Source organism: Labeo rohita, chromosome 11 (genome assembly GCF_022985175.1).
Source record: "Labeo rohita strain BAU-BD-2019 chromosome 11, IGBB_LRoh.1.0, whole genome shotgun sequence".
NCBI lineage: Eukaryota > Metazoa > Chordata > Actinopteri > Cypriniformes > Cyprinidae > Labeo > Labeo rohita.
Genome location: NC_066879.1, coordinates 4,427,461 through 4,715,818, shown reverse-complemented (window position 1 = coordinate 4,715,818; position 288,358 = coordinate 4,427,461). Strand labels below are relative to the sequence as shown.

The window sequence follows — 288,358 nt, the reverse complement described above, 5'->3', positions numbered from 1 at the left end:
TTTGTAAAGTACATTTTTCGCAATGATTATATAGAGCCAGGACAGACGGAAATAAGAGAAATTCATGTGCTGCAGTAATTCTGAAATTCATCATCGGTTTCCGGCATGTATAATGGACTATAAAATATTCTTAAAACATAATTATAGTATTTTATTATATAACCCACATAGGCCATTAGCCCATACTCCTACATTTATAACCACATGAATAATTAATTATTAGCCCTTTTATCCCAGCCGAAGTTGTTTTTCCCCCAGCGTGCAAATTTCGCTGGATTTCAACAAAAGGAGCCAAACAGAAGCCAGGTTGATCTTACATGTCTAGATCTCATGCAAATGGCCTAAACTGACTCTTATGCAGGGATGCAGTTACCAGACAGGCCTACAGGTGCACCCCAGGCTGAGAGCTCGGATCACGGGCAGGGAGAATGGACATGCCCAGGGCTGTGTTGTGAAGGACTCATCTTTGGAGGTAAGTATCAAGCATTGCAGCCCAGCCGTGACCCATGAATGCATGATGAGCATTCTTCAAGAAGAGTGGTGGAAGATAAATTAAAGGAACAGGAAACTATGCAGTCCATGATGTAAATCAGGGACCATTAGGAATTTATTAAACACTCTTCAGAATATAGAGCTGAAATATGACTCCATGCATGAGAGGGTACTAAAAGAAAGTTCATGGGCAGTATAAAAGATAGCAGTGGGCAAAAGGTCGAGCAGTTAAACTAAATTAGAGGAATCAGAGGGAGGGATGCATGGATGAACGGATGGACAGATGAAAGTTGGGAGAGTAAATACTGTTAGATATTGATTTTTATTTATGCTATTAAGAGCACATGTATTTGAATAAGCAATTATGGAATTAAAAAAGGTCATTGTGACATTTTATCTGACAATTCTGCCCTTTTTTCTCAGAATTGCGTGATATAGAATTGCAAGATATAAACTCACAGTTCTGACTTTTTTTCACAGTTGAGAGTAATAAAATTACGTGATATAAACTCAAAATTTTTAGAATTGCAAGATATAAACTCAAAATTCTGAGAAATAAAAACACAATTCTGATAAATAAAGTCAGAATTGCGAGATATAAACTCTTAGTTTATATGCAGTTGCGAGTTAAGTCAGAATTGTGAGATACAAACTCGCAATTCTGTGAACATATCAGTATTTTGTCCCCTCAGAATTTGACTTAACTCACAATTTCAAGTTTATATCTCACAATTCTGAGAAAAAAGGTCAAAATTGCGAGTTTTTATCTTGCAGTTCTGACTTTATTTCTCTGAATTGCAAGTTTATATCTCACAATTTGACTTAACTCGCAATTGCATCTTATAAAGTCAGAATTGCATGATCTAAATTCTGAGAAATAAAGTCACAATTGCAAGATATAAACTCTGAGATTATATCGCAAATGTGAATTTTTTTCAGGATTGCATGTTTATATCTCTTCTGAGAAAAAAAGTCACAATTGCGATATAAACTCAGAATGTAAATCTCACAATTCTAAGGAAAAAAAGTAAGAACTGTGAGATAAAACATGCAATTACCTTTTTTTTGCTTTTTTATTCAGTGGCAGAACAGGTTTCCATCAGTAATTACATTGTGCTTGCTAAAAAAATGTATATGTATTAAAAACATAAAACATATATCTTTATATACTATACTTCATATATAGTATGAATGTGTGTTAAATTAAAATAATCCAGATGTACTATATATGCTATGTTGTCATTGTCATGTGACCTAGAAGCATCAGTTGTGTTGCTTCACTGCCATTTACATCTCCTCTCCAATGGCCTCTTAGGATAATAAAGTATACATTGGATGCACACTCCAGAATCTCAACCCTGGAAGTAGGGTACTTTTCAGATGGGTACCCCTTTTTTCCCTACATATATAGCTATATATAGAGAAATATGCAATTTCAAATGCTTCATGACCAAGTCATTAAATCATTTACTTGCTTCAGATGTTTTTCAGCTGCTTTATGAGTGAGTCATTGAACCATTAACTATTTCAAACAAACAATGATTCATTTGAGTGAGTCATTGAATCATCTAATTAACTGTTTAATTCAAAAACTGATTCATTCAGTAACAAAAGAAAGTTGTTTTGCTCGTTTGACACTTGAAAATAAATAATATAGTACTGTGTAAACAAATGTGACAATATATTTCATTTTCATGGAAATTTGAGCCTTTTTTTAAGTTTTGTCCCTTACTGTGTCCCCTCCTCTGCTCTGCTGTCACTATTTCAGACAAGCTTTCTTCCAGTTGCACCATACAGCACAGTCCGGATTCTGCAAATTGAATTCCAGTGCAGCTCCATTATTTTGAGCTGTTTATTTGTGCATGTCTGTTCGCATGTGAAGCACTGCCTGAGCTGCGCTCAGATAGATATCAACCTTGCCATTCAGCTCAATGTGTTTCTGCAAGTGTGACTACACTGTGATTCTCTTTGTTCATTGTGGTCTACGTCTTATGGTTTTCTCAATAAGCTTTTGCTAAAATCAAACCAGTGACCAAGACCACTCTAAAAACCTCATCATATTGTAATTCATTTTAGACAATTGCAACTCATAGACTGAATACATGATTACAGTGACTGATGTTATTTCATAGGAGATGCTAGGGTCCATCCATAGATAGATAGATAGATAGATAGATAGGTATTTGCATATTCGTATATACAGTATAACTATTTTTGTGTCAATTTGTCATCTTAATTAAAAGTTAATTATTTTACCACATTTTTATTTTTTATAATTTCAGTGTCTGACAATGTTTTTAATTTTATTATTAAGCATAATCCTGACATGAGGATTCTGTAACTGTTGGAAACACCTGTCTAAATGAATTATCGCGTGATATGCAAATATAGTCGGAGGCTAACCAATTAATTAAGCCTAAACATAATTGAAAAAAATAAATGAATACATAAAAATGCTAAAAATCTCCCTCTTCGACTCTTACCTTTGTATTCTCATCTAAACCAACGGGTTTATTTTACTTACACCGCATTTAATGAGCTCTGGCTTTGGTATTCTGAGCAGTCCTAGATGCACTTTTGTGTGTTTTGATGATAAGAAAAGTTCTAGAAATAGCTCCACTATATCAAACGGAGGGGAATAAAGCCGCCGCGACGTTCTTTGGCCGAGAGGTCTGCTGCTTTCGAAGGAAAACCGCGGACGTGATCGTGAATCGGCCTATTGTTTTTTGAAATGAAAGCGGACACATCCAAAGCTCCGGTGCTCGAGCAAAACAAGCCGGTGTGCGTACACGAGTCTTCTTCACCTTCGACTCTCCCCCTCAGATGTGGAGTGGCGTATGTCGCTGGCGCCCTTTCACCTAAGAAAACAGAGAGGGATGTCACAACCTGAAAAGAACGAGAGCGGAAGAGAGAAGGAGAGAGAAAAGGCCTTGATAATTAAGACACCAGCTGTCAAGGTTTGTTCTGGAACCCACCAAGGTGGTGTTTAATGTGACAGAGGATTGACGTGCGGCTCCGGTGAGCCCACACTGGCCGCTGAGCGCTGAGTGGTGAGTGGGTGTAGTATGCGCTAAGATCCAGCTGAGTATATGTTCTTGATGCTATCATTATGTTACCAAAGAACATTCTTGGAGGTGTTGTTGTTATTAAACAACAACAAAAAAACATATAAAAAAAAAAAATCTGTTTTTTGAACCTTTGAGATAACAAGCACATTAGTAGAGGAGCATCGCACCTCTCAGGCATCCCATAGTATAATTCCTTGAAATATAGCATCTGCATTTCTCCAGAGCAGATTTTCCTCATTGAAATTCTTCATGTGTCACACAGCATTTAATGGGAGTCTTGATGATTACAGATCGGAGGCTGGGAGTTCCCCAGGTGTGTAATTGCACTTCTTCTTTTCTTTGCTCTACTGTGGAGGAGTTTGAATTAAAACAGAATCCATTAAAAAATAAGGGCGAAAGCCTTTTTGTTTAATCATTTTTTATTATTTCCAGCCCGCTCCTATGGAGCCTTCTCTGACCGTGTGCTTTTTCCAAGCCTGATTTTTTTCTTTGTTTATATATTTGTAGATTTAAGGGATTTGGCTGAACTGGTCAGAAGAATATGGTGCTGTTCCCTCCCACTGTTTATGACAGGTATTCCCAGAGGACCGCAACTCATTTTTGGAAGCATGTAGTGTAGAGATGGGGCCATCTCATCTCAGTCTGCAGAAACTCCTCTGGGGCTAAAGACATTGTCAGGTACCCTCCAGCTGACCTTCCCCTGGTCTCTGTGTACACGGCTCTACTCTCCTCCTTTAGCGCGGCAAGCGTGAACTTCCATCGGGAATCCTGAGAGTGGGCTAGAAAATTCAGTCAGGTTCTGACCTCGGTGCCAAAATAGACACTGGGACATACAAATGCTTTATGACAATAATTATTTTTGATTTCATTACATTTGTTCAGTTTTATATATATGTAATCACTATTCTGTTTATTAATGCCAAGTATTAATCTCATTAAGTGGTTTTAAGCATTTTACATATATTCCAAAATTATGACTTAAAGCAGCAACAATTTAAACAATTTTATTTGTGAACATATGTTCAGCTTTTCTTCTTAATAGCTGACTTTTTTCGAATAATCAGTCATTAGAGCTTGGTAAATATTGATAATGAAGATGGAGATTTACTTTAAATATCACCAAGCTCATTACTCACTAAAAACACCCACAGATCACGTTTTCATGCTACCTGAAGTACTGTTTTGACATAAAGTGGTTATATCTATATGTGTAAGTTGTTTACTTTCTTTTTCAATTAGTCTTCCCATTAACTGTTCACCATTATATTGTTCTACAGACTGCTCCTGAAGGAAAAACCATGCATTAAGAGTCGGGGGATGAAAACTTTTGAACAGAATGAAGATGTGTACATTTTTCTTATTTTGCCCAAATATCATATTTTTTTATTTAATACTGCCCTTTAGAGGCTACAGAAGATAGTTACAGGTTTCCCAGAAGACAAAATAATCCATTTACCCTGCTCATCAAATTCAAAAAGTTTTCACCCCCCCGGCTCTTAATGCATTGTGTTTCCTTCTGGAGCATCAGTGAGTGTTTGAACCTTCTGTAATAGTTGCATATAAGTCCCTCAGTTGTCCTCAGTGTGAAAAGACAGATCTCATAATCATACAGTAGCTGTTGGAAAGAGTTCAAATACACAAAAATGCTGGAAAACCTAAGAATTTGTGGGACCTAAAGGACAATGGGACTCATGAACAACTATCACTAAACAAACAAACAAAAGAAAAACACAGCTGTGGATCATTCACAGTTTTAAGAATCAAGGGGATGTAAACTTTTGAACCGAGTCATTTTTATAAATTCAACCATTATTTTCTCTTGTGGACTGTATGTAAACATCTTTTTTGTGAAATATTCAGGTCAGTACCAAATAAACAATAACATGCATTTTGTACAATCTTATTTTGGTAAATGAATTAACATTTTGACCTCAACTGTAACAAATACATTAAAATCTCAATCTCATTCTAGCAATGGCAAATCTGTACATGCATTTACAGATATTTTTGAAATGTGTAACTAAATTCAGCACGGTCTAACATTTCCACAATAAGGTTTTGAGGTCGGAACTTGTTTCGCTACAATCGATGCCTTGTTCAGTCTTAACTGACAGGGTCTCTGATTGGGTTCAAAGCTAACGCAACTTCGTTCTCTTTTCAATCAGTGAGTCTGACAACCAAACAAACCTTGCAACTAAAATCTTTTTGTCTTTTCTTTCAATGCTTTTTTAAATTTCAGTTCAACCTTATTTTTAATTATCATGAAATAAGTACTTTTAAACATAACTATTCTAACAAATAACCTATATTTTTGTATGAAACCTCTGACAGCTTAATTCTACTTTATGCACATATGCATTTATTATATATTTTTATATATATTTATTATTAGGTCCCTTACACACTTAAGAAATCTAAGTGTTTTCTTTTTCTTTTTAGAGTACAGCTGAAGCCAAGAACATCTGTGTCCAGGTGATATCCACCCTGCTGCTTTTCTCACACACTCTTTACCAAAGACGAGGCAAAGGAGTCTCTTATCTGCAGGCCATTTGCAGCAGAGGACTCAGGTGCTCATGAACAGTACACTATAGATTTTCATCATCTCTGTAGGCAGACCTCAGGCCGTGCCCATTTAAAGGGCATTCTGGTGGGCAGACATTCTGGAGGAAACTAGTAACAGCATGTCTCCTCCATATTGTTCTTTGACCATGAAAAGTAAAAGACCGCTTGATCATTTCCAGTGTGACAAATGACGCAATCACAGGAGGGAATTTCTATTTTGATTTAACTGGAGTGTTAAAATTTAAATAACAAACGCAATATTTTCTTTTACACCTACTCTGGTTCCTACCGTGATCTGTATTTCCTTTCAAAGTTTTCAATAGAAAAGAGCCAATAGAATGACCACTTCAGTATAGACCTCATCTCGTATCTCTGGGATTAGCACAGCAGCAAGCACCAGGAATCTTTTAGTACATGGATTAGCCTAGTCTTTACTGGCAGACTTTAGCTTGGTATCCTGAAGATAACCAAGATTTGTCATCTTGAGTACGTGAGGAAATCTATGTGGAAGCATGTGCAGTACTAAGGCCTGGGATAAGCTGCTAAGCTAAGTGAGATAAGCAAGCAGTGTCTTATTGAAGCTAATTTAATTCCTAGCATATTGTCTGATTCCTTACTTTCTGCCTTTTGTCTTTGATGAAAGTAGCTGATATAGTCATCAAAGAACATGTCTGAATATTAGGCTTTTAGAATATTACAGAGTAACGGCCTTCAAATATTGCAAAATTTTTCCACGCACTAGTAAACATAGACAGGTTTTTTAATAGACTGGTCTCGTAGACAGAATGAAAATCATTTGCTCAAACTGTATGACTTCTGTGGAACACAAAATGAGTTATTTATAGCAGTCCAAGCTGCTTTTTTGAATACAATGAAAGTGAATGGCTGTCAAGCAAGATTTACAGTAGTTAATTAGATTTCAGGCTGATGCTTTTTATGTTCTGTTTCCCCTGGTCTTCACTTTCAGTGTATAGAAAAGAACAGTTTGAGCTTGGAAAACAGCTAGGCTACTGGTATGGAATGACATGAAGGTGATTAGCTGTCTATGAGGATTGATCTTTGTTGGTCTTCCGGTCTGGTTATTCTGGCTGGGCTGGAAGACTCAAATCTAGAAATCTTAAACCTGGGTTAAGACCAGCAATCCAGTTTAGCCTGCTTTAAGCATTTTTTTCCCCAGCAGGGATGAATTTAAAATGTTTAACCTTATTAACTGTGATTGATTTGGCATTAAAACATGTGATCAGCTCCATAAACTGTACACAAATTCGTGATCACCTTTAAATTTCATAAAGGCAGCAGACTTCAGCTCCTCCCTGTCTTTCAACATGTTCTTCAATTAGCAAACCGCGGAGGTGCAGAGTGCAAAACAGAGGACAAGGCGTGTGTGTTTATCAATAGATTGTTATAATATCTGCATCTGTGCAGTTTTTTTTGTCATAAATATCATGGGGAAGCAATCGTTTTCACTGTGTTCACCCCTTGTCACACCACAGCTGTTTCCTCCAGCGAAAATAAAGCACTTAACACATATGAATGCATACTTTATAAAACAATCATGTTGCTATTTTCATTTGAAAATGTAATTTTCAATATATACATATTACAGTGCATGTTGCAAAGAGGTTTGCGTATTTGAGCTAGAAAGAGGGTTGTACTAGAAATGCAAACAGTAAAATTTTGTATGTACTACAGTAAACAGGTGTGAATATGTCTGTGTGAAATCAGAAAGACTTGTATTTGGCTTATTCGGTACTTAAATGTTATACCTATCTATGCGGTGTATAGTGGACTACTGCAGTACGTTTAGTAAACCACCTCTATTAGTCAATATATATTTATTTTTTTTATTTATATATTTATTATTATAAATAATTATAAATATATAAATATTATTAATTGGGGGCTCAGCCCCACTAAAATGAAAATTCTAGAATCGCCCCTATTCTGCTGGCAGAAAAATGTTATATAATGAAAAGTCATTCTCCTATAAATGTATTTGTTTTTTCCTACAGAGAGAGAAAAAAAGATAGGAGGAAAAAAAATCTATTTCAGTGTTTTTATATTCAGTTGCAAAAGTATTGCATTTCCCTGAGAAACTGTGTGGAAAACGTTTGCAATGGAAATAACAAATAAATCAGAGGTTATTGATTTATGTTTTAAAAGAAAAAAACTATTTCATTTTTTCTACTTTAAAATGTCAGTGTTACTTGCCATTTCTTTGCAATTATTTTTGAAAAATGTTTTTTTTTTTTTCATTATGGGAGGAAAAACTTTATTTTAGTGCTTTTATGAGTAAACGCAAACTTTCGCAAGAAAAGCAATATGTTTGTGAGAGAACTTTGCGTTCTCTTGCAAAACATTTGTGTTCTGTCACAGAAGTATGACGTTCCTCTGAGAAACTTCACGTTTTGTCACAAAACATTTGCGTTTCCTGGAGAAACATTTGTTGTTGCAAAAGTATTACGTTCCTGAGAAGTAAACATTACGTTTCCCCAAGAAACTTTACGTTCTGTCGCAAAACATTTGCGTTCAAACACAAAATTTCTCAGGGACGTAATACTTTCGCGACAGAATGCAAATGTTTTGCAAGAGATCGCAAAGTTTCTCAGGGAATTGCAATACTTTTGCAAGATAACGTAAATGTTTTGCGACAATGCAAAATTTCTCAGGGACGTAATACTTTTGTGACAGAACGCAAATGTTTTGGAAGAGAATGCAATGTTTCTCGGGGATGTGATACTTTCGTCACAGAATGCAAATACTTTGTAAGAAAACACAAAATTTCTTGGGGCAACACGTTTTGCGAGAGAACGCAAATGTTTTGTGACAGAACACAAATGTTTTGTAAGAGAATGCAAGGTTTCGTGCTTGTGATACTTTTGCAACAGAACTCAAATGTTTTGCAAGAGAACGCAAAATTTCTCAGGGGATTGCAATACTTTTGCAAGATAACACAAGTGTTTTGCGAGAGAATGCAAATGTTTTGCAACAGAATGCAAAGTTTCTTAGGGGATTGCAATACTTTTGCAAGATAACACAAATGTTTTGCGACAATGCAAAATTTCTTAGGGATGTAATACTTTTGCGACAGAACGCAAATGTTTCTCAGGGGATTGCAATACTTTTGCAAGATAACGTAAATGTTTTGCGACAATGCAAAATTTCTCAGGGACGTAATACTTTTGTGACAGAACGCAAATGTTTTGGAAGAGAATCTAATGTTTCTCGGGGTTTTGTGATACTTTCGTCACAGAATGCAAATACTTTGTAAGAAAACGCAAAATTTCTTGGGGCAACACGTTTTGCGAGAGAACGCAAATGTTTTGTAAGAGAATGCAAGGTTTCGTGCTTGTGATACTTTTGCAACAGAACTCAAATGTTTTGCAAGAGAACGCAAAATTTCTCAGGGGATTGCAATACTTTTGCAAGATAACACAAGTGTTTTGCGAGAGAATGCAAATGTTTTGCAACAGAATGCAAAGTTTCTTAGGGGATTGCAATACTTTTGCAAGATAACACAAATGTTTTGCGACAATGCAAAATTTCTTAGGGATGTAATACTTTTGCGACAGAACGCAAATGTTTCTCAGGGGATTGCAATACTTTTGCAAGATTACACAACTGTTTTACGACAACGCAAAATTTCTCAGGGAAACATAATACTTTTGTGACAGAACACAAATGTTTTGTAAGAGAATGCAAAGTTTCTCAGGGACTTGATACTTTTGCAACAGAACGCAAATGTTTTGCAAGAGAATGCAAAATTTCTCGGGATTGCAATACTTTTGCAAGATAACGTAAATGTTTTGCGACAATGCAAAATTTCTCAGGGACATAACACTTTCGTGACAGAACGCAAATGTTTTGCAAGAGAATGTAAGGTTTCTTGGGGATGTGATACTTTCACCACAGAACACTAATGTTTTGCAAGGGAACGCAAAATTTCTCAGGGGATTGCAATACTTTTGCAAGATAACGTAAATGTTTTGCGACAAGGCAAAATTTCTCAGGGAAACGTAATACTTTTGTGACAGAACGCAAATGTTTTGTTAGAGAATGCAAAGTTTCTCAGGGACGTGATACTTTTGCAACAAGGCAAATGTTTTGCAAGAAAACGCAAAATTTCTCAGGGGATTACAATACTTTTGCAAGATAACACAAATGTTTTGCAACAGAACACAAAGTTTCTCAAGCCAACGCAAATGTTTTGCGAGAGAATGCAACTGTTTTGCACCAGAACGCAAACTTTCTCAGGGGATTGCAATACTTTTGCAAGAGAACCTAAATGTTTTGCAACAGAATGCAAAGTTTCTCATGGGAATTGTAGTACTTTTGCAAGAGAACACAAATGTTTTGCAACAGAATGCAAAATGTCTCTGGGCAACGGAAATGTTTTGTGAGAAAACGCAAATGTACACAAAGGTTTCTCATGGGAACTGCAATACTTTTGCAGGAGAAAGCAAATGTTTTGTACCAGAACGCAAAGTTTCATGCTGATTTAAAGGAGTTTTAAGGTGATTTTCAATAAAGTAAGATCCAACAGGCTTTGTGCTTTATTTTTGGCGGACTGTAACACTTCCAAAAACAGTGTTGATGGTCACTGAGGGAAACCGCTAAATGAATCTAGAGTCAATGGCAGATGCTCCATAATGCCGGCCAAATGTGAGTGTGACCGTTGGGAGACTGACCACGCAGACCTGATGTGTAGAAGCTGCTAGCCGTTTACCTTCAGTCTGTTTTTGCCGGAGATGGCAGTTTGTCTGACCTGGTCATGGGGAAAAGTATGAGTCAATCTTTGCAATAGCTGTAACGATGAATAAAGGTGAACCACGTCTCTTTATTCGTCTAACCTGATTACACCGTTTCCCCATGCCGACAGACACTCGGCGTAATCTAAAAGCAACACCTGTGCCTTGCTGCAATGCAAATAAATGGAGCACTAAAGAGCTGGAGACGGACCAATAGGATTTGAGGAGGCTACTTGCTCAAAGGTGACCTCTAGGGATTCCAGAACACAGCTCCGTTCGGCCAACAATGGCTTCAAAGGCGGTTTCGTCACCGGATTCTCTCGGAATGTTGACTTTGTCTTAATCTGTGTGCTGTGAAGGTGATGAAGACGAGGATGAATTTTGTAGACATAAAAGCAAGAACAACAAAGCAAAACATCACACGGGCATGATGATCAGTACTCACAGTCTTCCTACACATCTGAGAAACCCGTTATTGAGCGAGAGGCGCCTGTTGCCTCCAGAGAGACTGTTAGATCAGGTACCAGGGGTCCCAGTCATGGCCATTTGATCCTGTCTAGTCTAGGCTAATTTCTGGCTCTGCGTAGCCAACTAACTAGCCCTGGGTAGAGAGACAAAGATCTATGGTAGTCACGATGAGTTTAAAGAGCCTTGCCCTACCTGATCACGGTCCTCTGAGCTGTCTGAGCACAAGATTAACACTCTGTCTAGGATAAGTGCACTTTGTCACAGGGCTGAAAAGAGGAAAAGGAAGGCAGGCAGCAGTACGCTATAAACATGTTTTATTGCATCGCACAGAGGCACATCTACAGACTGCATAGTTTTAATTAATGGCCACTGTGCTGGCACTCATACTGAGCATTGGAAGTAAGGCTGTTGCACTGTAGGCCAGTTTGTTCAGTAGCAATAGATTTTTACTTGCAGTGTTGCATTTGGGTTAACATTGTATTGGTTTGGTTAAAAAAAAAAAAATATTAAAGCTGAATTTTCGGCAGCCATTATTTCAGACTTCTACTGAGCCCTTCACATGACATACAGGAAAAAAAAGTTAACTGTGCACACAATATACTAAATCATTTCCTCAGTTTACTTAATCATGCACACAATTTACTAACTTGTTCTCTCGTTTTTAAGAAAATATGATAATTTGTTTCGATTTAGTAAAACTAGGGAACGAATTAGTAAATTGTGCGTATGATTTTGTTAAAACGAGAGAACGAATTAGTCATTTGTGTGCACGATTTACTTAAAATGAGGAAATGAATTAGTAAATTGTATGCACCATTTAGTAAAACAAGGAAATGAATTAGTAAATTCTGCACACGTTTTGTAAAAGGAGGGAACAAATCGTGAACGTGATTTAGTATAACGAGGGAACGAGTTATTAAATTGTGCGCACAGTTTAGTCAAACGAGGGAATGAATTAGTAAATTGTGCATACAATTTAGTAAAATGCCAAACTAATTATTACACTGTGTGCACAAATTTTTAAAACGAGGAAACATATTAGTAAATCATGTGCAAGATTTAGTAAAATGAGGACACTACTTATTAAATCATTCGCACAATTTAGTAAAAGGAGGGAACAAATTTGTAAATTGTGCACACGATTTATTAAAATGAGGGCACAAATGAGTAAATCATACACACGATTTAGTAAAAGGTAATTAGTAAATTGTGTGCATGATTTTGTAAAACAAGGGAACTAATTAGTAAATTGTGTGCACAATTTATTAAAATGAGGGCACAAATTATTAAACTGTGTAAAACAGAAAAACGAAAGAACAAATTAGTAAATCAAGGCCATAGTAAATTGTGCACACAATTTAGAAAAAAAAAATGTAAATTGTGTGCACAGAAAAACGAGGGAACAAATTAGTAAATCATGTGCAAGATTTAGTAAAACGAGGGAAAAATTGTAAATTGTGTGCACAATTTAGTAAAAGGAGGCCACAAATGAGTAAACTATGCACACAATTTAGAAAAAGGAAGGAACAAATTAGTAAATCATGTGCAAGATTTAGTAAAATGAGGGCACAAATTATGAAATCATGTGCACAATTTAGTAAAACGAGGGAAAAAAATGTAAATTGTGTGCACAATTTAGTAAAACGAATGATTTAGTAAAATGAGGGAATAAATTATACTGAGTGCATAATTTACTTAATGAGGAAACGAATTAGTAAACTGTGCGCACAATTTACCAAAAAGAGGACACAAATTAGTAAAACCTGTGCACGATTTAATAGAACGAGTGAACAAATTAGTAAATTGTGTGCGCAATTTATTAAATGGGGGCACAAATTATTAAATTGTGTGCACAGTTTAGTAAAACGAGGGAACAAATGAATAAATCCTGTGCACATTTTCCTGCATGTCAAGTGCGGAGCTCCACAGATTTCAGTTTCACATGGTCAAATCATTCTAGACATCATTCTAATATGCTGATTTGGTGCTTAAGAAACATCCCTCATTATGAAAAACAGTTGCTGCTCTAATATTTTTGTGGATTTTACATCTATACATTGCCTTATGTTTTCATACACGCTATACTTTATATATTGACTGTGACAGAAAAACAGAGCAACGTTTATTTTGTGTGATAAATGGCTGTAGCAGAGGGCAGGAAACAGTGAGATGATATAATGGAAAAGCATCTGTAAAAGTCAGGGTTTAGGATACAATGAAAAATACATATCAAGTCAGGTAGAGGATACACTTCAAAGTCTCCTCAAAGGCAGGAGGATGGCAGCACATAAAACTTTCATAAGCACTTTAAAACTTAGATTAAAAAAAGGCCAGCAAAACAAAAACGAAGCTCTTAGATGGATAACTTGTCATATGTAACTTAAACCACATTTTTCCAGCAAATCCCTGAAATATGTATAGTTGGATCAGAGTCCGATGCCACCCCATGTCCATCTCTTTCTGGGGTTGGCACATTTCGATAGCATCTCATGAATTATAAAACAGTGGCACGAAGAAATTGAAAGGCAATAGTTTTGCTCTGTGTTTTATTAATTCTCAAATCTCTGACCGTGTTCAATAGCCCGGGATCTATTCCGTAGGTGCGACTTTGAAAGAAAAGTGTGGGTAAAAGGAAAGAAGCTCTTGAATCCTGCCTGAGGGGTGCAGGAATACGTCAGGGATATTTTTGTGGCTGCGTTCTGTCAAAGCCAATAGATTTGCACCTGTAACTGCTGCTGCAAGAGCCTCTGGAACAATTAGAGCACAGCAACATTGATTGGGATTGAGGGAGCCTGGGAGTCTGTTGATCACACCTGTAATTGCTGCAAGGGGGCTTTTATTAAACTGTTCAGACATTTCGGTGCCAAGAGTCAAAACCATTAGTTTGCAATGAAACCTACACCCTTCCCCAAATCCCACTGAGAACCAAAAGCTGTGTAGCTGTGTAGAAGAATGTAAGAATAGTTGCATAAGTTTAATAATAATAAATTCATTAATAGATAATAACTATTTAATTATTTCATTTTTTATTATTATTTATAATTTTTATTTTTAAAAAAAGATATTTTCATCTTAATTTATTGTTAATCTGCATAAATACATAAATAAAAAGATTTTATTGTGCAATGTGTGAGTAAATGACAAAAAAAAATACATTTGATTGTAATTCAAATTCATCTCTAGTCTCAAATCTTGTGCATATTTGGACTCTGAATTATGGATGTTTCCAATGCACAATTTATTCAATTGCAAATTGAGCCTCTGATTGAAAAGTTGAAAGTCTGAGCATAATAAATATCCAATTAGAGTGAGTTGGTGTAAAATGTCCAATATCTCATGTATATGCAAATCCTGTCTGTGGAAAGCTTATTTCTGTTGATGACAGCATATTTAAATTTATTTGTGGACAAAAGAAAAAAGAAATAACAGAGAGGGTCAGCTTTCGAAAACTCTAAAGCCCATCATATCATGCATTTTTAATGAGTTAGTGATACGATTAGAATTTCACAGGGCAGAACATCTTGCACATGTTTTATTTTGACTGACAGCTACAAATGTACCAAACAACTGATTCAGGTAGTGAGGGCAACAAACCTGAGATCGCACTCTCTGTTGCTAGTGTAACTGTAGTAGGAGTGTGGCAAAGTAAGTAAGTAGTAAATAAATAAATAAATAAATAAATAAATAAATAAGAGGCCATATTTACTGCCTGGAATTATAAGTCTTAAAACTACAGAGGTTATTGATTTTAATTTTATTCTTTGGTTAACAGGCATCACAGCAGCTGGTTATTAGGATATTTTGGCTGAAGAGCTGTCGCTGCTGAACTTGATGCAGATCTGACACTGCTTTAAATGTGACTCATAAATAATAACATGCACAGTTTTAAGACAGCTTTAATCCCCTTTTTTGTAATTTCATGACTTAACGACTTAAGTACGACATTGCGTATTTGTAGTTTCATTTGGGTTTGAATATGATACAGCACTTTAATATAGCCTAATACATATACATTCATAATAAAACATTAGTTTCAATGTCTGCTAAGAAAATATCTTTGTCGTACTATTTTTTCATCTGTTAAGGATGATTTCTGATGAGAGCACTGTTCAGTACATTTGTTGACTGTGTCTTACAAGGTGTTGTTGAAAGTAAAAATAACTGCCTTGTTTACAACCCTGCTTCAGTCTCTTTCAACATAAAAGTCATTACTGCTGACTCACTTATAAAGACAGTCTCTTCTCGCCATCTAGTGGCTGAATAATGTGACTAAAATTACCATCATGAACACACACCGTTTCTCAATACTAAATACTATTTTTAGATTCAGCTATTCTTCATATGAAATGTTATTTATTAATAAACAACAACAGCCATCATAAAAGTACAAAGTAAGTCGAAAGCACAAAGGCAGTGCTCTGATTTACAGCATTAACATAAAATATAACTTGATGAGATTTTGCCCTCAGCCAAAACTATCTGCTCTGGAACAAATAATAGATTAATGAGACCAAAGACCGCCCGTTAGATTTACCCAAAACTAATTATTTATTGCGTTTAATCAGCGGCAAATTCCAGAAGATCTGGCTGAGGTGAGGCTGCTCTCGGCAGGTTCATGAGGGCTAAACAGCAACTGACACCCTGGAGCTCACATCTCCGAAAACAGTGATGCAATTTTCCTTATCGCTGATCTATAATAGAGAACTGGATTGCTCATAACGTCATAAAAGTGAAGCCACCACGCTGCCATATTAGTATTCCCTAGTATTCCCATACATTCTATTGAACGAATAGGAAATTATAAAACCTCACATAACAAGTCAGTGTTTTTATATCCGAAGTCTCACTGTACATTTTCACAATGCAAAAATATCAGGAGTTAATTTTTAAGCAGGTAATGATTTGTTCATTAAATTAATAATTAATTTAACATATACACGTAACATTTTACTCAATGGCAATGTTAGTAAATCATTACAGAATTTGCTTTGTATTGTATTATTTATTGTATATTCTAATCAATTTCAGATACTAATACCAGATATATGGTCATGTTTAATTATTGCCTGCATGATTACATACAGAAATATATTTTGTGTTGGATCAGTTACCTGTATCTACAAGTGCGCAGCTGACACACCCACCTAAACGATTTCAATATATCGCTTATCCTGCCCCAAAAAATCATAAACATACCAGATAACATCTTAAGTAAAAATTATTTTACATACACATATCCTAAAAACTAATAAAGTGTGAATGATACGCTTAAAATCGGGTGATTTTAGGTCAGTGGGTTGCATGTGAGTCAATGGTGCTCTCTGCCGGTAGGGAATAGTAAGATGGCAGATCGAACACTTCCGGTGGCTTCACTCCCTAACGCAATGAGCGATCCAATCATTATATAGATCAGTGGACCTTATCTTTATTAACATACCTCAGATTTGGAATCTAAACAAATGCAATCTTGCCTACATTCTCGCCTAAACTCCTAACTCCTAAGGGGCCGTTCACATGTCGCGCCTAAAAACGCATGGAAAAGGCTAGGCGTGCCGCGTTCTCCTACTTTCCAAAGTGCTCTGTAGCATGCGCTCCCGTGGCATCTGTTGTTGCTAAGCAACCATGACCTGCGCTCTCAATGAAGACGCGGAAGTTTCAGCAAAGGACAAACGTATTTCCAGCACTAAAAATTACTTGATGTAGCTCTGCTATTAAATGTATGTTAATATGGCTATTTTGAAACATCTAAAAACATTTGAAATAACGAACTTGAGCGTGCAAAAGACGCCATATGTGAACGGCCCCTAAAACAATATTCTGTGACACAAAAACAGTATTATTTATAAAATTGAAGTGGATCTGGACATCTGCCATATAGATTCCACAAACAGTGAAACGGTTGGAGTAATGATATCACTAGAATATTGCACTCTTCTCAGCCAATCAGATTCAAAGACATGAAAGAACTGTGTTTAAAGGGGTCATCGGATGCCCATTTTCCACAAGTTGATATGATTCTTAAGGGTCTTTACGAAAAGTCTCTAATATACTTTGATTAAAAATTCTCAATGGTTTTGTAAAACAACACCCTTTTTACCCTGTCAAAATGAGCTCTGCAAAAATTATCTCATTCTAAGGGGTTGTTCCTTTAAATGCAAATGAGCTCTGCTCACAGCATGTGTAGCACTATAAGCAAACACAGACAGAGCCTTATCCACCAGAATACTAGAGAAAGAGTTCGAAATCAGCCTGGAGGAGGATAAAAACAATTTGTTTGCTGTGGTGGCTGTCACTAACTTCGCTCCTATCTCACTGTTTTATTGCAGGTTATGCAGAAGAGTGATTTGCCTGCTTCCTTCTTGGATGTCCGCCAGTCTCTTTTTCCCTCTTTTCCCGTAAGTTCACAACAATTAAACTTGTCCCCAACTAGATTCTCTATTTAGGAAGAAAATACTTCTGTTTGTCCTCTCTCAAGGCCTTTCAAAATGCCTGTTTTTTTCTAGATTTGTACTAGCGTGTCATTCTGTACTCCCCTCTATGGTAATGAAACATTTCATCAGGCCCAGGTCCAAGATTCCATGTGAAATGGAAACAAACAGCTTTGCAATTTACAATGCTCTATTTTAAACTGAACAGTTCTTCATCAGACTCTGAACGTTTATATTATAAATTCTGATCCTGCACAGACAGCATTTTTTTTAAATTTTAAACACACGCACACAAACACAGAAACACACAGAGACACACATAGAAATGAACTGATAAAAATGCAGCAGAGCAAATTTAGAGAATATGTGAAAAAATGAATAAATGAAAAAATACAAAAGAGTCTCTCTCACAGACACACACACTCAGAAATTAACTGGTAAGACTGCAGCAGAGCAAATTTTGAGAATATGTGAGATGGGGAGAGCAATTTTCTTGTAAAATAATTACAGTTTATATGTTAATAGTTACAATAATATTTATTTATGGTTATTTAGAATTTTTTTTTACCTCTTTATCTTTAATTTACTTGATTTTGCTCTTATTTTAGCAGATGTTCCTTATACATGAGTAACAGTAATGCTTCCCATGTGTTCCCTTTTTGACAAAATTTAATGTTTTATTGTAATCATAATGCAACCTGATATTTATCTAACCAAAAATATCTAAACCTTGGCAAAAAGTAGTCTTTTAGAATGTCTAAATGTACATCTTAAAAGCAAAACCTAATAAAATATGTCAAAAAAACAATGGTAATCCAAAAGCCTATATACATATATAATAAGTATATAAGGTACTATACAGGAGCTTACATGACATTACATAAGTTTTTATTTTTTAATGACACCAAATGGCACAATTCTCACTTCAAAAAAATGGATTTTAAATGCGTTCACTTTGTTTTAATGTGAAATGTTGCATTTATTGAAAAATAATTAAAAATAATTATGTAAATAAATATATATTAATTCTAATTGGAAAAAGTAGCTCATTAAAATTGTATAAATATTGCATATTGTCATAAAATCCCTTCAAATTTTTAAATAATAATCAAAAAATATTATTGAACAAAAATATTTTGCAATGATTTTCCTGAAAAAACAAAAAGTTACATTTCAAGGCTTCGGCACTTTTGACCGCGAAGGAGCCGAGGGTGACTCCTAAACGAAGAGAAAGGCAAAGAAAACAAAAATAATGACTTTGTTCAACAATGACCCACATACTACGATGCATGCATGTAGTGCTGCTGACGCAGGAGCTGGTGCTCTGACGTATAACAAGCTAGAATTTCAACATCCCTACTTCAAATGTGGGCTTTTTTTGAACTATATTGACCAAAACATGGGGTGTTGTGTTTTGTTTTTGGAGGGGGTGGATGTGCCGGGGCACGTGCCCCAAATGACCGGTCGGTAACCCTGCCCTGCATTTCCTTGGTTTTAATGATTGCTTCTTGGACAAGTAAACAATGCTTCTCTAAGGGAATGGAAAGGATTGTGAGCGGCCGAGATCAAAGCGCGATGGGCGGCGTGTGGTTTGGGTAGCTGTGAGTCACTGATGGAGATGTTGAGTGTTGTCCATTTCGATGAGATTTATGTAAAGCAATATGTCTAATAGGCTGCTCCACACTCGTCCTCTCTCCGAAACTCGCTTTCATCTTGTTGTATGATTAATCAAATAATGTTTGTATGTGCAGCCTCTTAAATGGAGTGAGGGTCATTGCGTGTGTGAGTGTGTGTGTGTGTGTGTTGTATATTCTCTAAACACATAGATAAAGACAGAGCACACATCTATGTGTGTGTACGTCCATGTGTCTCTCAGTAAGGGGTGACTATAACAAGCATCCAACAGTCTTTCCACTCTTGTGAAGCCAAGATCACAGACGTGTGTGTAGCCACTGGTGGCCCCTTAATCCAGGAGAGTCTCTGCAGATGGGCCTGAAAACACTGTTTACCTGTGTTCTTTGTCTTTTTCCCTTTGTCCCTCAGGTCCGAGATGTATCTCATTGTGCGTATTTATAAAGGAGTATTCAAAAAGGATATATGGAAAACACCATTTGCTTGCTCCTCTCCAGTTCATCCAGAAATTTAATGGAAATTGAGGTACAAAAATTGTAATGGTTTTAACACACACACACACACACACACATATATATATATATATATATAAAAAAAAAAAAAAAAAAAAATAAGACCATAAATATTTTATTTACGCATTTATTTATTTAGTTAGTTAAAACTGAAATAAAATAGTAATGCATATAACATTAATTTAAAAAAAAATGACACTAAAAAAAAAAATGACACTTTTATAAAAATATATACTATATTTTGCAAAAAAATATTATAGTTTACAATTAATAAAACAGTGATGCATACATATATTGTTAATAAAAATAATCTATGCAAAAAGAATTACACTTTAAAAAAAAAAAAAGTATTTATTTAGTTATTTAGTATTAGTTAGTTAGTTAGCTGACATTTTAAAAAAAGTTCCCATAAAAAAATCTGTTGAAATGCTTTGAAGGCTGTAAATGAAAAAAATTGACAAATTGATAAAATAACATGCATAAGTATATCATTAATGCAAAAATTTTATTTAGTTAGTTAATTAGTTAGTTTACATTTAACTACCACAAAAAAATGACCTCAAATAAATCAATAGAAATGCTTTAAAGTCTGTAAATGTAAAAAAAAAAATAAATTCAGTTTTTAAATAAATATTTAAATTTACATTTATTTTATATTACCATAAAATAGTGATGCATAGATATATTATTAATAACCGCAAATATTACCTCAGTTAAATCAATAGAAATGCTGTAAAGATTATAGTTTAAATGTCTTTTTGGTTAAATTGCTAATAAATTAGTAATAAAATAATCATGCATAGATATGTCATTAATAAAAAAAAAAAATTGCCAAAAATTACACTCATTTTTAACACAATATGATTTAAGTAGATTTAAACATTGCTTGCAAAATAATTTGAATAAAGTTTAATTAAGAAAGATGCTTTACATAATATGCGTATGCATACAAAGGATGCTTATGGTAGCCAATCATTAAATAGGCTATTTAATAAAAGACTTAAAGGTATGGTTCCAAAAACTGCCAATTTGTTTTCCAATAGTCTGAGAGTGAGTGGAAAAATGATCTAAAACTAAAGTATGACAACAAGCCAAATCTAATATTCTAAATGCTACAAAAGAGGCCCAACTTATTTTACGCTTTCTAACAAAAGCAGATGTTATCATTCATAACACTGTGTGAATGGGTCCATTTCTCAAAGTGTGTGTGATATTAATCTTGTGTACAAAATTTAATCTGCATATGTCACAGATTAATTATTTTGTAATTAAAAAGAAATACGGCAAAACCTGTGTTAATCAATACTAGTCATCTTAGTCATCTCTCTCTCATGACTAATAATTCCCGATTGTCCTCAGCACACCTACACTATAGCTCTGGCAATGAGCTTGTCAGAGGCAAAGTCATGAGGAACAAAGTACACCAGACAAACTCGCAATGCTCCAGGCAACAGCTGTGAGCTTAATTGGGTTTAATTTGTCGTTCGCTCAACAGAGGGAAAACAGCGCAAAGCGCCGTTTCGAAAGAACTGAGGAAAACCAACACACTGACGCTCTTTGACAGGCAGGTTCGCTGGGACTGATCGCACGTTCACGATGCCTGCAAAACACATTTACACTTCAAAGAAACACTGAATATTTGTTTAAAATATTTCGCTTTTTCTTCCTCTTTTGTGTGTATTTCTAGAAAGGTGACAAAAAGAAACATCAAATCGTTAAAGACTGAGAGAAATTCGTTGAGATGGGTGTAAACAGAAGCAGACAGAAGTAAAAAAAAAATAAAAAATCTCCTCTCAGACCGAACCTTTACAAAGCCCTTCGCTTGCATGTTCACGATAACTACACTTAGATTTTCAGGTAGACTGAAGAGGATTGTGGGAAGCCATTTCATTCAACAAAAACATATTTTTCATGTTTCTTTCTAAACATTAGCTATTAGAGACAATTTTGAATGGTGCTCTAGAATAAAAAGACTCCAAAACATCACAAAACTATTTCAAAAACCACCAAATTATGCCAGTGAAAACATCTCAAGCCATATTCTTCATTTTTCCAAGTCTGAACAAACATCTTATCTCACATGAACATCCACAGAAGCTTTTCTATCTACTATTCTTCACTATGTTAGTCGGCAGAAGAGCCAGTCATTTCTGACGTTCATCCGTTTGCCGTTTTCACAGCGGCCTCGTAAAGCACCAGAACTGACGTTATGCGGCATCCCATAATACCCTGGTCACGCATCCATAAGTTGTGTAAGACGGGGGGAAATCGTTATGATTAACTTCTTATTTCTTCAAGTTATTTATGCATGCCCATTACAGGAAAACACGCCTAGAGAGGCACATTGATCCCATCCTTCCGGAGTAAAAATGTCTTTATTGTATTTCAGCTAAGCAGCTCCTTTATCTTGCTTACAGTATCGACATCAAAGGGAGGCTGTTTGCAGGACGAGAGCTGGTCCACATTGATGACTTTGATGGGACACGGAGCTGCGAGGGTTTTCTTGTGATCTGCATGCGTGTGCAGGCTTCTTCTTCAATGGATTTAATGGGAAAGTTCACCCAAAAATGACAATTCTGTCATCATTTACATGCCCTCAGGTTGTTTCAAACCTGTATGAATGATGATTTTGTTTTTAACACAAAAGAAGATATTTAGACGAACAGTTGCTGTTCCCCACTGACTTCCATAGTATGGAACAAATACTGCCACTTAATAAAAAATAGATTATTGCAACTTTTTCTCTCAGAATTCTCAGATTTGTGATACAAACTCAGAATTTTGAGATATAAACTCGCAATTGCGAGAAATAAACTCCAAATTGTGAGATAAAATTCACAATTCTGACTTTTTTCTCACAAATGCAAGTTTGTATCTTGCAATTCTGACTTTTTTCTCTGAATTGCATGATATAAACTTGCAATTACAAGTTATAAAGTCAGCATTGTGAGATATAAACTTACATTTCTGTCTAAAGTTTGTATCTCATAATTCTGACTTTTTTCATGCAGTTCTGACTTTTTTCTCAGAATTGTAAGATTAAGTTCGCAGTTGTGAGTTACAAAGTCCACTTTTAAGGGGGAACATTTTTTTTCTCATAATTACGAGTTTATATCACAATTCTGACACAATAACTCACAATTGCATGGTATAAAGTAAGAATTGCAAGATGTAAAATCACAATTCTAAGAAAAAAATCACAATTGCAAGAAAAATTCAAAACGTTTATATCCCACAATTCTGACTTTTTCATGCAATTCTGACTATTTTCCTCAAAACTGTAAGATATAAACTGCAATTGTGAGTTATGAAGTCCAGTTTTGAGGGGAAAAATTATATTTTCTCAGAATTGCAAATTTATATCTCACAATTCTGACTTAACTCGCAACTGTGTGGTATAAACTCACAATTTTGAGAAAAAACTGACTTTATTTCTCAGAATTACAAGTTTGTCTCGCAATTCTGACTTTATAACTTGCAACTATGAGTTAATATCACACAATTCTGAGAAAAAAGTAAGATTTGCAAGTTTAAATCTCGCAATTCTGAGAAAAAAGTAAGATTTCCAGGTTAAAATCTCACACAGTTTATATCTTACAATTCTGAGAAAAAAAAAATCGCAATTACCCTTTTTTATTTTTTATTTAGTGACGGAAACAGGCTAATAGGGACCACTGTGTTCAGCAACAGAAATAAATTCATACAGGTTTGGAACAACCTGAGGGTGACAAAATGAAGATAAAATTATAATTTTCAGGTGAACTATCTCTTCAATTCACTAGATATTATTTGAGAAAACCAAGAGTGAGAAATTTGAGATAAATGTGAAAAAGGAAGGTCAGTCGTGTTTTACTTTAGTGTAACTGAAACTCAGTTTGCATTTACTTTAGACAAGAAAGGTTATTGTTAATAATATTTAAATGAAAAAAAAAAAAAACATAAATGTTACATGTTAGCTGCTATACTGTGTGTGTGAGATGAACTGTTTTCAGTTTACTAAGAGTCAGAGCTCTCTACAGCTCAATGGAAATTAAATTGCTGTTTATTGACAAATCTGAGGAGGTCAATAATAAACCTGGAGAACAGTATCTGGTGGCAAAACATGGCAACCCATACGCAAATGTAATATATGTACATATATTAAATTTCCATGTATGAAATGTCATATGAAATAAAAACATATATGAAACATTAGAAATTGGAACAAGTTTTAGCCCATAAAAATATGTATGGTTTTGTATGTGTAATACATTTTTATATGTGTATATCATCCTAAAACACATCAATATATGTTGATATTATCTAAACATAAACGATAGACATATATTTAAATATGTATTACAAAAACATTGTTCCAAAAAAGGTTTATATATATATATATAAATATATATATATTGTTTTAAATAAGTTGCATATATAATATTTTAATATAGGGGTTTTATATATGTTATATACTGTACTTATATCTGCATCTACCCAAAGAATGTACACATGTGAAAATTATACATCAGCTTATGGGTAATATATATGGTGTTTATAGGGCTTATATATTACATTTCCGTGTGGGTGCTTTTTAACAGATGTCAATGCAGAAAGATGCTTTTTGGAGGCAGATGGTGTACCAGTAAAGGCTAATGGGACCATGCTAACCAGCTAAACCCAGTGTAGACACTGGCTGTAATGGGATCAGTCTGGCTTGTCACTTATATATAGCTAATGAGATGCACAAAATGTTTAAATTAAATGAACACTTAAAGGGATAGTTCACCCCAAAATTAAAATTACCCCATGTTTTACTCACCCTCAAGCCATCATAAGTGTATATGAGTTTTTTTTTTTTTTTCAGATGAATACAATCAGAGTTACATTAAAAAATATCCTTGCTCATCCAAGCTTTATAATGCCAGTGAATGGCTGTTGAGATTTTAAAATCCAATCAAGTGCATCCATCCATCCTAAAAAGTGCTCCACACTGCTCCAGGGGTTAATAAAGGCCTTCTGAAGTGAATCAATGCATTTGTCTAAGAAAAAATAGCCTTATTTAAAAATTAATAAATCATCATTTCTGTAGCATCTGCTAACTATCGTACGTGCGTTCACTAGAGTGGTGTTCCAGTCAATAATGTAGGATGTAGGCATAGCGTAAGCTCCAGTGAGAGTACGCTAGTCTCAAGAAAACCCATTTTTGTTTACAGCACAGGAAAACCAGTCTCCTCTTGGCTTATACCGAAATCCTCTGACATTTTTCTTTACAAATCCTCGCTTCTGTGTTCGTCATGCCATAAATGCATAATTCGCTACAGTAGCCCTTTATAAATCCACCAGAGTTGTGTGGAGTACATTTTATGATGGATAGAAGCACTTTGGACTTCAAAATCTCAACAGCCATTCACTGCCATTATAAAGCCTGGAAGAGCCAGAACATTTTTTAACATAACTCCAACTATATTCGTCTTAAAGAAGAAAGTCATATACACCTAGTTTGTCTTGAGGGTGAGTAAATCATGGGGTAATTTTAAAGCCGAAATTGCAGCCTTTGAGAGCTGAGACTTTACAACTTAATTTTACTTACTCACCACTTTTACTTACTTTATTTGTGAGTGTTAATTTTGAACTCTGGATGGGACAGAAAGAGGGGGGAGAGAATAACCACACTGTGGCTATTCCACTCCCACAAAATCAAATATAACACAGTTTGCTTTGCCAAACAAGAGGACCTATTTATGTAGTGTGGGTTTGTGCCTCCTACATACAGATGGAATGACCAGAATCTGCATTTCTAAAAAAGCTTTCATCCTGCAATCAACCACCTGACATGCTCTGCCAAACAAAGCCATCAATACACACGTCACACACACATTTTACCTGGTTAGTGCAGAATACTCTGACACACACTTTATGTGAACACCATTTCATCTCTCTGCTCTTTCATGTGGATAGCTTGCCATGTTGCTAAGCAGACTTATTGCTTGACCACTGTCGACTGGTTGGGAAAAAAAAGCTAATAGGATCTCCGGCATGATTTACGGCACATCCGAAATGTTGTGTGATAAAGGAAGCTTAATATCACTGGTCATCCATCTTCAGATTTGTGATGCAGTGCTGCAACATATAAAGGGGGTTCATAACTATAACAGCACATACGGTATCACGACATGATTTCTCTGGAACAGATTAAATCATATCTTACAGTGAGACCTTCTTCTCTCACAAAGCTCAAACCAAATATGATTCACATCAAGCCCCGCGGCTTTATATTTTGCTGACAGATACTGGATAACAGGAATTGCAGGGCTAAAATGAGATAGTTTTGCATTGGCTGACTTCATTCTGTTTAAATAGGCTGGATCATTTTAGGTTATCATATCTATTTTCTGTCCATGTTGGCCTAAAATCCTGACTTTTTTTGAAAATATCAAGAATCTGGAAGTCGACATCACCTTGGCAGCATTTAGTCCAAACTATATTGTCAGTATGACATACTACAACTACCAGCTCTGCTACGTAAAGCAGCCGCTAACAGAGATTGATGTAGATGAGACCTCAGAGCTGTTCAGATTCTCCTACTTACATTGAGAAATCAGTATTTGCTGTGAATTTCTTAAAGCTTGTGTACTGTTAATGATATTACATCAGTCAAATTAATGGTGTTAAATGTAGCGATGTGATACTGTACGGTTATGGATATATGGTCATTGATGGTACTGAATGGCTGATGGCAATATAATGGTTAGCCATAGATAATTAAATTAAATGCATATGTAATTCAGCATGTAATTTTCACTCCTAGAGGGCGCATATTCAAAAAAAAAGAAATAAAGGCACAGTTCGATACTAAGAAATGTGCATTGTGCACATGTATAGCACTCCAAATTAAGTTTAATTACACTTTTTATATCAGTAAATCTCAAGCAATATGTAATTAATCATGTTAATAGATTATAGATTATATAGATTATATAGAATAGAAATAGAATCTATTACTTTTTTACTAGGGAAAGGATAAACCACTAGTTAAATTGGCTTATTTCACTGGATTTAAACATTCTTGGAAACATTTGGGATAATGTAAGTACACAAGTCAGCAAAATATATAACACTGTTCTTTTGTTTTTTTGGACATCTTAAAGGGGTCATCGGATGCCCATTTTCCACAAGTTGATATGATTCTTTAGGGTCTTAATGAAAAGTCTATAATATACTTTGGTTGGTTGTGTAAAACAACACTCTTTTTATCTTGTCAAAATGAGCTCTGCAAATCATCCCATTCTGAGGGATTGTTCCTTTAAATGCAAATGAGCTCTGCTCGCCCCGCCCCTCTCTTCTCTCTGTGGAGCTGCTCTGAGAGATTGTTTACTTTAGCCACATTTAGCGCATTTAGCCGCAAAACATGCTAACTAGCACATTATTAGGAAAGGTGATTGAAGAGATTCATAAAAAACCCCTTATACTCACTTCTGCTGTAGGTAAAGCTGGATCACGAATGATTTGCACAAACAAACGTAATCCACTGCATCTTCAGCGGCTCAGATGTCGGGAGTAAATGACGACCACTATGTTCATTATTACATCAGCAACACAACACCTCAATCGCTCAATCGGTGATATTCTTGTCTAACTTACATCCTTGCTCCGGCATCGAAACAGTGGAGGTTGGACTGTTACAGCTGATCTGAGGTAAGATGCTCATGTCAATCAACTACTGTGGGAGCGGCCTCTGTCGGTGTGATGGAACAACGACAGGCATCTGAGAATGGCTCGATTTGAAAAAGGGGATATTATTTTCACAGATTACTTAAAAACCACTGCATGGGATTTTTATCATTAGATTTGTTCATACACTGCCAACACATATTAATATTTAAACAACATGTAAAAGTGAACTTTGCATCCGATGACCCCTTTAATAAAAAATCTTACATACTGTACCTTTAAATGCATTTGTTACTTTTTATCATTTATAATGTGAATAAAAATATTTATTTCTTACACCCAACTTTTAAACTGTATGTACCCATTCAAAATATACACTACCAATCAAAAAATTTTTAATAAAAGATTTTTAATGTTTTTTTTTAAAAAAAAAGAAGTCTCTTCTGCTCACCAAGCCTGCATTTATTTGATCCAAAGTACAGCAAAAACAGTAACATTTTGAAATATTATTACTGTTTTACTGAAGCAGTTTTCTATTTGAATATATTTTAAAATTTTATTTATTCCTGTGATTTCAAAGCTGAATTTTTAGCATCATCACTCCAGTCACATGATCCTTCAGAAATCATTCTTATATTCTGATTTGCTGCTCAGAAAACATTTATTATTATTATTATGTTGAAAACTGCTAAGTTTTTTTTTCATGTTTCTTTGATGAATACAAAGTTCAGAAGAACAGCATTTATCTGAAATAGAAATCTTTTGTAACATTATAAATGCCTTCAAAGTGTCCTTATAAAAAATTGTACTCAACTGTTTTAAATATTGATAATAATAATATTAAAAAAAAGTTTCTTGAACAGCAAATCAGCATATTAGAATGATTTCTGAAGGATCATGTAACAGTAATGATGTTGAAAATGTAGATTTGATCACAGGAATAAATAAAATTTTAAAATATATTCAAATAGAAAGCAGTTATTTTAAATAGTAAAAATATTTCACAATTTTACAGTTTTTGCTATACGTTGGATCAAATAAATGCAGGCTTGGTGAGCAGAAGAAACGTCTTTAAAAACATTAAAAATCTTACTGTTCAAAACTTTTGACTGGTAGTCTATATACACACACATTCAGAAAAAAGTGTCTTTACAGACAAATATTGGCTTAGATATGCTGTATTTCTGCCACATTCCTCAGTCTGTGAAAAACCCCAAGATCCAGCTGAGATGAGTTTGAATGCATTCTATTGATTCACCACGTCAAAAGGTCAAAACAAGAAGTCCAATGTCTTCTCACATGGAGAGAGAGCTGAGAAACCCCGCTGTGAGATTTGGCTCTGGTGTTTGTGCCATTGTGTACGCAAGACCAAACAAGCCCTTACAAATGTCATCTCTCCTTTATTCCCAATAAAAGACCAAATGCTCTCACACAAGAGGGCCACCAGGGAAAGCCACACACACATTTTGCCACCTATAAAGAAGATGAGGACAGATCTTCATCTCTAGAGATTCACACATATTAATTGTGCACCCGTGAACCTTCACTCATCTAACTTTTTTGTAGATGTTCAGGTGTTGATGTTGTATTACAATGTTGCCTCTCACATCTAGAACATGCCTCTGAGTTATTAATCACATATATTAATAGAATAGTTCATCAAAAAAAAAATGCCATTTTGCCATTTACCAGCAATGCATGTCATACAAAATTGATTATGACATTTTGAATGCAAATTTCAATTTTGGGGCTGAATACGTAAAAGCCTCAGTCCTTCATTTAAATCAAATGCATGGTCCTTTAAGTGCAAGGCAATGAGTGCATTGCACATTTGTATGTTTTTCTAACAAAACATACATAACAAGCAATCATCTACATGAACACAATAGCACATAATGGTACATAATACATTCATCCAGTTACTGGAGACAAGAGTCAACATCTCTGTTGACTGAGGTATTGTTCTTCTACATTCAAATTGAAATGTTCTAACAGGTCAAATGAGAACATGAAGGAAATCAGGCCGAGACAACATAGAGAAAGAGAAAAAGAGAGGAGGAAAGAGAGGTGCAACTAGCATTCAATTACATTATGGCAATTGTTTTTTATCTTTGACGCAGGTTAATGAAACTAATTAGTCTTCACTGCGCAGAAGCTTCTGGCGCCTCAGATAATTGCTATTCGCTGAGATAGCAAAAGTCAATTTTACCTCACGCAGCGTCTGGGAAAATAAACACTGAAGCTTATCACTTCTGAAGCCACTACATGAGAGGTTTTACATCAACATGGCACACTCTTTCAGTCTTATTGGTGGCTCCCAAGAAGCCTGTAACCTTAAAGTGTGCACTTGACAGGGATGCTTGCAAGTTTACAAACAGCAACCAGAATTGTAGTTTTTTTTTTAAAGAGAATCTGATTAAACAAATAACAGAGACAAAAAAACTCTTTTATGTCTTCATCTCAAACAGGAAGGACTCTAACCATACCGTAGAGATGTGCCCGAATATTCAGAAAGGCACGAATAGCTAACACGTTCTACGAAGCCACTAAAAGGACATGGTTAGCTGCTTGATAGTGATAGCCTGTTACAGTACATTGCAGTACATACATTTCAACAAACAGAGTAAGCAGAGATGACTGATAGGACGATGGTGAATGATTTGCAGATCCTGAGCACCACTGACAAATATCTAATCTTGTAAAATATGTTGTAAGTTCTGCCACTCCTCAGTAAACACAGAATAGCCTATGTGTGATTACGAATTTTGAAAATGAAAGTAAAAAGCGAACGAGCATTTAAAAGTGATTTCTATGCCCCGCATATTAATAGCAGCTCACTGATGCCCGCAATTTATATACCGTGTAATTACCCAACAATACAACAATTGCATGAGAAAGCACTTCAATATATATTTTCCTCCCATCTTGTATTTATTCCCGTTTATGTTCCATAGTACAGGTCACTTCCTTTCTGAACATGATATTTGGATTCAGGCAGATCCCTAAATGTCACTTAAATGTTGCAAAAAATAATTCATAAAACAAACATAAGTTTAATGATTTATTTTATTTATTGAAAAATGTTCATTATTTATTTAATTTTAATTAACATCTGTCTTACATAAGATAATATGGCTATTTTTATGGTGATTTTCGAAATTATATTCTGATTAATTTTAAGTGACTAGAAATTCCTGTTATGTTTTCTATACATTCTAAAAAATGCTGGGTTATTTTTTTAACCCAAATGCTGGGGTCGACCCGGTGGCTCATTTTATTGGGTTATTTTTAATATTTTTATATTTTTTACCTAGGTGCTGGGCAACTGTAAGTTGCTGCGTCATTTTAAATGCTGGGTCATTTTTTTTCTACCCAACAGTTGGGTTGAGCCTGTCTCTGACGAAACAACCCAGCTGCTGAGTTACAGTCAGAGCGCAAGCTTTTTGAGTCTTCTACATTAAGAGACTCAGCGCAGCTGATTTGGTGCACTTCTTTAGTGAAATAAATGTCTGTATACATTTTATTTCATTTCATTTTTCATTTTATTTCACTGTGCTGTAAATTGTTTCGTGCAACGAAACATAAAGATGAGATGTCAGTCAGCTGTATCACTTTGCATGATGGAAACGCCTTTTGCCTTGCATAAAATTAACTGAGTTTTATTTGTTATAGTACTAAGTTTACTTTAAATTTGATGTTAAAATATGTTTTCTAATGTCAGTATAGTTTGTTTATGGGCAGGTTTTGGAGTCAGTTATGGCTTCTTTCAGCTATGAGTGAAATGCAAGGCTGCGGTCTAAAGTTCACAGTTACCCCCGCAAACAGCAGCCCTCCACCGGCTCAGATTTCAGCGACACACCAGCACAAGAATTAGCGCTATTTCAGTAAAAAGCAATTACAGGAATGGCTGAATACACTAAAATTAACATGGTACTTTTAAATTTTACATTTTTTATGTCTAAAATTGTTAAACGAGTTTAAATGTTTGTAATATTGTAAACTATGCTGTATTCACCCAAATAAGAGAGAAGAGAGGGGCGGGGCGAGGACAGCTCATTTGCATTTAAAGGAACAATCCATCAGAACAGGATGATTATTGCTCATTTTGACAAGGTAAAACAGGTGTTGTTTTACACAACCATTGAGAATTTTTAACCAAAGTATATTATAGACTTTTCATTAAAACCCTAAAGAATCATATCAATGGGCATCCGATGACCCCTTTAACAAAAACATGAGTTTCCATTATAAAATTAGTTTTTCCTATATATATACATAATTTACTTTCTGTTTTTTTGTTTTTTTTTCTCAAAGAATAAATATTATATTATCTGCTATGAATTTCTATGATTAAAAAATAAAATATTTTTAGGGAACACAATTGGTAAAGCAATAACAATAATAATGAACTTAATAAAAAACAGTTTAACAAACTGACAAATGCCACAAACTAATATTGTCCAATTTCTAACAATAAAAAAATAATTGAAATATTTATGGGGAATACAGTCTGCATAATAATAATAATTATTACTATTATTATTGTTATAAAACTTAATAAAAATACTTTAACAAGTTGACAAATGCCACAAACTAATTTGATATCAACTTTTTGAAAAAGCTTTGGAAATCAGATTTGAAAAGGTCCACAGCCTGATGGCTTTAGGAATGAAAAGCTTGTCTCTAAATGGCTGCTGCTGTTCAGGATTTAGATTGTTAACATATTGATCTAAAAGTGCCTCACCTTGCTTTGCCTGTTTTTTAATGGCATCCATCGATAGTGTGACCTTCATGTATACAAATGGCTCAGGTTTGGAGAGGGGAGAGAATGGATTATTTCCACTTATAACTATAAATCCAACCTAACCTCGGCCTTTAGATGTCAATCAGTGCGCCAAAACTCAAGCTAAGACTCTTCGATCGACATCTGAAAAAATAACCAGCCATATAAAGCGAGTGGGCCAGAGGAACTAAAATGAAATTAGCAGAAGAAGAAAAAAAACTGCAGAAGCTATTTAATCACTTTCATTTGATACAATAGTAGATTCCTGCATTCGCATCTATGGAAGCTTCTTACAGTTTGAAAGAGCTGAGAGTTCAATTTTTTATTTGCATCGCAACAATGCAATTGTTTCATAAGCCAGGCCTGATAATAATATAAGGAAGCAGAGTGTTTCAAACAAATGCCTTAACTGCGCACTATGAAAAATGAGTGCAGGTCGAAAGATGTCAGTAAGATTTAGTGTGTAAAGTTTGGGAGAGTGCCGCATCCGGATCAGAACCGGGAAGAGGAACGAGTCAGGAGTTGGTGGTGAGCTGCAAAGCTGCAAGTAGGTCAGGACTATTCCTGGTCTCCCGCCATATGTTAAGAGATGTGCAGAGAAATAGAAAGAGAAAGAGAGAGAGACTGATAGACAGACAGAGAAAGAAGGAGAAGAAAGAAAGACTGCAGAAGACAGACAGTAAGAGAGGTACAGGAAGAGAAAGAACTTTGAAGTAAATGATGGCAGGGGATCAACCTGTAAATGCACCAGCTGGCATTGCAAACCAGCCAAACTCCTGCCGTGAAGTTCGACCAGAATGGACCAAAATCTTTGGCCCACCTGCTAAATGCTTTCCACTCAAAAAAAGAAAACAAAACAAACAAAAAAGCAGTGTTTGCCCAGTTTAAATGAGCTAATGCAATATAACTTTTACATTTTTTTACCATTTAAATTTGTCAGAATAATTACGCTTTTAATAGTAAGATTAATATTTAAAATATTCTAGAATTCAATTAATAATAAATTAGTCATTTTTTGTTGGAACTGTAAATTAATCAATGGAATAATAAACCATTAAATCAAACAATTTTGTAATTACAGTACTAACATGAATAATAATCATTATAATATAAGAATTTTATTTACAACATTTAACTAATACTAAAATTAATAGCTATAAGATTTATATAAAATGCAATAAGTTGGTCAATTTGTGTTGGAACTGTGCATTTTGTAAAAGTAAAACAAATTATTGCTGTATTAACATTAAAATAATTATTATAATATAAGAATAGTACATAATTTAATAATATATTTAATATCCATTTGTGTTGGAACTATCCATTTAATTTTGTAAAAATTAAATACAATATGAGCATTAATATTATTATAATATAAGCATTTTATTGACAATTTAACTAAATGTATTTTTAATAAAATAATAAAAAAAACCCCAATAAAGTATGACAAGAATGTTAATTAACTTATCTTACATAAGCATAATTTTTATGGTCTTTTTTTTTTTTTTTTTTTTTACATCATATTTTATTTATTTATTTACTTAGGAATGTATCATCCTGTTATATTTTCTGTATTGTTATGTCCTATATATATTTATTATTATAAGAATGGTATTTACAGAATTACAAAAATATATTTATATAACAGTAAATTAATCCATTTGTGTTGGAACTATCCATTTATTTTGCTAAAATAAAACAAAAATGATTACAATATGAACATTAATATTAATCATTATAATACAAAAATATTATTGACTAAATGTGTTTTTAATATAATAATGAATTAATCTTGTTGGCGTGAAACTGATAAAAACTGAAAAAAAAAATATTGTTCATATATTATTATAATAAATAGATTCATTTGTGTTGAAACTACATTAATAATGTATGCATAGTATCCTCATTTATGCGAAGATGCAACTGAAAATATAATTCCATACATAATATAACTCCAAATATAATAAAATATAACTCCACAGAAATATAACTGAATAAAAATATTATTCATTGAACTACGAATTATTTGAAAACTTTTGAGTGTTTTTGGTTAAACCAAAACTTGCCTTAAGATTTCACTTGGGATAGTGCTGAAATCAGGAAGATGGTAGTAGATCAGCTTAAATGTCCCACTAGGATCAAGTATGAGATGAAACCATTAATGTATGAGCCCCTCTGTCTGTAAGCCACCTACTGCTCTGGTCACCTCCAGTAGTAATTGCATGTAGGGGATTTAAAAAATCCAATAAAGAATGACAAGGAACTGTGTGATCGCTTTAGAGGGAAAAGGTGGGACCGATGGGGATACTGAGAATAGGTGTGCATGGGCGGTACACCCACTGTTAATCCACCGCCAGAGATAGAGAGTGATTCAATTAAACAGCACAGTCATAGACATCTGTGTGGGGAAAACCACTTGAGGGATCCCACCGAAAACAAATGAAATATCGATGGCTACAATGACTTTGGCGTTATTTGATGGAGTGGAGATGAAATATTGTCTTGATTGGATTTTTTAATCAAATCAGAGTTCAGATTTTGGACTAGCGTGGTGCTCACAAGGGTGAGTCATGTATGAAAGGGTTTCTGGAGCTAGATAATGTGTCCGTTGACAGCTCGCAGCATCAGCTGAAATCTGGGGGAACCGGAAATACACTTTTAGCTACAGTGAGTCATTTTTGGAGTTTTAAAAGTGTTTCTCTCTGGACCCAGGTGCTTTCACAAAGTAATCAAGAGAAGGCCTCTTTCGCCCTATGATAAGCTGATCATGCTGTCAGTGGTATAAAGGCCACCTATGATGTTCGTAATGTGTGTAAATTAGCCTAAATGCGCCAAACTGGTTTAAATGGATGGACTAATTATGAAGTACACAACTCAGTACTCATTCAATTAACTGACTGATGTCAAATAATCAACAAAAGAACAAGGTGACTAATTTTTTCTTGCTGAGCAATCTTTTCTGTAATGGGCGAACATTTTGGCCACAAACAAAAAAGTGAATCAAATATTTATCAGGTTTATGCACTGTAAGAAAAAAAAAAAAAAAAAAAGTTGTTTCAACTTAAAAAAGTAAGTGTTTGTGCTGCCTTAAAATGTTAAGTTTACTCAACTCAAATATCACATAGTACAACATAAAATTTCACGTTAACTAAATGTAAAATTTTAAGGCAGCACGAACACTTACTTTTTGAAACAACTTTTTTTAGTGTAATATAACATAAATTAAAATATTAATATATATATATATATATAAACAAACTGAAGCATTTAAATTGAGATCTGTAAGCTAAATATTAAAAAAAAAAGAATTCTTGTATATAACTGTCCCTATATAGTAAACTGCATTCACCAGTTCAAACAAAATAGTAACACCAACTCTATATCATTAGAATTATTATCTAGCATTTACTGGAATTCGATGGCTTTCCCAGCTCATTTTTATGGAAGTCCATTTATACCACTGAATAAAAAATAAAAAGGTAATTGTGAATTTTTATCTCACAATTCTGATAAATACAAAATGGTATTTATTGTTTGAATTTCTTAAAAAATGACAACATTTTAAACTCCCAATTCTGAGAACATATAAGTCAGTCATATCATATCATATCATATCATATCAGATCATATCAGATCAAAATTAGACTTTTTTACTCATAATTGCAAGTTTATGTCTCACAATTCTGAGAATAAAAGTTGTGAGGAAAACAAGTCAGAATTCTGAGATACAGTGCAAACTCGCATTTGCAAGAAAAAAAAAGACTTTATTTCCCGCAATTGTGCATTTATGTTATGCAATTTTGAGAAGAATGTCAGGACTGTGACTTTATATCTCACAATTCTGACTTTAGGCCTATAACTTGAAATTGCGTGTTTATATCACGCAATTCTGACTTCATTTCTCAGAATTGCAAGTTTATAGTTTGCAGTTTTGACTTTATATCTCACAATTCTGAGGTAAAAAGTCAGAAATGCAGTATGTATCATGCAATTCTTAAAAAACAAAGAATAAAAAGTCGCAAAGATAAAAAGTCGCAATAACTAAATAAATTTGTTTATTTTTTATTCAGTGGTGGAAATAGTTTTGCAGAAAATTCTGCTTTGCTATCACAAGAATAGATCACATTTTAAAATACATTAAAATAAAAAAAAAAACTGCTTTGAATTGTAACAATATTACTATTTTTTTTTTTTTTTTTTTTACTGTATTTTTGATCAAATAAATTATATTGACCCAAAAGTTTGAACAGTAGTTTACATATAAACTACATATAAACTATACTATTCTGTTTACTTTTGGCAGTTTAAGTTAACAGTTTTTTTGTTTGTTTGTTTTTTGAAAGCTTTACCCAGAAACCACATGAATTTAGAGTACTGAACAACAACAACAACATAATCATCATCATCATCATCATCATCATCATCATCATTCCAAAAGGGACAGGAATAGAAGAATGTTTGGAAAACCTGTTTGGAAAAACAACAACAAAAACAACATTATAGTTTCACATTTGTGGTTGGTGCAGAAATTCCACACTGTACCTTTAGAATTCAGAAATACTTTGAGCTTTATAGTTCCTCCTCCATGTTTGTCTTTGTCACAGCTATCTACTGTAAAGCTCTGTATTTATGAACTGTTCATTGTACTGTTTTGCATTAACAGCAGGTGAAGCAGGTTTCTCCACAGGATGTTGCTTTCATTCCTCTCAGCTCGCAGGGAGTAATTAAAGCTCCAGAGACGGGAGGTATATTAGTGTCATGGCATTTTGGCTCAAATGATACAGAAATGATGAGTGACCATATACACAGAATCCATTAGCAACGCAACAGTAGGTCAGAGGAGGTTCTGGGAGCCCAGGGGACCTGGAAAAAGCTCTTTTTTAGACATATTTGGAGTATAGTTGGTGAAATCGTCCCATCGAGTTTGTTGTGGCATGAAGACCAGCAGCTTTTTCATTTTTTACAAAAAAATAAACAGAACTTATGTAACAAATGCAACTTGGCACTTCGAAACCACAGTTGTGCAAAATTAAAGGGAACTTGGGAAGAGTAAAATGTTCACATCAGAGTTGGATCAATATCAAAATTTTGGCTTCGGTCCGATACCAGCCTCTGGTATCTTGGTATCGGTTCCTTAGCCAACAAAAAACAGCCTCAGTAGACTGTTGAAATGAAACTAAAGCTGTAAATAGATTTAATAATTCAATGTCAATGTGTTGGGTTCAACAAAAGTGCATTTTGCGCAGCAGCGCCCACAAAAGTTCTATTATTCTCAAACTACATTAAAATGTAATAAACTCTGCAATATATATAGACATATAAAGTGTGTGATGTGTGATCTTTGATCTGTGAAAAGTACTTATAAAGCATGTTTAATGAATCTCATGCATCATAACTTTCTGGTTTATTACCTTGATCAAAGCACATTGTTGCTGGGTCATGTAAAAAAAAAAAAAAAAAAAAAAAAAAAAAAATCATCAATGTTATTGTATTGTGGTAAATTTTTGATGCCAAAGTATAGCAACAATGTACACAAAACACAAGAACTCATTTCCCTGAAGAATAAAGGTAATATGAAGGTAAACAATAAAAAAAATGAAGAAAAAAGAGAGGATAAATTATTCAAGATACTTGGTGGTATTTCATACATTCTTTAAGCACCTAAAAAGTCCAGCAGCTACTGCCTTTGAGAAACTTTGCAGGTATATATCAAAGCATAAGACATTTTCTTTCTTTCTGTGACCTGCTTTGTCAGTAGATGTTAGAAGGTGAAAAAAAGACAAAAGGATATGAAAGAAAAACATTGGAAATCCTTATCCTGAGCCATACAGTACGTACATTTAATAGGCTGTTATGGAGCCCCACTTGTGAAGGTGTAATCCTTAATTACACTGCTTGACTGCTTCTAGAACAACCACTTCACCCTTCACAGTCCATATGGATGGGTCCATGTGAAACACGAGTGGTGATTTTAATCTCTACATTTGAAGCAGACTCACAAATGTATTACTATGAAAGAGCACGGATCACAGCTCTCATTAAAAACCAGAGGTGATTTGAGTCTATTGTAGAAAGGAGCATTTAGATGAATATCTTTACATTATCACCTACGGCACTGATTAAATCTAATTCATCTTTCAATTATTTTCATTCAAAGGTTATGTGCTTTCTGATAAATTAGGGTTGTAGCCTATAATAAAAAAAGAATTGGGTATCTTAGATAGATAGATAGAATACAAAGATCCACATTTTATTGAGCGTTTTCTGGCATGCACCAGCTGAACTTCGAAACTAAGAGCAATGCTGAAGTCTCACAGTTATATAGAGGATAGCTGTGTGTGTGTGTGTGTTTTTGAGAGACAGAGAGTGAGAGGATGGGAAAGTGAATAAGAAAGCCTGAGGGAGATATAGAAAGGTATAGAAAGAGAGAGAACAGAAACCATGCAGGATGTTGTTAGTTATTTCCTCAACAACTACTGCAGAAGATTTCAGAGAAAGTTGCTGAACTGTACAGATAGGAGTGCTAGGGTTCCCCACACCTTTCTTGAACTTCTGTTTAGCTATAATTTGGCATAGTTTGAGAATCTGGCAACAAGAGATCTTTACATCATCACCCACGGCACTAATTAAATCTAATTCATCTTTCTGTTATTTTTAGTCAAAGGTTATGTGCTGTCTGATAAATTGGTGGTATATAGCTAATAAAAAAAAATGGGTATCTAAGATTGACAAATAGATGGAGAATATCTCACAATTTTGAATTGTAAAACACACACCTGAATTGTGAGACATAAACTTGCAATTGCAAGAAAAAAGTCAGATAAAAAGTCACAATTACTGTTATTATTTTTTTATTCTGAGGCGTAATAAAAAAGTCACAATTGCAAGCCGTGGTGAAAAAAGCAGCATATGTTGGTAGGTATGTTTTGATGCTGGTTTAAGATGGTCCTTAGCTGGTTTATGCTGTTTTTTTTTTCAGCGATCACGTCGCGTTTCTGTTATTTATTATTTATTTACTTATTTATTTGTTTGTTTGTTTCGTTTTATTTTTTATCAGTTGTTAAGAATCAGAACAATGGACCATTTCCGGGTTTCTCATAGCGGAAATCGTCATAGTTGGATAAAATCCGAGAGCAGTGAATGGTGAATGGAATGAGTACCACAAATATATTTTTTGCATTCACATTTGCTCAAATAGCAAAAGAAAAACTACGCGATAGTGTTTTCACGACTTTCAATCAAAGGAAAAAAATTGAGAGGAACTGATATCGGCAGTCAGAAGAGAGAACAATGTCAAATTTACCGTCCAGAAACACTCTTGCATAGCGTTAAGTAGTTTTTTGTAACTTGATGAAAAGGTGGTATAATACAAAATCTAGTGTTATAAATGCACATACATATTTTTAAAAATCAAAATATAACAAAGTTTAAAGGATTTATGATGATGATGACCGTTAAAACGCGTCATCACAGGCTTGTGAAAAGGGTCCATAAATCAATCTACTGAGTCATTTATTTTGTGTGAATCGCTTCATTCGATAGTCTGAATCAGTTAGCCATTCAGTCAGCGAAAGCACAAGACTGTTTGCAGCAGGTTTTCTGTCAGTTGAACCGTGACGCGAAAACATCGGTGAACGACGTTGATATTCATCTACAATCAATGGAAACAGCCATCGAAATCATCCTGTCGATAAACAAGATCTTCATTACTTTGAACACCTGCACTTGGAGCCTGTGAACGACTCTGTGGAACCTGTCAGGCAGGCCTAAAGATATTAATTCTACTACAAGAGTATTAGTACGCGAAAACAATGCGACAATGTCTGAATGTGTACTCATTTAAATACAATGAATATGGGAGTCAGTCAGCTACATGGTATCAATATGTGACTAAACCAGTGTAGGCTACTGTTTTGAAAGGTAATCACCCTTTCAGTTAACTAGCTAGTTTGTTATGAATGGCATGGCATTATGCCAGTGGTAAATTGATGTGATAAGTCTACAAGGCCAAACAACTCAAGCATATCTTCACATGGGATACATTTACAAATCTGTTCGACTATAGCAAATGATTGATTCATGAATATTAATTAGTTACGCTGTAGAAAAATTGGCTGTGAGCCGTGACCTTCTGTTCCTGTCCAAAATGTTTATTGTAATATCATATTTGTAGCCTATGGTGTGTGTGAATAATACCTAAACACTTATTAGGCTCTGACAGTGTAATATTCACGTACAATTCAGAAATATGATTTTTATATTGAATAATTCAGAATAAATATTGTATGTCGGAAATAATAACATGAAAAAAAGTATCAAAGTAGCTTAATGTTTACTATCAACGTCAGCATCACCTTATGTTTTGTAGCTCGTTCTACTTAAGAACTTATTTTGCTGTTTCTGCCTACAGGTAAAGAAAAAAGAAAGAAAACTGTACATTGGACAACAGCATTAAACCATATGCCAGAGATGATCGTTTGTATTTAAAACATAACCAGAGGCTTGTTTTAATTGATATTAATTAGCAATGTTTTTCAAATGGGATCAATAATACAAAAGTGAATGCTGAAAATGAACAGAAACTGGAGTAGCACAAATCAGTAGCGCTGTACAGCAGTAATCCAAAAATATTCAGACTGAGCTGCTTATAGAACCGTTCCACTCATTTTTTCATTTTTGTGTAATTAATTATGCAGATAAATTGCTGTGCATTGTTTGCCGTATTGTGCGAAATGCCACGGAACATGGGAGCCACATTCCGTTTCTGCGTGTCTTCGGTAATGCGACTAAGATTGGAATACTGCATATCTTAATTTGATTATTCCTATTCTGAATTTGACCTTATTAGGTTGAGGGTAATTAGAAAATGCTGTTTAAATGGAAAATCCTCATTCTTTATGAGACCAGTAGTCACATTATTGCAGCTCATACAAATGTAGTCAGCTGTTTAAAAATTCAGCATTTAAATGCTCTGTATAACAGAATCCTAGAAACAATTTTCCTTAAGCTTTTACAGCACTTGATGAAACTACAAGTGTAACATATGACTCCACATCTGGTGCTTTAAGAAACACCAATTATATCAAGTTAAGTGTGCATTTATGTATCAGATGTGGCCTTCCAATTTTGAGTTTTGACAACTGATCATCCGTTTAAAAATATCCATACATTCTATATTTGAGTCTGTATTAAGTTACAGGTCATAAATTCAGACATACGTACTTACACTTTTACTTTCCAGTGAGCAGTCCAAAGCCATTGAGATCATTCAGCTAAGGATAAGGATTGACTGACAGTGTAGCCATGAAAGTGAAAGCGAGAACACTTTGAATACACTTTTCTTCCAGTCTGCGACATGGACATGATATCGTTTCCCCCATCTTCTGATGAGGGCTGCCATTCCCTCCATTTACTGTGACCTGCCAAGCACATCTGAAAGGCTTTTCACACAATAGAAAGGCTCTTTTCTAAAAGAACAATGTATAACCTATTATTGAAACCCCTGAGAGTGCGGGTCACGCAGACACACTGTAGTTTATGATGGTGATAAATGTCAAAAGCATTGTGTGATCACACACGAAACAGAAGTCAGCCGTAATGGAATTGTCTAGACGTTATTTCCCTCTTTTACAGTTTTACTTATACAATATGTAGCTCACTCTCATTACTGTACATGTGTTAGACAGAAATATGAGAAACTGCGCAATCTGTTATGTGTATATGGTGACGCACAAATGTTAAAGCTAGTTGTTGACTTGTTATTTTGTTTGGTACAATCTAATACGTTGAGGGGAAAAAGATTTTCATTTATTTAAAAATGTAAGAAAAAAACTTAAATTTTAGGAAATGGTTTGTGCTTGCTAAATTTAATTTGTAGCGGATACAGAAGGGTATTATTATTTAAAAAACTGAAACTAATTGTGCAAATCAAATCAATTATGGATGTTTAAACAGCATGAATTTCCAGGGCCTGTTTTAATTCGCGCCTCAGTCAGCAAAAAGATTTGCATCAAATTCAGCATTCACCTTTCCTTTCTTATGCTAAATTTATACCAAAATTGACCCCTTCATACAATTCTGTATTAGGAAACACACAAAAGGACCCGGTGCTGTCTTCTGTAAGAATAATTTAATAATCTTTTTTTTTTCTTCTGTTGATAGTTTTTTGCACAAAGACATAATTTGGTCTTGTTTAAGGCTGTTATTTGCAAAGCTAAAGTTATTTGCAATTTTACTCTCTGAAGTGTTCAGCTTCCCAGTAGGGGTGTGCAATAATAACAAAAAATGAAATCTCAGAATTTTCTGAGATTTTTTCAATAGCGATAATTAGGTGATATTTTGCTGTTATTGTGCTGGAGAGGTTCAGGACTGCTGTGGACAGCTGGCTCCCAAAGCTTTTGATACTCTTCATATTCTAAGCGGTGACAGAAATTTGAATTTGATAAACGATAACCAGAGTTCGATAAATGTTTGATATAACAAAAGAGCGCTAGTCAAAGCACGCCACTCGGACCGTTTATCCGCTCGGATCAGTTCAAACGGCGGCACGGCGTGAACTAAAGATGCGTTCATTTGCTCAGGAGTCTCGGCCTCTGAACAATGCCAATGTGAAGCGCTTGAATTCAGTGAAGAACACAAATGACTCGGTTTAAAACCAGATGAAACAGTGCTGACAAACAGGAGAAACACTGTGCCCAATAAGACAGTCAAAAGGCTTTTTAATCTACAAATCGCCATCATTTACCATAGATTTACTGTAGTAGCAATAACTGCACAGTAGTCAGAAATGTGGGTATATTTGTGTTGAATTTTATTATATTATTAATGTAGACATACACTATAGTTTGGGGTCAGTAAGACTTGTAATAGTCTTTAAAGTAGTCTCTTATGCTCATCAAGGCTGCATTTATTTGATTAAAAAAACAAACAAAAAAAAAAAAAAAAAGTAATATTGCAAAATGTTTTTACAATATAAAATAATGTTTTTTTATTTTAACATACTTTAAAATAGAATTTATTCCTGTGATGAAAAGCTGAATTTTTATCAGCTGTTACTCCAGTCTTAAGTGTCACATGATCCTTCAGAAATCATTCTAATATGCGGATTTATTATTAGAATGATCAATGTTGGATAATATCAACAGCTGTGCTGCCAAATATTTTTGGAACCTGTAATTTTTTTTTTTCAGGATTCTTTCATGAATAACAAGTTTAAAAAGTACAGTGTTTATTCAAAATATAAATATTTTATAACAATGTAAATTATTTATTATTAACTTTTAATAAACTTTTAATTATTAACTTAATACATCCTTGGTGAATAAAAGTATTAATTTCTTAAAAAAAAAAAAAAAAAAAGAAGAAACAATAAAAATGTACTGACCCCAAACTTTTGAACGGTAGTGTATATTAAATGTATTGAAGGAGGAGTAATGGAATATAATCACACTTTTTTTGTGATTAAGCTATAGCGTTTATGCATTTATACTAAGTGTATTTAGACTACTGTTTTTCATACAAATACTTAGGAACCCTATTACATTTTTACCATGCTATTAAGGTGCTGTATTTGTGGTTTTAACTGTTATTATGATCTATGGATAATACTATAGAAAAATAGTTAATTAAAAAAAAAAAAAAACTCAGACAGTCAGAATAATTAAATTTCACCATATAAAAATGAGGTTGTTGCAATTTTTACTGATATTACTGATTTTGATCATGAACATAAATCTACATCTGCATCCGAGCTCAAGCTAATTTCAAATGTATATTTCTAAGAGACAAAAAATGTTATATTATTATTATTATTAATTTTATCAGGTGACAAACCTGTTTCTTGATTTGAAACAATATTACTCGATAAAGCATGCAAAACTAAGAAATATATATATATTTTTTTATTAAGATATTTATTTTGTTAAGGAAAAATGACCTGGAAAAAGTGTAAAGAATTTAAAAAACATGAAGTGTTTGTCATGTTCTGACCATAAAGAATATTTTAAAGCCACTTTTAACCGTCTGGTTTTTACAACTTTCACATTGTAGCAAAAATCTGCCTTTACACTTGAAAGAAATCAAAACTTGACATTTATTGTGATAATTCTCTATATCGACTGAAATTAAAAAAAAAAAGGATCGTGATAATTTTTTTGACCATATCGCCCAGCCCTAGAGCTGTTCATCAAATCAAACATTTGCAATAGTGCTGATATTTGGAGAAAAACGTCACTCTTTGTGTAATATTAACTATACCAGAAAATACTAATTTAAAATATAAAAGTCATATGGGGTCATATTTGCCTCCTTATTTTAATTTTGGGGGAATTCTAAATGTATTTTAATAGATTAAATCACAGTAAAAGCGTGAACTATAAATGCGCTTGCGCAGTACTCTAACCTACGTCATATAGTGTATACGTGCACTCTCTGGGTGTGTACATTTTGTGATATACTTGATAATGTCCCAACAATTACGATATTCTCGTAGGCGATGTATATCGCACACCCCTGCTTCCTAGTACTATCCACACCAGAGCTGCGTTTGAAATTGAACACTGTGTGATTACTAGTTGCTACATTTGATAAAACTTTGCAACTGTTTAAAAAGTATATAGTATGACGGTGTGTCGTATAAATGAAATCTAGACGGTCTACATAACATTCACAACTTCTCTTCCATCGTGGCCTTGTGGGATAGTAAAGTTTCCATTTCAGGTATGTGTGGCATGTTGTATGGCAAAACAGTAGCTTTAATCGTTCAAAGGAATATGTTACCCAAAAATAAATTCTGTATTTATTCACTTATGTTTTTACAAACCTGCAAGTCTTTCTTCTGTGGAACAAAAATTGTTAGTTTTTTTTCTCCATACAATAGAAGCCAGTGGTCGCTAAAATAGGTTGATTGCCTAAATTTGAAATATCTTCTTTTGTGTACTACAAAAGAAAATCATTCATGTTTGAAATGACAAGACTATAAGATTTACTTGCTTTAGCACCATCTGTGGACACTGAAGCTGCAGCGATTTCATTAGGGAGTTCCTACTGTACCTACTGTACATGTCACATTAGAGACAGGAAGCTTTTGATTTATCTCCAGTCCTTCGTTTGTTGAGTTTAAGACAGTGATGGCTGTAAGTTGTTTCGTTCTTGACCTATTTTCTACCGTAAGTTTTCAAGAGTTATAATGACCAAGTTTGTACTGTGTTGGTGTTTAATGTGGTTAGCGTTAAACATTTGCACATTTGAAGAACTGATGTGTTCCTTAAAGGATTAGTTCACTTTCTAGAATAAAAATTTCCTGACAATTTACCCTGCATCGTAATGCTATAGTGCAAGACAAGCATTTGTGGTCAAAAAGTATATACTTTTTTTTTTTTTTTTTTTTTTTTAGAAAATGATAGTTTCGCTAGATACAGCCCTTATTCCTCAGCTGGGATCTTGTATAGCCCTTTGAAACTGCAGTTTGGACCTTCAGCCCACTGGCTCCCATTGACGTCTACTATATGGAGAAAATACCATAAATGTTTATCTCAAAAACTTCTTTTTGACTGAAGAAAGAAAGACGTGAACATCTTGGATCACATGGTTACACAATGTGAAGTCATTGAGTCATCAACAATTTAGTTAAACATTATGATTGCATAGTAAAACAACTGATCTGGAAGCACTTTATACTTGAAATCTTCAGCGTGATCTGCGGTGGTGGAGTAGCACAGGCCTGAGAGTGCTTGTCAGCATGCGTTGGCCGGGATTAAGTTGAAAGCAGTGAGGCGTGGAAAGATAGTGGGTTTTGTGGTAGTGGGAATGTAATTAATTAAAATGCTTGTAATGGCTGCACTGCCGATTATAATGGCAACACTGATATTCAGCCAGCAGTAATCTGAAGGGAACATCGTCTGGAAAACCACAGCATGGATTTGTGTGTATATGACCTACTTGTGCATGCACACCTCTAATTGTGTGTTTCCTGTGCCTTGGATCCAATTAATGGCTGTAAACCATTTAAGATTCACTCTGTTTGAGTCTTGTGTCGATTTAGCAGCTAATGCATTAGCGGATGAGTAAGAGAGAGTGAAGTTTTAGGAACAGATTAAAGAGATTACAGGCTTGTCCTGTCCATTAACATCTCAGACTTTTAATGAAACCAAAACAGCATTCTAACTTTTACTTGAACGAAGATGCAGTAAACACAATCATGGGAAAATCTACTAAAAAAGGAAAATTAACCAAACAAATGTAAATAGACAGTTTCTGTTTTCTAGAATAGAACTACAATAATTTTATTGGATTTGACAAAATTGTCAATTAAATAATTAATTTTTAAATGATTAATGTTAATTATGTATTAGATTTAAAACAAACAAACAAACTGGACAAAAATGTGTGTAGTGCTGAAGGAGTCATGAGAAAGATTTTAAGTTAATGTATATTAGGGGTCGACCAATAAGTGTTTTTCAGGGCTGATGCCGATACCGATTATTACAGACCAATATGTGACCCTGGACCACAGAACCTTAAGTCTTAAGTCGCTGGGCTTTGTAGCAATAGCCAAAAATACATTGTATAGGTCAAAATTATTGATTTTTCTTTTATGGCAAAAATCATTAGTAAATTAAGTAAAGATCATGTTACATGAAGATAATTTGTAAAATTCCTACTGTAAATATATGTAAACTTAATTTTTTTATGAGTAATATACATTGTTAAGAACTTTATTTGGACAACTTTAAAGGCAATTTTCTCAATATTTTGATTTGTTTGGACCCTCAGATTCCAGGTTTTAAAATAGTTGTATCCCAACCAAATATTGTCCTATCGCACCAAACCATACATCAATGGAAAGCTTATTTATTCAGACTTCGGATGATGTATAAATCTCAATTTTGGAAAATTGACCCTTATGACTGGTTTTGTGATCCATGGTCACATATTGGTTATTATGATAACCAATATTTTGAACCGATATGTCTGCAGTAAAAATGAAAATTAATGGCAAAATTAGGAATAACAAGGGCTCTGACAAAAGCTTTCTTTAAATGCTTAAATTGTTACAATAATTGTTAAAATAACTGATACAATAAAAAATGCTTAATATCAGCACCAATAATCGGTCGACCCCTAATGTATATTATGTATAAGTTAGCTTAATCTAAAGCAATATCTTAATATAATACAATAGCTTTTTTAATAATATTTTTTGTGTCTTTTGCTCACCAGTGCTGCAATTATTTGATAGGGAAAAAAAAAAAAAAAAAAAAAAAATATATATATATATATATATATATTATTAATATTATTCTGTTGCTATACTATTTTACTATATAAAATAGCTGTTTCTGTTTATATATATTTTAAAGTGCAATTTATTCCTGTGAAAGCAAAGAAAAAAATCATTCAAATATAATGATTTGATGTTCAAAGAAATATATTATTTTTAAAGCTCAAAAACTGAAATAATGTTTTTTTTTTTTCAGGATTTTTGATTAATAGAACGTTGAAAAGAACATCATTTGAAATATACATTTGTAACATTATAAATGCCTTTACTGTCGCTTTCAATGAAATTAATGTCCTTGTCAGTGTGTGTTTTGGCATGGTAGCATAATGGTTAAGAAGATGGGCTGCTAACCAAGAAATTGCGTATTCCATCCAGCCTTATCAGCATTTTGACCTTGAAGTGAGCACTAGCTTCAGGGCTACTGTCCCAGCAATTAATGTACTGTAAGTCACTTTGATTAAAAAGCAGCTGCTAAATGGCACGTAACTACAAATGACATTTGAAGAGACTCATAAACTCGCTCTGTCCTTCCACCACAAGCTGTAGACCTTTTTTAAGCTAGACATAAGCAGCACTCACATGACTGCAACAAAGTCAATGAAAACAGTATTTATTTGACGATAACACGTAAGGTATCATACCGACCAGTTTTGCCATTGCTTTCAAGGGAGTGAGAAGGTGAGAGTTCTGGCAGAGGACAGCCATCCCAGATTGACAACTTACTTTATCGTGGGCTCCATGTGCGACCGTTTCATCAGTCATCGAGATTTTTGGCTCCTACCTGACAAGGGTCGAGGAGGACTGATGTAGAATTTGTGTCACCTGTGCGTCTGTGTGTGTATGTATGTGACGGCCACAGAGGACACATCTCACAGTCTGTGCATCTGACAGGGTTGTTCAGGTTCACTTGAGTTACACTAGTCCGCTTGATTTTTGATTCATCGGAGAGCGCTCTGAGCATTCCCAGGGACTACTATCCTTAGACACAGAACAAACATGCTTTGCTGGTTGAGAGAAAGTTCATCTCAGGCATTTTTGAGTACATTTATTTGCATGGAAAGGAAAAGTTCATCCAAAAATAGACATTATTTCATTATTTTCTCATGTTGTTCTAAACCATAAAGTAGTCCATACTGTATGACTCATGCAATATATATTTCATGTTTTCTGAAACCGGTTTATGAGGAGAAAGTGTGAATCATACAGACAGATTACAGGATCGACTGATTTATTGGACAGATTTTACTGTTTCTCAGACTTCTCTGCTTCTCTGATGAACTATCATGAATGTGGAAGGGAGAGCGTACATTTTTTGTCTGTTCCAGAAGACTTGTAATATAAGGTATGAGTCAAATAGACTGGGGTCCAGTGACCTCCACAGGGTTAAAGGGGGTCCATACTCTAGGAAAAAAACTACTACTACTACAAAAAAAAAAGAATAAGTACCAAATGTATTTAGGTGTGTCAAAGCACTACACAAATACAATTGAATTTAGTTTATATTATATGAGGGAATTTCAAATGTATACTTTTATACTTTTTATACTTATACTTAAAAAAAATATATATAGTGTTTAGTATGTTAATATGTATAGTAATATAAAATAATTTAATTTAGCAAATGTTGCCTTTATAATTTCACAGATATTCTCGCACATTATTATTTATTTTTTTATATTAAAATGCAATACAATCATCTTTATATTTTACAAAGAGGATCCATTGCATGCATTGTGATTTATTTCTTTTTTTTTTATTTATTTATTTATTTATTTTTTGGTGACAATTTTGTTGCTTTGGTTTTTTTGGTTGGACTACCTCTTTAAAAAGAACCTCAGGTATTAAGACTTGTATTGCTTATTGTGACATAAATGATGTCTCCTACTGAAATATGTAGTAGAAAACCCATAAAAGATTTACAGTGTTTTAAGAATTCACATTGTTTTATACAATGGGGGACGCCATTATTTAGATGACTTAAAAAAAAGTTGCACTCTGCATGTTGGCATGTTTACATCCTGACAGGATGGCATCTAGCGTTTCTTGTTTCTGCCATTTGTAAGCTCTTTTAGTAGCTGTGGTCTACTAAAAACCTCAAAGGGATCAGGGCTAAAGCGGACAGAACAAAGACGCAGGTCTTTAGCAAGTTTTATTCGTCCACAGGCATCTTCCCATTCTTTTCTCCTCTTCTTATCACTAGGAAAGCAGTGAAAACGTACATCGCTTCTCTTGTTGCTCTTCGATTTGAAAATTGCAACCAAAAGCCACACAATGTGGCATTGTATCATTTTATTTTCCAAGTCACTTATTCTGAGTTGTGTTGCGGTAAAAATAGCAACAGGTAGTGGTAATAGCTCAACGAGTGCAACCATTTCACATCATCAAAATAGTGGCACCCCTCATAGTCCAAAATATTGAAATTTTTTAAATAACATAAATCTTTCATACGTTTTCTACTGCATATTTCTGTAAGAGAATTTTGTTGTATTAAACCATAGGAGTTAAAAAGTTAATAGGAGTTTAAAGTCAATAATCTAGAAGTGAAAATGTTTTGTAATCTAAATTATAAACAATCATGCAAGGGTTTATAATAAAGATAAAACAAAAAACAGCATGATGCAAAATTTGATGTGTAACATACAAGTGGCATCACTCAGAGTGAGTCTGAATAATCTGTTGTTTAATTCCAGCTTTGTGTTATGAAAACATATTCATAGCTTGCCAGAGAGCCCTGGGCCACAGTTGCAATCTATGCTAGACCCATTAAGGCTGCATTAAAGGAGCAAAATGTATTTTGCCTAATTTCTCATCTTCACTGTAATAACCTATATTAAGCTCAAGCTGAGAAGAAAAGAGCAAGAAGAAAAACTGAAACATAAAAAAGGTAAAGACACTTCCTCTTATATTTCAAGCTGCTTTTAATCAGAACATTGGTGCGTCGATACTTGTGCGCTCAAACACGTCCCTGAAGAGAGTCTATTTCAGGGACTCGGTGAATAGGACATCAGGTCGGAAAGCAAACGGAGGACATTGGCGAGCCGGCCACATGTTTGCATTCACAACTCGAGGACATCGACAGACCAGGTTTTCATGCACTTTGCAATCACTCCATTACTTTTGGACACTTACCCACAAGGTTTCAACTGGGTTCCTGGATTTCTGGATGTTGCTGTCGTGTATGTGGCGCCATTGACTTCGAAATCCAGTTTCAAGTCTATTTGGAGTAGTTTATGCTATTTAAATTGAGTTTTCTTTAAGGGCAAATGTAGAAATCACATCAGGCTGGGGCCCTAAAGAATTAAAGTCTCTACTGATTTAGCGGTGTGGTATTTAAAAGGACCTTCATGGTCATTTGATCATGTAGAGAGGATATTGATGTCTTCATCAAGACTTCATTAGATGACATCAGTCAAATGTGTTTTTGTTCTGTTTGATGCTTGAAGAAGTACTGCAGATCATTAAGACCAGCTGTCCACTGTGCACCGTTCCTAGTCTTCTTTGTAAGTCTGGCTGTAATTGTGGATTTTTGCTTTCACAGTGTTGGGCAACAAGGGTTTGTGGCTGTGGGCATATGCTGCAGTGTCGAGATAAAGAGAGAGAGGAACTTCTTTCTGTTCGATCGCTATGCCGCATTTAATAGTCGCTCAGCCTCTGTCCTTGTTCTGCACAGCAAAAGAATGAACACTTCTTACTCTAGAGACGCTCTCCTCTCCTTCACGAGAGATACTCCAGCTGATTCTTCTCATCCTTGAGCAGAATTTTTATACCTCTCAGATACCCCAGATGGTCATGCACGGTGCCTCAGGGACTGGGAAGGCTCACGTGGACACATAGACTCTAATCCACATGTGACCTTTCTCTTTCAGACTTAGAATTTTTACCTTGTGCTGCTAAAACAAGCCCATAGACTTAAGTGAAAGCAGGATCCAATTCTAGGTACCTGGATGGCATTGAGAAAATTCGACAAGCTCTTGGGCGGCAGCAAGTTTTTTTTACAGGAAAGAACTGCTCAGTTTCTTCAGAAAATGTTCAGTTCTAGCTTTTATATGTGCACATCTGGTATTTCTTTTGCTACATTCTTAATAAATTCTTAAAAACAAAGGGCAAACTAAATTTGCACATCCTAGGTGTATACAGTTTTATGCAAAAGTTTGGGAACCCCTTGCAGAATTTGTGAAAATGTGAATAATTTTAACAAAATAAAAGAGGTCATACAAAATGCATGGTATTTTTTATTTAGTACTGTCCTGAGTAAGATATTTTACATAAAAGATGTTTACATATAGTCCACAAGACAAAAAAATAGCTTAAAGTATTAAAATAACCCTCTGCAAAAGTGCAAAAATCAGGTTCTGCCTCCACAAGGACACACAATGCAGTAAGAGCCGGGGGATGAAAACTTTTGAACAGGATGAAGATATCCTTATTTTGTTGAAATATCATTTTATTTCCATTTAGTACTGCTCTTCGGAAGCAACAGAAGACGCTTGCATGTTTCCTGGAAGACAAATTAAGTACAATTTACCTCGATCTTCAAATTCAAAAAGTCCCCCCCCAGCTCCTTATGCATTGTTTTCTTTTAGAGCATCAGTGAATGTTTGAACCTTTTTTAATAGTTGTGTTTGAGTCCCTCAATTGTCCTCAGTGTGAAAAGATGGATCTCAAAATCATACAGTCACTGCTGGAAAGGGTTCAAATATGCAAAAGATGCTGGAAAACTGAAGAATGAAGGATAGTAGTAAATGCAAATAAAATAACATGCATTTTGTATGATCTCTCTTATTTTGTTAAAATTTTTCACATTTTCACAGATTCTGCATGGGGTTCCCAAACTTTTACATAAAACTGTATAATTTTTTAATTTGAGATGAATACAATTGAAGTTATATTAAAAAAATATCCTGGCTCTTCTAAGTTTTTAAAATGACAGTGAATGGGTGTTGATATGGGTGTTGAAGGAAAATAAAGTGCATTCATCAATCATAAAAAGTGCTCCACACAACTCTGACTCTTAATAAAGGATTGCTGAAGTGAATCGATGTGTTTGTGTACTTTATAAAGCTTCTGTTAACTGTCGTGTGTGTGTACATGAAAGCGATGTAGGCAAACACGATGACGAATGCGGACGCATAGAGGAGAGAGCAAAACAAAACACCAGTCACGAATTAGAAGTACAAATTGAGGATTTGTAAAGAAAAATGTTAGAAGATTTTGGTACAAGCCAAGAGAAGACTGGTTTTCTATTGCTGTAAACAAAACTTGGTTTTTGAGAAACTAGCGTATTCTCACCGAAGCTTACGCTACGCCTATGTCCTGTGTCATCCACTGGACGCCACTCTCTCATGAACATGCGTATGATGATTAGTGGAAGCTAGGGTTTATAAAGTTGAAAATATGCATGTTTTTATTACACAAATGCATTGATTTGGTTCAGAAAACCTTTATTAAACCCATGGAGCTGTGTGGAGTTCTTTTTTTTTGATAGATGGATGCAGTTTATTGGGACTTCAAAATCTCAGCAGTCATTCACTGCCATTATAAAGCTTGGAAGAGTCAGGACCTCTTTTTCAAATAACTCCAATTGTATTTGTCTGAAAGAAGAAAGTCATACGCACCTAGGATGGCTTGAGGGTGAGTAAATCATGGAGTAATTTTCATTTTTGGGTGAACTATCCTTTTAATGTTTCAACTTTCATTCTTTTTTTTTGTTGAGAATGTTTTCTTGCTTTACCAGGTGCTTCATACAGATGTGTTCTTCTTTGTTCAGATGTGTTCTTCTTTGTTCTTACTGTTGCTTTAGGGTAGTAGCACCACTGAGGAGTTAACGTGAAAAGATCCTTGACCTGAGTAAGCAGAAACCCTTCATGTGAAGAGAGGCCAACCTGAAGTAGCTGTTGAAAGTAAGGCCAGTTTTAAAAAATGAGAATGGATTACCTGCTTTTTCTCAACGTACTTTCTTAAAGGTCAGTTAGAACAAGGTTCGGAAAGGCTTACAACTCAGACAGGGTTCACATCTGCTAAAGGCATATTCAATTTTTATAGGTACTAGCAGTTTTGACTTATAAATTCAGCCTCATTTGATATCCTGATATCTGTCAGAAATTTTCCTGGATTTAAGACCTGTAGGATTTTACTGTACCATGTGCTCTGGTTAGATATGCCAGGATCACTGTAGTGCCCTTGATCTCAGGTTATCTTTGGGTGGACTTGTGTGTCAAATTGAAAGGGCAAAATCACTCCATGAATTGCACCTTAAAAGGGTCATATGATGTTGCTAAAACAAACATTATTTTGTGTATTTGGTGCAATGCAATGTGTTTACGTGGTTTGAGGTTCAAAACACACATTATTTTCCACATACTGTACATTATTGTTGCTCCTCTCTGCCCCGCCTTTCTGAAACACGTCGATTTTTTTTTTTTTTTTACAAAGCTAAAACAATAAAACCCATTTTAAATTTGTTTCATCCAGTGAGGACATAATTATTTATTATAATGACTTATATGGTCTTTTTATGCGTTGTGTTGTGTCGCGTAGGGATGAGCGATATGGGCTTAAAAACGTATCACGATAATTTCTGGTATTAATTGCAATAATGATATCAGTGACGATAAGTCAGGGAAATCCTGTTTCTTTAGAGAAAAGTATCTTTTCTATTTTTACCCAAAATAGGGTGTTAAGCATTACTGAGTACACTGTTTAATTCACTGGAATGTGAATTAAATTGTTTGTACTTTCTGTACTGGAAACTCCTAAATTCTACGAATTCCTTGTGTGTGAAACACACTTGGTAATAAAGGTCTTTCTGATTCGGAAGCCGTAGGGCGCCCTTGTGCAGAAACTCCACATATGTTTTATAGTAGAAGTAGTAGTACTGACGACACTTCAGGAATCTCTAATCCAGTTATTGCTGTAGCTGAATAAAACACAGATTTTAACTGAGGAAACTTCAAGACTATTATTATCGCGGGAAGACTAATTCTTAGTTGCAGAAGATTTTTACCAGTATATCGCAAACGATAAGATATCGCCCATCCCTAGCGTCATGCCACGTAAACATAACGCGTCTGCATTTGTGATTGTAGAAACGAGAAACAACAAGCACTACTCTACTCTGCACAAAACTCACTTTTGGCTAGCCAATAGCAAACTCTTTAAATATGAAACATACTTACAGGCTGTGAGTCAGAAGTGCCAGACTGTCCTTGCAAAGTTGGAATTGCCCCACTCTATAGTGCTCACAGCATTGTAGCACAGCATTGCGCATTGTAAGCTACTCTCCCAGGTTTAGGAAACAGACCTCCATAAAATGCACTGCACACACTAGAATATTGTTGTAAATATAACTTAACCACTGATTTCTAGTTGTGTACTCTTTTGGAAGGCCAAACAAAGTACACACAGTATCTCCACAATATAGTGGCAGCTGCAACAATACTACAGCAAGAATAAAAGTTACACCTTCTTTCCTTGCGTATACATTTGGGCGGTGTTATGTTAATTTTCCCACACCGTGGCGTAGATGTGGGGGCGTGTTTGAATGAGACCCTTTAGGAAGCTGTGGCTTAGCTTTTATAAAGAATATCTCTTTGGATTTGAGACTTTAATCTTTGTAACTTTACAGCACAAACAGCTTGTAACACTCCAAAGACAAAAGAAAACATGGAATCGTATCATATGACCCCTTTAAAAGAATTGTTCACCCAAAAATGAAAATTCTGTCATTAATTACTCACCCTTATGTCATTCCAAACTCGTAAGACTTTCGTTCATCTTCAGAACACAAATTAAGATTGATGAAATCCGAGAGCTTTCTGACCCTGCATAGAAATGTATTTTTGTTTTCTTTGCGCACAAAAAGTATTCTTGTAGGTTTATAAAATTATGGTTGAACCACTGATGTCACATAGACTATTTTAAAATGTCTTTACTACCTTGGATTTCATCAAAAATACCTTCATTTGTGTTCTGAAGATGAATGAAGGTCTTACGAGTTTGGAATGACATGAGGGTGAGTAATTAACGACAGAATTTTCATTTTTGGGTGAACAATCTCTCTAATTCTTCATTTAGATTATTGCAATTATGTGTCTTTGTATGGTATTGCTGTTCTTGTTTTACCAGACTTAACTTTAATATGCCAAAATGCAAATCAGGGAATTGTTGCAGGGAACTGAAATTTAATATATCACCCTCTTCCATTCTTAATAAATGGGTCTTAAAAGACCCACAAGTGAAGAGTGGTGAAATATCCGCGAAAACAGTTGGGAGTTGTCTACTTCCATTATTGAGTTGGTAATTGGAATGTTGGCTTAAAGGGATAATTTACCAAAATATGAAAATTATACTCGCCCTCATGTTGTTCCAAAGCTATTTGAATTTCTTCTTTGGAACATAATAGAAGATTTTTTGAAGAAAGCTATATTGGACCACACTGACTTTTGAGTGGACGAAAACCTAAGAACAATCATATACATACAGGTTTAGAACAGCATGACGATAAATAAATGATGACAAAGTTGTTATATTTGGGTTTATGAACCCTTTAAGATATTTCTTAAAGTGATAGTTCACCCAAAAATGAAAATTCTGTCATTAATTACTTACCCTCATGTCATTCCAAACCCGTAAGACCTTCAATCATCTTCGGAACACAAATTAAGAGATTTTTGATGAAATCCAAGCACTACCACATTCAAAGCTCAGGTCTTACTGGATTGGAACGACATGAAGATGAGTAATTAATGACAGAATTTTCATTTTTGGGTGAACTATGCCTTTAAGCTGAATTTACCCATTTTCCTTCAAGTTAGCGACAAAGTCAGCTAACTAACACTGGCTTTAGTGAGTCTTAGCTCCAGTGGATTCAACCATGTACAACTTATGCTCTCACAGGAAATGAAGAACCTTCAAGTCATAGACAAAGCAATAGAAACCTTAAATAGGACCAAGATCTGTGAGTGCCCTCGACCTTTGCTCTCTGCAGCCTTTTTGAAAGCGAATGTCTTTTTTGAAACGCTAGTCTATCAGAGAAAGAAAAAGCCCTTTATGAAAGGTCATGGTGAGGGCGTATTGAAGATGGATGCAAGATGGTAATCATTTGCATTAGAAATGTGACTTGCACTGTATTCTGAAGCCTTTCCGACCGTAATGCCAATATTATTTACCTCAGACTATCCCAGTGTTTTTTTTTTTTTTAAATGCAAATGGACTCCTTGATCAAACAGATTTTCAAGGAAGATGTTTGTTTTGCTGCAGTTTATGTTTTTATAAAGGTTAATGTATTTCGGATGACTTTGGGCTGCTGCAGACATGCATTTCATCCCTTCTGATAGACCTTAGACATTATTCTGATAAACTTTAAACTGTTTTTGATTGTTCTTGTTGTTGCTATAGCTAAAAAAATATGTAAATAACTGACTAATCTCACATCATTCTTTGTAGACATTCCCTGGCTGTTTGCACTATAGAAAACACATCCACAATGTAATTCCCGTTTGCAGTTTTCAACAAATGACCTCTATTTTCTTGTGTTGACTCTGGACCCTTTAGCATTAAAGTAGCTCAGCTGAAAATATGCCTCTGTGTAAGTTCATCAGAGACCAGTGAGAGGTCACTGATATCTTCTTTTGTTTCTGTACGTGGCCAAAGCTGCAATCAATTGCTGGGATCTTATCACAAACAGCTGAATTAGCAAGACAATGTCTGCTTGTTTAATACACAGGACAGTAAACTCCGATAATCGCTTTTCCAATAATTCGTGCATGACTATCATATTAGCAAAGGTCATATGGTGAACAGCCATGCTTCCTTGCCTTGAGTTATTGGTCAGTTGAAAGATCCAAGCTTGAATTTCCATGTTGCTTCATGCAGGGTTATTGTAGTATAATTATTAAAGGGGTGCTATTATGCTTTTCACTTTTTGAATTTTAATCAGCGTGTGGTGTGTATCTTTGGGCATAAAAAAGATCTACAAAGTTACAAATCTCAAAGTCCACTCCAAAGGGAGATATTTAGTTTTTAAAAAATCTCTTTTCAAGAACTACAACGAATGGCTCCTTTGGACTACAGCGTTTGTTTTCCACATGCAATGATGTCACAATGCAGTCTATTAGAATATCATTAATTTAAATCCCGCCTACGGAAATTCAAATTGGGGGTGGGTAGGGACAAGGTGGGGGATAAGCCTTATTTTAGCGATGCAGCGCGGAGAACCTCTTCAGCGAGTGGCAGCGTGGCGGGTATAAACACAAGCATTGACTAGAGAGGCCGCTTCAGAGCAGTAACGTGCCACAGACGTGTGCAGTACAGGGGGTCGAAACACATGCCGAGACTGCGATCTACTCCAATTGCCACGTCAGAGCCATAACGCCCCGCAGACGCGTGCAGTGTTTGGTAAGAGATTTACTCATCATAGAGTGTAGATAGCTTCACTTATAACGCAAGTGCTTTTTAAATGCATAAACTTGCACAAGGCCAGTGATTTTCAAACCGGTCCTGCGAGCACCCCCAACACTACACATTTTCTGTGTCTCCCTCATCTATCACACCTGATTCAACTCATCATCTAATTAGTAGAGACAGCAAGACCTGAAATGGGTGTGTCAGATATGAGAGACCTACAAAATGTGCAGCGTTGGGGGTGCTCAGAGGACCGGTTTCAAAACCACTGGGCTAGGCTAATCAGTGATGATGTTCTTTGATAATGTTAGGCTGCTTTTAGCCTTATGCTGGAGCTGGTTTCAGGCATTTAAAATAAGTATGTAAATAATTAAATAAATTAGCATAATAATATCATGTTTTGGCTAACTTGCAGGTTGACGATAAAACCCAGCACTACTGTAGCATATTATTTACTCACCCTCCATGCATCCTAGGTGTATATGACTTCCTTCTTTCAGACAAATGCAGTCAGAGTTATATTAAAATTTATCCTGGCACTCCCAAGCTTTAGAATGGTGTAGACAGGTGTTTCTCTTCATCAGTCCAAAACAAGTCCAATAATGTGCATCCATCCATTATAAAAAGTGCCTCACACAGCTCTGGGGGTTAATAAAGCCCCCCTGTAGCGAATTGATGCGTTTTTGTAAGAAAAATATCCATATTTAAAACGTAAGAATCACTTTAATCTAGCTTGTCCTAACAGTTCTTCTCACTTCTTTGACAAGGGGTGTGGCAGTACGGAAACACCGCCTAAGCTGTTAGCCAATCGCAACGCAGTGGGACAGCTAAACAATCACAACATATTTCGGAAGGCAGGCCTTCATTAAACTCGGAACTAATCCAGCCATTTGTCCCAGGCTGGGAGACATGTATTGTAATAATGTAAATTGTTAACAATAATGTGTTTTTTTTTTCGAACCACCAAGCATGAAAGCATGTTCTAGTAAACCCCTAAAACAAAATCAACACTTTGTAAAAGATCATAATAGGACCCCTTTAATTTAGATTTCATTGTCACTGTTTTTTACTTGCTAGTTTTTAGTATGCATTTTTTCTGTTTAAGTGCTATAATCCGGTCCCCAGTGCATCTACCAACCCAGAAAATGTGAAAAAGGACAACCCAGTAACGTTTTAGCTATAAGAGTAATTCACCCCAAACTGAGATTTCTTGCATTAAAGAGCTCAAAAATGACAAAAGGCACCATAAAAGTGTCAAAAATGTGGTCTATGTGACAGGAACTTTATTCCAACTCTTTTGAAGCCTTAAGATAGAAGTAGATTTGTGAGAAGAACAGACTGAAATTACCTGTCATGCATAGCTCCTGCTGATATGTCGATAAACTTTCCCCAAAAGCTGACGTTTATCTTGAGTAAAGCCACGATATGAATAAAAGGGTCACAAGTGAGCTTTTGGAGTAAGTGACAGTTTTTGTATTATTTCATGTCTTTTTTCAATGGCGTTAAATATTGAGGAGGAAGGTGGAGGTGCTTTGATCAATGGCGACATGGTGCTTGGCAATTACGAATGATGAATAGGCGTGCTCTCTGACATGAATTTGAGATCTTGAATAATTGATTTAAGAAAGAAACATCAGATGTAGGAATCCAAAAGTCGGGCCATCAGTGTCAGTGGGTGATGTATGGAGAGCAGACTAAGAGTCCATTTCCCTCAGGTCCTCTGGGAGGCTGTGAGATGAACGGCAAGCAAAGAGTGGACGATAAAAGGGTAAGAAAGGGGCTGGGACAACTAGAGGTCTTTGCTTTTGTCTCATCTTGCCATGTCCATTATGGATCCAGTTTTATGTTTCTCTTTTGTATTACTTAAAAGAGACTCTTTAAAAATTAATTTTTATTGTCACATTATATAAAGAGGACAACGGATGCAAAATTCACTTTTACATGGTGTTTGCATATAAATGTGTCTAAGCAGTGTGTGGACACATCCACCCTACAATGATAAAAAATCCATGTGTTCTTTTTTTTAAGCCGTTTTGATTTTCTGGGCAGTATGACATCACACTGCACAGGCCCCGCCCACAACCGCTGACGGACTGTCCTGTAGTAGCATATTTCCACCCTCAGTCGGTTTGTATGCTGTCTGCCATTTTCTCTGCGCTCAAGCAGCTGTAGCGACAACTGTTCGTTTTGTTTTTGATGGTAACGTGCCACAGAATACCCAAAAAAACTATAACTATAACTATAACTAATTTTAACTAAATTATTTCATGAAGACCCTAAAGAATCATAGCAACTTGTGGAAAATGGGCATCCGATGTCTGCTTTAAAAAAATCATTCACCCAAAAATGAAAATTTGCTGAAACTTCACTCACCCTCAGGCCGTCCAAGATTTAATTGAGTTTGTTTCTTCATCATAACAGATTTGGAGAAAACTTAGCATTATGTCACTTTCTCACCAATGCATTGAATGGATGCCGTCAGAATGAGAGTTCAAACAGCTGATAAAAAATATAAAAATAATGCACAACATGACTTTAGTCCAACAGCTTATGTGGCAAAAAGCTGTGTGTTTGTAAGAAACAGCTCCATCAAGATTATTTTAATTTCAAACCATTGCTTGCAGCTAAAATACAAGTCCTCTATCCATAATATTGCTTTCTTCAGTGAAAAAGTAATCTCCTCTGAAACAAGAGAGAAATATGCACAGTACAAGCACAGTTTACAAGTGAAAACAGTCCGTTGCAGTTCTTCAGTGCCTTAAAGTAGTAGTTCACTTCTGGAACGGAAATGTATAGATAATGTACTCACCCCTTTGTCATCCAAGATGTTCATGCCTTTCTTTCTTCAGTCATAAAGAAATTATGTTTTTTGAGGAAAACATTTCAGGAATTATCTCCATGTAGTGGACTTCAATGTTGCCTGTGAGTTTGAACGTCTTTTTTTTTTTTCTTTTTTTTTTTTTTTTTTACCTTTTTTTGACCTTCTTTGCATGTTCACTTTGCAAACACTGGGTTGGTACTATTACAGCAGTGTAGGACGTTTTTAAAGTTGAAGGAGAAAATGAGATGGGTAGTTTTTCATCATACCCTAACTGTATTGACCCGAATTACACAGAGTACGCATGCGTATGGCAGAGCTAGACAAGACGAGCATTTGAGGTTAAAAAGTATATACATATTAATTTTCTTTAGAAAATAACCAATCGTGTCGCTAGAAAAGTCAAGTCAAGTCGAGCTTTATTTTCATTCCGCTACATGTGTGGACATACAGTGGAACGAAATGTCATGTCTCGCAGGACCACGGTGCTACAGAAATAAACATAAATATTAACATACACTAGATGTTGAAACTATTTTTTAAACCTATACATCTAACTATACATATACTATAGATAACTGACTATACAAGTACTTTACATAATAACTGTGCATGATAATGTGCAGAAGAGGTATTTAAAGGTTAAGAAGCAAATAGTGCAATATGATTTGTGGTACACTGACAAGCAAGCATTTGTTAAGTCCTTATTAGGTCCTTGTAACATGGAGTGTTAATAAGAAAGTGTCTGGTGCATATAGAGAGAAAAGAGTGTGTTTCTACAGGTGGTTTGTCTAGCCCACTCACCTGTTTGTAGCATACTCAGAGGTGCACAATGTTTTCTGTGTAACCCTTCTTTCTCGACTGGGATCGTTTAGAGCCCTTTGAAGCTGCATTTAAACTGCATTTTGGACGTTCAAGCTCACAGGCACCATTGAAGTCCACTATATGGGGATAATTCCTGAAATGTTTTCCTCAAAAAAACATAATTTCTTTATGATTGAAGAAAGGCTTGAACATCTTGAATGACAACGGGTTGAGTACATTATCTGTAATTTTTTTTTTTTTGTTTGTTTGTTTGTTCTGGAAGTGAACTACTGTACTCCTGTAATGATTGATTTGTTTCTTGCAAACACAACTTTTCACTTTTTGATTATTGTGGTGTTTTTATCAGTCATTTGAACTCTCATTCTAACGGCACCCACTCACTGCTGAAGACCTATTGGTGAGCAAGCAGTGCCAAATTTTCAGCTAATTTTCATTTTTGGGTGAACTGTTGCTTTAAAGAATAGAAAAAATTCCACATGCTTTGTTGATGTTGTTTATTTTTGACAGGATCCATGTACAGAGTAATCAGTTTATGGGACGGGACTCTGTTTACTCGTTCCTAGATGTGTCAGAGTCACATAGACAGGGAACTATTCAAACAGCAATTTGCAGAAGTTCGGAATGCTGTTTTCGAAGGATGGTTACAGCATTTAAACTGTGTTGTTTTATCACACTGGATTTTTTAACAAAATGACCCAACTGCAATTCCCACGTGCCCTTCACTATCTACTTTGATAGACACTTGATGATGGCTGTCACTCAATATTATGGCTAGAAGAAAAGCCAGAGGTCAGATCCCTTAATAATCACTTTATGAAACACTAAAGCAGCTGATGGCCGCAGAAGGTCAGCGCCTGCACGCCATAGTCTGCCAAAGAGGCCCCAGATCAGTCGCAATCTGCACTCCATTCAGAAAATTACCTTGAAAACCAAATAGTGTTGCTCTAGAGTTGGTTAGACACAATGGAGGTAATGAAAAGAGTGAATGGGCCTTTTAAATCAATGCTTTTTTTTTCTCTCTTCTCCATTTCTCTACCTTAAACTTCAGCTATCATTTCAAGGGTCTTGGACCTGTTTTTTTTTTTAAATCAAATCCTTACAGTCCCTCAAATATCACTTTGTTTATAACAGCAGTCATGTCGTGTTCGTTCTCTAGCACGCTGAGCCTTTCCCACACCTGTTCTTTCTCTCAATTGTTTTGTGAAAATACTAGTGACTAAATGTTTGAAAAGTGGACAAATTGCACTGTAACTGCTAGTATATTATTGTACAAGTATTTGTAGCTGCAGGGAAAAGCATGTGAATCATTTTTGTGTTTAAAATGGATTTCAAACTTCCTTGCAAAATGGGCTTGGAAATGTTCTCTTATTTTAAGTTACAACAAACCATGACACACAAGATGAGGTAAATACATAGATTTATTTCCGATTTATCTTTTTTAATAACTAAAATATTGATGTTTAATATTTGTTTTATTGATTGTAATGCAATAAAAAGACTGTGTACTGCAAAACATTTTTCCTGTAGACTTGTTTTGACAGACTGTACACAATCAGTGTAGCCTGATTCATGAACTAATTATTTTTAATGAACCAGTTCTTTTAATGAAAAGTTTAAAAAGAGAGTTGCCAAATCAAACAGGGAAATACCCATATGCTAAGTATTTATTGAACATAAAGTGTATTGAACATAAATTAGTAGTGCTCAGTGGAAAAATTGTGCTAACCCTAAGTACAGTATATTAAAGATACATTTTTATGACCAGTGTATTTTAGAAATCCATAGTAAATGCTATAGCTCACAACTTTTTACTGCCGCTGCAGTTTTTCAGCTTGCCCACAGCAGGGTAGCTTTTTTGGTTCTCCTTCTCAACACTCGGTGAGCTTTTTTCTTGATAGTGTATCCATTGTGCTTGAATATCAGAAATTGCATTGGTTTTGAAGAAAATATTGTATAATGCTGTATTAGAATTACAAACTGATGAAATATGTCTGTCTTGTAAGGCTGAAAAAAAGAGGCCTTGATTATTTGCATGAACTATATCTCATTCTAGGGCCCTATAATTTCCGGTATGCATAAAACGCCGACTGAATCGCAAAATCCAGTCATAAAAATAGAAATGACCGTATAACACTGTAAAAAACAATTTGTTGAATCAACTTAAAATAATTTGTAACCTGGCTGCCTTAAAATTATAAGTTCAGTCAACTCAAAAAAAGTTTATTCAACTTGAAAGTGTATAATTAGTGTATAATAGTACTATAGATATTTGAGTTGAATCAACATAAAATGTGAAGGCAGCTGGGTTACTTACCCATCTGTTAAGTTTAGCAAACACAAATATCTAAGTTGTTACTTAGTACAACTTAACATTTCAAGTTGAATAAACTAATTTTAAGGCAGCAGGGTAACAAATTATTTTAAGCTAACTCAACAAATTGTGCTTTTTATTTTTTACAGTGAACGCGGAATTTTATGGAATTTAACCAATTTTTAATGAATAAATCAAAAATAGGTCAGCACACTTACATCAGAACTTGATATAGACTATTGTCTGTGAATTTTAAACTGCAAAAATACTATTAAAGTATGAAACCTGCATGTTCTGCATGTTTCTGTGTGAATGCATACTAAAGACATACTGAAGCGTGTGTGAAAAACGCAATGTTTTCAGCTTTAACATGAACATAATCTCTAAAACTGCCCTAAGAGTCACTTCATGCACATTTTACCATATCTTTTGAGAAAAGATTTGAGTCATTATAACAATATATAAACAGAAACTTCAAGGTCTTTACAGCAACCTGTCAAAATAAAAGTTCGGCTTAACTTGAAGAAACTGTGACAATATATGACTTAATGTAATTATAGTTCTACTAGTAATAATAATATTATTATTAAAACATTATTTTTTAAAGGCTGGGACACACCAAGCCCACTTCAAAGAACTAGCGGCGACAAAAATTGTGCTGTAATTCTCTGGCCAACCATCGGCTTTGGGAATATTTACCAGAAAAGTTATTTACCAGAAATTATTTCCCGGAAAAATGTAAATACACAACACAGTATTTCTTAAAAATAAATAAATAAATAAATAAATAATAATAATAATAATAATAATAATAATAATGATAATAATAATTTGTTTATAATATAATCAATAATTGTTTTAAACAAAATCAGTCAACTTAAGATGCTGATTATTAAAATTTAGTAAAACCATTTAAATGGAACCCATAAAATTAATGGAAAACAGAGTTTGGTAAAAAAAAAAAAATTCTGAGTTTGATTTTTTTTTTTTTTAAATTGTAATAAATTGCTGTTAAATTGTGTACGTTTCATGCTTTCAGTTAATTTAACATGCTTTTTTGAATTTAATCATTAAAACAGAGTCTAAAAAAATTGGGAGAAAAAAAAGCAGAATCCGAAAAAATTAAAAAATTAAAAACAGATTTTGGGAAAAATTTAGTCTCATTCCTCTCATGATAGAGTAGATACACAACTCATTTGCTTGTTTCTTTGAGCTGTAGTTTTTTTTTCATTCATGAAAGTCAAAGACGTCTATGCTCGGCCTTTTCTTATTCTAAAAAAACACATAACAGTGAACGAGTCATCAAGGTCTGGTCAACTCTAATCTATCTGCTTGTCTGTTCTTATTCAATCAGTGTCTGCTTCTTTCTTGAGGCTGTTGAGTAATATGTTCTTCCTCAGGATAAAAATGAAATTTTTATTTACTCACCCTCGTGTTGTTCCAAACCCTTTATTTATTTAATATGAAATATTACAGAAAATTATTTAAATATATGATGGCTGTTACATATAAATCTTTAAAAAATGCAGCTGTTTCCACTAAAAAATATTAAGCAGCACAACTGTTCTCAATGTTGAAACGCTGAGCAGCAAAATCAGCAAATTAGATGATTTCTGAATGATCGTGTGACACTGAAGACTGGCTGCTGAAAATCCAGCTTTACCATTACAGTAATGAATTGCTTTTTAAAATGTATTAAACAGAAAGCCTTTTTATAGTAATATTTCACACTTTTTGTTTACTGTGTTTTAGATCTAAATGCAGCCTTGGTGAGCATACGTGACTCTAAATTTTTTTTCACTTTTGGATGAACTACCCCTTTAAACTGTTTCTTTAAATGTATTCCTTTAAGCAGAAATCCATGCAGGCTTTGATTTGAATCAGGTACAGTATGTTACCATGGCAGATATCTTAAAAAGGAAAAAAAGTATTGCAATATCACTCAATTATTTTGCTCCTTGTGAGAAGGCTGGAAGAAATCTCCTGCTGAGGCCTCGCAGGTCCCCGCACTTTACCGACACAACATCTCTGACCTACTTCAAACATCTTGTGCGAGAGGGAGAAGAGAATACAACACAAAACAAACACCCAAGCTCCTCTCAGTATCTTCTCTAACCGCTAATAGATGGTTTATTCCACGGGGAGCGCGAGAAGCCACCAATCTGCTCTCTTTCTTCTGCACGTAAACACCTCAGAGACAAATATAAAGTCTCAGTCTGTCTTATCCCACATCCTTCTTCAAACCAGCCTCTTTGAAAAATGCACAAACACCCTGTTTTATACCGCTTTCTTTGCCGTGCACCTGAGGGAGATTTTACACTGTGTCAATTAGAGAGCGTAGGCTTGTGTGTTCCTTCTTCTTTACCATGAGGGAATAATTAAGACAAGCCTTCAATACGCAACGTTCCACATCATTCTCGGTCCTGAAGCTATCATAAATATTGATTTTGAGGAAAACTGCAGAAATCCTGTCTCTCAAAATGCTGGAGGAGAATGAAGCGACAAGCGTATTCATGTAGTTTCTTTTATTTGTTAACCGCTAATTAAGGCCTAATAATTGTGCAAATAGAAACATGCTGTGATTTTAAATACACTTTGGGGCAGATTCGCTAACCAGTTGCACCGTAGTGTATTTTATCACAAAAACATCAACAATGCGGTCCACCTTTTAAGTTGAGTATGCCTAGGACCCCAAGACAAACTTTTTTTGTCTGCCAAACCCCGAACATGAAGTACTCCCAGATATTTTAGGTTAATAATTAAATAATTTAACAACACATCCACATGTTTGCAGTTCTGATTTCGGTTTCAGCAAGTGTTTCTGATTTCACTTGTTTTTATGTTAAAATTAATTTATTTTTTGGTAAGGTTACCCTTACCAAAAGGTAGTATACTTCAAGTTTATTTAAGTATACTTAAGTAAAGTTCAAGTATATTTTAGTATACTTTACGTAGTAAGTATACAAATATCAGTGTACTAGTAGTATACTTGTAAGTATACTATTTCAATACTCCTTGGGACTAAATTGGCCTACTTTTTAGTTTATAAAAATATTTATACAAGTATAACAGTAGTAAACTTTGAGTGTACTGCAACTATACTAAAAGTGAACTTGTAGGTATATACTGATAGTTTACTAATTAAATACTTGTAATATCATTTTTAGTACACTTTGAAGTATAGTCTCAGTAAGCTACTTGTTTAGTAGTTTTATACTGCAAGTATACTCGTAAGTGAACTTTACATTATACCTTAAGATAACTATGTCCCTATTTAGGTATTAATTTGTATATATTTTGTTATATGAATACCTGAACATTTTTATTCTAGGTTCATGCATTCTTTTTTTTAACACATGAATGTGGGTAAGGTTCAGAAATAAAAAATAAAGAAATAACATTTTGAACAAACAGCTGAAAGAAAGACTGTGAATTGGATTCAGAATGATAATCAAAACATAGATGAGAGTTGAACAACACCCCAAAGCTTCACAGTCATTATTACTTATTCATTGGTCAACATTTTATTCCACAATGTTACACAGTTTTGATGCTATTTTATGTTTGATGAGCCTGTTAGATTACATGTGGAAGCATGTGTTGTCTCAGTTTCTTTTTCACTTGTGTTTTTTGGAAATTCTGTACAGATGTGTAATAGCGCCCCCTATACGGATTCTAGCTAAGTATAGCTCAAATATATTTAGACTTTTTCTAAGTATAAGTCTTAAATGTACTTAAAAGTACTTAAATGTCATCAGTATATTTCTGAGAAGTACATAAAAAGTAGACTAGCAGTATACTTTCCTATTTTTTTAGTTTAAAAGAAGTAAACTCATAGCACCCTTGAATATACTTTTTTTCGTAAAGGTAGAGTACAGATTAAAAGTTCTTTCAGCCATTAAAAATCATTTTGGGGTCCTAGACAGACTAAACAAATTGTTCATGACATTGGCACAAAATGCATTGTACTCTTTTTAAAATGAAGTCATTATTATTCATTATCATGAACTAGCCTATTCTAATTACGTCTGAGGTTTTATTTGCCCTGTGCCTAAAAATTGGGCAGTGAAACAAAGCAGACACCGCATGCAAATACACTGGTATTTGTACCCCGTTTAGGTGAATTTGGTTTAACTCACGGGCCATGTGCAGCACAAGCATTGAAATTCAAATGAGGAGACAGGAACATAATATTTACTGTGGAGTTTTAATCAGGTCAGTACAACAGACAAACAACTTCATAACACTGCAGTCAGGCAAATCAATTTCACATTTTACCCGAACACTAGCACAAGTTCCCTTGAGGTGACTAATAAAGTTACAAACGTAATGTTAGGGTGACATATTGGGTTTTTCAAAAAAGAGGACACCGGCGGGTAGGATAGTGTCTTGGGGCCTAATGCTTTTTATTCGTAAAAAGTAAAACAAAGTGGCTAGCATTATTTAATATAATGCTAATGTGTTATATAATACATTAGGAGTATTTTATCTAGGTACACTCTCAGGAAAAAAGGATATAAAAGCTGTCACTGAGACGGTACAAATATGCACAATTTAGGTGCTAATATATACATTTTAGGTATTAAAGGCCTACTGAAGTGCTTTAAAACACACAGCGTTATTCTATGTGTTGACGTAATTTCTGAAACAGGAATATAGGGCGGGGCATATCAAGCAGTCCCACCCTCTTTTTTAAATAGCCAATAGGGTTTAATTTATATTACTACTTGACCCAATTTTTTGTAGTAATAAATATAGACCTAAGTAAACAATAGCCTTTAAAATACATGTGTAATAGCAATGAGGTAATAATAATTAGTATCAAAAGCAAGAAATCATACAGTTTTATTGAACAAAACTGTTCAAATGCATAATGTATTATAAGCAACAGAGCTAATGTACATTGTGCATTATAACAAATGCCTGCAGAGGGCATCAACGGCCTGACGATTGTTTTTACACTTTACGACATCCATGTTGACTCAACATTTAATTCAAATGCCCACTTAATCTTTAATATTTGACAATTTCTTTAAGATAGAAAAGCTACAGACACTGCATTTGATTGGACAGAAAGTTTGATGAAAAGCTGAAGTGCAGGGTGATGTCATCAAAACGGTTGCCCCATATTGGCGGAGGTTAGAAACTGTAAGTTTTGAATGCTTATATCTTGTAAATGTGAATTTCGTCATTGTTTTGGAGCACATTAGCTTATAGATAACCTTAAGTCTAACATATTCATACTAAAAGCCAAAAAACTTCAAATGTGATTTCATTGGGACTTTAATATGTGCCTTTAATGTGGATATGCGTGTCCTTTAGGGGTAAATTAAGGTGTATAAAGGTGTGACTTTTGAAAAGTTACCAATAGTTACCAGCCCCAGTGGCAGTTTTTGTATTTTTTAAACGTATTGTTTATGCAACTTGTTAAATGTTAAAAACAGTATTTTATGCAGTTATATATTATAAATGTATAAAATAAATACTGTTTATGAGCTAATCAGCTAATGACCCTTATTGTGAAGTGTTCATTTCAGTTAATTTAGCTTACAAACTCATTCCTTTGGTTATTTTTTATTAATTTATTTGTTCGTATGTAATATGTGCTTCTAATTGGTTTCCTTAATTTGCTACTGACACACATTAGCTTTGCAGGCGATCCTGCTCGGGATAAAAGCACAGGATTCTTTGTGTAATTCTTCCAGAAACATATATTTTCATCTATGTATGGAAGTTATACTCCCCGCTATTTTACTTGAAGCTGCACAAAGCTTTTTATGCTGTTTCGATGAATGCGATGCAACATGATGGTTCACGCTCTCAGTGTGAATGCTTTAATCTTTTAATTGTATGTGAATCGGGTGTTACCTATACTGAAGGTAGTGATTTAAAAAGTACTTAGCACGCAGGCATTGTATATAATCAACTATTTATGCTATGCGGGAAGTTGGGATCTGTAGAGAACAGTCAAAGCAGTGCAGATACGTGTATATTGGACATTACAGAGTGCCAAACATTTGTAGTATTTAAAGGGATAGTTCATCCAAAAAAGCTACAATGATACTGACGTAAGATCAAATGTGAGACCTCACAAATTTACCTTTAAGTTAAAGGTATATTTTATAAAGAAAATTGTGTCATTATTACTTGCCCTCATGTCGTTCCGAACCTGTTAGACCTTTGTTCATCTTTGGAACACAAATTAAGATATTTTTGATGAAATCCAAGAGCTTTCTGACCCTGCATAGACGGCAACACAACTGACACGTTCAAGGCCCAGAAAGGTAGTAGGGACATCGTTAAAATAGTCGACCGTAATTTTATGTAGCTACGTGAATACTTTTTGTGTTCAAAGAAAAGTCTTCAATGCGGGTTGATGAAAGTACGACACGTGTGTGGTGCTGATGTAGAACCCAGATGCGATGCGGTATTCTCATGAACACGTTGAAGCCTGACACGGAAGAGGAGAAATTGTTGAATGAAGTTATTGTTTTTGTATTTTTTGCGCACAAAAGGATTCTCGTAGCTTCATAAAATTAATGTTGAACCACTGATCATTGTCACATGGACTATTTTAGCCTGTTTTGTCCTTACTAGCTTTCTGGACCTTGAACGGATCAGTTGCGTTGCTGTCTATGCAGGGTAGGAAAGCTATTGGATTTCATCCAAAATATCTTAATTTGTGTTTGTAACACAGTTCGTAGAATGGGAAGAAGGAGGCGGGAACCAGCAAACATTTAAGAACTTTAATAATAAAATAAACAAACACAAAAGTAAAGCGGCAGCCCCAAAATAAAGTCCAGGCCTGGTCCTCTCTCGTCTTCTACTGTCGTCGCTCCTCCTTTTATCCTTCCGGAGCTCCTCCGTGGGACTCGAGACCGGTGAGTGGCGCAGGTGTCGCTCATTATCATTATACCCCACCCGCCTCGCTCCGTTCCCACGGCTCTTGGCCCTGCCCCACACGTTACAGTGTTCTGAAGTAGTAGTCATATGGATGAGGATGAGTAATTAACGACAAAATTTACATTTTTGGATGAACTATCACTTTAATTTCAATGTAAATTTGTGGGGTCTCACATGTGATTTTGCGTCAGTATCATTTTAACATTTTCAGGGTGGGATCTTCCTCCCCTATCTGATGATTCAAGATTCAGAACATTTTTACTTTGATTTTAGCTAAAGGTTGATCAAGGACAAGTCAGCATTTTCTGTTTGAGAACCAGAGAGCTCCGTGCGATGAATGCTCTCTTTGTCTGCATCACGCAAAACTTTTTTTTCTCTTTTGTAATTCATTTCCAGGCCCTTTTGGCCTTGAGGCACCTCCGAGCGAAGCAGGATTGTTTCATACGTGCTTCAGACACTCACCCCACTAAGTTTATGAATCATTGAGTGCACTTCCTCTTTTCGCTTTGGAGTGTCTCACTCTGAAGACATCTTGTGTTGTAAAACATGCACTCTGCAAAGTACGCCCCAGTAAGCCTCATAACTATCCAAGTGGTTGTTGTATTCTATATAACCTTGGATACTAACAAAAAAAAAAAAAATCAAGAAAATGTTGTTGTCCCCAATGGACCCCTTTGACTTCCATTGTACAGATGAATAAAAACTAGATGCTTTGGTGTTTCACAGAAGGAATAAACTATACTGGTTTGGAATGACATGAGGGTGAGTAAACTGCTTGAACTGTCCCTTTAAGCCATTTTTCAACTAATGTGCAACATGAAGAAATCGTGGGTAGCGGCAGCACCAGACCAGCATTTATCTGTGGTGCTTGGATGCAAACAGCTGGCTCCTGGTGTTTGGACTGGTCTAGCCCAGCTTGGCATGGACAGCGGCGACAGATGCTTGGAAATATTAGGAGCCCAAGAGATGAGAGACTAAAAGAAGGGTAGAGATTGAAAGCTACAGTAACGCTAAAGCCAGCAGCGTCCCAGAACGCAAGCCTCACGACGTGAAAAAATATAGTCATAAATGAGAAAGCCAAACCCCAGATGACAAAACAATGAGACGCGGAACGGCATCGCTGTCGTAAACATACATAATCGCCGTGAGAAACGGCTAATTGGATGATTTTTCTTTTAAGTCGTCCTTGGAGGCATATAAAGATGTTTCGAGAAAGACCGCGTTTCAAGTTTTAGTGGCGCACATCATTGACGGAACACAAATGTGATTTTGAAGCGCCTAAAATAAACACGAGCCGTATTCATAAGCCATACATTTTCATGAAGTCAGCCAGCACAAAAGGAGTTTTAAAAACACAGCTAGTCAAATGCTAATGCATTCATCTAAGCTAATTCAGGTCTTTTTTTTTTTTACCCTGCTGCCTTAATTCCACCTTCTCCCCCCCTTCATTGTGCTTTTGTGGTAGTGCATTAGTTACAAATTATACTCATTTTGTCACATTCTGTGCTTCACGTCCGTGCCATTAAGTCCTTCATCTTTAGCGGCTGTATTTTGCTGAGTCACGGCCATTACATTATGGCACTAACGCTCTGATGAAAGCACTGGTCAACAGGGCGGCCATAATAAAATTCAAGGTCTGTGTTCAAAGTTCACAGGGACTCATAAACTTTTTCCTCATTACTCACGGTTTCCTTTTTCCTCACTCCATGTCAGCCTTTCAAAACTTGATTGTTCCCATTATAATCAATGGAGCTGTCAAGACTGGAAGTCACATGACATAATGTTCCTACTTTTCTGTTCCTGTTTAGCCATGTTATAGATGCTTTTCTCTTTAAAAGGATAGTTCACTTAAAAATGAAAATTCTGTCATTAATTACTCACCCTAATGTCATTCCAAACCTTTTGTTGATCTTCAGAACACAATTTAAGGGATTTTTGATGAAATCCAAGAGCTTTCTGACCCTGCATAGACAGCAACGCAACTTACACGTATAAGACCCAGAAAGGTAGTCAGGACATCATTAAAATAGTCCATGTGACATCAGTGCTTCAACCGTAATTTTATTACGCTACAAGAATACTTTGTGTGCAAAGTAAACACAAATAACTACTTTATTCTTTATTCTTCGATGTGCGTTTACAAGAGTACATGTCATTTATTTTGAGTGAAATATCCCTTTAAGTTTTTTTTTTGTTTGTTTGTAGACATTCTCAATGCGATACGAAAGAAATAACTGATGACGGCCGTTGAATTCTATAATGCACATCCGGTGGTGATGCGGCCACGGCGCGACCTCCAGTGTGCATTGTTTTTCGAAGAATTCAACAGACCAAAGTCAATTATTCCGCTTATACTGTGGTTACCACACCTCAAGACTTTGATCATTTGATGTATTTTAAAGCATTCGTCCAGTTTTTGTCCTTAAAACACTATTGTGAGTAGGATTAATTTCTTACACATCTCATCCAAAGCCTCCATTGCTAATGCAAAACGTCATTTTAAACCTAGTAACGATGCTTGAGTCGTTGATAGCCGACTAATGCAGTTAATAATGAAGTTTAGACGGACAGAAAGAGAAAAGAGAGAGAGAGAGAGAGCTCCTGAATTACCTTTCTGAGTCTGTGCGTGTCTTAAAAGTGATCAGCAGCTGCGTCTAATAATAGTGAAACTTTTATTCAGGAACAGCTGTTGGATACATGCCATGGATACATGCGCGCACCCTAAGTGACGTCATTCGATCACAAACTCATTTGATTGGCTTTTACACTTTTATTTTGCGCTGCATAACAGTCTTAAATGCAATAACTAAAAAAAAATAATAATAATTTTCCTAAATAACTTCTCTTGTCAGCTTACCAACAGCAATATTAAAAAAGTAAGAACTGATTTATTTGTCTTACCTGTGTTATTTTCCACTTTCTTCTATTCTTTCTATTCTTCATGTTTTCCTTGGCTGCATTCATCACTCTTCAGGGATTCAACCTTATTTTATTTATGTATGGGGAATACATAGGGCCTAATTGTAGCCTAGGTTCAATTACATTATTGAAGTGTATCTTGTTTTTGATGTCGAAATGCTGAAACAGACTCGTGATTTGATGACATCTTTAATTACAGAAGTTACTTTTTCTTTTGCATAAATGAAAGTAATTTATTTTACAATTAATTAAAATATATAGTTTATACTATAGTATAATAATAATAAAAATGGAATTTTCATTCCATTATTACAGTTAAAAAAGGGATTGTTTTAAGGAATAATACCCTTTAAAATCCAGTATGGGTTTATTTTTATTTTTATTTATTTGTCTTTAATTTAATGAAGTCTGAGTTGCAAGGTGTCAGGTAAAGTCCAAGCATGGGCGACTGGATTTTCAAGTGTTCTTATGGAAATGGCAGATGAGGGACGAAACAGGGATGTTCGCAAACTGGTTCGGGCGAATGTCCTCTGAATGTCCGCCAGCGAACGTCAAAAAGAGAACCAAATGCGTACGTAAGTGAACGTCCTCAGAACGTCCGTTAGAAAACGTTACAAAGCGGACCAAATCCGGACGTCATCAGAACGTTTGACAGCGAACGTTATAAAGCGGACCAAATGCCGACGTCCTCAAACGTTCGACAGTGAACGTTACAAATCGGACCAAATACCGACGTTCTCCAAACGTCCGCCAGCGAACGTTACAAAGCGGACGTACTGCGGACCTAAACGGACGTTTGCAACGTCCGGGGGACGTCCCCTGTTTGCTGGGAGCGCACTGTATGTGTGCGTCTGTAGGGGAGAGAGAGTGGGAAAAATAGAGTATGTGCTTTCCGTTCATAATAAAACGTAATTTTGTGGCAAAACCCTGGAAATAATCTGTCGTTTTTATCCTACTGTCTACTGTATTTATTTATTTGGCCAGTGTGGTTGTGGGTTTTGGTTAATTGTACTCTTTTAGGCTGTATGGACCTTTGAAATAACTGAAATCATGTGGCGAAGTGATATACACGTGATGTGGTCAAGAACTGCGTGGAACTACGTTTGCCATGCCTTTCCCTGAAAATAATGAGGGACCTAACCCTAACCTTCATAACGTTCGTCAGCCAATCAGATTCAAGCATTCAACGGCCGTAGTATAAAGTGTAACGCATCATTGGCCACTCGTGTACATGCAGAAAAGCCTCGTTAACACTTACAAATACACAGGTGCAAATTACCTCAGCAGGTAAGCAGTCACTTGGTCTCTTTAGGGCTTCCTACTGAGAGAGTAATAAATATGTACCTTTCACTGTTTCGTTACACTGTATTTTTTTCCTTTAGCCTTTAACAACAGTTGCTCCAGTCCAGCCTGTGATTCTAGTCTTGGCAGTCTTGCGCGTGGAGACCATTGAGCGTCTCAGACAACAGCAGGATGAGAAACACCCTTTGGCTAGGCTCACTGTCTGCTCTCAAGTAGAACCGTGTTCCTACCATCAGAAATGAATCTCCGATTTAAGCATCAGTTGGAGAAGTCAAGTGCTTTATCTGTCCGATCTTGATTCGTTCATCTCCACTCGCACACGCGTTCTCACACACGTTCCTCAGCCTTTAGATATTCATGTGACGACGGCGTGTGCAGGTTCTCCGCTCCAGCTGCTCTATGCAGCATTTGTCAGCTTTACTGTCACTGAAATGTCACAATGTAGTCAGTTGTGTCAAGAAAGAAGGAATAGATCTTGACACGACTGTCTCAGTATACGCCTGTAAAATTTCAAGAGATTTGGTTTGCCTACATTTCATATCCCAGTTGGCCACAGAGAGGTTTCTGTTGCTAATACAGTATAGATTTGGTTAAAAAAGTAATATGAAAAGGCATAAATAAATATTTATAAGTGTGTGTGTGTGAGTGTGTGTGTGTGTGTGTGTGTGTGTGAATTATTTTGCCTTTCCATATTACTTAATAAGCTCTATACACTATACACTTTATTATTAGTTATGTTATACCTTTCTATCCACATCTATTCTGTATAAGGGATGTATGGGGCAGAGGTAAACTCTCAATTTCAATTTCAATCATTTTGAACAATAGGGCCCTATTTCTTTTTTTCTTTTCTTTCTTTTCTTTTTTTTTTTTTTTTAGAAATTTTTGTGTTTTAATTTGTCTGATATTCAAATGAAGGCATTAAACATTTATTTATTTTTAATCAAATGAAAATTAAACCCTTTTTTTTGGCAAACAAACAGAGGTTTGCTGTTAAATTTAATACATGGAAGAAGATTTGTGTGAATATTCTGTTTTAAAAGTTTTAATAATAATTGTAGATTTTTTTTTTTTCTACAACTAAGTGGTTAATCTGGTTGTAATATTTATTTTTATCATATGTAACCCTGGACCACAAAACCAGTCATAAGGGTCAGTTTTTCAAAATTGAGATTTATACATCATATTAAAAGCTGAATAAATAAGCTTTTCATTGATGTATGGTTTGCTATGATAGAACAATATTTGGCCGAGATGCAACTATTTAAACTCTGGAATCTGAGGGTGCAAAAAAATCAAAATATTGAGAAAATCACCTTTAAAGTTGTCCAAATGAAGTTCTTAACGATGCACATTACTAATCAAAAATTAAGTTTTGATATGGTATTTACAGTAGGAAATTTACATAATTTCTTCATGGAACATGATCTTTACTTCTATTGATTTCTAATATTCTAATGATTTTTGGCATAAAAGAAAAATCAATAATTTTGACCCATACAATGTATTTTTGGCTATTGCTACAAGTATACCCCAGCGACTTAAGACTTGTGGTCCAGGGTCACATATAATTGTTTCATTTAAATTGCCCACGTTAAACCATACTTTTATTTTGACAGGTTGCTGTGAAGTGTTTATACAGTATGATATGATGCTAGTTTGCTAGAAAAATTGTAGATGCACGTCCATGTAGAGACAGAAATGAAATGCCGTTATGCAAATAAGATAAATAACATAAGACCATTTAATTTGTTTAGTAAAAGAACAAGGTATTGACCATGAAAAGTACTCTTAAATGAATTTTATTGTGATCTGGGGGGGGTGTCGTTGGGGGGTGGGCCGCCCCCCTAATATAATTGCAGGGGAAACACTGGTGTAAACATTTTATTTTTAATATAATTTGCTCCTGTATAACAAATTCTATATATATAAACAATATTTGTATATATATATATATATATATATATATATATACAGCAAGTGTCATGGCTTTATAAATTATACTGTTTATGTGTCACGAAATTTAGTTTTAAGACGTTTGCAGGCTAGGATGTTCCTGTTTATAGTTCAGTTATGCCGTTTGTTAATAAAGATAACGTCTATTTGAAAATTTGTGACGCCGTTTTCGGACATGTAAGCTCCAGGGCATCAGTGACCGTTCAGTGTTCATGAATCCACCCGAGAGCAGGCTCTCCTCGGTCAGATCTTCTGGAATTGACCACTGACGCTGATGTTTATGTAGTGGTTAAACATGAAATGTAATTCATTTTGTGTAAATCTAATGGGTAGTCTTTGGTCTCCTTAAACTATTATTTGTTCCAGAGAAGATAGTTTTGGCAAATTCGCATTATGTTTATGAAAATTAAATGATGTATTTTGACTGATTTGCCAAAATTTTAAATTTGCTATGTTATATAAATAATAGTAGTATTGAAGTGTTTAGTACATTGTTCTGCCATTAGATGGCGAAAAGAGACTGTTTTTAACAGTCAGCAGTAAAGACATTTATACTGAAAAATAAATGCGGTTTGAAACGGAAGTTATTGTTAGCTTCAACAGCTTGAAGCAGCTAGCAAATGCATTGTGCAGCGCTGTCTTCAAAAATTAGCCTTAACAGATGCATCTAATCACGATCGCTCAGTCCATCTCTCTCTCATAATATGCTACCACACATAATACAGTGAGCTTTTAATGCAGCAATACAGTAAGTTTTTAATGAAGCAACTCAATGTTCCTTCGTTACTAGTTTTGTCATTAGTAACAAAGGCTTTGGCTCAGCTGTTAAACTGTCAACTTTAGATCTGAATTTGTGGCGGAAGGATATACTGCACAAGAGACACGCCGTTGTTGTGTCTTCTGTATTTACACACTCGTACCTTCGAACTGTTGTATAAATGCAGTATTACACGAGTAGATGTGAGATATGGCTGAATATTGGCACGCTGTCATTACCTATGGCCCGAATCACAGCAGTGCTGATATACAGCCATATCTTGCGTCTACTTGTGTGATATCATTCATATATATATGTATGTATATATATATATATATATATATATACACTGTATATATAAATCTCTCTCTCTCTCTCTCTCTCTCTCTATATATATATATATATATAATTTAATTGTTTATTTATAGTCATTATCCAAAAATCATCTTGGATCATAAAAACCACTGAATTCCCACAACAGCGTCAGCACACATAAAGGGCACGACTGTTTCTGTGTGCCAGGCGTGCCAGCTGCAACTTTATTCTGGCAACACTCAACAACCAGCGAGAGCGGCGCGCAACACAAAGAGCCATTTAGATTGTACAAACAGGCAAAGAAACACAGCAGCAATCTCAGGATAATGAGATGATTGCAAACGCAGCTGCGGACACCCTTCTATTAAAAGCGTGTTGCTCTGAGCATATTTCAGTCTCTTTGTTCAAACCCTCCAAAATCTGAAAAATTGAGGAAGCATATTGTGAAATTAAACTATCCTTTCTCTCTTCTTTCCAGGCTGCAGTTGCACAGAGGAAACACACGCGTACAAGGTTACATCAACTGTATAGGTGCCTTTCTGTTCGGCTACAGTGGGCAGTCTTGCTTTAAGACGTCTGATGCGTCTCGCTCTCCCACTCGCGAGGCGGTATTGTCATACACACAAGCACGCCTGCACTCACACATGCGTGTGCACACCAATCAGTACACTGGGAAGAGGAGAGACTCGTACTGAGTGGCTTCTCAATGGGAGAGAAGAGCTGAGAGGAGAGAGGGACGGAGAGAGCGAACGCACGAGAGAGAGAAAGAGAGAGAGATAAGTGCCGTCGCATGTGCAGGACCAAAAAGTGAAGAGGCAAATTAGCTTGTTATCCCCCAAAGAAGCTTCACCTTCACAGAGAAGCGTGAGGAGGCTAAGAAACAGGAGGAAGACGTTGCTTCTCTGGTGATTTAAAGGTGACATGACAAGCCTCTCGTCCCTCAAATCCCAGCTAGTTTCTGACAGCGTTTCACAGCTGTGACGGGAGTTCCTGCTGTCGGGTGCCTGACTGTGTTCGCTCGTGGATTGCAGCCAGAAGGACTTACAACAGAAGAGGGGATCAAGGGCAGGAGCGGGAACAAAAGTCTCCTCATCCCCCCTCTGACCCGCAGATCCGAACAGGAACTTTTGCTGGGAAGCTCTGAGCATGGATGGATTTATGACTATGTGCTGAGGATATTGGACCAACAATTGACGCCACGTTTCTTGAACGTTCTCCTCACCGTATCTCACAGGTAAGATTAGGTGGGATCGTTCTGGCATGGTCTGTAGGAAGTCAGTTTGCATAAATGACGAGAAAGTCTCTAGGTGTGTGCATTTTTTGAAACAGAAAACTTGACTAGCCACTTTTAAGCATGCATTCTGAGTCATTGATCATTTCCTACGTGCTTATCAAAGATGCTAAGAGTTGGCAGTTTCAATACGGTGCAAATCAGATGAGCTTATAGGATTTTCCTGCCAATCCTCTCTAATGTCAGTGCTGGTGCTGTGACAGAAATAAACATATGACGGTCAATATTGACAATGCAATGATGCATTTTGAAATAATAACATCTGCAATACAATGCAAGAACAAATATAGAGTATATAGATAGTATTTCTTACTTTTTTCTGAGAACAGTGTGTGAAACCACACAGAAATTGTATAATAATAAGTATAATAATAATAATTATTATTATACAAATTAAAATCAATTATTAAAATTTATTTTGTATTGATTTATTTTGTATTATTTATTTCTGCCCTCAAAAATGTCTAGGCACGTCATCTCAAGTGTGCAGAGTATAGAATATCTTGCATCGTGTGCAGGTGTGTCCGAGGATGGAGATGAGCATGCGGACCATAAAGTAAAACATGTAAAAGCATTCAACCAGATGATTTATCAGATCAATGCATTAATTATACAGTAGCTGCGAGCACCGACTCCCAAAGCTGCCTCACTAACCTGCCTGAATCTCAGACAGCACAGTGTCTCATAGAAAAGTGACTTGTATTACCTGGAAAATGACAGATATGCAACAGAATACACTGCGTAGGTGTTAAGGTTTAGGCGACCTTCTAAAATCCAAGGTTGGTCATTTTGCTTAAAGATCTATTGCATGTTAAAAGACTTGATTGCATGTGTTAAATCTTCTTTTAGACAAGACAAGTTGAAGTTTTTATGGCAGTTTGCCAGCCGGGAGAGAATAGCGCTCCTTTGGGAACAGTTCACATTTCCACAAAACTGTGGATTAAGGAGGCTTTAGTGGAGCAAAGGGGATTACAATGTGCTGTTAATAATTATATGCTTAATTTTGGGGCTTGATGAATATTCATTGGAAATTTCAATGTCATTTGAGGGTACACTGAGTGATGCTCCTGCCTGTCAGCTTCAAGAGCGCAGGAGAACTGTGCCATGTGCCATCCATTAATTAAACACTGTTTGCCATTTAAAGTGATGGAGATTTTTTTGAAGTTAGAAAATGAGCCGAGAAGTAATTTGAAAGTGTTACAGATGTCAGCCTTTGGCTTACAAATGTAAAGTTGGGGAAAACTTGAAGTTTGTGTATTTGAGTTTTTAGGCTTATCGCTGCACCTTCGTCCGGCACAGTTTTGGTTGATATTAGTGGATTATCACGTTTTGACTTACTATATAATAAGGGATCTCATTTGGTTTGTGTTCTTGTCCGCAGTGCTCATCAATTCAAGGTTATGTGCTAATTATGAAAGGACTAAAGTAAATTTGCAAACAAATAACAAGGTTGTTCCCATAAGATTATCTAACGATGTGGTCATAATCTACTTTACCTGTTGATTTAAAACTGCACTGTCATTTTTAAATAATATTGACTTTGAGTTACAGTATGAAATAATGCTTGTTAGCGCCGCAGTATTCAATAATGCTGAGGGCTGAAATAGTACGTGCATGTAGGTGTCTGTCAGATAGAATAAACATTCTGCTTTTATCTTCTGTCTTTGATGTCTTTTCTCTTCAGCCGGTGCTCCTGCCATGTCCTGGCTCCTGTGTCTGTGGATAAGTGTTAGCTGCTTATTGCTGTGCCACGCCACTTTGTACGAGACCATCCAGCAGCATCATGTGACCCGGCCGGGCCGCAACACCATACAGATTCTGGGTCAGTGTCACGTTTAAACCAAATTATGTTCTTGAAGTGTTTGACTCTGCTGGTTGTGGGAAGTCCATGCGTTTGGGAATGCTCTTGTTTACATCAGACTTGCATAAAAGTGAGCTCAAATTCGTAAAAAGCTCATTGCAGGGCTTTTGAAACTTTGCGGTAGGTGTGTTATCCCCACCTCAGTCGTGAAATCCAGCTCAAGACGCTTTGTTCTGGCTTTCAACGAGTGGCTTGTAAGGGGTTTTGCATTGTGAGTTATCCAAACTGCAGCGGTGGAAATCTTCCGTGTGCGTATGTGTGTGCGCAAGACGGGCTTGAGGCTAAACCCTCCTATCAGCATGCTGTGAATACGAGCAGCTTTGATCACAGAGGCTCTGGTGGAAATGACAATTTACGTCTATCGCCCGCTCTATGGAAGTATTTGGCAATTAAGTAGTGTTCTGCTACGAGGGCCGACGGGAAGAGAGACAGCAAGGTGGGTCTCTCTTCAACACTAAGTATGCAAATGGAAGCGATTGTGGCATACTTTCAACGGCTACAAAGAACTCCAAAGCAATTTAACGCCGCGCGAGTTAGATCACTGCATGCTCATTAAATATTTGCAATGTCTTGTCCATGTAGATTATGTAGTAAATGTGTTCGTTACTTCATTACTATCGATTTTGCATCCCGGGTAGAAAGAAGGAGCACACCAGGAGTCCAAGTATAGCATAGTCTGAGTTATTGCAAACTTTAGTCATTTATTTTTAATGATTACCATCTTATAAGACGGTATACATATGTGAGAGAGAAAAGCACTTCAAACTCATTAATCCAGTACAAGGAGAGAAAAGTGTGATGGGCGTCAGAAAGACCCGGATGAATTTTTAACACCGTGCTTCCAGGTTTTTATCCGGCCCAGCAGAGCACGATGCCAGAGATGTACAAAGACGAGCTTGCCCCATAGTAAGCGTTCCCTGAATTATTAAAGGAGTCGGCTGAACAACAAAAAGAAATCATCCCCCACCCCTCTCCGCTGTATATAGAAGTTAGACAAAAAAATGTGTGTGAGAAATCACATCTCTGGTGTTGGGAAGGTCAAGAAGGGCTCGGCAATGGAGGGTTGTAGCTTTTAAACACACTCCCACGCTGGCACGCATCCATAAGATCTTGTTATGCTAAAGTGCTCATGGTTTGCCACATGTTTGTTTAGGAAAAACTAAGACGTTCTGAGAGGTTTCTGACCTGATGGAGTAACGGATTCAATTTTTAGTTTCTGGCTGAATTGTAATTCAGAGTATGAGATCTTTGTCTACGGTTCTGTGGTGTAATACTGCATCTGTTAGATGAACCAGGCTTAATAGAGTCTTTTTATGTAATTCCTTTATAATGGCAAAGGTGCAAAGACATGGAACGGGCTAATTAGATGTCACCAAGCTTCTCAAGCTTTCCCACAAAGGCTTTGTTTTGTCAGTAACTGAATCAACAAACACCTAAAGCTGGGTGTATCGGCAGTATTGTTAATGAGCTTTCTTGATGTCAGGTCTGCAGACATTATTGGATACCCTTCAGTATTAACTGCTGGCTTCTTCCATCTCAGCTGACTTTTAAATGGTATGCTTTGCATGTTAGAGAATATCTTAAAGGGATAGCTCAACCAAAAAAATGAAAATTCAGTGTCGTTCCAAACCCATAAGACCTTCGTTCATCTTCAGAACACAAATTATTTTTGATGAAATCTGAGAGCTTTCTCGGTACTCGTGTGAAAGCGTGTCGACTGATGCAGAAGAGAATAAATTGTTGAATAAAGTTGTTGTTTTTGTTTTCCCGTAGTGTCATGAAATTAAGGTTAAAGAGGTCCACTTCCAGAACAAAAAATTTACAGATAATGTAAATCCAAGATGTCTTTCTTTCTTCAGTCATAAAGAAATTGTTTTTTGAGGAAAACATTTCAGGATCTTTCTACTTACAATGGACTGCTATGGTGCCCTGAGTTTGAACTTCCAAAATGCAGTTTAAATGCAGCTTCAAACAATCCCCAATGCGGTTGTAAACAATCCCACCTGAGGAAGAAGGGTCTTATCTATGCAAAGAAGATCAAGGTAAAACAGCGATATAGGGTGATTTTGAAGTTGAGGGAGAACGTGAGATGGGAGTTTTGGGAGAGTAAGACAATACGAGCGTTTGACATTAAAAAGTGCATAGATTGTATTATTTTTATGAAAATATCCAATGGTTTTGCTAGATAGGACTCTTCTTCCTCGGCTGGGATCATTTACAACCGCATTTGGGATCATTTGAAGCCGCATTTAAACTGCATTTTGGAAGTTCAAACTCGGGGCACCATAGAAGTTCACTATATGGAGAAAAATGATTAAATGTTTTCCTCAAAAACATAATTTCTTTACGACTGAAGAAAAAAGACATGAACATCTTGGATGACAAGGGGGTGACTACATTATCTGTCAATTTTTGTTGTGGAAGTGGACTTCTCCTTTAAATTACTGATGTCACATGGACTAATTTATTGATGTCCTTACTACCTTTCTGGTTCTTGAACGTGGTAATTACAGTACATAGCTGTCTGTGGAGTGTCAGAAAGCAAAAAAATGAATAAAAAATATCTCAATTTGTGTTCTGAAGATGAAGAAAGTAGGTTTGGAAGGTTGAGGGTGAGTAATTAATGACATAATTTCCATTTTTGGTTGAACTATCAATTTAAATTGCAGTAACTTTTTGTATGGAGAGTTTTGATGGAATTTTTTTTTTTTTTTTACGACATCGGCTTGGCTTTACAAATGTAAAGCACAGACATTTGACAAGCAAAATTAATTCCTTTTACTTTTTATATGTTTGAAAAATCTTTCATTTCATTATTATTTATTTTCTTATTTTGTTTTGCGGTTCTTTCTTACAACTTTCGATCTTTGATTGAGGTTCTCCATCCACAACTTCTTACATTTTTTGAAAATGAAACAAGTGCCTACACTTAAGATTTTGAGATTACACCGCATGGCTCCTCATTGAAATAATCACTTGGACAGCAGCAATTTTCTGGGAATTAAAAAAACTATGATTAATACCTGAATTAAAATTGATTTTGTAATTCTAAAACCATCTCTAGTTTCATTAAGAAGACCTTTTAATATAAATAGATTTCCATTGCCTGGAGAGAGATCTAACATTTTGAAATGTTTTTTTTCCTTGCTGCTCTTTTTATCCATGGCACTATTATCCGGCAATCAAAGCCTATTAAAAAAAAAAGTATCCAAGATTAAAAATGAGTCTGAGTAAAGGAAAGCAGAGCATGATTCATTTTGAAAAGCTGTCATCATTTATTTAACTGTGAAACACCCCCACCGATGATATTCGAGGACAAACACTTTATATCAATGCCAAAAATGCTTCAAAATCCAGATAGGAAAGAACAGCACCATTACTCTGTGGGTTAGACAAACGTGTGTCAGTGTAACCAGGAGCAATTGTATTTCCATAATCAAGGTGGAAGTTTAAGTGCCTGAGCCAAAATCTTTCATAAATGATGAAATGCAGGCTGATGTCCTTGATGCCGTGAAGATGTTTAAGGCAGAAGTTTATCTGTCTATGTTCGGTGTTAATGTTAATGCAGTTATTATTATTATAGACAAACGCAAGATTGTAGCTGTTGTGCTGAATAATGGACAGTGTTTTCTATTCCAGGAAGAATTTAGTTTATGTTCAATTCAGTTTAGTTATATTATAGCAGAACATTGGTTTCTAATTGTTTGATTTGTGATGCTTAGGTAGGCAATGTGGATTCAAGTCTGGCATGTTGTAACACTTGTAACACATCCTGAACACAGTCCAGTTTTTTTCACTCATATAGAAAATGCTTCCAAATAGACGGAAAAAAACAACAACAGAAAACAAAAAACAAAACATGGTTCTCATGTGGGCAATGCAGGTTCGAATCCAGCCTCAAACACATACTGATATGTTTTCTCTTTTTAAAAGCACAATATTTACCCATGCCCATGCCAGATTCTGAATGTTGAGTTTTGGTGCTTAAGTGGGTAATGCAGGTTCTATTCCAGCATGCAGCACATCCAGATATCTTTTTATTATTATTATTATTATTATTATTGGCATTAAATCACTTATTTTAAGTTATTGAGCATTTTTTGCAAAGTACTGCCTCTTTTAGCTCACCCATTTATCAAGTACACAAGGCTACAAGTAATCAGATTCTGAATGTTGAGTTTTGGTGCTTAAGTGGGTAATGCAGGTTCGATTCCAACCTGCAACATGTTCTGATATTGTTATTATTTTTTTTTTCTTGTATTATTTTTGGCATTAAATCACTCAGTTTAAGGTATTGAGCATTTGTTGCAAAGTACTTTTAGCTCAGCCAATGATTAATCAGCCAAGGCTACAAGTAATCAGATTCTGAATGTTGAGTTTTGGTGCTTAAGTGGTTAATGCAGCTTTTTTTTTTTTTTTTGGCCATAAATCACTCAGTTTAAATTAAGACCATTTAAGACCATTTGTTGCAAAGTACTGCCCCTTTTAGCCCACCTAAAAATCAAGTAGACAAGGCTACAAGTAATCAGATTCTGAATGTTGAGTTTTGGTGCTTAAGTGGGTAAAGCAGGTTCTATTCCAGCTTGCAACACGTCCTACAATCATATTTTTGTGCGTGTGTGTTATTTGGGCATTAAATCACTCGGTTTAAGCTACTGAGCATTTGTTGCAGAGTAACAATGATTAATCAGATAAGGCTACAGGTACTTGTTGAGTTTTGGTGCTTAAGTGGGTAATGCAGCTTCGATTCCGGCCTGCAACATGTCCTGATATCTTTTTTATGTGTTACTTTTAGCACTGAATCACTCAGTTTAAGTTATTGACCATTTGTTGCAAAGTACTGCCCTTTTTAGGTTACCCAATGATCTAGTAGACAAGGCTACAATAGAGTACAAGTAATCAGATTCTGAATGTTGAGTTTTGGTGCATAAGTGGGTAATGCAAGTTCGATTCCAGCCTGCAACATCTCCTGGTACCATTTCCCTTTACTCTCTTTTTTTAATATAGAGGCAAAAAAGTATTTAAAACAAATATGTTCATGCAGAGAAAGCAGAACTCATGCAGTCGGGTAGCTTTAGCTGCACAGTTAGCAGAATCATTATTTGTCTGAGAATGATGAATACAGTAGTTGTCAGGTCAGAGGTGTCTCTGTACAAGTGTAATCCTCCATGCAGTTCAGGCATTTCACAATACTGCAGAAATCGGCTTACCTCCTATAACAGGAGCTTGACATGAATACCAAAACGGATTTGGTTGCTTTTGAATTCTCTCTCTGTCCCCCAAAAACCCCTCTTTTTCTTTTGAGAAACGACCAAAAAAAAATAAACCCCGTCACAGCTGAGGCTTATATTGAGTAACGAGTTGAGTCGCTCCACTGCTCCATCACCTGTTCAGGCACCGGCTCCAAGCTGTCCGCATCCCATGAGCCCATGCAGGACGGGCTCCCGCCCGCGTTCCACTCTCAGCCGAGATTGATGGCGGTCCGATTCTGGGCAGCCAATTCTGGTCTCTCAAGAAATAATCCACTACATTGACAGATGAGCAGAATGTGACATGACACAATCCCAAGCTGCAGTGTTTCTCTTCCTCCTTTCTCCTTACCAAATGAAGGCCCCGGCCGCTCTGGTTTTGGCCGGATACACCGACCGCTGCTGAATATTTTCCTGATCGGCTGCTGTTGTAGCCCAGCAACAGAGAAACTAACCCCATCACTTTTTGCGTTTATTTCCTTGCCTCCAGAATGCTCATGAGAATGCGAATTACCAATATAGGTGCATGTTGGGTCATAGTTTGGTTTAACCTCACAATTGTCTCCTGTTATACAACCAGTGACGACAGCGGGTTATGAATCACAAATGCTCTCGCTTTTATCAAATTATGTTAACTAGAGTTTCTAATACAATCTGATTAAAATCATGCATTTACGTCAATGGTAGCTGGTGTTTCTCAAGAGCTGGGAAGCACAGATGTTGTAGGTGTCTATTTGGATATAAAAAAAATGTATATGTATGGACTTGAAACTGTGTTCCCCACATGAGCACAAAAAATTAAGCATTTGTTAAGGATAGATAGATAGATAGATAGATAGATAGATAGATAGATAGATAGATAGATAGATTCTTTAAAGAACCATCTCTTTCTTACCTTTCCATAATCTGAAGAACCTTTTTTTGCCATAAAGAACCTTTTGTGAAACAGATGTTAAAGGTTCTTTATGGAACCATTTAGATAAGAAAGGTTCTTCTATGGCATCGTGAAGCACCTTTATTTTTAAGAGTGCATACATCTATTTTTTTTCAAAGAGCAGTATTGTTGTCTCTTTAAGTCACAATAATGATGTCCAAATGAATGCAAAGAATAATAGTTGCTGAAGATGTTTGTGTGGCTGTTTTATTGTGAATTAATCAGATTAATTTCACACCTACTTTTAATTGTGGCAAACTAATTAGAAGGGGGAATAGATGACATAAAACCAAATTCAATTATATGCAGCTCACTGGAATGGCGTAGTAATCTGATTTCTTAGCAAATTGGATGAAGGAGAGGTTTGATTGGGCTAGCTGGGATGATTCACATACACATGCTCAAACTACTGCACCACAACAAACCCCATTTCACCTCATCAGGATCTTCATGTGACTCAGTGTAACTAAACTTTCTTATGTTAAACAGTAAGCCTCATGGCTGAACCACATATAATGTTTAAGATCTTTTACATGTTACTGGTATGATTGTAATCTGTAGTTTGTAGATTTGGAATGATTTATCTGGGTGGCATTAAAGTTGTCTTGAGATGTCTTTGGTGCTCTACACTTTTTTACACTTAGTGTTATGACCTTCCAGAGCTTCGGGGAATCACAGTCGACGCGTGTTTAATATACTCCGTTATTTATTAGAAATAGTTTGTTAATACAGCATTATTGTTAATACCACGAGACTCAACACAGCTCCCCACACGGTCTCAAAACTGTGTCCCTTTCCCCATAGGCCACACCCCTCCCCCGTGACCAAACGACTAAAAACACCAATACAGCAGGTACAACCCCCTCATTAACCAATCTGAGAAAACAATACAACACATAAAACATACAAATGCGCAAACATAAAACATTATCTCACAGGCTCGTACACTTAGTTGTTAACTTTTTTTTTTCTCTTTCTGTTTTCGTTGATTCAAAGTTTTTGCATTGTTTTTTTTTTCTGTATATCACACTTTTGTCTTCTTGCTTTGTGCTTTCTGTGGTCTTTTACTTTTTTTTTGTTTTTTCTTTCTTTCTCACTTTCTTTCACACTTTCTGTATTTCATGCTTTCTTGCCTCCTTGCTTTGCACTTTGTCTTTTGTTTTCTTTACGCTTTTTCACGCTTAGTTTTGTGCTTACCTTCTTTCATTCTTCTTTCTCTTTGTTTTCTGTGATTCAAACGTTTTCTGTCTTTTGTGCTTTCTTTTACTCATTCTGGTTCTCACTGTGGTTTTGCATTCTTTCGTTCTTTTTTTTTTCTGGTGCGTTTTCTGTAATTCTAGTTTTTTGCCTTTTCTTACGATTGTTGTATTTTACACTTTTACTTTTTCTTTATTTTTCACTTTCTGTATTTCATACTTTTTGCATAGTTTTTTGTGTATTTCACACTTTTTTGCCTTCTTGCTTTGTGCATTTTCTGTAATTCTAGCTTTTTTGCCTTCTTTTTACAAGTTTTACTTTAGACTATTTCTTTTGCACTTTATGTGTTTCAAGCTTTCTTGCCTTCTTGTATTCTAAAAAACAAAAAACACAATTTGTTTAGTCAGCTTAAAATAATTTGTTACCCTGCTGCCTTAAAATTTTAAGTTCAGTCAACTCAAATAAGTTAAGTCAACTTGAAATGTTAAGTTGTACTAAGTAACAACTTAGATATTTGTGTTTGTTAAACTTAACAGATGGGTAAGTAACCCAGCTGCCTTAAAATTTTAAGGTGCGTCTACTCAAATATCTAAGTTGTCACTTAGTATAACTTAACATTTCAAGTTGAATAAACTTTTTTTGAGTTGACTGAACTTATAATTTTAAGGTAGCCTGGTAACAAATTATATTAAGTTGTCTTAACAAATTGTTTTTTACAGTGTGCTTCGCTTTCTTTTTGCTTTATTTTACACTTTCACACTTAGCTTTGATTACTTTTATTTTTTTCTCTTTCTTTTTTCTGTAACTTTTTTGGCATTGTTTCTTTTTTCATGCTTTCTGTGCTTTCCTTATTGTTTGCTTGTTTTCATGCTTTCTGTATTTCACACTTTCTTGCCTTCTTGTTTGCGTTTTGTCTTTTGCACTTTTTTTTCTTTCTTTTTCTTTCTTTTTCTTTCTTTCTTTCACACTTTCTTGTTTCGCACTTTCTCTCTCTCTTTCTCTCTCTCTGTCAGATGTCTCTCTCGAGCTGCTCCTAATGCCCTTCCCCCTTCCGTCTTTTTCTCGGCCTCCTTTTTTCTCTCAATTTCCTCATCTCTATCTGGCCTTCAGACGATTTGTCATGGATCAGATGAGACAATTTGTCATGGATTAGTGCTCTTAACTGTGTGTGTGATAGTGAAGGCAGTCACTGGAAAAGCTGAAGAATCCTATTACAGTTCTTTTTATGGTAGTGTGTATGTGTGCGCGTGCACATACGTACACATGTGCGCCCTTTGGAGTAGAATTCAGATTGCGCACGAACCTTTTGCAGATCTATCAGATACAATACGGTACAGACGAATCATGTGCAACCATATGTGGTGTGATGTTTTATCAGCATATTTGGTGTAAAAGACCATTGTTCTGGTACCTGGTACAAAATGCGCCACCGTATCAAGGTTCCTCAGATCTCCTGAGTAGCTTTACCCATGCAGAACATTCCGAAAGTGCACTGAGCGTTTTGTTCGGATTTCTGCTCTTTAATAATGGAAATATTTACTGATATTATAGAGATTGCAGTAAGAGATATTCTTAATCTTTTTTTTTTTCCTGGTGAGCACATGCAGCTCAGCAAAAGCAAGATACGGAGATTATTCATATTTACAAAGCAAAACTGTCATTCAGAAGACAGAGCACGTTGTGTGCATTAAAGGATTTTCTTTGCCAAGTGCAATGAGACGGAACAGGATTAGAGACCTGTTCTCTTATCGCAGCCTCCGTCTGAAAATAAGGTGGGCATCAAAGCTTTTTCCATCACCATGGGCTTATTCATTACGACTGTACGCATCTCGAGAACGTCCATCGCGGAAGAGGGTATTCTAATTCACGTCAGAGCCTTGATAGCATTTGCATTTGAGAATTTAGATCTAATTACATGCGCTAATTACAGCTGCATCTGACTCACGTCTTTGTTTGTCCCTGCGGTTGAGTTCTTAGAAGCGTCTCTTTCTGTCAGTCAATTTAGGCAGAGGAGTTTCAAGCGAGAAGCGGAGATGTGGAACCGCGGGCCAGCCCGACCAGTGGTCAATGCTTCCGTTAAGTGAAATGATCCCAGACACCGAATTCCCCATCTGGCTGACTGCAATGCAGGCGGAGTACATGAGCCATGTAAAATGAATTCCAGCCCACAAATCATTGCGACTGTTTTGTGCCTCTCATTCAAAGCGCTATGAATTCTTATTCTGCTATTTGAAATCACAAGCAGGGTATTGATATAAAGCTGTGGTGCTTCTCTTTCTTTTTTTGGCTCTTGCAGGGGATGCTGCTGCTGCAGATGGCTTGGACTGGTTTGCACCTTAATATCTAATTTGTTTAGTGACAGTCAGGATTTATAATCCTTAATGTGCCATTTCCTAGACTGTAAACAATCTGTACTGCTCCGAGTGTCAGGATGATATTTGGGAATCTCTGGCTACAGTTATATAATTTTCAAAGACGAGGGCCAAATTTCCGCTATTGATCTCAGTTGATTAAACTTAAGGTTGGAGAGCAATTTTCAATTTTATTCTGCTTGTTCTTTCTTTTCATTTCTTTCTTTCTTTTTTCTTTTCCATAAGCCTCACCCTTCAGGGGTGTAAGTTTGACTAGAGATGCAGTTATTGACTGGGTCGTTCAAAGTGTGATTCAGGTGTAGATCAATCGCACCATGTTGCCACAGGTCATGTTTTTCCTCTGGAGCTGTTATTTTTCTTCATTTCAACAACTTTGTTTTCCCTTTTCAAGAAATTCATAAGTCTGTTTGAATCACTGAATCAATATTTATTTTCACTCTTACCTGTACATTTATTAACACTTCTGTTCATTAAATTTTGCCAATATATGCATACAGTAGAACAACAGAAATAATAAATAATAATAAAATATTAAATAATTAACAAGAATTACGTTCTATATGTATATAGAATTTAGAAATAATTGTGTGTGTGTGTGTGTATATATATATATATATATATATATATATATACACACACACATATATATGCTGATAAATTCAAGAAAAGATGAGAGGTAAACACACAACAGTATGATTGAAATGTGAAAGTGAATAAATAAATAAATAAAGCACATTTATTCTGTGGCACCTAAAAATAATAGCGCCTAAGTTTGTTTCTGATAGCAGCCAATGGCTGGAGCCCTGCCCTCATGTCGTTTCAAACCTGTAAAGCCTTTGTTCATCTTAGGAAAACAAATTAAGATTTTTTTGATGAAATCCAAGAGCTTTCTGACCCTGCATAGACAGCAATACAGCTGACAAGTTCAAGGCCCAGAAAGGTAGTAAGGACACTAAAATAAAGACTTTATTTAACAATTTCTTCTCTTCCGTGTCACATGCGTCGTGATACTCTTGTGAATGCACGGCGGGGACTGACCCGGAAGAAAAGAAATTGTTAAATAAAGTTGTTCTTTTTGTTTTCTTTGCACACATAAAGTATTCTTGTAGTGTCATAAAATTACAGTTGAACCACTGATGTCACATGGACTATTTTAACGATGTCCTTACAACCTTTCTGGGCCTTGAACATGATAGTTATGTTTCTGTATATGCAGGGCCAGAAAGCTCTCAGATTTCATCAGCAATATCTTCATTTGTGTTCTAAGGATGAACAAAGATCTTACAGGTTTGGAATGTCACAAGGGTGAGTACTCAATGTTGTATTCATCCCTTTAATATCCCTGTTTTTTTCCTGTTTGATTTGGTTTCATTGTGTTAGTTGTATGTGGGATAAGAAGAAGCGAGACTTGATTTTTGTCCTTCGCTAAATGACCTAGTCAACAAACACACCCTTCACCTAAGGGCCCCAGTGGTCATTACCTTCCGGAAAGCTTTTCCCCAGCCTCTATCCCTATTGTTTTACATCCATGACTTGCATGCATCACTGTCTAGTTTTTTGCTGCCGGATCACAGAAACACAGCTCTGAGATTACTATGTGTGTTCATGGCCGATTTAGCAAAGCTCACTGTGGGTATTTAGAAGAAGCATTATTTATTAGAGCTGCCTCATACTGACACTGAGAGGCTTGTGCCGATCCACTTTTCTTTGATCACTTTCTATAGTGACCTCCTCCAGAAATGTCCGTGACATCCTTCTTTTAAAACACACTGCAAGAATATACAGTTTTACCACACTGACTCTCTTCAACAGCCGAAGCTAGCCAAAACTGGTTTGCCAGGGCTTATTCTGGGTTCAAACAACACACTCTCACAAAGTGATTTATCACCAAGGCCAATATATCAGCTGATATTTGACATTTAACTGTCATACAAATTTGTGAATTTGCCACCTCATAAAGTGACTGACTAGCTAAAGCAGCTTGGACAGGCAAATAAACTAAACTATAAGCACAACAAATGAATGAATTGCTCACAGTGTCTTGTTTCAAAATGAAAAGCATTTTCCCCTCCATCTCTATTTCCTAGAAGTCTGCGTTTATGGCATTACATTATATCAGAGCAGTGGGCGTCACAGTGGAAGGGAGTGTATAATATCTTCCCTGTGGATGGAAAGGGCGCAGAGAGCATTGATTACCACACCGGCAGGAAAGAAATATATACAGGCCCTGTACTCTTATAAGCTGAAAACTCTCAAATGCGTATGTGACTCATGGTATATATCTTCCCTTTCAGCGCCTGTCACTTCCGCCGTATTGTTCGTCCGTTCCGCCGAAGCGAGGATGAAGCAATTATAGTTTTTTACTCTTCGCTGGAGAGGGCAAAACAGGATGGCAGTTTGCGATCTCTCTCCAACTTTTCTGGAATACATTTGAATTGTCACGCCGAATCCGAAAGCCACGAAGGCTGGAGAGGGTACCGGGGCCGGACGTGACAGTCGATTGTGATGTGTTTATGTGTGTGTGGGTTCAGTACGGATAGTTGTGGAGGAGGCAGGGAGGAGTTCTCATTAAGGTGGTGTGTGTTTGTGTTGCATGACAGGTCCTTGCCTGTGCCTGACACTGTGACACTTTCTGTGACATGGAGGACAGAGAGGAAGGCAAAGAGAGGGAGGTAAAGAGAGAACGAGAGAGAAGGTAGCAGCTGCGGATGTTGGTAATATGCCTCGGAGTGGCGTTCTCAGAATTTTGTTGTCACGCACAAAGGTGCCATTTTGACGTCAAGCATCATGCTTGAAGAATGGCTCTGTAGGGGTCTGCAGCTGGGTCTTAAAGACACAAGCAAGTTTTAACATCATATGACATCATTACACCCTTTTTTCTCCATGTTCTTGATTGGTAAGTCCACATATAATATTATTTGTCCATGTCATGACAGTTCAACACAGTTGAGTTGCCATACAGTGAGAACCAAAAATCAAGTGAAGGCGGCTGTTGAAAATGCTTCTGTTTTGTCTTTTTTCTCATTTAAATATATAAATTAAAAAAATCTCTAATTTAAAAATATAAATTATAATATCTGGGTTAGCACGATGGTTATTTTGTCTTTTAGATCTGTTAAATTATTCAAAAATAAGTTAAAAGTGTAATTTATATTTAACGTAATTGTTGATTATATTTAAGGTAACTTTTTATATTTTATACTTTTTATACTTTTTATATTTTTAGACAAGCAGATGTCCTGATATCACAATCAAAAGAAAATCTTTACTAGTTTTGCATATTTAATTGTTTTTTTTTTACTTTTAGATCTATTTATTCATTCAAAAATACATAAATTAATATTGCAATTTATACTTAGTAGTCCATTTTTATTTATTAATTAAGTTATCTTTTTATTTTTAGACAAGCAAATATCCTAATTTTGCAATCTAAAGAAAATCTTTAGTAGTTGTTGTTGTTATTATTGATTTAATATTATTTATTAAATATATTTAGAAAATATATGTTTTATTTAAATATATAATAAAATTTAACAATAGCCTTACTGCTTTACTGGGTTTTAGCAAAAATATGTAAAAAAAATATCTGTATATAATAATAATAATAATAATAATAATAATTAATAATAATAATAATAATAATACTAATAAAAAAAACCTGTGATGCAGTTGAGACAACATGCAAAAACATAGATTTACTGTTTACTGTTAAGATCTGTAATTTGAATAAAATATTAAATAATTTGACCTATGTATGTTGTGCATGTTCCAGAATGAATGAATGAATGAATAAATAAGTAAATAAGTAAGTAAATAAATAAATAATTCTATATAACTAGTTATATGTATTAATTGTATATTACTTTTTGGAATATTTGTTTAAAAGTAATTAATTTGTTTTGGGTTTTTTTTTTTTTTGTGAATGAATGAATGAATGAATGAATGAATGAATGAATGAATAGATAAGTAAACAAATAAAATTTTCCACATTTTAAATTTTAATATTTTTAGACTTTTGGATTCTACTGTATATCACTATCAAACTGTTCCAATATTTTTTTTTTCTCTTAAATTTAACCTGTCCAGCACTCTTAACTCCTTTGAGATGTTCTCCATTACATTAAGAAAATCTCCCCCTTGTCTTGGTGCATTACTGAGACACCTGAACGCTGCCAGTTACGGCCCCTTACTCTCGTCCATGGCTGCTCGAACGCAGGGGTGTGAAGAATTACTGTTCCGCTGGAATTAGCCTGAGCACCACTTCAAGTCCGAATCAATGAACGAGATTTAAATTACACTTAACAGATGAAAGCCCCTTCACCTCTGATAGCGCACTCTACCCAACGACTACGTAATGGGCAAACGCTCTGAGAAGAGGCGCACTAGTCGAGTAAGAGCCCATTCCCTGGTTACTGATCACAGTTTTTTGCTCCTGCATCAAGATCTTCTTTGGTTCTTCCTGTGTGGCTGTGAATGTGTGACATTATGTCTGTGAGAGAGCACATGTAGACTCCTTTTATATGTTATCACTGATGCACTCAGAACGAGGGAATTTTATTAGATTGCTCAGATTTGGCTCTTCCATAGCTTTTAGCATAGGAGGTTTGCTGTTCTATCGTTCTATCTATCTATCTATCTATCTATCTATCTATCTATCTATCTATCTATCTATCTATTTATCTGTCTATCTGTCTATCTGTCTATCTATCTATATCGTTTGTTTGATCGTTCGTTCATTCATTTGTTTGTTCAATCTGTTGTTCTATCTATCTATCTATCTATCTATCTATCTATCTATCTATCTATCTATCTATCTATCTATCTATCGTTTGCTTGATCGTTCGTTCATTCGTTTGTTCAATTCTATCTATCTATCAATCAGTCTATCTATCTATCTATCTATCTATCTATCTATCTATCTATCTATCTATCTATCGTTTGTTTGATCGTTTGTTCATTTGTTTGTTCAGTCTGTTGTTCTATCTATCTATCTCTATCATTTGTTCATTTGTTCATTCATTCTTTCGTTCGTTCATTCATTGTCTGTATTGTTTGTTTGCTCGTTCTATTGTTTATTGTCGTTCTATCTGTCGTTCTGTCTATAATTGTTCTGTTGTTCTGTATATCAGTCGTTCGTTCATTGTCTGTATTGTTCTGTTGTTCTATCTATCTATCTATCTATCTATCTATCGTTTGCTTGATCGTTCGTTCATTCGTTTGTTCAATTCTATCTATCTATCAATCAGTCTATCTATCTATCTATCTATCTATCTATCTATCGTTTGTTTGATCGTTTGTTCGTTCATTTGTTTGTTTGTTCAATCTGTTGTTCTATCTATCTATCTATCTATCTATCTATCTATCTATCTATCTATCTATCTATCTATCTATCTATCTATCGTTTGTTTGATCGTTTGTTCATTTGTTTGTTCAATCTGTTGTTCTATCTATCTATCTCTATCATTTGTTCATTTGTTCATTCATTCTTTCGTTCATTGTCTGTATTGTTTGTTTGCTCGTTCTATTGTTTATTGTCGTTCTATCTGTCGTTCTGTCTATAATTGTTCTGTTGTTCTGTATATCAGTCGTTCGTTCATTGTCTGTATTGTTCTGTTGTTCTATCTATCTATCTATCTATCTATCTATCTATCTGTCTGTCTGTCTGTCTGTCTGTCTGTCTGTCTGTCTATCTATCTATCTAACTCTCTATCTATCTTTTGTTAGTTCGTTTGTTCGTTCATTGTATTGTTTGTTTGCTTGTTCGTTTGTTCTGTTTATTCTGTCATTCTGTCTATTGTTCTGTCTGTATACTAATCTGTTGTTCTAACTATCGTTCATTCGTTTGTTCGTTCATTGTCTGTATTGTTTGTTTGCTTGTTCTATTGTTTATTCTGTCGTTCTGTCTGTATTGCTATTTTGTTCTATCTATCTATCTGTCTGTCTGTCTGTCTATCTATCTATCTGTCTATCTATCATTTGTTCATTCGTTCATTGTCAGTACTGTTTGTTTGCTCGTCCGCTTGTTCTATTGTTTTATTGTGTTGGTCTATCTATTGTTATGTCTATCGTTGGTTCTGTCAGTTTTATTGCTCTATCGGACATTCTGTCTATCGTTCTGTCATTCTCTCTCTTGTTCTATCTATCTGTTGGTCTATTTTCCAGCTATTCATTCACCGAAATTCAAATGGCAATTCTGCAACCCTTCTGCTACACCAATTAAAAATTAGGAAATGAATTGGAATTTAAAAGCAATTCTCAAATCAGTTCTGAATGGCACACAACCCTCCTTTGGGCTTGAAAGGATTTGGTTCTTTAGTCATATGAAGGAAATTCTACATGAATCGGGTCACGGCGAGTAAAACGATATCAAAGAAACCGACCCAGATTAATTGGTTTTAAGGCTGCGCTGACGCTTACATCGTTTAATCCCAAAATGGCCCTCATAAAACGATGCCCTAGTCGGTATAGAATTACACCTTTCGTCCAGTCTAGTTTTAGAGGAAACATAAGCTCAGATGAGTTGCAGTTTCGGCCTGAAATGCTAGCCGATATTTATTATTCAGGATCGAGCACGATAGCCGCGGGGCCGAAGCAGAGAGTGCTCGGAGGCTGCAGCCGGCACAGGCTCAGAGACGATGCACAGGATCAATCCCTGAAAAATGACCAGCATCTATCATTATTTGCAGATGCGGCTCTTGGGAGACGCAGAGACTCATCATCGAGGGCCGTGCTGTTCGGGCATTTACATCTGTCTGCGTACGTGTGTGTGTGTTTGTGTCGCTATGCAGACAGATGGTCTCCATTTGATCAGGGAGGGGTAGTAATGGCAGAGGAGATGGTCTAAACGAGTACCTGTCACCAGGACTCATGAGCTGGCCATCATCTCAGCTTCCCCCTCCATAAATATGTTAACATTGTTAAATGGGCCACGGTCTGCAGCTGCCCAGCTGAGGGTTGCGCTGCCAGGCACATTGGGCGCATTGCCATCGGCACATTTTAGAGTGGGCTCGTGTCAAAATTTAACACCTGAGGGTCTCTTAAAGCAATTATATATGTAGACGATGTGTCATAAAGCTTGTTTGTCAAATATACACTCTTTTGGTTTCACAGCTATGCCAAAAAACATTTTCAGTTTGCCTTTCAGTGAACTGTTCTTAAAAAACCAACTACACTCTTAGAAACAAAGATTCTGAAGTGTGTTTTTGCAGCAGCAATGCCATAGAAGAATTTTTTTGGATTCCCCAAAGAACCCTTCAGTGGTCATACTCTTAAAGGAATTAAGTTGGAAGTTCACTTCCAGAACAAAAATTTCCTGCTCATTTTCTCACCCCCAAGTCATCCAAGATGTTCATGTCTTTCTTTCTTCAGTCGAAAAGAAATGAAGGTTTTTCAATGGTGGCCAGTGGGTTGAAGGTCCAAACTGCTCTACACAATCTCAGGAATTAGGGTCTTACCTAGCGAAATGATTCCCATTCCCATTGAAGTCCCATGGAATGTTTTTCTCAAAAACCTTAATTTATTCTCGATTGTAGAAAGACATCAACATCTTAGATGACATGGAGGTGAGTAAATTATCAGGAAAATTTTATTCTGGAAGTGAAAGAATCCTTAAAAATAATGTTTTTTTATTAGCATTGATGGTTCCACGAAGAACCTTTAACATCCATGCACTCCAAAAGAGCAATTTTGCAGTGATGCCATAGAAGAACCATTTTTGGTTCCCCGAAGAACCTTCCAGTGAACAGTTCTTAAAAGAATCATTTTGTAAAACATTTTAAAAATCTAAGGAACCTTTTTCGACTATAAAGAACCTTTTCTGCATTTGAAAGGTTCCATGGACGTTCAAGGTTCTTTATGGAACCATTAATGCCAATAAAAAAAGTGTAGAACCTTTCTGTTCCACAAAAGGTTCTTCATGGCAGAAAAAGGTTCTTAAGATTATTCAGGTTATTCTATGGCATAGCTGCAAAAACACCGTTTTTGGAGTTCTTAGAACCATTATTTTCTTGGTCTGAAGAACATTTTAGTGATCTAAAGAACCTTTTTCCACTATAAAGAACTGTTTGTGTAATGGAAAGTTTCCATGGATGTTAAAGGTTCCTTATGAAACCAGAGATGGCAATAAAGGACCTTTATATTTAAGAGTGTAGAAGGTGAAACCTTTCAGTGTAATAACAGCAAATCCAGCCTGTTGCCTGACTCTCCAGACATTCTTCCGTTCAGCACGTACCACGGATTATATCACATGCGAGGCAATCATATTCCAATAGCATGTAAACAAACACCAATGTCACAAATGGCAGTCTTATTAAAACCGTTGTTATTGCACATTTAGCCGTTTAGGCGATGCGGCAGAGTTTATATTCACGGCTTATCTTGACACACCCGCAAATCCATTTTTGAAGGTTAGATTTTAAAGGCAAGAAAAATTCGCCTCTTATCGCCCTTTTTCTTGGTCTTATGAGATGTTAGATTACACGTTTTACCCTGAGCGATAGACAGAAACTAATCTGCGCAGCTTGTAAAAAACGCACTCGGGCCATAAAGGCGACAGCTCCGTGGGCTTAAATCATGATATTAGTTCCTTAATGGCCCGATATAAAGCTGTGTATCGGATAGATGCCGCCCGGCCCCGACGACAACGCTTTGAGATCATTGCGAGAGAGCTCACCCGTGACACATTGAAGGAGACCTGTCAGTTTTGGAATCCTGCAGCATTTTTATCTCAGCAGATGAGTCTCGTGTTTGCCTCCTAACTGAGGCACTTTCAGGTTAACTGGAGGCTTAGTTGCGGAATGCATATTTATCAATATTGCGAAGACAAATAGGTGAGCGGAACTGCTGTCTATGCAGTTATGAAACGCTTCTTCATTAATCTTATGGACTAAGGTTATCTTTTAGCCCTGTGTGTGTGCGTGTGTGTGTGATTTCCGTCTGTGCGGCTCTGCATGGATGTCACAGGCGGCTTTTGTCTTTCAGCCAGCTTGAAGAGGAGCACTATTATACTCTATAAATAACTGTGCAATTAGCATTTGAATGGTAAAAGAATTCATTTTCAATGCTTTCAAATCACACACTGACAAATTAGCAGTCATTATATGTCACTGAATCCTAATTGACTGAATCCATTGATGAAACCAGCATATTTAAAGGGACAGTTTATCCACAGAATATTTCGGCAGTTAGATGCTGGCTTCAAGGTCATGGATGATATCTTCAGTGCATTAAATTAGAAGTCTTCAGTCATTGTAAGCCATAGAGCTATCATAAGTAATATTCATAGTGGTGGTATTAAGAGGTGATGCACATGTGGTCAGTCATTATAGCAAAAAAACAACAAATAAATAAATTAAAATAACTAATAATTAGCAATAATAATTATTAATACTATATAATAATAATAATAATAATAATTAATATTATTATTATTATTATTATTATTATTATTATTACTATTACTATTTTACTCATCCTTAATAAATTAAGAAATGTTCATAAAATATAGATTGGAGTATAAATTTGCCTACTTGTGCTAAAATGTCCTGGGCAAAATTTAGCTTCAAATTATTAAAAGAACAGGCTGTGCATGGTTAGCACTGTTAAAGCACATAATTCATCAAAATTTGAAGATCCAACTTATTACAAAAATTATTTGTAAATTAATCAAAATGTAATTTGAAAATGAAATCAGACCCAGTGCAGTCTGTTGAGATGCTGAGACAAGATTTAGTATCGGTTTTAGATTAAATCACAGTGAAAAGTCTGTTGTCCATTTCACAAAACATTATCATAAAAATAAATTGCATTTTGTGGATTGAGGGAAATGGGAAATTATATTCATTTGTCTCTCTCTCCCTCATCTGCTTATAAGCTCCTATTGTGTTCAATCTGACAGCCACCTCCAACTCGTATTGAGTTCTCATCATCCAAAGCCTCTTTTGATGACAACCACACACAAATGCATCATCCATTACATAAAAATTGCATGTTTAAAACAATAGCTAGTTGAGACTCATCCCTGTCAAGCAAGTGACATTGTTTTTTTTTTTTTTTTTACCAAAAAAAAAAAAAAAAAAAAACAATGTATATTTTATTGTTTTCTTTTTTTTTCTTCTTCTTCTTCTTTTGTTGCCTGAGCAAAACCTTCCAGATCATTTCAGCTCCTGGCTCATCTCTTCTAAACAAACTCCAACTGCTGTCCAAACCGAGATGAGGAAAAGCAGAAAAAACCTGCAAAGAGTGTCCTGCATAAACAGTTTCTTTTTCCAAAAAGCTGAGACCCAGGCCTGTCTGCCTGCTTCTGTTTTTAGGCCTGATCGAGGACTCTGCCACCCTCCGTATGATAATTGTCTTACTGCTCTAGCCGTTGCAGCCAGCACAAGCGTTTCTCAGCCAAGAGAATGTGTCAAGCATTGTATTTAGCCACTCATTCGCACTGCTTCTCTGGTCTAAATCCAATTTATCAGCCGTAATGGACTACAGAAATTGTCTCTTTAAACAGCCGCCTGACAGCCGGCGTCCTAAAGCAGGAATAGTGCCGAATCATATGGTTCTTATAGAAGAGACGAAAGAAGAGAGGATCAGATTTAGGTTGGTAGAGAAAGCATCAAAACTTTCTGAGCCAGAAAGTAGGTCCAAAAAATGACACTCAGTGTGATTTCACAAGTGGGTTCTGGGTGAGCAGCTTTTGCTGCTTCTGGAACAACAGTCCTATTAACCAGTCAAAGCTCTAACCCTACAGTCAGGTCATTCCTGTAGTACGGTGTCTTCTGAACTCTTGCGTTGTAATTTAAGAAAGCATTTCTGTAAAAGGGTATATCAGACCATGAAAGAAATAATAGAATGGAATCTTGCAGCTAATGCTGCAATCCACTTGTACTCCCAGTGGGACCCCAGAATGGAACACCCTCCCAAGTTGCAACAATTCCAACTTCAGAATCCAATATGGCTGCTCATTGCATCAACAGAAGAGAAACAGTACTAATATATTATTATATCGTATACACTGCATAGTCCTATTTAAAGTTATCCTAACAGGAGTAGAAGGGCAGTTTTTAAGCATATTTCATAAATTAATTGTATTCTGAAGCACGGTGTAAAAAAACTTAGAGAACACCTAGAGATACCTCCAAGTTATTGGTGTTAATCTGGCACCTGGTGCTAATTTGACAAACCTAATTTAACTGGTATCTTTTCTCCAATTTTCACTGAGATGGCAAGATGGCGGGCTGCTCTAAGGTGACCGAAACCCTGCGACAGGAGGTTGTCCAAATGAAGGCCAAACTGCTTCTATTGCAAGAGAAGCTGGTCATTCCAAATCTTTGATTTCTCAAATTTTGCAGATTCGCAATGACACTAATTCTTTCAGGTCCCCCAAAAAGGCTGGGCGTCCATGTAAGACAAATGCACAAGAAGACAGGATAATGCAGAGACTCTCAATTGGGAATCGGTTCAGCACTGCAGCTGGAATTGCTTTTCATTTCAGGCTGAACATTGTACGGATCTGTCTCGGCATGTTTAAGAGAAGCCAGATTGAAAGGGCACTCTGCAGTGACCAAGAAGAGAGAGGATAACTGGTCCAAAATTCACTTTAGCGATGATTTTAATTTATTTGGGTCTGATGGAAACGTGTTTGGAGAAAAGACTGAAGCCGAAGTGCGAAGGGCATATTGGCACAAGAGCAATATTGCTCAGGAGCAACACAATATTTTGATTCAGGAACATGTCCTACTTGTATAATCCAACCCGATCTCATGACAAAAATGTACCTGCGGCAGGGCTGTACAAAAATCAGGTCTGATGGACACTTCAAAGGCGGATTTAAAATGTCAACAAGAAACAGTGTGTACAGTATACTGTAGTGCATGTTTTCATGTCATTACTAAGCAATGAATTTGTTGACTAGATGCTGCATTAGTGGAGAAAGGACAGCAGTATACTTTTGCCCGTTTAGTGATCAAATAAAGTCTTGCAGACCGCCACTTCAATTGAGTGCTACGGGTCCAGTGTGTGTGATACCGGATAGCTGCGAGTTCTTCTAGACACGGGGTTGTACTTTTGCTCGTTGTGTGACTAACATATTTTAATATTTTTAGTAGATAACCACAAATGTTCTAGAATAGAAGCAGTTCAATTGTGAAAGTACACAATATCCATACGTATGCAATTTCAGACCTGTGGCCTTTGTGTAGATATTTGAAGATGACTATCTTTAGCTTGATTGTTGATGTAATGGTAACACTTTACAATATGAGTCCATGTGCAACATTAAGATTGATAAAAGTTGTAGAATAGAAGTATTGTTCCTTGTTAGAGTGTGTTCATTTCAGCATTTACCGATATGTTTTAAAAATTTTAGTTGCTTTTGTTAACATTAATGAACAATGAACTAACTGTAATGATCAATATACAGTCAATATTTATATTTTTATTCATTTACAAAGTGTGGTTCAGTAGGCTACTTTTTTTTTCGGCCAGTGCGGTCGAACCTAATTATCGGTATCGGTAAAATCCAATATCGATTACAAGTGCTTGCTGTTTTACTGCCTCTAGTGTTCATTTCTGTTGGAGATTGAGATACCACAGATGTTTGTACTTATTTTTGAGATTAGATATGTTGTGAAATGGTCTTGCAGAGCTGGTCCACTTTTCTGCTTATTCTAGCCAAGAAACGCCCACTTAAACAGGACGACTCTCTCAGGCCATCATGCAAAGTTTGCCAAATCGAGCATCTCGTTTTGGAAGTGCTTGTTGTAGCAGCCTGGTGTCTTGTAAACATGACTTTATGACTTTCAATTATGGCATGACTCTCTGGACCAATAAAATCCGATTTAGATGTATGATTCAGAGCCCTTTTAGAGCGCAATATACATTCATGGACGTCACGAAGTGAAGAAACTGGCAGAGTTTGGCTAAGCAGTGAGTAGGGGAAGAAGTAGACATTATTCCTTATAGTACAAGATTTCCCTTCTCCTCTGCCAGCTCTGCCAGGGCTGTTCAGCAGCGTGTGTGTGTGTGTGTTTGTTTCCAGATCTGCATAACAGAGCTGGTTATTGTCACATACTGTGGATACCTGCAGTCTCTGAGGGCAATGCTGTGCCCGTGATGACAGTGTGTGTGTGTTTGTCAGATGGAGGGCTGCAGCTGTCAGTTGTCAGCTTCTGTTGTGATGAAAAGGGATTGAAAGAGCAGCAGTCTCTCTCTCCTCTCTCTATCTGCTCACTATGTGCAGCTCCAAATGACTTTTTAAGGTTGACTTGTTGGCACTGAAGACTTTTAATCTTTTCATTGTTGTTGAACATCTTGAATGGGAAAAAGGCAAGACTTTAAAGTTAACAACATTCTGATTAAGGGCTGACGTCGCTCGGCTGATTATGAAAGCATGTTTTATACAGTACATGCGGCGGTTTGGCTCATGATGCCCTTTGAGTGTCCTTAAGGTGTTACTGTGTGTGGTGAGTATCCGTTGAAAGGAATCTATGTTTCTTCTCTAGAATACAGATGGCAGGATGAGCCCTGTGAAGTCAATAGATAGATCTGCATGAGAGAGAGGAGGGGACGTGTGACGGTAGTCAATGCTGGAGCGGCAAAACCTCTTTGAACAGTGGATGTGTGTGAATGTTGTTCGCAGCAGTGGGATCAAGTTTTGTTTTATTTATTTATTTTTATTTCATTTTGCCCCAAAAATGTGGTGTGTTTGTAAGTAATATTGTTTAATAATAAAAATGAATTTTATTTTAGCAACTAAATTATTATATCTTATATTAAAATGTTATTATAATGCATGCATCGATTTGTTTATTAAGTTTAATTAGGTGAAATTAATAAGAATTAAGTGAAATAAGTGAAACATTACAATTAATAGAAATGCCCCAAAAATGTGGTATGTGAGTAACGTTTTAATAATACTTTTTATTATTTTATTTTATTTTATTTTTATATATTATTTTATTTTTGCTACTGAATTATTATATTTATTATACTCAAATATTATTTAGAATTTTATTTTAATTTTGTTTTGTTTTATTTTATTTTAGCTACTGAATTATTATATGTATTAAATTATATTAGAATATGGTTATAATACGTCTTTATTTGTTTTAATAAATGATACATTATATATAAATAATAAACATTTAATACATTTTATAAATGTATAGCATTACACAAATTACTAATATAAACGAATAAAAATGCCCCAAAAATGTGGTGTGTTTGTAAGTAATATTATTTAATAAAAATGTATTTTATTTTAGCAGCTAAATTGTTATATATTATATTAGAACGTTATTATAATGCATGTATCAATTTGTTTAATAAATGAATACATTTAATTTAATGAAATTTATAAAGTATAAGTTTATTGCATTTAAAACGTTACATATAGAACTAATAGAAATGCCCCAAAATGTGGTGAGTAATGTTTTAATAATACTTTTTATTTTATTTTTACATTTTATTTTATTTTTACATATTATTGCATTTTTGCTACTGAATTATTATATTATATTAAAATATTATTTAGAATTTTATTGTATTTTTTAGTTTAGTTTTATTTTATTTTAGCTACTGAATTATTATATTATATTATATTATATTATATTATATTATATTATATTATATTATATTATATTATATTATTATTTTTAATATAATAAATGTTTAATAAACTATAAATTATATATAAGTAATAAACATTTAATAAATTGTATAAGTGTAAAGCATTTAAAACACATAAACAACTAATAAAAATGCCCCAAAAATGTGGTGTGTTTGTAAGTAATAAAATTTAATAATACAAATGTATTTACTTTTATTTTCACAAGTAAATTGTTATTAGAATATATTACAATATGTGTATTGATTTAGTTTAATAAATAAATGATATATTAATAATGCATTTTAAATTTATAAGTATAAATGTATTGCATTTAAAACATTACAACTAATAAAAATTACCCAAAAATGTAATAATAATACGACTTATAATAATACTTATTTTATTAAATTATTTTTATTTTACAAAACAACATTTCAACCAAACAGCACATGTCCAAGTAAATTCAGGATCTTTAATGCAGTAAAATTTTAGTTTAAAAATAATATGGATGTTTTTGAACATGATCACAATACAACTTTTTCATTTATGAGCCTCTGTAACAATATACAGTGATCGAACAATCATATGTGCCCACATATATGTTTTTATAAAATCATTTTACTAAATCATTTAACTTTGAGTCTATTCAATGAAATGATTCACAGAAATGATTAAATCCTAGTCCAACAGCAGAATTCAGTCTAATCACATTGCTCACATTATTAGACAAATTTTCCCCCAGTTATTATCACTTCTTTTCTTTGAATTGATAGTATGTGAATGTTAAGATGCCTCTCTGATTTTAATTTTACCAGACAAAATGTTATTAGAGCTAAATTTGAATCAGTCAATCCAATTAAATGACTCATTAATTCATGTTCGTGTTTTTAACTTCAACAATCAAATCAAGGTAAAATATTGCTGTTTACTACTATTTGTTTTTATACTGGTGTATGTAAATTATCAAATATAATTTATTTGAAAATAGTGGAAAAGATTATTATTTTTAACTTGATTTTTCACTGCATTTTACTACCTGGATTAAACATTGTGAATATAATTGACTTCAGTGGCTGTTTGCATGATATTTGCATATTTCCTCTAATTTAAAACATGTTTCAGAGCACATATATAAGCATCAAGATGTAGCCTATATCAAATGTCTTTAGAAGGCTGAAAAATATCAAGATTTTATTTTTTATTTTTTATTTTTTTCGGTTGGGTTGCTCAGCTGTAGCATGAAGAAGCAGTCATGGATTTCAGAGCTGATGAATGCCGTGTCCTCTCTTGCTTTGTCACATAGAAGACTTTCTTTCTCTCTCTGTCTTTTTCTCTTTCTCTCTCGCTGTCTTTTGCTCCAGGGAGTAATGTGCCATTATCTTTTAATCAGGTCCCGTGTCTCAGGACTCAGGCTGATATGAAATGCATTTGGTGGATCAATGTTTTCAGACCTCACATCTTGTTTTAATCAGGCTATCATCTCTTCTCACCCTCTCCAGCAGACAGAGCATCTGAGTGTCTGAGTGTTTTTTTTTTTTTTTTTTCTCAGGGTTACACACACACAAGGCAAAACCTGAAGATGGATCCTATTCTCAGCTTGTGACTTGCTCTTTGAGTGGTAAAGGCGATAGATTAATATTTTGAAGTGACACTTGTGGGATTTTGAAGTGCGGTTGAATCAGCTGAGGTTAGATTACTTGTACACAATATGGGGGAGCGTTACTTTTTAAAGTAACGTTACGTTATTGCATTACTTTTACTCAAGGGATCACTGATTTCTGGAATGGTAGCAACATGCTTGGCTTACTTTTTTAATTCAGTTGCTGGAATATTTTTGTACTCCTCGACATACTTTCCATGCAACAATTATACCCCTCTATAGATATTTTGCAGCTTGCAGTCTAGACAGTTTCATTGATTCACATTTAATAAGAGCAGTTGCACTGCTCACTTGTGGAGTATATGTGGTGTACTTCACAGTGCTTATGCCAATGTGACTGAAGGGCATACGGGGTAATATCAATAAATAAATTAAATATTTGCATGTTATTTATTTGATAAAGGTAGTATGTATTCTGGTGTAAATTCCAATTCTAATTTAAATCAACAGTTTACTCAAAAAATAAATCTGATTACATAATGTGATATTTTTGTAGCATTAACTGTCAACAAACCACATGGAAATATGGTGTAGAAACAGCTTTTACTCAGAAATTGCTAGTAAATTTCTCAATTACAAAAAAAAACAAAAAACAAAAAACAAACAAACAAACAAACAAAAAAGAAAACCGCAAGCAACACACTCTCTATTCTATTTCTATTCTATCTACTTTTTTCTTTTTAATTGTTTAAAAACAAACTTGACCTTCTAACACTAGCACTCTCTTTTAAATTTCGATTCTATCTACTTGTTTTCTGTTTATTAAAAAACAATGAAAAAACAAAACCTTGAATAACACTACCACTCTCTATTATATTTCCATTCTATCTACTTGTTTTGTTTTCTTTTTAATCAAAAAATTGATTAAAATCTAACACTAGCGCTCTCTGTTCTATTTCTATTCTACTTGTTTTCTTTTTATTTCTTAAAAAACGTGACCCTCTAACACTAGCACACTCCATTCTATTTCTATTCTACTTGTTTCTACTTGTTTATTAAAAAAACAATGAAAAAACTTGACCTTCTAACACTAGCACACTCTATAATTTCGATTCTATCTACTTTTCTTTTTATTTATTAAAAAAAAAATAAAAAAAATTGACAACACTAGCATTCTCTGTTCTAGTTCCATTTTATCTACTTATTTTGTTTCCATTTTAATTAAAAAATTGACCCTCTAACACTAGCACACTCTATTCTATTTCTATTCTACTTGTTTTCATTTTAAAAAAAAAACGCGACCCTCTAACACTAGCACACTCTATTCTATTTCTGTTTTACTTGTTTTCTTTTTATTTCTTAAAAAATGTGACCCTCTAACACTAGCACTTGCTGTTCTATTTCAATTCTATCTACTTGTTTTGTTTTCTTTTAATTAATAAAAAATTGACCTTCTAACACTAGCACACTCTATTTCTATTCTAGTTGTTTTCTTTTTTATTTATTAAAAAACAATGAAAAAACTTGAACCTCTAACACTAGCACTCTGCTCTACTTCTATCTATTTGTTTTCTTTTTATTTATTAAAAAAACAAAGGATAGAAAAACACATACTAGCACTGTCTATTCTATTTCTATTCTATCTACTTGTTTTCTTTTTATTTATTAAAAAAACAAAGAGAAAAACTTGACCATCTAACACTAGCACTCTCTATTCTATTTACATTTTGTCTACTTGTTTTTTTCTTTTTAATTATTGAAAAACGTGACCCTTTAACACTAACACACTCTATTCTATTTCTATTCTACTCATTTTTTTTATTTATTAAAAAATGACCCTCTAACACTAGCACTCTCTATTCAATTTCTTTTTATTAAAAAAAACATGACCGTCTAGCACTAGCACTTTCTATTCTATTTCTATTCTGTCTGCTTGTTTTCTTTTTGTTTATTATAAAAAATAATAACTTGATCCTCTAACAATAGCTCTGTCTATTTATTTTAATTTTATCTACTTTTTTAAATTCTTTTTTATTATGAAAAAACAAAATATAAAGCTGGAATTTCAGCCTTTTCATCACAGAAATAAATTACATTTTAAAATATATTAAAATAGAAAACTTTTACAATATTACACTCTCAGAAAAAAGGTACAGTTCTGTCACTGGGGTGGTACCTTAAGGTACAAAAGTAAAAAGGTACAAATATATACTTTTTTATGTACCAATATATGCCTTTAAGGTACCGATATGTAGTTTCAAAGTAATAAAAAGTACCTTTAAGGTATTATATGTACCGTTTAGAGGTAGGTAAGGTACAACATGTACCTTTTCACTTTTGTACAATGTTGTACTGTTTTAAATAAATCAAGTAATCAAATAAATGCAGCCTTGCTGATCATCAGGGATTTCTTTCAAAAGCAGTAATATCTCACCTTTCTCTAATTTTTTTCATTTGTAGTGTACACTGACATTAAAAACTCTAGAAAACCTGTTTTATGCAATAAGTAAAAACACTGAGTGTACCTTTAAGTATTAAAAGCATGAAAACATTTGGGTTTAATAGCTTTGCAAGTGGCATTGAGTAGTAACGGCACACATTTGTACACATCCACCAAACAATTTTGAGATGAAGGAAAATACAGTGATCCAAAAATGTTAGAAGTACGTATGCTGCAAGAAACGGACAAAAATAATGGAAAAAATACACCTGGCATTTTGCCAGTCTGATAAATAAACAACGTCTCTTACTGCATCTTCCCTCCAGTTAGTCAGGAAATGTTTTCTAAACCACAGCCTGCAGCAATAACAACTCAAACAATATATACAGCATATACAGTAGTTGTCATGTCTTGACAAACATTTGTAAAATCTGCCATGTCAGTGTAAAAATAACACAGGGTGACAGAAATACACTGAGCATATTATTACAAAGCCATGAGATCCTGGGATGAATCTTCCATTAGCATTGATCAAACAAGTTCAACTGAGCACGCTCTGAGTCCGGTGTATAAGTGAACCCTGGATAGAAAGGTCAGCGCGGCCCTGTGCATTATTCATGACGGAGAGAGGGAGAACACTGAGCAGTGTCTCAAGGGGTCTCACCTCTGTTGCACTTTTGCCCCACCAGCACCCTGCAGTATGTCTTCCTCCGTAAGCCAACCGGATCCAACCACCCTTTTAATAGCAGCAGAATCACTGCGGCTTGCGGGAATGCTGGCAGACCCCACTTTACCTCCTCCGGGGCTTTAACATAACTTTGATCTTCGGTACAATGCCCATGTGAGATTCCCCTCCCTCTTCATGCCTTTGATTTGGTTTCAGGCTTTTAGCAGATGATTAGGAGACAGAAGCTATGGAGGGTTAAAGTAATGGCACAGCTGAAAATCTGAGAATGTTTATTTTTTAAGTTTTACAAAAGTTTATAATATAATAAAATGTAATAAATACAGTTTTTTGTCAAATTTATTTATATATAATTATATAATATATATAATTTATTTTATATTTATATACAGTATGTATATATATATATATATATGTGTGTGTGTGTGTGTGTATATATATATATATATATATATATATGTATGTGTGTGTGTGTGTATATATTTTCTTTTGCATTTCTGTTTCTTTTCTTTTTCTTTTGCAAATGAGTAATGAACTAATAAAAAAGCCCAAAATGTTTCGTTTATAATGTCAAAATATAAGTACTATATTAAATTATATATTTATTACATAATAAGGTTATATATTTATTAATTTTTATATTTATTAAATTTAAGTACTATAATAAATTATTTCTTTGTTAGATAATTATATATTTATACACACACATAATTATAATACTTAAACTTTTTTCACATTTTAAAGTTATTACATTAGTGTATAATGTTAATTGTTAGTTTGTTTCATAAAATGTTAAAATAAAATGTAATAAGTAATATAATAAATTACAGTAAAAACTGAATGAATGTTCATTCATATCTATTATTCATTTTTAAATAAATGCAATTATTTAGTTGATTATATTAGTAAATAGTAAATTAAATAAACTACATAATTGAATTACTACACACACACACCAGTTATACTACTTATTTTTTAATTTGAAAGTTAATGTTACATTAGTCAGATTATTTATATAACTATATTATTTATGTTAATATGACATTGGTGTAATAATTGTATTAATTATATTATTAAATAATTAATTTTATACAATTTAAAATTAAAATGAAAAATATAATAAATTACACACAGTGTGAATTATATAATTTATCAAATCTTAAGTAAATTGTGAATTAAATTATTTGAATAATTAAACTGTGAATTTTATATATATATATATATATATATATATATACATACACACACACACACACACAATTCTATAATTATAATTATACAATTAAAAAATAAAATTAATATAATACATTTTATAGATATAAATTTAACATTGAAGTTAATGTTACATTAGTGTAATTATTTTATTCATTATATTAGTAATTAATTTAATGCATTTTTAAATAAAACTAAAATTTATAAATGACACTATATATTATATAATCTGATAAATTTTAATTAATATAATTAATATGTATTTTTTTCATTAAGTATATGTGTCAATAAATGACATTAATAAACATTTTATATATATACTAATATACTACATACTAATCCACTTGACTCAAAAATCAGTTTAAATAGGCACTTTGTGTTAATGTGAGTGAGTTTGCAGGTATGCGTGTAAATATATTATCATCCTGGGACTTATCCAACGGGGATTGGCATGCACGTCTGTCACCCCACAGACATTTAAAATGCTTCCAGAAGGAATATACGTGTGTGTGTGTGTGTGTGTGCGCATGGTCACATATGCTTCTGTAGCCCTGTGCACGTGTTTATAGAATTCTCCCCAGCAATTGTTGGTGTAATAAGACTGATGAAATATTAATGTGGTCCTCTGGTTTAATGACTCATAAATTGAATTTGGATATTCAGCAGTCTTGCCTTCTCATAACTGGCTCGTGGACTTGTTAAAGGGGAAGAGAGAAAGGGAGACAACAAGATAAAAAACAATATCTCCTAATTTAAAGCTCATAGAGGCAGTGGGAGATTTTGATGCAAGAAATAATGTATTTTAGTGAGAGAAAAAAAGATTTAATTTGAAAATATTAGAGTGCACTTCAAGTGTAAAAAAAAAGTGTACAAAATGACTTTTCGAAGCTGCAAATAAAGATTATTGGAGTACATTTTACATAAATACTTTTTCAGTCTTCCTAAAAAATGTACTGCAATTATTTCTAAAATTTAGTAGCAATTTTTGAGAGTGAAAATTGTTTCCACAGCATATCTGAGCGTTATTCATTCCGATACGATGGCAAATAGGCAATAAGGTCATCAAATATTTTTGATATTCACAATTTTTTTTTTTTTACTGTCTTCATTTGTGCCCTTTAAAAAACTAAATCATTATCCAGTCATGTACATAATAAAAATGCAATTTCGGGGTTTGTATTAGCATGTTTAATACATCTGCAGTACTCAGCAGCGACCTGATTTAATGTTACGTTATTTGGATGCACTAACTCTAATGCATTTAATTAGCTGCTAATGTTATGTGGCTGAATAAAGTGTTTGCTGAGTGTGTGCATGTGTATACAGAGACCATTGTTATGTGAGTGATTTGGTTAAGCCAGTGTAATCTCTCATTAGCACTGATGTGTTTGAGCTGTGCGCCGCTGTCTCTGTGAGGGGGATTGAACTCGTGCCGCTGCGACATGCTATTTTAAACGTGGTGAGTAGGGTTAGGCGCTAACGTGTAGTCGAACGCACACACTTAAATGTGCACTTACAGAGACTGAAGTGGTGGTTTGAACCTCAAAATAGGTGTTGGAGTATATAGTTTATGTCACTTATGTCACTCCCGCTGCGCTGACAGACCCCCTTTTAACTCGCAATCTTAAGGTTGAATCCACCACACTGACATCCGACCTGCACATTTCCTCTTCCTTCCTTGGTCGCTTTGAGTCAGGCAATAAATCATCTTTGGAGAACAATTGGATTGAAAATGTTTTCTACTGTACTTTTTGGAAGGGTTCTGTATTGGGTTTGATGTGCTTTTGAAAATGCATGCAGGAGAAATAGCAGTTTTGTTAGTAGCAGTTGCTCGCTCTCAGTGCCGCTAATTCTCACTGGCTCAGGGCAGAAATACAATACACCCACTCACACATTAACACACACACACTCATTGAGATGGACACATGCAGAGATGTCTGGGATTTTGTCAGTGGGCCCAATTCTATTCCCCAACCCACAAAATTAGCTACTAGCGCTAATGGAAGTGGTTTATTATGAGGATTTGATCTGGTAGTGAGGCCCGGTCTTGGTGGAAAATGGAAAAGACTGAATGTAAGACATTCACACAATCAATCTGAGTCATATTAAGAAAGTCAATTGAAATTGAAAACTTCTTTTTGTTCGAATTTTGTCGAGCGAATATAATGGCTCATTTGCTTTGCCATACAGCTGTGTGGGAGTTACTGTACCACATATACTGTATGCATTATAAAAATGTATTATTATGAGATAGATGGATATATAGTAGAGGTATAATAATGTAATCATATATAATAGTATTGTAAATATGTTTATTTATATTTTTTATTTATTTTCATGTATTTTATTTTATAATTATAATTAATAGTATTGTGAATATATTACAATAATTAGATGGAGATAGATAGACAGACAGACAGACAGACAGACAGATAGATAGATAGATAGATAGATAGATAAAACATAATAAATAATAAGAAAAAACAAATATCTAAATTATGTAATGTATTGTTATTATATATTTTATATATTTATATCAATATAAATATAATTTATGTTTTATAAATAATTGATAGTTGTATTAATAATAATAATAGTAATAATAATGATTTTATGTATACACACACACACACACACACACACTATAAAAATGTATTTGTAATATAATAAAAATATGATTATGGATAGATAGTAAAACATAATAAAAAATAAAATAAATATCTACCTTATTTATATAATAGATTATATATATATATATATATATATATATATATATAAAGATAAATATAATTTATATATTTTATAAATAATTGATATAGTTTTATTATAGTTTATATAATAAATAATAATAATAATAATTTTATGTGTATATATACAGTACACACACACAGTATAAAAAATATTTTTTTAAATATATATTTTAATATAAAAATGATAGATAGATAGATAAAAAAACATAATAAATAATAAAAAAATAAAACAAATATCTAAATTATTTGTAACATTGTTACTATATATTTTATATATTTAAATTAATATAAATATGCTTTTTATATTTTGTAAACGATTGTTTTATGTTAGTTTAATAATAATAATTTTATGTATACTTATACACACACTACAAAAATGTATTTGTAATATAAACGTGATAATATTAATAGAATAATAAAAATGTTTCTATCAATAAACATTTCAGTAATCATTGATGTGTGTGTATGTGCATATATATACTATAAAATGTATTACAATAATTATATAATAAATGGATAGAATACAATATATAATAAGAAAATATTAGTATTTGTGTTTGTATACGTCACTGTTGGAAATTTAATGTATGTAAATATAATCTTGCCATTGTATTAAAGCAAGCACTGCTCCTCATCCTCACTCATATTCATTCTTCAAAAGGAATTTGTGTAGCAAATAGTTGCCTTATTGCCTGATGAAGCACATCATCCCTCATCTTTAGTCGCATCTACAACTCATGGCCTTCATTGGAAAAAAAAAAAAAAGGTTATCTGCCTGCACACAGTCCTTGCACTTTAATAGACTTACATAAGCATTATTTCCCTCTGGCAACTTTTTTTATTATTATTTAGATAGATCTTGCATACGTTCCCTAATGTCACCTCTGTGCACTTATAATCATCCTGCCCACCTCCTGTCCCGTTCTCTCTCTTTCACACTGGGAATGCTGGCTTATGGGGAGCGACACGTCGCCAGGCCCCTGGGCTCCTGCACATCTGGAGCCTGCCATAAACACTCAACAGCACTGCTCCAGCAAACCCACACATCAACCACCCAAGGCCCTTTTGTTGCTCTCTCTCTTTTTGTCCTGCCTGTGCAGTGTTTCTCAGCATGTTGCTGGCATTTCAATATAATTTCATGAATTCGCCTGCCCATTCAATCCTGATGGTTAATTGTAAACGAACTTGGCTTGTTGTCCTCAAAGGAGGCTCGAACCCGAGGCTCGGCTTGAGCACTGAATTCAACCCCCTATTGCAGTACTACCTAGAATAACAGAAATAGAGGAGGAGATGGGGAGGTGGAGGGATCCCGAAGGAATTGACGCTTCGACAGTGCAAGGTGTGCTGCTTATATAGGCTTGTAATGATGATTTACGGGACTAAATGATTAGGCTCCTTCTGAACATATGTTTGAAACGTCATATCATGGCCATGGAGTTTGAGAACTGAGTCTTCCTAAACTTGACTCATTAGAGTAAAAAGGGTTGTAGGGTTGAATGAAGCAATCATGCCAGGAAAAAATGGACTCTAGAGTCAGAAAAAAAAACAAAATCATAAGCATCTTGGGATAAGAGAGGCAACATGGTGAGTCCTGGGTGCTGCTGGCTGATGATCGTTTCAGTTTGTGAAGGGAGGCTGAGAGTGCTAATGGGCCAGAGTGCCCAGTTTGATTGGCGACTCTTGAGACACAGTGCTCCATCTCACTTATCCTCCGTTTGCTCAATTTCCTGTGTGGAAGATGGCACACCTGGGGTCCCACTCCATCTCAAGCTCAAACCAATCGCTGTGTCACACTATCAGTCTCTATCTATCTGTCTATCTATCTATCTATCTATGTATCTATCACTGAGAAGGAAATTTAAAATACCTGATTCAGTCAGGCCTAAACAGAATCATGTTGTAAATTTATTGCTCAAATACTAAATGTTCTATTTTGATTGTGACTTGCTTGTATTTTCAGTGTACATGCCCTGCAAATGCTAAAAGCCCTTCAGGAAGCAGACAGATTATAAATTCAACCCAATTCGGTTAAGTGGAGGCTTTTTGCTCAGGTCTGCAATGGTAAAGAAAAAATTTCCAGACTTTTGTACTCCAACAGAAATAAGTAAACAGTGCTTTCAGTGATAACAACACTGCTTTGCTTTTAGCTTAGCCATTGTCTAAAAAAAGCAAAACAGAGTGAAGCAGACTGTATTGGTAATGCAGAGTACATGTAGGTTAGATTCTACCACTGAGGACATGAAAAGGATCCATTTTCATCCATCAGCAATTGCAGTGTTTCGACAACAGAGAGTATCAGCTTAAGCGTTTGTGTCGGCTTATGCACAGTCATCTTTGGCTCATGGCGGTGGGCCGTTTCAGTGTCACAAGTGTGCCATCATTTTCACGCTCTCAGTCTAAACTGTGTGTGTAAGCGTCCACTCTTGAGTAGCGCTAGACTGTGGATGTCTCAAGAGCTTTAGACTTTCTGGTCAGGCAGGAAAGGAACCAAGGGAATCATTAGGTAAACCGAACCCTTAAACTTGAGCTGAAATCAATGAACAATGCTGCCTGAGAGGAACAAGATGCATAGACGGCCTCGGGCAGACACGAGACTTCACCATCACGCCACTACTAACACAAAAGCTCATTTCAGTGCCATCAATCTAAAGGAGCATAAACAAACATTGCCTCTAAAGTTAAAGACATATCTATAAATCTGTCATCTGTCTGTCCACCTATCCATCCATCAGTCCGTTCGTCTGTCCATCTCTCTGACTGTTCACTCCTCCATTTGTCCATCTGTCTCTGTCCACCATCCATCCATCCATCCATCCATCCATTTGTCCATCTGCCTAACTGTCCACTCCTCTATCCATCTGTCTGCCTCTGTCTATCCATCCATCCGTCCATCCATTCGTCCATCTGTCCCTCTGACTGTTCACTCCTCCACTTGTCCGTCTGTCTGTCTATGTCCACCTATCTATCCATTCATCCATCCATTCATCTGACTGTCCACTCCTCTATCTGTCTGTCTGTCTGTCTGTCTATGCCCACCTATCCATCCATCCATTTGTCTGTCCACCTATCCATCCATCCATTCATCCATCTGTCTGTCTGACTGTCCACTCCTCTCTGTCCATGTGTCAGTCTCTGTCCATTTATCCATCCATCCGTCTATCTATCCATCCAACCAACCATTTGTCTGACTGTCCACTCCACTATCTGTCTGTCTGTCTCTGTCCACTTATCCATCCATCCATCTGTCTGTCCACTCCTCCATCCGTCCATCTGTCTATTCATCTGTGTATGTCCTTCCATTCCATCTGTCTCTGTCCATTTATCCATCCATCTGTCTACCTATCCATCCAACCATTTGTCTGCCTGTCTGCCTGTCCACTCCACTATCTGTCTGTCTGTCTCTGTCCATTTATACATCCATCCATCTATCTATCATCCAACCAACCATTTGTCTGACTGTCCACTCCACTATCTGTCTGTCTCTGTCCACTTATCCATCCATCCATCCGTCTGTCCACTCCTCCATTCATCCGTCTGTCTATTCATCTGTGTCTGTCTGTCCATCTGTCCGTCCATTCATCCGTTTGTCCATCTAAAATTTCTAAACCTACATAAGATTAAAAATCTTTATGAATATTGATTGATACTTTAGTATTTGTGATCATTAAGATAAAAAATGGCCTTAATATACAACAAAAACATAACATAAAATTATTGTATAAGTTTTCACTGGTATTTGTGTGATGTTGTTTGAAACGTCACAATCCATATAATTGCTTTTTGTGGGAAACAGACCCAGATTCAACAATCTTCATATCCATCCTCAAAATCAACCATAATAGTATAATCCCTCACTCTCTACAAATTTACACTTTGGTTTGTGATATCAAATGCTTGTTGGCAATCATTAATGTCTGTCTGTCAGTCTCTGTTGTTCTATTTTTGTATCATCCATCCATCCATCCATCCATCATATTTCTTTCTGATGTCTAGTCTAACCATCGTCATGAACGCTTACAAGCTGAAGTAACATAACCTCCTCTGTTCTCCCTCCTCATTTCTCTTCTTCACACCATCTCACTTTCTTTCTTTTACACATGCCCTGCCAAAACAAGCACTAATATATTTTGGGCTAATAGAGCTTTTACATTCTTGAGCATCTCGGCTTTTACTGTAAGTGCTACATCAATGCTAACTGTGTTCATCATTCGCAGACGGAGCATATTTCATCCCATTATGACAGACTATTGAAAGCATGCCTGTTAACGCTGCTCAAGATTTCCTCTTGAAAGGTGTCGTAAGGTTACATCCAACGGGCTCACCACACTTCCAATAAACACAAATTTGAAACAGGAGAAAGAGCACGTTTAGAAATGTCAGCTACGTCCTGTTCCATTAAAAGAGCTTGCATGCTCTTGTTACCCTTGTTTAAAGGATCTATTTCTACATGATACAACCTTTAAGATGTTTTAATTTATCGGAATGTGGTCAGATGAAATAATATTTTTTTAACTTAAACTATATATCACATTTTACAGTGAGTAGCTTTGTATACTTCAGTTGTATTTCTTGGAGGTTTGCGGTCTAATTCTTACAGAGAAGAAGATGCTACACCCTTTTGTAACACCAGTGTCTTGCACGCATAAATTAAAGTGCACATTTTCCTTAATGTGGCAGAGAATTAGTGCTCAAGTTGAGTTATTGCATCTTGGCAGTGTTTGTGTAGAGTTATGTTTGTGGATTTGATAGTGGTGTTTGTGTGCGTGTGTGTTTGCGATTGGTCCCATGGGAGAGATCATTACCAGTGTGAGGCTGGGTTTTGAGTAGCTCACTGAATCAGACATAAAAATCAACTTCTGGAACAGCTGTGCAGAGCATTGTTTACACAGCCCTCATTGTGGACACATTAATCACAACAGCACATTACCCACAAAACCACCAGCTGTGGTGTGTGTGTGTTTGTCACCCATTTGTGACGAAGGTGCAGGCAGTGTCCGAGGAAAGTCACAGCAATAAGCTCACACTTTATAAATCACTGCTGTCAGTTTGATCCTCATTATCCTCTTTCTTTTCCTCTCTCTCTCTTTTTTCCCATCTATCTCAGTTCTTTTTTTTTTCTTTCACAGACAGCGTTTTTTTGCATTTAAAACTTGCTTGGCAATGGTGGCACCAGACTTTTAACACTGTAAACACACATCTGCAATTACACAAAGCCTGCGTCACTACTGGGGACAAATATGTTCAGTATTTTATTTAACTGTCTGTAGGTGTGCTTGTGTAGATTTTTTTTTTTTTCCAATTGAGGATGTCACTCAATGGAGGATTTGTGAAATGTAGCTACCTTCGTGCCAAGACATTAAATTAAATTTGACAACAATGTCCCCGTGGACACCCAGGGATGTCCACAATATACCACTGAAAAGATGGAAAAATTTATCAGCATTTGATATGTTATGACATTCATGGCATTCTGATGTTAATGACATTCTGTTTTTCATTGTCTTTTGATATTCTTCCATTCTGTTTAGTATTATCAAAAAGAAGCTCTCGAATTGAGTGCTCATGAACAGCGCAAGTTTGAAACATGCAGGCAGTGTAAAAGCTTAAATTCACAAGGCTTGGGAAAAAGTTTTTTTAGTTGCAGTTCTGCACATAGATTTTGTTCTTAGAGCTATGGTCGAGCATTTCAAACCAACAGAGTATTTAATAAATGATGAGCCTAACTCTGTGGAACAGCAACATTTGTATTCAACATCCTTATAAGCCACTTAAATTCAATTCAGGATATCATAAATCTTAGCAAATGAGCTTTAATGCATTATGATTGCACAACACCATCATTCGGGCTACAAATTGCATTAGGTCTGCTTACAAACCCTACACATACACAACACTCATCCAACTCTGTGAACCCCCTTGTGTGCAAATTTATTGGCCGTGTTGGGTCTTGATACCCACACATTCACGTTCTCTCTATCTGCACCCCAGCAGAGATTCATTTTCAAAGCTGTGCTGTATAAATCCAACAGTGGTTGGAGGTGGTGATTTTTCTCTCAAGCTGACGCTTTAACAGGAGGGGGAAATGGTGGGAGCTCATTTGATAGCGAGGTGATGATATAGCTGGCAGCCCTCAGTAGAGCTGAATGCTGTAGTTTATAAGAGAGGATGTAGCTGTCGCCGAGACAAGCCGCTGCTCATAAACCAACTTTTCCTTGATCAGCCATGGGGGAAAAGTACAAGACAAGTTTGAGGAAACCTCAAGAGTAGAACTCGAGAAATGTCTTGAGTATGAGGATCCAAATGGAGAAAAATTCTTTCTATCTGCAGTATCTGTCTATCGTTCTAACATTCTATCCATCATTCTGTCTATTAGGGGTGTAGTGGTAAATGTAATCGTAGGATGAATTTTCAGACCTTACTAAAAGATACGTTTTGCTAAAATATTTTGCATCAACATAAGATGGCAGAACTTCACATTTTAGCAAAGTGTGAAGAGTGTGTTGCAGCCGGTTGCAGCAGTACGGTATTTAAAACCATACTTTTGTCTATCTATCTATATTTATCTATCTATCAGTTGGGGGTGTAACGGTACACAGGCGTCATGGTACCTTAGTTTTGGGTCACGGTTCAATACGAGTTCAGTACAACAGGAGAAGTATTTTATCATTTATTTTAAACAGTCAGTAGTGCTACATGCATGAGCAGTTGTTTATGATTTGATTTAGATTGTATAATTACAAGATTTAAGGCAAAAACAGAATGTCTGACTTTCGATTTGTGAAATTATGCTACATAAGACACCTGTACAAAAAAAAAAAACTGCAGGTGGCGCTTTTGGAACAGCAGCAAAATAGAGTTTTCTTAGTTACAGCTGTAAACAAAGCAGCTGCGCTTATAAACACCACTTTAATATGCAATATATGGAGGTATTAGGGGTAAAGATAATGTGATCAAAACAATTCTGAAGATGGTCAGTTCCTCTCAGAGGTACATTTATATAAACTCCGATTTATAGCAGGCTGACCGGTGCATCTCTAAAACTCAAACCTTTCTCACACTGCTGATTTAAAATGAGGGGTCAACCGATTATAGGCCTGGCCGATATTAAAGAAGTTCACTTCCAAAACAAAAATGTATAGATAATGTAGTCACCCCCTTGTCATCCAAAACGTTCATGTCTTTCTTTCTTCAGTCGTAAAGAAATTATGTTTTTTAAGGAAAACATTCCAAAATACAGTTTAAATGCAGCTTTAAAGGGCTTCTCAGTCAAGGAAGAGGGGTCTTATCTAGCATATACCTATCTAGCATACCGTTCGTTTCGTAGAGAAGATTGTTTAGAGCCCATTGAAGCTGCATTTAAACTGCATTTTGGAAGTTCAAACTCAGGGGCACCAAAGAAGTCCACTATATGGAGAGTAATCCTCAAAAAACATAATTTCTATACGACCGAAGAAAGAAAGACATGAACATCTTGGATGACAAGAAGGTGAGTAAATTATCTATAAATTTTTGCTCTGGAAGTGAACTTTAAGCATTTTTATACTTATCGGTCATTTTAAAAATGTGCCGATAAAATAATTTAAAAGCATTTAAAGAAAGTTTTTGTCAGAGCCCTTGTTATTCTTAATTTTGACATCAATTTTCATTTATACACCAGATGTATATTGGTTCAAAATAATGGTTTTCGGTCTACTTGATCTGTAATTATCGGTAGCAGCATCGGCCCTGAAAAACACATATCGGTCGACCCCTAGCGTAGATAGTCTCTTCTACTCTTTCTTGTTGTGACGGTTAGCGTTGCATTACCTTGCATGTCCCCTTCTATCTATCTATCTGACTATTTATCTATCTATCTATCTATCTATCTATCTGCTTGTCTGTCTGCCAGTTGTCAGAGCTAAATCAGTATAAACTACAGTGATATTTGTCTAATAAGTATATCCACTGTAGGAAGATATCACTTTAGTTTATAAGATTATAAAAAAAGACAATTTGACCCAAGTATTGACTCTGGCGCAAAAACAAGACTTTGAGAAATTGAGAAATTGATCGGATTACGTGATTCATCATGCTCATTATGATTCTGTACAGAGCATGGATAAGAAATGAATTTGTTACAGCACTTTTTCTAGCATTTTTCACACCTTTTTAAGTCTTGAATGCTGTAATTAGCCGCATACTTGAATGAACGCTCTGTGATGTGGTTGCTTTCACAGGCCCATGCATTGTAGAGCTGGTTTCTAAAGCTTTCAGGGTGTTATTTAACTTGTCCACAAAGTTATTCATAGTGAGAACCTTTCTCCCTGCTCTCCCTTAGAGACCCAGAGCCAAAGAAAGCTGGATTTATCTATCCATCAGGTCATATTTCCACACCTAACTTTCTGTTGTTCCATCTTATTCGGTCTTCCTCTTCTCTCAACTTCTAAAACACACTTGAATAGCACAGAGCATTGTCTAGCACTTGCAATTACATCACTTATTTATAACAAAAAGAGTGAGGGAGAGATGTTCCCTAAAGAAAGGAAGATACATAAGGCTTGCCTAAAGACGAAAGGACGACTCCTGGGTACCATGGTAACAAGCAGTCGGTCGTTGCTCACCTTGCTGTTATGCCTGGTCGGGTGACGGTAACTCCATCCGACACGGCAGAGGATATTCATGTTCTGGGGCGAATACAACGAGGCCAGTGAGGACACTGTCAGTCAAACTATAGTAGGGCTTCTCCTGTAGATGTGACGCCATCAACACACACATATACTCAATGGAATGAATATGTTGTCTTAGTGCAGTGCTGGAAAGAATGCATTTACTGTGACCTTTTGAGTCCACCTGCAGCCTCCCAGCGCTCACATAAGCTTTTTACACAGAGCAAACACACATACACACACATTCCCACCAGATCTGCCCAGCATGGCCTGTACTGCTCCTAAAAGCTGCTGCTGTACCTGTAAATGTACATTTGGAGTGCATAATAAAATGGAAATGCATCAACTCTGTTTGATCCTACGGAGTGTTTATAAAGAACTCCATTACCTCTCTCTGTCCAAGGTAACACTCTGAACTCATAGTTCAATCAAAATGAAAACTGTCACCTTTTAAAGTCAAGAGTGGGTTATTACTGATGTATTTTAATAAAATGTATTAGAATAAAATGTGAAAATGTCTTGTTAACCACATACCTTATATCAGGCATTTAAAGGATTAGTTCACTCTTAAATTAAAATCTCTTGATAATTTACTCACCCCCATCTCATCCGAGATGTTCATGTCTTTCTTTTTTGTAGTCGAAAAGAGGAAAAAGATTCCAAGATTTTTCTCCAAATAATTTACTTCAATGGGAGCCAACGGGTTAAAGGTCCAAATTGCAGTTTCAATGCAGCTTCAAAGGGCTCTACATGATCCCACCCAAGGAATAAGGGTCTTAACTAGCAAGACACCCAGTCGTTTTCTAAAAAAAAATACAACTTTAGATACTTTGTAACCACAAATGCTCATCTTGCACTAGCTCTGCAATACCCGTCTGTGTGGAAAGGACACACGTGGTTAGCTCTTCGTCTGTGTACCTTGGTTCCAAAATGTAAGGAAAAACGAAAAACTTAATGTCATTTTCTCCTCCAACTTCAAAATCGTTTGACATCCAGTGATGTGAATTTTTTCAGTAATGAGTATTCAAACTAATTACTGTTTCCCCATTACAACACCATTACCGTTACTGACAATAAAATGTGCCGTTACTATAATTTATTATAATATTATTATAATTGTATTTTTCAGTTCATCTGAATGGATGCACAGCGTACCTGTTTTTGACAAACTGTAAACTCTAGTGTGAAGGCACACGATTAGCCGTCTCTTTGTCTCACACACACGCAAAGAAAGATACAGAGCGCGAGAGACTTACATACCATGCAGAATTGACGCGCTACATATAAACAATATTCTTTGCTGTATTTTCTTGTCAAAGTAACAGTGCCCCTCTGGATTTCTTCAGCTTTTAAGAACTGCTGGTTTCTTCGGTAGCAGGCGGAACTAATGCGCAAACCAGTTATCTTCCCTGTTTTGATTTCAGCAAATCAGCGAAATTCAAGTGAACGCAGACACCATGATTATTATTCATGAACCAAGCAGCTCATAGTAGTTTTGTTATCTAAATTATCATAATGTCATATTATAATGCTTGACCGACTGATGCTAAGTGTACTTTCAAATATTTAAAAAACTGTGCTATTAAGCTTTATATATGTATAGTAGTCAACATTTAAAATGGATCAAAACCTTTCATCAAACCTTTTTGATCTACGTCAAATATGATATTTAATATTAGCCTGGTGAGTAAACTAAATATTTCATTCATTTAACATATTTAATATTGGGGGCATCCAAGTTATTTGACACATTTCAACGTTTTTTTTTTAAAAAGTAACACAGTAGTTACTTTCCCTGGTTATTAGTTACTTATAATGATGTAACCCAGTTACTAACTCGGTTACTATTTGTAAGAAGTAACTAGAAACTAGAAACTATAACTATAACTTTTTTAAAGTAACATGACCAATACTGCTGACATCATTGTTTTACCTTTTTGTAAAGGGCATTTTGAATTTCTTTGCATGTTCGCTTTGTAAACACTGGGTTGGTACTTTTGCCAATGTGATTACATAATGCGTGAAGTCCAGCTAGTGCAAGATGAGCATTTGTGGTTAAAAAGTATATATGTTTTCACTCGATAAGAGCCTTATTCCTTGGCTGGGATCGTGTAGAGCCCCTTGAAGCTGCATTGAAACTGCAATTTGGACATTCAACCCACTGGCTCCTATTGAAGTCCACCATATGAAGAAAAAATCCTGGAATGTTTTCCTCAAAAACCTTAATTTCTTTAAATTATTTGATTGTTTTATCAGTTGCAGATGGGACTTATTGATGAGATGTTAAGATGACATTCAAATAACTTTCTAGTGAGCATTTTATTGGATGAAAATGTGCATGTGACCCAGCTTGGAAAGGATGAGTCGTCATTATTTTTTGTAGAGAAAGTCTATATTTTAAACGTCTGCTAAAAGTTTAGTTTTCTTCAAGGCCTCAGGGATAACCAATGTGGACTAAAAGCTGCAAAACTCCTTGGGAGTTATATAGGGTCTTTACAGCACTGTCAACAGATTACTTTGGGGCGAATGTACTGTATATGGAAGATATGGCTTTGGAGAACAGGACAGAGAAAAGGAGAGAGACGACGAGAGAGAGAGAAAATGAGAGATCTTTCGGCTCAATCTGTTCTCCCTGGTGACTGATAGCGGATTCTGTTTGAGCGCCGTGTTGGGGTATTAAGTCATCTGCTCATTCCAAAGATCAGCAATGTCTATGATGAAAGGGCAGATACTTGCCACACACACACATCCAGCTTCCTCTTTGCAGCACACAGCACAGACCTGCCGACTACGTTTCTTGGAGAAATGTCATCTCTCATTTTAACATGCAAAACTGACTGATCATTTGAACTTCTCTCACTCTCCGTGACAGCTATTATGCTACTGATTGCTTCCAGAAGATCCCTTTGTGTTTAGATGTGCACACCATGCCTCCTATGATCAGATATTTCATCATTCAAGTGATGTTTTTGGCACTTAAGCCCACACTGGAGGAAAAAAAAGACTTTTTCTTTCTAATTTCTGTGCCCCTAGGGCCATCAAACAGAAGTGCAAAAATATCGTTTTCAAACCACTTTTTCTCATTCCATCTTCCATTGGGCATTCACATAGACAGCCCTGCCTCACACTCACACCACTGGTTAAGCCAATGTTGTTATTTAAATAGCATGTGAAGTTTTTTTTTTTTTTTCTTTAAGAAAGGATGCATTAAATTTATCAAAGTGAGAGTAAATTTTTAATATTACAAAAGATATATATATATATATATATATATATATATATATATATATATGGAGAGAGAAAATGTTTATTTTATTTAATTTTATTTATTTTATTTTGTTTTAAGAAATTATTTTTTCCAAGAAAACAATGCATTACATTGATCAAACTCGACAGTAATGACATTTATAATTCCAAAAGATATATATTCTTTAGAATTTTTTTTATTAATCAAAGAATTCTAAAAAAGAGCCATGAGACATTTAATTTAATTTAATTTAATTTTATTTTATTTAATTTAATTTTATTTTATTTTATTTTATTTTATTTTATTTTATTTTATTTTATTTTTATTTTTATTATTTTAGCATTTTTTCCAAGAATTGATCAAAAGTGACAGTAAAGACATTTATAATGTTACAAAAGATAGTGATAGAGAGACAACATTAAATTTTATAAATTATTTTATTTTAAGAAATAATCCAAATAATTCCAAAAGATATATATTCTTTAGAACTTTTTTTTTATTATTATTATTCAAAGAATTCTAAAAAAAAAACAGCCTTGAAACATTTTATCTCCCTGTGTGTATATATATATATATATATATATTTAAGATGCTACAAAAGATAGGGATAGAGAGAGACAAATTTTAATTGTATAAATTATTTTATTTTATTTTATTTTAAGAAATATTTTTTCCGAGAAAAGAATAATGACAGTAATTAAAAGAAAAGTGACAGTAATGACATTTATAATCTGTTTTTTCCAAGAAAGGATGCATTAAATTAAGCAGAACAACTGATAATAATAAGAATAATAAGAATAAGAATATAATGATAATACGAATAACTGATTAAAATTCAGTTTTGCTACCAAATCAATAAATTATATTTTCAAAAATATTAAATAAAAACAGTGAATTTAAATTGGTATAAATTTCATAATTTTACTTTACCTTTTTTACTGCATTTTTTATCAAATAAATGCAGCCTTGGTGAGCATAAGACTTATTTCAAAAACATTAAAAAATCTTACTGACCCCAAACTTTTTAACAGGACTGTGTAACAGCTAATATTTTACCAGCAAAAATATAACACCACTTTTAAGAACACTTAACTCTGTTTATTATGTTTATTATGTTCTTTTTCTGCCTGCCTGAGCAATGTCCTTAATGTCCTCAGAAACATCCAACATCTGTTTTTTTTTTCTCATGGGACCGCTGAGCTTAGAGTGCCCACATCACTGAAGCATGTTGAGACGTGACGCTGTGCTCTATGGGGGAAATATGACCACAGCAGAGAAACACGGGGTTATGGTGCCACGGCTTAGATGAACCGAACTCATCCGAGAGGAGGAGGAAGAAAGGCAGGATGTGGGTCAGGGGCCAAAGAGAGCCAAGGGAATGGGTCAGTGGTTACAGTAAAAGACAATGTTCTTTATCGATCCAAACACACACACACATTCTCAGTTTCCCACCGTCAACTTCCTCAATCGTTCCCATTTCCTGCGTAATAGATTGTGAGGATGATTAATGAGATATCAGTTAAAATTCCCTGACCAGACAGCACCCGTCTGACTTCAGATGACAACGTCTCATTGTTAATTATTTAAATAGGAGTTACAAGGAATTGGCAGAGACAATCAGTAACACACATCACCACTGTAATTAAAAACCGTACTGATGGCGTACGAGGCTAAACTGATGTGATGCTGATGAGAATAGAGTACATCACGCCGATTTGGAGGCTGCGAGAAAGCTGATCACACGACCATATGTCAGACTAGGTCAGGTCCTTGCGGTTGCGATGGCTGGAGGTGGACGTTATGTGGAGTGCTCTTTGCAGGGGTTAACATACTTCTCCTAGCAGCTTCTGAGTGAAAGTAGATGACTCCGAGAGCTTTCTGTATATTCCTTACGCTCGTGTTTGCCCAGATTTGCTGTATTTGATATTCCTCAAACATTCTAGTTACGGTTTGTTCTAAATGAGTATTAAGCTTCTAGAATTAAAGGGATAGTTCACCCAAAAATGAAGATTCTGTCAGTAATTACTCACCCTCACGTTGTTCCAAACCCGTAAGACCTTTGTTCATCTTCAGAACACAAATTACAATATTTTTGAAATCCGACAGCTTTCTGATGCGTTCAAGGCCCTGAAAGATAGTAAGGACATGGTTAAAATAGTCCATGTGACACCAGTGGTTCAACCTTGATTTTATGAAGCTACAAGAATACATTTTCAAGGCAAAATTTAGACTGTAGAAGTTGATTCTCATGCACAGCTTACTGAAAACAAGACGTGTGTTCATTAACATTTCTAACATTAGGGTTTTTAAATATACTTTTATATTTGAATAAATTCACATTTAATCTTTAATTTAAACAACATAAAGCTATTTTTTATATATATTTGTTTAATGACTGAAGGTGAGTATCACTGATGCAATACTACTGATGTCTCTAGGAAATTATTCTTTTATTCCTAATGTTTAACCATTGACTACAGCCATTCAACATTACAGTATAATTGAGAGATATCAATTTTAACATTTATTAGACTAAAAAATAACAACTTCCAATTTGTGTGAACTTAAAACAATCTTCACATAAACCCATTATTTAACTGTGCCCTTCAGCAAGTGGGAAATACACAAAAACTGAATAAAGTTATCAAATACTAAATGCTAAATTAAATATAGATGAATTCTTAAAGCTACAAAAGTCATTGATTTCCCCTATTTTGCTTGAGAAAGCCAACTTACTGAAATGCTATTTGAACTTATTATTGTTCTTCTGAGACTAAGCCATTGACTGTAACTACTCCTAGAGCTTTAACTCTACAAACTCAGCCCAGATCTTCAGACTGATCAGAAGTTAGTTGCTATATCTTTTCTAACTGATCCGACTTATGGTTTTTCTAAAAATGATGATTAAATCCCATAGACTTGCATTTACGGAATGCTCAGATGAGCCAAGACAAGCTAGCAACACAATAATCATGCTAGCAATGTGCTAAATCATGCTAACAATATGCTATCAATATGCTAATCATGTTAAAAACAAGCTAGCAACATGCTAATTACATGCTGATCATGGTAGAATCATGGTAATCATGTTAAAAACATGCTACTAACATGCTAACTACATGGTAATTGTGCTAATCATTCTAGCAACATTTTAGTAACTTGTTAATCATGTTAACAACATGATATGCTAGAAGCATGTTACAAACATGCTAATCATGCTAGCAACTTGCTAGTAACTTATTAATCATTCGAGAAACATGCTAATAAAATGCTAATCATGCTAGCAGCACATTAATAACATGTGAATCATGTTAGTAACATGCTAGCAAGATCCTAGTAACTTGCTTATCATTCTAGAAACATGTTAGCAAAATGCTAATCATGCTAAAACATGCTAGTGACATGTTAATCATGCTAGCAACATGTTAGTAACATGTGAATCATGTTAGTAACATGCTAGCAAGATCCTAGTAACTTGCTTATCATTCTAAAAATATGTTAACAAAATGCTAATCATGCTAAAACATGCTAGTGACATGCTAATCATGCTGGAAACGTGTTTGAAATGTGACAACGTTAATCATGCTAACAACATGCTAGCAACATGTTAATCATGCTAGCAACATGTTAGTAAAATGCTAATCATTCTAGAAACATGCTAAGAACATGCTAATCATGTTAAAACATATTGACAACATGTTAACAACATGCTAGTAACATGCTAATCATTTTAGAAAAATGCTAACAACATGCTAATCATGTTAAACCATTCTAGTGGCATGCTAGTCATGTTAGAAACATGTTAGAAACATCTTAATAATGTTAATAACATGTTAGTAACTTGCTAATCATTCTAGAAACATGCTAAGAACATGCTAATCATGTTAAAACATTGACAACATGTTAACAACATGCTAGTAACATGCTAATCATTTAAAAAATGCTAGAAACATGCTAATCATGTTAAAACATGCTAGTGGCATGCTAGTCATGTTAGAAACATGTTAGAAACATCTTAATAATGTTAATAACATGTTAGTAACTTGCTAATCATTCTAGAAACATGCTAAGAACATGCTAATCATGTTAAAACATTGACAACATGTTAACAACATGCTAGTAACATGCTAATCATTTAAAAAAATGCTAGAAACATGCTAATCATGTTAAAACATGCTAGTGGCATGCTAGTCATGTTAGAAACATGTTAGAAACATCTTAATAATGTTAATAACATGTTAGTAACTTGCTAATCATTCTAGAAACATGCTAACAACATGCTAATCATGTTAAAACATTGACAACATGTTAACAACATGCTAGTAACATGCTAATCATTTTAAAAAATGCTAGAAACATGCTAATCATGTTAAAACATGCTAGTGGCATGCTAGTCATGTTAGAAACATGTTAGAAACATCTTAATAATGTTAATAACATGTTAGTAACTTGCAATTGCTAATCATTCTAGAAACATGCTAAGCACATGCTAATCATGTTAAAACATTGACAACATGTTAACAACATGCTAGTAACATGCTAATCATTTTAGAAAAACGTTAACAACATGCCAGTCATGTTAAAACATGCTAGTGGCATGCTAGTCATGTTAGCAACATATTAGAAACATCTTAATCATGTTAATAACATGTTAGTAACTTGCTAATCATTCTAGAAACATGCTAACAACATGCTAATCATGTTAAAACATGCTAGTGGCATGCTAGTCATGTTTAAACATGTTAACAACATGCTAGTAACTCGTTAATCATGCTAACAACATGCTAGCAATATAATCCTGTTAAAACGTTAGCAACATGTTAATCATGTTAAAAAAAAACATGCTAATGACATGTTAATCATTGTAGAAACATGTTAACAACATGCTAGTAATTTGCTAATCATGTTAGCAACAAGTCTCCCGTTTGATGTGGTTATAAAGCCGTAAATAAACAATTCTTGTCAAGAAAAAAGAGACAAAAACAGCAGTTAAGAGTTGGGTGGCCAACCCTAGCCCCACCCCCTGCGTTAACTCTGTTTAATATTTAAAACGTTAAACTGAAAAATTAATTTTGAGAGCACTACCTGAAACTTTATTCTTTTTTCTGCTTTGCAAGCACTGGTATGTCCTTCTGGGAATGCAAATCTAATTTAAAATCTTGATCTGTTCCCTTTTTCTTTTTTTTCTGTATTTTTTCTTGCCCTTTACTGCATCTGTTTCCTAGATAGTTGAGGAAGAGGAGAAGTGTGCGGATAGTGAGGAAGAATCCTGCATTCTCTGCCTCAGTAGCCGTTGTAACCTTGACTTCATGACCTGGGCGTCTACATTGCCATTAGCTATAATCGGTGGATGCCAAAACTCTCACTGCAGTTGCACCAGGAAGTGCAATTCATGCATTACAGTGTTTATCTGGAGTGTAGACCGCAGACAGGTGTGCTCATAGAGGGGTCTGCTGTTATTTCAGCACTAGCTGGAGGTGGGCTAAGTGCAGGCTGGGTGAGCAGTAACCCGCTGATGATGGGGAGATGTAGTAGTCATGCCGCCAACAGAGAAAGCTGGGGTCTCTCAGCACTCTGAGCCACACTGAAGCCCTGACAGGGGCAGCGCTTATGTCTTGCTGTGAACAACATGTTGCCAACTGGAAAATATTTACATGTCGCTGGAGGATATGTTTGAATGTTTGCCCTTTTTTTTTTTTTTGAGTTTCAGGTTTCTTTAGTGCTAAACGTTGGTGTGAACAGAGTAAATATGACAGCAGCATTTTAAAAATAAATCAAAAATAAATGTGTTTTTTCCTAACGTCCAAGCAAGGAGAATGTGTACTTTCAACAAATCTACAAAGCAAACTAGGGCCTGAAACTATTAAATCATTTGTTTTATTTTATTTTATTTTATTTTATTTTATTTTATTTTATTTTATTTTATTTTATTGGTCAGTTAAAAGAACAAAATTGTTGATCACATCATCTTTTTTAAAAAATAATAATAATAATAATAATAATAATACATTAAAAATGCAATTGTGGAAAAAAATCAAATGACAAAGTTATAAAATTAATTAATAATTATTATAATTAAGTATAAAAAAAACTTTTGTAAACTAAGTTGTCTAAGTTGCAGCAGGAGCAGCAGCAACAACAACAATAATAATAATAATAAATTAAAAATTGAAATTGTGAAAAGAATCAAATGACAATATTATAAAATGTATTAATTATAAAAAATAAACTTTTGTAAACTAAGCTGTCACTTGTTATGAAATAGCAACAGCAACAACAACAATAATAATAATAATAATAATAAATAAATAAATTAAAAAGTGGAATTGTGAAAAAAATCAAATGACAATATTATAAAATTAATTAATAATTATAATTAATAACTACTTACAAAATAACTTGTGTAAACTAAGCTGTCACTCGTTATGGAATAAATCATATTATTATTATTATTATTATTATTATTATTATTATTAATAATAAATTAAAAAGTGCAGTTGTGAAAAAAAATCAAATGACAGTTATAAAATTTATTTATTATTATAAGAAACTTTCAAGCTAAGCTGTCACTTATTAGTGAATCTGTAATAATAATAATAATAATAATAATAATAACAACAGCAATAATAATCAAAATAATAACAATAATAATAAAAACGGAATTGTGAAAAATCTAATGTCAAAGTTATAACATTAATTGATATAATAAATAATAATTAATTACAAAAAAAGAATCTCTTGTGTAAACTAAGCTCTCACTTGTTATGGAACATATAATAATGATAATAATAATAATAATAATAATAATAATAATAATAAAAAAGGTGGAATTGTGAAGAAATCAAAAGTCAAAATAATACAATAATTGTTAATTATATAATAATAAATAATTAATAATAAGAATAAACTTTTGTGTAAACAAAGCTGTCACTCTTACAAAACTAACAAGACACCAAAGTGTACCTTATTTGTAGTCAGTGCCAGCAATCACTTTTTTTGTTTGTTTTTTTTGTGTGTGTGTGTGTGTGTGTGTGTGTGTGTATGTGTGTGATTAAGACCGAATGAAAGACAGAGGGAGACTATAAATAGCAGCTGCACACTTCTGAGTTTCTTTTCATCAACACACGGGCACCTGCCCGGAATAACGTCACCCATCATCCCATTTGGCAGGAGGTTTGGACTTCATCATTAGAGTCTTTTTTCTTCCCTGACTGAGAGCTCTGTGCTGAGACGAGGGAAAATAGATAGATGCAGAGAGGGACATAGCGCTACAGAGAGTGAGAGAAAAAAAGAGATAGATTGAGGTCGGCGGGAGGAATGAACGAGTGTCCGAGTCTTCATTTTAATCTTGTTCTCTCCTACGTAGACCCACTGCAGATATTTGGACCGACTTGCGTCAGTGAATTACTGTTAGTGTGAATGGATGGCATGAATAATATGACCTGATCCTCCTAGCATTTTTAAGACATTTGCACAGTGCTACCAAAAAAAAAGGCTAAATATTTTATCATTTGAGTTGATGAAATGCATCATAACTATAGGGAACACAAGCATGTAGGACATAATTATACCGAGATTATGATGACACATAATCGGTTGAGTTTGTGATGAAAATAAACTTCAGACCCTGTTATTTTCTCCTGCCATTCTTGCTGTGGTTTATATAATGCTTACCTGTATATAATGCAAATTATTTTTTAAATATTATCTATCTATCTATATCTATATATATCTATATTTATATCTCTATCTATCTATCTATCTATCTATATATATATATATATATATATATATATATATATATATATATAGATAGATATAGATATAGATATATAGATATATAGATATATATGAAATGGTTAAAAAACAACATGCAAATATAAAGAAACATTATTATTATATTATGTTTTATACATTAATTCTATTAATTATAATTCTATTAATGATAAATATATATTCATTATTAATATTATTGTTATTGTGTGTGTGTGTGTGTGTGTGTGTGTGTATTATAAAGAAATATTATTACACTGTAAAAGAGCTGTTTATTTTTTAATTAATAATTTTTTTATTTTTTATATATTTTTTAGATATCAAAAATAGTTAAAAAATAAAGAAATATTATCACTATAATATTACTGTAAATGTTATTATATATTCATTATAATAAATATATAGCAAATATTATAAAGAAATATTATTACACTAAAAGAATACTTTATTTTAATTAATTAATTTATTTATTTTTTATATTTTTTATTTTATTTTTTATATTTTAATATATATATTAACAATTGAGTAAAAATCTAAAAATAAATAGAGTAAAAACAAGATCTAGCACTATAATCTTGTAAACAAATATTATTATTATTATTATTATTATTATTATTATTATTATTGTTATTATTATATTACAAACATCATAAAGAAATATTATTACACTGTAAAATAAGATTTTATATTTTTTATTAGAAAGAGAGGGAGAATAAAATAGAAACAAAACATTATCACTATAATATTATTGTAAATAAATATTATATTATTATATAAATTATCATAAATATATTACAAACATGATAAAATAACTGTTTTTTATTTATTGAATTAATTAATTTTATATTTTATGATTTATTTTTATTCTTTTTATAAACAGAGCAAAAATATAAAGAAATATTATCACCATAATGTATATATTATTATAACAAATATTATAAAGAAATATTACACTGTAAAAGAGCTGTTATTTATTAAAAATAAAAATAAGGAAATATGATCACTGTAATATTATTGTAAATAAATATTATTATATGTATTATATGAATATATTACAAATTATATTACAAAATATATAAAGAAATGCTACATTCTAAAATAACTTTTTTTATTATCAGTGATGATTTTTTTTGTGTGATTTTTCAGGAATCATTGATGAACAGAATGTTAAAAAGAGTTTTTTTTTTTAAAAAAAAAAGAGTAATTTTTATTTAACATCGTTACATTCTTTACTATCACTTTTGATTAATTTAATGTCTCTTGGCTGAATAAAATAGGCCTAATTAATTTAAAAATAGACTGTATAATCTAAAAAAAATTCTAAATTAAAATGTATCTAATAACGAATCCCAAACTTTTAAATGGTAGTCTTATATACTTATATAGCCATTATATAAGTTCAGTTTCAACACTTAAAAAAACAGCTAAAGAGAGAGAAAGAGTCATTAGCATTCACCAGTCTAACTGCACCTGTGCTGTCGCTGTCATTTAAGGTAATGAGTCTGCACACTAGCAGTGATTTAAGAACACACTCGCCTCATTCACAGTCAAAACACTTGTCTCACTCGCCTGTCTTCGCTTACACACACGCAGCCTCATTACCCATGTGTCTCCACACCAGTCACTGTGTAGCTCACCACATTTTACAAACCTAAGTAAAACACAATGGCCAAAAGTTGCCTTTCTTATGCTGCAAAGAACAGCAACATAAATGTTTCCGAGTGATTACAGTTATCTCTCTAACTCAATCTAAGTGCTTCAGATACACGGAGATACCAGCACTGAACAGAAAATCGAGTTAGAGTGTGCCTGGTCAAAAATCACTTGCTTGAGGTGCAGGAACATGAAACCTGGTGCTAATAACTGCTGTAAATCTGCCCTGCTACCCACTGACATTGACATTACAGGGTTTTTTTTAGATTTTTAGCGAGCGAATGCTAGCCTAACACAAACCATATCTGACTGATTTTCAGCTTGTGGGCTTTTTATTTAGTTCCAGTGGGAGACTTGCAGCTACAGTCACACTGCAGATATCATCTGTTTGCATGGCATTGAATCTGTATTGGAATTAAACAGATGAACATTTCCATGGAATCTAATATGAAGCTCTGCTATAGCTGGCCGCTTTTACTTTTTCTGGTCATATGGACTTTACATAAGGCTTGGTATCTGCATTGCTAAACTCAGCTGGCAGTTTTCTTTTTATCAAATCTTAGGTATTACCTAAGATTATGGGCAAATCTCAATGTCATTTTTAATCAAAAGTGATTGTGGTAAAGGTGATGACCTTCAGCTTGCAGTTCAGTGAGGATTTTTCTCAACAATACTGTCAAAGCTTTTTAAAGAAACCACAAGGTAAAGTTGCAGCCAGAGACAAAAAATTATGCTTATACTGGTACTCGTACTTATGAAATAGTGTGGCAATATTAACGGCATACCATTCATTTAAAAGATCATGTTTTGCTCTTTCAGTGTGGATTAATTTTTTCAATTAAAAAGCATTTATGTTGTCTTAATGCACATGCAATGGCTCATTGCTATATGCAGTGCTATGTTAAAAACATATCTAGTATGCATGTATTTCATTTCAAGGAAGTGTCTTATAGCTTGATTATGTACAAAATGACAGAAATTACAAGGTTAGGGCTCTCACTAACAAATATTTTGGTAGTCAGTAATCAGTCGATTACTCTGACGGTTAATAGAGTAAACGGATATTTATAATTCATTTTTTGAGGTAATAAAAATAGACCTAAGCTAATACCATTAAAATGACTTAAAATACATATTTATAATAGCAATGAGGCAATCATTTATTCAAGTACAGCATCTGAAGCAAGTAATCATATGGTTTTACTGAACAAAACTCTGAAAATATATTATGTATTATAACCAATTAAACTAACATGCATTATGGATTATATCAGATGCTTGCAGAGGGCGCCAACGGCCTGATGATTGTTTTTACACTTTACCGCACAATCTAATCCTTATTTAATATTGACCAAACAACATTTATTATAAATGTCCACTTGATCTTTAATATTCGGCCATTTCTTTACCACAAAAATGCTACAGCCACTGTAATTTCTTGAATGTGTGGACATCAAAACATGTAAACATGTATGTAGCGTATGGACCTTTCTCACATTTCCAGGCTTCTCATAGTGAATGGGAGAGTACCACAAATATACTTTTTGCATTTCTATTCGCTCAAACAGCAAAAGTGTGTAATAGACAGCTAAACCGTCGTCATTCAGGAATAAGATCTCGTGGGTCTTTGAATGGAGATCTCGATATTTTAAGGATTAATCGTGCAGTTCTAATGTAAACACAGCAAAATGTTTTATGGGGATATCTTGCGAGATCCAACTGGTCCCGCGAGACACATCTGATCACATCCCTATGATTTATTATATCATGCTGCCTTGGAAAACGGTCTAATAATACATTTCATGGATTCTCGTCTATGGAATGTACCCCTTCCGGTATTTTGCTGGTTACCCGACAAGGCCAAATTGCAGTCGAGGATTTTTTAAAATTGAATACTCGAACTGAATCGAGGAATTGTGAGATTTAGCTAGCTATTTTATTTAATTTATGTGGTTAGTAGTATAATGGTAGTAGTATATAATATATTAAAAAAAAAAAAAAAAATCCAAAAAACAAAATCTTACTGACCCCAAAATTTTGAAAGGTAGCATATATCCAGACAAATATAATGGGGGCATGAAAATACCCCACATTGCAGTAATGACCCACATAGTATATATAGTATATTTACAAGCAGCTTGCTAAAGTATGGCAGCCTGAACAAAGAAGGTCTCCACGGTGCTGTCATCTATTTCCCCAGTCTCACTTTTGGCTTTGACAGTGGCTTTTCTAAACACTATCTCAATTTCAGCATCTGTACTGTGGTTATACTTTTAACTCTGACAGGACTGGCTAATCGCGCCTCTGTGCCCTCCAATGTAATTGCATCTGATTGCCCATCACTCCCCTACCTGCTCATCTTTTGAGCACTCAGAGCTTGATAGAAACACTAGAGAGCTTTGAGTGTCAATATTTTTGTTGTGTTTTCCCCTTCAGAGGACGAAAAGGGTGTTAAGTTAAATCCAGCTACTTTGCATGCTCTCAGTTCTCTCCTTTTCATGTTTATCAGTTCTTTGTGTTAGCATGTGTACTTACAAGGATTCACAGCAGATACATTTCTGTAGGACAGTAAGATCCAGCTAACTACTTTAGCCAACCTAGGCTCGTTGGAAAAAAATGCAAACATTTAACGCAATTATGGGGCAGAATATAAATTAATGAATAGTTGAGGTCAAAAGTTTACATCCCCCTTTCAGAATCTGCAAAATGTGAACTAGTTTACCAAAAAATGAGGGATCCATACAAAATGCATGTTATTGTTTATTTAGTGCTGTACAGAATAAGATATTTTAAAATAAAAGATGTTTACATATAGTATACAAGAGAAAATAATAGCTGAGTTTATAAAAAATGACCCTGTTCAAAAGTTTACATCCCCTTGATTCTTAATACTGTGTTGTTACCTGAATGATCCACAGCTGTGTTTTTGTTTGTTTGTTTAGTGATACTTTGCCCTTGTTTGCCCTGAACAGTTAAACTGCCTGCTGTTCTTCCGAAAAATCCTTCAGAACCCAAATGTGTTGGTTTACCAGCATTTTTGTGTATTTTATACAGCGATGACAACTGGGGGACTCATGCAACTATTACAGAAGGTTCACGCATTGAATTTGAAGATCAGGGTAAATTTAACTTATTTTATCTTAGGGGAAACATGTAAGTGTCTTCTGTAGCCTTTAAAGGGCAGTACTAAATGAAAAATAAAAAAAGATATTTAGGCAAAATAAGAAAAATGTACACATCTCCATTCTGTTCAAAAGTTTTCACCCCCCTATTAATGCATGGTTTTTCCTTCTGGAGCATCAGTGAACATTGAACCTTCTGTAATAGTTGCATATGAGTCCCTCAGTGCGGAAAGATGGATCTCAAAACTTTTGAACAAGGTCATTTTTATAAATTCAACTATTATTTTCTCTTGTGGACTATATGTAAACATCTTTTATATGAAATATCGTATTAAGGTTAGTACTAAACAATAACATACATTTTGTATAATACCTCTTTTTTTGGTAAATTAATCAACATATTGCAGATTCTGAAAGGGGGATGTAAACTTTTGACCTCAACTGTATACACACCTACAATGTAAAAAAAAAAAGCTGTAAATAATTTGTTACCTGGCTGCCTTAAAATTTTAAGTTCAGTCAACTCAAACAAGTTTAGTCAACTTGAAATGTTAAGTTGTACTAAGTGACAGCTTAGATATTTGAGTTGATTCAACTGCAATGTTAAGCCAGCTGGGTAACAAATTATTTTACTTTGACTCAACAAATATATATATATATATTTTTTTACAGCGTACAAAGAAGAAATAACAGCGTAAAATACAAAAAAAAACAACAACAAACAAATACATTGGACCTCATTAATGAAACATGACCAGAACAAATTTTTGTGTAAATCGGTCATAAAGCCGTTCTGACGTAAACTTTCGAATTTATGAAAATGTTTATATTTTGAAAGTGTCAGTTGGTATGAAATAAATATAGAGATGTAGATTAAGAATTGTTTTGGAATCAGATCGTGACTCTCGGAATCGGATGGGATCGTGAAGTGCCTGAAGATTCCCACCCCTAGTTACCATGCACTGCAGCACTATAACTTGCCAACTTCCTTATGGATATGCATATATATCCCACAAACTGCACTTTTTTTCCCCTAGAATAATTTTCTCCCTCATGTCCAGACCCCCAGTCTAGTTAGGCTCGCATTCAGGGGTCTACAAGAGCTCATGCATTTTCAGCACCCGCGCTCTCAAACGAAGAATGATGCTAATTAGGAATGGAACAAAGGAGCTCCCACTCTGATCTTCCACTGCAGACTGCTGACTGTCAGCCTTTTTTAATACTATAATTACCTTCGCCAATTACACCCAGAAAAATAACTGATTCAATAATAAATTATTGAACTTTTTCTCGACTTTTTTGCAATGTCAGGTCCTCGGAAAATGCGAAGACTTCATATCGGAGGTGACCGGAGATGTAATGTTTCATTGGTTTCTTATTTCCTTTCATACAGCAAGTGAAGTTTGAGGTCTCGTGAAGTAGTATAAAATATGTCATTGAGGGATTTATAAAGAACATTTTACTGGGGCACAGCTGTTTTGCCAGCGCTCGTGCCTCTCAGAAAGGGTCCTAAAAAAGGGTCTTATTTTTTTTTTAATGGATCTTTAAAAGATATATTTTAATTCATATTAGATAGGGTTTCCATGGCTGCATTTGTTTCTGTACACAGCACCAATTTGCTTTGTAATGAACATGGAAAAGACAGCTCTTCAGATCTTAAGAGTGAGTCGAGTTCGTTGTGTCTTTTTATTGCTTCCAAATGGAATTTAAATTGAGTTCCAATAAAGTTTCAAAGAGAAGTATTCCGTTCCATTCTCTATTCATAAAGACCGATGGATGGATGGATAGATTTTTTGATGCCATATCTTATGTGTTCTTGTCCCTGCTAAAGTGTTGATTGAAATGCCAGCGTGATTTTGAACGATTCCATTTCAGAAATTGCCTATAATTTCACCTTCACTGCCCAATTTAACACACTGATCAAACAATTATCCTTTATTAGACGAAATGTTGCAATTCACTGGATTTATAACTGGTCCATTGCTTTCACACGGTTTCCAGAAACCTCTATGTTATATGAATTGGACTTTTCTTCTCCTAATATCAATTAGAGACACTGATTAGAGTAGAAGAAAACAGACAATTACAGTCGTGGCCTTTTTGTGTCAGAGATGACACGTAGGACAGGGCCTTAGATTGATGCCGGCTGATACTGACTGAATGAATTGGCTTTGAAAGAGCATTGTGTGGAACAGAATGAAAATTAAAGTTCACATCCAATTGAAATTCAGTCCAGCTGAGGCCATTCAGATCTGAGAAATACTTTCAACATTTCTAGTTTTGCATGAATGGCAATGAAGATTAAAAAAGGAAGGCACGTTTGTTCAGAAAGGGCACCGTGCGAAGCATTGACACACTTGAGTATTTAGGATGTAAGTCTCATGCTTTAGTGCCTAATCTTAAAATCTCAGTAATTTTCAAAAAACTCTCACTTCTGAATGGTTCATTCATTTTAATTGTAAAGTGAAGTATCTCTGCATGTCTTTCTTTGCATTTCTACAGCAGAATAATAAGGTGTTCGCTGTAATGGGGTCAATGACTTATACTTATTAAAAAAAAAGATAATCTATTAATGAGGCTTTTTTTTCTTTAGCATGGTATAAAAAAAGTAAGAATGTTAATGCAAAAATTAAATTAATAAATATGACTACAGTTACTGATATTTTTAATAGCAAGTTGTCTGTGTATGTCCTTAGTCTAAGTCTTTAGTTAAAATAGTTTTCCGTTCATTTGAGAAAAAGAGAAACACAAGTCAGTGAGTGAGCTTCACAGTTATCCTCCAGCCTCCCAATAAATGGACTTTAATTCAGCGTCACAGCTAGACAGTTATTGCATCTAAAATAAACCATGTGGGCTTTACATTTATTTGACGTTTGCCGTCAGTGACCCCTGAGGACGTACACAAAAATATGTGTATTATTTTTTCCGATTCGGCGGCGGCAGAAGCATGATTCCATTCAGCACTTTCACACAGCGCCGATAGGATGAGAGGAGCCGTTGCTAGCACACCATTTCTTAAGCTAATCCAATTTACCATGGACAGACAGAGGCGGAAACTTACCACAACATTATCTACGGGGTCCAGAATTTCCTTCGACTTCAATTATGCTCTCCCAGTCAGGAAATAAGTGAAATTCTTTCATCTTGTCCACGATTGCTTTACTTTATTGAGGACATGGATTATCCCCTGATATTTTCCAAAGAGTATTATATATCCCAAATGCAACTTAGGTTTAACAGCTAACTTCGAGCTTTTCCAGGGGGAGGTTTTTAATACACTGCAGTCTGGGGTTGCAGAGTTAAAAGCTGCACCTCAGAAGGATTTTTCTCAGATCTGCGTGTGGAACAACATAATACAATAGCTCTCCCAAACTGTACTTCTACATCTGTTTACCTCTGATCTATGTGCAGTACACCAGCCTACTTCCTCTCTGGTTGATTTCCTGTAAATCTATGCAAAAACTAGGTGAGTTGGTAACTCTACAGAACCACGTAATTTCCCAGGCCATGTGCGGGCTAATACAGAGAGCTCTGGGAGCAGCATTCGCCACAGCCTGCTGTGCGTTATAAATATTCACAGCCTAAACACTCAGTGGGCATCTTTTGCAGTGTGCAACGTGATGGATTGCAGTTTGATTTTATAAAGGTGTTGATTGTAGGTCTAAGATAGCCGTAGATTAGGTCTAAGTTGTTCTTTTGTTGCAGGTATGTTATTTGGTATATTTTCTGGTGTGCTGAGCACATCCCTATGGGACACTGAGGGGCCGCTCTGTTGGTTATTGATACGTGTGCAGCAGACCAAATACGTGAAGTGCTGATTGACGTGAAGCTGAAGAGAGGAGATCAGTCAGACTGCTTTTTTTTTTTTTTTTGTGATGTGAAGGAACGTTTTTAGAATCACAGAAACCAATTTATAATATGGTAAAATTTTGACCAGTTCAGGTTCTTCAAAATTTTTGTGAAAACTGATGCCAAGGTCATTGGATGCCAAGCTCACTTTTACATGTTGTTTGAACATAAATGTGTGTTGGCATTGTGTGTACACAACCAAACTATAATGATAAATATCCACCCAGTGGTATTTTTTTAAATCTTTATAAGTAATATCCCCTTTTTCAAATCAGGCCATTCGCAGCTTCTTGTTGGTGTGACATCACACCGACCAAGGCCGCTCCCATGATAGTTGATTGACATCACTGTCTTACCTTAGACCCGCCCTGAATAAGCTGCGTGAGCTGAGAACAGTCCGTCCGCCATTGTGTTGACTCCCATGCAGGGAAAGACGAGAATGTCTCTGATTGAGCGATTGAGGTGTTTTGTTGTTGGATGTAATAATGAACATAGCAGTCGTCATTTACTCCCGACATCTGAGCCGCTGAACATGCAGAGGATTAACTTTCTTTTTGAAGGAAATGCGCCCAACGATCTACATAAATGCGTCAGTGTTCGCGCAAATCATTCGTGATCCAGCTTCACCTACAGCAGAAGTGAGTATAAGTGTTTTTATGCATCTTTGCAAATCGCCGTTCTTAATAATGTGCTAGTTAACAAGTTTCGTGGTTAAATGCGGCTAAAATAAACATAATGGCTCGTCATCCCACAGAGGGGGGCAGGGAAAGCAGAGCTCATTAGCATTTAAAGGGACATGCAACAGCAAGGTGTTTTTTACACTAACACTGAGAAATTTAAACCACAGTATGTTATAGACTTAGCATTAAGACCCTAAAGAATCATACCAACTTGTGGAAAATGGGCATCCGTTGACCCCTTTAAAAATTATTATTTTTTGTAATAAATGTCTTTAGTGTCACTTTTCCTCAATTTAATTCAGTTTATGCATCATTTGAAGGGATAGTTCACCCAAAAATGAAAATTCTGTCATTAATTACTTGTTGTTTCAAACCTGCATGACCTTCGTTCATCTTCAGAACACAAATTAAATTGTACAAGGAACACAAAAATAACGACTTTATTCAAGTCAGTCTTCAATGCTTGTTCTATAACACATGCCTTCTCATAGCTTCATTAACATTAAAGTTGAATCACTGATGTCACACGGACTATTTTAACAATGTCGTTACTGCCTTTGTGAGCCTTGAAACTGTCAGTTGCGTTGCTGTCTATGCAGGATCAGAAAGCTCTCAGATTTCATTCAAAATATCTTAAAGGGGTCATCGGATGCCCATTTTCCCCAAGTTGATATGATTCTTTAACGTCTTAAAGAAAAGTCTATAACATGCTTTGGTTAAAATTTCTCGATGGTAGTGTAAAAAACACCAAAATCAGCTCTGCAAAAATCAACCTGTTCTGGTCGATGTTGCTTTAAATGTTAATCTCTGCTCACCCCGCCCCTCTCTTCTCTCTGAAACTTGCTAACTAGCATATTATTAGGAAAGGCGATTGCAAAGATAAAAAAAAAAAAAAACCTTATACTCACTTCTGCTACAAGTGAAGCTGAATCGCAAATGATTCGCACAAACATAGACGGATATATGTGGATCAGGAGCCACATTCCCTTCACAAACAAATGTAATCTACTGTATCTTCAGCGGCTCAGATGTCGGGAGTAAATCACGACTACTAAGTTTATTATTACATCCAACAACAGAACACCTCAATCGCTTAGGAGACATTCTTGTCTACATCCCTGTTCCAGCATCGAAACAATGGCGATCGGACCATTACTGCTCATTCAGGGCGGGTCTAAGGTAAGACAGCCGTATCGTGGGAGCAGCCTCTGTCGGTGTGTCGTCACACAGACAAGATGCTGAGAATGGCTTGATTTGGAAAAAGGGGAAATTAATTTTACAGATTAAATAAAAACCACTGGGTGGATTTTTATCATTGTAGGGTGGTTGTGTACACACACTGCCAACACACATTTATGTTCAAACAACATGTAAAAGTGAACTTTGCATCCGATGACCCCTTTAATTTGTGTTCTGAAGATGAATGAAGTGTCTTACAGGTTTGGAAATAAAAAGAACTAAAAGTTATGTAACTATTTGAAATTCTATTCTTGATACTAAGCTTATGGTACATGTAGACCAGCTTTTATCCTCCAGAAAGATTAGTTTGAAGTACAGGGTGTGTGGATGTTGATCCTACTAACCTCAGAAACACCCATTTACTCCCATATGCCTTGATTTGTCTAAATTTCCGTTCTGTTAAAAAAAAAAATAGTGCTTTTTAACACGATCTTGTTAGCAGGTAATAAATATTTTATTTTAAGATAATCTGATTCACTGCCAAAGTGTTGGAAATCTCCAGACACATTAACACAACACACACACGTGTTGCCCAGTTTCAATGGATGAGCCGAGCAACACAGAGGTTAATGAGTGATAATCGGACTCTATTAATTAGTTCTGGATGATGTCTCCAGCTTTCATAATTGGTTCTAAGTGCGTGTGTGCATATGTGCGTAAAGCCGTTTGCAGTGTTGTGGCAACAGATAATGAAGTTAAAGGTGTATGTTATTGCAGAAGCAGACACATCAGCGCAGCCTGTTATAGCCGTTAATGCCATCCCTGGTGTGCGTCTCAACACTGTGCATATTAATACTCAGCTCCGTCTCCTTCGCTCTCCCTCTCGGTGACTTTTTGTTGTCTGTAAGCCGGCGGTTTGTGGATTTCACCACACGCAGCAAGTCTAATAAGCCTCTTACTGTCGGACAAAGTCGGTTGATTAGTAGATGGGTGTTTCGATAAGATCAGACCTTTGTGTGTTCGCAGCATGTGCGGCTTGAAACGGGGAGACGTTCGTCTCGAATAAACTTCCCAAAGACGGGCATGAAAACAAACAAGCGTTGCCTGGGAGATAAAGTTGCGATGGCTCTGCTAATGAAAGTGTTATCTGAGTGACAGCTAGGCGGTGTGTCGCATCTTCACCTTTCGCTTATAAACAGAGCGAGTTGTGATTTATTCCTCTGCAGCGAATGCCGCATTTGCCCTGGGCAGATCCATCAAGCGTAGATGGATAAACAACGTAGATCAAAGGTCAATGAGTGTGCAAAGCGCATCACAGGAAACAATGGCTTCTGAATTATTGAGCGCTTCCTTTTAGAAGAGCCTCATCCCCTGCTCCTAATGGACGCCTCGCTAAAAGGCAGAATGAAAGTAAAAACGTAAATTATTTCTGAGTTAAAGAAGTAAAGAGCCTCCTGTCAACTTTCAAAACAGACTAGGAGATGCTGCGTTTGAATTATGTGCGGATGTTTCCTCTCGACTCAGTCCTACCTAATACACACACACACACACACACATATTTAGTTTTAAAAAATCAATTTGTGTACAGACATAGACATTAAAATCTTGACCACAAATTGTTTTCAAATATTTTCACCATTATTTTTCAGCAAAATAAAAATACATTTTGTCATACTAAGTGCGATTAGTTGGAACTGGCCATAAAAACCGTATTATGGGTATTTCGGCTAAATATAAACAGAAAAACAACTGTGGAACGATTAATAAAAACAACATCATGAAGATGCAACAAAAAAAGAAGCATTTGTTTGTTTGTTTATTAATATATTCATGTATTAGAATAAATTAATATCAAATAAACATTTATTTAATTGCATTTATTTGTTTATTTAAATGTGTTTATTAATTTAAGTTATATATGTAAGTCATATATTAATAAGCCATTGTGTATTTTAGCATTTAAAATACTACAAATGTTTGTATTATATATAATACATATAAAATATCAAATAAAGTGAATTGTATAAATTGTAGCATTTAAAAAATCATAAATGTGTGTATTTTAGCTAAATTTATTTATTTATTTAAACGTGTTTATTAATTTCATAAGTTACATGGTAGTTATAAGTTATAAGGTATTGTGTATTTTTGCATTCAAAACACTACAGATGTTTGTATTTTAGCTAAATCTAAAAAGAAAAATTATTGTGAAGCAATTATTGGAACAGCTTGTTTGTTTAAATATATTTATAAGTTATATCTGTTTTATTTAATTACATTTTACATTTGATATAAAACAGAATAAAAATATAAAAATATAGTGAATTGTACATATTGTAGCATTTAAAAAAAATCATAAATGTGTGTATTTCAGCTAAATGTAAACAACTGTTAAACAATAAAAAACAAAAAATGGTAAAGACAACAGAACACATGCTAAAACTAAATGCATTTGCCAAATAAATAGCTTATATGTATTTATTCAAATCATTTTATTTATTCATTCATTTATTTAAATGTTTGTTAATTTAATAAGTTAAATATTAAAAAGTTATTGTGTATTTTAGCATTCAGAATGCTACAAATGTTTGTATTTTAGCAAAATCTAAAAATAATAAAAGTAATAGGTATTAGCAAAAATAAGTATTAATTCATTCATTTATATCTATTTTTATTTCACTGCGTTTTATATTTTACATAAAATATAATAATATACAGATATAATGAATTGTAAAGATAGTAGCTAAATAGAAAAAGAAAAATGGTTGTGAAACAATTATTGAAACAGGAAAAAAATATAAAGACAACAAAAATTAAGTTATTTATTTATGTGTTTATTTATTTACACATAATCGTGTATTTTAAATAATAAGGTATGTAATAGATTGTATACATTTATGTAATTTACAACTCAAGTGAATGAATAAAAATGGAACAACCGTTTTGGAACAACCACAATATATGCAGAAGTCAACATTTAAAGTGAATCAAAAACTTTCGTTGAAGTTGTCCTAAAACCAAAACAAAATCTGTTCTTGTCTTTGGACAACTTTTATTGACTTTTTTTGATCCACTTCAGATGTTGACTACTGTATATGTATGTATGTATATTTATGTGTGTGTATATATTTCCACAGTGAACAAGGACAGACTCTTCTTCTGTGCCCTTTTACTCTCTTTCTCTTGCTTACATCTTTCTTTCTGAATGTGTTTTCTTTCAGCCATCTGCACTGAGCTGTAAGCTTTTAATAGATGTCCCCCCATGTTGTCATTTATTAAGAGCATGTGTGTTGTTCCCGCTCTGCCAGGTGGCCGTTAGTAGTCTGTCAGGGGTCCTTTAACTTACAGAGAAGTAAAGGAAGGATAAACAAGATCTCTAGGAGGTAAATCAATACATGTGTCACGTCACTCTCGAAATGGAGTTGCTTTCAGTGGTCTGTCTTTGTAACAATCAAGTAAATAAATTAAAAATAAATGCGGTGGAATGAGTCACGCAATGAGGTGGACGCGCGCTCTAAATTATGCACATTAGCTCTTACTTAAAATGTCACCTTGACACATCTTAGGCAATACAAACTGTTACAGTTAGGGTTTTTCATTTTAGTCCTTTGAAGACGGAAAAGGTGATTTTCTATGCTCTGCGAAATAATATCTGCTGTCTAAGTATCTGTTTGGGACAAAAAAATGTCAAGATGACATCGGGAGCCATAATCCTCTAAGGCAGAATATGCAGCATGGATTACCAAAGATGGAATCGCACGCTGCCTCAGACTTCTCATTACTGTCAGTTTTGGGCCACACAAGAGCACTGAAACCTCTTACCTTGCTCACTGGCCCTGTCCTGTCAGCTTCCTGTCTTTTACCCATAATTCCCTTCGCTTCTGTCTGTGTGGTTAAAGTTGCTGTCCTCTGACGCGTGAAGAGTTGGTGGTTGCAATACATAAGTACATATGGTGTTAATAGGCATGTACAGACCTAGTCAGTGGGTACTCGACTAGCTGATTAATCCACTTTAGTAAGTGTAATACCTTGATGTTAATTGGGCCTTTTTTTAATATACTTCTTAAAGGTCGACCGATGTATTGGTTTTGCCAATAGTTGATTGGAAGAACTATCGGTTATCGGCAAAAATCCATGCCGATAGTTTTTTCCGGGTTGAGTCCGTTGCTGGAGCGGCTGAGAAGGTCGTCATTATACAGCAAAGTCCCTACCAAGCGGCAACCTCTCGGTCTTCCTCTTGAAGCCAACACGGAAGTGACTAAAACTGCAATTCATCGACTGGCCACTAGAGACTGGCTGCAAAAGGGAATCATTCCCATAGACTCCCCATGTTAAAATGCCCAACTTTACAGCAGAAAAAAAAAATGTTTACAGCCTGGTACAAAAAATGGTTTTGGTCTATATAGCTAATTTTGCCCTTCATGTCAACTGTGATGGGGGCGAATTTTTTTATAACTCATCCGTTTAAATTATATTAAGCCTTAAAGTTCTGCATAATTTAGGGCGTGGACACTTAAATGACAGGTGGATTGCCGCCTCTTTTTCGATTATCCGGGAGTGACATACATTGACGTGATTCCGCCTCCTTCCCACCAAGAGCTTCAAAAATGCTCTTCACAAACCTACGGGTGACGTCACGGACACTACGTCCATATTTTTTACAGTCTATGGTCCCTACTGTCTTTGTTATACAGCAGGAGAGCGGCCTCTGGTGGTGGAAATCACTGACAGCACGTGCCGTTTGTTTAGTCACGTGACACTGTGCGCTGCACAGAGTGCGACACTTCAAAGGCGGATTTAAAACATCGACAACGAAACGGTGTGTACAGTATACTGCAGTACGTTTTCATGTCATTACTAAGCTATGAATTTGTTGACTAGATGCTGCATTAGTGGAGAAAGGACAGCAGTATACTGTTGCCCGTTTGGTGATCAAATAAAGTCTTGTAGACCGCCGCTTGAAATGAACGCAACGCGTCCAGTGTGTGTGATACCGGATAGCTGCGAGTTCTTCTATACTGCTGAACTTTTGCTCGTTGTGTGACTAACATATTTTAATATTTTGATTAGATAACCAGAAATGTTCTAGAATAGAAGCAGTTAAATTGTGAAAGTAAACAATATTTCAATACTGTGGCCTTTGTGTAGATATTTAAAGATGGCCATCTTTAGCTTGATTGTTGATGTAATGGTAGCACTTTACAATATCCATTTGTAACATTAAGATAAAAGCTGTAGAACAGAAGTATTGTTCCTTGTTAGAGTGTGTTAATTTCAGCATTTACTGATATATGTTAAAAATTTTAGTTGCTTTCTAGATTTTAAAATAAATATTTTAATAATTAAGTATCACATTTGCATGTTCATTGGTTCTCTGATGTTGGTTATGGTCACATGACATGGAGGTAAACAAATATATATATTTTTTTTTATTTATTTATTTCAAAATTATTTATTTTAATTTACTTTTTTTGTATGATTTAATTAATTATTAGCTTTTTTATTAAACCCACAAACCCCTGCAGTTCCTTCACAAACACCGGTTTTAGAAACCTTGATTAATATAATGTAATATATGTTTAATGCACTTCATGTCGTTAATAACAACAAATGGAATATATTTTCTTACTCTTTGTAAAGTATTCTGATTATGGATTACATAATGGATTACAATACTAGCTACAGTTTTTGTCATCAGTAACGGATTACAATTTGTAAGTAATCTACCCAGCTCTGTATATATAACAGTTTCCACAAAAATATTAAGCAGCACAACTGTTTTCAGCATTGATAAAATTTCTTGAGCAGCGAATCAACATATTAGAATGATTTCTGAAAGACACATTTCTCAGAGGAATTGGAGGTTATATTTAGGAGTGTTAGTTCTAGACAGAGGAAATGATGAGAAGTGAAGGCTGTTTTGTGCCCGTGCCTCTTTAACTCATTAACAGTGAAAGTGATGATATTGTATCTTGTTGATGTTTTGGAATAAATATTAACTCTATAATTTGACACCATACTTTGCACTTGTGACCTTGCATCCTTGTTAATATAGTTTGAATTCATGACTATAGCTCACAAATGTGTATACATATCTGTCAGGAAGATATTTGTGAGCACCTCTTCTTGTTTGTGGCTTGACAAGCACAATATCAAAATTATTTATAGAAGTGTCAGAAACGCGTCAAAAGTTGCGGCTCTGTCAGCTGTGTGTTAATGTGCTGTCGCACTAGTTGGTTCACTCACTCAATAAATGCTTACGTTGACATTCGGATACATGGACAATATGAGATACGCAGAGAAATTTCAGAAACTTTACAATACGGTGCAGAAATCACATTAGGTGACAAGAATAAAGACACCACAAATAGGGTACTTAGTACTTACTTACATTAGAAGCGTCTGTCTAATTTATGGAAAATATTATTTTAATTTTAAAATTTAAATTATTTAATTTTGTTTAATGTTATATTGTTAGAAAATGACAGAATCACACAAACTAGAATTTTAAATTGCATTTGGACTTGTCCCAAAAATGTCAAACCTCATATAAAATGAACTGAATATAAAACAGTATGACCTTGTTATGACCTTACAAAATTACCAATTTACTTCTGAAGGTTAAGAACTTCTTTTCACTGACCATTTGTGGGGAAAAAAGGTTCTTCAGACTCTGTTATACACCTATTCATGGAAAAGACTGACTGTTGAATGAATGAAATAAATGTAAAGGACATAAGGTTTATGACACTTGCTGCTAAGAAAGAAACAACTTTTGTGAATACTACCAACATTAAACAAATGAGCATCAAATAAAGTAAAAATGCAATATATAGCTAGGAAGCAGATTCTATAAATAAGTGGGAAAACAGAAATTATGACTGCAAGCATAACACGCAAACTTGTGTTTTATAATAGCTTATACATAAAGATGTAGGTTTATATACATCAACAGCATTTTCATCTACTCTCAGACCTTGAAGCCTCCACACAGAGCTTTCCACACTGAAACCTGAACTTGAAAGAAAGCATGAATAACAAATTCAGATGTGCAGACTGTCTACCAAAGTCAGACATATATTTTTGATCTCTGTGTTTCAATCAAGTACTCTTGAATCAAATAGCATAGGACTATAGTGTGTTTGATTGAGAGGTTGGCAGTAATCATTACAATTTATAAAATGCCCTGGTTTGTTTTGTTTGTTTTATTTTGCTTTTTTTCTGTCAGTTTTGTCTTTGTGTTCTGATTCATGTACAGAATTTTGTTTCATTTTTTGTTTTATTTCTTCTTTTTTTTGTTTTTGTTTTTTTTGTTTTTTCCAATTTCATCAGTTTTGTGTTGGTGCTCTGATTCATCCCTGTCAAAAAAGGTAGGTTCTGATGCTGGTTAGGTGGGTTTTGATGCTGGTTTAAGCTGGTCCTTCTCTGGTTTATGCTGGTCCTTGACCAGCAACAATACCAGCTAAGGACAGGCATTTTTGTTTCTTTTTTTTTAGTTTTGTCAGTTTAAGGTTGCTGTTCTAATTCAGTGTTTGCTTCATTCTTTGTTTCTATGTCTGTTGTTTACATTGTTACTTGATGCTAGGAAGGATTATTTCATTTTCTACCTATTTCTAGTTTGGTAGTTTCATTCTAAATCGTTGTTTTGATTGCACTTATTTGTAATTAGAATAATAGTTGTCGGATGTCATTTTGTATTGTTTTGATTTGTTTTTTGTTTTGTTTTTTTGCTCTTTGTTTTTTTTTTTTTTTAGTTTAATCAGTTTTGTTTTGATTCATATACAGCATTTTGTTTTTTGTTTTCTTTGTTTTTTTGTTTTGTTTTGTTTTGTTTTGCTTTGTTTTTTGTTTCTTTTTCAGTTTTGTCAGTTTTTTGTTGGTTATGATTCATACAGAGTTTTTGTTTTTTTGTTTTATTTGATTTGTTTTTTGTTTTGTCTTTTGCTTTGTTTGTTTCTTTTTGTTTTTTAGTTTCATCAGTTTTATGTTGGTTCTGATGCATATACAGTATTTTGTTTTGTTTTTATTTGATTTGTTTTTTTGGTTTGTCTTTTGCTTTGTTTTGCTTTGTTCTTTGTTTTGTTGTTGGTGTTCATATACAGCATTTTGTTTTGTTTTTTATTTGTTTTGTTTGTTTTTGCTTTGACTTTTGTTTTGTTCTTTGTTTTGTGTTTTAATTTCATCAGTTTTGTGTCTGTTCTGATTAATATACAGCATATTATTTTGTGTTTTGTTTTGCTTCATTTTTTCAGTTTCAGCAGTTTTGTATTGGCTTTATGATTCATATACAGCATTTTGTTTTTTGCTTTTTGTTTTGCTTTGTTGTTTTTTTTTTTCAGTTTTGTCAGATTCGTGTTGGTTATGATTCATACAGTATTTGTTTAGTTTTTTTGTTTTATTTGATTTGTCTTTTGGCTTTGTTTCTTTTTGTTTTTTAGTTTCATCAGTTTTATGTTGGTTCTCATGCATATACAGTGTTTTGTTTTGTTTTGCCTTGTTCTTTGTTTTGTTGTTGGTGTTCATATACAGAATTTTGTTTTGTTTTGTTTGTTGTTTTTGTTTTTTGCTTTGTCTTTTGTCTTTTGTTTTGTTTCTTAGTTTCATCAGTTTTGTGTTGGTTTTATGATTTATATACAGCATTTTGTTTTTGTTTTGTGCAATGTTCTGTGAAAACATATCTATCTATTTATCTATCTATCTATCTATCTATCTATCTACCTATCTATCTATCTATATATCTATCTGTCTGTCTCTGTTGCCCTTTTTTTGTAAAAGAAACCAACCTTTTGCAATGTAGAGACGGTTTTACTAGGAAAGGGAAACACGACTCTAGAAAGAGCAAAAGACAAACAACAAAACTCTACAGAATCTCTCCGATGCATTATTTACACGTCGCTAAACTGTGAAATTGTATTTCTTTTAAACATATCTCCGTAACATTAGAGAGGAATTACACCGCCTATTGAGTTAGCAAGGCGCCAGTATTTCGCTTTCCATTATCTGGGCTGTGATCCACTGAAGCCCAAATAATTAAGCCACCCATGTGGATAAGCGTCACATTAAATGTTGCGCTGGATGAAGTTACTGGGATTAATGCAAAAGTGCGTCTTTGGCAAACTTCAAACACACATTTTTCCCCCCGTGGAGCAGCTACGACCTGACAAAGTCTAAAATGGCACACGTGTAGAGCCGAGGCCTGAACACTTAGTTCACACGTGCGCACACTCTAGTCACAACTCCTGTACAGCTTTCCGCACACATGTGGAACTGTCAGTTCATTTAGCACCAACACTTCCTTACACACTATACTTGGTGACACTGCTTTTCACAGTTACTGAGAGAGACCCAGAGAAGAAGATAGAGAGCTTAACCTTAGCTCAAACTGTGATGCATGTCATCATAATGTCTTAGCAAGTATCATCCAGATATCAAAATTCAAAATTGAATCTCATATAATGTGGAATATTGCCCAGTGGACTCTTATATACAGTTCACAATGGGCTCATAAGCTGTTTTAATGACTTCCTGGCCATCTGTAGAAATGTCATCACGTATGTCCGTTCAAGCTGTTTTAAACTCATAAAAAGTGAACTGCTGTGGATGACACATGCGTATTTGCATACTGTTACACTTGTTAGAGTATAGTGCATTTCTCATTTTATTTTATTTTTAAGAAAAAAGACTGATTAACATTCACTGTAGAAAATTCTTTGCTGGTTTCCAAAAAACACAATTTCAGTCAAAATATAAGTGTGTCAGCAGCTGTCGCTGGTGCTCGTACCGTGGTTTTGTCTCAAAAGTACAACGTGAAAATAGACCTGCGGGGGCAGAGGGTGGAATCGAATTCGGGTTCAAATCAAGCAATCGAACGAATGTGAAAGCAGCCCTAAAAAGAGTGTGGGAGGTTCAGCACAGATTTGTAATCTAATAACGTGACCTTTAAATGAGCAAAATAATTGCAGGCGGTTTGATGGCACTTCATGAATACATTCCCGCTCATCCAGCTGGAAAAACAGATGCTGCGTTAGAGAGAGGGAGAGGGAGAGAGTGTATTTCTCTCATTCTCTCTAATCTCATATTTGCATTGGAGAGAGATCGGGGAGATGACACTGTATCAACTTGGCCAGTGCTAATCTTACAGTAATACCACTTGCAAGTGAACCACATTCGGTCAATTTTAATGTCATTAGTTCGAGCTACAGAGGATGAGCTTGTCAACGGGAGAGTAATTGCATCCTTGTGCTTCTACGGTGCCCGTTTCGAAGATGTGATTACATTCAGGAATAGTATTAAACACGCTTGGCCTCAGGAATACTTTGCATGCTCAGACTAATGAATGCGCACATAGTTTATATATATATAAAGAGATACATAAAACGATGTTGCTTGTTCGTGTACCCTCTGATTTCTCGAATAAAATCCTGTAGTTTAAAAGCAAAGCTTTTTTTTTTAAAGCAAAGTTAGATATTCCTCTCTCCTCTCAACTCTGTTTGTCATGCACAGCGGCATGTGAGAGATACTGATAAGATAGAGCTCTGCAACAATACAATCACACTGATCTTGGACATGTTGAGCTGTTGAGCTCCAAGAGAAAAGGCATTGATAGATAAGGGATAGCTGAAAAGAGCCTATAAAGTAATAGAACTTCCTCTTGCTGACCAGGCACGTGCAGTCGGGCCTTTCATAAGTCGATTCGTTGCTGCACTGACAGATTCTGCCCTCTATCTGAATACTAGAGTAGGTGGGTCAATGACATATAAGAAGGTCCAAGATAAAGAAAAAAATCAAATTAAAAATTTAAAATCAGACAAGTGCAATCGGAGTGTTATTAAAAAATGGCTCTTCCAAGCTTTAGAATGGCAGTAAATGGGGAGATTGTGTCGAGATTGTGAAAATAAAAGGTAAAGTGCATCCATCCAGCATAAAAGTACTCCACGCATCTCTGGGAGGTTAATAAAGGCCTTCTGAAGTGAATCGATGTGTTTGCATATGAAAAATGTCCATATTTAATATCCATATCCTGTGAGAATATGCTAGTCTCGCAAGAATAAGACGCTACGTCTACGTCCTACTTCATCCGCTGGACTGCCACTCTCTCGTAAACTTGCATACCACAGTTAGCAGAAATGATGTTTGATAACAAAGTTCGGGAGGAGCATGATCAGATAATCAACTAATTTGGCACAGGTGCAACTCGTCTAGCTAACACAAGTCATATATAAGCACACAGCCGACTTATCTCCATCATTCGACTGTTTTTTCGGCATCCCCCCTCCACCCCAACTCCTCACTCTTAATCTATCCTTATCCTATACTTGGGATGGGGGGAGTTCTCTGGGTTCGGGCCATATTCCGGGCTTGGAGCCCTCCCCCAGGACAGCACGCCAAAATATGCTTACTGTTTACTCAACCAGATTAGATGTGAGGGTGAACTCGTGAAACTAGAGATTATAGTTTTATAAAGTTTTAAATATGGGTTTCTTACACAAATGCATCGATTTGCTTCAGAAGGCCTTTTTTAACCTTCTGGAGCTGTGTGGAGTACTTTTGATGATGGATGGATGCACTTTATTGGACTTCAAAATCTCAACTCCCATTCACTGCCATTGTAAAGCTTAATGTCTTTTCACGCAATTCAAAAAACAAGATACTTTTTTTTTTCATTTAAAAAAAACCCTAATCAAACAAAACTAGCGAGCTAAGCCAGCAGTAGTACTAACAATGGCTGAACGTGATTAATCAAATCAACTGAGTGAGTCATTTATGCTGGAACCGCTCTGATTGAAACTTGAAACTTGTAACTTTAATCATTTATTTCAAGTGATTCACTAGAGCCAGTCATATTTGAATTTCGACTGCTTGTAAAGATTTTAAAAAGCACCTAGTGATGGGTGAGATTTTCGAATCTCCGAATCAGTTAAACCATTGTGTCACAAAGTGATTCACCAGTTCGAAGCGATCCAGTTGGATTGCGTATCGTGACTCATTTGATTTGATTTGGGACTTCAGATCTCATATCACAAATCATTTGATTTAGATCGGGACTTTGAAGTGGGTTCGCAAGTCATTTAGTTTAGATGGGAACTTTGCATATCGGAAATCATTTAATTTAGATTTAGATTGTTTGCTTCACATCAGAACTTGAGCGTGGATTGTGAATCATTTGATTCAGATTGAAACTTCGGTGCAGGTTCGTGAATCATTTGATTCGGTCCGGGACTTCGGAGTGCATATCGCAAATCATTCGATTTAGATAGGAACTTCAGAGCAGGTTAATGAATCTTTTGCTTCACATCGGAACTTTGGAGCGCATATCGCAAATCATTTGATTCAGATTGGATCTTCGGAGCAGGTTCGCAAATCATTTGATTCACATCGGAGCTTTGGAGCGTGGATTGCAAATCATTTGATTCAGATTGAGACTTCGGTGCAGGTTTGCGAATCATTTTATTAAGTTTGGGACTTCAGAGCACGTATCATGAATCATTTGTTTCAGATCTGGATTTCGGAGTGGTTTCACAAATCTTGTTTTTATTATTAAACAGTAGAAAACATCAAATCATTAAGGCAGTACAGTTATAAAAACAAAATGAAGAAAAAAGAAAAAGAAAGTATGCACAAATACAAATCCCTTAAGAAAATTAACTGTGGTTTTAGTTTGATAAGTGAGATCTCTGATTGAGGTCTTTGAAAATCAAATAAATAAAGCTTGAAAAGTTCTTGGAAGTCCTGGAATTTAATTTTACAGTATCTGTTCGAACCCAGTTTCTGAGATATAATTCCTTCATTTTTTGTTTCCAAACTATTTATTTTGTTTCCTTTCAAGAATTGAATTCCTTAAAATTAGTCTTTTCTCTTCACTTTATCAAGACACTTGTATCACCCTAGCATTTCTGATTTCATATCCTACCCAAAATATCAATTTGATTCCAAATACAGAATTAATACATTTGTGCAGAAGGATCAGCAATAACTCTGTGCCGTGTAAATGCATGCTGAAGTGTTCAAATCACTTAAGAGTTGATATAGTCACTAGATTTAGACAGAGGAGAAAGATATGAGAGGAGAAAATCAACAAACATCCTTCCTTTTCGGTCTGACAAAACATGGTGCTGCAAAGAGAAAAAGGGATAAATAAAGATGTTTACTTGCCAGACAAAAGAGGTCAAGATAAGTTGCCAAGAGAGAAACAAGAGTACCGCCTTCAATGCCAAGTCAAATGCAAAGCTTTTCTCTCTCTCTCTCTCTCTTTCTCTTTCTGTTGCTCTCTCATGCTGAGTTATTATGTATATGCGTCTTTTATTATTGAACTTTGGATTACTGCCCAGCCATGGATTTTAGGACATTGCCCATAACAGTACTCTTAATTCTGATCCCGGACCTGTTCTGTCATTTCCATCATGATGGCTAAGATTAGATTCAGAGTAAAAGGACTAAGTCCTGGATCACGGTCTAGCTGGAAGAGCTAAATGGATAAATAATGAAAGTAAGAATGTGGTTGAAGATTATGCGTGGCAGCCTCAGGCAGGCTGTAGGCCAGTGTCAAACTGTAGTGTGTGGTTCTCCAGGCCTGAACCGCATCTAGTTCAGACTGTACACACACCAGAAGTGTCTCATTTATAATGCAAAGATGTTTAACAAGTAATGAGGATTCCAAGGATAGTTTCAGAAGCGCATATTTAGTGGTCTGAGACCAAACAAGTGATAAAATATAGTTTGCATAGCCCACCGTGGACGCTGGCTACGCTTATGGTCTTGGAAAGCGTGTTTGTCATTGACACGTCTTGGAAAATGGTCATTTGGGAGTTCTTGCTCCTAGCTTGATGCTCATTATGAGAGTCGTTCAGACATTATGCTATATATCTGTCTGAATGTCTAATATCTTGCACACCATATGGCCAAAAGTATGTAGAGACACAAGTTTTTCGGCACTTTTGGACATTTACTAAACAATTAACTTTTAGTTTTAAAATAGTTTTGAATAGTTTCAAAACAGTCCTCATCTCCAACAGCTTGTCCCGTTGCTCTACTGATGGTGAGTGCTTTTTTAGTTCACTGCAATTGTAGATTTGCTCTTATTCCTGAAGGCTTCATGACATTTCAGAGTCATGTTGACTTTGTCCACACGTGAGCAGAGGTCACCAAGCGGACTGTGTGTAAACTTAACGGAAGGCATCTGCTTTAGTTTTTCTTTCCTCTCCTCAGCAAGCCCTCCACTCTTAATCCGTCGCTCCTGCTGACCGCACAGAATCAGTGTTTCCATCTCTCAGCAGAGCCCATGTTTATCATGTCAGTCATAGAGTCGAGAGGAGGAAGCCACCTACTAGAAGCCACTTGCAGATACAATTAATTTGCTGTAAATCTTAGTAGACATCCTGTGAGCAACGTGAAATTGGACACACCTGCTCATTCTACACTAGTTTGAAAAGTTGGGATTGGTAAAAAATTTTTTTTTTTATATATATACATATTTTTTTAAAGGGATAGTTCACCCAAAAATTTAAAACTCACCTTTGTGTCGTTCCAAACCTGTTAAGACCTTCATTCATCTTCTGAAAACAAATTAAGATGTTTTTGATGTAATCCGAGAGCTTTCTGACCCTGCATAGATAGCAATGCAAATGACACAGTTAAGTTCCAGAAAGGTAGTAAGGGTACCATTAAAATAGTCAACCATAGTAGTTCGACCGTATGAATTCGAACAAATCAACTGAATGAATGATTCAGTAATTAAATCGGTGACTTGCTGCCACCTACTGGCAGATTTAGTTTCATTTTTAAAGCATCTTCTTAGTTATTTAAATCAATTAATATTTCTGTATTCCAAATTTTAGATTTACAACATTAATCTCAACATGAATTTATGACTTTGCACTCATGCCACCTCTGAGCCTCATTAAACATGAAAATACACCTACAAGCCACTTTTGTGTTTTTCTGTGCCACCTCTGTAGTATTAATACTGATTTCATTTGATTGGTAACTCATTCTACTTGTTCTTATTCTGTTGTTTTAATTAGAAAAAAAAATTGACATAAAAGATGACATACTTTGAATAAAGTTAGAAAAATGGAGAAAAACTAGAAAGGAACAAAATTCTCCTGTAAATCACTTTAAGGAGTCAAATATCACCTCGTAATGGAAAGGCTAATTTTTGATCAGATTTTTTGATTATTGATTAGAAGGTGCTCCTAATGTTTTTGTTAAGTAAGCATAGAGCCCTGCAGTACTGTATTCATTAGTTTAAAGTCCCAATGAAATCAAAATTGAAGTTTTTTTGGCTTTTAGTATGAATATGTTAGCATTAAGGTTATCTATATGCTAGTGTGTTTCAAAACAAGGATAAAAGTCACATTTACAAGATATATGCATTCAAAACTTACACTCTCTTACTTCCGCCAGTTTGGAGCAATGATTTTGATGACATCACCCTGCACTTCATCTTCTCATCAAACTTTCTGTCCAAACAAATGCTCTCTAGAATCCACAGTGTCCCGCCCCTACACTATAAATACACGCTGAAGCTGTGGCTGAAACTGGCCGCTTGTTTTCAGAATTAGTATTTTCTATATGGTGAATGGCACGTAGTGCACTATATAGGGGACAGGGAACGATTCAGACAGTCTAAATATGCTTTCCATTGTGGGGGAAGAAGTCTGGTTTCGCACTGTGTCACAGGAACTGCCGCAGCGCACACACAGTCTGCTTCAGTGGTGTGGAGTGGACCATATGCGTAAGTCGGTGCAGGCCATAAAACGTATGGGACCTATTTGAATTCTACACATAATGGTATATTTTATAGCGGTGGATTATATGGATGAGATTGTGGCTGTCATACATTGTCAAATGTGGCTTTACTGAGCTCAACGGCTCTGGCCCAAGCTGTGATATAAACAAAACGCTGTTGGCTATTTTAAAAAAAGGGGGTGGGGCTTCTTCATATGTCCCGCCCTGCCTTCCTGTTTCAGTTGAATTTACATCAACACATAGAATAACATAGGGCCCTATGAAATCTGTTTTATTTTTTCCCAAATTCCTTTTTTCCGTTTTAATTTTTCTAAACTCCTTTTTAATGGTTAAATTACATTTTATTAAAAAGCATGTCTAATTAATTAAAATCATTATACATATACAATTTCACATCAGTTTATTAAAAGTTTAACCAAAATTACATCTTTAGGGCTCTATGAAATGTTTTGTTTTCTCACCATATTATTATTATCAAATTCTGTGTTTTAGCATGGCTAATTATTTGAATGCATACTTAATTGATCCAAAAAAAAAAAATAGCCTTATGAATTGTTTTTTCCCCTCAGAAATGCTGTGTTGTGTATTTAAAATATTCTGGTTATCAAATGAAGGCATAAAACATGAATTCTATTTATCTTTTAATTATTGAAAATGAAGCGAACATTACTTTTTGGGAAAAAAAGGGGATTTACAATTAAAATTAAAACATGAATGAAAAGTTGAGTGTTAATACCCTAAAAATAATGTTTGTTTCATTTTAGTAGTAGTGTAGTAGTTGTCTACTGAACAATAGTAATGTTCAAGTTAAACCGGAATATTTTGACGGGTCAACATGAATACCTTTACAGTTCTGTGTGTATATAATATGAGGCTAGTTTTACTCAAATGAAACTGTGAAATGCTCATAAAGTGACTCCCATATTTATATTTACAGATACTAGTCCATATCACGGTTTGATTTAAGTGCATGTTTCAAAGAACTTCATTGGAGCTTTAAGCACTTGTTTCACGGTTTTTACTGTATTTATTACAGTATTGACATTATGCTATGCTGTACTCTCAAATGACACAAAACCTCATGATGGTGTCATATCCTCCCCGATCACACGTTTCAATAACATTACACTGGATATATATTACACTTACTTTTATACTTTTAAATATTTAGCTACTATACAACATATTGTTAGGATTACTTGAAATCCACAGTGGGGTTTGAAAATGAAACACTTTTGAAAATGATACCAAAGTATTAAAAAAACTGCAGTCATGAATGATTGACATTGAATTATTGGATATTGACAGCCTTAGGCTGTTCATCTGTTGCCTAAGGCTAAGATCATACCAAAGTCAAAAATTTAGTATCGATCCAACCCTATGCTGTACCGTAATGGACATGCCCTTTAAAAGAACACACTTTCAATTGACACAGAGGCCCGGCACCCTCCGTTCCACCAACTCATCTGCATACATTATAAAATTTGAAGAACAGAAATGCCAGTTGTTGATGGGGGATTTTTTTTTTACCATCCACAATTACAGCAGCGTTCTTGTTTTGGAGGCAAAACCCTGCGTGAGACTAAAATCTGGACAAGGCAGAGGAGATTATGGCACCAAATCACGTCTCTCACTGCAGACCCCAGCCAGCCTGCTCATTTATAAATGATCTGAAGGGTTTGATTCCGTCATACAAGAACACTCAGGCTGTTGGAATGCATCTCATGCTGCTGTGGCTCATCACGTGGGGAAGTGAACTTCAGATGTGAAGACTGTTATTGCATCATAGAGACCGCTGTGCTGTTGTTGCCCTCAACCGTCAATCCAAACCATATGCACTGTCATTTTGCAAGTAATATAATCGGACAGCGTCATCAACTTCTAGTAAAGCTACATCAGTTGATATAGTAATGGCTTGAGCGTCAACACAATGCTGAGAGACTGCTGTGAAAAGAGAGAATGAAAAACTGGAAATATTGCCCGAGATCACATTCATTCAGTAGTGTATCAGAGGCATTACTTTATTTGCTATATTCACTGTCTATACAGTCTGCTGTTATATAATGTCTGAAACCGTTTACTCATTCACCATTCACAGTGGTGTAGACACTGCCGAATAACAGAAAAAAAAAAAAACAGATTTGACCATTAAGATTGAAATGCATTTTAAAAATACTATTTCAAAATTTGAAATTCAAAGTCACTTTTATGAGAAATGAAGTTGCAGCTGTAAGATACAAAGTTGTGAAATATGAATTATTTATGAGAAAGTCACATTGTGTTACGTTTTTTACGCAGATAATGGAAATAAGCCCCCATACTGACTATATATGATTTCAGTTTGTGAATGTCTATATATAATTTATTTTCTATATATATATATATATATATATATATATATATATATATATATATATATAATTTTTTTTGGCCTGTTTTGTTTCATCTCATTATATTTTGTATGATTTGGTTATGGTTTGCTTTGCTGTGCTTTGCATAATTCATGCCCAAAAAAATTCTGAAAGCAAGCTTTAATAACAAGTTATTTGTTTTGTTTCATCTCATTTAGTGTTTTGTTTTGTTGGGTTTGGTTAGGTTAGGTTTTTTGTGGTTTTGTTTGGTTTGCTTTATTTTGCTTTGCTTTGCTTTGTTTGCATAATTCATGCCAAATTTTCTGAAAACAAGCTTTGTTTTGTTTCATCCCATTTTGTGTTTTGTTTGGTTTGGTTTGGTTTGGTTTGGTTTGCTTTGCTTTGCTTTGTTTGCAAATTTCCTGAAAACAAGCTTTAATAAAAGTTCTTTGTTTCACTTCATCCAATTTTTTTGTTTGGTTTTGTTTGATTTGGCGTGTTTTGCTTTTCTGAAATTTTCTGAAAACAAGCTTTAATGTTCATTCTTTTTAAATTTGTATTATTTTGTGTTTCGTCTGGTGAAAACAAGTTCTTTTTGCTTCATCTCATTTTTTGTTTTGTTTTGTTTTGTTTTGTTTGCTTTGTTTTCAGATGTTCTGTAAACAAGCTTTACTATAAAGTTCTTTGTTTCGTTTCATCTCATTTTGTGTTTTTTGTGTTGTTTTGTTTGCATAATTCATGCCAAATTATCTAAAAAAAAAAGATTTATAGAAAGTTATTGCTTTTTTTTTTTAGGTTTTGTTTGCTTTGCTTTTGCAAATATTCTGAAAATAAGCTTTAGTTCTTCAATAAAAAGTTCTTTGTTTTGTTTCATCTCATTTTGTGTTTTGTTTGGTTTGGTTTTAGTAGGTTTGCTTTGTTTGCAAATTTTCTTAAAACAAGCTTTAATAGAAAGTTCTTTGTTTCATCTCATTTTGTGCTTTGTTTTTGTTTGCTTTGCTTTGTTTGCAGATTTTCTGAAAATAAGCTTTAATAAAAAGGTACCTGTTTCATTCTGTACCATTTTGTGTTTTTTCTGTTTTGTTGGCATAATTCATGCTATATTTTATGAAAACAAATTTAATATCTTATGGATTTTTGTGTAAAATGTAACGGAAAATGATATTTTAGTGGAAAACAAGACTAAGAAATCACTTTAGTTAGTTAGTTTATTTATTTATTTATTTTGTTATTTATTTAGCAGTGTGTGCACATTTAAAATAACTGAATTAATTTGAATTGAATACACAAATTTCATACCTGTTTATCTTGATTACCTACTCCAAAGCATGTCCTTAAGCACTGTACTGCAGAATATAATACTTAGTCATATATGGTCTGGCTTCACGTAGACACTAAATCAAATTAGCTAATTTCCCACACTTTTCACACCGCAGGTGTCAGAGTATCATTTTAGAGGTAGCTTAATTGCAAACTACTTCAAAAGGGACGGCTTTCAATGATTCATTGCCGTCCTTAATAAAAGGTTATTGAAATCATTAGAAGAAGCCCGAGGGTCTGTTAGACACTCTGTGTATATGCGTCTAAAGATATCCACGCGTACACACAAACACTGTGCTTGTCTGTCATCGCAAGATACAGATGGATGAATATTTCAACAGAGCAGAAAAACGTCCCCTCAAATGGCCGTGACCCCACAACAAACAACAGGGCTCACGTACGGCGTGCCCAGGTTTACGGATGGTTTCCTTCCAGGCGTTTGATAGAGCTGCACTTCATTGTTGATGTGGGCTGAAAAGACACATGATATGCACCATTAATGGGTTTATTAATAACTGAGATATCGACATTGACTGGATCTCAAGGTGCTGATGGAGAACGGGTACAGTGTGCACTCAGTGCTCCAACTTTGTCTCCCTATAGAGGATGTTCAGCTTTTAACAAGCCAGATGGAGCTGGAGCAGCCACTGATTTAATGGAGCCGCCACAGTAGCATGCAGCAGATCAGGATGCGGTCAGTCGCAAACACCCATAGGGAGAGATGGACACGAGGGCAGGCAGGAATTCCCACACACATTCACTTGTACAAGTGCTCTCATATCATTTTTATAGTTCCCACTCCACAACATACTGAATTCATACATTTATTTACGTTTCTGTTCACTCATAGCACATGTGCGCAAGGCAGGTTTGATTGACAGGCCAAGGATTTCCTTACCTTCCTTACCTCACTTTTGAGATTTCTTTAACCAGACCTAACATGATTTTTATATTAATGGTCAGAATAGCTCTGCTCATATTTCTGGAATAGTCCAGCTCGTACTGTACCAGCTTTTATGCTTCTTCCATTGATTTGGAATACAGATACAGAGGTCAGTGTTCTGAGAAAATTAACTTGCATTTTTATTTTGTGTGCAACACAGTACTCTCTACGGTTCAGTAAATAATCTTATACATCCATGAAACCTTTCCACTGCACAAAAGGTTATTTACAGGTTATTTTTTAAAATATTCTTCACACTTAGAAAAAAAAATTACTGAAAAGTACTTTGAAGAACTAAAATGGTTATTCTATATTATTATTTGTGCAGAAACCTTTATTTTCAGAAATGTAAGCAACACTGTACAGACTGTTCCAGGTTCATCTGAGTTTCCTGCTGCAAGAGATAAATGCATCATATATATATATATATATATATATATATATATATAGGTAGCTTGGTAGAAATGGAAAAGGATACTATGCCTATTTTTTGCTTTGCCTATTAGCATCTGACAAACAACTCTAATAGCAATTATTCTAGGAAAATTCCAATTAGATATCAGATCAACTGACCTGAACAACCATGAAAATGGCTTTTGTTTGTGAAGCGCTTTAGAGACAACAGTAACAGAGGCACTAAAGATAAAATAAAAGTTCATGGCAAAGACTTATGAATATAATTAGGCATGGTCAGAAGAGTTTTATTTTTAAAAGAATGCTTTTTTAAAGCTTCACAGCTTACCCAAGTCTGTTTAACATAAAAAATAGCTGACTGTGCAAGATAGATTGGCACTTTGACATTTCCTTTTGGTTTTTTACGCTTTTGCTTAGTCTGATATTTTGAGCGTTGGGAACATTATCTCGGCTTGCTGGGCTATTATATGGTAATGGCTAATTACTTGTCCAGTGTACTATTACAATTATAATTATATTTTTTTATTTAATAATTTACTCAGAAAAAAAAATATTATTTCAGATTTTCATTATTAATATGCATAATTTATCACTGTCTAGTAGATGTATGTTAATTAAAAAAAAAAATGGCATTAATGTTTCATAAAAACAATTTTAAAAGCCATATAACGGGGAAATTATTCCTTCAAAGAAGGGTTAAGTTTGGAAAATGATACAACCTTTCTGACATTGACATATCCGTGACATATTGTGAGATGCTGCATAATTATTAGAGGTTTGATTAATGGTAATATCACACTCAATCAGAAGATAATGTTTATAAATGCTCCACTTACTTACTCATTTGTGTAATTCCAGACGTAATTATCTTAAAGAGGTCGTATTGTAATTTAGTTCGGGTTTTTTTCCCCTGAGGCCCACATTTGTGCAACAAAAAAAAAAAAAATTGATGCACATGACCACTTTTGCACCTCTCTGTAACTATATGAGCCTTTTGTGCCATTGTACCTTTAAGAATACAATTTAAAATTCTATCTTCTTCTGCCAGGAACAGCATATCTTACTCCTTATACCTTATTGTCATTAGTTAGTTACACACTTATAGTTAAGACACTTTTTTGAAAAGAAATGTATAGTTTTGATTGGTAAGGATGCATTAATTTGGACTGAGAAGAACGTTTTTAGCTCTGAAACCCCTTCTAAACACAGGCCTGCTTCAGGTGTGTATGCGCCAGTAGACTTTGTTGAAATAGGTTGGCATTCCCTCTACCCGTTGTGACAGATCTTTGGCCTGAGCTCAGAGGTGGATTAGTGGTCAACTACCTCTGGCCCAGTAATTCCAACAGTCGTTGTGATTACCCAGTGGTAAACGTGTGCGCGGGACCCCATCTGTGTTCTCTGGGCAACACGAGCCTCATAAGTCACTTTCCATGTAAATTAGACCTGTCAGCTTCCACAGATGAGACAGACAGTCATACTGGCCAATCATAAGCTTTGCTGCAGATACATTGAGAAGTGGTGAGGTGTGTTTTTATAATGTCCATTTCATTCAAGGTGACCTGGAGGCGGATTCCTGCTCCCATTTTCCTTGCAAACTGGCTGCACTTGCTCTCGACAGGCTGCGCCAGAGCAGAGGATGCTGGGTAATGAGACAGCATGATTGATCAGATGTCTGCTCACTGGCCGCCTGCCAGACCTGTGCCGCCCGCTTGTGTAATGTCCAATGACTGGCTTCGGCAAGCTCCAAATGCAAGGAGAGAGAAAAACTCTTGCTGTTACTCACTTCAGACATGACAGGATGATTAACCCTTGCGCAGCACTGTATGTTTCCTTGATGAAACTGAGCAAGAGGTTCGCTCAGCATTTATTCAGACACGCTCATTCTCAACTAGTTCAAAGTACAATCAGACAGCTGGTAGCTGTAGAACATTTCAAACTGTTTATTAGCTGGTAGCTTGATAGCGACTAGTGGAATATGGCCATTAGCTGGTCTGAGATAATGATGTTTAAAATGGTCTTATATGGTTATGAGCTAGTCTAAGAGGGTCTAAGATGGACATTAGCTGGTAGCCAGATGGTTACTGGTCTAATATGGATATTGGCTGGTTTAAGATGGTTATAAACAGGTCTAAGGTGGTCATTAATTGGTCTAAAATTTCTCAAATCATTATTAACTAGTCTAAGGGAGGTTAAAATGGTCAATAGATGGTCTTAGATGGGTATTACCTAGTCTAAGATGATTATTATCTAGTGTAAGGTTGTCAAAGATGGTCAGTAGATGGTTTTAGATGGTTATTAGCTAGCCTAAGATGGTCAGTCTAAGCGAAAACCTGTCAATGACCAGCTTAGACCAGCTAATGTTTATCTTTAAACAGTTACCATCCAGCTTCCCGCTAATGATTACCATAGATCAGCTAATGACCATCTTAGAATAGCTAATAACCATCAAAGACCATTTATTGATCATTTTAGTCCCCCTTACACTAGTTGACACTAGTTACACAGTTTGATTACGCTAGTAAAAACTACCTGAGACCAGCTTAGACTGGCTAATGACCATCTTAGACCTGTCAATGACTAGCTTAGACCAGCTAATGTTCCATTTTAGAACAGTTACCATCCACTTCTAGCTAATGATCACTTTAAATTAGTTAATGACCATCTTAGACTAGCTAATAACCATCAAACACCATTTATTGACCTTTTTAGACCCCCTTACACTAGTTGACACTAGTTGCAATGTACGATTATACTAGTAATAACTATCCGAGACCAGCTTAGACTGGCTAATGACCATCTTAGAACAGTTACCATCCAGTTTCTAGCTAATGATCACTTCAGATCATCTAATGACCATCTTAGACTAGCTAATAACCAACTAAAACCATCTGTTGACCATCTTTGACTACCATCTTTTTATACTAGTTTTATACTAGTTTGTTGACCATCTTTATACTAGGTAATAACCAATTTAGCCTAGGTAATACTCATCTAAGGCCACCTATTGACAATTTTAGACTTTACATTTTACACTTTACAAGTTTACACCAATTACTAACGATCTGAGACCAGCTTAGACTGGCTAATTATTATCTTAGACCAGATGTTAGATGTTCATTTTTAAACAATTACCTTCTGGGTTCTAGCTAATGATCACTTTAAATCAGTTAATGACCATCTTAGACTAGCTAACAACCGTCAAAGATGGTTATTCATAACCATCTTATACCAGGCAACAGAATCTTACATCTGGCTACCAGCTAATTTCTATCTTAGACCTTCTTAGACTAGCTAATAACTATATAAAATCATTATAGACCACCTTACACAAATTGACTCTAGTGGTTACACTATAACTATCTGAGACCAGCTTAGACTAGCTAATGACCATCTTAGACCTGTCAATGACTAGCTTAGACCAGCTAATGTCCATCTTAGACCAGTTACCATCCAGCTTCTAGCTAATGATCACCTTAGATCAGCTAATCACCATCTAAGATTAGCTCATAACCATCTAGGACCTTCTATTGACCATCTTTGACCATCTTGCACTAGGTAGTAACCGTCTTAGACTAAGTAATACCCATGTACTGAACAGTCTCAGGTAGCTATTACTAGTGTGTTCATACTGTTTAACTATGTCTCAACTAGTGTAAGGGTGTCTAAAATGGTAAGTGGTCTAAGATGGTCATTAATTGATTAAAGTTGGTCATTAGCTAGAAACTGGATGGTAACTGCTCTAAGATGAACAAGGTCAAAGATAGTCAGACAGACAAATAGACTAGTGCGATTATACTATGTAACTAGTGTCAACTAGTGTAAGGGAGTCTAAAATTATCAGTAAATGGTCTTAGATTATAATTAACTAGTCTAAGATAATCATTAGCTGGTCTAAGCTGGACATTAACTAGTCTAAGATGGTCATTATCTTGGTCTCAGATGGTTATTTCCAGTGAAAGGTGGTCTAAGATTGACAATAGTAATGTTTATTAGTTGATCTAAGATTAGTCATTAGTTTGTCTATGATTGTGCATGCTGGTCATAAAGTTGTTAAGACTGGAACTGATTATTAACCAGTTCAAGGTGGCCTTGCAGCTTGGACTAACTAGAAACCAGCTACAGTACCATGATCTAAAACACAGCGAGAATATTAATCTGGATTTTCCAGCAGCTTTCAGTTGTCCAAAAGATTTTTTTGTGACTTGGAGCCTTTCCAGGCCTTTTATCGGCACACTGACACTAAAATGCTTTTCCGAGCAGAATCTTTAGGGTGTGGATAAAAGGTAGTCACAGTGGCGTCTTCTCACTTCAGCCGCTCACTCTCCTGCCAGCTTTTAAGACGAGATGTGCCCCAAGGAAAGCTGTTCACCAATCAGAAAGGCAGGTGCAGCAGTTACGAGGGTGCCTGCGCATATAAATTCAGACCGTCAAGAGAAGCATGAAGCAAGTGAGCTCGGAAAAAAGTTCCCAGGATGGACACAGCAGAGCAGAACAGCTGGGCTATTGCTGCATGCACACCTCTCGAGGGCTGATGTTTTATTTATAAACCAAACCCTGAAGTTTTATCCTAAACCTAAATTCCAGCCCTTGTATGCACCTTGACCTTGAACCCTGACTCCAAAACATCTGTTTTTGGTCTCTCAAAGCTCAGCATGTATACTGAAGCAGAGTTTCTGTATAAATAAATATGTCGTTTTTATTATTTAAATATTGGTCACAGACACAGAGATTTACTATAAATTTCACCAAGCTGATTACTCTAAAAACTCCCACAGATCATGTTTTCAGGCTATTTTAAGTCTTATTTTGACATATCTAAGTGTCGTTTACTTTTTTTAAATTAGTCTTCCCATTCATGCCATCATATTGTTTATTCAGACTGCAGATGCGGAACGAGCACAAACACAAGAGGCGGGATTTGTCGCATATTTATTCTCCCCGCACGCTTTAGGGTGTCCATTAAAACTCAATGGGCTCAGGCGAGGCGAGAGAGATGTGGACTCCTGCTGTAATTTTACCTGCTGGTGTGGCCGTTGTACAGTTTTACTTTAAAAAACAAGTGATTTATATACTTTTCAATGTCACATTTTGTAATATTGGCATTGTTTTATTTTTGTACTACAATTTTTTTAGCATCCAATATTTTAAGGAGACTTTCCCCCGTTGTCTCCTCAGAGGAAACGCCCCTGATGGGTGTTAAGCGTGAAATATGTCACGATATGCTTTACTGTTAATTATGAAAGTCTATAAGTGGCTGAGAAGGAGAAAAAAGAGAATGCGTTTGTAAAGTGTGAACAGAAGGTGTGTTTGTCCATGTGATAAAGAGCGAATGTGTGGAATAAGATCTAGTTGCTTACAGTTTTGTCCATGTGATTCTAAAAGGGTCGTCGCCTCACAAAAGTCTCACTGAGCTTTTGAGGATCCTTCATCAAAACCCATCAATTACTCTCTTTCTCCATCTTCTACCCTGAATAGCATCTCTTCAAAATAAGGACATCAACAAAGCTCAATTTTCTGCAGTCATCTGCAGGGTTCATTTTTCCTTTTCTCTGCTCTCACAATACATCTCTGTGCAATTTTTCCCTCTTCTTTGGGGGTTAATTGAGTCTTTTGACCCTATTGTCAACAGAGACTGTTTGTGGTTGGAGGGGAAATGAGTTTGTTTCTCTGGCTAAACACAATAGGAAGAATTGAAGTCAATCGGATATTAGCAAGATGATGTGTCATCCGTTTCGGAGAATGCCCTATCCCCTTGTGTTTTATGAGCATATTGGCATGCCAAACTGGGAAGCTTTAGCTCAAATGTATGCCAAACACACAATGGTAAAAACTTGGACTGAGTCTTTTTTGTTGATTTGGCAGATGGACATATTCAGCATCCACTTTCCTACACAATGTACAGTACTCTGAGGTATTTCATCAGTCAGAAAATTAGTGCTGTATGTTGTTCAACATTGTTTTGAGCCTCATGTCAACCTGGACAATGTGATTAGCTGTGTGGTAAATTAGCCTGGGGCTAATAACTCAATCACACGATTGACCTAAACAGAGTCTTCTGAGGTGCTACTGATGTAGTAGTATAATGTTGATGTCATTTAATCTAATTAAATGTGTCTGAGGAGCTGTACATCTGATAACTCGTACTGAAGAATTAAATTTTAGCTTTTAAAATGAACATGAAATCAATACAGATTAATTTCCGGGTCTTATTGTGAACCGCCAATTTAGGTGTAATAACTTGCTTCTCCTCCAAAAGGATTTTCTGCTTAGCCACACATGCCATTAACAGCCAAATAGTTTTTTTAAACAGTGGTTTAGCAGTTAAAATGGTTCCATTATGTAGCATGGGTTGTAAACACCAATTACTTAGAGTGAGTCCATCTTTGAGTGGGCAGTTTTACTGGACAATATATTAGCCAAATACACAGATTTCAAAAAAACAAATATTTGTGATAATAAGAAAGATTTTCGAGCATCAAGTCAGCATATTAGAATGATTTCTCGTAAAAAACTATATTTTTACTGTATTTTTGATCTTGATGAGCGTAATAGCCTTCTTTAAACATTAAAAAATCATACCAACCTCAAACATTTTAATGGTATTGTAGCTATTTGGTAATTTTTTTAGCATTTGATCTGGCTTTTCACTTTTCCATTCAGATCTATGTTAATAACTGCAAGGCCTGCACTGCGTTTTTCTCCTTGTTTCACTCGCAGATGTGTCTGATTACAGATGGTTGTGATTTCCAGGGTTTTGAGAGATACACAGGACCAAACACCTGGGTTAATATTGGCCCCGTGCAATACAGATCGCCCCATAGGATGTGGCTGAGCTGTATTACTTTACAGTTTACATGCAGTGTCTTGGGTGTGCGTTCATACATCTGAGAGGGACGCGAGAGGAAGAAGGTCAGGGCTTCTGGGTTTATCATGCATTTTTTGTTACATTCTCTTCTGTGTTGTCCGTTACTTTCCACTGGCTGTATTCTAGCAGGCAGCACTCTACCATGTCAATCAGTCATCTGTGCACTTGTCTAGTCCTACAGCACAGCCTTAACTTTTACCTCTAAATTAACTCCCCAGAGGGGAACTGAAGATACCCCTGGCCTGAGGAGTGCTCAGCTGATGTTTCAGTGTGCTATTGGCTTCTTCTCTCACTATACCTGTACGTAGGACCACTATCACATGTTTTATCAAATTAAAATATACTACTTAGTAATTCAGACTTCTGGGACTCAGATAACAGATAACTATAGGTCTGTTGTGTCTATTAGTCTATTATGAATGACAAGCACATTCATGTCATGAGATTTTTTTTTTATGTTTTGTCTATCTATTAAGTGTGTTTAAAACTGAAATTGAAACATACAGCAGCTTTAATACACTTTCTTGTGTTCTTGTGACAAGAATGTTTTCAGTTTATGTATTAGAATTAATTTATCATAAATTTATCATAAAAGAGTAATCAATCATATATGTGACCCTGCTTTGAGTAGCACGGTATATTTGTAGCAATAGCCAAAAATACATTGCATGGGCCAAAATTATCAAATTTTATGCCAAAAATCATTAGGATGTTAAGTAAAGATCATGTTCCATGAAGATATTTTCTAAATTTCCTACCGTAAATATATCAAAACTTAATTTTTGACTAGTAATATGCATTAGTAATATTGTCTCAATATTTAGATTTGTTTGCACCCTCAGATTCCAGATTTTCAAAGAGCTGAAAAAAATGGACCCTTATGACTGGTTTTGTGATCCAGGGTCACATATATGCTAAATATGAAATAATATTTATGAGAAATCATTTTGTCACATTTTATTTTGAAATAACATGATAATTTCAGATAATTCGTTTTTTTTTTTTTTTTATCTAAAATGTCATGTTTTTAAATTCAGAATTCAAAATACAAAAATATAACTTATTTCTGTCATGTAAAGCTGAATTTTCATCAGCCATTACTCCAGTGTCATGTGATCCTTCAGAAATCCTTCTAATATGCTGATTTATTACCAATGTTGGAAACAGTTGTGCTGCTTAATATTTTTTTGGAACCTGTGATACTTTTTTACAGGATTCTTTGATATTTTGAAAAAATATTAAGGAGCACAACATTGATAAAAAATCAGCATACTAGATTTCTGAAGGATCATGTGACACTGAAGACTGGAGTAATGATGCTGAAAATTCAGCTTTGATGACAGGAATAAATTATATTTTAAAGTATATTAAAAGAGAGAACCACTATGTTAAATTGCAATAATATTTCACAGTATTACTTTTTTTCCCTGTATTTCTAATCAAATTAATGCAGCCTTGATGAACAGAAAAGACTTCTTTAAAAAACATTAAAAAATCGTACTTGAACGCCAGTGTATATGTATAATTAAGTGATTAAAATGTGTTAGAGGCGCACGGAAAATGTGAACTTCACTTTAACAACCTGCTATGTGTATTTTTAACTAGACATTTAAAAGACTTTTTCTTTTCTTTCTCATAGACACTTTTATTTGTCATTGACCTGCCTGTATTCCGGTAATTAATGAAAGTGGTTTGCAGAGAAGAGAGGAAATTGATTCATTTGTTGTTTTAGAATGACATATTATTTTAACTTGTATTTTTCAAGCTTCCTCGGGGTGCATGCGAGACTGTATTAAAGGAACAACAGATACTTTATAATGAAATACAAAATGACTTTGAATATAGCTCTGAGCATTAATTCTTAATGGAGGCCTATGCTGAATATTTTCTGCTGTGAAACCTCAATGGACTCTATGTACACACATAAACACACATATATATTAGCGTGCCCGTCACGTTGATAATCCAGGAAGTGAGCGATGTTTATTTTTATAGCACACTAGAAGAAGAAAAGGGTTGAATCTTTGCTCTGTGTATTTGAACAATGAAAAAGACATTAGAGTTGGACACCCCGGGCCCGCCATTTGTTTGTTTCAAGCCGACTGAATGAAAGTCGATTCACAGCGGCTGTTCCGAAGCGCAATGTCCATGCAGCCGTGGTGACCTTTCGAGACCCCGACGGCGGACAGAGAGACTGAGTGCTCAGAACTGCTTGAAATATTGCTTCTCGTCCGCCAGCGAGTGGTGGCTCCATGCCACAACTATCCAGTCGAACTCTCTCTTTTTCAAGAGGGCAGACTGAGAGTCACCAAACCATAATATGACTGAGTTCCCCTGCTGCCCCAGGCCGTGGTGGTCAGCTGATGAGGTCTGTCAAAGACACTGAGGTTTTTAGTTCATGCTACTTCTGTTGACTTTGACCAAGTCAGTGGTGTTCATCAACTACACCAAAAAAGATCTGAGAGCTAGAGCTGGAGATTGTTACTTTTAGTGTGAATGTGTTAGAATATTGTGTTACTACGTTGCTTAGACCTTAATACTGGGGCTGGGTAAAAATATTTATTTCTCTATTTTAGATTTAAATTTAAGCTTTTGTGTACAAATCAGGTCATTTTAACCTTTATTATTATAGTAAATTAGTACCAACTGACATGTATATTTTAATGCATTAGTTGAAAGGTTTTACTTTTCCTTGAGAAAACCTGATATTTGTCCAAAATAATCAATAATCGAATCAAAACAGAAATCAAATCATGCAGTGTTTTTCATTTTACTTTTTTACTGCGTTTATTGTGTTTGATTTGTGTATTTAAAGTGAATTTAGGCCTAATTTAGATTTTAAAATGATAAAATTGCATAAAACAAATATGGCAAACTATCTTGTAATAATTATTTTTATATACCTTTTATGATATTATAATATGATAATATAAGATATATTATAATATATTAATTATATGCTAATTGTTACGACAAAGTTTATGACTTGTAATCTCACCCAAATTCTGATTTTTTTGTCTACTACAAATAATGAGCACAACCTGATTCCACTGAATCATTTATTTTATTTATATATATATTTTTTTTACTATTATATTTTTTTGCTTTATTAATTTATTTAGTTAAATGTTCTTATTTATTTATTAATTTAGTTTTAGTTTTGTTTTATATAATTATTTACTTATTTATCTGCAGTATTTTGAAGGTAAAACCCCAAAAGGGTAGACTAACAGAAAGATTAGGCTTGTCTCAAGGTTACACATATATGTGCCATCGCTGAGAGAATCAAGCAGATGCCCTCAATTCTGATGAAATGTTTGAAGACAGAAAATGGAAGAAGGATGTAGGTTGATGTAACTGCCATGGTTTAACATGCAAGTGTGCTAAATCCATTCTGATAAGTACAAAAATGTTTGCTTCTGTTCTTGATGCCTAATCCACTTTATCAAATAGCGACAAGCTATTGGATAGAGATTATTAGGAAGAAAGAAGGGCAATGTTTCTAACGTAAAAAGCAAGAATCTAAATTTTGTCAGCTACCACTAAAACATTTGCTGTCTTTTTTTTTCTGTTGTGGCAATTTAATCTTAGAATTGTTTTTTCTCTCTTTGTTTGATCAACACACTGTCCTCAGCAAAGCTAAAACTATTATGACAGCTTATTTACATTGTACTTTCTCACATTACTTTTCTTTAACGTGCATTATGACAAGTGTTGTCGGCACCACTGCTCTGATTCCACTTCCTTTTTGCACATGAAAAAGATGCACTTGTCAAACAAACAGACCCAAAAATGACTACATATTTCTAATTTTAGTGCCAACTGTTTTTCTGCCTGATTTCTAAATTAATAAAATCTGTCACTTGTGTACCATTAGTGTACTGTTCTAGCTGAGAAAGAGGTGTATTATCCATGAGATCATGCATTATACAGACTCTGGTAATGCACTAAAACAGGCCTGATGCAATTTGCATGAGGTTGTTTGTTTTAATAAGATTCACAAGATCAAGAATCATGTCTTTGTGGCCCTAATTTCCCCTTAGCCTGATTGTAGTATGAATCCATTACCGTGCTATCAGGCATACACTGTCTTCAGTGTATTTTCACTGGTTCTAAGTGTAAACAAGTAAAAAAAAAAAAAAAATGCCTATTATATAACACATTCATATTATACTTTTTCAAACAATCTTAAATTTAGGGATATTCAGATGTGTTTTTACTAGAAAAAAAAAGACAAAAAGAAAATGGCTTTCACTGAGAAAGTTATTAGTCTACATCTGGAAACTAGTGTCTGCTTATATAGATGGGAGTGAGAGGATCCCTCATGATTTCTGTTCACGTAAATAGTTATCCACCTACTGTACAGTATGTTACATCATGGTTGGTCATGAATGGTTTGTTTGTTTTGTGCTGTTGTACCTTTAAGACTTGCATTCCGCTATGTTTTTGTAGGTTTTTTTGTGTTTTTTTGTGACACACTGCAGTTCTGGTGAAATGTATGGAAGCCAGTAAATTCAAAATTGTACGATATAAACTTGCAGTTGCGAGTTATAGTCCGGACTGTGTGATATAAACTCATAATTCTAACTTTTTTAGTCAGAATTGCAAGAAAAAAAGTCAGAATTGTGAGATGTAAACTCGGAATTGCGAGAAAAAAGTCTGAATTGTGAAAAAAGAGTCAAGATATAGTCAAGATATAATCTCAGAATTGTGATTAAAAAGTAAAAGAACCGTGAGATATGAACTCTGAATTGCAAGGAAAAAGTCAGAATTCCGAGATTTAAACTCGGAATTGTGATAAAAAATAAAAGAATTGCGAGATATAAACTCGGAATTGCAAGAAAAAAAGTCACAACTGCGAGACACAAACTTGGAATTGTAAGAAAAAAGGTCAGAATTCCGAGATATAAAATTGGAATTGTGAGGAAAAAATGTCAGAATTCTGAGACACAAATTTTGAATTGTAAGAAAAACACAATTGAAAGATACAAACTCATATTTGTGAGGATAAAAAAGTCAGTATTCCAAGATATAAACTCAAAATTGCGAGAAAAATGGCAGAATTGCGAGACACAAACTCGGAATTGCAAGAAAAAATTCTGAATTCCGATATACAAACTCGTATTTGTGAGAAAAAAGTCAGAATTGCAAGATGTAAACTCGGAATTGCGAGGAAAAAGTCAGAATTCCAAGATACACACTTGAGATTGTGAGGGCAAAAAAAGGTCAGAGTTGCGAGATATAAACTCGGAATTGTGATAAAAAATAAAATAATTGTGAGATATAAACTTAGAATTGTAAGGAAAAAAGTCACAATTGTGAGACACAAACTTGGAATTGCAAAAAAAAAAAAAAATTCAGAATTCCGAGATACACACTCATATTTGCGAGGAAAGAATGTCAGAATTCTGAGACACAAATTTGGAATTGCAAGAAAAAAAGTCAGAATTCCAAGATACAAACTAATATGTGTGAGAATTGCGATATATATACTCAGTATTGCAAAAAAATAAAAAATAAAGTCAGAATTCTGAGATACAAATTCATATTTGTGAAGTCAGAATTGCAAGCTTTTATCTTACTATGACATATTGTACAAAACAAGCTATTTTTAATCGTTTGTCTGTTTGTTTGTTTGTTTTGGTAAATGCAAAAGGTTTAACTTCACTTATCTTTTGTATTTATTTTGCAAATATGTATATTCATCTATAATTTTAGAAAAGGATTTTTGGTGTTCTATGTGAGAACAGAGCAAGTGAGAAAGAGAAGCGTAACTTTGATAATGACTTTTTCTGCCTGTTATTAACACTCTTAAATTCTCTGAATTCCATTTAAGTTACATGATTCTTTAGGATTCATAACACTTCTAATCAAAGTTTCTTTCTCCGTACCACCTTTCTTTCTCTCCTGGTCACAGTTCAATGAAGGTATGAACACCTCCGAGTGCCTCGCATTCTCCCAGAATTCCCTGCTCATTGGGTTCAGGGCTGTGGGAGTTTCACAGCTTGTCAGCTAACAGAACAGCACATGTTATATTGATAAATCTCTCCTCCCCATAAACAGGGGTGAGAGAGACTGTCACAGCAGATATTCCCTGTGTACACGGCATCAATAAGATGGATTTGTTTGGTTTGTCCTTTTAGTTGATGCTTTTCCCAAGGAAATTTTGGGCAAGGATGATTGTGATGTAAGAGGTGAAAAGAAAGAAAAAGCATCACAGATGCACATCTGCTCTTTGAACAAGTCCTTTCGCCAGCGTCTGTTCTTCTCTCCGGCACTCATCCCTTGGAGTTTCCCCACAAATAGAGGATTAATATTGAATGCACATGTCCAGCCTCTATTCCCACCGCAGGCAAATTCTCTCTCCTTGAATTTCATATTTAGCTTTCACACAACTTATGCAACATTCATTACTCAGGTATGTGGTCTTAAAAACAATGAGAACTTGGCTGGAAGCGTCTTGCATCAATCATGACAGGAGAAGCCGAGCGTAAGATACCCTTGAAAAAGCGATTTTTGTTGCGCGTCGGGAAGCGCATATGGAGAAGTCTGTATGGTGGAGAGGGCAGAACACGCTTTGCATTCTTAGAGACCACCTCTGTTTTGGGGTGCTGTGACTAGACTATATTACTGGGAGTTAATTTGAGATATGGAGGCACTCTCTCTCTTTCTCCCTCTCTTTCTGTATTTACTGACCTGTAAGCAAAGAGGTTTTTGTACTGACTTTCAGCTGTAGGTCTGAAAATCCGAAGGCCGCAGGAACTTGAAAGGACAGAGGAGAGTCTATCAAACTATCCCTGAAAAGAAAGGCTAATGGGTGATTTCTTCTAAACCTGTCTAGGGTTGGGTATCGTTAGAATATTATCAATTCCGATTCTGCTTATCGATTCCGATTCTTTTCGATTCCAATGTAAATAAAAAATGATATCAAGCATATTTATTCAGTTTCTTTTTTTGCTAAACATTTAATTGCAGCTGAATACCATGAACAGTAATCAACAGGCTACAAAAAAACAAAATTCACTTAAGAGCTGTTTCCAAAATAGAGCTGCGTGATTCTGGATAAATTAGGTTGTTGTTGTTTTGTTTAAAATGGTAGTTGTGGTTCTCTTACGATTCTGAAGAAAAAAAACATTTGACAACTGAACAAAATCACACGTAGGCCTAATTTATAAATAAATGATTCAGTGATTCACTCAAGATTTACTTGGTTCATTACTGGATGAATCAGTGTTTTTGAATGAATAATCAAAGACAAATACATTATTAACAGCCCACTTTCGCCATGTACTGGCATAACAACGTAATCGAGAAATCTTTAACATTATTTGGAATGTCAAATTAACTTTGAAACGGATGATTTACTCTGTTTTGATCTCTACCATTTATATCCAGATTATGCACTTTTATCCCAGTACTTCTGTGATTATTTTCATGTTTGTAACACAAATAATGAACTATGTGGTTGAAAAGACTGTGAAACTGTTTCATTCATATACATGACAGTGGCTCTCTTTAGGTCAGCGGCAGCACAATCGCAGATTCAAATGTTCAAATCACACTGGTCGTACGCTGCATGGAAGAAAGGTTGAGGAATCAAACAGATGAATCATTGTAATTTAGGAACAGAATCAAGATTGGAATTAGAATCGTGTTTGTGATCTTTAACGATGTTAAATTAAAATGCTTTGTCATTTTGGTGGTGACACATCTATTGCAACATGTTTAGCTTATCACAAATATTATAGGCTACTTTGCTTTTTCAACTTCTAATCGCCAGTGTAGCCATTCTGTGGAGCGCTATGCGCTTAGATTAGCGAGCAAGGTACTGGCAGATCGCTAGGTCGGGTCCTCGCAGATGAAAAAAAAAAGAACCGCATATAGGAATCGATAGGCGGAATTGAAATTTTAATTTCACCAGAAGTATCCGATTCTGGAATCGGAATCGATTTTCGATACCCAACCCTAGACCTGTCAGATATTTACTTTCAGTTGAGCTGTTAATTCTGCCATCAGGGTTGGTGATACAAAATAGTCTTTCTATGCTGGTTATATTTGAGTAACATGAATACTTAAAGGGATAGTTTACCCAAAAATGAATATTACCCCATGATTTACTCACCCTCAAGCCAAGCTTTATTATGGCAGTGAATGGGTGTCGAGATTTTGAAGCAAAATAAAGGGCATCCATTCATCATAAAAAGTGCTCCACGACTCTGGAGGGTTAATAAAGGCCGATGCCGATTTCAGTTTTGGGTGAACTACTTCTTTAAATGTAACTAGGCTGTACATGTACATCTGGTTTGTATGAGTACAGCAGGATATCACAATGGTTGTAAGTGCTGTCCATCTTCCTGATATAAACAAAGACATTTAGGCTCCCAGTCCTCTGTAAGGAAGGGTAAAACTGTGGCTTATTGGAACAGCTTTTCAATGTCTGTGCCAGCCGAGAGGACTCTGAAATATTTACAGCACCTGCCACATATCTTCTGCTGTTTCTCAGCATGGTTGATTTCTTTTCTGTTTTTGTGCAGGGAGGGAGACGGACAAAGAAAGGTTTATTTAAAATATTGACACAATATCTAGGAATGAATTAATATTCTCAGTGCTGCTTGGAAATAATAACTGCAAACGCTTGTTGTCAAGCCCCTTGAAACAGCTCCCAAAACAATGGAACTTGGAGACAGATGGAAAGAAATGAATAATAATCAAGCAGCGGTCACTTGCCTTAGGGAACAGGTCCAATTTAATGGTATTTATTTTTATTTTTTTAGTATTTACAGCATAAAAGTCTAAAAAAAAACACCTGTAACAGTCTTCATGTGGTAGATATATTAAAGCGGCATTTTTATAACATTTTTAGAGATGGATGCTGTGAATTTTGAACACAACACTGATTAGCACCTATTTTTTTTAGAATCCAGATATAACGTGGCTGGTTTCAAATGCATTCATGCTCTTTAAAACATGATGAGTATGTGTTAAAACACTTTGTGACAGTGCTTTAGATTTATTTGGGTACCCAGTAGAGTTTAAATTCATTCATTTCCCCTGTAGGGATAAAGAAAATGTGCATATTTCTTGGGTTTATACCACGGTGCGATCGCTTCACCGCCTCCACGACTTTGCGGGTTGTTTGGCTGGATTGGCATGACGAGTAGCGCTGGAGTGAGACACACTGAAGTGCCATTGTGGGGCTGATCAGTGTCATAACATCCACACTAGTGACAGGCTGAGAAAGAGAGAGAGAGAGTGATGGAATTGATAGTGCGTTTGCTGTATATTGCACAAATAATTGGAAATTATGGTCTTGACAAGCTAGAATTTGATTTGCCAGCTTAAATAGGCATCTGTGGGAAAATCTGTATATTCTGTTTTTCACAGTCTACAAGATTGAACATATTTTTAACTGTCATGATTTTTAAAATCATGAATTAAACTACATTGAATTGAATTATTAAATTATATTAAAGCAGTTCTGATGAAAAATATATATATATAATTTTTAGATATAAACTCAAAATTGAGAGATTTTTAGAGTTTATTGCAATTCTGATTAAAAAAAATATGTAATTTTAGACATAAACGCTGCAGAGTTGAGGGATGAGAATTTATTGCGATTCTGATGAGAAAAAATATACAATTTTAGATATAAACCCTGCAGAGTTGAAGGGGATTAGAGTAGGAAAAAAGTAAATTTTAGATATAAACTCAGAACTAAGAGATTTAGAATTTATTGCAATTCTGATGAGAAAAAAATATCATTTTTAGATGTACACTCAGAACTGAGAGATTCTGAGTTTTTTGCAGTTATAAGAAAAAAAAATTAAACAGAGTTCATTACAATTCTGATGAGAAAAAATATTAAATAAAAAAGTCAAATGTATAAAATGTATACATGTATAAAAAGTGTATTTAAAAAGTTAAAATTAAGAGATATACACTCAGAATTGAGAGTTTCTGAGTTTGAGCTAAAATGTCACAATTACCTTTTTTATACTTCTATACTTTTTTCTGCAAAATATAAACTCACAACTGTGAGATGTAAACTTGAAATTGTGAAAAAAAAAAGTTTGAATTCTCTCTTCTCCTAGATTGTGTGTTTATGTTTCACAATTCTGTTTATACCTCACAATTCTGACTTTTATTGTCAGAATTGCCAGAAACAAAGTCTGGATTGTGAGATATAAACAAAATTTCTTTCTATTCTGTGGTGGAAACAGGCTTCCATAATCATCAGCTAAACCAGCCCTAAACAGCACATAAACACAGAACGAGTTGTGCATGGTGGCATTTACATGATTTTGTCTTGTCCAGGTAAGCAGTTCTTGGCCAGAGTTAGTTGCAGTGTGGACTGGACTTCATGCCGAATGCTCTCTATCTCTCATTGTCTTTCTCTCCCCCTCTGGCAGGTGTTTGCGTTGATAAATGAGGCAAGTCGTCTGTAAATACAGATTGCGGTGTAAAGAAAATGAGAGTCTGGAGTGCAAAGTAGCATTTTTCTACCTCTGTTCTTTCTTGCACTCTCTCTCTCCCACTTTTTCAATGACACTGTCTCATTTCATGCGTCGATGCTTTCCGAAATCTGTCAGGCTGCAATTCATAACACAACATGAGTAGTCTATAGTAGACATTATGGTAAACTGTCTTCTTCAAGGTCAGTTACAAACATGGAATGACAGAGTTTTCATTTTTGGGTGAACTATCCCTTTAAAAGCAAACATGTGTTCAGTGGAACCGACAGCTTGCAGTGCATTGGTGAGAATCCACATCAACTTTTGCATAACAGTAATGTCTTTATGGGTTAACTTTTGACTGAACTAGGCTAAGAGAAATTCACGAATGCTCAATACATGCTTCTGGCAGATGTGACAAGGTTTAAATTGAAAAATCACCAATTTGGATCACACATCCCATGGAGCGGAGGAAATGTCTGGGGGTGCATGTATCTTTCTGTGCTGCCTTCAACCTGGAAGGTTTTAGAGTGTGTGCTAGAGTGAATGAAAGCGAGTAAGATAAATCTAAAGGACAGTGGTCAGCCCATTTCATGCCCCAGAGGGAGCAAAAGACTGTCCTGCTGCTGGGACTCAGCAGCTCCAAACTGTCTGATGGAAAACTGCCCAACAGGCCCTCAGCATCCCACTGTGAAGATTTATGTGGACAAGAATGCACTATTTACATAATTTCTTTACATATGCACAAGGTGAACTCATCGCTTGCTGTTTCGATGAAGGTCAGCACTGCTGCTTCGTGGTGTGCTAAGTCTTGATATGATTAGCATGTCACATCCAAGATATTTCTGGCTTGGCGCTAATGGAATGTTCTGAACTTTGTTCTAAAATAGCTTTGATGCACGAATACACCTGTACTGTATATTTAAATTTAAAAATTTTAAATTCTCCACCAGTGCTATTATTAGCAATGCTAATTTTAGCAAGGCTTGTGGATCCAAGCTAACAAGGAACATTCTTACAACTTTCACTAATGTTTTTTTAAAAGTTAGCCTACATGAATGTTAATGGATTAGTTACAGATAATGTACTCAGCCGCTTGTCATCCAAAATGTTCATGTCTTTCTTTCTTCAGTCGTAAAGAAATTATGTTTTTTAAGGAAAACATTTCAGGATTTCTTTCCATGTAATGGACTTCTATGGTGCCTCCAAATTTGAACTTCCAAAACGCAGTTTAAATGCAGCTTCAAAGGCCCCCAAACAATCCCAGCCAAGGAAAAAGGGTCTTATCTAGTGAAACGATCAGTTATTGTTTTTTTTAAATTACAGTTTATATGCTTTTTAACCTCAAATGCTTGTCTCGTCTAGCTCTGTGTGAACTTTTTTTCTCTGGTCATGACAGTTAGGGTACATCTAAAAACTCCCATCTCATTTTCTCCTCCAACTTCAAAACCAGCCTACATCGCTGCAGAAGTACCAACCCAGAGTTGACAAAATGAGCATGCAAAGAAAATCAAACTCCCTTTACAAAAAGGTAAAAACAATGATGTAGGACGATTTTGAAGATGGAGGAGAAAATGAGATGGGAGTTTTTAGACGTACCCTAATTGTCATGACTGGAAAAAAAACAGTTCACACAGAGCTAGACAAGATGAGCATTTGAGGTTAAAAAGTATATAAATTATTATTATTATTTTTTTTTAGAAAATAACGTTTAGACCCCTTGGAAGCTGCATTTAAACTGCATTTTGGAATTCAAATTTGGGGGCACCATAGAAGTCTGTTACATGGAGAGACATCCTGAAATGTTTTTCTCAAAAAACATAATAAACATAAAAAACATAAAGGGAGTGAGTACATTATCTGTAGATTTTTGTTCTGGAAGTGAACTAATTCTTTAAGACCATGGCTGTAGCCAGCTATGAAGTCACCTCTGTAAATTAAACCAAAAAAATAAATAAATAAAATTTGTTCTCTGAATGACTAATCTGCTGTTTAAAGCTCCTCATTTGAGTGTCTGCATGTGGGCTATAATTGAGTTTAGACAGTTTGCAAAAATGTGTAGCGTTGGTGGTATGATCGCTGATCGCTGTGAGGCGCTGGCGGAGAGAATGAGGCTTGAGAGAGTTCTGAGTGAGGGTGTGGGCACGTGTTGCCAGATCAAGCTATTATAAGCATCGTTCAACTTGTCTTTTCCACTTAAAGAAGTTGTTCACTTCCAGAACAAAAATTTACAGATAATTTATTCACCCTCTTGTCATCCAAGATGTCATGTCTTCTTTCTTCAGTCACAAAGAAATTGTTTCTTGAGGAAAACTTTACAGGATTTTTCTCCTTATAGTGGACTTCTATGGTGTCCGTGAGTTTGAACTTCCAAAATGCAGTTTATATGCAGCTTCAAAGGGCTCAAATGATCTCAGCCGAGGAACAAGAGTCTTATCTAGTGAAAAAATTGGTTATTTTCTAGAAAAAAATTACAATTTATACACTTTTTAACCTCAAATGCTCATCTTGTCTAGTTCTGCGATTTGCATGTGTACTCTGTGTAATCCAGGTCAAGACAGTTAGGGTAGGTCGAAAAACTCCCATCTCATTTTCTCCTACAACCTCAAAATCATCCTAGTTGGAGGAGAAAATTAAGTTGGAGGAGAAAATGAGATGGGAGTTTTTCATCCTAGTTGGAGGAGAAAATTAAGTTGGAGGAGAAAATGAGATACAAATTGTATACAAATTGTGAATTTTTTTAGAAAATAACCAATCGTTCCGCTATACAAGACTCTTCTTCCTCGGCTGGGATCGTTTAGAGCCTTTTGAAGCTGTATTGAAACTGTATTTTGGAAGTTCAAATTTGCGGGCACCATTGAAGTCCACTATATGAAGAACATTCCTGAAGTGTTTTCCTCAAGAAACATAATTTCATTACGACTGAAGAAAGAAAGACATGAACATCTTGGATAACAAGGAGGTGAGTAAATTATCTGTAAGTTTTTGTTCTCCTTTAATTTGACACTTTAGAAAGTTTTTATTTGTTTTGATGATAATATCTGGCAACACTGCTTCTGACACTTAAACTGACAGTGATCAAAAAAGCCTACGGACAGGTTATTGCTGACAGGATACCACATTGGGCAAGACAACCAAAAAAAAACATAATGATATTATCTGTCAGAAACATTATCAAAAAACAGTGGCATGTTTAATAAAATATGCAAAAACTAGTCATGAAGCAGTCTGTGCCGTGTCATTCAGTATAGTAGTTAAATTTTCACAAAGTCATGCTAAAAACATCCATAAAAGCACTAGGCAAAGATATCATCTACATAGCAATGGTTATTAATGAAAACTATAACAGTAATATGTATTGTTGCATGAATAATAAAGAACTCATAATAAAGTATTAACAAATGCAATACAAAAAGTATAATTTAACAACATTTATCCCTCCAAAACAGAGAAAATGTGACAATAACATTTAATTCAAATTATTAGTAATACGAAAATAACACTGTTTCCAGGAAGAACTAATAATTTAAGACTCTTTGTCTGCATGGCACCAGCAGGTTGATCATCTGTAGGTGCGAATTTCCTATCAAGCACCGCAGGTTAATGGTTGTCATTTCACTCTAAGGCCATCATTAACCAGACAGTCAGTAGTGGACATCAGTGGGTGGCCGTGATGACTATTAGTTTGCTGACCAGCAGTGGACCTTCTTTATGGACCATTAGGGGCCTACTCAAAATGTTAATATATTTGTTTTGTCCTATTTATCATGCCTTTTCTTTTTGGATTGTACACAGGCCGTGACCTTCCCAAGCCGATCGCTCTTACAAAGATGGTGTGTTTAGCACAGCTTTAATTATCACTCTGCCTATGAAGCAGGTGACAATGTGTTTGAAATATGAGAGCGAGGCGGTAGGAGCCGTCCTCCGTGTGTCCTTCCTCGAGATGGGCTCCCCCGCGGCATCATAATTGAAAATTACGAATGTTCGGGGCCGTGATTAATTTGTGACCTTTGACCCCTGTGGAAGCCAAGCCTGCATATCAACTTAGGCTGGGGTCAAGAGATCCATCTGTGGGAAGACACACGCAAACACACACATCCATTCGCGAGCAGACCTGATAATGTAATGCGCCCTGACAGCTTTTTAATTATCACCCTATCCCAGGTCGTTAAAGGATGCCTCCAATATCCTGGTCATGTTTCAGCAGCAGTTAAGTCAAAGGAGTATCTCATTTGTTTTTAATTAATTATCAGATAAAGTCATAAGGAGAGGGTGGCAGGCTCCACCATGACTAGTTTAAACGCTCATTTATGAACTTTGTTCTTCATGCAAAAAATAATTAAGCGAGTTATTACTCTTGTTTTAATGGGTGTACATGGTAGAAAAAGCGGGGAGGGGAGGGAGAGACAGTTTAACACGCTTCGTACTAGTTTCTTTAGAGAGGAACTGACATTTATGGAAACAAATCAATAGACTGGTGCACTAAACATCTAAAATGGCTGAGATTGGATTTGATGCAAATGCTGAACAGTTTATGCACAGCGAGTCAAAGTAATTTATTGGAATTCTTCCACAGGAAGCCTCAACAGCTATTCTGTTCAGTAAAACATCACAGGCAAACTAACTTGCAAACATCTTGCAGGTGGAATTAAATTGTCAATGTGTAATTTGATTTACTTTTATAATCTTTTAAACTGAATAATCAAGATCTCATAAAGACAAGTACTTTAAAAGAGTGAATTACAGTGACTTATATAATTGTTTCTCAACTAAGTGCAAATACTATGCCATGTAAGTGCCAGATAATTTGTAAAATGGAAAATGAGCTTAGTTCAAACATTAAAACAAGTGCATGCAAACTGACTCACTTATAATAACAATTAAAGGAAAAGTTCACTCCAGAATTTAAAATTTCCTGATGTCATTCAAGATGTTCATGTCTTTCTTTCTTCAGCTGAAAAGCAGTTGAGGTTTTTGAGGGAAACATTCCAGGATTTTTCTCCATATAGTGGACTTCAATGGGGATCAGTGGGTTGACAGTCCAAACTGCAGTTTTAATGCAGCTTCAATGCAGGGTCTTATCTAGTGAAATTATTGGTCATTTTCTAAGAAAAATTGTAAATTATATATTTTTACACCACAAATGCTCATCTTGCACTACCTCGATTCCACGCATTACGTAGTCGCATTGGAAAGGTAATGCAACACAGTACCAACACAGTGTTTACAAAGTGAACATGCATAGAAAGTCAAATGCTCATTACAAAAAAAATGGTAAAACAACGATTTTAAAAAACAAGGTTTTTTGCCCTACCCTACTTTTGTAAACTAGAGTATACGGATGAAAAACTAGTGCAAGGCGAGCATTTGTGGTTAAAAAGTGTATGCATTTTTATTACTTTAAGAATATGACCAATCCTTTTGCTAGATAAGACCCTTATTTCTTGGCTGGGATCGTGTAGAGCCCTTTGAAACTGCACTTTGGACCTTCAACCCGCTGATCCCCACTGAAGTCCACTATATGGAGAAAAATCCTGGGATGTTTTCCTCAAAAACTTCTTTTCGACTGATAAAAGAAAGACATGAACATCTTGGAGTAATTATCAGGGAACTTTAATTCTGGAGTGAACTAATCCTTTAAGTGATTGATACCTTTTTCAAAACAGGAGCAATGGCAGACTTGTTTGTGCATTTAGTATACTGTATGATAAGTAGTTTTTTCAAGTCTGAACAACTTAAAGTTTGGAATATGAGCAAAACAAACCCGCTGCAGATGAGCAGTTGAGCATATCATCAGTCCCTGCTCTCATGAACTATTTAACTAATTTAGCAAAACATTTCGTATGAATGGCCCTTCAGCAAGGCTAGAACTTGGAATCAGATCACATTACAGGTTCATGGTGAAAAATATGGAACAGTGTATTAACAAATTTAACAGAGAAATGAAAAATTAAGTGAAAATGTAAAAACCTTAAAGATAAAAAAAAAATAAAGGTGTATTTCAAGGGTATCTTAAAGTTCTGGTTAAAGTGTTTAAACTCCAGATTTCACATTGCATGTTGAGTGGCAACCCAGCAGTATGAAATTATTGTATTACATGTACAATTATATGTGCAATATGTGAATTTCATTGGCTCATCAATACACAATGTTAAAATGATAAGCTGAATAAGAAATAGACAAATTACTGTAGGTTTTTAAAAGTGTCTTGAATTTCGATGATTTTAAAACTTTACAATATGGTTCAATTTGTTAACATTAAAAATTGAAAAATACTTCTGCATTGTTTATAAATCTTGATTCATGTTTATTTCTACATATACTAATACATTTTAACATTTTGAGTTAGACATTTTTCTTTAATATATTATAACCAAACACAAATTAACTATTTATAATGTGATGTAAGTTTAATCAAATCTGTAAAAATTTGTTTACGGTTAGGTTATTAAACCTGATGCATTGACTAATGTTCACAAATTGAACCTTGTTGTTCACAGTCTTAGCCAATAATTAACTGGACATATCATATGTATGCTTATTGCAATTAAACATCCATATTGTCTGCGTACTGTGTGCTCCCCTTTGTCACAGCCCACGACTATCTTAAAGTATTTTTATAATCTAAAGTATAATCTAAATGAGCCGTTCAAAGTAAAATTAATCGAGATATGGAATAATCTAGAAGTAATGAAGACCCTTAAAACATCTCTTAGCCCGTCTGATACTCTGCATGGTCTCGGGCGAATGTATCACACAACTTCATCATTGCATTCCAAGCCTCGATATCTTCAAGCCCCTCTGAAATGCATTCGTTCTGCCACGCCACAGCAATTTAAAAATGAGTCAGTGGAGCGTGCAGTGTATTACACTTCTGTTCCACCACACCGAATCACATTCTGTCCATGATCATTACTTTTTGCATGTGCAGGAGACAGGCGGCTCTTGGTCTGAGCCTCTACCTCCAAATAAAGGGATTCATCATAATGACAGTAAGCCGGAGCGTTATGTTAGTTGTGATTTATCTGCAAGCCATGATTGATTCATTAGCATGGACATTATGCTGCTTTTCTTTAGTCTCAGTAAAGAGCAGAGTGTAAGGGAGAGGCGACGCTTGGCCCGGTCCCTCGTTTCGCTCTAGCCTAAAACTCGTTGCAGCTCATTAGCTGCCAAATGTATTAGCTTGGAGCTAATGCCCTGTGGCTGAGAACACAGAGATCTTAATGAGAACATACATATGCCTGTATCCTGTACAACCCAAATGAATTATGGCAGCGCGAACGGCCTACAGTGTGCCTGAAACCTCCAACTAGATACATACTGTTCTTGCGAGCTTTGATTTATTTCTGTGTCCATCAGTCTTTTAGTACACTTATTAAAAATGCATCGCTTCAAAACCATCAGATGACCTTTCAAGTGTTTTAACCAGTCAATAGTCTGATCAAGAGTAGCACTTACTACAAAATCACTGACTGCGGGAGTCACAACCGGTAAGTTAAACTAGATATTGTTGGCATTTTCTGAAGCAAATACGAACGGTTAGTGTGTGTGCAAAACTCGCCGTCATATTGATAAGGAGTTAAGTGCATTGTTGCGATCCAGTTGATAAAATGTTCAGGTGGTGGTTGCTGTTGCTGTTGCTAGGGTGCTGGCTTGTTGCTAGGTGTTGCTGTTGCTGGATGGTTGCAAGGAGGTTATTATGGGGTTTCTTGGGCATTCTGGGTGCTTATTAGGTGGTTTCTAGGCTCTGCAGGGTGGTGAAATTAAATGATATTGGTATAACTTGGCTCATACTAAAAAAGTACAAGTGTTTTTTCTATTAAAATCATGGATTTCTTATCATTTTGCCATCTAATATGAATTATTACTCCTTATACAGTAGTACTGGTTTGGAACAATACAATAGTGTTTGCGTGTTTTAACCAATCAATAAAATAAACACTCATTACAAACAGGAGTCACAACCAGTGTTGGGAAGTTACCCTATTCAAAAAGTAGTGTAACTATTTCAGTTACTTTATAACATAGATGCAAACTCATCATGGGTGGAAAAAAAAAAATACCTCTGGCTGGCCATTGCTTTCAACAGAGATGCCTGTGGTTGTCTACATGGCAAAAACATGTAAATAAACTTGGTTTTGTAATTCGAAACCAAAGCATGCAAACAAAAACACACAAGAGCGTTTAAAGGCTGTTGACTACAAGTGGGTACAGAATTGAATTGGTACTAATGGTACTGTAAAAAGACCTCTACTCCCCTCAAAAACACCTTCTCATCAGATCTTCACAAATCTTGTAAGTGACCTATTTTGATCTCAAAAAGGTGAGTTCTCACCGAAAGGTGAGAAGTTGGCATTTGTTATTAAAGTAATGTAACTGATTGCATTTGATTACTTTTTGATTGTTTTTCTAATTTTACATTTAGTCATTTACCAGACGCTTTTATCCAAAGCGACTTGCAAATGACAATAAAAGCAATCAAACCAACTTTCAAAATCCTTCATCTCTTTAATTAAGATTATAATAATTTCATTTTAAAACACAGCCACCACAAAATAATTCTGAGTTCATTCTGAGGTTAAATTCAGATTTAAATCTAGTAAATATTAGTACAGCAAGTACTCAGATGTGCCCCCCTTTGTAATTGTTAAAGGAGAAGTCCGCTTCCAAAACAAAGATTCACATATAATCTACTCACCCCCTTGTCATCCAAGATGTTCATGTTCATTCTTTCTTCAGTCGTAAAGAAATTATGTTTTTTGAGGAAAACATTTCAGGATTTTTCTCCATATAATGGACTGATATGGTGCCCCGATTTTGAACTGATTCCAAAATGCAGTTTAAATGCGGCTTCAGACGATCCCAAATGCGGTTGTAAATGATCCCAGCCAAGGAAGAAGGGTCTTATCTAGCGAAACAATTGGTTATTTTCATGAAAAAAATTTTTTTTTTATACTTTTTAATCTCAAATGCTCGTCTTGCCTTTCTCTCCCTGAACTCTGTGTATTCTGACTCAAGACAGTTAAAGTACGTCGAAAAACTCCAATCGTATTTTCTCCCTCAACTTCAAAAGTCATTTCAAAATCATCCTACATCACTGCAGACGTTCAGACCCAGTCTTTGCAAAGTGAACATGCAAAGAAGATCAAACACCCTTAACAAAAAAGGTAAAACAGTGATATAAGATGGTTTCGAAGTTGAGGGAGAACATGAGATGGGAGTTTTTCGACATACCCTAACTGTCATGAACCGGAACAAGAACAGTCCAGGCAGAGTAAGACAAGACGAGCATTTGGCATTAAAGGAATATAAATTGTATTATTGTTATTAAAATAACCAATGTTTCGCTAGATAAGACCCTTCTTTCTCGGCTGGGATCATTTACAACCGCATTTGGGTTCGTCTGAAGCCGCATTTAAACTGTATGTTGGAAATTCAAAATCGGGGCACCATATCAGTCCATTATATATGGAGAAAAATGCCTAAATGTTTTCCTCAAAAAATATAATTTCTTTACGACTGAAGAAAGAAAGACATGAACATCTTGGATGACAAGTGGGTGAGTACATTATATGTGAATCTTTGTTTTGGAAGTGGACTTCTCCTTTAACATTTTCATAGAACTGTCATTTAATTACTTTTTTTTCAGTAACTGTAACAGATTACAGTTACATTTATTTTGTAATTAAACACTGTTACATGTAACTAGTTTCTCCCCAACGCTAGTTGCAACCAGTTAGTAAGTAAAACTAGATTTTTACATTTGCAAATACAAATGGTCAGTGTGTACACAAAGCTTGCCCCTACAATGAATTATATTAGTACGGCTTTTTTCTCTCTTTGTTACAATCATGCTTAGGTTTAAAGTTGGGTTGTATGATTTCAGAAGATTTCACCATCTGAATATGAATTATTACTTATGTGACGTGCCTTAATAATCACTACCAATAATGTACACATGAAATCAAAGCAGTACATGTGCAATAGTTGTATGGATAGTAATAAAAAGAATGATTCTCTTTAATGTAGCTTAATTAAGAAAATCCCTAAGGGTCTCTTCATGTCTTGCTGCTTCAGTTTAATTAAAGTTTTCCAATATCTGAAGCCTCACTATTGTCTATCTGTCTGTCTATCTATCTGTCTGTCTATCGTTTTAGCCATTATTCTATCAATCTATTGTTTGTCAGTCTAAATATCTACAAGCTACTGTAGATATTTGTCAGATTTCACTTCAGTTCACATTATTGTGACAAGGTGACGATTTGACCTAGAGTATTGACCGGGTCTCAAAAACAAGACTCGAAATTAAACGACTCTGTCTTTCTGTATATCTGTCTCTCCATTCTATTCCCATATTCTTCTTAAGACACTGTTTTTCAGTATAGTATAGTTTCAGGCCCCCTGCGGCATTAGCTGTAGTGTAGTGTCAGATACCCTGCTGGTTCACTTTACCGTAGTTTCAGATACCCTGCTGCTTCAGTATAGTATAATTTCAGCTTGAATGTTGCTAAGTTGCCGATGTCAGAATCACTGAACTGTCATCCTGTTCAGGGCTCTGCCAGATCCCTAATTTTGTTTTCATACTCTCTATGGCATTGTTAATGTGGGAATCATAGTGTTACACATCCGTATGGTAAACAAGAGGCAGATACTTGTGTGTGCGTACGCACTGGAGTGTTTTAGCAACTGTATACTTGCGTAAGTACTGACTAAACCAGTGATGGTGGTTTGTGTTGATGGGGTCACTGCAGGGCGATAACCCTACATGCACTCCCCTAAATGTTTTTTCCCATATGACAGCCTCCCCCAGAGCATCAAGTGCTGCGGAAGGAGAGACACTGAAAAGTGCACAACAAAGAAAGTGAGGGGGGAAAAAAAGCAAAGGCAGGGACACCCAGCGAGAACGTGCTGTGTTTTGAGAGAAAGGACAGGAGGTTGATTAATTAAATTTCTGAAAGGCTCGACATTTGGGCTGAAAAAGACTCAGACGCCTGTTGTCGCACGAGCAAGGACAACAGTGACAATAACAGCAGTCTGAATGTGAGTGATATGAGGTCGTTCGCTGGTTCGATTAGCGACATTTAAAAACTGGAGAAATTGACTTGTCTCCAGACGCATTACTCTCTTTTTTTTCTCTACTTCTAATGCTTTCAGCAAATGAAAAACTCTAGTGAACGCAGACAGGAAAAATGCATGTCGAGTGTCAAGCATTTAAACTACCCACAATGCCATCTGTCCCAAATCCGCCCGTTTTGAGAGTGCAAGTCTAAATGAAATTACATGTCCCTAGCAGCTGGCAAGTTAATAACGTTATTATATTTCCTGCTAATTAGTTTGTATAGATGTTGACAAATCAATGTAATGATGGAAATATAAATGCCCAAATTACTCCATAATGAGATAAATCGTGTGATTCTGAACATCTCCGGCGATGCTGGAGAGAAGACAATTACTGATATGAAGTGAATCATAACCATTGCTTTATTTCCCTTGATTGCTTTTAAAGTATTTGTGAAGCAGACAAATTCACTAATATTTTATAGCCTTGATCTGATGTATTACTTTCTTGCATTGACATGTTTATAATTAGTGCTTTGAAGATATAATACGGTAGCTATATTATAGATGATAGATAGATAGATAGATAGATAGATAAACAGATAGATAAACAGACAGATAATAATAAATAATTTTATATTTGTTTTCTCATTTTGAAAGATATATTGCATACATTTTATATATACACGCTTACATATACACTTATATATACACTTTATACACTATATATATATGCTTAAAAATGCTGATTTATAGTAATTTTGTCAAAGTGAATTGCAAAAATTAACATATTTCATTTCTACACCATGTATCCTTCAACAAACTGAACTGAAAAATAATTTTTCTTAAACAGAATTTTTTTTTTCCCAAACACATCCTCCATCTGCCATTGGTCAAATAAACTGATAGTTTACATTTTATTTTCTGACATGCTTATACCCAACATGTCAAGTACTCGTGACCTTGGATGTTTGCCAGTTCAGAGGCATCATTGTGTAGGCGCTTTGCTTCTGTCCTCAGACCAGTGCTAAGGGTTTCTGTGGACCCTGACCTTGAGTAATGAGAGCCCATCTCTAGAATGATCCGGCCTGCTTTGACATGACAGGGTTCAGGCCGGTCACTCTTCCCTTGCCCCGCTCTCTCCGGCTCTGCTCACTCTAATGAGAGAAAGAAGAGAGTCCCACTAACAAGCGACTTCATCAACGTGAGCAATGAGCTGACAGAAAGGATCTCTCTTTTGACCTACCTACAAAAAGAGAGAAAAAAGAGAGCGACCAAATAGAGAACAGCCAAATGAGGACCCGCTGAGGAAGAGACCATCCCAAACCTGCCAGAAGCGAGCAGCGCTCTTTGTGCCGACACAAAGTAACAATATGCTTCTGGTCTTTCCAGAATAAAGTCATTATCATTTTACACAGAGGAACCAGACGACAAATATATTTTCTTTTCTTTTGGCTTAGGTGCTGTTATATACTGTACTATTAGACACAGTACTACAGCTACTAGAGATAAAGACATAAATGCATACACACAGCCAGTCAAACGTTTGTGTGTGTGTGTGGTCTAGGTAAACCTTATGTTGCGGATAGGAAAACCTGAGATATTTGACCTTGGGAAGACTTTTTTTTTCTGTCTCCATGAGAAAATCAGCTTATATTATAGTAATTGACTTTGATTTTGTTGTTGTTCTTTGGAAAATGTACAAATGCATTTTCTGTTAGGTTTATGGGATGGAATATACTGTTTGTACAGTATAAAACTCTATTGAAAAGTCCCCATAAAGCTTTAAAACATAATGTGTACACTACCAGTCAAAAGTTTTTGAACAGTAAGATTTTAGCCTGCATTTATTTGATCCGAAGTACAGCAAAAACAGTACAATTTTGAAATATTTTCACTATTTAAAGTAACTGTTTTCTATTTGAATATATTTTAAAATGTAATTAATTTCTGTGATTTCAAAGCTGAATTTTTAGCATCATTACTCCAGTCACATGATTATACAGAAATCATTCTAATATTCTAATTTGCTGCTCAAAAAACATTTATTATTAGTTTATTAGTATTATTATTAGTATTATTATGTTGAAAACAGCTGAGTAGAATCTTTAAAGGTTTCTTTGATGAATAGAAAGTTCAGAACAGCAGCATTTATCTGAAATATAAATATTTTTAAACATTAAATGTCTTTATCATCACTTTTAATAAATTTAAAGCATCTTTGCTAAAAAAAAAAAAGTATTAATTTATGTTTTTTTTTTCAGACAAATGCTGATCTTTCGATCTTTGTATTCATTAAAGAATCCTGAAAAAATGTACTCAACTGTTTTAAATATTGATAATAATAATAAAAATGTTTCTTAGACAGCAAGTCAGCATATTAAAATGATTTCTGAAGGATCATGTGACACTGAAGGCTGGAGTAATGATGCTGAAAATTTAGCTTTGATCACAGGAATAAAATACATTTTAAAATATATTCAAATAGAAAGCAGTTTTTTAAATAGTAAAAATGTTTCACAGTATTACTGATTTTGGGTCAAATACCTGTAAATGCAGGCTTGGTGAGCAGATAAGACTTCTTATAAAAAACATTAAATATCTTACTGTTCAGAAACATTTAACTGGTAGTGTAGTTTTGAGAAATTCATACATTATCCAGGCACAAATTATATTTGTGTACATAATATTCTTTTATACATTAAAGCATAAAATTAATTGCATTTTAATATTTTTTTTTTTTTAAATATTTTTGTTTAGTAGTTACATTGTTACAATGTACAATATATCATAAATTTTAGCATTTAAAAAAATACACCATTAAATTGACATTATTTCATTTAGCAAGAATGCATAAAACGAAAAAAGTTTTTCTGTCAATTAAATGCAGATCTTTTGATCTTTCTCTTTTTCAAAAAATCCTGAAAAATGTATCAAGGTTTCCAGTAGTTCTCCTGAAAATGTAGCTTTGTCATCACCCACATTACGTTTTAAAATATTTTACTGTATTTAGAATAAAATAATGCAGTGAGAGATTTTTGTTAAACACATGAACAAATCCTACCCCTTAATTTTTAACTTTTGAATGGTAGAATATATATAAATGCTGAATTACCTACTCCTTTTGCAATCCATACATATAAGAAAATGAAGAAAGTAAAGAATTGTATTTTTTTTCTAAAAGTGTACCTTATATAAAAGCAGATTTTGTTTTATAAACCTTGAACATCAATAACAGCACAACAGAACAGTACATTTCATTGAAAGTGCTGCAGAAGACATTAAGTGGTTAAAATAAAGATTTTCAGTCAGCATGCATTTGAAACAAACAAAGCAATATCTAACCAGTGCTGTTTTAGATGAAGTGACGGTAGATTTAGTTTCTGAACAATCGTCGCAGATGAAATACAATACAGGTGCAGGTAACATAGCAGTAATGTTGCTCTAATGTGGATTGTGGCTCCTCATTTGTATTAATCTCAGTGTAACACAGACAGGCAACTTTATGCAGTCACCTTTCTCAAGACAAAGGACATACACCTGCTTAGCATTAACATGCTGGCCAAATCCGGTCACACTTTGATGTGTAGCCACATGATTTCACAGTCCGCATTGATAGCACAAATCAAATTTAAAGGCGTGTTGCCCAGGCAGATTAGAAAAGCAGCGTCCACATTTAATCTCTGCCGAGGCGGCTGTGTTGCCATTAAAATGGCCGAAAATGAAACGCCTCAGGTTGACTGTGGGAATCGGTTATTTGTCAGCACGGTTGTCGGCGGTGAGCAGTAAACAAACTTTCTCTGTCATTTTTTTCCCCTCTGTTCTGTTTCATTCTGTAGAGACAACGAATAGACAAATCACGTTACGGAAAAAAAAAAAAAAACAATCTTTTGCAGATTACATTTAACTTGTCTGAAATATTTAGTTTATGCATGATATGTTTTGATATGCAGCTGATCATTTTCTAATCATGAGACGTCGTTCCCTTGAGATCGGCTGGTAAATGTTCATTTTAATGGACAGGTACATGGTTTCAGTCTACTTCATTAATAGTTCTACATTACCTAATTAATTTCCTTTCATCTCGTCTGCATGTTTTTGAAGTTGAAATGACCTCCAAGATCTTTCTTGTGTCTGATTATATAACAAATAATTGAAATATGACAGTGAATAGCCTATTAAAATAATCTCTCTAATCGCTCATTATCAGATGATAATGCTCTTGATGGAGTTTGATTAGTAGTACATAAAACACTTCTTATAGTTTCTTGCAGTCATATTTTTATTCAGTTTCATTAGTTTAAGCAAGAACTTCTCAACATTTGTCTTCAGCTGTTACCCACACTAAATCCTCCCATTTCCTTTTAAAGCTTAGCAATTGATTTTTTTTTAACAGCAAAGTCAGTGACTGATAAATCATTGTTTACTGAGTCAGGTTTATATAGCGCCGCTATGAGTGAATAGGGATCTTTTTTTGGTTGATGGGGAAGCTCATCTGTGGATAAATCTGTCTTGCTTCACTGTTTCTCTTTCTTTTTTTGGGTCGTGACTATTACACTTTCAAAAAATGTAATTTCAGAGCTCACTGACATAGAATAGATTGCTTTCGGCCACTGTGCCTTTTGCCCCTCAGTTAATTTATTGTACACTGTTTTCTTCCTGCCTGTTTGTTAGATGTCATTTAGTAGCTGTGTTCTAAACTAAATTACAGTCAGAGAGATTCTGTATTTCAGGTTTTCTTCCACCCACGTTCACAAATATAGAGCTCCTGTTACTGAGTGTCTACCTTCTGTTCATTCTTCAAATTCTTATAGACGTTGAAAGGATACCAAAAATTAAAATACAATACATTGTTCCAAACCTCAAATCGAATACATAAAATGAAAAATATTTCATGAAAAATATCTTAATTTGTGTTAAGATGAATAGAGGTCTAACAGGTTTGGGACGACATGAAGGTGAGTACACTCTTTTAAAAATAAAGGTGCTTTAAACAGTTCTTCACAGCGATGCCATAGAAGAAGCATTTTTGGTTCCACAAAGAACCATTCTGTCAAAGGTTCTTTGAAGACCATCTCTTTCTTACCTTTTTATAATCTGAAGAACCTTCTTTCGCCACAAAGAGCCTTTTGTGAAACAGAAAGGTTCTTCAAAAGCTAAAGGTTCTTTATGGAACCATTTAGACAAAAAAGATTCTTCTATGGCATCGTGAAGCACCTTTATTTTTAAGAGTGTAATTAAAGACACAATTTTCATTTTTGGGAACTATCCCTTTGTTGACAAAAAACAAGCTTTAGCATAAACAGTCAAATTTATCAGTCAAATTGTGTATTTTCATACTGCAATGGTTGATTGATTTTGAAGTGATGGGTACAAGATTTCATGGCAAATAAGGAAAAGCTTAAGAGAGCAATGTGTGGATGGTTTTAGTAATATGATAAACCCATGCTTGGCAATGTCCCCCCACTCCCCTACTATGAAACACAAGTACGAATGTCACAAGCAATTACACACAAAGCATAACAAAAGACTGCTATCATGTATAGCTGTGTAATGACACTAGCATTGATGCATGGGGGGGGGCTTAGAAGATGACTGGAGAGCCTCAACAACGTCGCCTCTGGAGTGATGCCAGTCCTGTTAAAAATGCTTCGGAAGGGCTTCAAAAACAAGCAACATGCAAAAACAACTGGCAGCATAAATTGGAGCTTATGGACTGCCCTGGAAAATGGAGGCCTGTTATGCAAACTCATGCATGACCCCAATGTGCCATTGTAATGGAGAAAGGGATTTTTTACACAGCGCTGCGTCTCTCTCTCTTTCTCGCTCTCGGTATCTGTCTATCTGTTTCTCTCTCTAGACACATACAATGATTTTAGCATGCATGCATAATTCGGAGCAGATAAGTGGCAACTGAAGCATTATGCCTATTAATAAATGAACAGTGTGTGAGATGCCAGAAGCTCAGTGACGGGAACATGAACAGCACGAGGCTAAAGCAGGAAAAGACAGTGAAAAACTGCACAGCTGATGGAAACTGCTATTAGAAAGTGTTATAAGCAGAAACACTGTTTCGCACGTTTAGGCCTGATGTTTCACTCTTAAAATAAAGGAGGGGTTTGCAAAAATGCTGTAGAAGATAGAGAAGCTGTAGAACATTTTAAAATCTTTTTAGAATCTTTTGTTGAATGGACAGGTTCTATGGATGTCAGAGGTTCTTTATGGAACTATTTATGCCAATAAAGAACCTTTATTTCTAAGGCCACGTTCACCCAGCAGCAGAATACAGTTGTCAGTGCTGTATTTTGTGTCCCTAAAGGAGAAGTTCACTTTCAGAATGAACATTTCCTGATAATTTACTCACCCCTATGTCATTCAAGATGTGTCTTTCTTTCTTTCTTTAGTCGAAAAGAAATTAAGGTTTTTGAGAAAAACATTCCAGGATTTTTCTCTATACAGTGTATTTCAATCATGGGTGTCAGAAACAAAATGAATGTGGGTAGGTCCTCCCCTAGAAAAAATTTACTGGAGTATATGTCTGGTGCCTTTTAAATAACGGAGTGTCTTTATACACAAAGTGCAAATAGGCCACCTTGTTGGCAGGGCCTATTTACATTATCTCTGCCCACTAACGTCACAACATTACAAAAGACGGCTGTTAAATATCATTTCCAGTGGCGTAAATGGTAAAGCATGTAGAGTATTGTTTTTGATGAGAGAGACCCAAGTTTTTGTCTGCCTTTTGGCGAAATCGTTCTTCTTCCTTTTCAGATCTCGTATCACACTGGAAAGGCATTTGTTTTCAATAAAAATAAAAATAAAGGAAATAATCAAAGTTTAAATAAAGTATAGGTTAGGGTTAGTGCAGTAGGTGCGAGAAGTGAAAACATGGAATGGAGTTTAATTCATATGGACTCTGAATGAGCCAGGTGGAGCGGATTTGACTGATGGTGCTCTGACAAGAGCACAGACATATTTGCTGAATTAGAGACCAGTCCCACCCACATAAAATGGTTCCGACGTCTGTGATTTCAATGGAACCGAAGGTTTCAGTGCAGCTTCAAAGTGCTCTACGCGATCCCAGCCAAGGAATAAGGGTCTTATTTAGTAAAACGATTGGTCATTTTCTAAGAAAAATACAAATTTTAAACCACAAATGCTCATCTTGCACTAGCTCGACCTTACACATTACGTAATCATGCATGCGTGACATAGACAGAAGTACCGACCCGGTTTTCAAAGCGAACGTGCAAAGAAAGTCAAACCCTTTACCCTTACCTTTACAAAAAAGGTAAAACAATGATGTCAAAGGATTTTAAAGTTGGAGGGGAAAATGAGATGGCGTTTTCACCCTACCCTACCTTTTTGAACCGAAGTACACAGATGAAGAGCTAACCACACATGACCTTTCCAAAATGATTATGCAATGTGTAAAGACAGAGCTAGTGTATGACGAGCATTTTTATGTTTTTAAGAAAATGACAGATCTTTCGCTAGATAAGACCCTTATTACTCGGCTGGGATTGTGTAGAGTCCCTTGAAGCTGCACTGAAACTGCAGTTCAGATCTTCAACCTATTGGCCACCATTGAAGTGCATTATATGGAGAAATTTCCTGAAATGTTTTCCTTGAAAACTTAATTATGTTTGTGAATAAAGATGGGAAAACATTAAAGGAGAAGTACACTTCTCATTTCACATATAATGTACTCACCACCTTGTCATCCATGATGTTCATGTCTTTCTTTCTTCAGATGTAAAGAAATTATGTTTTTTGAGGAAAACATTTCTGCATTTTTCTCTATATAATAGACTGATATGGTGCCCCGATTTTGAACTTCCAAAATGCAGTTTAAATGCAGCTTCAAACGATCCCAAATGCGGTTGTAAACAATCTCAGCCGAGGAAGAAGGGTCTTATTTAGCGAAACGATTGGTTATTTATTTTTGTATTAAATACAGTTTAAATACTTTTTAATCTCAAACACTCGTCTTGTCTTTCTCTCCCTGAACTCTGTGTATTCTGACTCAAGACAGTAAGGGTATGTCGAAAAACTCCAATCATATTTTCTTCCTCAACTTCAAAAATCATTTCAAAATCATCCTACATCACTGCAGAAGTACCGACACAGTCTTTGCAAAGTTAACATGCAAAGAAGAGCAAACACTCTTAACAAAACAGCGATATAGGACGATTTTGAAGTTGAGGGAAAACATGAGATGAGAGTTTTTTTATGCTGCGTCTACCGTGTGTTGCGTGTTGTCATGTGTGGTTATGGTAACTTACAGTGATAGAGAAATGCAGTGTGTCACCTGAAAGTTTTAGATCCAGTCCGTTTTTCTTTACCGGAGCCGCTCCTCCCGTCAGTTTGTGTATCTGTCGGTTAATAAAGATCCGATGGATGAACTTGTGGCTCGATTGGACTTTTGTCGTGTCAGAAAATGATAAGGCTTTCAGTTTTATGGATGTCGCTATCTTTGCTATTACTTTGGTCACTTTCGCTGTGATTACTGGTAAGGAATACAGGCTTGATTCCTGTTCCACGTTCATACAGACAGTATTCAAGAAGCTACTGTAAGTTTCTGTTTGAACAGGACGTAACAAGGCGTTTCGGGATTCAGACCTGTAAGTAAACGCAGCTGCCAATCCCAAAAACTGACAATGTGAATGTAGCCTAAGAGTGTTGTTCCATTATTATTATTATTATTATTATTTGTGTGTGTGTGTAAGTTTGGACTCTTTTGTTTGACATTTGATGTTAATATGTACCTATAATTTGTTTGATGTTACATTACTTTCTCATATCCCAACTTAATGTAGAGAGACAACTATGAGCAAATCATAAATTAATCCAGATAATAAGTTTGCAGAGGATGTCAAAACTCAAAGGTCAACAATTTCACACCATGATATGATTCAAAATAATGTGTATAACGTTAATCAAACAATTAAAATGGTTTGTAGTACATTGATTGGCTATTTCTCTACAGAAAGTTCAGTCTTTAGTGATTTGCACTCAAGCACAGATGCATGTCTGATATGACTTATTCAATAACTTCATGCTTGTGCATATTCAAGGTGAGCATAACTCCAGGTTTGCTTTTGTAAGTTAAATGCAAGGAAATTTTGCACCACTTTTCTGATTTTAGCACTCATCTCTTGATAAGCACGTTTCTGTCTCTCTCTTAACCACTGACGCTAGTAGAGCTATAAATAGACATTCAGATCAGACGTACCTTTTGTTTTGTTAATGCAGGGTCAAAAAGGCACCTTTAATGGTTTGAATCAAAATCAAGAGCTGGAAATAAATAACATTTTAATTTAGATTTGAATTGAGAACATTGAGAACAGGTCAGAAGACTGAAATTTTGACATACAAACTTAAAATTCATTAATCCTTCTTAAATGCTTCACAGTTACTCATAACATTGTTTATTTGCATGTACTGTCTGCATTGTGTTAGCACTTGATTCACTAAAGAAAATGTGTGAGATAAGTATTGGCATTATGAACATGCTCTAAGTTTAGTGCTGAACGCCATTGACATGGTGCCATTTCTCATCTTCTGGGTCAGTTTTGAGTTCTCGGCAGTTCTTTACAGCTGCGTCCCAGTCCACATTCAGTTTCCCATATGTCTAAAAAACATCTGTGAATGTTGCAGTTCCATTTAGAGTAACAGGCATCCCATGATGCACCGTCAGGTGTTGCCCTCAATGTAACCTCACAACACTTCAATGTAAGTATGAGGTTTGGTACACACCTCTCTTTTTAGATGTGCAAGGCATCCTTTTTTCCTCAGTTTCTGCAGTTTTCTTAATAAGGCCTGTTGCAGAAGTCCCAGAAGGCTGTGGTTATTTCATGATAGTGTTAGTATTGATAGTAACTTTAGGTGCTGGGGGCTCCGTAAGACAGCGTGGGTCATGTACAGCTATTTTGTGACACTCATTAAGGATTGATAGAGCCCATTTATTTTGGTGTAATTACCGGTTCCATTACTTTTTATGACTAGTCTGGATGCAGCAGGGACTGTGTGTGCACACAAGGCATTTATTGAGCGCTCAGTAAGCTGGTAGAACCAGACTATTGGTGAAACAAAATACAATTCTCTTTGCATTTATTTAAAATGTATTACATAATATTAAAGCATTCTATAAATGATTTATATTATTTTATATTATATTATATTATATTGTGTATTGTTTTTATTTTTTGTAATATTGTCCTGTTTTGTGCAACACCTGCACTTTATAAACTGCTTCTGTTATAGTAGATAAATATAACCACTGTAACAAAAATTAATATAAATGTATATAAATATATTTAAATGTAAAAAAATATATACAGTATATATATACACTACCGCTCAAAAGTTTGGGATCAGTAAGACTTGGAATATTTTTTTAAAGAAGTTTCTTATGCTCATCAAGACTGCATTTATTCTATATATATAATCTATGCTATCACTATTTATTAATTTAACACCTCCTTGGTGAATAAAAGTAATTTCTTTCAAAAAAAAAGAAAGAATAAAAATGTACTGACCCCAAACTTTTGAACAGTAGTGTGTATTTTTTAGAAGAGTTCTATTTTAAATAAATGCTGTTCTTTTTAACTTTTTATTCATCAAAGAATCCTGAAAAAAAGTATCAGAGATTCCAAAAAAATATTAAGCAACACAACTGTTTCCAGCACTGATAATAAATCAGTATATGGAGGGTCATGTGACACTTAATACTGGAGTAATGATGCTGAAAAATTCAGCTTTAATCATAGGAATAAATTCGATTTTTAATGTATATTAAAATAGAAGAACGTTGTACATCTTAATGATATTTCACAATATAACTTTTTTTTCTGTATTTTTGATCAAATAAATGCAGCCTTGATGAGCATAAGAGACTTCTTTATATATATACATTATTTTATATTATATTTTTGCGTAAAAACCTGCATGTTGCATATACTGCTGCTGTAACAGTTTAATTTTTTATATATAATATATTTACAATATGAATAAACATATTTAAATACAATTTAAAGCTCCCAGAAATTCTCATTTAAATACATAATGCTATATATTAGTTGTAATATCATCCCTTAACACCTGCTCTTTATGTGTACTGCTATAACAGTTTCCAACAGAGGTAAGCACTTGATTGACTTCTTCATTTCAGTATCTGCTCCTGTGGATTCTTCACCTGCATTACACTTGTGTTATTTGTTTTTCGTTTGGTACGACGTGTAAAGCCCCCGTACATGCTGTCGGCACTACAGTTAGGGGAAACTGAGAGATAAAGTGATGTATGTACACGTAAATAAACAGGCCAGACTTGTGTTGCTCAGCTGCGACGAGGTCATTGACTCCTCTGAAATATACCCAGCTTCTCTGCGCTCTCTTATTCTGTTTGCTTCAGGCCATGTTTGAATGTGTGTGCGCGTTTCTCTGATCCGAGCACCCACTGGCGCATGTGTCCACTGGCTGGTGTGTATTTACTTGTATGTGTTTGCTTGTTTCGCCTCTCAGGGGAGGCAGACCTCAGCTGCAGGGGATTCTGGGTATGTATACTAAAAGGAGGTCACAGACATTCGTGAGTCTGTGAGTGGGTGTATAGACTAAAAACACACAGATATTCTACAGCTGTTGGAGAATTCAGGGAAACGGCTACATGTCATGTTCGTTTGCATGAATCATTTGTTTCTTCAAGCTATCCTGACAGTGCGGAAACGCTCCGAGACAGGCGATACATTTGCAGCAGGACCATGGACCGTGTTAAGCTTCAAACTGCTTTTTTCTAACACATTTACCAATGGGTCCTTCGGCTATTCATACATGTTGATGTTGACTCAGAGTCTCTACTGAGTCACTCTCAGGGCTCCGAGGAGCTACTTGAGACATACTGGCAAGTGAATGCGGACAGTGCACCACCTCATATCAGGCAGGAAATGTTCATCCTTTTTTGCATGAGCAAAAAAGTGCAAGTCAAATCCATTTGTGCCGCTTCATAAGAACACACCAGACCAGACAGCTGTGCTGTCAGACTACTTTGACCACAGTAATGTTGAGAAAACTTAAAAAATCAACTTTATGCATTCAGATTTTGTATCGGCTTTAAAAAGCCTCTAAGTAACACTTGTCAACTTGAATTTGCTCTTGAATTTGCTCTTGAACTTGAATTTGCTCATTCGCTAAATGCAAAATACCTCATTCAGCCAATAAATTCATTGAAGAACCACAGATGGGTGTCAAATCAGCCATGATGAAAACCAAAATATTAAATGTCATGGATGAATATTTACAGAGTAATCCACTATTTTGTAGATGGGGGTCAAAATGGCAATTTTCACCTGAGGCTCAGAGCCAAATTACAGGGGGTTAAAAATGACTTTAGAAAGATGGCAGCATCATAATGTTATTTTTTCTCAGAGATTGTTAGGTCTGTTAGTAAAATCCGTTGACTTTAGCAATCTTTGTTGCATTATGTGTCAATAGTACCCATTCAAAAATGGTGAAAGAGCACTTTTCAAGTTTTTTCTCCAAGGTTTGCATACCATGCAGAGGTTTTTAATTAATCTGTAAAAATAATATCCCCTTTTTCAAATCGAGCCATTCTCAGATGCCTGTCGTTGTGGCGTCACACCCACAGAGGCTGCTCCCACGATAGCTGATTGACATGAGTGTCTTACTTCAGATCAGCTGTAACAGTCCGAACTCCATTGTTTCGATGCCGGAGCAGAGATGTAAGTTAGACAAGAATATCTTAGATTGAGGTGTTGTGTTGCTGGATGTGATAATGAACATAGTGGTCGTCATTTACCCCCGACACCTGAGCTGTTGAAGATGCAGTGGATTACGTTTGTTTGTGAAGGGAATGCGCCTCCCAATCTACATAAATGCGTCTCTGTTCACGCAAATCATTCGTGATCCAGCTTCACCTACAGCAGAAGTGAGTCTCTGCAATCACCTTTCCTAATAACTTGCTAGTTAGCAAGTTTCGTGGCTAAAGTAAACAATCTCTCAGAGCGGCTCGTCACTCCACAGAGAGAAGAAAGGGGTGGGGCGAACATTTAAAGGAACAATCCCTCAGAATGGGCTGAGTTTTGCAGAGCTTATTTTGGCAAGGTAAAAAGGGTGTTTTTTACACAACCATTGAGAATTTTTAACCAAAGTACATTATAGACCTTATATTAAGACCCTAAAGAATCATATCAACTTGTGGAAAATGGGCATCCGATGACCACTTTAACCGCCTTTAGATGCTGGGTCTTAACAATCTTTCCTTTTGGCATCTTCATTTTTAAAGCCCTGTGTGGCTCGGTTCCAGATATATTAGAATTTCAATATGGCTCCAGGAGTAAATTGTTAAAATGTACACATTTGCAAAAATATGATGCTTACTTTCTTTTAAAGAGGAACGTCTTTAGAACAAATAATGTTGAAACTAGAGATGCATCTTGTTTTCCTCTGTCAGAACAGCTGCATTGAACATACCTGTCTGAGTGCCATAAATATTCTTTTTCCATACTTTGTATGCCTATAACTGAAGAAGTATTAAAGATATTACAATATGATTTTAGATTCTAGTTCTTAAAAAACATTTCTTTTAGAGTCTCCATGTCGACGTTGTTGAATATTACCATTTTCAATAGTTGAAAACCAAACGTTGGCACTTTGTATACAGCTGATACTTGTTTTATTTAAAGAACAATGTCTGAAGAATAAATAATGTTGAAATTAGAATTGTATCTTGTTTCCCTCAATAACAATATGCATAGAGCATACCTGTCTCAGTGCTAAAAATGCACTGAAATGGTCTGTAAATATCCATCCATGACATTTAATATTTTGGCTTTCATCACTATACATGTCTAAGTTTCTTTAGGAATACTACCAAAATCAAAATTTGAGCTGGGGATCTCTGGTTGGGTTGACACGGAATGACCCTGATGTCTTTTTCATAACATTTTCAATTAGTAACAGTAAACTGATTTACAATTGGTGTAGAAACTACTTTCACTCAGAAATTGTAAATTTCATGAATCATTAGAAAGAAACCCATTGAATTAAATTTTGAAGTTTTGACATTTTGAAGTACTGTAGAAAGCTGTAGGAAATCTAATCTAGGTTTTATTTGCAACTTTGAACATTATTAAATTACATTACGTCAAGGTTTACCAAAGTGGAGGGGGTTCATTTAATAAAAAGCTAATAATGAATTAAATCATGTAATTGTAAATAAAAAAAAATAAATAAATAAAATGAAAACAAGCAAAATAAAATACTTACTAAAAAAGCATTTTATCTGTTTACCTGCATGACATGTGACATGTAACTAATGTCAGAGAATCGTGAACATGAAAATGTGTTACTTAATTATTAACTTAGTACCTTTAAATATGTTATATAGAATAGAAATTAATGTATTAACAAGTAGCTGATGCACTGTTAAAATTTTAATGATTTTTGTAAATTTTGCTATTTTACAAGGGAAGTTGTAAAAGATTAAAAAGAAGAGTTAGGGGGACTTAATAATAAATTATGAATAATTTATTGCTATTGTGTAAATAACTGTAAATAACTGTAGTCAGAATATGACTATTTTAAAATGTATTCTAATAACAAGTACCTGATTTTTTAATCTGATTATGTGATCTAGATTACATTTAATCTGTTACTACCCAGCTTTGAGTGTATCATAAATCAACATTATAACACAAAAAAATGATTAACAATAAACAATATTGACGTTTAAATAATAGTCAACAGCTAAACACTAATCATTTAACAGTATCTGTATAATTTATTCATGCTGGGAACTCAGAAACCCTTAATATATTGTTCAGTTTAAAATTATTAATTTAGACAACTGTGTTTGGCACAACATTTATGGGAATTCTGATTGTCAGGTTTTTATGTAGTTTCAAATGATTTATATTTTTAGTATTTCTGACTCAAAAAGTCCTATAAACTTGCAGCTACGTCTGAATTTGACTGCTTGTGACAAGTTTGCATATGTTTGTTTGCTATTGTGCACAGGATGACACAACAAGAAGTATTTATCCGCAACATTCAATGATAAATTTGTAACACTTTCATATGCAGTGCAATAATAATACGCAGACGGCTTCTTATTGTTCTGTGCTGTGTTGGAAAAATCCCTCCAAGAGATCTCAGATTGAATGATTTGTGTTTACAGATAATCTTCCCGGCTAATGTGAGCTATAAGATTGCTCCAGACAACTCTGCATTCGGTCTTTGTACCATTCACGCTTCATTTCCCAGCACATTTTTTAGAAATATGTCATGTGAGAAAAATTAATGTCAGCCCAGAGGGAGTAACATGTCGAGAGTTATCTTATGATTCCACAGAGCTCAAAAAAGGCTTTTGGCTGCGTTTTAAGCTGTGAGAAGTGCGTACGCATTGCTTTTAAATGCGGGGTTGGAATTCAGATTGGTGATTTAAAGATGAGAAGTTAAATATCGACTGCCAGCCCTGAAAGCTGGCGCTATTAAACATAAATGCATGATAACAGCTGGTTCGTATTCCCTTTGATGAAGCATGTTGTAGGGAGATGTGTTGCTGATTTTAATTTCTGATGTTAATCAATAAGAGAAGCCTCTGAATACATTATTGAAGCAGACTTGAGTTGGTTTTACTGAAAGGAAAAAAAAAAAAACATTTCTTGCTGGTTGATATGAAACGGGGTCTGACCTAGAAATATATGACCCAAGAACAAAATATTTCAGGCACAATTATTTTGTGTCATAGTATGACATTTATATTTGCATAACTCCTGCTGCGTAAAACTGGTTATCTTCTCTTTGTATAGTATATTTTATGGATTTAAAAAAAAAAAAAAATCTATATATTTCTATATATTATCTATATATTTACATATATACACATACATACATACATATTAATTATATATATAAAATTTGTAAAAATAAATAAATAAATCTAAGAGAGAGCATATATACACTACCGTTCAAAAGTTTGGGGTCAGTAAGACTTGTAATAATCTTTAAAGAAGTCTCTTATGCTCATCAAGGCTGCATTTATTTGATTAAAAATATAGAAAAAAAACAGTAATATTGCTAAATGTTTTTAAAATATAAAATAATGTTTTTTATTTTAACATACTTTAAAATAGAATTTATTCCTGTGATGAAAAGCTGAATTTTTATCAGCTGTTACTCCAGTCTTAAGTGTCACATGATCCTTCAGAAATCATTCTAATATGCCGATTTATTATTAGAATGATCAATGTTGGATAATATCAACAGTTGTGCTGCCAAATATTTTTTGGAACCTGTGATTTTTTTTTTTTTTTTCAGGATTCTTTCATGAATAACAAGTTTAAAAAGTACAGTGTTTAATATATTCAAAATATAAATATTTTATAACAATGTAAATTATTTATTATTAACTTTTAATAAACTTTTAATTATTAACTTAATACATCCTTGGTGAATAAAAGTAATAATTTCTTGAAAAAAAAAAAAAGAAAAGAAACAATAAAAATGTACTGACTCCAAACTTTTGAACGGTAGTGTATGTGTATATATATATATATATATATATATATATATATATAATACATATATTTAATAATATATCGTGTGCATGTGTGTGTGCATGTGTGTGTGTGTGTGTGTGTTTCCACAGTATTACAATAAGTCTAATAAAATATTTAATGTAATTTCAATATTTAAAAATATATATTTATTTAGCATGAACTTGCTCTATTTTTTACATATATATATATATATATATATATAAATATAAAAAAATAAATGTAAAAAAAATAGAGAGAGCAAGTTGATGCTAAATAAGTATTTTATGTATTTAAGTGTGTTTCCACAGCATTACAATAAATCTAATAGAATATTTAATGTAATTTTAATATTGTATGGAATTTTATTATTCAAATAGCTGTATATTAAATATATTTTTAAAAAAACATTTTAAAAGATAAATAAATATATATGTAGACATTTTAAAATAAATATATAGACAGAGAACACAAAAAGTGTGTGTATATACACATCTATATATGTGGGTATATATATATATATATATATATTTACATTAATAATTTACAATAATATAGAGAGCAAGATGATGCTAAATAAATGATATTTTATTACGATTATGTATTGCAAAGTATTACAAATATAATAAAAATAATAAAAAACATAATATAAATTTAATGTAACGTTAATATTGTATCAAATTTATATAAAAATATAAATAAATATATAATTTTAAATAGACAGATTATAGACTATATAGACAGATAGCACAAAAAACACCACTTTGAAAAAAAAATGATTCAGAAAAAAAAATGATTTCAATTTTTGATTTAGAAAAAAAAAAAAAAAAAGAGTTAGTAATTCAGTGAATTTAGGCTGATGAAATATCACCATTTGTCCTGTTCTTGTTCATTTGTTTGTTTAGTTTGAGCCTGGGTCCCTCAACAATTCTGACTGCCAAGAAAGAAGGACGAAGGGAGAAAGAATGTTAAAGATTAAATAGTTTGCAAACTTCAGAAAATTTGAGCATTTATAGCATCACTTTCCTCCAGGCTGTGCTGTAATTAAGCCGTGTTTGATGGAAACTCAGAATTAGGCTGCTTAGCTGCACTGTTGTGTGCTTTGCCTGTGCAATACATTACAGTTTAATGGGTGCCATTTGAGAATGAGTACCTCTCCACACTAGAGTAATTTCCAATCAGAGCATTTTCTCTCCAGCTCTCTGTCAAACTACTCCTCTGACTATCCCCCTCTCTCTCGCTCTCTATACATTACAAGCCTTATCATGACCGGCATTAATCCTGTGATGGATATGAGACTCAGGTAATTGTCCTTGTTAAAAATCACAGGTGTGTGTGCATCAGATTGTCAGGTATGACACTCTGTATTCTTCTCACCACAAGGTGAAAACGAGTCAAAAGAACATTCACACGTCTCTTCCTGTTATCCAGCTTGTCGTGTATTTCTTGTTATCACTGAACCGCACCAGTTTACAAATGAGCAAGTGTGAGGATAGTGTATATTGAATTATTACGGGAGAATCTCATACTGAAAACTTGGATTTATAATGTACGTACAGTATTTGTGTAATATGTTTCCAGTAGGGGAGACCAGGGGGTCTATAGTTATTAGATGTCTTTATTGTATTTATGTATTTATTTTTTGGTATGTGTCTATATAGAAAAAAAAAAACATTTCTGAGAAATATTAACTAGGATAAAAAAAATGACAGCTGGCCCCAGTCTTTCTTTTGAGGTTAGCTATTAATGATAATTAATATTTATACTCTGTTTATTTGTTGCTATCTATATCCACATGCAGAAATAAATGGCATGTAGTCAGCGGGAGGAACAAAGTTGCTTAGAGTAAAGTGTGTCAGAGCTGTTTTAATTACTCTGAACCCTTTGCCCTACTGCTCCATTCCACACTCCTTCATTACTGTGCTTTTAATTAGCCTTTGACTCACCAAAAATACTAAAGCATCGATTCTCTTAAAGGTAATCTCTATGTGCGCTACTGTAATGACCTTGGGTCTAGTAAGGCCTGATGGGAGAATGACCAGAGTTGCACTGATTGATGTGACCCACCTCCAACATAACCTCAGGGGAGAGAAAAAGAGAGAAAAAGTGAAAGAGAAACAAGCAAGTTCATTTTACTAGTATTACGTTTTTTAACTTACTTACCTTAAAGGAATAATTCACCTAAAAGTGAAAATTTGCTGAAAATTGACTCACCTCGGGCCATTCAACATATAGATGACATACAGATTTGGAGAATTTTAGCATTAAATCACTTGGATGCCAATGGATCCTATGCAGGTGAATGGGTGCCGTCAGAACGAGAGTCCAGACAGCTGATAAAAACACCACAGTAATCCACAATCTATTAATTAAAGTCTTGTGAACTTAAAATCTGTGTGTTTGTAATAAGCATATTCACATTTTAAAATAAAAGTGCTTTCTTACTGCTTTCTTCAGTGGAAAAAGTTGTTTTGTCTGAATCAGGAAAGAAATATGCACAGATCAAGCACCATTTACAAGTGAAAACAAACAGTTTTAAATAACTATGTTGGTAGGTTTTGATGTGAGAGGACAACAAGGGATGAACTTTTTCACCGGAGGAAGTGATATTATGGATTATGGACTGGTATTTTGTCCTGAATTGATGGTTTAAAGTTAAAAATCTTTGTTGATGAATTTGTTTCCTTACTTGTGGATTAATATAATGTTTTTATCGGCTGTTTGGACATTCTGACGGCACCCATTTACTGCAGAGGATCCATCAGTAAGCAAGCGATGTAAAACTAAATTTTTCCAAATCTGTTCTACATGTTGAATGGTCATCTTTCCGTGAAAGCAGTAGTTAAAAAATGAAAATGCTGTCATTATTTACTCACCCTCATGTTGTTTTAAACCTGAAAGACTTTCATTCTTCTGTGGAACACAAAGAAATTAGAAACATATCTCAGTGTTTTTATCCTTGTAATGAAAGTCCAATGTCTGGGCAAAAACAATTCTTCAAAATATCTTCTTTTTTGGTGTGAACTATTCTTTTCTCCCAAAAAACTCTGTCACAAAGCAAACAGATGTGCTTCTGCTTATACCCTCTATCTCTCACACGCACACACACACACATCTGCAGAGGTGATGGAGTAGTGACTCACCTCAGGCCATCCAACATATAGATGAGTTTGTTTGTTCATCAGAACAGATTTGGAGAATTTTAGCGTTAAATCACTTGGACATGGTGTTTTTAACTTCAAAACATAGCTTCCAGCTAAAATAAAAGTCCTCTATCCATAATACTGCTTTCTCCAGTGCAAAAAGTTGTTTTGTCTGAATCAGGAAAGAAATGTTCACAGATCAAGCACCATTTACAAGTGAAAACAAACAACTATGTTGGTAAATTTTGATGTGAGAGGACAACAGGGGATGAACTTTTTCACTGGAGGAAGTGATATTATGGATTATGGACTGGTATTTTGTTCAGAAGTAATGGCTCACCCTCATGTTGTTTCAAACCTGAAAGAAAACTTTCAAATCTTCTAAATGGAACACAAAAAAAATTAGAAACCCTCATGTTGTCTCAGTGTTTTTTATCCTTGTAATGAAAGTCCAACGTCTGGGCAAAAACAATTCTTCAAAATATCTTCTTTTTTGGTGTAAACTATTCTTTTCTCCCAAAAAACTCTGTCACAAAGCAAACAGATGTGCTTCTGCCTATACTCTCTATCTCTCTCACACTCACACACACACACACATCTGCAGAGGTGATGGAGTAGTGGCTCACCTCAGGCCATCCAACGTATAGATGAGTTTGTTTGTTCATCAGAACAGATTTGGAGAATTTTAGTGTTAAATCACTTGGACATGGTGTTTTTAACTTCAAAACATAGCTTCCAGCTAAAATAAAAGTCCTCTATCCATAATACTGCTTTCTCCAGTGCAAAAAGTTGTTTTGTCTGAATCAAGAAAGAAATGTTCACAGATCAAGCACCATTTACAAGTGAAAACAAACAACTATGTTGGTAGATTTTGATGTGAGAGGACAACAGGGGATGAACTTTTTCACTGGAGGAAGTGATATTATGGATTATGGACTGGTATTTTGTTCAGAAGTAATGGTTTAAAGTTAAAATTCTTTGTTGATGAATTTGTTTCCTTACTTGTGGAGTAACATAATGTTTTTATCAGCTGTTTAGACTCTCATTCTGACGGCACCCATTTACTGCAGAGGATCCATCTGTGAGCAAGTGATGTAAAACTAAATTTTTCCAAATCTGTTCTACATGTTGAATGGTCATCTTTCCGTGAAAGCAGTAGTTAAAAAATGAAAATGCTGTCATTATTTACTCACCCTCATGTTGTTTCAAACCTGAATGACTTTCATTCTTCTGAGGAACACAAAGAAATTAGAAACGTATCTCAGTGTTTTTTATCCTTGTAATGAAAGTCCAACATCTGAACAAAAACAGTTCCTCAAAATATCTTCTTTTTTGGTGTAAAATATTCTTTTTCCCAAAAAACTCTGTCACAAAGCAAACAGATGTGCTTCTGCTTATACTTTCTATCTCTCTCACACACTCACACACACACACATCTGCACAGGTGATGGAGTAGTGATTCACCTCAGGCCATCCAACATATAAACGAGTTTGTTTGTTCATCAGAACAGATTTGGAGAATTTTAGCGTTAAATCACTTGGACACCAATGGATCCTATGCAAGTGAATGGGTGCCGTCAGTATGAGAGTCCAAACAGCTGATAAAAACAATTAATAAAACAATTTCTATCAATTAAAGTCTTGTAAAGTTAAAAGCTGTGTGTCTGTAATAAGCATATTCACATTTTTAATAGTGTTTTTAACTTCAAAACGTAGCTTCCAGCTAAAATAAAAGTCCTCTATCCATAATACTGCTTTCTCCAGTGGAAAAAGTTGTTTTGTCTGAATCAGGAAAGAAATATACACAAGTCAAGCACCATTTACAAGTGAAAACAAACAGTTTTAAACAACTATGTTAGTAGGTTTTGTTGTGAGAGGACAACAGGGGATGAACATTTTCACTGGAGGAAGATATTAATCCGATATTATGGATTGGTATTTTGGTCAGAAGTGATGGTTTAAAGTTAAAACCTTTAAAGATGAACTTATTTTCATCACATGACATTAACTGATGGAGTTGTGTGGATTACTTGTGGATTATTATAATGTTTTTATCGGCTGTTTGGACTCTCATTCTGACGGCACCCATTGACTGCAGAGGATCCATCAGTGAGTAAGTGATGTAATAGCCATCATTCCATGAAAGCAATTAAAAAATGAAAATGCTGTCATTATTTACTCACCCTCATGTTGTTCCAAACCTGAAAAAAACACAAAGAAATTAGAAATATATCTCAGTGTTTTTTGTCCTTGTAATGAAAGTCCAATGTGTAGACAAAAACAATTCTTCAAAATATCTTCTTTTTTGGTGTGAACTATCCCTTTAACTCCCAAAAACTCAGCAAACAGATGTACTTCTGCCCGTACTCTCTGTCTCACACACACACACACACACATCCGCACAGGTGATGGAGTAGTGATTACCTGTAGCTAACAGAAACATGGTGTGAATGAGTTTAGCCTCAGCAGCAGGGCTGGAATGGCCATTTGTCCTCTAAGAAATTCAGCATTAGGCTAGCTCACAGTCCGGAGGCGTCATTACCCCACACTCATTCTGAGCACAGATGGTGCCAGTGCAGGATGGTTTAATGTCCACCTGTCTGATGGCTGTGCAAAAAGCTGCCTCTCTGGCCTCGCTCTTGATCTCTCACCGTCACACACATACAGATTCAACCAGCGAACACACCCGCGCACGCATACGTCTGCTGCCACGGGATGTAAAAAGCATTAAATCGCAATGAAAGACTCCTTGCGGTACGTAAACCTATTATTAGCTTCCATTAGACTCACCTCAAGTCATTACAGTCAAACTCAATGAGATGCCATGTGAGGAAATAGACCTTTCTGTGTCACATCGTTTGTGATTTGAGCCAGTGACGTGCACATAAAACAAATATACTGAACGGCTTTTTATTGTCACCGGATAAATGTGCTCTGTAAATGTTCTTTGCGGTCTGATTTATCTCTGAGCAACTGCAAAATTAATAATAATAGAAGCTGTTATGGGCAAAGAGAGTTTTGAGGGCCAGTTAGTATGTGGTAACACATTAAACATACATTAAACGCTGGCACAAATCAATTATACAGTAAATTTTGTCTAGAGCTAGTTACCAAGAATCATGAATCAGGTCTCCGCCCACAAGCAGTGATAACATGCACAAGCAAATTTGCTCAGTGACTTCCAATATTTCACAAACGTAATGTTGTGCTATTTTGCTAACAGTTAAATTGTGTTTTTGTCATGTTGTATACTTGTTTTATATTTTTATATTCGTTCATTTAGAAAGCATTATTACCCCTGTGAGTTCTGAAGTGTTTAATTTTTATATTTTATATTCCTATTTTATTGTGTATATTACTGTGTGTTATTCTTAATTTTCTTTATATACATTTTTTAATTTTTATTTTCCTTTTGAGTGTCATTATCCCTCGTCTGTTTTTTGTTAATTTTCCTATTTATGCTGTACATTTTTGTTATTTATTTAGTGCTGTCAAGCAATTAATCGCATCCAAAACAAAAGGTTTTGTTTACATAAATATATATATATATATATATATATATATATATATATATATATATATATATGTATGTATACACATGCATGTATACATTTAAGAAAAATGTTTATATATTAGAAATATTTGGATATAACGTCAATTATATGAATGTAAATATATACTATTTATATTTATGTATATTATATATTTATATCTATTTACACTTATAAATATATAAATATTTTTAAAATATATACTGTATGTGTGTGGACTGTATATATATAATAAACATACACAGTACACACATATATATTATGTAAACAAAAACTTTTATTTTGGATATGATTAATCGCAATGAATTGTTTGACAGTGCTAATATTTTATTTAGTGTTATGCCTTTTCTGTGAGCCACTGAAATATATTGTGTTGATTACATTTTTTATTTAGTTTTTCATGCATAATTCTTATATTTCTTGTTTGTTTTAATATCATGGCTTGTCTGTAAGCCACCTAAATGTTTTTGTGAATTTTTTCCTTTTTATATTTTTATTTTATGTTGTATAGTTTACTTTTATATTCTGCATTTTTTTATATTCCCCTTTTTTTATTCTTAATTCTTTATTACATTTTTAATTTCCTATTATTTATGCTATTTCATGCTCATTTTTATGTTGCATACTTTTCTTTTGTATTTGACTTTTTTCATTTATTTGTGAAGCATCACGTCTTTTCTGTAAGCCACGAATCATTTTTAATCATTTGTTTCTATTTCATATTCCTGTTTTATGTTTTTTTATGTAAAAAGTGACGTTATGCCTTTTTTTAAACTACTGAAATATTTTTAATTAATTTTGTCGTTGACGTTATGCCTTTTCTCTAAGCCACTGAAATGCATATTTGTGTTATATTTTTCTACTCACATTTTGTGTGTTATATGCCAGTGTCATGGCCTGACTTCTATGATTGGCTAAAGAAGAGCTTTTTAGGTTAGGTCATGTACAAAAAGGACTTGTTCTGGACTTGGGTTCTGGATGTTCTTTCACTGTTCCTGCTCGAACTCCATCTCTAAAATTAGAGGACACTCATAGGTTCATGGGAATTTTGATTCAGGAACGCATCCTACTTTAAGCGCTTAGACGGGTGTTCTTTATGCTGATCCTAAGTTGAATTGCGGTTTCAAATAGATTGACAGTTTAAGCAGTTTGCTGTGTTTAAGGCTTGTTATGCTCTTTAAACTGTCTCCCTCTGCTCACAAACGCTCATGGCTGAGAAGAAGCTAAAACATTAAATTACCTCCAGGAGGTGAATGTTTTGTCAGGATATCACTGCACATTTTAATGGCCGTTTGTTTGCGAATGTTGTAGTGGCTCACAATTTTTCATTTTGTGTGTCAGCTCGTTTTCTGAACAGTCAAAAAACAAGATGAAAACATTCATCTAAAGGTCTGCTGGGCCAGTACTAGATCAATGAACTATAGCATGGATTTTAAAGCTTTCAGTATAGGACAGAGCCATAAAGAACCTATTCCTTATGACAAGCCATTCCCATCTTCATGGAAATCCACATTCTGCAATAATGACTAGGATCGAATTGCTGCTGTATTAGACATCCATCTCCTAAAAAAACACCATGGGGAGCTATTATTCACTCCGACTGAACGAGTATGAGAATCGTATCCAGCCGTATAAGAAGGTATTCTGAAATAATAAAATAGTCAATAAGACATTTAAAGCAGTTAACAGAGGTTAAATAGAATCCGGAGGGGTTTGTGAAGACGTTTTGTAGTTTCAGGCTGGACGCTGAGATATTATGGAGCTTATGGAGAGCGCGGCAGTAATAGGTCCAGAGTGAGCTGTCAGGACTGGCGGCTAGTGTTTTGAGTGTAATCCTGTCAGTGTGTTGGGGTTGATGTTTTAATGTGAGGTCAAAACTAGACGTACGTGTTTCCAAACACGCTTAGACAAATGGATGCCTCCTGCTCAAACGTGAGGACTGATGACAGCCCAGCCAGGGCAATCATGTCCACCGCTGGCCTAGCACTGTTAGTTTTCCATTGCTCACTCAAACCCTGAAGCGGGAGCTTGAAAAAAGATTTGAAGTGCACAGAGATCAAGCCTCATGCTCATACACTGTAATTTCCTCTCTTATGTACACGCTGTAAATACTTCATTTTATAGTCGGTAACTGATAAATTGTTGCTACTAAAATTCTGTACTATCCTGTCTAATTAAATAGAAATAAAACACTAAAAACTGATGGTTGTTTTAAATGCAAGAAGTGAATTTAAGCATCATAACAACAATGTACAATATAAAAAACAGATATTACAGTAACTTTTTATCTATCTATCTATCTATCTATCTATCTATCATTCTATCATTCTATCTGTTGTTCTATCTATTGTTCTATAGTTCTGTTATTCTATTGTTCAGTCATTTTATCTGTCAGTCTACCTATCATTTTATCGATCTTTCTATCTATCTTTCTATCTATCTGTTGTTCTATCAATCTATCATTCTATTATTCTATTAAGTCATTTTATCTGTATCTATCTATCGTTCTATCATTCTGTCTGCTTTTCATCTGTTGTTCTATCGTTCTCTCATTCTATTATTTTAAGTCATTTTATCTATGTATCTATGTATCTATCTATCTGTCTATCTGTCTATCTATCTATCTATCTATCTATCTATCTACCATTCTGTCGTTCTATCATTCTATCGTTCTATCTATCTATTGATCCATTGTTCTATCATTCTATTGTTCAGTCATTTTATCTATCTGTCTATCTGTCGTTCTATCATCAATTCAGTATCAACTGTTACTGATAAAAAAAAATGTTTGGTGATGTATATCAAATATTTGGAAATCAAAGACTTGATATAAAAAATACATATACAATATTTATTGATTTTGACAAATAATAATAATAATAATAATAATATATTCAGTATTGACTGAAATACTGATAAGTATAAATAAAAATCCCTAATATATTTATATTCACTATATAAAATCACTAATATTAGATTTATAATGTATGTTTAATATTGACAATATCAATAAATAATATTGATCAATTAAAAATAACAAAAAAAATAATTTAAAAAAAACTCAAAAAATTGGTTGGTATGTAACTAATACAGACCACTGATACATTAAATTATCTTTAATATCAGCAGTTGTACAGTATATCCAATTTGAATTCAAAACATTTCCAATATCAACTAAAATATTATCTCAGCCAGTAACGAATGGGAAACCCATTCGTGATAAATTGTGCATTCCAATAATTCATGTTAACTCTCAAAATTCTTTCTTCTTTAGATGTTTTCACTCCAGTTAGAATGGCACAATTTCTCTGTTATGTCCTCGTGTGAGCTCTGGTGTAATTGAGGGATGTGGGAGCGGACGGGTGGACAGCTGTCAGGGGAAGATAAAGAGGGTTTCCGCGGGTGTTGGGGAAAGGGGAGCATCTGATGGAGGGCCTCGCTGCAGCAACCCCACTGGCTGAATTACCTGGCCGCTTTATAATTGTGTGAGAGGGGCGCTTCCAACAGCTCTGTCATTACTCAACCGGCCCGGCCCGGCCCAGCGAGGGAGCTGCCTGCCTCCTTTCCTCCCTCTTGCTTTTTTCCCGTCCTGCACTTCTGTCCTCCTCCGTTCCCTTGTTCTTTGCTGTCTTGGGGTTGGTGCGGAGCTGTGAGCCCACTGTTTGAGGGGGAAACCATTACCTCTCATCAATCCCCCAGCTCTCCTCAGGGTGCTCTCTATTGTTATGGTGACCCACTAGTAGCTTTTTGCGCATTCTGATCTTTTCCCTTTCTTTTTTTTTTCTCTTTTTGTCACAATGGGGTCCACTTTGCCGCAGTGCAAATCGTGTAGCTCCAGATATCCTGCAAAGTGTGTGTGTTAAAGGGCAAGGAGCATGATAATGACTGTGAGGACTTAATAATTGCACTGTCTCAAGGCCTTTTATCAAGAATGAGTCTTGCCTGTTTAATCACATCAATGCCATACCGTACTATATGTCCTCACTTTGTCTAAACCACGACAGCACCCTCACCTTATTTGCGCTCCCCATAAAAGCATTTGCTTACATCACCCCAGGGTAAAAGGCTTGTCATTTAGATAAGATAATCAACATGCTTCAAGGGCAATTTGCAACGCAGAGAAAAGAAAGAATACATGGTAATTACACAGAAAGCCTAGCAGTAAGAGTCTGTAGAAGAGCCTATAATTTTCTCTTTAGAGGCTTTTTACAAGGGCCATTTGCTCTAATGCTTTTTTAACTGATGACTTTGGAAGTTAATCTAATTAAGGAGCTGAGGCTTCAGGTTTTTTTTTTTTTTTTTTTTTTTTTAAGTTTTGATTGCCTTTTTACCCTCATGGATTTAAATAAATATGTATAAAACACACACAAACTCCAAAACACCTTTTTTGTGTGGGGAAAATTATGATTTTCTCATCTATTTTTTGGAAAGAAATTGTCTGTTTTTTTTTTTTCTTCTTTTCCATTTTTGAACACTGAAAAGAAGCTGAATCTTATTGATAATTAATGACTGATGACCATCAAAGCGTAAAAAGTGGAAAAGCACAAGGTTTCTGAACAGAATATAAATTAAATCAGTTGTATATACAAGCAGAATGATATGCTTGTATAGTTTAATTTATTATTTTTTATGCAATATTTTATTATGACATTGAATAATTTAACTAAACGTAGCTTTTTAACTGTAGCTTTGGTTGAAGTCAGCTTAATATTGTATTTATGTATATCATTTTTGCACAGAAGTTAGGAAGTGGTTAGTGCAAGATCAAATAATAATAAATTGTAATTAAACCCTGTAAATCATAATTAATTCCTGCTATAAGGCAAGCTGAAACCAAGTTTTACTCATGCACCATCCACCAAATGTCTAAGAATTTTAGTCTAGTTGTAGTCAATGAAATCTTAGACACAATTTTGTCATGCTGTATAATGGTTAAAATGCTAAAAATTATTTTTGCTCGAAATTGTAATGATAATGATCGTTGTCATTTGAGAAGTGTAGTTTTGCATTTTAGTTATTGTATTTTCACCTAAAAGCACAAATCAATAGGATGTCGACTCACGTACACAGTTTATTTTGCCTCATCTATTGTACTAATTTATTATAGGCTATTTATTATAGAAATTAATATCAAAGACTCTCTCTCTGTCTATGTTTTAAAAACTGGCATGGTTGTCAGATTGCAAAAATTAAGTAAAACACCAGGTACAAAATGTATCTTTTTAACAAAGAAGCTCTGATTCAGGGATTTAAAATCTTGATATCTGGCGACCACACACAAATCTCACATAGTAGAGGCACTTACAGCCGTCGGCAATAATATTTTGTCTACTTTCTTTGATGAAAATGAAAAGAAGTTTTGTTAAAGATTTTATTTTTAAAATACATATAGTCTCATCTTTTATCGTCAACGATATTGCATGTTGATATAGTCAAAGTTATCATTTATTGACCTTATGGTTGTCTTGTAATCATCTCTTTTTATTCGTGAGGAAAAAAGCTTGTCAACTAATGTTTTTCGTCCTAGTGTTTGTAAACGAAATTAACACTACTTTTATCTGCTCAGATTTTGTCAGATATTGGGTGAGATTAAAGGTTCTGGACTGACTCCATTCATATTTGTCTGTTTTCCACCTGTACAAGCTGTTTCCTCTTTAACAGGCTTCTGCAAATTTATGTATGTCTTTGACCATTGACCTCATAAATGTGTATTTATCACTGATTTGCTTGTATTTCCAGTGCACGCGTTGCTGAAATGTATATTTCTGATGCATGTCAGTGATATGTATGCGGCCAAACTGAAATATGTGCATCTTTATTATGTGTCAAAGGTGAAGTATCTCATATATGCCACTGATGTATGTGCGTGTGTGTGTTTCTGCATCTACAGAGGGAGGAACATGCGAAGTCATCGCAGCACACCGATGTTGCAACAAGAACCGCATTGAGGAGCGTTCCCAGACGGTCAAGTGCTCATGTTTACCGGGAAAAGTGGCCGGCACAACACGAAACAAACCCTCCTGTGTAGACGGTAGGAATCCAGATCTGAAAATATTGACTTACCTAAAATGTATCACCATTTAAGTGCAAGATACCTTTTTTTTATGATCAGATGTAATCAATTTTTAGAGAAACCTTCTGAAAAAAACAAAACAAAAAGCTTTCTAACGTGCATCAAATTACAATTTATTTGACATTTAGCTCAGAGTAAAATAGACTACAGTGAACATGGCATGACAAAATAGACTAAATATAAAGGACGTCAATATAAAAAGACTGACAATCAACTATTAAAAAAAATGAAAACTGATGCAAAATGCATAAATCACAACCTTATTGTTGTCCCTTTTTTCTTTTTGAAGCTGCAGCAGGTGTAAAGAGTGCTTTGACAATTCCTGTGTGAGCCTTTCGAATATGCAAAAACGAATGCCCATTAGAAGTTTAGACAAGCATAATTTGAAATAACAGACTTTCAAAGCTTTCCTCAGATGACATTTCGCTTCAGCTGTCACCTTGACGTGATTTTAGAGGATTTATTCAAATTTGATGCAAATGCCAAGGGGCCCACATGACCTCTCTACTAAATCAAAATAACCCTGTGCTAACACACAAATAAACAAATATTTAGAAGAAATATATGTACATATACTTTGTGTATGTGTCACTATTAGAGCTCAATCTAATCTTTAAGCCTGAGGATCAAATGTCCATGGCAGATGCAATATTTACAAACATGTATATATATATATATATATATGTAATAAACACACACACCTTCAAAAGTGACAGTAAATTAGTATTCCACTTGAGTTCCCTTCTAACAGAAGAATATGAAACTGTTAAACTTTGAAAGGTCACTTTTTTTATGCTACATCACTTTCTCCATTCCTCTGAAGTCTTTTTTCAAGCTTGTGATTCCACTCTTTGTCTTTTGAATACTTTCAATACGGTGATTTCACCACCCTGTTCCACAACAGATCGTACTGAATGCCAAGCTCTGGGTGGTACGGTGCTAAAGCTGGAGCCGTGTGTGTCTCTTCGCAGCATACTGATGTGATCTGTGTAACAGCATAAAGAAAGATTCACACTTCATGCCTCTATGCGCGTGTCCTGCAGGGAGGGCCGGGTCCCGCACATCTGCTACTGTATCGATCAAGCCAGGCAGCTTGTTATGTGGGCAGGTGAGATAAAGAACGAAGTTGACAGACCACTGGGCAGTGATGTGTGAGGGGTTGACTGGATGCAGTCGCCATCTACATATGGTTGCACATATTAAAAAATACACATCGTTTGTATGTGACAAGAGTAGGATTTGGATTACCACTTGTTAAGGGCAACATTTAGACTCTACTTAATCACAGATGGTATCTTTGGCACAGAATTTGGTGCAGCACAGTACTAATAGGTCAGGTCAGTGCACCAGTCTAACTTTAGCACTTTATACAATACAGATTACAATGGCAAACAAGAAAATAGTGACAGTAATGTAAACAATATTTAATTCTGCTATAAAGCAACTCTAAAAAAAACAATAGTAAGCAGTCATTATTTCAAAAAATCTAAACAGTCTCAATTATTAAGCCGTTTTGATTGGACTGTCCCGTATTTGCATATTTTCACCCTTGGCCAGTTGACACTGTGCACTGTTGCGCAATGTGCACTCTGCGCTGCAATGTCTCATAAGCAATGCAGGTGTTTTGTAGTTGAAAAAGTGAACATAAGAGTCTTAATTTTCACCTGACATGAGAGGCACTAAGGACACAGTGGATTAGTTTTGTTTTAGATGGCAACGCGCCAATAAATAGACATAAAATGGGAGAAAGGGGGCGGGGTGAGCAGTAGCTCATTATCATTTAAAGAGACATACGCTGAAATGGGTCGCTGTGAACAGAGCTGTTTTTGACAAGGGAAAACGGGTGTGGTTTTACCACAACCATTGAGGAATTTTAACCAAAGTATGTTGCAGACATTTCATGAACATCCTAAAGAATCATAAAAAACTTGTGGAAAATGGGCATCCGATGTCACCTTTGAAAATTTAAAACATTTGGATATTAATACTTACAGTACACATACTCTAGGGTCAATGACGTGATGCCTATCATGTGAAAAATTGGTTTAAATGCATAAAAAAGATGCCATATATATGAAGTACCTCTCCCATGTATGGACCCACTTGAACTTTTCAAAAAAGATTAGTTATTTGTAATTTTTATGTTATTCAAAGTGTCAAAATATCATGTGGTGCGACTATCCGGCCATAACTGTTGTTTTGGAAAATTTATTCAGATTCATTTTCTGCACTATTTGGCATGATGGGTTCCAAAGGGTTTTGTAATCCTGTATAAAATTGCAAAGCATGTGTATTTATGTTTTCATTATAATATACAAATAAACTTTGTCTGATGATTTCCATTTTATGAAATATCATGTGGTGCAACCATCAAGAAACTACCATTTTGGGACTTTTATGTTGAAATCCATTTAAAGAAAGGACTTTGCATCATATAGCAATTTGCCAAGTACCCATGGAAGCTTCAAGCAGGTTTGTAACTCTCTTTCAAATTTGAAAAAAAATAACCATTTTAACAGCTGGTATGTAGTTACTGCATTTGGATATCATGTGGTATGACCTTAAAAAATCAATGAAAAATAAGTTATTTTATTGTTTATTATTATATTATAAATTTCATAGTGTCCTTTTGTGTGTAGAATTCTTGTTTTGTTTAGGTGGCCAATTCTGTGCTTGCTAACTACATTTAAGAAGGCAACTCTAAAATTTACAAAAATATAAGATCAGTATTTATGCAAATACTTTGTTTCTAAACACTTCAATTACTAAGAACACCTAAAAAAAATATTAAGCATGTTAAGGATATGAATTAATTTTAATATAAATTATGGTTGCACCACGCAACATTTTTTAGGACAACGACACATTCATCTAGATGAAAAAACACTAAAACACATGAATTTATGTGTACCCAACATTCTTAATGTTGGGTCTCAATTACAATAGATATTCTTAGATATAAATAGATATAAATTTCAAGGGAGGATTTTTCATAAGTCCCATAGTTCCTTATCAAATTGAGTAGGATATAATACAGCATTTTATTTTTATATAGCATATTAATAGATAAGTTCATATTTAGTAGTTGCCAGTTACTTCTGTCTGTTTATGCTTTAATGAAAATACTTCCAAAAGAAGTCAAGCACAACCAACAGAACCATCTCCAAACAACACATGGTGTCTCGTTTCTGAATTAATTTTGAACAATTGTGTTTAAATGAATTCAGTATTCATGAAGACAGTCTTTGTCTCTGTATATATTAGGCAAAACAGTAAGCGTTCTGGATGACACACTGCTGTCAGTGAGATTCCAAAATGTATATCTGATGGGCACACTGTATCTTATAAGGGCATAAGAGAGGATTTGGGAGTAGTAGTCGGGAATCAACACAACTGATGCCATAAGTCACTTGACAGTGACAACATGGCGAATGTACTGTAGTATATCCTGACATCATAAGTCACTGATGGTTGTCTCATTTCAGTAATGTTACTGTTATAAAACTGGTCATTCCTCGTAAGCCAAAAAATTACTGTAATTTCTATTTTACTTTGGAACGTAATGGTTACTTTCCTGAACTGAAGCAGCCTTAATGACATATGCAGCTGAGAAATGTGACCTCATATACCAGAGGAAGTAGCACAATGCCTAGTAGTGTCATATTACTCATGTTGTTTGCACATGTTGCTTCTTAGCAAAGTTAAGATGTGGTGGGTAGCTCATTCATATTCATCTTTTCTTTTACAGTTTACACAAAAACAATGCAATGGCTTTCTTATTAAGAGAACCTGCGTCTCATTATTGTGCGAGGCACATCATCTGCAGCTCATTATGTGAATTATATTATGTTAAAAGCTTTCCAGAGACGTTTTTAATTCTGTCATGTGAAAAACAAATAAAAATAATTAATTTTTACATATTGGAGACAGTTTGTGTTATTTCAGAAACATATTTGATTCAAATGATAGAGAAAATATTATTACTTTTTCAGTTTATTTTTAGTCTATTAAAAAAACAAGAAGAGCTGAGTTACATGCAAGATTTGTTTTCCAGTGTTTTTGATACCACATTAATGCTAAAGCCATTTGCATTATGTTGTCTGAACACGAACCTGTGTATCACGTCTGGTCTTTGTGTAAACCAACACATTATTACTATTCATCAGAGTAATACATGTAAACAGCTGCGGGTGTGTTTGAGTGAACATACATGCTGATTAATGAAGCCTTGTTCTGTTTCTTCTCCATGAAATCGAGACAATCGAGTAATTATACAGATGTGGAGGAAGTTCCCACTTCCCTCATGTGTGCTCTGGCTTGGATGTACACTCATCTTCTGCTTGATAATAATACTGTCTTTATGAGTAACGACTCTGTCGGCTGAGCCTGACGGAGACCTGAGGGAGGACCTGCGGGGACGGACTCAACACACTGCTGCTGTCACACACGAGCGCGCTTATGCACATAGTCACACCCCACACACACATTTAAAGCACACACACTGTTTGTCACCACCTTTCTCTCTCTATTACACACACACACTCACACAATTTGTGGCGCCCTACTAAAATCTGTCAGCGAGTGTGCATGGGGTTCACATCCTTCACACGTGCCAAAGAGAGAGTGGCTAAATTTGGAGAGCCGTCGCCCTCCTGTCATCTGACTTTTTAGAAGTCGTTTAGGCAGAGTTATTAATGGAATAACAAAAACATACTTTCTCCTTCTCTCTTCACCTGAAGGGTAAACAAACAAAATAGAAATTCTTTGTGCTGAAAAACATAATATGTTTAATATATGTGATTCAAGCAGGCAGGGAAGCCACAAATAAGTTAATTTTGTTTCATGTGGTAATTTTAGCTACTTGATTTTTAAATCTCTGTAACTTCTTGCTGAAACAATATCTTAATTTGGTTTGTTGTACTTAAAGGAGAAGTCCACTTCCAGAACAACAATTTACAGATCATGTACTCTTGAGGGTCTTATCTAGCGAAACGATTGGGTATTTTCATTTAAAAAATACAATTTAAATACTTTTTAATCTCAAACACTCGTCTTTTCTTGCTCTTCCTGAACTCTGTGTATTCTGACTCAAGACAGTTAGAGTATGTCGAAAAACTCCAATCGTATTTTCTCCCTCAACTTCAAAAATAATTTCATAATCATCCTACATCTCTGCAGAAGTACCGACCCAGTCTTTGCAAAGTGAACATGCAAAGAAGATCAAACACCCTCAACAAAAAAGGTAAAACAACAATATAAGACGATTTAAAAGTTGAGGGAGAACATGAGATGGGAATTTTTCGACATACCCTAACTGTCATAAACCAGAAAAAAAACAGTTCAGGCAGAGCAAGACAAGATGAGCGTTTGGCATTAAAAATTATATAAATTGTATTATTTTTATGAAAATAACCAATCGTTTCCCTAGATAACTTCTCTTAGACGCTTCTTCTTCAGCTGGGATTGTTTGAAGCTGCATTTAAACTGCATTTTGGAAGCTCAAATACCATATCAGTCCATTATATGGAGAAAAATCCTGAAATGTTTCCCTCAAAAAACATAATGTCTTTATGATGAAGAAAGGCAGACATGAACATCTTGGATGACAAGGGGTGAGTACATTATATGTCAGTTTTTGTTCTGGAAGTAAACTTCTCCTTTAACTGCTCTGTTCCCTGGTTTTTGAGGTGAATTTGGGCTTTTTTTTCACCAGCTAGCTAAATGCAAGCTTGTCCCGGCTTAGGAGACTATTTTAAACCATATCTAATATAATCATAAAAGCTAATTATAAAAGCTTTTTAGTTTCTTGGTTTGGATGTTGGAGTTGTGTGCTGAAAATCTTAATATGTTTGAAATATCTAACTCAAACAGGCAAAGAAACAACAAATTGGCCAATTTTGTTTCATGTGGTAACTTTTATCCTAAATCTCAGTAACTTCTTGGTGAAAAAAATATCTTAAACCATCCTAATTTGGTTTGCTGTACTGCTTTGTTTCCTTGTTTTAGAGGTGTTGTTTTTTTCACTACAGCTAAATAAATGGAAGCTTGTCCAGATATTAAACCATATCTATTATGTTTAATATAATAATAAAACCTAATTATAAAAGCTTTTTTTGTTTGGATGTTGAAAAACTTTTATTATCTAATTTATATCTAATTTAAACTGGCAGGAAAGCCACAAATGATCTAATTTAGTTTCATGTGTTAGTTTTAGCTACATTTACGTCAAATTTCTTAAATAAACAATATCAAAACTATTCTTAAATAGTCTGCTGGCTGTTTTTATTGTGGTTTTTGGCACTTTTTTCCAGTTATACACAAGCTTGTCTAGGATGGGAAACCATTTACAATCAGCTAAATCCACCAAACCAGTTCAAAATATATAACGCAATTTTATTAAATAAAAATGTTCAAACTTTATTTATTAGAAATGCACTAGTTCAAAAATCTCGGGGATGAAGTTTCTTGCATAAAAAAATGTACCTTCTCTCTCCACCTGAAGGGTAAACAAACAAAAAATATGAAGTTCTGTGTGCTTAAAAAAAAAAAAAGGAATGTGTTTTTAAATATTTAATTCAAACAGGGAGCAGCAAGATCTCTAATTTAGTTTCATGTGCTAGTTTTAGCTAGATTTGAGTTCAATTTCTGTAACTTCTTAATGAAAAAATATTGTAAACCAACTGATGATCGTAAGTGGTCTGTTGCCTGGTTTTATGAGGGTCTTTGGCACTTTTCTCCAGCTAAACATAAGCTTGTCCAGACTGGGAAACCATCTTAAATCAGCTAAATCCAGCAAACTAGTTTAAACTGGATAACGCAATTTCATTATTGATGTGTTGAAATTTTATTATATTAGAAATGCACTAGTTTAAAAACTGAGTTTCTTAAAAAAAAAGCTTCTTGCATTAAAAAAATGATTTCCTCTCTCCACCTGAAGGGTAAACAATTAAGAAATATGACATTCTGTGTGCCCAAAAAAAAAATAAATAAATAAATCTAATTCCAACAAGCAGGGGAAAGATTAGCTAATTTTGTTTCATGTCCTAATTTTAGCTACATTTGTGTTAAATTTCTGTAACTTCTTAATGAAAAAATATATTAAACCAACCAAACTGATCTTAAGTAGTCTGTTTCTTGGTTTTATGGGAGACTTTGGCACTTTTCATACAAAGTATTGTAGCAAGCATACATTTTAAATCATGATAAACAGTTAAAACCACACATAATGGTACCTCAATACCATGGTAAAAATATAACTACATGGTTTATAGGTAGCCTATTGTATGAAAAACGGTAGTCTAAAAACATTAAGTATAAATGCACACATGCTATAGCTTAATCACAAATACATACATACTATAATAATATACCATTACTCATGTAATAAAATGTAATGTGAATATCCACACTGCTGCCACAATACCATGGTGCAGTGAGTGTTACTACAGTAAATCTATGGTAAATGATGGCGATGTGTAGATTGAAAAGCCTTCTGACTGTCTTGTTGCACACAGCTTTATACTAGTTTGAATCTCAGAGTCATTTGTGTTCATTGCTGAATTCAGGTGTTTCACACTGGATCTCACAGCACTGTTTAGTGCTCGTGTGACGGAGCCGTTCACATATCGTCTTTTCAAATGAGTCGCGCTGTTTCGTTCCGCTTTTGCAGCATAAAAACTATATCGAACATTTATCAAACTCTTCATATCGTTTTATCGAGGAAAATTTATATCGCGATAATTATCGTTATCGAATTATTGCCCAGCCCTACTAGTACGCGCTGGGAAACCATCATAAACCAGCTAAATCCAGCAAACCAGTTTAAAATGGATAATGCAATTTCATTAAATAAATGTGTTCAAATTGTATTTACTAGAAATGCACTAGTTCAGAAATCTCATGGGAATGAAGCTTCTTTTATTAAAAAAAAATTTAAAAAAATACCTCCTCTCTCCACCTGAAGGGTAAAAAAACAAAAAAAATATTAAGTTCTGTGTGCCAAAAAAGTAATGTGTTTAAAATATCTAAATCAAACAAGCAGGAAAGCCGCAAAATTATCTAATCTAGTTTCATGTGCTAGTTTTGGCTACATTTGTGTTAAATTTCTGTAACTTCTTAGTGAAAAATATCTTAAATCAACCAAAACTGGTCTTAAGTAGTCTGTTGCCAGGTTTTATGGGTGTCTTTGGTACTTTTCGCCAGCTAAACACAAGCTTGTCCAGGCTGGGAAATCATTGTAAACCAACTAAATCCAGCAAACCAGTTTAAAATGGATAAAGCAATTTCATTAAACTAGGTGTGATAACATTTTATTTTATTAGAAATGCATTAGTTCAAAAACTCATAAAAATTATCTCCCTCTCCACCTGAAGGGTAAACAAACAAAAAATAAGTTCTGTGTGCCCAAAAAAAAAAAGGTAATGTGGGGAGACAAAAATGAGCTAATTTTGTTTCATGAGTACTTTTGCATTAAATCTCTAAACTTTAAATCTTAAACCAAACTAAAATGGTTTTCCATTTATATATTTACAGTTGGAAATTAGCAAAATACAATGTATTTTTGGCTATTGCTACAAATATATCCCAGCGACTTAAGACTGGTTTTGTGGTCCAGGGTCACATATCACCTATACAGTATAATCATTCAACTTTATCATCAAAGCTCCGACTCCACTTATTATCAAAAATCCACTTAGTTCAAACAGTTCTCACAGGAATGATAATTTTTTTCATAAACAAACAAAAAAAACTACCAACTCTTTCCACCTGAAGGGTAAACAAACAAAAAATATTAGGTTCTCTGTGCTAAAAATGTTAATATCTGGGCTTAATATATTTAATTCGAACAGGCGGTGAAGACACAGATTAGCTAATTTTGTGTTAGACTGGAAAATGATTGTTTTGGGAGATATGTAGCTGTGTGCATAGAGACAGTGGCACAGTTAGTGGGAGCGTGCTGTCAGATTATCCCAGCATGGGAATTGATTATTAGCTTTGACAAGGAGAACTACGTCCCAGTTATGTCAGGCCCAACAAGACTCTTAGTAAAGAACATCCCTTTTAACATGTCAAATGCGGGCTTATTCACCACATACACACATACGGGGCTGTTCACACACATTGGGATTAAATAACCCAGCTTTAGACCCAATTTTCCTGGGTCATAAGCACAAAAAACACTCAAAAATGTTTCATGTTTCACTAATGCTAATATTGTGCAAAAGTCTACTGCCGTTTCCACTTCCTCACATTCGTTCTGTTTTTTTAAAGCTGTTTTCTGTCCTTTTTCCCTCTTTCCTTGTCTCTCTGTTGCACACACACTCACTTTCCGTAACCATCACTGATGTAGAATGAGCCCTTCTGTTTTGCTGGGGGCCGTTAATGCAGAGCATGACAGGTTGTCATGGTGCATTTGATAAAAGCCCTGAGGAACACACACAAGCCAGATACACTTCAAGAGAGTGAAATGACTTCATAAACATAGCTGATCAACCCACCAAAAAAAAAAAAAAAGACAACGTATGAGATTATGTATGTCTGCTCCTCCAGACATGTGGAATAAGATTGGACTTCATACACGAGCCCAATCAGGAGCAGTGGCGCGCGGCACTATGAGAACAGGCGAGGACATTGTGGGATGCAAGCTTTTTAATTACCATTATGTGTAACTTCATAATTACAACTACATCGCGCTCATAATGTTTCCACATTTGCATATTCTGTCTGTTTGTTTAGTCGCAATTAAACTTTGCCCCAGTTCTGAAGATTAATTGCATATTTATGGTGTCATTCGCTTCTCACCTTAATAACGATGTTTTAACACAGCGTTTAGTGCTCGTCTGAGGCAGAGGCGGTATTGTGACTGCTAGGCGTCCAATGAAAGTCTGAAATAATGAACATCAGTGGCACCCTGCAAGGACGGAGCTGTCAGAATCCATGAGCACACAGTTCTCTGAGCACCTGGGAAGAAGAATTCGGAAACAGCTCTACCTGTGAGTCAGGTGCCCGCAGAGAGGACAGGTCAGGATTAGAGCAACTCTGCACCAATAAACACGGCCTTTCATTTTTCCACTTGCTTGCTCTTTCTAGATCTATCTCACTCTCTCTCTCTGTCTCTAATGGAAACTCTTTTCTGGCTCCGAGTAAAAAAAATAGGATGCAGTTGTGACTTTTTCTTAATTGTGAACGCAAACCACAAATATGGCATTTTAGTTCACAACTTCTTCACGGTTGGGACTTTCAAATGAATAGGTGTTGAGCAATTGCAATTGCCACTTTTCTTCACAATTGCCAGATTATTTCTGACAAATGTGACTTTATGTCTCACAAATCCAACTATTTCTCACAGTTGTGACTTTTTATCTCATAATTGTGAGTACCACAGTTGGGTCATTCCGTGTCAGCTCAACCAGATGTGCCCGGCTCACATTTTTGATTTTGTTAATATGTAAATGAAGAAGAATGGAAGAATGTTTACAGAGTTATCCACTATTTGGTTTTTGACCACTGAAAATGGATATATTTAACAATCTGGACATGGAGTTGCATTGAGATCCCCCATATCTCTGAGAACGAAAATGAAGATTCCAAAAGAAACCAGCATCTCAAAGGATATTAAGATATCGTTAATACTTCTTAAGTTACAAGCTCGCAAACTTTGGAAAAAGTCTATACATGGCACTCGGACAGATATGCTCTAGGGCTGTCAAACAATTAATCGCAATTAATCGAATACAAAATAAAAGTTTGCGTTTGCCTAATATATGTGTGTGTACTGTGTGTAAATATTATGTATACATTTAAGAAATATTTACAAGTATATATATTTATTATAATTTTTATATAATTTATATTATATATAAATAAAAATATTTTTTACATAACATATTTCTCTTAAATATATACATTACTTTGTGTGTATTTATATATGCATAATAATTACACACAGTACACAGAGAAATATAAGGCAAACTCAAACTTTTATTTTGTATGCGATTAATCATGATTAATCGTTTGACAGCCCTAAGCAATTGTTCTGAAATGCGATACATTTCTAATTTCAACAGACTTCAGACATTTCTGTTTAAAAGAAAATGTTATCATCTGTATCCAGTGTTACCCACATTTGGTTTTTGAGCACTAAAAAGCCCCCAGAGCCATATTTAGATCCCAGTATCTTTGGAACTGAACCATACAGGGCCTTAAAAGCTAAGATGCCAAAAAGAAAGTTTATTAAGAGCCACTATCTATAAGGGCATTAAGATATCTTTAATACTTCTTGAGTTGCAAGCATGCAACCTTTGGAGAAAAAACTTTTTTCCTTTTTTTCCATTTTTGAATAGTGGTCACTGGCATATAATGCAACAAAAGCTGCTAAAGTGAGCAGATTTTATTAATAGAACTACCAATCTCTCTGTAAAAATAATACAGTGATCCTGCCAACTTTCTAAAGTCATTTATACCCCCCTGTAGTTTGGCTCCGAATATCAGGTGAAAATTGTCATTTTGACCCGCCTCTACAAAACCGTGGATAACTCCGTAAACATTCACCCATGACATTTAATATTTTGGCTTTCATAAATATATATGTTTATCTTTCTTTAGAAAAAATCTTGACAAAATTAAAAAAAAAAATTTGAGCCAGAGAAGTTTCTGAAATTTGGTTGATTTAACACAGAATGACCCATTTGCAACTTTTTATCTCAGTTGTGACTTGCACCTTTATATCACAGTCGTGTCTTTATATTTCATTGCAACTTTTTACTTTGTAACTGCACCCTTATTTTTCACAATTGTGACATTACAGTCCACAGCTAGAACAACTTTATATATTACAATTGGGAATGTGTCAAAATTGCAACTATTATAATTGCCACTTTACTTTATATCTCACAATTGCAACTTTTCTCAAAATTGAAAGTTTATATTTTACAAATGCGACACTTTATCTCACAGTTGTGGCTTTATATTTCACAGTTGTAATTTTGTAAGCTTCTATTCCACAAATGTGACCTTATATCTCACAAATGCAACCGTTTCTCACAGTTGTGACTTTTTATCTTACAGTTGCGACTATCACATTTGCAACTTTGTCTCACACTGGTGACTTTATATTTCATAATTGCAACTTTTTACTTTGTAACTGCAACCTATTTTTAAGGTAATTTATTTCACAATTGCAACTTTATTACAATAGGAAATTTATGTCAAAATTGCATCTATTACACTTGCCACTTCACCATATATCTCACAATTGTGACTTTATATCATATTTGTACATTTTTATCTTAGTTTTGACTTTATAACACTTGTAGCTTTGTTTCCCAGTGATATTATGTCTCATAATATCAACTTTTAGTTTTTAATCCCGACCTTATTGATCACAATTGTGACGTTATATTTCACAGTTGCAACTTTATATATTACAATTGGGATTTTATACATCGTAATTCCCTTTCAAGGAAACTCGCACTGCGTCCTCTAGCAGTCGTAATGAGGTCACGCTGTCTCCTTCCCTCTCAAGGAACCATGGTTATATGCGTAACCTGAGGTGTTCCCTTTCAAGGGAACTCGCACTTATCCTCATAGTGACCGCTAGAAGACGCAGTGTCTTGTTTCCTCTCAGAGAAACAATGGTTATATGCGTAACCTGAGATGTTCCCTTTCAAGGGAACTTGCACTTATCCTCATAGTGACTGCTAGAAGACGTAGAGTCTCGTTCCCTCTCAGGGAACCATTGTTATATGCGTAACCTGAGATGTCCCCTTTTAGGGGAAAACGCACTCATCCTCATAGTGACTGCTAAAAGACGCAGTGTCTCGTTCCCTCTCAGGGAACCATGGTTATATGCATAACCTGAGATGTCCCCTTTCAAGGGAACTCCCACTCATCCTCATAGTGACTGCTAGAAGACAAAGTGTCTGGTTCCCTCCAAGGGAACCACGGTTGCATGCGTAACCTGAGACGTTGTGACTTTATATATCACAGTCGTGACTGTACTGTAATTCTTAAAGGTGCAAGTTTTCTAAAATGTGAGTGGTTCTCCTAAACACATCTATTTCATATTTGTGACTATTTAACAATATATTTCACAATTGTGACTGAACTTCTCATAATTGTAAATTTATATTTCACAATGTGAATTATGGACCAAAAATATTGAAGATTCTCCTGAACTACACAGATTTTTGTCCAGTCAGATACCCACTGAGAATGTCCCTTACCCAATACTGCTTGTAGCCGACTAGCAAGCAACAAATTATGGATGTTACTAAAAACTACTGGCTATTAGATGATGACGCCTTTTTGATATGAATATTATCCATCATATTATATATATTATCTATCATATTATACCTGCTACATATTATAAAAATTATGTAAATACAAGAAAGAAAACTCCAACTGTCTAACAAATTCACAAGGTTTTAAGGAGTTTACCAGCAAGTATTAAAACGGTTGATTTTACATACCCTAATTTATGTGTTGAGAATTTTCTGAGCCTGTAAATAATCACACATTGTTTTGTGCATTTATTGAAAGCTGTGGACAGATTGTCAGTATAATTGACCAAACAATGCACTCGTCATAACACCCCGTCTGAGTCAAGTGTTCTATTAAGAAGAACACACACACAGTCAAGCTCACTTCGAAGAAAGGCCGAGGACTCTGAGGTCTATTCATTAAGAGTGGAGAGCTTTGACAGGGTCGTGATTGAGAGGCCTTACGCTGCTCTTTGAATGTCTAATCAAGCCACACTTCTTCCTCCGTGTAAAACACTGACTAATGGCGACTAACCGCAGTCCATTCCCTTCCAAGGTCTGCCTTCTCTGACCCTCAGACGGAGACCTCGTCTCAGCTCCCCGTTAATTACACCCCAGGTTCATTAGAGCTGCTCGGCTCACCCTCTGACCTTATCCGGCTTTATTGCGACCGTTACCTGTGCCTACTGAAAAAAGAAAACAGCAAAGGCCTTATTTAATCAATCAGGTCATTAACAGACCGTTTCTCTGGGCAGGTAAAGAAAGAAAGAGTGGCTGGAGTGGATTTAAAGTGCGAGTTCATTCTTCACTTTGATGACGTGCGGGACAGCAGGGGGGTGGGGCCAGAGGGGGCTGGCCATTATCTGCACTGATGTATCGATCCGGACCCCGGCGCTGTGAATTAACACCTGCAAGAAAAGCATGAGAATTTAAAGTGTAATTGCTTAGCGCTCTTAATCTCCACTGGAAGTGATCGATTGAGTGACGTCGGGAGAACATGGTGTGCTGCTGAATCCATCCAGGACTCCCTGGTGTTTCCATAATAAATTCAAATCTACATGAGTGTACCAGTATTGTTTCAAGAAAAATTAGACACATTTAGGTGCTGTAATTGCCATTATTATTTGGGTGTAATACTTTACTTTTGGGTTTTTTATTTACACATATTACATTTATAATTAATTGTAACAGCAATTACAGTATGTAAACTCATACAAAATAGTTGTACATTTATTACATATAGTTTCTACACATGATTTGTGTTATTAAGAATGTAAATGAGGGTAAATGTGAATGTGTTGTCTTTAAGCTTTATTATTAACTAATATAAAATATTGAATATTAAATTATTTCTAAATGATTTAAATTATTTATTTATTAAAACTTGGTTGTGTGGGAAGGGAAAAAAATGCATGAAAAAACCCTTTAATTTTTTTTTTATTCACATCGTCAGTAAAAACATACTGTACAACTATGCCATGTATTAAATTTAATACACAAATAGCAACATGAGTTCAAAAAGTAGAAAATATTGTCTTAGTTCTAAATAAGCTTTATTAATTTAATAGTATAGATTTTAATAGATTATTTTATTTATTTATTTTGAGGAGGTACCAGGTGCAAGTTAATTTTATAAGGAAGAAAAAACTTAATGTTGTATTTAAATATCCATTTGCCAGTTTTTAGTTATTTCATATCTTTAACAAAACCGTATAACCAACCTTGTGTTGAATTTCATACAAAAGACTTACATTAACAGCAATTTTATACTGAGATATTCCTGGTATCCTATGCAAAGTTCATTATATAAGAAAAAATATGACACATATTTTCTTTCTTTTCCCTCCACCCCTATAATAGGCCAAATTGCCTATTATAGTTTCTCAAGGTGCTTTCTTCCACAGGTGATTGACAGATACTTTGTCACTCTCAGTTTTGCTTTTGAATGACCCTGTGTGTATATAAGTGTGTGTGTGTGGAAGTGTCACCTCAGCATCAGTGATAGACATCATAGTGTGATGTTAATGACAGGCCCTGACAGCTTGATTTATTTAATGCCGGGCGACACGACGTTATCTGATACCTGACAGCGCTGCCAACCTGTGTGCTGCTCGGGGTCACAGATCTACAAGCACGTCACAAGGTCCACACCTGCTCCCAATCACCCAGCACTTATGGTGATCAAGGACCTTCTCAAAACGCAACTATAAGCCATTACAATACAAACCGGAAAAACTTAAATCAGCCTAAAAGAGTCAACCTCTACCTATGCTTCCCGCATGGCAGTGACTCTTAAGAAGACAAATGACCGGGAAAGTGAGACCTGGGCCCCATGGGTCCTGCTCTGCTCCAATAATCCACTTTTTCTTGCCCTCTCCTGGGAAGAAACACCATCCTGCTGAGGCCACGATGGCAAAAAAAGTTGCTGAAGTTGTGACTTTGTGATGGCCGGGAGGGCCCAGAAGAGGGCGAGATGCCGGAGGGGACCATATAAGGATCAAGGCCCGGTGAGAAAGGCCTGTCTTCAGGCTGAGAAGGTCACCTGAATGGGGTCTGGCGTTGATCCAGACAGATAAAAGTCTGAGAGCAAAAGCACTGACCCTGGTGTCCTCTCTCGTGAGCTCTCTTCCGCTTGCCAAGTTTGCGATGGAAAGAAAGAGAGCGGGCCATCTGTCAGACAGGTCAAACGCTGGTGCGGCAGACATCAGACCATTTGTCTCACTTTGACTCTGCTGTATCCACATATTTAAGAACTGGCAGTAAGTGCTGAAAGTGTCTTCTGGATTGTTTCAGAATTTGGGGAAAATCTTTTTGTGTAAACTTGCTTTATCTTGATACAACAGTATTTTTTTAATGCAGATTATATAATTTAAAATCATGGTAACTTAGTATCAAATAATAGGATAGTACATTATAAAAAAAAGTATTAAAATAATTTTGAGCCATATAAAATGAGTAGAAGTGAAGCAGAGCGTGTAATGTTTTTATAAAACACTTCAAACTAACAAATTTTGGCTCTGCCAACAAAAATAATTACAAACAAAGACAGCTAAATTAATTGTGTGTATCGAAGCAACACTCAGTAGTGGTGTTCCTGGATGAGTCAGTGTTTTTGAATGAATCTGCTGAGTAAATGATTCAGTGTGTCATTCACAAAATCTGGTGGTATGATATTTGGCCCAAGTGCTCAAGTAGGCATGAAAAGTGCAACTGTATAGAAGTAGAACTTTGGATTATCTAAAGGGACAAAATTACAATAGTGTTGTAAAAATGCAAAAGTTTTTTTTTTTTTTTTTTTACAGAGGTTAATTTACACATTTGGCTATTCAATACTTAGTGTTAAAAATCTGTGTTTTAGAATGAATCACTGCATGATTCAAAGACACGTTTCATTCTTAAATAAATGAGTGTCTTTTCTTGGAACCATTTGAATTATGATTCAGTGACTCACTTATAAAGCTGTTAAACTGTCAAACTGTGATTTGAATCTGTGGCAGAAGGAAGTAGTTTGCACAAAAGAAAGGTTTTAAAGACACTCTGTTGTTGTCTCTTTTTTATTTACACACTTGTGCCGTCGAACTGCTGTATAAACCCAATATCACCCTCGTAGCCGTGCGATAGGTATATCAGCACGCTGAAGGCTGATATATCAGCCATATACTGCTACTTGTGTGACATTGGTCATATAAATCATTTGAACTTTGACATGCTACTTAATAAACCCCAAGTAACTGTCTTAAAGTACATGTGTTGTCCTAAATGTAAATTTAGACAGTACAAACCTGAGTGCCCTGAATACAGTGTCATTCACTTGTTGCCCCCTGCTGGCTAATTGATGTAACCTGCAGAAAGAGTGCTATATCCGCACTTTTGGAACATGTCCAGCCAAATTAAATCTGAGGAATAGAACTATAATCAGATTTGTTCTAGTCCTTGAATCTGATTTGTTGAGAGCCTTTTCCAAATTATGCAATATTCCAGTGATATCGTAACTAACCGTTTCACTGTTTGTTTCACTCCACTTGCAGTAATTCTCACTGCGAGTGTCATGGTTGGCACCCAAATCCACTATAATTTTATAAATAATAGTTTTTGTGTCATGAAATGTAGTTTTTAGGCGAGAATGTACTCGTTTAGACTTCAAATACACGATTTGTCAATAAAGATAAAGTCTATTTGAAAATTTGCTTTGACGTTTTTGGAGATGTGAGCTCCAGGATGACAGCAGCCGTTCAGCACTCATGAACCCACTGAGTGCAGCCTCACCTCAGACAGTTCCTCAATGAAGCCATTCCTCCGTTACTAGTTCTAAAGTGACACTTTTGAAATTAGTAATGGAAGCTTAGGCTCAGCTGTAAAACTGTCAAACTGAGATTTGAATCCATAGCAGAAAGAAGTATTTCTGCACAAAAGAGAGTTTTTAAAGTCACTCTTGCTTTTTTCATTTATACATTTGTGTCATCGAACTGTTGTATAAATGCAATATCACACTCGTAGTCATGCGACATGGCTGTATATCGGCAGGCTGATGGCTGATATACAGCCATATCGCACTGCTACTCGTGTGACATTGCTCATATAAATCATTTGAACTTTGACATGCTACTTAATAAATCCCAAATAGCCATCTTACTGTACGTGTTGTCCTAAAAGTAAATTTAGCTACATTGTGCTCAGACAGTACAAGCCTGAGTGCCCTGAATACAATTCATTTTTGTACAAAAAAATCTCACATTTCATACTCCCTGTTAGGCCACAGTTTTAATCTAGGCTTCAGTGCTTCCATCATTGCTCTTTTCTGTGAAATTGATTTCTTTTTCTCTTTTTCTCTTTTTCTCTTTTTGCTTTTTGCCTTTTGCAGGTGTTCACTATTTTTCAAATGGCTTCAACATTTAGAGGTCTGAATATAAATCCTTCACAGCCTGGTAATGAAAAAGAGGCTTGTTGGGTCCTCTCGCTCTCTGAGCTCAGGAACATTAAATTTGAGAACAAGCACCCTGTGGCAAAACACCTGTGCAATATCTGCTCTCAATAAGAATGCGACATTTCATGTAAAGTGTGTCATTCTGTGCTTCTGATCTATTTTTCACAGTTTCTACAAGTTTGACCACTCACATAGGTGTTTGCATTTGCTTTTCCATGAAACATGGCATGTATTTTGAATACAAACTATAATTACAAAGCTAATGTCTCATCCCTTCAGCAGATGACTGTGGGTGTTCGTCCAGCGCAAAACAACAAAATCGCAATGTAGCTTCAACTTGGAAGGAACGTGGATACACCCCTGCTGACCGCTAATTGCTTTGTGATTAAGATGGTACACAGTAAAACTGAGCTGTACAGAAAAGTGGCAGGTAAAGGAGCAGGAAGAGTCTATGGTAATCACTCTCCATCCTGTTCAGACCGGAGGGAGTTTAGTGTTTAATGAACCTTGGGCAAGTGTTTGCACCGCGCATGAGAGTGAGGAATTATGGGACCGATAACGCAGTCAGAGTTGGCTGATATCTACAGTATTAGTCAAATGGTAATCTGTGTGAATGCTTTCTGACCTACATTGGAGCTTCAGTGGGTGTCGACCAACAAAGGGAACAAGTATTTGAAATATTCAGTGATGTAATTTCAGAAAAAATATCTTTAGATCAATAAATAGTTTTGAGGAGCCATGCTTTTTATGATGTAAGAATGCACTTTATTTTGCTTCAAAATCTCATCACCCATTCACTGCCATTATAAAGCTTGGAAGAGCCAGGATATTTTTTAATATAACTCAGATTGTATTCATCTGAAAGAAGAAAGCCATGTACACCTAGGATAGCTTGAGGGTGAGTAAATCATCAGGTAGTTTTCATTTTTGGGTGAACTACCCCTTTAACTCAGACTTTCTCACTGACACACCTACAGCAAAGGCGCAAGTCATGTTTCGGTCTTTCTTAGAGAAGTGAGAAAAGTAGAATGAGGGTTTCACAAAGACTGAAAATCAGCTGTTAAAATCTAAAGGATGTAAAGCACTGAGCTAAGAGTGTGTTTGTTAGGAGAAAGGAGTCGGATTTAGCTCGGTAGTGAGCGAGGATTGCGCTAAGACTTTATATTGATTAATTTTTACCTTTTAACCTTGGTGGCAGACAGCAAAGATAGTGTATAAAATAATGAAATCTAAGCTGGACTTTTAACCTTCAAATCCCAAACAATTTACCTCAGAAAATCCTCTTCACTGCAGCGGGTTTGTTGGTAGACAATCTTAAAGGGATAGCTCACCCAAAAATGATAATTCTGCAATCATTTGTTCACCCTCATACTGTTCCAAACTTGTATGACTTACTTTCTTCTATGAAACTAAAAGGAAGACATTTTGAGAAACGTGTCAATAAGTAAATGACAACTACCATTTTACCAAGAAAGTGAGTCGTACAGGTTTAGAACAGCATAAGGATAAATAAGGACACAATTTTCATTTCATTTCAAGATGTTTTTTGTAAGAAAAGTAACATTTCAGTTTTTTGTTTAAGGCTTTACGTTATGAAATAGGTATGAAAATGAAATAGGCAACATGAACATTGTGAGCTGAAATATACACTTGACATAGTTTGTCTTAAATATTTAATTTTTCCAAATCAATAGCTAAACGAGTACACTAGCAGCTAGAGGACTGTCGATGTCTGGTGGAATGAAACCTTTAAGCTACATATTTGTATGGCCAGTGCAGCAAAAGTAATGTTTTAAGTAAGTCTTAGATATCTTTATGCTGTGTTTTATTTCAAAAATACGGTCATTGAAATGATTTCCCACTGTGATGTTAGTGTGTTGGTTTGAAATAGAAGCTACACTGAAACTGTGGAAAACATTTCGAGAGCTTGTTTCATCGAGGGAAAACAGTGACTCGAGGCAGCCTCCATTTCTGTCGTTGCCACTTTTCTTGCTCTCTTCCTCCTCCCTCTGTAGTGTGTAGCAACGAATGTTCCCTGACACGTACACACATAAATACATACTCAAAACCCATGCTGATTAGACATGTTTTACTTTAGCCTGAGAGAAACTATTCAGCAAATGGAATTCAGTAAATATTTATGTCAAAATATACATAACGCCTTTTTAAATTCAATGTTATGTCCAAGTAAAATATAAGGCTTAAACCTGGGTTACCACATTACCAATTATAAACTAAACAGCACTTGCCTTATTAAATATTCATGCGCTTTGTTCAGTCACAGAAACTTTCACGCAGTTCATCAGGTAACCTAAAACAAGGCAGAGCGGATTTACATGGTGACATTTCCACAGACGGACTATCACATTAAAACTGTCACTTACTTGTTGCAATTTCAGTCAGTGTTGTTGACCTCATAAATATGCAAATAAGAATGGTGACCCAGGGTGTACAAAAGTGTGAAATCTTGAAACCAGAATGTTCAGGATTAATTTCTAGCCTATGATAAATGATTAACAGTGTGAAACAAAATGACCCATTATTTGAATGTTTAGACTAAGTGCTGTTAAACTATTTAAAATGTGAAAAGTCAAGAACTTTCACATTGCTAAAATGAATTTAATCCAATAAATTTCAATAAGATTTGTGCTTTGTTACTTTTGATATGAAACAAAGTCTCAGATTTTAAATTCTGTCCATTTTATTACAATATACAAATAATAAATACCGTTTTGCCGCTGTTCAAGAGAAGGGGCAGCGGGAAGCACACGTGTTTTTTTTTATATATATAATGTCTAAGTTAATACTTGTTAAAAACAATCACTTTAACAAAGGTTGTAATATTTTCTGCTTATTTTGATAAATAAAATTATTTTTGTTCAATAAATATACTGTCATTAGAATGTTAATATAAAACATATATTTTAAAATACAGAAACAAAATCATTTAAAAAAATGAAAGCATTGAAGGAGATCCCATACACTGTAAAAAAAAAAAAAAAAAAACTAAAAGCACAATTTGTTGAGTCATCTTAAAATAATTTGTTACCCTGCTGCCTTACAATTTTAACTTCAGTCAACTCAAATAAGTTTAGTCAACTTGAAATGTTAAGTTGTACTAAGTAACAACTTAGATATTTGTGTTTGTTCAACTTAAAAGCTGGGTAAGTAACCCAGCTGCCTTAAAAGTTTAAGTCGAATCAACTCAAATATCTAAGTTGTCACTTAGTATAACTATTCAACATTTCAAGTTGAATAAACTTAATATATGATATTTACCATCTGAATCTAACAATGTCATGTCAACAAATGGAAAAGTCAGCCATCTATTAATTATCATGTTAATTATTGTTACTTTTAGCCCTAACAGCAGGGTGCTTTTTATTCCAAATACCATGCATTTACATATTCTTTCATTATTTAAAAACTGCTGTTTTAGTTATCTTAAACAAAACTGAAAATCATTAAAAAGACCTTTGTCTTAAGATATATTCAAGAATTTTAGCGATTCTCATTTGCTACTTAAATCTACACCATTTTTAAAAACATGAAATATTAGATCAAGTAAGCACAGAATCGCCTTTGCGCTGCTGCCCATGATCGCTTCAAGGATCAGCCAAATTTGCATGTGTATCTTGAAAAGCAGATGTTTTGGAAAGTGCTACGCCATCTAGTGGGTTAGAGGAAAATAATATCAAAGGCTATATTTTTTACTGCAATCATGCAGTAGTGTAAACCTTGCAGTACCCTACATTAAATTGTTCTTGTTCTTGTTTTTGTGTTTCTCTGCAGCCTCCATCGTGATTGGGAAGTGGTGGTGTGAGATGGAGCCGTGTCTGGAGGGAGAGGAGTGTAAGACACTACCAGACAACTCCGGCTGGATGTGTTCCTCTGGGAACAAGATCAAGACCACGAGGGTGAGGGTTTGGACCATGCTGAACATCACTTCACACATATATAAAACACACACATATACCTTTTTTAAAACGTTTTTAAAAGAAAAGTGAATTGTTAAATCAAAAATAAATATATTCTCCTATATGTTCTGAAAACAGAAGCTTTGCCAGTTAAGAAAGAGATTGCTTTATAAGACCAAGGGACATATGTAACCGTGCACCTCACTAACCTGTTTATTCCTCATGATATGATGTGGCAGTAGCTCGTGTTCAGAGAACACATCTTTTCATTTAGTTCTAATGCGGCATTATAAATGATGCTGTGCTGAGTTCAACTTCAGAAATAAGAAACTAAATAAGTTCAGGACATCAAGACACAAGTCAGACAAAAATAAACTAAACATCACAACTCCGACAGGAAGTACGCATGACACAGTATTAAAACTTGATGAGCAGATCAGTATTCCCATACGCTGATTCAGTAGAGCGGATCTGTGAGAGTCATGTGACAGTGAACACAAGTAGATAGTGTTACAGGGGGTTTGGTCCCTTCTTGGCATCTGCACGTGTTTAAACTATCCCAAGCCCTGCTTATCCGTTGGTGGCTGGATGATTTTCGAGATTTCCAAGGTAAGACCATGCATACTAACCTAATGAACCAGAGAAAGCATCTAGCGTAAAATTGTCTTTAAAAAGGCTTATTAAAATAATGTGCCCACTTGTGTCAAGCTAAAGGAAAGTTTAAACAAAAATGAAAATTTTGTTGCTATTTACACACACTCATGTCTTTCCAAACCCATATGTTGTGTTTTAAACTCAGCTCTTTCCTTAAAGCAATGGCAGGACTAGAAACTTTCAAGCTCCAAAACATCAGAAAAGCACCATAACGTGCTATTATCTGCTAGAGGAACAGGTAATCAGATCGTATTTACTGATTATTCATAATTCAAAACTCAATATTCCCTGATAATCCTGCCCCAAAGCTCACGTCTAGCCCAAGTTTGCTTTCATTTGTGTTAAAATTCAGAAATGAAATGCCATGTTTGGTTACAGCACACACAAGAACAAATGCCAAAGCATCTAATGCACCATTTTGGAATTTGTATGTGGGAAGATGAAAGCTTTGGTAGTTAATACTTTCTAAACATTCAGTCTTTACCTCACAAAAGCTACAGTATTATATGGAATAGACCATACAAATCATATCAACGACAAATTTTTTTGTTCTATTGTTTTTGTCATTGTTTGGCAGTAGGTTTGTATGGAGTTACTTTTGTGTCTTTTATATTCAATCAAATATACTGTTTGAGAGCAAAACTAATTATATTCATGGCCGTAGCCAGCTATGAGGTCACCAAGGTCCGGACCTCTGTAAATTTTTCATGTTCAAAACTCAAATTTATTTTCTGAATGACTAATTTGTTGTTTAAAACTCCTCATATGAGTGTCTGCATGCATAATTCAGTTTAGACAGTTTTGCAAAAATGTTCAGTCTCAGTGGTATGAAAATCAAGATGCTGGCGAGATGTCGGCGGAGTGAATGAAGCTTGAGAGAGTTGTGAGTGCGGGCGCAGGTGTGGGCGCAGCCTCCGCTGTGTTGCCAGATTAAGCTATTATAAGCATCTTTTGACTTGTCTTTTCCACTTAAAGGGGTCATATGGTGTTGCCAAAAAGGAGATTATTTTGTGTATTTGGTGTAATGCAAAGTGTTTACGTGGTTTGAGGTTTAAAAAACACATTTTCCACATACTGTACATTATTGTTGCTCCTCTCTGCCCCGCCTTTCTGAAACACATTGATTTTTTTACAAACCTCATCGATCTGAAAAGTGAGGTGTGCTCTGATTAGCCAGCTATTCGGCCATTGTGATTGGCCGAATACCATGTTGTGATGGCGTGTCCTGACACGACAAGACAAAAACAATAAACCCATTATAAATGCGACATTTGTTACATTAAGTGAGGATATAATTACTGATTATAATGACTCATAATGTCTTTTTACGTGTAGAAAATTATTCACATATGAAAACGTACTGACAGGCTGTGAGTCAGAAGCACCAGACTGTCCTAGTCCTTGCGTTGGAATTGCCCCACTTTATAATGTGCATAGCCAGCACTGTAGGCTACTTTCCCAGGTTCAGGAAACAGTCATCCATAAAATGCACTGCACAGGCTCGAATATTTGCGTTGTTCTTAAAGGAGAAGTCCACTTCCAAAACAAAGATTCACATTTAATGCACTCACCCCCTTGTCATCCAAGATGTTCATGTCTTTCTTCAGTCGTAAAGAAATTATGTTTTTGTGAGGAAAACATTTCAGCATTTTTCTCCATATAATGGACTGATATGGTGCCCATTTTGAACTTCCAAAATGCAGTTTAAATGCGGCTTCAAACGATCCCAAATGCAGTTGTAAACGACCCCAGCCGAGGAAGAAGGGTCTTATCTAGCATAATGGTTATTTGCATTAAAAAATACAATTTAAATACTTTTTAATCTCAAATGCTCATTTTGTCTTACTCTGCCTGATTTCTGTGTATTCTGGCAGCATTATATGGAGAAAAATGCTGAAATGTTTTCCTCAAAAACATAATTTCTTTACGACTGAAGAAAGAAAGACATGAACATCTTGGAAGACAAGGGGGTGACTACATTATATGTGAATCTTTGTTTTGGAAGTGGACTTCTCCTTTAACCACAGATTAACCACTGATTTCTAGTTGTGTATTCATTTGGAAGGTAGTTTCACACAGCATCTCTGCGACATGGTGGAGGCTGCAACAATACTATGGCGAGAATAAAATTTACACCTTCTTTCTTTGCGTATACATTTGGGTGGTGTTCTGCAAATCTTCCCACACCATGACGTAAACATGGGGGCATGTTTGAATGAGCCGTTTTAGGAAGTCTTAACTTTTATAAAGAATATCTCTTTGGGTTTGAGACTTTAATTTTTGCAACTTAACAGATCCTATATATGCACAAAAAGTTTGTAACACTCTAAATACAAAGGAAAACATGAAATCACATCATATGACCCCTTTAATTTCACAATTATAGACAGCTGAAAAAGATTGCTAAAGTGGGAAATTCTTTAGCAATAGTTTCATAGTTGTCATAGCAATTTCTGGCAACACTGCATTGCCCAGACTTAAACTGACAGTAATCAAAAAAAGCTCAGGGATAAGTTATTAGCGCTATCAAAAACACTAGCATTTAACATTAGTATACAGATCTGTAGAAAAAGTAGATTACAGAATGAAATAACCTCATCTCATGACGAAAATGTATATTTTGTACGCCATGTATGTTTCGTGACATATTCAATGTAAAATGTCCACTGAGTGGCACTAAAATAGTTGGTTTTATTTCCCTGGAACAGATGAACGTACACACGGTACGTTTTATGTGACGTTGGTATTGTATGTCACCGCAGATTTGACTTGAAATGTCTGTTGAGTGGCGCTATAACTCTAATGCTCTGTGGCATTTTAAAATAATGTGCCATCTGCACTACACCTAAACCAGTGGCGGCTACTGGTCTGTCAAATAGGGGAAGCTCATTTTCGGCCTACATCATAAAATTGTCTATTTATTTATTCACAAGAATGTGCCTTATTGTCATAAGTAAGTCACAATGCAAACAATCGTAAAAAAAAGCTTTAGTTTTATTATGCAAAATATGATGCATTTTTTCTTTTAGTCAGATGCTACTATATAGTATAAATATTTTGCAATTTAAATAAGGTTATTATGGAGATTTATTTATTTATTTATTTATTTATTTATAAAGTATTTTAATAGAAATATAAGGTTTCATTATGTTATGTTAAAATTTTTCAAGATTACTATTTATATATATATATATATATATATATATATATATATTTATATTTATATTAATTTATAGTCATCCTCCATGTTAATATTTAATGTAGTAATCTATATATATATATTGATTACTACATTAAATATTAACATGAATGAATGAATGAACGATCTAAAAAAAATATTAAACTCTGTAAAAGTGAAACAAGGAATGTGGTGTATAATTGTGTGAAATGTATGATGAAAATCAAGCAATTTCGCCAAGCAAATATAAAGAAATAGGTTGCAGCAGTTTTTATTTCGACTGAACTTGAGAAATCCGCGATGGGACTGAGCGCGAATAGCTTCAGCGATTCCTTATAGTACAAAATCGCTGTCAGTCAAAAGGAGATGCAATCTTTCGACAGACCCTCCAATCATCACGCAGAAGCTCGGAGTCCAGGCCAGCCCACTCCTCATTTGCTCCTCATTCACCCCCCAGAGACGCTGAGCGTCCGTGGGCGGGACATAATCGCAGCGTTTATCCAATGACCGTCTAGTTTCAAAGCACTGAAAAACGTTCAAAGCAGCCGCATTGAAGTCAATGGACGCTGGGCTTCAACGGGGAAATGCACTGTGATGCTACGGGAATGTATGAGAAGAAAATCAAGTCAGCCGACCTGCTATATCTAACTGATTCTGAACGAACTCGTCTTTGAGTTTTCTAACGCATTTTTAGTCAATAAAATGTTAGTACAATAGTACATAATTTGACTATTAATTTTGTGACATTATAGGGGAAGCTGAGCTTCCCTTGCAGTCTTAAAGAAATCGCCACTGACCTAAACCTACCTGATATTATTAACAAAAGCTAATGTGATGTAAAAACACAATCTCTCATCTTTCAGCTCTTTCATCGTAAGTCATGTTTTTCTCGGGATTCGTTCCCAAGGATTCCGCATCCTAAATCCTAAGAGATACCGAGCAAGTGTCTTGCATCCGGAAAGCGAAACATATGGAGCTGTAATCATAAATGTGTATGAAAATGATTACGTGCTCACTGTTTTATCACCTCAAGTGTTCATTTCTGTTGGAAACTGCAGTGATATGAACTTATTGGTACGTATTTGGAGTCTTGCAAAAAGTTCCCACAGGTTTTTGTCATGAGATCAGGTTGCTCAATTCTTAATCCCAGACCAGTCATCACTAATTTTCAAACCCTGGTTATGGCCATGATTATACAAGGGCTGCCCTCGACTAAAGATTTTTCTGGTCGACTAGTAGTCGTTCATTTTAAGCATTAGTCAACTATTAGTCACACGTTTATTAATAAATCATATAAATCATATTAATGAGCCTTTAATTCCCTACATAGCCCAATAAGCGCTTAAGTGCACACATAAAGCTTGCCACAGTGCACCAGCAGAAGTAATGATCATAAATGTGTCAGGGAAAAACCGCAAGAAGGCTGCATTAACGTTTTAATAATTTATTGCTAAACTAGTGCTTTCTTTGTTTTCGGCTTAAGAGATGAAGTCGGCAACACTGACTCTTCATCTCCGCAGGAGTTTTATTTTCTTCTTCATGCATGTTTCATACGGATTACATAATCTGAGAATATCTGTTTTCTATTTGAATTGGTTCAGTTAAAAGTAGATATTTCACACTCTATAGATATATATTTTTAATCTCTGTAAGGCAAGTAGTCTGTACACAAAGTTTTGAAGTTTCGCACTCAAGTTCACAGAGACAGAAACAGCAGAAAGCACATCCTGTTTGCTTTCATTATTTTACAAAAGCGTAATGTTTCATTGTTATTCTGAGTACACACAAATAGAGTCTTTACAGATTCAAAAGATATGTTACCCTTATCTGTATGACAAAAAATGACGGAGTATTTTAAGGGCAAGTGAGTGCACCAGCGCCTCCACCTGTCATGCATTGGGCGCGCTACTATTTAGCTTCCACACTCCACACAGACACTTCAATGGCGCACATTTTCCTAGGTTAACATTAGATTGAGCTGCCATGTAAAGTTGCTACTACATGCACCTTTCAGATGAAAAGCCACAATGATCTGTCACTTCCTGTGGTGACTCATAAAATTTTGGTCGAACAAGCATCTTCTCGTCAACTAACAGTTAGTTGACTATTAGGGGGCAGCCCTAGATTATACTGTAAAATAATTTAAAAAATTACAGAATTCAGAAAAAATCGTGATACAAGCAAAGATTTTACACCTACAAAAAATGAACAGAGAACAGAGAGCAAAATATATGGGTGTGCAATGAAACATGTGCGAACGGCATAGAATGTTTATTTGCAATGCAGAGTTTTGTGTCCAATTACTTTATTTTTGTAATTAAAAATTCTTAGCAAGAACTTTTATTAGCAATCTTTTATTTTTTAATTACATTATAATGCTCAAACACAGTATGTTTGATTAAATAAAGACTACAAAGATTTCTACATTTGAGTGCTATTTAAAAATTAAACATTGGTTTGGGGTGACATGAAGGTGAGTACTTAATCACACAATTGGCATTTCTTTAACTGTAAAGAAACAACCATATTTATCCATAGGTAAAAATTAGATTCCAGGTAAACAGGAAAAATAAACCTGCTCCTGATGTTAAACTTCCTTTTTTTCCCCTCATATCTTCCTTCCCAGAACACCCAGCCATATTCGACTTTTTAGCTCTGAGGGCCACCGAAGCTGGCTCGCCAGAAGCTCAGCGGCGTTCTTCTCCTCATCAAGGTTGGCATTTCCATTTTTTTGAAACATCTTGAGCCATATGATTAGGCTTGCACATTTTAATCACTGCTCATCAACATCATTACAGTCCCAAACATAATTAATGCTGAGTCAGTGTTTGTGTTTGTGAGCGTGTTTATATGCTGTGGATGATTAAAAAGCCACAAATATATTCCTCCTCCAGTGTCTATTCTACCGTCAGCGTAATTTATAAGCGTGCGCACACATGAGCATAATGAAAAATGTGAACGTGGCAGTCGGCGCGGTAATTACCGAATACAAACCGATGAAGTAACAGATGCACGAGCGAACTGTCTTTGTCGTGTGCAGTCACACACTCCAAAACATACTGTGCCATTGTACTAATGCAGCATAATTGCGTGCATGCAAACACGCAGTCACACACATCCAGGGACAGGCTCAAATTAATGAGCGTGCAAACACACACACAGCGAAAAGGGCTCGAGCGTGACCGTGTACTCGGTAATAAGTGCATGATGCTGAAATCAGTATTTTGCCTCGTCGTTTGCTTTCATTGTCTCCTGTTTTGTAAGCTCCCAGTCACGGTGAGAATTTGATTACCATGTTTGTTTGTGGGTTCCCGGACGTTGTCCCATTTGCTTTGAGGTGTGCAGGGTGTATTTGTGCATGTGTGTGTACGTGTGCAGTCCTGTTTGAGTAATATGAGAGACCTCCTAGCCCGGAGTGTCTGATCCGCCCCACTGGAGAGTTGGTATCTGCTTGTGTCCAGCGCTGGCTTTCTATAAACACCTTTGACCGTTGCTGGCTCGGTCACCTTCATTCCCCATCCCAACCCAACATTCCCTCCCGGTCCTTTCGAGGCAATCTAGCCACTACGATCAGAGCAAACAAAAAGGAAACCATCACTTGCAGCATTTTTTTTTGCTCTGAAAACTAGGGTTTAAGCACTCACGCTTACACACACACAAGCTTGTCTACTCACGAACGCTGGTGTGGCGTCCATTTGCGTTTTTTCAAATTGGCATGTGAGTAAGAAAAAAGCCAAAGCGTGTGCCTGACACCCTTTTTTCTCTTTTTTTCTTTATGTCTTACAGAGAGGGACCCCTCCTTGCCTGTAGCTCCAGACAAGGCAGGCCTCTTTTGAGGAAGGCACACAGTGAGAGAGGCTGAGAGACGCCCTCACCCTCACCCTCGCCCTGCATAGACCTACTTTTACCTCTTCCTAATGGCTATATCATTCAGTTCCCTAAAATACAACCAAAATCGATGCGTAAATACGAAGACGAGGTTTACATCTTCCCCCAGTTTATGTAACCTCATCTGCCTCGTTTGAGAGGAGAGATGGACTCAACCTGTAGCTATTGTACAGCTGTGAGCCATTTTCTCCAAGCTGGATGAATCACCTCAGGACTGGCCTCTAAATCCAGCTGGTCTCGAACGTCAGAGGCCAGAACAATTTTGGTGGATAAGCAACCAGGTCTTATTAGTATTCATGGGTATCCATACATACATTTGGGTAGATGGTGAAGTGTACAATATGGACATTTTGACAGCATCTAAAATATATTTAGTAATATATCATTCCTTTATAGTTACATTTTACAACTATAGACATTTTTGAGCACCTAACCCCACAAAAAAAAAAAAAAAAACTGTCATTAATTACTCACCTTCATGTCTTTCCAAACCTGTAAGACTTTCGTTCATCTTCGGATCACAAGTTAAGATATTTTTGATTAAATCCGAGAGCTTTCTGACCCTGCATAGACAGAATCACAACAACCACGTTCATGACCCAGAAAGGAATTAAGGACATCGATAAAATAATGTGACATAAATGGTTCAACCGTAATTTTATGAAGCTACTAGAATTCTTTTTGTGCGCAAAGAAAACAAAAAATAACGACTTCATTCAACAATTTCTTTGTGGTACTCCTGAACGAGCATGGAAGACTGACACGGAAGAGAAGAAATTATTGAATAAAGTAGTTATTTTTGTCTTCTTGGTGCACAAAAAATATTCTAGTAACTTCATAATATTAAGATTGAACCACTGATGTCACATGGATATTTAATCAAAGTCCGTACTACCTTTATGGCCCTTGACTGTGTCAGTTGCATTGCTGTCTATGCAGGGTCAGAAAGCTCTCGAATTTAATCATAAATATCTTAATTTGTGTTCCAAAGATGAATGAAGGTCTAACAGTTTGGAATGACATGAGGGTGAGTAAATATTGACAGAATTTCTGAATTTTTGGGTGGACTATCCCTTTAAATTGTGGTCTTTTTTCACACGAATCTATCATATGGTTTATGGTGACCTGAAATGTAACGTGTGAATAGAATGGATTACATGTATTATTATTTTATGGTGCATTTTTTAAATGAAATTGCAAAGCAGGTGAATCTTGTGAGTAAAATACAATAAAAACAACCTAATAGTTTTATTAGTTCAATATAAACAGTTTTGTACATCTCTAAGGTTGTCTATATGTGAACTACATACAATTTGAATGCTGTCAATGTTATTATTGTACATTTCAATCTTTAAGTACATGTACAATGTACTTGTACTAGAACTACACTTTAATGAGACATTGGGATGAGGAGTATGAGTACTTGAATCCAACCAATTAGTCCACTCAACTGGGTTTATTCTGCATGTTCCACAAATACTTTTACAAGGAAACAGCATGTCTAGTTCTCAGAAAATATAATAATGGCTTGCTGTTTCCTTTCTATTTCCTTAAGTATGTCTTTGAAACACATGTTTTTAAAAGGAGGCTTTTTCCACAAGATACCTGTACTGTTTAAAGAATCCCATCTGTGTGGATTTTCAGAGCGAAAGCAATCTGCCAAGTGATGGTTTAAGATTAAATCACATGATGATTAAGTCAGTGTGTCCCAAGAGTCCTGTTGAACCCACAGCTTTGACTGTATCTGTATCTCTTTCAGCTGTCAATGTCACATTAAATTAATTCTAACACATTCATGCTGTCTGGAGTCTTGCTGTATGCTATCCTCATTTAAAAGTCACATTCAACAGCTGCATAACCTAAACCAGATTACATTTTTAGCGCATGGAGCATGCACAACAAGATTGAGATATCATTTGAGAATTAAAATGCAAATGGTGTACAACAAACATCTTTGGGATGTGCTTTTAACCCTGGATCCAGCCAATCAGTGAAAGCGCTAGCAGACAGTAGAGGACACCTGAGCAGAGATGGAGGAAATATGGCAACATTTGCATAGAGTCTAATATAAAAAACCACACTGGGAGAAAGAGAGAGAGCCATACATACTAGCAGACAGCTGAAGACAAATTGCATCAGGGTCACCATACTGCTTCTTGTGTAATATGTGGGGTTTGGAAGTTGCACAGCATGCAAAAGCTCTTATTTGGAGAAGAAAGACAAGGAACGTTCAGCTTAGGACAAAGAGCTGTCAGCTAACGTTTGCATGTACATAAAATAAGCATTTAAGTCCAGCAAATCGGCTTATTTTACACAAAGAGATTTTTGCATCCTTTGTCAAAGAAGCAGCTGTTTTGCCTTTGTCTCATGTTAGTATTGGTGCAGTGCCACAGAAGTGCTGGATATAACTGATGTTAGCCAGGCTGCCGTGTTAGGTTGTCATTGGCTAGCTAACCTCTTTTGATTGGCATGAACTGGTCCCTTTCCAGAGGGGATCCGTTATGATGGACAGTTACTCCTCCTCTGCCGTGCCTTGCCCGGGATGATGGGAGCACGTGGAGCGTAACACTGCCGCATGATAGCTGTCTGTCTGTTGGGTTATAGGGGGCCCCAAGGGGTGCTTCTAATTTCTGTCCCCAGTCACTCTCTCTGTCTCTGTCTATGTCTCTCTCTCAATCTGTAACTCACACCTGGCTGCCTTCCTTCACATCTAGATGGAAAAATGTCAGCATATGCTTTATGCGCTGAGGGCGAAGCCACAGGCTTGAGCATTTAATTAGCTTCATTGCACTACTGACATCACAACTTCATGATAAAAACGCCACCTAGCTCTGAGTGGGATGGACTGATTGATGGATGGATGATTGGACGATTTTGGAAATACCAAATGTGTAACAATCACGCCAGTAAAGTACTTCTGTAGACAGAGAGATGAACGGACAGACAGACTGACAGACAGAGAGATAGAGATCTATCTATCTATCTATCTATCTATCTATCTATCTATCATCTCTGTCTACCATTCTCTCTCTATTTAAGATTTCATCCAGATTGATGGATGGACTGATAGATCTGCCTATCTATCTATCTATCTATCTATCTATCTATGTATCATGTATCTGTCTATCTGTTCATCTGTCTGTCTGTCTGTCTATCCATCTATCGTTGTATCCTTCTATCTGTCTATCAATCTAACTCTACCTAAAGATTCATCTAGGTAGGTCGATCTGTCTATCTATCTATCTATCTGTTCATCTGTCTGTCTGTCTATCTATCTATTTTTCATTCTGTCATTCTATCTATCTATGTATCTATCTATCTGTCTATCTATCGTTTTATTGTTCTATCTGTCTGTCTGTCTGTCTGTCTGTCTGTCTGTCTGTCTATCTATCTATCTATCTATTTATCGTTCTGTCGTTCTGTCATTCTATCATAGAATGTTCTATCGTTCTAACTCTACCTGAAGATTCATCTAAGTAGATGTATCTATCCATCTATCTGTTCATCTGTATCTGTATATTGTTTTATCGTTTTGTCCTTCTATCGTTCTCTCTACCTAACTCTACCTAAAGATTCATCTATCTATTCTTTCATTCTATCTATCAATCTATCGTTTTATCGTTCTATCATTCTATCATTCTAACTCTATCTATCGTTCAATCTATCGTTCTATCTATCGTTCTATCGTTCTAACTCTACCTAAAGATTCATCTAGGTAGATGGATCTATCTATCTATTCTTTCATTCTATCTATCATTCTATCATTCTATTGTTCTATCATTCTATCGTTCTAACTCTACCTAAAGATTCAGCTAGATCTATTTATCTATTGTTCTATCTATCGTTCTATCATTTTCTCTCTACCTAAAGATTCATCTAGATAGATAAATCTGTCTATTTATCTATCTATATTTCATTCTGTCATTCTATCTATCTATCTATCTATCTATCTATCATTATCATTCTATTGTTCTATCTATTGTTCTCTCTCTTACTAACGATTCATCTAGATAGATGTATCTATCTCTCTATCTATCTGTCTATCTATCTATTTATCTAGACCAGAGGTATGCAAGTTTAGTTCTAGAGAGCTGCTGTCCTGCAGATTTTAGTTCCAACCCTAATCAAATATACTTGAACAAGCTAATTAAATGTCTTCAGAATTACTAAGGCTATAGGCAGGAACAGTGAAGAGTGGCTCTCTAGGACCGAACTTGCCTACCCCTGATCTAGACAGAGAGATTGTCAGAAACACAGACAGTTAGAAGATATATATGGGAATAGTTCGATGGATGACATGATAACTCAGCAGTGGTGTCATAATATATGTGGCGTATTTGAGATTGATATTAAACATTCATTGTGTGAGGACTGCTACATGTTCGTTCGGCGACAAGCTTTCTGGAAGCACATCAAAAGACGATTTGCGCTGACATAAAATTGGCTAATCGTTACTGACTGTGGCTGTTATCGTGCATTTCCTCCAGTCTGAGGAGGGAGAAGACAGATCGTTAATAACGGTCTGAGTGAAGCACAATGTCGCATTGAGAGCAAGACACACTCACCAGACAGACTAAATAGGGGTCCCTGAAGTCACAACGAGAGAGAAAACGAGGGATAGAGAAACAGAGAGGAAGAAAAGAATCTTATTTCCCTCTTGGCAATGCTACTGAGGTCTTTTCACTGTGCAGTGTAAATAAGGAACATACAGAGATGTGAGATGGCAGATGGGCAACTGAACACATACACATTCACACACACCGTGCCAATCGGTTCATTACCAGTATCGATGTGTTACAGCAGACAAATTACACTCATCTATACACAAACAATAGCTCCTCGGTTGCTGATTTGAAAATTTCAGATTCTAAGCATTTCACCTTTGTTCTAAGCCTGCGTGTGTGTTTTCTCTCCCTTTTTGTCTGTTTTCAGATTCATCCCCGGACCTAACAAAGAGCTCCTTCACAGGCAGTGAATGTGGATTCTTTCTGTCAGAATGGACGAAACCATTCATTCAAAGGGGTGTTTGACTGGATTACCTGTGGTTGAACAATAAAGAAGGACATTCTTGGGGATAAAGGCGAGATTTGCTCATTTGGTGCCAAGGAATATGACTTAACAGAAATAAAACAGGCTAATCTGTGTTTTTGATCAATGAGCCCAACGCTGCGGACTCGACCGTGTCCGATTCTCTCAATTTTCTGCGTTTCTCCTGACCACCTTCCTCTGGTTCTAAACTCATACAGCTTAGGGGAGCCGTTTACTGGATTTTAAATTATATTTGAAGACTTTACCTCCCTAGGTAAACTGGACAATCCTGATATAAGCTGTGAATGACTGTATGAAGGATCATGATGGATAAGCACTGGCCTGTGAAAATGAGGTGGAAATCAATAGGAGATTTTTTTCCATCCCTCCATCATTTTGTCGTTCCGCGTTCACGCTGGCTTTGGTAACAGACTAGGAGCTTGTGAAGCCCTGCTATTTCCCTCCACTTCTGAGTTTACCGCTAGTGTCCACACGCTGTCTGTTTGGGAATACCCCCAGGTCAAAGGTCACCTCACTGTCTACACGTACTTGGGCCAGATATCTTTTTATTTGTCGGCATGCTCAATGTATTTTGTGGGAGCTTTGTATTGAAGTAACTGTATATATTTCTGTATATATACATATAGATACATATTAAAAGACATCATATGACGATCTATCATGCCCTAAACCTGTTCAGTGGGTTTGAATTAAGACTGTATTCATGGGTTTTGGCTCCTTGAACAAGAAGTACAATTAATCCCTAATTTAAGGCTGTCTGTGGAAATATATAAATATATATTCTCTAGATGTAATGGAAATCCGGCATTTTTTGCTTGAATTAGAATTTGTTCTATTGGGTCCATGATGAAAAAACTAAGGAAAATTCACTAAACAGTTGCAACACTCTTGCACTATTTTGCAACGTTTAGCGCTAAAATAGCCCTGAGCTATTAGTATCAAAGTCATTCATCTAAGTTTCCATGTAAATTAGGCTTATTATAAATTCCAGCTTATTCACAAAACTCTACTGCTACTCTAGTGCTACTACCGCTGGCGGAAATCAGATGGTAAATGACTTTATGTACATTTTCTACTGATCATAGCAACAGTAATTCAACACGTAATGGGCAAATAATGGGGAAGAACAGATGTGCATAGTAGTTGACCACACTTGGTGCTGTAAGGTCCCATTAAAGCACATCAAATTATAGTAGCGTGTCCACTGTATCCTCCACAACCTACTATAGAGCACAGAAGCAACCAGTGAGTTTGGGAATTGTGCCATGCACAGATTTGTGGTCGCTTTTGTTCTGTTATCTGATTTGCATAATTCTGAATCTGGCACTTAAATACAGCACACAATGTAATTAATTGCCTTTGTCGGCAGGCGCAACTCATTCTTAGTGAATTTCCCAAAGATATCAGTCTATTGGCCACAGTCACCTATTGGAATGCTTCAGTCCATGATTCAGTTTGTTCTATGCTGTTCTGAGAATAGATAGGCTTCATTATGCTTGTGTAGGTTTCATAAATACAAGACAATAGAAGATATTCATTTTGTCAAAGGTGATAACCGTGATAACCAAACACTGGATCTGTGTCACTGGACAGAAATCTAAATCAGTTCAGAAAAATGAAGCCCTAGTTTGGTAGGGTCTTCGGGGAAGATGAGATGTCATTTTCAAGAGATATAATGTGTTTATAATGTTTGCCAGCTTAAAGGTATAGTTCACCCAAAAATAAAACTTCCGTCATTGATTACTCATGCCTCATATCGTTCCAAACCCGTAAGACCGTTTATCTTCAGAACACAAATTAAGATATTTTTGATTAAATCCAAGAGCTTTCTGTCGCTGCATAGACAGCAACACAACTGACACGTTCAAGGCCCAGAGAGGTAGTAAGGACATTGTTAAAATAGTCCATGTGACATCAGCGGTTCAACTCAAAGAAAGAAAAGAAAAATAACAACTTTATTCAACAATTCTTCTTGTCTGTGTCAGTCTTTGATGTGGGCCTTGAATGTGTCAGTTGCGTTGTCGTCTATGCAGGGTCAGAAAGCTGTCAGATTTCATCAAAAATATTTTAATTTGTGTTCCGAAGATGAACGAAGGTCTTAAAAGTTTGGAACGATATGAGAGTAAGTAATATTACCATACGTCCACATGAATTATGAGGGAATGACTATTCAGAATGTCACATTAAACATGCTTTTAGTTTTCTGTGTCAATCTAGTTTCAAGTGGTTGGCGAAAAGGTGGGCTTCATTTCTCTTTACTGGCATCAGTAGACATGCAACTACAGTAGCTTTGGTAGATAAACATGCAGCCTTATCAAAAGCAAATCAATATTAAAATGGTTTTCTATAAACTGTGTCTACCTTTATGTCTCTCTCAGTAATGCTGTTCTCTGTTGATTAATATTTTTAACTCATCTATCCAATTACACACGTTGTTGACATTTTTTGTCATCTCTGGATATGGGGAACAATGATGCTTTAAACAGATTTCTTTGTAAAATCTCCAAAAAATATTTCAGTCTCTTAGTAAAAGAAAAGTTGGGGAAAACAGGATATTCTTAGGAGTTCTCAGTTCAGCTACGGTGAGTCACATTTACACATAGTATTTTAGACATTTTAGAAAAAGTATTGCCAATTACTTGCCTATTTTGGTCCACCAAATATAGTTAAATGAAACAATCAAACAGTCACACTTTTCCAGGAAACACACAGTAGTGTCCTTCCTGAATTAATCAGTGTTTTCTTAAATGACTCACTCACAGTTGTTTGTTCCATTCCTGAAATAATCAGGGTTTTTAATCATTGAATGATTAATCAATGAATCACTTGTTAAACAGTTGCTTATTTAATTTCTGAATTGAACAAAACGGGTAAGTGAATTATTCAGTGACTCACTTAGGAATACAATGGGCCTCATTCATGAAACTTGCGTAAATATATGAGTAAATTCAGAGTAATTTCCAAGTAAAACAGGCCTTGCTGAAATCTCTCCTCTGGGTTCACAAACGCTTTGTAAACTTCCGTTTGATCGTTAAACGTGTATGTTAATGCACGCTCATTCACAATTAGAATAATCCCTGCCTATGTATTAGAGCTACTCAAATTGCATGTCCAGGAACGCAGTGGAATATCTGGTCTACTTCCTTAGGTTTGGCTCCAGTATATTGCATAAATGCCAAAAGATGGATATTAATAACAATAAATATTCAATCAACGACCAAAGAATGGTGCACAGTGTTTTTCCAGCTGAGATGCTTTAGTTGCTATGATTTGGAATATCCATGGTGGCAACGTATTACTAGCATCTCATTTTTAAGAATTTTACTAAATATAAAAAAGTACTATTGACTATTGTTGTAGGATAGTTGGTTGATATTTGTCCCGCCCCTCCTCTATTATGGCTAGTTAAATAGTGACAGTGACGAGCGCTGTGTTTTACAGTTAACTTAGCTATAAAAAAATTAATTAATAGAAAAGAGGACAAGGGCAAATGCACTTGTATTTATTATGACAGTGCATCAAAATTTAATGTCAACAGTTTGCTAAAAAAAAAAATAAATAATAAAAAAAAATATATATATATATATATATATATATTTTACACACCATTTACACATTGTAGTGAGCAGGTGTACATTTCTTTGGTACCAACTAACATTTTGGAGAATCAGAAAAGTTTATGTCAGAATGGCTTTACAAATGATTTACACAAAAATTTGTTCTGCTCATGTTTTATGAATGAGGCCCAATAACTTCACTGTAAAAAAAAAATCTGTAAAATTTACAGTAAACTGCAGCTGTGGTTGCCAGAATTTTACCTTAAAAAATACGGTAGCAACGTTTTAAGTTTTACGGTTTTATCTTAAATTTACTTTTAAATATCGTAATTTCATTAACTGATATAATGTTATTGTACCAAACTATTGAAGTACTGAAATCTGTTTTGTACCTTCATAGCCACCAAAAGCAGGTGGTGATGAAAAAGTCACATGATGAACCAAAGCCCATCACAAGCAGCTTTTAAATATTAACATATATAGAAGCTGCACAGTGTCATTCATACAAACACTAAACACCATCATGGTAACACACATGAAACTGAAGTAATGCAATAAACATTAATTTACTGTAATTCACTGTAAATTTTACGTTCTTTTTCACTTCTGAAAATGGTATACTACCGTGAAATTAAATGCAACTTCGTATACAGTAGGGGAGCTTACCGTTAACCATTTAACAGGTTTTTACTGTAGCATTTTTACAGTTTTTACAGTTAAATTCAGTGTTGTTTTGTTCCTGAATGAATCAATGTTTTTGAACAAATTGGTTGTTGCCACGTATACTGGAATAACAAATTAACCTGCAGAAAGAATCACCAAACGTCCTCACTACTGAATGACTGTGAAATCAGATTGGAAAATCAGAACTAGCTGTTGTATAATCATATCTTACAAAGTTTTCTCAAAGAGCGAAGCTGGCCTCCACTATTGTATCCCATATTTTCACAATTATGACTGAGAACTTGAATCAAAACCATGAAACATTACACAGAAATTCTACAGTTTGATTTGTGAATATATACAATAAAAATACAGTAAAAAGAAAATTGCAGACAGCATTCAAATGCTTGCTCTTGACAATTACGGGGTACTTTGAGGTATGTGTAATCTTGGTTCTTATGAAGCCTTTTAAACAGGAAAACATTTAATGTTACAGCAAGATGTGCATCTTTGGGCAATATTTGCATTCTGTATATACAGACATAACTGGATCTTATATTTATATAATTCCCTATGGCAGACTACATTTGTAAGCGTTGCCAATTTTGTTAACATATTCAATTAGGATACAGATTTTCAGCTCCACACCAAGAAAATTCCCATTTGACTCGTATAATAGATCTTCCCTACTGCCATATTTCTTCAGGTTTGCTTCCTCTCCTCAACAAGTACCATATTATTAATCATTTAATAAAAAAAATTCCTTGCTGTTTTGTTTCAAGTCATTTTTTCCATCAGCGAAGTCACAGAGGGCCCGAGATTGACAGCTACATCGATCTCACAGCAGTTTTCCCAGAATGCTAAGCAGGGAATTACAAACAAAAAGCTGTGTTTTCTCTTCTTCAATGAGGCGTTCCCTCATTTTGTTGTTGTTTTTCTATCTAAAAGGATACAGAGCAGCTCAGAGCCTCAGTGTGCGTTTAATGCGTTATAGGAACCAGGGCCCCAACAGCAGACCTTTCACGAGAAATATGCCGCCGCTGAGACAGAATGGTGAGAATATGGCAGTGGGGAAAAAACTATGTAAATGGGAATCAAGGGATTTTTTCGTTGTGTATTTGGGGTTTTAATGTGGATGGGTCGTAAAAGGTGCTTTGGGATGGATGCTTAAGGAAGAGCTCTCAATTCTCTTTCATGCATCTGCTTTTTCTGGGTAAGAATACTGGAGTCTTGCTGTGAAGAGAGCCCTGCTTCTTTTTAGAGCGAGAACTGCCTTTGCATAGATAACCGAATGCATTTACCGCCGCCCAATTCTTTCTTATTTTGCTGAGGAAACTTCAATCGAGTTCTTAGAAGAGGCTTCTGCTCTTGGTTACCTCATATTTATTTATAACCACCCATTGTATGACTATTTGAATGGAAAGGTTATTCTGCATCACGACATCACAGGCCATGTTTACAATGACTGCAATAATGAATGCTATTGACAGTGCTCTGAAAAGTAAAATTGGAGTGTAAACAGCATACATTCCAAATATAGTCACGCTTGGAATAAGCATAATTGAATTAAAGGAATAGTTCACATAAAAATGAATAGTCTATCATCATTTACTCACCCTTTTGACGTCCCAAACTCATACAGAAGATTTTTTTGTCAACACAATGAACATGGGGTCAAGTGTTGTTTTGGACCCCACTGAAAACACCTGAAACAGTCTTCACAATATGGGTTTGGAATGATGAGGGTGAGTAAATGATGACAGAAAAGTTGCTCCATCTGAAACCCCAAAATCAATCCTGCTGTGACATCTCAATCAGCCTAAAAAGTAGTAAGTCTTCAACATCAAATGATTAACAAGTTCCAGACTGTCAGAGACTACGATCATGGTAATACATTTCCTATCCGGTTTACTTTCTCCCTTGTGTTCCCTCAAAACAAACTAAAGTCGAAATGCACAAGGCATGCGACAAGCCAAACTGTGAAATCCATCATTTTCTTCTTGAGTGGGTCTGTGTTATACATGACAAGTCCTGTCCCTTGTGGGACACACAGAAAATTGCGGTCGCCGTCTCTCGCAAGATTTCAGCCTTCCACCATCCTATTAAGCTCAGAGTAATATTTCCACAGGTTTCACAGAGGATCAGTGAGATGTCATCTGAGAGAACTTAAATTGTATAGCATACATCGAAGATGGTTAGACGAACCTCTCTGTCAGCTTGCAGTTAAAGCGTCCGCTAGTAGCTGTCCACTGCAGACAAGTTTATTTCGAACAAGTATTCGTGTCGAATGTTGATTATTTTGAGTTAGAGCAGTGGATATTAAAAGGCCTTCCATTTTCTAACGCATTTTTCAGAAGTGAAAAGAAAAAGGATTTATTTACTTACTCAGTATTTTTGAAAGGGGTCATCGGATGCAAAATTCACTTTTACATATTTGTACATAATTGTATGTTGGCAGTGTGTGTACAAATCTACCCTATCATGACAAAAAACCCACCCAGTGGTTTTTAATTAATCTGTAATAATAATTTCCTCTTTTTTAAATCAAGCCATTCTCAGCTTCATGTCTGTGTGACGTCACACCAACAGAGGCCACTCCCGCGATAGTTTGATTGACACTGGCGTCTCACCTTAGACGTGCCCTGAATGAGCTATAACAGTCTGATCACCATTGTTTTGATGCCAGAGCAGGGACGTAGACATGAATGGCTCCTAAGCAATTGAGGTGTTCTGTTGTTGGATGTAATAATGAACACAGTAGTCGTCATTTACTCCTTACATCTGAGCCGCTGAAGATGAAGTAGATTACGTTTGTTCGTGAAGGGACGACTACATATATCCCACTATGTTCATGCGAATCATTCGTGATCCAGCTTCCCTTACAGCAGAAATGACTATAAGCGTTTTTTTATGATTCTTTGCAATCGCCCTTCCCAATAACATGCTAGTTAGCAAGCTGAACGTGCTAAACATGGCTGAAGTAAACAGAGCACAGCTCGTCACTCCACAGAAGAGAGGGATAGGGAGAGCTCATTTGCATTCAAAGGAACGTGCAACAGAATGGGCTGATTTCTACAGAGCTGATTTTTGATTTTTGTTTTTTACACTACCACTGAGAAATTTTAACCAAAGTATGTTATAGACTTTTCATTAAGACCCTAAGGAATAATATCAGCTGGAAAATGGCCATCCGATGACCCCTTTAATCAAGACACATTTACTTGAAGAAAAGTAATGAGGAATGAGGGTATTATATAGCAACACAATTGGTCATTTTCTCAAAAAAAAAAAAAAAATAAAATAATAATAATAATAAAATGAGATTGAGTTTTTACTAACCACACATGAGCTAGTGCAAGTTTGTTTTCCCTTTGAATTAAGTTTTTTCTTACACCTTTGGCAGATATTTTTTCTTATTTTATGCATTTACTCATAAACTCACTTAAGTCAGTTGCTTCTGAAGTAAAGGTATCTTGATTTAAAAATATTTGTACTGTACTTTTAAAATTCTAAGTAAGAATCATCTTTCAGAGCCACAAATCACAAATTTCAAGTATGCGACACCATACTTGACTACACCTCACATCACTTTTTCACTTTTTTTTTTTTTTACATTTTTGCAGTATACAAGGTATATTTCTGTCAGTATTTGATATTATTATGACAAAACTTCTTGTTTTTTGTCAGAATTTTAATTGTTATATTGTTTTATTTTATCATCAATTTCACTGCTTCTTTAGCTTTCCAAGGCCCACAAATGAGTCCTTCTTACTATAACAAATGTACTGTACAGTTTCTCACTGAATCACTAAATTGTCATAAATTTCTCTTGCTATGAAAAACACTTCATTTTTTTAAATAGGTTGCATATTGTTTTGACAAGTTAAATAGGTTTTTGTAGGCTTTATTGAAGTATTCTTGATCAAAAAATAAGCCTCACCAATGGGAGAGAGGATTGCATTACAATATTCTTTTCATGTTACTTCATAAAATGTCTTTGTTCATTTAACATTTATTTTCATACTCTCCCTACATTCTTCAGTGGATCTTCTTGATGTTTTTCTTAGAAGAAAAAAAAAGTTGTTTCTCTGGCACTTGACGGGTTTAATTACACATACAAAAACTCTTTCTCATTTTTTCTCTTATTTATTTATTCAAACCGTTGTTTATTTTCCTGAACACTGATTTTTAATGAAGAATATGGAATATTTATTCAACATCTAGGAGCTAAATGTTATGCATGAAAATAGCCTGCAAAAAATATATAGTTAAGAAAGTTTTATTGTTTAAAAATGCTGCATACAGTAGATATACATGTATATGCATAAATATAACTGTACTCTTTTCATAAATAGAAAAGAAAATGGCTTCTTCCAGGTGGACGGTCTCAGTGGACAATTGTAGCGCTGTGCATGCAAATATCTGTAGCAGGTGCCCAGCAAACAAAGAAGCCAAACCCTTCAAGTGTGTCATTTTTTTAATACAGACTATATGCTGAATATGAATCAGCAAATTTCTGTATGTGTAAAGTGATGAACATGTCCAAACCTTGCTCTACGCTACAATACAATCCCACTTGGCAAAACCAGAAGATCAATAAAATCCAGGTCAACACTGCACTCCTGCTGGGTCATCAGATTCACCCCTGACAGCGGGCCAAAGACTTCACTACCGCAGGTAGAGAAACTCCAGGCTTCAAGCACAACTCTGCTTACTTGCTGATTCTTTTACTGGTCCTTTTTCCTCCTGTTTTGTTCAGCTATTCAATTCAAAGGTAGAAAGTGCTCATGCTCTAGGCAAAGGCAATTGATTCCCATTCTGTGAAGAGAAGCTTTTCGTCAAACAGCTCTGACTGACCCGTTCACAGCAAATGCTGTGCTTCCTGTGGTAATCTGTAAATGTGTTTATTCATGTTTATTTTTATTCTTTTGTAACTGCAAACTATAAGTGTCATTCATAATGTTTAATGAGGGTTTTTATTGTATTTGTGAGTGTGTGAATCACGCTAGTGTGCCACAAGGAAAGGTTCATTCCTCTGGGGTCATTGCTGGATCAAGGATGTTCCTTTAATCATAACTAAATAGCACAGCATATTTCTAAATTTAGCTTCAGATTCACAATGAACTGGTTTGAAGGACACTCTCAAGCTCTGGAGAAATAAATCAGGGTCAGTGGTTTGTTTTGATAACAGCACTGGGATTTTCACTGTTCGTATCACTCCGCTTGTCTGTGTCTCTAAATAACATTCAGACTGTCAATCTGTACATTAGTAGTGGGGATTTTTTTAATGACTTTCTGAAGGTTACCTCGATAATCCCGTAGATGGCGACATGTGACTTTATCCACCTGTTTCTGAGGGGCGCTACTGTAAAAAAGAACGTGGGTACAACTTCCGGTGAGGCGGCAGTAGTAGTAAACAATGTATTTTGTGTGCTAATTAGCGAGAGGGTAAGTGTTTTTCGGATCATTGTTTACCTTGTAAATTTGCAAAACCTTTATGAGAGATATAGTTACAGTGCTCAGGTACAACATGTGCCGTTCGAAGCTGTGTTCCCACATTGTTAGCAAGTTTAGATCGCTAAATCTTGAATGACTGTTAACTAGTGATGTGACATTTGAACCGAGGCATCGGAGCTTGTGTTAAGAGGTGCGCCAGATGTTACTAACGTAGAAATCAAGAAACCAGTGACACACAACACCTCGTTTTCTCTCCCCAGTTCGAACCCCCCCTGGTGAAAAAAACAGCATATGCTGGTAGGTATTTTTTGATGCTGGGATGTTGGTTAGGTATGTTTTGGTGCTGGTTTAAGCTGGTCCTTAGCTGGTTTATGCTGGTCCTTGACCAGCAACATGACCAGCATAAACCAGCAAAGGACCAGCAAAAACCAGTGAAGAACCAGTATAAACCAGCTAAGGACCAGCAGCTTAAACCAGCACCAAAACATACCTAATCAGCATCCCAGCATCAAAACATACCTACCAGCATATGCTGTTTTTTTCACCAGGGCCCAGATCTTACTTATTAATTATTTTAAAATACCCAGTCATAGAAGTAATATGAAAAATACAAATTATTTCAGGAAAATTAAATATTTAATGAAAATGATTCTTCTATTACATAATATTCGTACTAGCATTTAATGCCACAGTTTACTAGGTAAATAAATTTATCAGACAGTAATTCAACAAACACACACACTGATAGACTTATATTTGTGCACGTAACATGAGTCGATCTGTGGAATGCCTGAATGTTTCGTCTGACGGTGTTTCTTTCACAGGCTTTTGGCTGCTTTATTTTTTACTAACCACCAGATTGCGTTGTTTTCGACACACTCGAAGCTTTGAATCTTTTCCCGAAACAGTCAGAGGAAAATGTCATCACTACTGTCAGCTGTTGAATGAATGAGTGTCACGTCCCACTTGTTTACTATGAACCGGAAGACGCTCCGACTTTTGATGCAAGGCCTCATGAGCCGTAGGAAACTTGTGGATAGAGTGCGTCCCAAAAACCACTAGAGGGCAAGCTTGCAACCATTGTCTGAAAAAGCGTAACGGCTAAAGCTAACGCTTCCGGCCTGGCAGTATGTGATTGTGGCTAGAAGGGATACAGCTCCAACCGGAAACTAACAATGAAATTCATTTTTCTACCTGTTAGATTGTGTTTTGTTAACGTCAACACTTACTGCAACCCTAAACCTAGCTCTTATACCTAGCACAGTGTGATAAAAATATGCCCAGAAGCCACAGTTGTCTCCCTTCTAGCCTTAACCCAGTATGTGGGAAAGGAGACCAGAGGCATTTTTTTCTGAATGGATGTCAGTGGAGGAGAGGCTGTAGTATGCTGAATAAACAGCTTTTTAGAGGAAACGGCTTATCATTTAATCAATCGACAGCCTGCTAATCTTCAACATGTTTTACACTAAACAATGCTTTTGGATTTAACTATTTTTAGAGTTTACCACAAAAAAAAGGCTGACTGACTTTTTGCGACAGGTAGGATTTAACTTACTGCACTTCTCATTTATTCCTATGGTATCTGTAAACGGCGATTGAGTGTGGCACAACTCTGACTGAAATTCAGTGATGTCAAGGCTGTAATGTGATTGGTTATTAAGGGACACGTGATCCAAGTTAGCCGTTATGCTTTCTCCAATAGTAAGACCCTCTCATCTCCCTATAGTAAGGCAATTAAGATAATACATTAAAATAATATGGTAGACACACCAATTTGCAATATTAAGCAGCAACGAGCTGTTTTGTACAGCTAAAAAATAGCTGGAAGAAAATGACACTGCAAGCCCATTAAATTTAAACAACCATGCCAATTCTTACAGAAAAAGGTGGATTGAAAATACTGTACGTCTGTCACGGTTTCATGCGTGTTTAATTATAGCATTTAACTTGAGTAAGTATACATTCTGTCACACTCGCAATCATGCTGCTGTCTTATTTCTCAAATATCTTGAGCACACTTCCTTGTATGACAGAGCTTAAAAACAGTATGTTTATCCACATATCTGTATTTTTTAATATTTGTTCTACACTATATCCAGTTATAACTAATGTCCCAGCTAACACATCGCCTCACCTCCACCTTGTGCTTTCAAACATTAATCCAATTTATCGCTTCTAATCACCTTACGTTCTTGCCTTTACTTTCTGCAAATAGTTTGCATAGCCAGCTCGAAAGTGCAAGAGTCAAAGAAAGCTGTAATTAACGTGGACGACTGCGACACCTAATAAGAGATCTAATTAAGAAAATGAATAAGGTGTCAAGGCCCTTTCAGAGTCGTTTCGACAGGAAGATTAATCGCTCGCTGGGCTAATTTGATTTGTGACAACGAACAGGATGACCTGGTGAGTTGTTTTAAAAAGATTCCATACCCAAGAGCATATGACATTAATAAAACATGAATGGATTGGTTTAGAGGAGGGAAAGACCCCCCTTTTCACTTCAAAAGCTCAATGGATCACCTTTTTTAGCCGTTTAAGAAGGGAACAATTCACTGAACAGCTAAGGGGCATTGGGAAGCCTGTCTGTGAGGACTCTTATTACTGTATATAGGCTACCTTAAGAAATTACTACTAGTCTAAATCTTGACCTAGCTTTGTTTTGATCCTGTAGTTGGTAGTTTCTTCCACTACAGGAACTATTTATGTCCCATGGTTTGATTTTATTAAAACAGATTTAAACTATTTCTTTTTATTGTATGAAGGTCACACTGTCTTCCTTTTAAATGCATTTTTTATATGTGGATTTCATGTTTGCTTTCCATCTTAAAATATGAAAATCCTACATAAACAAATAATATTACATTTTAAAACAAATTTTGTCAACAGTGTCAGTGTAGATCACACTCGACATTAAAAAATTAGATGTGGTGATTTAATAAAATGAGGGATCAAGGTACTGTAAATATAAGCATTTTAAAAAATATTTTTAACATTTTTGTGAATATTTTAAAAAATTGTGCATCATTTTCTGTCAATCTATGTGCATGTGAAATAATGCAAAAAAATTTGAAAATGTTATTTTGTGTATGTAGGATACATAAAATACTAGCTATGAAATAGGAGCTATGGCCAGACAAAAGGGTGAAAAAAAGGAAATACATTTTTTTAAAAAAGATAATTGCGACTTTTTATCTCACAATTCAGACTTTTTTCTCACAATTGCAAGTTTATATCTTACAATTCCGCCTTTTTTTCTTAGAACTGTGAGATTTAAACTTGCAATTCTTGAAAAATCTCTTTTTTTTTCCCATCAGAACTTGACTATAACACAATTGCTATCTTAAATCTCACAATTCTGAGAAAAATAATTAGAATTGCAAAATATAAACTCAAAATTGCAAGAAAAATAGACAGAATTGTGAGATATAAACTCACAATTGCGAGAAAAAAGACGCATTTAACTATTTTTCACAGTTCTTTTACAGTTAAAGTCAGAATTGTGACATATAAAGTTGCAGTTCTGGGAACACAGTCACTGTTGCGAGATACAAACTTGCGAGAAATCATAAGTCAATTTTTTTCTTATGTTAATTGCAGGTTCATATCTCACAATTCTGGATTTATAACTCGCAATTGTGTTTATATCCTGCAGTTCTGTTGGATATGTGTTGATATGTTATAATTTTGACTTTTTAACTTGCAATTGTGAGTTTATATTTAGAAATTCTGAAAAAAATTACCACAATTACCTTTTTTATTTTTTATTTAGTGGCAGAAGCAGGCTTCTATATATTCAAATAAGGGATCCACACTCGCTTAATCTTAATCACTTTTAATTCATTTAAATTTTGCAACAGAGCAATCAACAATCAGATATGTTGGCAGCAAGCCTTCTTCTGAAGTCCAAAGACCAGCAGAGATCATAAAGCCACGACAGGTGTTACTAATCACAAACTTAATTGACCAATTAATTAAACAATTTCAAGACAAACAACCAATGATAATTCCAAAACACTCAACACACCAAAATAACACAGCAATTAAAATAGGCATTAAAACAGGAAACAGGCTTCAGTAAAAACCTATGGCTTTCACTCTATGGATAAAAAACACTGACACATTTCTCAAAATATCTTCATAGAAGTCACGGAGGTTTGGAACAACTTGATGCTGAGTAAATGATGACAGAATCTCTTTGAACAATACATGATATGTGATGTAGTGAAAACATTCATGATGTTGACAGAAAATGACAGAATTCTTCTGCGACGCAGTATTCAATGTTAAGCATTATTTATAAGAGTGGACTCTCTAAAGGTCCACATGGTCAAAAGAGCCCATAATTAATGAAACAGACAGTTACCATCAGACAAAGCTGTTGCCAATGTGCAATCCATTAATGTACTGAAATGCAAGTATAAGAATCTGCAAATGCTCTGGAGAGAAGTCTTAATGCGCTGCATGAAGGTCTGCATAAATGCACAGGAGTCAAACTGATAAAATTATAGCTGACACTAATAACTGTGTGATTAATGTGAGCTACAGAAGAGGAGACATATGTGGGTGGTTCCTTTGCTTATGTGCATATCCTCTGTTCAGCATCAGTGCCTCGTGTGTCCATGGATCAGAGGCTTTGAAAGCAGATCATTGTTGCCGAGACTCATCAATCATGGCGGCTTCTGCCTCTGAATGAGCAACCACCCGAAAGATCACATTCAGAATATTCGTCTGAGTGGCGACAGTAAACATGGCAGATTTCATACACAAGTCAGCTTACTTGAAGGCTCATCTGATTTTAATTTGAATTACACGCTGTAAAGACTGTCAGAAGTACACGACAGGCCGTTTTGATGAATAGGACGTACAGCATTTTACTGACTCCCATACTTGTCTTTCGGGTTTTTCAGGCAAACTTCAATCTAAAAGTAAAATTGATTTTCCATTCCACTCCTTTAACCATGAAAGGCAATCTGTCCTCCACCCGTCAGTCAGAACGTATACGTCAGGATATTTTCTCTGAACAGTGCCTTCTCAAAAACATTCAGATCAGAAAATAATTGACAGTACAAAAAAGAAAAACAAATCTTACAAAATATGAAATCAAACAGTGTGTACATCACTCATTTTGTATAAAAACAATGACACCCGCAGATAAAGGTTCAACTGTGATGTAAATCTGATGTGCGTGACAAAAAAGAAAAAAAAATGCATTAAAATACAAACTTTGTGACTGGCTGATAATTCAAAATTGTATAAAAAATTACCTAAAAAATTAACTAAATGGATAAAATAAAAAAGTAAATAATCTTTACCTGGAAACCATTTAAACATAATTAAATTAAATTTGAATTAATATTGGACTAAAAATATCATTTGTGTAAATATGATACATTGTCTACATTATATGGAAGCCCGTTTCCGCCACTGAATAAAAAATTTAAAAAAGCTTATTGCGATCTCACAATTCAGACTTTTTTTTTTCTCAGAATTGCATGATATAAACTCGCAATTGCGAGTTATAAAGTCAGAATTCCAAGATATAAACTCACAATTCTGAGAAATAAAGTTCAAATTATGAGGAAAAAAATTCAGAATTGCGAGATAAAAAGTCGCAATTACCTTTTTTTTTTTTATTCAGTGGCGGAAACAGGCTTCCATAACATTAGGTTGTGGTTGTTTATCTTTGCTGTCCAGTTATTTTTTTCTTTCGTTTTAACATCTCTCCAAACTTTTTCTACTTTAATTTATTCACCAGTTGTCAATACGTCAATATGTATGTTCAAGGGTGCCAGGTATTAGTAAAATAAATCCTTTAAATAGAAGATAAGGTCAAACTCTGTGCCAACTTGTTGGGAACAGTTTGAGTAGACAGTGCTGAATGCGCTGAGCTGAGTAAATTAATCACAACTCACTTTACATTTCAATAGGCAAGTAGGCACTCATTTTCCTCATCTTCCTCTGTCTATTGGCAAAAGTGTTCTATAACCTTCATGATGAAGCTGAATAAAAGATCATGGAGGAAGGAAGGCCTGTTTTGACAGGTTGAGACATTATTTAGAGCCTTATTTAATATTAGCACCACATTCTGCTTCTGTGAAATCTAAAGTTCAGCATGTTACATCACACATGCACTAATACCAAGACAAGCATATGTATATTGTTGGCAAACATGCATGAGAACTCGGGTAACGTGTGTAGATCATCCACGTAGCATGTGCATCAGCGTAGGTTTATATGCTATGTTTGTGTGTGCAAGCAGGAGACTGACATTTTGGCAAACGCAGAGAGAGAACGGTGTGTGACAAGACTGTGTGAAAAACAGCTGTGAGTGCTGCATCCTTTAGGACTGCCGGTGCTAAAAGGAAGTGCTCTCATAAATATTACACCATATTCCCTTGTATGTAGCTTCACTCTTTTTTAACTGACTGATTTATTGAGTAAAGGATTTATTGAGTTAATCTGCGAAATTAAACCAAGCGTTGCTTCAACTAATGGCATAAATTTACTATTATATTTCAGGCATGGTTTGGTGCTTCTAATAGCACAACTCTGAATCAGGTTCTTAACTGGATATGAAATTAAAGGGGTCAAAAATCATGACATATAGTCATTGTACTATAAACATCCTGTAAGTTTCAGAACTCAAAATGTTCATGTTAGTCTAAAAACAGCTTATTTTGAAGCCAAAATTACAGGTTGTGGAATGTGCCACTTTATGACATAATAGTGAGTCTAAAACCACCTCCGCAGAGAAAGATCAACGCCTGCTTCTGCATCACTGCCTGTTTAGGCCCGCTCACGATTTACACATGTAGTGTAAATGACAAGGCGAATACAGGTCTACGCAGAAACCAAACGATAAAGATAGCTCCAAAAACAACAAGACACTGTGCAGTGCCAAGTTATGAAAAAACAGTCTTTGAATCGCCTTCCTTCTGATCCTAACATTAGGAAAGAGTGGATGAACTCTATTTTTAATGAAGATCCATGCCACGTCAGTAAGAACTTGGTCCATTGTTCACTTCATTTTACCGTAGATTCGTTTAAAAACAATGCACAGTTCGGCGCAGGATTTTCAGAAAGATTGAAACAAAATTTTTTTTGTTTCTTTCTGTTTTTTTATGAATTTTGACTACGTAATGTTTAATCAGAATGTCCTAAATCAATTTTCTGTACAAAAAGACAGACTTATCACTGGTGATGTGTGTAGGACTTATTATTCATTCAGTCCGTTTGAACCAGCAAGCTCACATTCATTTTGCAACACCCACATCTTAAAATCCAATCAACAAACAATGCACAGAACCAAGTCTCCTTTCTAAATTTTATTTTATTTTTTCAGTAATCCATTTGCATGCACATCACAATACAGAAGAAGAGATTACCACTTTCATTTCATCAGGACTGTAAGATTTAAAGCACATAAATGTGAACAATAGACCAAATAAATAAAAAATGTAATAATTTATTAATAATATTAATTTACACTCTGGTGCTGGGTTATTTTGTTAACCCAAATGCTGGGTTCAACTTGTTGGGTCATTTTATTGGGTTATTTTTAATATTTTATACCCAGGTCCTGGGTATTTTTTCTGTAATTAAGTTGCTGGGTCATTTTTAATGCTTCGTTATTTTTTTCTACCCAACCAGTAAGAGTGCAAGCTTTTTGAGTCCTCTACAGGAGAGAGGACTCAAGACTCAAGGACTTTAGACTTATGTCTAAAATGCTTGTTAAAAGAGTTTACATTTAAACTCTTTTAACAGGCATTTTAGACATAAATCATATTAATTGTAAATGTATTAAATGTAAAAAATGTAATATTATAAACTATGCTGTATTCACGCAAATAAATTCAATTTGTCTTGTATTTTTGTCCAAGTGTTCTTGCTTAATAATAAATGTTCATCTTTTGATTATTGCTGTTGCCTCTAGTAATTCTGTGTGTGTTTTTTGTAAGTTCCAGTCCATTTTAAACCAGCAATATAATATTTTTTAAACAACTGTTGACAAATAAAATAACCCAGCATGGGGTAAAAACATCTAACCTAATCAGCTGGGTCAAAATAACCCAGCATGTGTTCTGTCCAATATTTACCCAGCTGTGGTGCCCAACCCAGGTTGGGATGTTTTTAACCCAGCAATTTTTAGAGTGTACTGATCCGTACAAACAGTCACAAGTAAATTAAACATTTCTACTGTATAGATTTTTAAAATGCCCTTTTTAATTAAAAAAAGAAGGAGAAAAAGCTCTACAATAGTCCTGCTAAAGATCAAAAAAATCTTTAGGCTTACAAGATTTGTGACATTTGTAATGTGGGTTTTAAATTCTAACATGAGATTTTGAATGTGAGACATTGTATTTAATGCTAGTCCCGTTTCTCTTGCTGAATAATGGCTCATCTCTGTTTTCTCAATGTTTAATTGTAGATTTCTGTACTAACTTCCGTGTTAAAAATTGAAATTCATGCCAACATAATCCCTGGAGGAAGATCATCCCTTTCTACTGCTATATCTGCCATAACAAGAAATTAAGTGTACTAGCCTCTGGGTAAAAGCCTAACCGTGAACCACTTTTGCAAGACTTTTTGAAATTACCATCAACAGTATCAATTAAAATAGAATAGAATTCACCTCAGCAGCTCTATAGTAGAGACTTAAAGTCCATAATGGAATAGAATAGTTTTGCATTAGATGATGCTAAACATGCTCTAGCAACCCAGGCTCATAAAAATACGTGCCTCTATATACATTTCACTGTAATTACATTATCTTATTGCACGTTTTGCTGCAGTAAAATTGCAAGTGAAATGTCCAGAGAGTGGCTCTAAAACACACATTCAATACCTGACCGTGGTTTGATTTTTTTTTACGTTGCTACAGCATGTACTGTTGCATTTTTATTACGCAGCTTGAGGTACGTATTGCAGCTGTTGTGCTGCTAATGGTTAACGCTCTATCGTGTTAGAAATGTCCTCTACACCAAACCCAGCCCTAAACCTACCCGATACAAAAGTGATATTAAAATGCATTTGTTGATGCAGCTGTAGTGTTTTAACTGTGGATATCAGCTGTTTTGTTAACCGTAGTTTCACAGGGTTCTACTGGAGCTCTCCACCTTTCAACAGGGTTGCCAGGTTTTCACAACAAAAACCACCCAATTGTCCAATCACGTTTCAAGGGGGGTCCACCGGTAAAAACGGCGTCGCAGTGGGTAAAATATGCAGTTTTTGATGGGGTTCCCCTGGTAAAATTCACATTTCAGGGGCTAAATATCAAGTTATTGAGGTCGCTTCAACCCATGGACATGAAAAACAACCCGCAGGAAAACTGCGGACTTGGCAACACTGCCTCTCAAGTGCAACACTGTATCACATGAGTTACCGAGCAAACCTCATGCATATGAAGCTGTATATGTGACAACAATATTCATAAGTATCAGCTTTAAAATCGTGCAGGATGTTAACATTTTTTGAATTTGAAACTTTATGTATTTTGCAAGTGATTGTGTGAAACTTCGGCTTTATTAATCAAAAGTCTGTACCTGTAAATCATACTTTGTGTGAAAAGGAATACAAGTTGTTGGAGTTTTATTACCTCTAGTGTTTATCTAAACTGGAAACTGCAGTGTTTTGTACATGTAGGTATGTTTTTTTCAGTTTTGCCGAAATGTATTTAGAGGCACGTGTTTCCAATTAGCCTAGGTAGCAATTTAGAGTCTTCTGCATATTCATCTCAGGTTCATCTTTCAGCTTGGTTCATATATTGCATTTCGTCAACTTGGATTACATGCAGTGAATCTATTTAGTTAGGAATAATTAGCTAATTAACTGATTAATACACAGTGACATGCTGGACTGTCCTGACTCATGATAGTATGCCACTTGACACCATTACTACTTACAGTTTGTTAGCACAGTCTTACATTATGGAATTGCTGATGATATCAGCTCAGTAATAACCTATTAGCGGAAGAATGTGCTCCCAATGCTTTTGTTACATTAAAAGGCTATTAATTATTGACAATGTAATTATCATAGCATTGTTTCTAATGTAATTAACGTGTCACTAATGGATCTTGGGACCTAAGTGATCCCCGTAACGCTCCATAACCTCTTTATCTGACACTTATTTATTTTAATAGCGGCTCTATTTTTCAAAAACAATGGAATTCATCCCTGCTGGGGTTTCACTCAGAGAGACTTTCTGCAGATTGTTTTCCACTGTGGTCTGATAATCTGCACACACACACATACACTTTACAAACTCTGAATGTCGCTGCCACTCTCCATGAAGGATATAATTTTAGACAACCATCTGTGAAAGGTATCCACAAGCCTCCCTAGGTTTCGTTCTCCAAAATTGTGCACAATGGCAAAACCGTAATTTCCAAAATTTCATAATTACCTCTAGCAGTAATTGGCAATCTGCATGACAATTTGTTTTATTGGAAGCGTGTTTGATTTGTTCCTGACTGAAAGGAGGTTACTGTGTATAGATGTTAACCACATCATAATGTAGTCATGTTGTGATTGTTTCTAGGCTGCGGAGAGACCGTCGACACAGACATATTGGTGAGACTGGAATACTGCAGCCTGCTGGGTAACGTGTCATTTCCAGCGCAGTGTGAAATCTGGGTGTGATGGGCCAATAGAGCCTGATGAATAAACAAGTTAGGATCTTCCAGCTAAAACGCGTGGCAAACAGTGAGATGCAGGCTAACATCTGCACACTGAGATGGCATTTAAAATTTTAAATCACCATAAAACGAAAATTGCCCCTATTTGAGTTGTTATTACACATTCTGGACAAAATGTTTTGTCAAAAAGTAATAACATGGACCGTCTTTGAAACTTAAATAACTGTGATAACTCCAGCCCTCAAATCACCTGTCAGTATTTCAGCTTTTGTTCATAGTCTTGTACATTTGCACAGACTTTGAAACCAGTGCAGTAACCACCAAAGGTGGTTTCCTGCGCAACGCTTCGGTTTTAACTATGAAGGAGTGTGAGGTGATTAAACATTTCATGTTTCACAGCTGTTTTATGATTTTACCAAAAAATAATATCCAGTGAAGGAACTATTCAACTTTTCTGTCAAATTTTAAAATGAAAATAGCCTGTTATTTATGTGATACAGGATGTCATTTATATGAATATGAGACACACACACACAAAAAACATTAACAGCTGTTTTCAGCATATTAGGCATACGATTAAGAGAAAATGTATGTTTTTATTCATAAAAATATTTCTGAAATGCATTGCATTACCATCAATTGTAGTTCTTTTATTGTTTTTTCTTTATCATTTTCTTAATTCTTTTATAAAGGCATTTTAAAAACGTGTTTAAGTCATGTTTACAGCTCTGACTGAGATGTACCAACTGATCTCATGGCAATTCATACATAATTGACAAGGTGGCAATTATGTATGAATTCATACGACCTCACTCATTTTGTGAGAAATCGTACATACTTTACGAGGTGGCAAATTCGTAAGAATGACCACACCTAACCCCGCCCCTAAACTTAACCATCAGAGAAATATGTACGAATTAGCCACTTCCTAAAATACATACAAATTGGCTGTGAGATAACACTGCATGTACAATTGAGGTCAAAAGTTTACATACACCTTGCAGAATCTGCAAAAAATGTTTATTTTACCCAAATAAGAGGGATCATACAAAATGCACGTTATTTTTTATTTAGTACTGACCTGAATAATATATTTCACATAAAAGACGTTTACATATCCACAAGAGAAAATGATAGTTGAATTTATAAAAATGACCCCGTTCAAAAGTTTACATACACTTGATTCTTAATACTGTGTTGTTACTTGTTTTGTTTGTTTGTTTGTTTTCTTTTTTGTTTGTTTAATGATAGTTGTACATGAGTCCCACTGTTCTTTAGACAAATCCTTCAGGTCCCTCAAATGCTTTGGTTTTTCATTTTGAATTGGAAAATCAGGGTAAATTTAACTTATTTTGTCTTCTGGGAAACATGTAAGTATCTTGTGTAGCTTTTAAAAGGGCTTTTAATTTTGCAGATTCTGCAAGGTGTATGTAATTTTTTTACATCAACTGCACATTATCACCACACTGAAATCATATAAAATATAAGCATTTTAAGAATAACTTGCACACAAATGTTTACCAGGTCATTTTAAGTTAATCTCTAATATAATTAATTATTAATAAATCAATTATAATTTTTCTGTTCAATTTCTTGTGTTATATTTAGAAATTTTAAATTGAATGAAAATTCAGTCATGATTTAATTATATCTTAATCATCAAAATTGTATTTTATTTTGTTCTACACAGAACTGTTAGAAATATCTCAGAACTGCTTAGAAATATCACAGTATGTAACAGGAAATAATAATATTGGTAACGCTTTATTTAAAGGTGATGTACATGTTACAGATTTCATATGTACACTTTATTTTAAAGGGGAAAGTACAAATATTAAATGTATTTACTATAGTAATAACAGTACATTGTGCATAATTACAAGCAGCTAACCCTAAACCTAACCTTATAATAAATACAAAAAGTACAAGTAGAATTTATTTTACTCAGTACTAATTTGAGTAATTACATTGTAACAACACTGTAACAAAATTACTGTCTTTGCACATTAATTTGTCTATTATATTTTAATACTGTTGAGTAGTAGTCAGGTTTAGGATAGAGTTGGGGTTATGGGCTATCTAGATAATAGTAAAGATTAACTATTAGACGTGCTGGTATTCTGTAATACGTTATATCACGATAATGAACATGCACAATATTGTTATTGTGGGCACTTCAAAATACAGTGAATTATTAGTAGTTATTCCGATTTTATGATGCATTTTATGAATACTTTCCCATTAACTGGTTAAAATGCACAACATTTTTGCACCTATTTCAATATTGTGATAATACCATATACCGTGATAAAAGCTTAAACAGTTATCGCAACATAAAAATTTGATACCGACATATGCTTATTAACTATACATATTTATTCTTAATATAAATATGAGAACTCTTTGAGTGTCAAAAGCTGTGCATATTTAAATAATTTTATGTTTTAGATGCTATCGATACACTCACATTTTCAGCCTACAAAAAGGTACATGTAAATGTTAGATATGAATACTAATTAGATGAATCTGAGCAGACACTAAAGCCGTTCGCCACACTGGAAACAGCTACAGAGAGAGAGAAAGAGGTCTGATTAACTGAAACTTTGCACGTTTCTAACAACCCTCCCCTGACCTGAGATATCTCTGTAGGTCAGCACGTCAACATGGTGTCTGTGACCCACCCCTCCTTCTGCTGACACATTCGCCTTAGCGCTCCGGGCCCCTGACAGAGCAGGGACTGACCCTCGGTTGCTGCCCTTGCCTTATAACTCCTGGAGACAGTCAAAGGTCACGGCGGGGTGGCAGCAGACGGCACTCCACAGATGGAGGACGACTAGTGTTGTGCTCCTGTCACATCAGCATGCGGTGGTCTCCTCCTGAGGGAGTGAGGGAGATAAGATGAGAGGGAGAGCGACCGGGAAGGAGACGGAGAGAGACCCCTTCCCCGGGCCTTAGTCAGTGGTAATGAAAGGACACAGGGGCAGGATGGGAAACATGTGAATCAGTGGTGTGCCGCCGAATGCCCCGAGGCACCTTGGCATTCACAGGCTGCTAGCAGGTGGCAGAGAGTCAGGCAAAGTCTGTGCACGACACACACAGACCCACACGCTCCATCTTTCCCTGTCTGAATGTCACAAGCTGGGAACACAGCCAAGAGAAATCCGGGTTTTTTGGGATTGGAGCATGAGGGGAAAAGGGAAATAACTTTTAACAGCTCAAAAGGAGAAGACTTCAAAAGCCTGCGCTAAAGTCATGTCAAACATTTGCTGATGTTTGTTTGATCAGCATGTTATCAATGATCTGCACTGTACAAAAAAATACAATTGCAAAGCACACTGTACATTTTAGAGTATAAAACTTTAATTTACAAACAAGAAAATTTAAACCAGTAAATTTGACCAGGCACACTGCTAATGAAATCTGTTTTGTACCTTCATAATGCAGGTGGTAAAAGGTAAAACCACATTAAGACTCAGAGTTTCTATAAGCTGAAGCATGTAATAATACACAGAAGGTGTACTGTCATTCATGCAAATAAAAAACACCATCATGGTAACAAACATGGCACTTAAATAATGCAAAAAAAAACTAATTAAACAACAGATGTAACATAAAACCCTGATGTACATAACCGTTAACAAAACTATTAAGAACACGATTATTAAAATACTTTAAAATGTGGAGTGTTACACAGGGAATTCTGGGAATATTAGTTTACAGTTTTTGACTGTAAATTATATGTTGATTTGTTCTTTTTTTACTTCTAAAACTGTACAGTTAACAGCATTTTGCTGTAAAATTACATGAAATGTCTGATTAGGTCTTTTAAAGTTTTTCCCTGTATATACAGTAACTGTTAACCTATTAACCTATTTTTTTTTTTTTTTTTTTTTTTTTTCTATAGTATTTTTACAATATTTTACAGTTAAAATTGCACTCATTTTTACAGTGCATTCACTGTTTGCACAATCAAACAATATAGTCACAAAATAATCATGTTTCTGAATATTCTTCATTTGAAAAAAACATAAAACACACCAAATATTCACCCAAATTATTTGTACATTATTATTATTATACATAATTCCAAAAGATAACACATAAATAAGATATTCAAGAAAATATTCATCAAGCAATTTGATATAAAATAGTACAATAATAACAGTGATTGTAGAATTAGTATTATGTAACTATAATACATTCAGAAATATAAAGTAATAATAATGTAACTATTATTATTATTATTATTATAAAACAGAAGCCTTCATGAGGTGGTGTCCCTCTATATGCTAAAGGAGACCTATAATGCCCCTTTTTACAAGATGTAATATAAGTCTCAGGTGTCCCCAGAATGTGTATGTGAAGATTCAGCTCAATATACCCCGCAGATCATTTTGAAAATGCCTATTTTGAGTGGAAGCAAAAACACGCTGTTTTCGTGCATGTCTCTTTAAATGAGCTGCTGCTCCCTGCCCCCTTTTCCAGAACTGAGCTGTGCCTTCACAACTCAGATACTCTGCCAAAAAACAAGTGTTCAGTTTTGATTATCATGTCTATCATGCTGAAATCATACGTTTTAAAGCCATATAAGTTTAAACATCTGATATAGGGTTTTCTGACCACACACATCTGAAGCACACGCACAGAAAGCGGCTGTCACACAGCACATTTAAACTGGTAAACTGAACATCCAGGAGTCATTACCAGCAGTAATCAGAGTTGAGTCAGTGCTGTGGGTCTCAGTTATGACTAGAGACTTTTCATAGTCAGAATTCCCTTCAGTCTCTTGGCACTTGGCACAGTTGGGGTTGTGGACTCCTGGGGAATGTTTCTCCTTGAGACTGACTATAAACCAACTACTGAAGAAGAAATGAGGAGTAGATGTTGCATGTGTCAGAAGCAAAAATATGTCAATATTTATACTGATATTTAGACTGACATGCACAGTGTGCAGCACAGGCCTAATGTATCAAACATCTGTGTGATTGCTCACTGATTTAATGTTTTCACCCTAGATTAACCTGCCAGTTTGCTTTTTGAATATTTTAACAGTCCTTCTGTAATATCTCATTTAAATTTTATCTTTTCAGTATAAGTGAGATCCAACTATATATACACACATATACATATATCTAATGTCCAATGAGTATAAATACCGCAATACAAATATCAGTGTGTTTAACTGTATCTCTAATGCCAAAGAAACCTTTAGCAAGCTGAACTGAGAACTGGACATGGTTCACAAATCAAATCAGTTCACTGACTCAATGATTTGGTCACAGTAGTTCTGAACTGCTCACTGGAAGGGAATATTATAAATGAACAATAACTTAAAATCAGTCTAGTTCTCACACAAAGATATTGTATGGGTCTAGAAGATTTAGAAATATAGTGCACAAGTTGGATAGACCACTTTTATAAAGCTTGTGTGGTGTTATGTTTACTATTTTGGAGCTGAACTGCAATGCTCATTTTTTTTCATTAAAATAAATTTATAAGGATTATGTATGATGTTTTAGTGTTTTAAAGAGGAAATCAGATGCAAAATTCAGTATGTGGACACAACCACGCTACAATGATAAAAATCCATTCACTCCCTTTTTTTAATCTCCAAAAAATCTCAATGATCAAGTTGTTTGCATTTTCTGAGCTGTATGATGTCATACTGCTCAGGCCCGCCCACAACTGCTGACCGACTGTCCCGTATTAGCATATTTCCGCCCTCACCCAGTTGTGCGCTGTCCACCATTGTCAAGCAGCTGTAGTGACAACAGTGTCTTATAAGCAATGCAGGTGTTTTGTAGTTGGATGTAAAACTGAACATTAGAGTCGTCATTTTCTCCTGACATCAGAGACACTAAGGATGCAGTTGATTAGTTTTGGTTTTGATGGAAACGCACCACCGAATACACAAAAATACAGAAGAAAGGGGTGGGGTGAGCAGTAGCTCATTATTATTTAAAGAGATATGCACCAGAACAGTTCACTGTGAACAGAGCTGTTTTGACAAGGTAAAAAGGGTGTTGTTTTACACAATCATTGAGGGATTTTTAACCACATTTTTAACCAACTTATGAAAAATAGGGATCCAATGTCCTCTTTAAGGTATTAAAGGTAGTGTTTTTGTTTTGTGGCATACTGTTCCTTTAAGATTTTTTTTTTCCACTTACAAGTTTTTATTCTCTAAAAAGAAAGGAAACATCACTGGTCCACCTCCTCACCCTCAAACCACTGTGACCTCTGAGGAGACTTGACCGCATGCCACGTTTCATCCAGTTGATCAGCTGTTCAGTTATGTAAGCACACACAGAGTCTAGTCACAGGTCTCCATCGCTGTGCACTCTGACACCATATCCACTGCAGTATCTTTATCTCGATCACACCCTCCGATCTTAAATACACTTCTTGTGCTGGAAGATATTAAACGTGACAAGCCTGCCAACACTTTAAGAGATGGAGAAAGGGAACGATAAAAACAGAAAGGAGGAGACACAGACACGTATCCCCTCACAAACACAACACATACACACGGCACACAGTCCCTGCAATTACTCTCTAGAGAAATGAGAACTGGGACAGAAAATGTCAGGAACAATTAGTGCGAGACACATTCATGAGATAAACGCAAACATCCATGATAATTAAACATGCAATAATTAATACAGAGCAACAGAAAGGGAGATGTTAGTCTGTATTGGATTTAAAACACAGCCAGGCAAATATTGGAAGACATCTGTAACCTGCCTGTAATTTCCCCTCTCTCTTAGTATGAACGTTCTTAGATTGTAAAAAAAAAGGAAGGAAGGACAAGGAGAGGAATGAAGGGAGGAATATGAAAGAAATTTAAGGAAGTAAAGAAATTAGGAAAAACTACAAATGGAAAATGGAAAAAGTACAAATGGAGGAACCAACAGCAAAAACAAATAAATAAGTAATGAAGAAAGCATAGAAGAGAAGAAGAGATAGAAAGGGAAAAATAATGGAAAGGAAATGTAGAAAAGGAAGGATGGTAAGAAAGGAAAAGAATAGTGGACAGAGGAACTGACGAGTGGAAAGAAGAATGGGAAATGGACATAAAGAGGGAGAAATTGACAGAAGGAAGATATAGTAAAAAGTTAGGAAAAAAATATTTGATTTAAGGAAAAGGTGGCAGGAAAGTGAAAGAGGGAAAATAGGTCAGGAAGTAGGTAAATAAGAAAAAAGGACAGACGTAGTCTGGAAAGATTTAAGAAAAATAAAGGCAGGAAGGTGGGAAAAATGGAAGGAAGAAATGTAAGACAAAAAGTAAGTTATGGAAGGTAAAGGAAAAAGGAATCTTCCTTAAATTCTTCAGAAAAAAAGAAAGGAAGGAATAGAAACTAACAGATGGAAGGAAAGATGGAAAAATGGAAGTAAAGATGAACAGAAATAAGAAAAATGGAAAGAAAGTCAAATTAAGAAAAATGGAAATAAAAAAGAAAAGAAAGGAAGGAAATAGAAGCAAGGTTAGGAATGGAAAGGGTAGAGAAACCGACAGATAGAAGGAAGGATGGAAAAAATGGAAGTAAAGAAAAAGGAAAGGAGGCAAGGTAAGGAAGGAAAGAAAATGGGACCAGGAACCGATTAATGGAAGGAAAGATGGAAAATGGAAGTAAAGAAGAATGGATGAACAGAAGGAAGGAAACTGGAAGAAAAAAAGTAAAGATATATAGGAAGGTTAAAGGAGGAGTTCACTTCCAGAACAAAAATTGACAGATAATTTACTCACCCTCTTATCATCCAAGATGTTCATGTCTTTCTTTCTTCAGTTGTAAAGAAATTATTTTTTTTGTGGAAAACATTTCAGGATTTTTCTCCATATAGTGGACTTCAATGGTGCCGGCGAGTTTGAACTTCCAAAAGGCAGTTTAAATGCAGCTCTAAACAATCCCAGGCAAGGAAGAAGGTTCTTATCTAGCAAAACAATCAGTTGTTTAAAAAAAAATAAAAATACATTTTACATAAAATACATTTTTAACATCAAATGCTCATCTTGTCTAGGTCTGCTTGAAGTTTTTTCTGGTTCAAGACAGTTAAGGTATAATTTGTAATGTAATTTGTGGTGTAATTTTATTTATTTATTTATTTATTTTATGTTATTTTTTTGACAATAACCAATCGCTTCACTAGATAAGACCCTTCTTCATTGGCTGGGATCATTTAGAGCCCTTTGAAGTTGCATTTAAACTACATTTTGGAAGTTCAAATTCAGGGGCAGCACAGAAGTCCACTATATGGAGATAATTCCTGAAATGTTTTCCTCAAAAAACATAATTTATTTACGACTGAAGAAAGAAAGACATGAACATCTTGGATGACAAGGGGGTGAGTACATTATATGTAAATTTTTGTTCTGGAAGTGAACTTCTCCTTTAAGAAAGATGCACCAAAGTAAGCATAGTATTAAAAAGGAAATAAAGGAAAATTGGAGAAAGCAAGGTGGGAATGGGGAAATTAAACAAGCAAAATAAGGAACGTAAGGAAAGTAAGAAAGCAGTGAAGAAAGAAAGAACACTTTTAGGTAGTACATTAGGAAATACTACTCAGGATACTAAGACAATATTAATTGTTTCACTTTGGACAGAAATATGTTCATTTTATGCTCCAAACTCCATATAATTTCCCAAGCTTTTCCCCTCTACCACCCATGAAATCAGACACAATTTGTCAAGTAAACAAGCTATTAATCTTTTAAACGGTTACAAATCCTGTATTCTGGGCATGAATGATGAATTATGTATGATAGATATAAGGGAAAAAAAAACACCACTAACAACAAACATTTCAGCACTTGTTCTGTGCCAGAGAAAACAACATTTTCCCAGGCAGTTGTTTAGCACTGTACCCAAACGTTGCCGTGGGTCGTTTGCTAACTGCAGTTTTTAAATCTTATCCTGCACGCTGCCTCCTTGACAGTAATTAAGAACGGCAGTAAATCATATTTCCACATTTTTGAGGGGCAAAGTTCTTTAAATAGCTCTTTAAAAAGACATACTCCCAGGCTGTGTTAGGCAACATGTTTTTCATAACCAATCATATCGTATTACATCATTTTTCAAAGGTTTTGTATGATGTGAGTCTCTGCGCCTATCGAGTCTGTTTGTGATTTATGAAGTGTTGTGTGGCAGTCTGTGTTTATGCTCTATGTGACAATGAGAAACCTGTCCATCTTGTCACAATGCCAACGGAAGGAAGGTAGACTGAAAAAACGTCTTGGTTACAAGCCTCAGAGGTGATATCGCTTACACGCTTGTATGGATGTACGTATACTGAGTTTTATCACTGACAAGCACATTTTGATCCATTTACGCACAGTATGTGCGACAATATCCTGTATCCTCATACATATATAGATGACGCTTTAGCAAAACATCGCGCGACTGGATTTAGCATATAAACACTCACGCCACGTGCCCACTGTTTGTTTCTCTCTCCGGGTTCCTCCATTACCGCGGTGGCTCTTCAAAGCACACAGATGTAACGAATGTCGCAATATCTGCTGCTTCAATCCCATTCGACACACTAGCTGTGCCATGACAATGTGCCTCCAGCACCAAAACCCTGGCCATGAGTTAAAGTGGGTGCCCACAGGCGTCTATGTTATCAGGCTCGGTCACATTGGCACCTCCCTTGGCACGTATTAGTGAAAAGCAGGGTGGTATCTGAGGATAATGAATCAGGGATGTTCCTGAACCCCGTATCCAGAGCAAATGCTGGGGTCAACATAGAATGCTAGTGTGGTTAATTGGTTTGGGGAGATAACAGATTTGGATTATTGTAGCACGAAGAGACAAACAAAGCTAATGGTTTCAGGTTCACAGGCTGTTTCACCAACCCTCTGAATGTGCACTTTCTCATGATCTCTAACGAAACACTAGCCATTGGTTCATTTATGTATTATTTATTATATTGTAAATATTATAACAGCTAAAGGGCACTGTTATTGATGTATGCAACCCCTTCAGCTGTGATTATTATTATATCTGTGATCTATATATGCACAATACAGTGTCTTATTGCTTCTGAAACAAATAATAAAACAGAATAAAAAATATATGGATTTAATTTTTTTTTTTAACTTTAGGATTTTTTTTTTTTTTTTTTAAATCATGATTATTAAAATTTAATGAGAAAGAATTTCTTACGCTAGAAAAAAATTCCTGACATGTAAACTGTGGCAGAATGTTATTTAACGAATGCTGTGCAGTTAA

At 35.3% G+C, this 288,358-nt stretch overlaps 1 protein-coding gene across 3 annotated transcripts; it reads left to right on the top strand.

Moving 5' to 3' along the window:
- Nucleotides 1–78,782: 78,782 nt before the first annotated feature.
- On the top strand, nt 78,783–260,130 carry LOC127173523 (chemokine-like protein TAFA-1). Of its 3 annotated transcripts, none has more exons than XR_007828777.1 (6): nt 78,783–79,367; nt 81,109–81,246; nt 222,761–222,901; nt 244,922–245,046; nt 251,505–251,591; nt 257,699–260,130. XR_007828777.1 is itself a non-coding variant. In XM_051123442.1 (5 exons), the coding sequence occupies exons 2-5, from the start codon at nt 81,123–81,125 to the stop codon at nt 257,714–257,716; spliced, it is 408 nt and encodes a 135-aa protein (XP_050979399.1). In that variant the 5' UTR covers nt 78,783–79,367; nt 81,109–81,122; the 3' UTR covers nt 257,717–260,130. The 3 variants fall into 3 exon arrangements, 1 of the variants encoding a protein (XP_050979399.1); XR_007828778.1 differs by lacking the exon at nt 257,699–260,130 and adding an exon at nt 252,665–254,575; XM_051123442.1 differs by lacking the exon at nt 251,505–251,591.
- The last annotated feature ends 28,228 nt before the right edge of the window (nt 260,131–288,358 follow it).

Bases quoted from the DNA above. Each gene is read 5' to 3' on its own strand.
- LOC127173523 (XM_051123442.1), top strand. From the start codon at position 81,123: ATGTCCTGGCTCCTGTGTCTGTGGATAAGTGTTAGCTGCTTATTGCTG. The intron at 81,247-222,760 runs GTCAGTGTCACG...CTGCATCTACAG, and splicing joins CAACACCATACAGATTCTGG to AGGGAGGAACATGCGAAGTC. The intron at 222,902-244,921 runs GTAGGAATCCAG...GTTTCTCTGCAG, and splicing joins CAAACCCTCCTGTGTAGACG to CCTCCATCGTGATTGGGAAG.